This window comes from Leuciscus leuciscus (genome assembly GCF_965113295.1).
Source record: "Leuciscus leuciscus genome assembly, chromosome: 3".
Taxonomy (NCBI): Eukaryota; Metazoa; Chordata; class Actinopteri; order Cypriniformes; family Leuciscidae; genus Leuciscus; species Leuciscus leuciscus.
Window position 1 is genome coordinate 12,678,390 of NC_138727.1, and position 288,358 is coordinate 12,966,747.

The following is a 288,358-nucleotide window of genomic DNA, read 5'->3' on the forward strand; positions in this document are numbered from 1 at the left end:
TAGGCATATATCCCCAGTAAATTTAGAGCAGTGAACAGAAATGTTTTTGCTGGTGACAAACACATTTCTGGTTTGGTGTTGATGATGGAAACTTGAGCCTTATGGGGTGTTCATGACTAGAAAATAAAGCTACCTCACACATCCAGGTTTTTGAAGACGAGGGGTGTGATAACTATATATATATACATGTATTTATAATTATATATTAACTTAAAAATATATGAAATATTATATATTAAAATAAAAAGAACAAATTATCACAATATAAAAACTGAAAAAAGTTTTTAAAGAGCAGTACACTATTTTTACGCAATCTGACAATTTGATAAAAATAAGGTTGATTCAGTTCTGTTTAAAAATTATATTTTCAATATTAGCCAACATTTATTCACAATTTTGTCAGTTCATTTAAATGTTAATAACAAAATTATTAACAAAAAGCACATTAAAGGGGTCCTATTATGCCCTTTTATGAAGTCTTGATTTTTCACCTATTTTACACTATTACAACACCTCTCTCCCCAGTCTGTCTTGAACGCACTGAACAGTTCATGTTTCGAGGAAGCCACTCCTTCTGAAATACAAAATGTGCTGTGATTGGTTAACTGGCCCAGTGTGTTGTGATTGGCACCGCTTAGCGCATGTTCAGGAAACTTCCCGCCCGTTACCATATCCGCGAGTTTCATCTGCTCAGGTGTAAATATTTAGCCTAGAAATCTAGACGCACCCTAGCAGCAGCACATTTTATTTTGCAGCCAGTGTCGTCTAGCAACTCTCCGTTGGCGTGCGAGCTTGAAAAACCAAACTCTAGTCAGGCCAATCACATCGTGTATAGAGTCGGTGGGCGGGCTTAACATAATGACGGCAGAGTTGTGACGATTCCGTGTGAATTCCCTGCTACTTGAAAACAAAGAAGAGCTGCTGCTGGCGAACAGTGGTCTTTCGAATCGGCTTTGAAGACAAATCGAAGACAATTTTTTTTCTCTGTATTAACTTGCACGGATTAATTGTTCACCACAAGACTAGTAATATGCGCTAACAAAGTAAATAGGGTCAATTTTGATTTCATGTCGACTTTAAGCTTTTCTTTGAGAAAAGAACAAAGGGCCTCATTCACCAACCATTCTTACGAAGAAATGTGTTCTTAAACCCCACTTACGCACTTTTTACGAAGATTCTGACATTCACTAATGTTTTTTAATCTTGGATTTGTTCTTACTTAGCTAAGAACAAAATCTACGCACACTCAAGAGCATTCTTACGCACATTTGAGTGATGACAGTTTGCTCCAAATAATTGGTTACTGCATTTTATTTAATTCTGCAGTCGTTTACAATAATAGTATTTTACTGTAAAGTATTTCTGATCATTTGTTGAAAAAAAAAATCATAGTATGCAAAGAAACACTTACACTGCAATTTACAGTGGCATTTACCTGTTGCAGTAGAATTTCTATTTCAGAATTACTGAAGTTCTTTTTTCGTTTGGTGATCGCTGGACCACAACCGTCTGTGCGTCTTTTGGACATTATCCAACTTTTCTTGCACACGGCCCTGAAGTGTCATGTTCTTATATGGGAATTTTCGGGGTGTTTTCTTATGCTAATTAGGAACAACTGGCACGCGCTTTCAATTACGAAGACGTGGAACACGTCAATCCAGAGAACACAGGTGCAATTCTGTTGTTTAAGAACATGTCATGAATCCGATGCAGACTTTTCTTAGGAAGTTTAAGTACAAACTTAAGAAAATTCTTAGGAAGATATTGGTGAATGAGGCCCAAAGATCGGCACTGAATTCTTAAAAAAGTTTTGCCGACCGGATACGGCAAAAGTTTAATCTATCAACTAGCTCCGCTGGTGGGAAAACGTTCTGGTTGGTTGTAGCGCTATCCTATTGCATGCAGAGGGAATCTGAAAGACAACTGTTTATCCCACCACTCGGATTGAGCCCTGCCAATGGTGTGTTCCCAGACCCAACATCTTGATGTGGGTCTGGCTTGTCAGGCTAGTAAATATTAAGAATGGCGTAAATTTCAGACCAATTCAAGTTGTTCGTTGTAGTTCTTGGAAAGTGAATTCTGTTAAATAAAATATATCCCTGTGGAGTGGACTTGAGCTTTGTAACCTTGCAGATATTTTTTATGCTCAAATAGCAACATTACACACTAACTAAAGTTGAAAAAAAAAATGAAAAAAAATAATAGCATGTTTAAAACCGCATATTGTAGTAGGTACATTTAGTTTGAAACAGCCATTAAAAATATATGTTCTAGTATGAATATGGGTATGAAAGAAGGACATATTATATCAATCATGTTGACGTTGTCACTGTCATATGACAGACAGTACTTGGTACTTTTAAGACTGAAAGGTTCTTTAGGAAACCCAAAATAGTTATTCTACGGCTTCAGTGCGAAACCCCCTTTTAGAACCTTTATTATTAAGGCATGACAGTACACGCAAAAACATTGTTTTCCATACATAGGTCAATTTTGAGATTTTGTGCAAATTGGCTTTACATAACATTTTGTTTCAGACTAGTAGAAAGAAAACATCCAAAATACACTTCAGTGTTGTTTATTAATTGCACTTATCTAATTGTGTCTGTAGATTTCAAATACAATATATCTTTAATCGTTGTTTTCTCAAAATGAGCTTTTTCTCATGCACTGAGTTAGAAATCTCAGTAGCACTTGCATAATTTGACCTTTACAGTTGTATTCCCATATTTAATTAGATAATACCTCATTTGCATATTTAAACAACATTTCAATATGCTCACATTTCTTGATGTAATCAATCAACTGGGGAAGTATGGTGGCATCTCTTTTTTTTACCATATTCACCTGGGGTGTCAATAATTGTGTCCCTTAAAACAAATTTTTTATCACCAAAATGACATATTTAAAAAAAAATCCTGTGAAAAAAAATTCTTCATGCCTTAAAATAGCTTGAATGTAACTACACCCTTGCTTCATTTAGTACGCAGACCCATGAATATGCAAATGAGCCCTGCCTCCACTCAATCAGACAAGCTCAGAATACCTGATGCCAGAATACCAGCTCGGACAACTTTACTGTAGTAAACGCTACACAATGGCAAGTGGAAATACTGTTTTAATTCAGTCATATATGTTTGAACCAGAAACTGATTCAGAAGTAGTGGAAGAGTGAATTATACAGGCTCATCAACATGTCAATGTATCAGAATGGTAATGCATTTTATGTATCGCTCTCTACATCAGACACATAACGGTAATTGATATGATTAGCCTTTTTCTTGACGATGTTATCAAACAGCTAATAATGTGCTGCTAATGTTACACAAACCATGTTCCCATTCGCCGTCTCAGTCTGCCTTCTAAAAATAAGTATCCTTAGAAAAGCTTTGAACAACGTCAGTGGAGAAAATCATATCATTACATTGTAATAAACATCATATACATAATCCACGTTCTATATTGCTAAATGATTTTCAAATAAACAGAGAAATATAGGATAACCTGGCTTCTCTTGAGACTCCCCTATTTCAGAGAATAGTTAATGAAATGCTAAAGCCTTCCGGCACGTTGACGTGATTGGATACAAGGTAGTTTGTGACGTAAGGAACACCAGCAATTTCAAAACCGCCTTTTTTAGTTTTAAGGAGAAAATACTCAGCAATGGTTTTGACTAATGAATTTGCACATGGTTGGTTTTTCTTAAAAGCATATTAAAAACACCACATATAAACAACATTAAAAACGTGATTTTCACCACAGGGGTCGATTACAGTGCAGTGGAATGTAAGGATATTTAGATGTTTTCAATGAAAACCAGACAAAGATTTTTTGCAGTGTATTAATGAAAAACTGCAAGATTTTGACCTATCAGTAATCACCTCACCCTTTACCATTAATCGGGAACTGGGGGTCATGATCCCACTAGCGAGGAAGGGTCTAGTGTCAATGTGCTTATATGTGTGTCTGTGTGCAGTGGCATTTATGGGTGCTCATAGAATCGCAATTCCTGGGCTTATCGCGGAGAGAGGTTAAGACCATCTCTGACATGGACCATCATCCAGTGCAACGGAGCACTGCAGTGCTCGGCGAGTATGAGAGAGAGCGAGAGAGAGAGAGAGAGAGAGAGAGAGAGATATGAATACAGAATAAACTGCCACACCACCCGATGCTGTATTTTTGGAAACGATATCCCAGCATGCACCAGTGCTGTGATACTGATCCCGGAATCTAGGTGTCCATTTCAATTCCACTGTGCAAAAAGGGGAGGGAGGGAGGGTGGGGGGGGGGGGGGGGTTCATTCGATCCTAATGATCCAGAAATCCTACATTTCGTAAATGGTAACTTTAAAGCAAAAAGATTTGGAGGAATTGTTTCATAGAAAAAAGCAACATGAGTCATATGATTGGCTCTTAGGAGGAGAGATGCTGTGGGAGAAGCAAAATGATTGGTTGTTCTGAGGGTGGGAAGGAGGCTGATTGGTTGTTTTGCCCTATAGCAGCAGAGCCTGCAGGCAAACAGGCCAACAGCAACAATTACACTGACGGATCTGAAAGAACTGGGTCGCTCTATGCCCACACTTTCCAACAGGGGATAAGACCAGCCAAAGCCTTTGAAAGCACACACATATACATATATCTGCTCACATTTCACCTGTTACTGTGCTTATGCACACAAGAACACAAAGCACTCAACTTACTACATCCAGATTCATTTATACAGTATTCAGATTGATCTGTGGATGTATGTGATTCTCAAACACATAATCCCTTCAACTTCTTCACAGCTAGACACAAGCTGTTACGTCAGAACACACGCACAGAGCTCCAGATGAGACCCAGATGCATATTTGCGTTCTCTCGGTTTAACCGGATGTTGCCATGTTCGGTTACACTAGACGCTCCATTAACTGCACTCAAACCCTGCCTCACACCTGACAGGAGCACACCAAATAAAAATCACCTACCCCTGGCTGACAGCTTCTTTGTGTTGATGATTTTGGCCGCATACTCTTGGCCGGATGATATCTTCACGCATCGTCTCACGACAGAGAACGCGCCCCTGAAGAAGAGGGAAAAAAAAGAGAAGACTGTGAGGAAAAAAATGGGCACGAGGCCCTGATGCCGAACAGATAGAGCATATGGCATGGAGAGCAGAATCTGTGCCATGGTGGAGGCACAGCCTGAGCGCTTCCAAGCTTACACAACTATGATTTTCCATGGTTGTTTGTCCGTGTGTGTTTGATGAGCGTGTGTGGGTGTTTTGAAATTGCTTGGCATATTTGCTGGCCACATGCACACACCAAATCCGTCAATGCGCTTATTGGAAACGAGGGGGTTAATTACACATCACCTTAAATATCCCCATGGTGCGTTTGTTCTTCTCTCAAACAGAATGAGAGAATGATGTATTTTTTCAACATATATCACTTTTAGAAAATTGGGTTACATTGTACTTACTCAAATATGTACTTAGTAATATTAATTATCTACACTATAGAGTTACAGTTAGGGTTTGGTTTAGGGTTAGTTGTAATATTTGTTATACATGTATGTCACCTTAAAATATAGTGTTACTGAAAATTGTAATAATTTTGAGGGAAAAAATTATGTAAAAATCACAGTACAATTAAGTCACCTATAGTATAGTTAAACTATATTTTAATACAGGCAATACATGTAATTTTATATGCAATATTTACTGTAAAGAGAATCCTTTTTAGAATTAAACAATATAAATTACCTTATAATTTATGGATAAAATGTATATGTAACAAGTCAGTATATATACATTTCCAATAATATATTGTTGAAATTTTGTTTTAATAATAATAATAACAACAATTTAACAATTTAAATAAAATATCAAACACCTTATAATTTATGTGGAAAAGTGCATTCCCTGTGCAAACATTCACATCTGCTTGTATTATATTTAAAATGTTAGTTTCATCTTTTTTGTGTGCACTTGTGCATTGTTCTGCATTATTTGCAAGTGTTAATGCATTAGCAAGTGTAATGCTGGAGAGGCTGATTTCAATCAACTAAATCGTGTAAAATCCTTTTATCCAACACAGGTATTGTGATATATTTGAGACGTGCACATCTATAATAATAAAGTGATAATAAATGACAATAGGCTATTTATGTTTAGTTGATGTGAGGGTATAATGGAATGTGCTCGAGCAGCGTATTGTTGCCATAGTAACCTCCTCAGCGACTTCGCGAGCGTCTATTTGCGTACTGTCTGTTAATCTTACTTTAATTGCTAGTGGAACGTTGCTTAGAAACACTGTTACAACGTATACTTATTTATTTTTGCATATTATATGGAAAAAAAATATTCCATACACCACAAACCTTTTGTTTCGACTTCTTTTGGAGGGGTTCAGCTGCTTTTTCTTTTTCTTTTCGTAAATAAATAATTCAGTGTATAATGATCGTGTGCATTTTATGAAATCAAAAATGGTACAAATAGGCACCTCTATGTAACAAAGGGGAGCCTTGCTCTGGTACCCAATGTTTATAGGCTATATGATGCCACCGCGCAGATGGTGCAGAGACGTTTCGAAAACATCATATTTTGAACGGACTGTTATTCAAGACATTGCAATCTAAGGTCACACTGGGCTTAAAACGGACTCAATCCGGATCATTTTTTATCTGAACGCACCAGCACGTCGGAATAAATATATCACACGCTTAAATGAACTAAGGCATCTCCTGAAAGCCGTAGAGATCGATCGGGACCACCGATGTGGCCACTGCTGCTCGCCCTCCCCCCTCCCCAGTCAAACGCAACGCGAGGAATCCCCAACGCGATAATTAACGGCGCACGGGAATGTGTGTCTGCACTGTAGTCGCATTGCCATGAGTATCCCTGTCTCCGGGGGGGAAAAGCCCGAGCCCACTAAAACGTACATTATACCAGCTGTTGGGGTATGACGTGATGATCACAATGGCCGCGTCCCAAAACCTAGAGCGGTGGTTTCATACACTGCAATTTTTGGGCATCACAGGCACGTTTGGAACGTTCCGTTCCGTTCCGTTCCGTTCCAAACGCACCTGTGATTGTCAAAGACTGCCGTCTGGGTTGGCAGCTTGCAAGGCTGTGAGACAGAGACTATGTATAATCAAGCGCTCACGGCAAGGTTATTACAAGCATTCGCTGCAATTATAGCGGGGCTGTCAAATAGAAGACGCGTCGCAACCGCATCATTTAATTGTGCATATGAAATGCACAGGAATGCAATTATCCTACAGTAGAAAATCCAGCACTTACTTTCCGAGCTCCTCAAAAAGCTGATATTCATCCGTGAATCTGGTGCAGATGGTCAGAGCCATTGTGATGGGGAATCGGCAGCGCGAGGAAGAGGATGATGCGGGGAAGCGCGGTCAGTCTCCTCTCGTCCCTCCTGTACACCAAAAGGAGAGCACTTGAATGATTTTTTCTTTGCTTCTGCTTCGGTTCCTCGTCTCTTGAAGTGAGCTGCACCGATCAATGTCAGATGATCAGATATGTAAACCTAGGGGTCGATCACTAAGGGGAGGAAGAAGCGCGTTCACATCCGACGGTTCCATGGGCTCATCATTATGCGCGTTGACGTTGCCATCTCTCTCTTGGACGTGTTTGCATTTAGAGCACCTCGCCCCCTTCTCCCCTCCCTTTTAAAGCCATGCCCCGCCCTCTCAAACATCATGCACTTCATATTCATCATACTTAATAATTCGTCATGGCAATAATAGCAATAAGGTCAAATGAATAATTGATCTAGTATAACCTACATAAGCATAACTGAAGTGACATTTCACAAAGCTGCAATGTGCCATGCTATGCCTCATCTAAAACTATAAACAAGTTTCATTTTATTTAATGCATATGAAGTGTTTATGATCTAATAAATTACCACCCATTTGTGCTTGAAAAAATACCATTTGTTAAACTATTTAAATGAACTACACAAAGAGATAAAGGTTTTTTTCAAGGTATCTCATTGAGAAATTTACATTTTTCTTTTTTTTCTCTTTTTAATAGGCCTACTACACTGTAAAAAAAAAATTACATCCCCAAGTCAAAAATTTCATGTGACCGATAACATCTACATTTTTCAATTAGTCTGACATATTATTTCTCATTGAGCCAATGTTAACAGACTATTGCAGCAAGAATTTCACTTGGGCCAATTGAAAAATTCAGATGTTAGATGCACTTGAAATTTTTGATTTGGGAGGGTTAGAATTTTTTTACAGTGTACTAATAATAATAATAATAATAATAATGATAATTTGCATCAACTTTACAGAAACAACACTACCAGAAATTGGCTGCATGCTGTAATATGGTTCAAGATAATTCTCAAGATATCCTTTTGTTGCTAAATTTAGCAGTCCCGTGGTATGTTTATAGTATCCCGTGGTACCTACTGACATTCAAATGTACTTCCAAGAATACCATAGTACTACAATTGTAGGCTACATTTAAAAAAAAACAAAAAAAAACATATAGTACAGTACAGTAGGCTACAGTAATACAAATGTTTTTAGATGGCAAAGACAAAAACAATAAAACAGGAACATAAGGAGGTAGCACTGTAAAAAAAAAAAAAAAAGTGCAGGTAAAGAAATCCAACAATTTAGACTACACTTAAAATAGTAAAAGGATCGACTGTTAGCCTACTAATTAATTCACATCGAAATCATCTAAATAATAATATCTAAATTTGTAGCCTACTGTAGCGTATACAGATATGTCAGTGAAGTATAGAAACACAAGAATCCATAACATTAAAACCCAGATATGCTGGCAGAGCTCAGAACTGTTTGTGACGCACATTCACAGCTGGTATTTCAACGCATGCCCACGTGCAGTGTAATCTCTTGTGCACTTCTATCTTTTGAGCACACGGGTGCGCTGTTGTACTGGCCATAGTTTCACAAACTATTACTGTGGATTCAAACATCACATTTAATCAGTAAGAAACTCATTTATGGAAGAATTTACATATATTATATATTTATAATTTAAGTTCATTTGAGGGACATTCTGAATTCTGATGGCAACAAACATGTCAGCATCATTTTCTTTTTAATCTGCTGGAATCTTCTGTCTTGCCATTCACTTCAAGTTGATGAATGTAAGGGCAGGCAGGCTGAATCTTATCCATTAAGGTTTATGTTAGATATGGTAAATCGGACTACCATGATGCTCAAATAGGTTGTGATTCACAATAGGACTATTCTACTCTACTCTAACAATGCAGGTCAATTTCATCCAGTCTTGTGAAATTTAGACATTAATGCCATCCGTTGAGCAATGTGTAAACAAGAGATTACATTAGAAATCTCTGGGAAGCTTAGGCGAGGATGAGACATGAGTATTGCATTAAAGTCATAATGAAATCAAAATTGATTTTAAACTCTTTTTTTATTTTTATAATCACAGTAGGCCTATTCATTATAAATGATTTGTCCATGCACATCACTATTTTTTTTAATCAAATTCATTCATGTGTCCTTGGAATCTTTAATCAAAATAACTTCTCTGATGAGGTGTTTATACTGGCGCACAAGGGTAGGCTAACCCCAATAACCCCTAATTTCCACCAACTGCGGAACGGCTGCGTTCCCCAGAGCTTCTATTTTTGCCGGATGCCGGAGAGCTCCGCAGCAATTGAGCACTTATATCGCGCGATCATACGTGAATTCGCGAGATCTCGTGGGTCCTCTTGACTTCAGTGTGACCGCAGTCGCTGTAAATCCGGGGTAAAACAAACAACCCGTCCCTCACATGAGATCACAAAAAACATCGATCAAATTGATTCTCGGCGGGCAAAATCATGTCCCGCCCTATATTTTTTCTTGTTCGAGAAGCCGTTTCACTCATGTCACAAGGAAAGAAAAGACTATTTCAACTTCAGTTTCGTGCCGACTTTAAGTAAACTGCTTTTCCCTCGTCGGTGGCTGTACAACCCTAAATAGATGGTCTTGTTTCCTAGATTATTTAACATCTCAATAACATTAAATCAAAGATAAAATATCAATATCAATTTAGGCAGCTTTCACCACGTTGAGTCAAATACTTGTGTTGCCATTGCATCCCAAACTCTATAAACTCAGCAGTTTGTTTTAGTGATAGAAATGTATGATAGGCAAGCTCGAGAACTGGATGAATGTATGGATGGAAAGAAAGAAAGTTCTTTTTTTTGTCTTTTTTTTAAAGAGGAAATATTGGCCTACAACTAGAATGTATAGGCTACATAACAATAAACATAACAATTTGCTTGCTTGAATTAGCTTTTTCTTTTTTTTCTTTTTTTTCTTTTTGTAGGCTATAAAACAAGGCCACAAGCATTTCTTGTACTTTATCAATCTTAGATAAAATAAACACTGGGATAAGCGTTTACAGGAATAGTCTTTGTTTGGTTTACTTTCAGCTTTCTTCTAGCTGGAATAACAAACTATAACAATAGATCTCTGTTCTTAGTCAGGGTAGATACAAGTTTTTACTTTACAACGCTCTTAAAAGTAAAGGTTCCAAAAGGGGGTTTTCACTGCAATGCTATTTAGAAAAACAATTTTTGGTTCCCCAAAGAACCTTTCAATTCACCATTTTTTTCTAAGTGTAAAAAATATTTAATTTATCCAAATAACCTTTTTTAACTATAAAGAACTTTTGTTATTTTTTGTGTAATGAAAAGGTTCTATGAATGTTAAAGCTTTTTATGGAACCATAGATGTCACATTTTTTTAAGAGGGATACAACTTTTGAAGGATAAAAATGAGGCTGTGAGAGATAGACTTGCTCTGCGTTCAAATATACTTCCCTACTGTATAGTAGTATTATGTCTGAATTCACAATATTTATAAAACAGTACCCGGATGATCCATTATGACAAAATTCTGAAATATGCATCTGACGGACACTCTACTATCCCATGAGGCCATGGGAGAGGAGTTGTGAAAGGCAGGGAAGTGACAACTCACACATTCATTCAAGAAAATATAGCACAAGCATTCTTTAAGCAAAAAGATTTCACAAAAAGAAGTTTGTGAGGTTTTAAATGAGATATACTGAGCTATACTGTTCAAAATGAAGACAAGAAAGTATTTGGACACTTTCTGTTGTCAGTGGAACATATTCATAATGTCAACTTGAAGGAAACTGATTCAAATTTGGGTCCAGAAAAGTAAATGCGAAAATGTCTCAGAGAATAAGGTTCTGGGAAAAGTTCATTGTTTAAGTAGTTAAAGTGGCTAAATACTTATGAACCAAATGTTTACAGAACCAGTTCACATCCATTTCATAACAAAGACAAATACAGGCACTGACATATACATAAGCCAGACATATACATTTCAGAACTTTATATCTTTGTGTAATCAAATAAGAGTAAGTAACACTTCTCCATTTTAACTGCAATACTGAGGCATCACCCAAACAAATGTCCCAAGATTCCACAACTACATTTGGAAAGACTATGGTAAAATGTGTTCAAATGTGGGACTATTGTAATACACAGCGAATTTGAGAAAGCTTCTGTGAAATAGGTAAACATCTGAAGCACACTTCCTGCATTTCGCCACTTACAAAAAAGCTTCCACACCTAAAGCAATTACCCTACTGTAATGTTCTATTCATTAACCTAAAAAAAAAGTGTTTCATGGCTTCACTCAGGACAGACATCTTATTGTAAATACTGAATCAAATGGATTATGCTCATTTAAACATATGAAATACATTTTTAAGAGTTGGCTTTGGTAGAAGTAACTGGACATATTCATGATTCGTCACTCTATCTGAAGTGATTGTCTTGGCCATTTACTTCTGCCTTTATAAGACATAACACGACTGAAAGTAACTGAAGTAACTGTCTCACTTTTACATGACTAATGTCACAGTGAGGCTCTAGAGACTCTTATTTTGTAAAAGGACTCTTATTATGACACTGGACTGAAAACATACTATGCATGCATACACTTTTCATACTAACATCATAACACATTATCTGTTTTGCGCAAATTTTAACACCAGTTAACGCAGATATGTCGGCGTCACTGATTGTCTATTGTTGAGTGTTGTTCCTGTCCTCACGTACCCCTTTAACGTCCATGTGTGACGATTCGGGTTATGGGTAGGTTTAGGTATGTGTTAGGGTACCGCTAGGAGGCGCTGCTGGTGCGCTTATGTCTGCGTCTCATATTGACGTTATAGGGGTACCCTTTTCGTCGTATGTTGCCGTATGGTCAAGACCCGTCAGTATGTGACGTTTTGGGGTGAGACCGGGCTGCCTCACCATGTCCTTTTTCTTTAGTTTAACATTTACTGAGTCATTAATTTCACTATTTTGATTTATGTATTGTGTTAAGAACTCAAACAAGACCGGTAACCATGTTAAATGTTTATTGTTTTCAATTATCCACTTGCATAAAATAAATTGTCATACTTAGCCTACGTACTGGAACATTTTCCCATACCAAACAGACAACGGCACAGTAACTACCACCATTTTAGAATATCTCTTTCCCGCCAATAGAAGGCACAGTTAATTGTTCTCATGTGAGAGGGGGAGATTGGCGTTCTGTTTGATTCTTCGTTAAACATTGTTAAACATTAATAATTAATTGACTTTGTTTCCAATGTTTATGTTTTTTTGTATTATTCTAACAGTTTATCTCTTTGTTACTGTTAATTCTATATATCTATTTATATATAGGCTATATATATATTTTTTGGTCTTTATTAAATTTCTTTATTACCTTTAATTACTAAATGGTTTAGTCCAAGTAGGAGGGGCTTAGCCTTTTTGGGCCTTGTTAGGAAGCTCATAGAGTGAGTTGGTTTGTAGTTGTTGCTCTGTTTTGGGTCAATTTATTGGCACAGCCAAAAGTTTGTTTGCGAATAACTTTGAACAGTTTATTTTATTTGTGGTTGTTTTGTCTCTTTTGGATTTTCATTGTAAATACAATTTGCACTCTATTGGAAAACCTTTGTTTTTCACTTATTGGAATAAACACTGAACTTTTGACTTCATCACGTCACTTAATTTTTGTATGCCTCCATCTGCTGTTACTGTTTGAAACCTATTTGGGGCCTCTTTGTGGCAGTTGGCACACCCCTGTCTCTGTTACAACTATATTATGAACTTTTCTTTAACCTTAGGTATCTCATAAATGTGATCCAGCGTGTAATCAGTATATTAATGTCTGGGTAGGAAAATGTATGTGTGAAATCCCATACATCTTGTTCTATATCAGATAACATAATTTATGACAGATTCACAATAAGACATTCCCACATTGGTTAATCCCATTATTTCCTGTCTGGCAGTCATGGCAAACTTGTCTGTTTGAAAGAGAGAGCTAAAAAAACAGTAATTACAGGATTTAGGCGTAACGCTCAATCATCAAGCAGGAACTGTTCCTGAAAGATATCTTGACAGAATAATCCACAGTTTTCTGTGTGAAAAAAAAAACTAAAACAAAAAAAAAAACACTATATTAAGGAAGTTTTTAACCTAAACTTAACCTTTCAATTCAAGGATGTTTTAAATTATTACTGATTATTTCATTTATTATTAATCATTAGTGTTAGCAAATTTTCTGATTTCTGTATTTTTGCAATAACCAAGCCATCTTTAAATAGCCTTGCTATGGAAATATCATGCATTCTTACATAGGCATGTTCTTATGCCTTCTTTGAATATATGCTTTCATAAATCATTGTCAAAAAACTGCAGGTTTCCAATGTGACAACTTATTCCAATGGACCCAAAAAGGTTTGTAAAATGAACTGCAAATTTTTGCTGTGCAGTAGACCTTAGTCATAGTAGAGCCATTTTTAATTTTTGACAGGAATGACAATGATGCTGTTACATGTTGTTAAACAACTTGTTCAGATTTCCAAAAGACTTTCAGTGGAAAAAAAACCCCATAAAAGAGTTTTGAAAGGTGTGATGAAAATTACATGCGTCTATCCCTCACAGCTTTGTTTTCTTCTAATTTATTAATCATATTTATTGATTTAAAATGTATTATTATTATTATTTCTATTTGATTAAGGTGGAAACTTCTTTTTTTTTTAGTTGGGAATATCATACACCATATATGGTCTCTTTTAATGAGTCTCTACAGAAACTGACTTCCAAATATGGAATGAGAAGATGTGCATGAGAAATGTTCACTGCTTCAGTTTGCCCCAACCTCCACTTACAGTACTTGTTGAGGTCTGTATCTAGGGGTGATTGCAATGTTCCCAAAAGAAAGTCTGCCTTCTCTCAATCTACATTTTCCTATAAAGCCGTCAAAGAATGGAATGGGCTTCCAGACAATCTAAAGAACAATGCAGATTTTCACAGTTTCTCATGGGCAGTTAAAGACGGGTATCTGGACATCAGATGATACATTTGTGGGTACCATTTGATGGCTTTTACACTGTATTGTGTTTTGTGTGTTATAAGAAAAAAACAAAAAAGAAAAAAAAAACTGTTGCACTCCATATACTTTGCACATTTAGCATAACATTGCAACTAGCAAATTTTGCACACAAATTGGTAATTTGCACTTTATATATTGTACCTTCTTAGTAAACTGCCTTTTTATATTATATTAACCGTCTTTGTTAATTGCCTTTGTTATGTAATTTTAACTCTGTTATGTACTTTTAATTGTGTAGGACTACAGATGGAAATTAGCATAGTGCTAAATCTGGTGCAGCCATCTTTTTAATGTAACTGCACATTGTCCTGATATAAATAAACTAAACTAAACTACTAACAAAAGTGTGAAAAATGTTAATTAGGTTAATGTTTTAATTGTTTTATAACTGACACTGTAGGTTCACACAGACTTTAAGTTTTATAGTTTCACGGTATAATTGCTTCTTTGTTCAATGTGCCATTGAGACTTGGCATTGCATCATTAGAACACCATATTACAGATGTGCAGATTAATTGAGATTGTCTGTTCCCAATAACAATAAAAAGCCTGCACAGCAAAGGCTTCATAAAAGCCAAGCTGTAATTTAGTTTTTGGTGACTGTGCTGGAATCATTTGATACATTGTAATTTTTCCATTGTTTTTTGTTTTTTTAAAGAATAGTCTCATACTTCGATGAGTTTTTTTAGCAAACATTTTGCAACACTGGATAAACTCTTTCTCAAGGGAGAGATATTTGTGGTTTGGCAGCAGTCTGTATTTTTTCCCCTGCATTTCTTATCCTGCACAGCTCACTGAACTGTGCAAGCTGTGAAGATAAAGATCACACAGCATGTATTTAGTGCCAACTTTTTACTGAATTATGGTATTCACACTGTCAAAAACATTGTCAAAAAAGGTTCATCAATAGTGTGAGCACCACTCACACAGTTTTGTGGTGGAGTAACTAAAAGTAGCGCCAATATTGATTTCAATTTCAGATAACAGTATACCTTTCCAGTAAATATGCAACTTTTCCAAGAGAAGAAGCGGTGTAACGTGACAAAATGCCACATCTCCGCATTGGCCAGATAGACTGTAAAAAAAAGACTGGCCTATACATTCACTTCCTCTGGAAAGTCCAAATAATCTTTGTGATCCGATTCGCTCAGATTACTAATTTAAATGCTCTATTTCAATAAAATGATTCAGCGATTCATTTGTGTCCGTATGCATCCTTTGTATGTTTATTACAACAATTTTACAAAATAATATAGGCTATTATAGAATTACTTTCTGCCGTTGGCTGCTATTTTTATGCAGTTATATAAAAAATTAGGCTACTATTATATTCATACTATTTATATTGGTGGCTAAAAGAGATCCTGTGTTTTTGACAGATAAATAATGTAAATAAATAAATATGTACCTGTACGTGTATATATTGAGACTCCTGGTAAAAGACGTTTTGCGGAATCTCACCTGCTTGTAGTTTTTTAGTCCCCAGTTTGAAAACCCCTAATTTGGCTTATTAAATTTTCTAAAAGGACCCGTTTAACTTTGAGTTATAACTAGCTTGTGGCTCAGTTTGTTTATTTATTTGGTGTGCAGTACTTAAGAGTGAGTATAATTTGTATCTGCATAATCAGCATTCATTTATGTATTGCGTTAATGTCTTGCAAAATTCAATGATATGTTTTAATCAGATTTGATAAATGTGATTTGAATGTGATTGTTTTACTTTTTTCTATTGCTGAACTGAATTAGTGGCTTGACATCTTATGAGAACATTTTCAATTATTTTGTGTTGTGACTGGAAGTAGACGGGTCTTCCATGCGCATCTCAGCAACAAAAAGGGGTGGTATAATGCCCTTTTCACAAGATGTAAAATAAGTCTTTGATGTCCCCAGAGTGTGTATGTGAAGTTTTAGCTCAAAAGACCCCACAGATATTTTTATATAGCATGTTAAAATTGTAAATTTTTGAGGGTGAGCAAAAATGCACCGTTTTGTGTCTGTTCCTTTAAATGCAAATGAGCTGCTGCTCCCGGCACAGAGGGCGGAGCTTCAACAGCTTGCACTTACACAGACATGTATGTTCAAACCGGATTCAGACAATGATGGAGAGACTCAAGAAGAAGTGACAACATGTAGAATGCAACAGGACGTTTCTGAATGGTTAGTTGATGAATTTATGTAGCTTATGTGTAGTTATCTTCTAGTCATTAATTAGCATATTCTGTCTCGATAATCTATGAATCGTGTTCAGGGGGCGGGGTTTATGTAAATTTTAGGGTTGGTGATGTCACTAACCGGGAGGAATGTTGTGTAGTCCCTACCAGCCGTTTGTTGTAGTCTTTAAAAAGTGAATTCTTTAAAAGCAATTATTACATGGCTTGGTTGAATTCTAATGTAGAATGCGGTCTGTTATTTCTTGATAACAGACCGCTGCTAAGGATAACACACCGTTGCCATGAAAAACAGAGCGTTGCTATGGACGCAGGATTCTAACCGTAGACGGAACGGACTATTTAGCGGAAGCAATACAATCGGTTTTAAATCAATAAGCTCCTTTTTAAATCAATATTTTGTGTCAAATTATTGATTTATTTGGTAGGTAGCCATGTAATAAGCGGGATAATATAGGCAGAGCCATAGAGAGAAAGAGTTGCGACACTCTTTGATGTCGCCGCTATGGCTGTCACGTGGTTCATGTAAGCCCCAATAGTTCCAAAACATACGCTGGCTGTCATGTTCTTCTATGGGACAGACAGCAGCAAAAACACACACCCAAGTACTTTTTGTCAGTTTTGCATTTGGAGATAAGTTTTAGGCTATATTTTTGGAGGGAAAAGCTTAGTGTTCATGTTCGCATGGGTAGTAGCACTGGCTTTAGTGGCTCTAACTTAACTTTTCCATATCATTCATCTGATGATGGACGTCTCATGATATTTATTTTAGCACAACTGGGCGTATTAGGCTATTGATTCCCGTGATTTTGCTTAGGTCTGCCGTGGCGGTCTGTTCAGAATTCGCTTAGAAGCTAGCTCACTTCTTCTGATGAAAGTGGCCACCCCCAGGACCACAACGTGAAACATGATCATGTTAAGACTAAGAATATCATTTTAAGATTAAGCCATACACATATTATCAAAACTATAACAGATTAAAAACGAATTTACGCTTTTATGTTTGGGTCTATAGGTAAGTGCAGAGTGAAGATTTTTCTCTATGGCTCTGGGTTAGTGTACAGAGTAGGCTAAGAGTAAGGGTAGCTGTAATTCAATTCAAGTAAGCAATTAACTAACAAAACACTTGCAACTTCTGTTACAGCTATTGAGACATCAATTAAGCATGGCTGATACAAATGAAGGTTTTCAAATAAAAAATTTTTTTATTAAACAATGACAGACAACAAAAATGTGTGCTTGTGTGTGAACAACAGGGGCAGGTTATCCATGAAACAGACAGGACTGGTGATGGCCATAACAATCCTAGAGGTCCAGCATTGTTCTCACAAGCCGCTTCCCTCAAGACAACAAAACATAATGAAAAGTTAGTATATCCCAAAAAATAAAATAAAATAAAAGTTGCTATAAAGGTGGTAGCGATTCATTACCGAACTCTTACTGTCACAGCTGACGAAGTCGCGTTAGCTAGAAGGCAGAGCTTGAAAATTGGTTGAAACAACCAACATAAAATATAAATAATTACGCTGTGCATATACAAATGAAGACCAGTATAAGCATCGCAAAGGGCCTTTGATACAATATAGACAGTTGACAATTCAAAAGAGGTCGAAATTTCAGCAACTTACCTCTGGAGCAACTCGACGCGCAGCAATGTAAGTGAATGGTGTCCAACGCCCAAATGACAGTGTTTTTTAACTAATCCGATCTTCAAATCCCGGAAGTAGGCGGTTAAAAGCGCCGCCATTTTTTACAACGGAGGTCTATGGGAGTGTCACAACTCTTTCTCTTTATGGCTCTGGCGCGAGGCAGTTGTTATAGAGAATACAACCCCTTCAGGCTGATTCAAGACCCCGCCTCGCCCTACATTATCCCTTGCTTATCTCCCTTTGCTTTGAACTTTGAGCATTGTAACTTTGCAGATGTTGTTTATGCTCAAACAGCAACATTACACACTAAGTAAAAAAAGTGAAATCATAAGTAACCACCCCTTTAACAAATGCCATCTCTGTATACGCTGAGTTTGGGTTGCTTATGACGTTCATATCATGGGAACGCAATGTGCGCCATTTCACCAGATTTGTAACATAAATCATCTACAAACCTACGCCAACAGAGAAAAAATACATCAATATGTTTCTAAATATGCAAACTGAAATAGTTTAAATGGGCTTTTGTGTCAGAATCAAATTGATATGTGAAATCAGTGTCAATACCAGCAGCTTTTTATGGCCAAAAACATAACAATACATTTATTAATCTTAGTTAATGTTAATTTGAACATTATTAAAATCTAAATTGATTTTTTAAATCAAAATAAAAGTTTAAAACCTCATCATGAGTTTGTGTGTTTTGATGTCAACATGTTATTACAGTGGCTGTAACATTTCTATCATAAAGAAGTGGCCAAATATTAAAGGGATGATCTTCCGTGGGTCTGCCATTCACAAAGTGGAAAGAGCAAAACATTTTGGCTGTTTCTCACAAATGTGTCGCTCAAATACACACAAGAGAAATACATAAGCTACTGCTGCGTTTAATAACGTCATTTGCCCCATTTCACATACTGCATTGTGTCACGCATTAAGCACGTGCGTGAAAAGAACTCAAAATGGTGATTGAACGGTTAACGCAAAACTATTTGACTAAAACATAAAAATAACAAGCAACTCGCCATGCAGCGTGTTCACACATTACAATAATGATTTGAACAAAGCCGACGAGCTAGCGTGCTCCACACATTCAGTTCTGGTGCGTGGATTATGGTCAAAACAAATATCTTTCAGGTATTTTTTTACGCTTGAACCAGCTATTATGGCACACCATAACTGTACAAATGACGCCAATCTGTCTGTAATCCATATTAAAAGTTAGCTAGCCAGTCAAAACTAAACAATCGACACAGAACTACGGGTTCACAATACAACTACAACTAGCGGAAGTGGTTTACCGGAAATTTAACACATTTAAAAAATGGCGGCGCCCGCTCTTGCGTGAAAAATAAGGTGGATAGCGACTTAAACATTGCCTAACGCTCGCCTCACACTAATCTACTGTCTTCAGAAAATGCAACATACTTTTTCCAAATATGTTCATTTTCAACAGCATTTGTGCGGTGTGTTCACAAAAGCAGTCAAAATCATCAATGTTCTCAGTTACGATGACGAACAATTCTCACACTGTGACTGACTGTTCACAAATAAGCAAAACTGAAAACACCGATCACAACTTCGGGATGTCCTGTATAAAAAACAGGCTGCTGGTGAGTTAATTATTCGCTTAAATTCGAGGATATAAAACAGAAGGTGAGAGAAAAGAGAACAAATATTGGTGGAAGCTTGATAGAAATCCGTAAAAAGCATTATAGGCTATGTAAACGGATTGTTGTCACTTGTGAGGAAGTTACCTTGGAGTCTTGTTTGGCCCATGACAGTTTTGTGGTGGAGTACCTGAAAGTAGCGGCAATATTGATTTTCAGCGGTAGGCTATATAAGTTATTTAACACTATCTTTCCAGTAGGCTTAGTTTGTTTATTTATTTGGTGCAGTACTTAAGAGTGAGTTTAATTTTTATTTGCATAATCAGCATTCATTTATGTATTGCATTAATGTCTTGCAAAATTCAATATGCTTTAATCAGATTTGATAAATGTGATTTGAATGATTGTTTTATTTTTTCTATTGCTGAAAAACATCAAATGCTGAGTCGTACGCACATGTCAATGTTGATCCCTTCAAAAATTCCTGAAACTCATTCATTATATCCTGTCACTTTCTTATCACGTGGATAAGGGAGACATGAGGGTAACATCCTTGTGACATCATAACAAACTTTCCCAAACTGTTAAGTTGCGCAATTCCCTCTGACTCACTTCCAGGACGGAGCTTTAAAAGAGCTGCAGTCTCCACAATGTGAACAGAAGTCACCAACAGAACTGAACACCTAAAGCAACTAGCATCAAGAGTACTTTTCCTTTTGTTGTTTTCATTAGTAAATCTAAGCTTCGCTTTGGCAGAATGAACTGCAAAATCTTTTCAGTCTTTGTTATTGTTGCCCTGGCATTCCTGACCATTGGTGAAGGTAAGTCAATTGCAAAGTTCTACTATAAAACGTTTTTCAGGTTAATCAGTAACCATAGTTTGTACACTATCCACTTTAGTAAGTCATGCATATGTATGTGATAACAGAATATTAACTTATTCTTTTGATTTTGCTTTCAGGAATGAGTCTTAGAGGTGTGGGTGTAGATCTGCGCTGTCACTGCATTGAAACAGAGAGTCGACGCATTGGTAAACACATAGAGAGTGTGGAGCTCTTCCCTCCCAGCCCACACTGTAAAGACACAGAGATCATGTGAGTTACACCTTAACAATGGCATAACACTTACAGATTACATATAGATCCAGATGAATACAATCAAAAATATGGTTCTTACTGGGTTTTTTTTTCTTCTTAATTTTTAGTGCCACCCTAAAGGGATCCAGGAAAGAGATCTGTCTGGACCCTACTGCTCCCTGGGTTAAGAAGGTCATTGAGAAGATCCTTGCCAAGTAAGTGTCAATACATTTTCATCATTTGTTTGCGATAGTGACAAATGCTGACAAAAAAAGTGCAACCAATGAAAAAATTGCTTACAAATTATCAGGTCTTCTCAAGGAAATAATAATGCCTCTAAATACATTTATTTTTGTTTTGCAGCAAAAGACCATGAATATCTGGATCATCTGTGATGTTGAGCCTGACGATATAAACTGTCCACATCTGACATTTTAACTTGATATTTGCTGATGGGCACCATTATGCTTGTTTATGTTTAAAACAGCTTGTTCAATGTTGAGTTTTGTTAACATTGTGCTGTATTTATATTTATGTATTTATTTATTCTATATATATATATTTAATAAAATGATTTTGTACTAAATTGCATGACATTTGTTTTTTTCCCCCCGTATTTTACATATTTTAAGACATATTTGCTTATTTAGCCTGTTTAATTTATTTATGCTAAAAAAAAGGTGCTCTAAACTCAATGACAACCAGTTTTAAACAGTGACAACAAACATCATTCATATATTTTTAATGATTAGAGGGCTGCAATGCACTTTCTCCTGACTCTTTAAGAAAAATTAAACAGCTCTCTTTTCATGATCAAAAAAATAATGGTTCATTTTTAGCTTTTTGTGGTCATTGCTTATTCAAGGCCCAATTGTTTTGAGTGGTTTTTTCGCCGAAAAAAACAACAGTTATTTATAAAAAAAGAAAATGAAACATGAGGCTTGAAGATCACATCACTACCTTTTACCGCCAAATTGTTTAAATCATTGTATACAGAGGATTTACTCTTGACTCTTGGATGTTCTTGGGTCCTTATAGAAAGAAAAGAATCACTTTACAATTCAATCAAATTTAATTATGAACATTATTACAAATGCATATGATGTTTACAAATTAGTTAGACTCCCCTAATGAAGTGGATTTAAAGGTTGAATAAAATCTGAAAGTAGTTTTTATCTGTGTTTGAGCAACTAGCTCTACTGTCAGTCTCTCAGAGCATTGCCCTGCATACTGAGTGGGTTAGAAAGGCACATCTGGCAAACTCGTTTCTATACAAGACTGCACATGTTGCCACAGGTCACGTGAAGACTTGAGACCACATCAAGAGAAAACACCATTCTGTTGCACCGTCAGTCACTCCCTCATTATCTGCCGCTAATTTCTTTGCACTTTGTCATTTTTATGACAGGAAATATGCATGGTTGTGATGTTAGATTATCAGGTCAACCTGTAACAATCAATGTGGGAGTAATAAATCAATTAAATGCAACAATATTACTGTGTTCTGAAGAACACAGAACAGACTCTTTTGTTTTTCATGTTTTATATGCAAAATAATTGTATTATTAGAAATCACTCCATAAACAATGTTTTTATCTTTTCAGCTTACAAGCATATGAATTTAATTAAAATGAATCTTTTTTTTTTTTTTGAGGAATGAACAGAAACATTATTAAGTAGAATCAAGAATCAAGTTGTGCTTTATTGTCTAAAACGACTCAACAACACATATTTAACACGTGAGTACATATAAAATGATCTAGTAATGATTCATTAGTATGACAAAGCCAACCAGGAACTAGTCTTGTGTACGTTATTTCACACAAAGTCTGCGGTTTATTTGAAGATCAAGAATGGCAGGTATAGATGGCATAACTGGTGTGACAAATTATACCTGCGTCAGTCTCTTTCAGTCCATCTTTTCCACTTTATTACACTAGTTAGTTATGTTTTTTCCTTTTTTCTTTGTTTTAGTGTTGACTATAAACCAGATGGAGAGTGTTAATAATCTTAGTACATAAGAAATGGTTAATGTTTTTAATGTCATCATATATAGTAATAATCTGAATATCAGATACGACCTTGAGTCTTTTTTTCTCTCTTGCTCGTCTACTCTATGAATGGCCCCCCCGAAAGTGTTAAACTTGCTTCTTCCCTTTCTCCAGTTTGTGTTTTAATTTTTAAGCTTTCTTCTTCCGTTCTGCTGTCTACCAGCTGTTGCCAGTGTTTTTTGTTCCTTCTACAACCTTCTTTCAGAGGAGAACAGGACTCACAAATGCTGGCCAGAGCCTGGAAAAGAAGGGCAAAGAGAGAGAAAGAGTAGGTATAGACTATATTCTTCTTTTGCAAGGTGGAGGCACAGCATTGCAGCAGAAATGCCTCTTACTCACTAAACACACATACTTTTGTGTTCTCACACATTTCTAACAGGATGTGTGCAGGCAGGCCCTCACCTCATAGAGTGGAGAGCAAATCCCATCGATATAGTCAACCTGCATGTGAGGTAACCGAGAGGAGTTTTCACGGTCCATCACATCCTGTGAGAAAGAGATTCAACTTCTAATTGGACAACATAACTATTTGTAAAAAAGAGAATTATTTTGGAAACTATAATATAATATGCCCCGTCTTCCTTTTAAATACAGTATCTTCCTGTACAAAAGTAATGAAGTAGAGAAAGTTAACACATAACTTTAAACTTACAATTGGCTGAATGTTGAATTCACACTTTTCTCTGTCTCCTTGTGCATAAAATTCGGTTGCTACAAGTTCAGCAATCTGTTGAGATGACGAGAAAGAAAGAGAAATGTGTGTATGTGCGAATACAAGTGTGTTTCTACACTTGAATGCATGTGTGGATGTGGTGTATCTGCATGCATGCATACAAATGTGTGTGTGGGAGATGCTCACCCGCTTCTGAACTGGCCATGGTTTGGTTATTGCACATATGTCACTTGCTGTCATTAGCATTGACCTATTTAGATCAGGAACATCAGTTAATATAGAGACAGGAAGTGGTTACAAGAAAAACACAAAGTGGTGAGTGTTTCCTGTTCTTGTGCTGTTCTGCAGTCAGATACAATGACAGCAGAAAAAAGAGAAACAGAATAATTCATATGTGTATGTGCTGTTTTAAGTACAAGAAACGTGTATGTTTTTCTCACTGTATGTGAGAATGTGCATCAGATTAAATGTATTTTTTATTATTATTATTTTTAGTCATAAATGAGTGAATGTTGTGCATTAAAGTGCATATTCTTCAAAGTATATTGTGTATATGTTTTTACCTCAGCAGTTCTCTATGTCCTTCATCCTTCCAAAGACAGCTGTTATTCTGAGCAAGTTTAAAGAACTTTGTTCTCTTCCTATAGTTAAATAAACCCATACAGCCACATTTAGTTTGTTGTGTTTTAACATATTTTGTGTGAGAATCTATGTTTAAGCTTGAATTGGAAAAGGATTATAGCTTACTCTATATAAATAGTAAGGTCTGTTGCCAGAATGTTCTTCTCAATCATCTGCACACAGGCCCTGTATTCCTTCAATGAGAGCGAGCTCAGAATCTGACTGCCCTGAGAGAGAAGAGGGGTGGGAAGTATGAAACAGTTGTGCATGGACATGAATTAATTCATTTATGAATAGATGGATCGATGGACAAATGAACAACTGGATGGGTGGATAGATGGACAGACAAATTAACAACTGGATGGATGGATGGATGGACAGACGGACGGACGGATGGACAAATGAACAACTAGATGGATGGACAATTGAACAACTGGATGGATAGACAAATGAACAACTGGATGGATGAATGGATGGACGGACAGACAGATGGACAACAGGAGAGATGGATAACAGGATGGACGGATGGATGGATACATGGATAAATTATGCTATGGATGGATGGATGGATATTTATTGTACGTTATGAATGGATGGATATTCATTGTTTGTTATGGATGGATGGATGAATGAATGAATAGTTAATATGAAATATATGATGTGATGGATTGATGGATAAATGATGTTATGAATGGATGGATGGATAATTTATGTTATGAATGGATGGATAAATAGTTGGATGAAAGGGTGGATAAATGATATTATGGATGGATATTATGAATGGACCGATGGATGGACGGATAATTGTGTTATTTGGATGGATGGATCAACAAATAATTTTATGAATAGATGGATGGATAAATTATTTTATGAATGGATGGATAGATAGATGGATGGATCAATTATGTTATGGATGGATTAATGGATGGACGATGTTATGCATAGATGGATGGATAATTATGTTATGAATGAATGAATGAATGGATGGATGGATAAATTATTTTAGAAATGGATGGATGGATGATTAATGTATGGATGGAAGATGTTAGGAATGTATGGACTGAAGGATAAATTATGTTATGGATGGAGGGATAAATAATGTTATGGATGGATGGATAAATGTTAAGGATGATGGATGGATAAACAATGTTATAAATGGATGGATGGATGGATGGATTAACAATGTTATGAATTGATAGATGGATGGATGGATGAAAGAATGGATAGATGTTGATAGATCTTACGGGATTGTTGAGAATGAGAAGGCACATGTCATTATGATGGTGCTCTAGGGATGAGTGACCATACAGCTGTGCCAGAGGCTGGTTACTCCTTAAACACAGAGAGAGAGAAAGATAGGAGAAAGAGAAAAAGAGAATACCAAGATGCACTACAGACTGTACGAATGCATTATTTGCTAGGTCAAAATATTAAAGAAATTTACAGTGTTTAATGCCTGGTTCAGATTACACGATTTTTTTTGTCTGTTACGATAGTCACTGTGTCAAATTACACGATTTTGACTCCTAAAAATCTTGTCATGTCGTGGACAAGAAACATGTCAGACTACACGTTGTTTTCCGACCAGTCATCGCGAGCCGTCTCACACACTCATTCACTCGCACATATACACACGCTCACTCACATAGCCTACAGGCACTCACACACGCACTCACTATCTCACACACACACACACACACACACACACACACACACACACACTCACTCGCACATCACTCACTCGCACATACACACTCACTCACATACACACACACTCACTCACATACACGCACACACACATGCTCTCTCACTCACACTCACTCTCGCGCACTCACTCACTCACTCACTCTCTCACTCGCGAACACACACTCTCACTCACTCTCCCTCACTCACTCACTCACTCGCGCGCCGTCGTCGTGAGGAGGACGGTTAAAAAATGAAACATGCTAGTCTTTCTGTCGTGAAGCATCGCAGACGCGACGTAGGTTGTCGCCCACTATTTGACGCATTATACGAAACGATCGAATCATGCGTCCCGACGCCCGTTGTCGTTTGCGAATCCCCACGACACCCTACGTCAAACGGATCGTGCCAAAATCGGGCTAAAATCGTGTAATCTGAACCAGGCATAAATGTGTGTCCAAATACTTATTAGGCCAATGTAGCTGCATAGCATTACTGAAGTTTAGAATATTGTTTATAATACCACCATAGTCAGAGATGTTCTTTATCAAAGTGGGGGTTGGAGTAGTGTGTAGCCTACTAGTTTACCTCTCTATGTAAGAGTTATTCACGCCTCTATGGTCCAGATCATGGCTCAGACTGGCAATCATGAGAGCAAGAACCTCCAGACTGCTAAAATTACTCTGGATTAAAAAACATGAGAGATTAAGTAAACTTGGATTAACACCAAATGTGAGGGCAATGAAATATCAGAGATTTGGGAGGACATGGATTAATTAACTAATAATTTGCTTAACCCTCATGCTTCCCTCGCACTTGTAACACATCTTTCCCTCGCGGGTCAAAATGACCCGAAGCCCTTAAATTATACTTTTTTTTTTTTTCCAGAAAGCTTCTTTCATTTAATTTGTATAATATTTTGTCTATTTTTTTGTTATTTTATTTTATATTTTTTTTATCTTTAAATTGCTAGATCGGATCAATAAATAATAAATAGTCATTTAAGCACATTCATCACATTCTTTCAACTTAAATTCAAAATAACTAACAATTTCATGCATAACCCTTTTGATTCAGCTCAAAATATCTTATATTGGGTGTCTTTGATGACCTTTTGTGGAAAAAAAATATTGACATGATATTTCATGACTCTTGAAAGTAATTTCATGATTACTTATAGCTCTGTTTGGAGCAAATGAGCTGTTCCGCTGGGCCCAAAAAGTAATTTCTCTTCAGTATGCATTCAGATACACATGTATATATTATAAAATATTTTTTTGGTAAAGTTTTAGCAGTTTTAGTAAAAATGTAGCTTTTTTTGTTTTTTTCTATGTGTACTGAAGCATTCCTCGCATTCCATTCATTCCTATGGGGGTCAGATTGACCCGCGAGGAAAGGATTTGTTACTTTTTTAAATTTCAAACACAAAACTCCTCGAATCCATTACATAAAAAAAATTTAAAATAAAAAGATTAGGACAAATTGTTTATCGACAGACGATGATTCTGACCTTTAGCTCCTTTGTCTGCAGCATGACAAACATACACTGGGCAGTACGTAATGCATGACTCCAGTTATGATAGACCACATTGTTCCTGTAGCACTTCCTTATGCTCAAAACCCACTGACACAGGATCTGAAAAAAAAAAGGGAAATACCAATTCTAGAGCCATAGCTTACATGTAAGTATATTACTCAAACTTGATTGTGATTTTAGTTATTTAGAAGAGCCAAGCAGGATTAAACCAGAAACCTTGTAGTCAATGCTGAAATCCTGGGGCAAATTAAGATCCAGGAACATGCGCACAACGGCCTGAGTCATGGCAGTCTGGGACATATTAAAATCACTGAAGCCAAAATCCAGTAGACAGAGTGCATCTGCTGACGGGATGACGGACTCCTGGAGGAGAGGAAAGCGAGGGGAAATGGGAAGATTATTGATTAAATCTTTCAAATGACACACTGAAAAAATGTCCTGGGCTGAGTGGTGCAACTGACAAAACCACAAACACACACAATAATAAACGACCCTAATCACAGGAAGTTGCAAGTTCCTTTATTACATCAACAATTACAGGCTTTAACGCTGAAGTTATAACTAAGTTATTAATAAGTTAATTTAGTCATCAGTGCGGTTGTAGAAGAATTGGAGGTACTTTTCAAGAAAAATAAAAGGAAGTATTAAAAAAAATTACCTCCAAGTCATGAATCTCCTCTTGTGAAACAGAGATTTGATAAGATAAGACCTATAGGGGCAAACACATACACACCCATAATACATACACATGAAAAGAAAAGAAAAACAATGTACAGTCTGTTCATTTCTAAATTCTGTAGTACTTTTAAATTATGATGCCATGTGTATGAATTAATTCCTGTGTAAATCAAGTGTCTTGTGTGATTGCTGAGTCAGCATTCAAATCACTTACTCATTATTCTTACAATAAGAAGTGATTTCCAGTGACTCAAAAGGAATGGGATGGCATATCCTACCTCTTTAGTTACAGCCAGCCTGGCTCTGGTTTTATCTGCCTTCTGCTGCGTGTTGAAGTTCTGCAATCCTAGAGCACAGTACACCGCAAAGTCTTCCAGGAGGAGCTCATCAGCTCGGCTAAAAACTTCTGTCTCAGCGAGGGCCACGTTTCTTTTATTGACTAGCTGGCACACACCTATACGAAGAAAACAATATGTATGCTGTCTAAATAGACTATTTTCATACCAGTATCATTGTCAACCCTCTAAATTTCTTTGGAGATGAACAGAATGGGAAGTAATATATTTGAACTGAGATCACAAATAAGATCTTTTAAATTGCATCAATGACATTAAAAAGGGAGCAAATGGAGACTTTTTGAACCTAGAGTTAAAAGACCCCAGTTAGATCATGTGTCTCCTCTTCAAACAGGAAAACATCACAAACTGTGCTCAGATTTCCTAAGTCTGGGATTTCCGTATGAAAAATTTCTTCCCAAATCCTTCCCAAACCAAATGATCTGAATGATGTATTCCATGTTAAATTTAGAGCTGTATACTCTTATTGTATGTAATATAATATAACATGGTCTCTTGAGCTATAAATGAACAAATCTGAACAACCAAAAAATCCTCTGGGAAAACATGATGACAGAGTTTTCGTTCATTTGAACAATACAAGACTGTCTAAACATTTACCTACTGAATGACATTACCTCTCTGTTTGCCTCTCAGAGGTGTGCCGATCAAACTTCTGACCTGAGGGACCTTGGAAATCTGGGCCTTGGAGAACACACAAAAACAGTGTATGTCAGGGGGAAAAAAATACTGTACTTTTTGGTCACATGATGATATGTTTTTCCCTATTTAAAAAAAGGAAGAAAGACTATGAAAATATGTCATTGCTGGTTTCCAAGTGGAAATATGATCTCAATCACTACATTAGCAAAGGTATTTATACCAACAGGTATAGTGTATCAACTTACAGGCCTGTTGACAAAGTTCAGCGTCTCCATAGAGTTTTGCACATGAACAGCATACATGTAGCTGATGTCACTGGTGTCACAATCCCTGAAGATTACATTCACATCTGCCATTTTATATTTAACTTATACTTGCATAAAGGTTCTGTACATAAACTTGCTCATTGTATGCATATGAATACAAATGTTTTATTTCTTTTTTGTTTGCTAAAGTTTTAGGGAGAAATATAATAATAGAGAAGACTATTATTATATGACTTTCAACATTATGTGCTCAAACAAACCAAAGTAAATGTTATTGTGTGTTGTGATCAAATTGTAAATGTACATTTATTTACCTTGTGGAACATTGGACAGAGCAATTGGTTTCTTCTATATGGACCATCCTTGAGAAAGGCCCCTTCAAGACATAAAAAAACCCCGGGTCTATCAGTCAACTTATCAAGCTGTTTTTAGTAATTCAGTATCATAAGAATTTTATGAGCTTTTGTGTTGTTTTTTAACCTTTACAAGAAATTAAATGAAAGTGAACGACTTAAGCAAGAGCAAAACCAAAACTTTACAGATGCTAATACACAAATGAATCATTCTCCATAAACGTATTCATTTTTGTACTACCGTGGAGCTGTCATCTGAGATGAAAACAGTACAGAATTGTGCTTTTGTCACTGGCAGGATGACAGCAGCCAGTTTGCTGAGCATGTCATCCACAGAGGGGTAGTCATGTGACACCAGCTGGGCCAACTCCAGCAGAATCTGTCAATCAAATCCACCACAATTATAACCTCAATGAATTCTAAAAACAGTGAATTTAAGATGAATCCCTAAGGGTACTTTTTAAGTTAATTGCTAATTGTACTGTATATTGTACAAATATCTTATTTTTAGTTAGTTCTGTCAGTTATGTCTCCTTCAGAGGAATCACTTCTGTTGACGCATTCCTCATTTGTAAGTCACTTTAGATAAAGGTGTCTAAAGCCGCGTTTCCACCGAAATTACCCGGAACAATTTGTACCAGGAACTTTTTTCCCAGGAACTTTTTTCGCCTCAGACCGGTTGCTTTCTGCGTTTACACCGCGGGCTAAAGTACCGGGAAGGTAAACCAGTCTGCGACGGACAGTAATCAGTTGCGCTTGCGCCCATAGACTATAAAAGGGTTGCGCTACATTTATAATAAGTATGGAGGAGATTCAAACTGTGCTGCAGTTATGTATTGGTTTACTAACGAGGTAATTAACAAAACAAAATAGACGAGCACTGATACTAAAGCGTGTTCAGAAAGCTCGTATGCGTATAAAATTAGACAACGTATGTTATCAGTTATTGTGAGATGCCTGGGACGAACGCGCAAAAAATTCCTCTTTCGCAAATACGCTTAAAAAAAGCCTGAACCCCGTCTATCAATCATAAATAGTGACAGTCTTGTAAATAGTTGTTTGTTACAAACCTCAAAGCGCTATTTCAATCCTGTTATAGTAAATTTGTAACATGGTTTGGAGTGCCTTGCAATAGATGACAATGTGTAAACATAATGACTTAATAATAAAAGAGACGAGCACTGATAAAGTGTGTTCAGTAAGCTCGTAATGCTAACGTTAGATATAAAATGTGTATGTTATCAGCTATTGCGGACATTGACCGTGAGATGGCTGGGACGAACGCGCAGAAAGTTTCCTCTTCCACAAATACTCTTAATAAAGCCTGAAACTCCTCGCCAGTCCACCAGTTTTTTTTTTATTAAATTCCATATTTGCTGACAGACAACTCTTACTGCATGAAGCCACGACACGAACCGCAATAGATTTTTTACAAAGGGAGGTTAAAAATAAATAAAATGCTGCGTGGAATCATCCAACCAAAATGCGGCGTGAACACAACCAATCAGCTTGTGCAGCGCACAAGTCCCACCCCTGAAAGTTCCTGAACTTTGAATAAAATTATGTAAAGTCTGTGTGATTTACCTGGTTGCGTTTGCTCTCTTGTTCAGAACTCTCACACAGCTGGCTGTTTTCCAGGATCAGTCCGAACAACACCATATGTGACGACAGAACCTAGTGGCAAAACACGTTCTCATTATTTGACTCATCCATTCAAGTCACATGACAGTAGTTAGCTTTAATTATTTATTAGAGATACCTAGTCTACGTCACAAAATTCATATTAAAATGTAATGTGTAATTAACAAAAAATGTACATTTACTCTGTATTAGTATTTTGAAAGGCAAAATGTATGCCATGTTTAATATTGATCAATACTTGCTTTCTCATCTTGCTTGGAGAAACAGCTGTCTACGCATGTGCCTCGCCTGCTTTTGTTCACAGCCATGATGACACCTATAACCTGGCAAAATCAGTCCATAGACAAAAACAAATGAATGAAAGACTGACTACAGATACAAATAATTCAATATAAAAAATGTAGTACAACCAATCTTGTTTGCAATATTGGACAAATAGCATAGTGACAATAGTCCAACCTCCTTTTTGTGGTTGAGGATGGGCACACTGAGAATACTCTTGGGCCCGTCTTCTCCTGTCTCATACAGTTCAATCTGAAATCTTGGATCCTATAAAAGGACAGTTCAAATCCGTTATTCGCATTATTCAGTGCACATTAGTTTAAAACCTTGCATCACTATGTTATCTCTGTAATGATAGTGTATTTTGTTTTATAACTGACTGCAATCAAACGTGAGAAATTTCAGAGGCATAATGGGATAGAACCCTGGAAGAGGGCCAAAGATGTGAGTTGTGGCATGTTTCTGAGAGAGATACCGGTAAAGTTTCTGTGCTATTAATTCTGTCTCTCTCTCTTTTATGCTCACATTCTGTCAGCTGTCACAGTAACAAACCCGGGTTTAAACTTGGAGCAGAGAAGATTTTCCTTCCCACGGATATGCCTCAGAGCGCATAAAGACTAACAAGTAGCCTACATGCAATCTCATCTCTCGTTCCCACACATATTCAGTTCCAATAAACCTAAAGGTGAGGATGATATATTTGTATAACATAAGTATATAAGTTATTATTTTTTAATGTATCCATCTGTCAACATTAAATATTTAATTGTGCATGCTCATTTCCCCTATTTTTACTTTGAGATTACCTTCGCCATCATATAATGCTCACTTAAATGTAATCTTTAAAAACACTTATAATTTAATAACACTGTTAAATGTAATCTTTATCAAATCTCAAAATGAATAACCATTATTCATATTATACTATAATAGGTTTTGAGGCCTAAAATCAAATGTAGCATTTAATTTTCTTTTAGTTTCTAGTGTTTTCATTTTAATTTATTTAGACAAAAAAAGTATAGATTTATTGTATATCGGTTCATCTGCTCATAGCTTATTTCATACTGCACAGAATTATGTTGCAATGCCTAAAGCAACTTGTAGATTTAAGATTATTTGTTTTAAAATTTTAAACTTTTATTTTAATTAATTTACAAAATAGTATAGAAATGTATTGCCAATTATTTATTCATAATTGGAATTTCATTCTTATGATTATTTATTTGTTCATGTCATTATCGAATACTGCTGTAAGACCTTTGAAGTCACCCCAGAAGTCTTTAAAACTGTTAAAAGCCCTAAACAAGCTCTGAATAACTTGTCACAGTCTGACAACTTAAAGCGCCTTGGATTAAAGGGGTAATTGGATGTCCATTTTCCACAAGTTAGACTCCAGATTAGACTTGACATGGAACAACCCTAATTTATTACCTCACGGGCATCCCTGATGTTAAGAGGCATCCCAGAGCTGACCACATATCCCATAATGCACTTGTCCCACTCTGCCTGTGTGTAGTCGTAGACAGACTCCTCATTTGATTGGAAGACAGGACCCAAACACTTTACACCTGTTTTGTCCACGGTCGTCATTGAGAAACAGCAGCTCTGAGCCTGAGTGATTTCACAAAGATGTTGTAGGACCTGAAGACAGGTATTTTTGTTCTGTAGTAGAGGTCTATTCGGACCACCAACGAGCCGCATCATGAAGTTACAGGACTCGCCTCTTCTACACTGTCCCGCTGGTCTTGAGGAGCTCAGAGAACGTGGCAAACACGTTGACCTTGACACACAAGATGAAAATGGAAAGTATGTAGACTGCAATGATTGAAGAGAACGCTCCCCACCGGGGTCCAAACTCTCAGGATTATCAATCTGATGGACGGAAAAGAAGGAGTGTGGTCTTTTCATTGTGGCAGGGTGCAGAATCCCTCGAGAGGGCCCACACATAGGGTGGGACACCCTGCGTCTGCCAAGAATAGTCATCCTAGACCTTGGCTCAGTTATGAGGGTTTGGGCAGCTTGCGCTCTTTCGACACAGCCATTCACCAGATGTCTAAGAAGAGAAGGGACACAGCAGATTAAATGGCACTGCTAGCAATTTGGGCAAACCCATCCCTCAAAAAGATTTCCTTTACTGGTTAATGTATTATTTTTCAATTTAAAATCATTTATAAGGAACGAACTCTGAAATGCTGAAATAGTTACTTTGCTACTTAGTTACTTTGTGTTGGTGTTTAAGGCTCCTGTTCTTAATGGAACTACAAAAGTAAAAGTTTGAGTGTGCCATATATTATATAAATAACAGGTAAATAAAATGTATACACTACCTTTTAAAAGTTTGGCAAAAACATTATGGCCTGGTTCTACAGACAGTACTTAGAATAGATTAAGCTAGGATTATGCATTAGTTTAATTAATTGGTACATATAATTAGCTTTAATAAATGCGTCTTAGAAAAAAAAACATTACTGGTGTGCATCTTGAGACAAAACAGTGGCACTGAAATATTTTAAGATATGTCAGTGCAAGTTGCTTTCAGTTAAAACAGCTCAAACATGAATTTTAGTCTGGTTCTAACTTAAGTCTTGTCTGTAAAACTGGGGGTATACCTCGTAGAAACCTAATCTGGTGCTATTTAGAACCATTTTTCTGACTATGCAATTTTTCCAACTTTAAGACTTGAAGAATGAATATGCATGATTCACATCACATCATTTAATTACAAGATTTTTTTTCACACACTCAAAGATTCACAGATACCACTACACTGCTCACCTTGAAGATCTGCTAAAGTAAGACCTGGCAGAATCTGAATGATCATCCAGCCATGCCTTCACTCTCTCGCTTTCCTGTCCCATCCTGAATCCCAGTCTCTGGGTTTTGGCACCTGGGGTCCAGAGCGGTGAGAAGAACCATCCAGCACTGGTTATGACACTCTGTTCTTTCTCGCTGTCATTCCTCTCCACACGAGCACCCTTCTCTCCATTCTTCCCTTTTTTACCAGATTTGGATCTGGACCCTTGAGACCCCCTGCGGGTTGAGGTGACTCCATACCTGCCTTCAGCAGGCAAAGAGGACAGGGACTCCGTGTGCAGACATGGCATGCTTTCTCTCTTTTTTCCTCTCTCCAAATGCAGATGCTGATAGGCAAGTTGCTGGACCTTCCTGAAGGAGTGATAAAAGAGAAATGAAAAGCACAGATGCACGGTCGCTGTCCAGGGCAGGTCAGAGGATTAAGCTTTTCTGTCACCAGCTACATTAACAACTCAACTCGTCACAGTGGATCTGGAGACTAATCTGTTACATAAAACAAATCCCTGAAATATCACACTAGGTTCTATGTTGCCCATTCAGGGAAATGGATTAGTGTCCCAGAGAACTATTAATGACTTTGCACTCTTGTCTTTAACTCACTCTACCTGCCAAAGAGCTATTAGAAAATGTCAAGCGGACATACATAGACAAATCCCACATGATCCAAACCCAGATAAAGCAAACTGATTAAAGACTAGAACAAAGCACGAGGACAGTGAACACACTGAACATGGAGTTTCATGTTAATAACACACATTTAAGTAACACATTTAAATGAGTTTTTATGATATAACAGATTATGATATTCCAAAATAATTTATGTCAGAAGAATGTCATCATCAGGACTTTCCAAGTTTGTGGTTCAGTCATGGGCAGAAAATCTTTAACCACATTCCTTTTTTCTAGAAAGCACTTCATCTTCCCCTACGAAAGTTTCACTGCAGAAAAAAAGTTGTACAGTGCAACGAGTTATGCTATAACTCGTTTTTAATGAGAATGCCAAAGCTCCTTATGTTAAAGTGATATTGTGATGCAATATTTATAAAGTCCACAAAAGTAGGCTACACCAAGTACAATATTTCAAAAGTATAATATATAAAGTAGGCCTATAATATAATTATGTAAAGTATAATACTTCCAAGTATAAAAATGTCTTTACTATTTCATTGCATTGAATTTCAAGTGACACCGCCATGACAATAGCCCAGCCTACATCTCTTTGAAAATGTATTTGATATTAGCGTCCTCTACTGGTAACGTTACTTCCAAAAAGAAGAAAAAATTGAACCAGAGGCTTGCCTTTTTTACCTGAGCGACGTGAGTCACGTGACGAACTTTCTGTCAACTGCGGCTGCCTGACTTCCAACGGATGAACTTTGTATCGATAGGGCCAACTACAAGTGGTAAAAAAGTACATTTTTCATTTTACTAAGCGTTCATACAGTTTTATTACAGGGTTAAAGGGTTAGTTAACCCAAAAATGAAAATTCTGTCATTAATTAGTCACCCTAATTAACTTAAATAACTGCTAAGTAGTTCCAAATCCATAAGACTTTAGTTTGAGGGTGAGTAAATATAATGAAAATGAAAGTTTTGGCCTGAACTATACCTTAAAAAGTGCTTTTAGGCAATTTCTGCGCCACTAGCGGCACCAAATTGAATTGCAAAAATGATAACTGTTTCCAAACAGGTTTTTAGGTATTACTATTATTACTACATGTTCTACGATATAGACTACATACAGGTAATAAACCATCTCAAACGCGAATTTTGAAGACGCTGTAATATGTTTTTATAACCGGTCACATTTACCGTTGCCATTCAAACAACCGTTTTGGCGCTCAAGTGGCGTGACAAATCGCTGTAGTTGTCAGGTACGTTTATGGTCAGGTAACGTTAGCCCTGTTTTTGCATGCTATAATGTGACCAAACTGTAACGTTACATCTTCGTGGTTGTAGTAGCCTTATTGTTGGCAACGTCCGTTAAAAAAAAGTGTAAGTATAATAATTTATGTCAGATAACACATTTATCTGACATAAATTTGTTGCCATTGTTGGCAACAAATTTTATGTTTAAATTATGGCTGTAGTTAATTGATGTTGTAGTATAAAAAGAAAGTCTCATCTAGTAATTTTTAACTACAGACCTTTTACTCAGTTAAACATATTATGCTTATGTGGCATTGCTTTGTTTACAGTCAGAAATGGCAAAATTAAACAAGTAGTTTAAATTAACGTTACCAGAAATGTTTATGCATAACCTTACAATTATTACTCAAATGTTTGCTTCCTTAGTTTTGACATTTGTTCAATCTAACCTTCCCATCCTACTGTTTATTAATATCTACACACACTAGGGGGAGCAACTCAACAAGTTTTCAGAGGATCTTCATGTCTTCCCAATTTAATCATAATACAGTATTTCCTTGCAATCTGTCAAACCTCTTTTCACATTCATGTACCCCTTTCTCTTACCTCAAATGTGTATATTTGTCCTTCCATTATTTGCTTTCTTTTATCTGCATTTCCTCTTTCATCCTTCCCATTTTGGATGTCATCTTTCCACATTTCCCATCAGTCTCATTGTGGCACACATCTCACTCCAATGAATATCTCTGGCTCCACTGCATCCCAGATTATCTTGCCTCTCTTCTCTTGCTTCTCCCTGATTCCTCATCTACTCTCCTCTCCGAGCTCATTCCTCTTGTCACCTGCAGTGGGAGGGGCAACTGTGGATAGCTGAGCTCTGATTGGTCAAGCAGGTAGGAGGCTTCTGTGACATCGTGATGCTGTGCAGATGCTCAGCAGCAGTGGTAGTCGAGAAAGACAGGCTAGCGGTATCCTCTCTCTCTCTCTCTCCCTCTTTCTCTCCCTCCCCCCTCTTTTTCATCTTTCTTTTCCCTTCACGCACAAGCACGCATACACACGCGCGCACTCCGTCACACTGCAGCAGAAGGGAGAGGACACACCGTGAAGCTGTGAGGTAGGACCAGGCCTCTCATCTTCTTCCTCATCCTTCCTGTGGAAGACAACCTGTCTCTCTCTCCTCCTCTATCCTCTGCTCTCCTTCAAGGACTACCGCACCCAGTAAGCGCCTGGATAAGGACTTACCGCAGCACGACGGATCTACGGATCACTCACACACCTACATCCTCTCTTTTCCCTCTGCATTTCTTGTTGCCAGGCAGTGTTGACTGAGCGTCAGGACGTGCGCTCAAGCACGTGTGCATATGACAAGGTGCTTTTCTCCAGCTGACTGAACGTTTTTTTCATCCCGTTTTTCCACCCTTTTCCCTGTCTGGACGTGGGAATTCACACCTTCATCGTTTGCCGCTCATCTTCCTCCTCACAAAGGCAGACTGTATCCCAGGATGCTGTGCGGCAGGCTACTCTGCTAGGCCGCAGCAGCATGGGCAAAGCACCGGGGGGGTGGGACAGCACGGATTGGACGGCTCTGCTCCGGACGGGCGCGCTTACGCACTCCGCTGCTTCCGATGGGTGAGGACAGTGAGAGCCCCAAAATCAATCACAGCTTCCTCCGAGACTATGTCACAGAAGGTATGTGCACACACCTGCATGAACACTCCATCTTCACACACACACACACACACTCAACTGTTATTTGATCCTGTTCACCTTTCTGAAGTCCTGAATATAACCTTGATCTCAGCAGCTGTGCGGTCTTCTAAATATTCAGCTGACTCATCAGACTTTGGTCACCTGGTCCCACATCACATTTGTTATTTGGTTACAGCATGCATTAGTGAGACTGTTTTCATTCAGTTATTTTTATTGGGTGCTGTAAGCCATCCAGAATAATGCATGTGCAAACAGAACCAAGATAGTCTTGCATTTCATGCATTTCATTTTAAATCATATTCTTTTGATTTTGAAGAGAATCAGCGAGTATTTTTAACTTCCCCATTCAAGCACTTGCACATTAGTCCTTAAATTGTTTAGGAAACATTTGTGTCTTTTGCAGGCCTTGCCATAATCATGTTACTGAATGCTTCATCAGGAGCAAGCCAAGCTGTTTTTATTAAGTGTCATCATCATTGTACTGGCAGGAGCAAGAGCATGCCGTTTATCAACTATTAGGGTGTACAATGTGAAGCCATATGCCCAGATGAGGCTCTTGACTAAAAGTGTTTGCGTCGACAAAACCACAGTTGTGCTGTGCTAGCACATACTCATGAACTTATATTACTTCAGGTAATTTGTACCGTAAAATATTTTTAGCTGGGATTTTCATGCAAGACTGTTATGTTAATGTATTAGCATTTAGCTCAAGGTGTGCAGTTATTCTCTACCCATCTATTCCAATTCTGTGTGAATTTGTATATATTTTCTATGAAGATAGAAATACTGTACTGCCACCTGCAGTTGTTCACATCCCTAAAATCTATAAATATTATTTTACAGAAAGTAAAATGTTTTTTTTAAATATATATATATTTTGATTTGATTTTCAGAAAATGACAAGAATAGTTATAAATGCTATATAATATGCTATAGTATTTAATAATAATAACAATAATAATAATAAAAAAAATATAAATATATATATATATATATATATATATATATATATATATATATATATATATATATATATATATATATGACAATGATATTATGATAACATTATTTTATAATACTTTTATATATACTTTTTTTTTTCTTTTTTTTTTTTACTGTTTTCGCTGATAAATAAACACAATCCACTTTCTTTCTTTGTAGCTGATGTCATTTCTACAGTGGAGTTTAACCAGACGGGGGATCTGCTGGCCACAGGGGATAAGGGGGGGAGAGTGGTCATCTTCCAGAGAGAGACAGAGGTAGGTCAAACTGTGAGCTAAACACTACAGTGGGTGATTGATAATTGGGGATTAAATTAGTGTTTGTTTTTTAAGCAGCAGAGTGAATTAGATGGGGGAGGGGAAGATCAAAGGTCATAATGATAAAAAAATGATGTTCTCTCAAAAATACTAGATATGTTTTGTACACGTTTTGTAGCGCTATAGCATGGGACACTAAATATGCATGTTGTGATTTTAATTCCCATTTCCCAAAGAGCCTTATGACATAATTAAAAGAGATCAGGTTTAAATACTTCATAAAGACAACGTATCAGATATCGACTGTGATATTGAGCCGTCTGGTTCACAGATCATGGTTAGAAACATTGAATCAGTGCATTTTCCATGTATTACCCTGATTTTAAACTAGATACTGAACAAAACACATTATTATAATGAGACTGCTGACACCTCATATGGAAACAGAGTTTCACCCATTTAAACATCAGACATCTGTTTATTTGATCTTTTGGAGGACATTTACAACGAGCAAAACTGTAATAAGAATTTCTTTATACTGGGAGATTTCATGCTTATATATCATATATTGCATAAACTGTTAAAGTAATGTGCATTCGTGAATTATACATTTGAGAATTCAAACATTTTGACTGTTATTTATGTACATAAGCATATAAATGTATTTGGGTCTTTTTTCTTAATGCAGTCTAAAGGTGAATGTGAGGAGCTGGGAGAATCGGGTGAGTATAATGTCTACAGTACGTTCCAGAGTCACGAACCGGACTTTGACTATCTGAAGAGTTTGGAAATTGAGGAGAAGATCAATAAGATCCGCTGGCTGCCACATCAAAACGCTGCCCACTTTCTCCTCTCTACCAATGGTAATCACACCTCTTCTTGTCTATCATGGTTTAAACTTGTCTAATCCACCTAAGTAGAAAACGAACCATTCATTATAAGAGGGAAATAATTTTAGGCCTAATATTAAAAGGCATTGTGATTATTCTGTGCAAGAAATCAATACCAGGTATTAGATTTAAATAGCTGGGTTGCATTACACATTTCTATGAAAGCAAGACAAAGCCATTATTTATAGTATCATAAGCATGGGCAATGACTCTCAAGGCCTTTTGCATGAAAATGCCGTGCAAAACCACTGGAATATATATTGATGTTTTGGTATAGAAAGTCTCAGTTATAAAAATGAATGGTTGGTCATTTCTCAGGTACTGTATGTTCCAACAGATAAAACGATAAAGCTATGGAAGGTGAGCGAGAGAGACAAGCGGCCAGAGGGCTACAATCTGAAGGACGAAGAAGGGCGAATAAAGGATGTCTCCACAGTGACCTCATTACGGGTATTTTCACAGCTGGCATATTAGATCAATCCACTGTAGAGAATATAACTGGTTTGATTTAGTATTTGTTTTAGTCACAGATTTTTGTCATGCTCTAAAACAACTTATTATACACAGCTCTCTGGAATATGTTTCATATTGGTCAATAGAGCTATTCTGTGATGTAATTCTTTTGTTTATTGACTGCTAAATTGTATAATTGACCGTTGTCATTATTAACAATTTCCTCCATACAGTAACTGTGCTAGTCTCTCATATTACTCTGTTGTCTTTTTCTTCTCGCATGATGATAATGATAACTCAAATCAATAGTGTCCAGTTTTTTATTTATTTGGGTAAGTAGTGGTGTAATAAGCCGGATAATTTTCAGACAGCGGATATTATCGCAAAATATAATCCCTTTAGGGTGAAACAAGATGTGATCAGGGTCCCGATCACCCTGCGATAATGACTGTATACTGTATATTAGCCAAATAACAATATATAACATTAATTTGTTAGAAGATCAGTAGTTAATATAATACATTAAAACAGATAGATCAAATTTTGCATATTCATTTTAATTTATTTTCAAACAAATGAATATGTAAAATGATAATCATATTTGAAAGTACATGAAATTTCGAACCTAAATAATTTTTGTTAATGACTTATGAATATTAGTTGTTATATAAGTAACATAGTGATGCCCTCTAATGCTAAAATCAATTTCCTTCCAGGTGCCGGTCCTGAAGCCCACTGACCTGATGGTTGAAGTGCGGCCACGGAGAATCTTTGCTAACGGCCACACCTACCATGTCAACTCCATCTCAGTCAATAGTGATGGCGAGACATATCTGTCGGCTGATGATCTCAGGATCAACATGTGGCACCTGGACATCACCGACCGAAGCTTCAGTATCCTTCATGTCTATCCTCCTATCTATATTCACAGAAAAAATATCAAATGCAGTCTTTGTTACACTTTACACTGGCTTTATATAGGCTACTAAACCAAATAATTGGGACAGAGGCATAAAGGTTGCATCAGTTGGGTGAATATGGTGCAAAAATTATTTCTGAACTGGATTGCTTTTATTTCTTTGTGTTCTTGTGACTGGACTGAATCCAGGGGTTTTGTGTTCCAGATTGCGTAGCTGCTCTTCTTTTGAGCAGGGCTCTGACCTAGAAATAAAATATCTATGGAAACATATAAATAATTCACCAAGGAAACGCTCTCTTCTAAAACACATAATAGCTGCCTTCAGGAAAATTGTAGGTTGTGTGCTTGTGCTTGTGCTTGTGCTTGCATGTGATGCATAGTGCTTACTGAGTAGATGTGCGGATGAACATGTATGTGTGCGTGTGAGTGCTCAGAATAATAATCATACAACCGTAGAGCTTTACACCATCAAGGGAGCTGATGATGCATAGTTTATAAGCTACCACTGTCAGTGTGCTTTCAGTGTTAGACCTTATTGTGATCTCTATTTCCGCATGAAGCTTTGTGAACCACTCATTGAGCGTTTAGCAATGTAAAACTGGAATATATTGGCAATACATTGACAGTTAATTTTGCCTTGTGCAGCCTAGTGAAAGAAGTTGTTGGTTCAAACCTTGCAAGGTGTGATCCCTAAAAGTGAATATTCAATCAACATTTATTCCAAACCCAAAAGTCGTTATTTTTCCATGGAACCCAAAGGGAGTTATTTTGTATGTATTTGTTTGTTTGTGAAGTTACAATGAATGGAGACTGGAGCTTTTGAGCAAAAGAGGAGTTAAAACACCATCAAAATTGTGAATTTGACTCACGCACTATATTCCAAATCTTCTGAAGTCATGCAATAGCTTTGTGTGAGAAACAAAGCAAAATATTTTAAGAGGACCTATTATGCTTTTTTACATTTTCAACTTTCTTTAGTGTGTAATGTGACTGTTTGAGCTTGAAAAAGCACTGTTTCTGAACTCCCTGAAATGCCTCGATTGTAGTTTTGAATTTTCTTCTGTGAATGTATATGACACTATATCCCTCATTTGAATAATTCCCACCCAAGGCATATACAAAAAAAAAAAATAGGTGAGACCTGATTGACTTAGTACATCAATAGTGTGTTAAATCTTATGGTTATTTCAAGGGGCATGGCACTTCCGAAACATGCTCAAAGCAGATGACCAATCACAACACACTGGTCCAGCCGACCAATCAGAGCACCTTGCGCTTATCAGAAGGAGAGGCTTCATAGAGACTGGAACTAAACAGAGCGTTACTGACAGATTGGGAAGAGAGGTGCTGCAACAAAGTAAAAAAATATTAAAAAAATATTTTAGTAGAACCCAAAAACAAAATCAAGACTTTAAAAGGGCATAATATGTCCTCTTTAAGTCATTATTCACTGGACATTCTTACATCTGCGTTCATGAGAGAATCAGGAGTCTCAAACATAGCTTTCAGAACTGTATATCAGATACTCTCCTTGACCTCTTCCCCCTTCTCAGACATTGTGGACATTAAGCCTGCCAATATGGAGGACCTGACAGAGGTGATAACAGCTGCAGAGTTCCACCCACATCACTGCCACCTGTTTGTATACAGCAGCAGTAAAGGCACACTGCGCCTCTGTGACATGAGAGAGTCGGCCCTCTGTGACAAGCACTCCAAAAGTAAGTATACACTTCATAAGGCTGGAGTAATGATGCTGAAAATTCAGCTTTGCCATAGCAGGATTAAATTGCATTTTAAAATATCTTAAAATAGAAAACAGTTATTTGAAATTATAATGATATATACAATGCCTCTTATTGTGAAAGATAAATGTCTTTATAACTATCCCCAAATCTTGCATTTAATCTATTGATATTCTTTATGCCTATATTAAATCTTCAATTTGAGGAATTCTTTACTTAGCTAGAAGTAACGCTGCAGTGGGAGAGACAGTGGGACACAGTGAAAACAATTAAGAAGAAAAGCTGTGCTTGCTGGTGGGGGAATTAGCACTGTAGCAGATGTAGTGAGAATTACACTTATAGCTGCATTAAAACACAAGCAGAACACAGTGTTGAAAATGTTTCATTACCATCATTAACTGTGAAACCAATGAAACCGTTCCCCAGCAGACTTTGATTAACTGAAAATACCTGATGATTGACAGCTAGAGTGTAAAAAGTGAAGTAAACATTATGGAGGTTCATCATGCTGATAAAAGCTGCACCATCCTAATTATATCAAATGAATGTGAACTCAGTTTGAATCTGTATCTTTTCTCTACCTCAGTCTTTGAGGAGCCAGAAGATCCAGGCAATCGATCTTTCTTCTCTGAGATCATCTCTTCAGTTTCTGATGTTAAGTTCAGCCACAGTGGACGTTATCTGCTCACCAGAGACTACTTGACTGTCAAAGTATGGGACCTTAACATGGAGAAGGGCCCAGTGGAGACCTACCAAGTGGGTATCATACAGGTCTTTACACAATAGCATGAACACGTGATATTTCCAACACATATGCTAGGCTAAACTATTTCTAGCTGATGAGGATTTTTTTCATGTGAAAATAAGAACTTTTTACACTTGGATACGTATAGTCTGTTCCTATGAGGTGTTGAAAAGTCCAGTGTTATTTTAGTTTTATTTATATACTATTTTAGTATTTATTAGTATAATTTGTTTGATTGTAATTGTTTTGCTATTGTGATGTTTTTAGCTATATTTTTATTTCAGTTTAAAGGGGTCATCGGATGCCCATTTTCCACAAGTTGGTATGATTCTTTAGGGTGTTCATGGAAAGTTTGTAATGTACTTGGTTAAAATTCCTCAATGGTTGTGTAAAACAACACCATTTTTACCTCCTCAAAAACAGCTTTGTTCACAGTGACCTGTTTTGGTGCATGTCTCTTTAAATGATAATGAGCAACTGCTCACCCCACCCCTCTCTTCCATGGGGGGTGTCGAATGGCTGAGGGCAGAAATATGCTAAAGGACGGAGCATGAGCATTATGACATCATGGTGCTCAGAAAATCCAAACTGGTTGAATGTTAAGGAGTGAAAAAAAAAGGAGTGAATGGATTTTTTCCCCCCATTGTATAGTGGTTGTGTCCACACAATGCAAAGACATTTATATGCAAACACCATATAAAAGTGAATTTTGCATCCGATGACCCCTTTAAGTTTTAGTAATTTTTGTTGAGGTTTTTAATGTAATATTTGTATTTAATTTTATTTTATTTACGCTTTATTTCAATTAATGAAAATGATTTTTTTAAGTTTTAGTTTTAATAACACTGATCAAATATATTCCCTCAGACAGTTCATGTAAATGAACAGATTCAATAAACAATCCACAGATTTGAGTCCCTGTTTTATTCTTTCTTTCTACTTTATTTATAGTGAAATATCTAGTCAAATTCTGCTGTTCATCAGTATGTTTTTAACTCTGTTATAGTTGCATTTAGCATAAATGTATGTGTTCAAAGTTTAGAATACATTTTAGAATTTTAGAATAATTACATATTTAAACATTTCCTTCTGTGTCAGGTTCATGAGTACCTAAGAAGTAAACTCTGCTCTTTGTATGAAAATGACTGCATCTTTGACAAGTTTGAATGCGTCTGGAACAGCAACGACAGGTAAACATTTCTGAGGCTTTGAATGATCATATTCTATGCAATATAGGTATATTTCCTGTTTTATATACTCATATCCTCTTTCTCTTCCTTCCACTTTCTCTCTTGCATTTCCATTACTGTCTTTATCCTATTGATTTTCTCAATTGTTTCTCTTTTTTCTTCTTTACTCCACATACCCATTCTGTTTTTAACCCATCATGCTTTGCTGTCTCTCACCGTACCCCCTCCAAGTGTAATCATGACAGGAGCGTATAACAGTTTTTTCCGGATGTTTGATCGCGAGACCGGTCGCGGTGTAACCCTCGAGGCGTGGCGTGAGAGCAGTAAACCGCGTGCTGTGCTACGGACTCGCCGCGTTTACACCGGGGGCCGCCGTCGAAGGGGTGATGTGGGCGTGGACAGTCTGGACTTCTCTAAAAAGATTCTGCACATGGCTTGGCACCCGGCCGAAAACATCATCGCCATTGCTGCCACTAACAACCTCTATATCTTTCAGGACAGGGTCAACGCAGAAAACCAGTGACAAGAGATGTGTAGAGGGGTTGCAGTAATGCTTTTCACAGGGACACACACATTTAAACCATGCACACATATCAAATTTATCCTTTAAAACACACATCATTGGTCCAGTGGAGGTGGACATAGTTGCCAGACCCTGAAATTACACAGATGGACTTTGCAGCTAAGCCTTTCCAGGAGAGCAGTTATGTATAGCCAATGACTTTATCTGATAACTATTTGGTTAATTACACCGCCAGGAATGTTGCCAATGAGTACGTGGATTTTCACGATTGACATCATGTTCAGCTAATCCCGAACTCCTTTGATATGTGATAGATGTTGTTGATTGCCAATCCCGGACTTCTCTGATCTGTGATTGATGGCTGATTTTGGATAAGGGGTTGTGCCTTTGGGCTGAAGACTAGGAATGAGACCGCTCCACTCCTCTGTGCCAGGTTGCCATGGACACCAGTTGTCATGGTAACAAGAGTGCTCTGAGCAGTCTTCCTATCACGTGCTTCCCAAAAAAAACCTATCCCACAATGCATCTGCTTTAAGAGCCCTCATTTTACTTTGCATCGAATTGACCATTTGTGGAAACATGGATGCCTATGACCGAATCACTATATCTCACACCTGGAGGAGGTTTGAATCCTAATACTTGTCTCAAATGTACCCGAACAGAAGGATTGCTCCACTACTTTATCAGAACACTGTCTTTAACCGGTTTACACCTCATGATGAGTTACATTTACACCTGTATGGCAAGAAAGTGAAAGGTATTGGTCAATCTCATCACACTGTTTGCACGCTTTCAGAAAGGCCTCCTGCAGCGCTGTGCATGGTAACTGACATGTGTTAGGGTCAGTTAACTGTGATCTAGTCAGCTTTGGTCTCTCACAGTAAAGCACTGCCTTTTTATTTATGATTGTAGCTATGGATCCCTCAAACAAGAAATTAAACAATCATGTAGGAAAAATAAATGACAAATTTAGCACCACAGGCCATAAAACAATGCAGACTCTTAGGCTCTTAGGCTCAGCAAGGCTGCATTTATTTGATTCAAAATACAGCTAAAACATTAATATTGTGAAATATTTGTGCAATTTTAGAAAACTGTTTTCTATTTGAATATTTTTTTAAATGCAATTTATTCCTGTGATGGCAAAGCTGAATTTTCAGCATCATTACTCAAGTCTTCAGTGTCACGCAATCCTTCAGAAATCATTATAATATGCTGAAATGCTCAAGAAGAATTTCTTATTATTAATGCTGAAAGATGCAGTTATGCAACAGTGCAGTTGTGTATTTTTTTTTTCAGGATTCTTTGATGAATAGGAAGTTCAAAAGAACAGCATTTAATGAAATAGGAAGCTTTAAATGTCTTCATTGTCACTTTTGATCAATTTAATGCATCCTTGCTGAACAAAAGTATGAATTTAATTTCTTAAAAAAAAAAAAAATCTCTCTGACCCCAAACCTTTGAATGGTAATGTTACTAAAGCTTTCCATTTTAGATAAATGCTGTTCTTTTGAACTTTATATTCTATAATGATTCTAAAAATTCAGCTTTGCCATCACAGGAATAAATTGCATTTTAAAATATATTCAAATAGAAAACCTATAATGTAAACATATTTCACAATATTACTGCTTTTGCTGTATTTTGGATCAAATAAATGTAGCCTTGGTGAGCAGAAGAGACTTCTTTTAAAAACATTAAAGGAATCTTACCGATCTGAAAAACTTCTGAACAGAAGAGTGACTGTGATGGGAAATCAGTTGGTTAATTTAATGGAATATTCCATCATCAAAATGGAAACTAAAGCTTTACAACAAACAATAATTCTGATATTCCTCAGTTTGTTTAATAAAAACTAAAGGAATGTACTTGCAATGGAAGTCTGCAGTTAAATCTATATTTGTTAAAGTGCTTATGTGACTGCAAGTCAACTGATTGTCCACAATATTCGAAGAACTCATGAATTGTTCCAGTTCATTTATGGGATACGAATTAAAAAATATATTTTTTACTTATAATACATACCCGATAAATATTTGAGTGTGTATGTGCATTACAGTATAATGAATTTTAAGATTTTTTACATTTGCATGACTTTTTCAGGTCTAGAAGTCACACTTTTTGTCCTCATATATCCGGGTTTCCCAAGATTGTGATAATACTGGTTCTTTAAAGAAAAAAAACTAAAATATAAAAAACGATTTAATTAAAATAAGAATTATTTCCATTTTATTATTAGTCATCATGAGGCCCCCTGGTTGAGAACCACTGGCTTACATTAATTCTTCTGTACAACAAAGTGTGCTTATTTCAGCTATAAAGTCTAAATCCTCCTTTTAGATGTGGGACACTCTTCTAAACGAATAAACACTCTTAAAAATAAAGGTTCTTTATTTGCATTGATGGTTCCATGAAGAACATTCATGGAACCTTTACATTGCACAAATGGTTCTTTAAAATGGAAAAAGAGAAAGGTATAGCTGCAGGTCGTAATGGGCAACCAATTGTAAAGACTCTGACCTACAGGTATGCCCACACTTGTGGAAAAAAGTTCTTTATTAAAATGTTTTTCACATTTAGAGAAAAAAAAAAAATGGTTCTTTTAAAAACTGTTCACTGAAATTTTCTTTGGGGAACCCATATCTTAAATGGCATTTCTGTGTAAACCCCCTTATGAAACCTTTATTTTTAAGAATTAACTTTTGGTAATGCATTACCAATGTACAGTGTTGGGAGTAATAACTGCAATTTAATTAATTTTCCCTTGAAAAAGTAAAGTATTGGATTATTCTTAATTATTCTGTAATTGAATTACAGTTACTTCAGATGTAATTGCATTACATACTGTATAGACTAGAACAATTCTATATAAAACAAAAATGGATTTAACATCAAAATTCAACGTCTAATGTTAAAATATGTTTTTAATGTAACCTCCTTTTACACACTTTGATAATTTATGCAATTGTATATTATTTACTTGATAGAATTAATAGTGCAGTTTCGTGTCTATCCTTGTATTGATCAACTGGTTGAGGATGATATGGGATTAAGAAAGTAATAAGTAATGCAATACTTTTTAGAGAGCACCTGTAAAAGTACAGGTACAGTAATCTGTACAGTAGTAATCTTAGTACAGTCATTTTTTTAGAGTAACTTACCCAACACTGCCAATGCAATTCCTGTCCCTTTTTGTTGTCCTTGCGCAAGTTACCAGGTTTATCAGCTTTATGTGGTTATGACAGGTCAGGAGTTGAAAAAATATGATTTATGATAGCACAGGCAAAGTTAATAATTAATTAGATCAGATTTATTAGTTTCATTTTAACATGTATAATGCAATTTTATGGCTATACTTTCAAAATTTCAATGCAAGTTCACACTCCCTAGACTTCCATTGTACGTGCATCAAAATAGTTGAGGATGTGTCAAAATTATGTTTTTTTGGGTCATTAACAACATGCCAAATAGCTTAACTTTTATTGAATCTGGAACAGTCCAATATGTACCAGCTAGTAAACCATTTCTAAATATGAATCTCTCAGCACACTGTGTTTTCAGTGACCACACAGGTGTACATGTAAGTCTCTATCCACTGTAGGAAGAACACAGCGGGTTCTCTTTCATTTAAGGTGCCATTCAGCTTAAGGGTGACTGTTTGTTTGGTGTAAATGTGGTAATGAATTGTTGGGGTTGTCTTTGTAGACTATGACACGGAGGTCAGTGATTGTTTTTGCTATATGAAAAAGGCTGAATGAATGTAACTGTCAAACATGTGCTTTTAATGAATCCATTTTTAAAGTGTTACGATGTTAACGGGGTGCTCTCAAACTGACGAGCGAGCTTGCTTGCTTGCTTTCTCATTTTCCTTAACTTCACCCCTTTTCTGTCTTTTCCGGTGTTCACGCGTTTCCTTGTCCCATTTTTCTAGTACTCTTTGCTCTACGCGTCAAGAGGCTGTGCCTCTTACAATCAGTCTCTTTACTCTTATTTTTACATTTGTAGTTCATTCACATCATTTTTGGTCCCTGAGACAATGCTTCTCTGCTTTTTCACTCTGTTCCTCTCTCTCTCTCACTCTTTCGTTCTCTTACATCCTGTTACTATGGCGATAGGCCTTCCGCCATTATGAATTCTTTCATGCTTTCCTCTCAGACATGCAGTGAAACACACACTCACATTCACAATGCAACCAGGGAATAATGGCTTGAGTTTTTCAGGGCACACACACACACACACACACTCTCTCTCTCACACACACAGACACATACACAAATAGGCCTATACATGCAAGCATACACAAAAACGCATGTTTATCATTATCCAGTGTTACTAATGTGTATATCTATGATGCCTAAACATATTCTATTTACACTTAATGGAAAAATAAAAGAGGCAAATGGAAGAATGTGATTAAATTAATATGATCTCAGTATACCCACTTAGATTATACTGTTTTTGTCATAGTGCTGTTTCTCAGTCTCCCTTGTCTGCTTCTGTGTATTTAACACATACACACACACACACACACACACACACACACACACACACACACACACACACACACACACACACGTCTGGTTCACTATCTTTGTGGGGACTCTCCATAGACTTAATGGTTTTTGTATATTCTATCTCCTTACACTAACCCGACCCCTAAACCTACCCATCACAGAAAACTTTCTGCATTTTTACATTTCCAAAAAAACTAATTCTGTATGATTAATAAGCTTGTGTACCCATGCGGACCTTAATTTAGGTCCCCACTGTGACACGAGTCCCCATGAGTTTGTGTGCATTCAGGTTGAAGTCCTCACCGGGATAGAAAAACTTGTACACACAAATCTGACATGCTTATAGTGATATTGATATTCTTTTATTCATTTTTACATGTTCACAAAAATAAAAGCATAATCCCAGAGATACTGTAAACAGGTTTTACATCTACTTGTCATAGGACCTTTGAGGAAAATATCTCTGTGAAGATGGCTTTTCCATTCAACAAAGTAACAACAAAGAAGTTTGAACATGCTGTGTGGGTGTATGCAGATTTTTATGAATAATGTAGACAATTAAAAAAACGAAGAAAAAAAAAAACGTTTAAAAGGCTCATGTTTACAGAAACACACTTCATTTGATAAATATTCTAAATACTAAAAAGTTTTTCCATGCATTCTTATTCATGACAAATATAAATTTGAAACAAAAACATCAAAAAAATTGAATAAAGATCCATTGCACATGGATCGTAATCATTTGATATGTGCTTTAATCATTTGGGTTGCAAAGGTCAGACTGAATTTCTGAAGCTTTGGGAAAAGTAATAAAGGTCAGAAATGGTGGTTCTTAGATTAAATTTGGTGGTTACATAGATATGGTGGTTTCAAATAAAATAAAAAGACGCCCTTCACTTGTTTTACTGCTGCACTGATTTCTAATTGTTTTTCTATATAAACATCTCAGTTTTTCAGCATCTTGCACATGTTGGATTTTAATTTGAGCAAAGCTTACTAAAAAAAATGGTGAATAAAATATGGAATGAAAAACTCATTGGATAAAACATTATTTTGTAACATTTGTAAATGACAGAATTTAAATTTTGCATGAACGTATGCTATAACTACTGATATGCAAAGCATTTTATAATGTACTTAAAAATAGAACTGTCATGAATCTTAATAATACTCATATTTCAGTGTATTTTATGGATGCATCATAAAATGTTTGTGACTAATAAAAGTTAAGGTGTTAACCGATTGAATATCAAAGCATGCACAATTTTATAACAGCAACAGAAAAGGGGTATCGGCCTAATATTAAAAAAATTATAATTTTCTCATTGCCACAACAATAATACAAGATCTCTGATTCAATATAAAAATGTATCATTTATATATTTTTAAAAAATTAAATACCAATAAAATGCGCAAACTCTTTTTGGAAAAAAGGAAAAATCTCCAAACACTTTGACTGCGATTCAGATTTACATATCTCTCATCTTTCCTTCCACTTCTTTTTTTACACATTGATCCTAGCACAAAGAATCGGAGCAAAGAAAAAGTCAAATGCAAATTTAATGGCTTTCATCATGGTTTTCCTCCAGTTGCGCTCAATCTTGACCTGTCGTCCCTCAGGCACCAATGAGGAGCTGCAGTCCAGACAGTGAATGGCTTTCAGTTCAAATGCAGGTAGTTTGTTACCCAACTTCCCTTCCAGCTTTGTGCTGAACTCTACCATGCTGCCTGGGTCGAGGTTAAGAAGCACCTGTCTGAACTCGTGGCTTGCCATTAGGAGAATGTCAGCTGCCGGATCGTCGAGTTTTGTGACCCCATCCACTGGCATGCCGACCGTCACCTCAAAGCGGTAACTGTCGAAGCGCTTAACGTGGCATTGATGTTTAGCAAATTCCTTTATTCGACAGAGCTCGTCCTCTTCCTGCTGGAGGAACAACATTGTGGCGTTGACAGGCTCTGGGACGACGTCCGTGACATTCAAAACCGGAGACGTATTATTCTTTGGTTCACACTTCGGATAAACCTCACCGTAGAGACACTGCAACCAGTCGCCCATGAACACCGGTAGAATGTTTATAACAGACTGTGCTCCGTTCTCCTTCTCAGCAACGCGAACACGACGGAACACTCCTGTCCATGTGACACGATGGCCTTCCAGATGGCTGCAGAGGAGCTGTGTTTGAGCCATCCCATGCTCCTGCCAGGCATGTGGGCCACACAGTGTACCATATTGCTGCCAGGTGAGTGTGGAGTTATAAACCTTCAGACCTTCAGCGTTATAGACATAGACGCCGCAGAGAAAAATCACAGTAGTGATGCACAGGAGGATCAGTTTCACTGGGCCTCTGTCGGTGATGGAACTGAAGACGTTTAGAATGGAGAGGCTGAATCGAGTCCAAAGCCGCAGCATCACTGGGACGGCGCATACTGCCAGCGTCACCAGCATTTTAGTCAACTCCAGCTCCAGGAACCACTTGACCACCTGAATCAGCAGCATCGCCATCAGACCCATAGCCAAGACAGGTAATGCGAACAGGAAGAGGAAGTAGGCGACACAGGTGCGGATAAGGCCAATGATGGTGGAATTCCGCAGCAGAACCACAGAGAACTCGCACCACATGAAGCAGACTAGATACGGCACCAGGAAGCAGTACGTCCCTCTGAATCCCCTCATGCGTGCCATACTATAAAGGCCAAAAATAGAGATACAGCTAGGTATGGTCATCATAATCAAGCACCAATATCATAATATATAATATTAAAATGAATATTATATTATAATATTAAAATCATGTTTGGGTCAGTGCTATACTTAATTTTTTTAAATAATGTACATACATTTTGATGCCTTCCTTTTCCAGCAAAACTTTCTATTAATTTATTGTATAATTATAGTAATTCCAGTAATTATTACAATTTCTTTCTTTGTACAGAAAACAATATTTGCTGAATTTTTTTTTTATCATAGATAATATATATATATATTTTTTTTTTAAACAGTTACATTCAATGAAAAATAAATGCATGTGTGATTTTTAAAAAAATATTTAATAATTAGACATTAAAAATTAAGTATAAATCTATACATTTAAATTGATAAAAAAGTAAATGTCTAAATAACTATTTCTTTGTTATAGACAGTGCAAATGGCTCCCCCGCATCCAACCCAGTGTTATTTATCATTATTTATCTACTATTATAGTGTTTATTCATATTTTCAATTAGTATTTTATTTTTTAATTTTATTTTCAATGTTCATTTCGATTTTTGTTTGTTGTTTAGTCATTTTGTAACGTGCTTTTGTTTTTAATACTTTATTACTATTATGTTATAATTCATTTTTTATTTCAGTTTTAGTTTATTTATTTATTTCCAGTTAGTAATTTACAAGCTTTAACTTAAACTTAGTTGCCAAAGCAACTGTTTAGTTTAAGTTTTTCATCCAATATTGATATTTAATTTTATTTCAGATTTATTTTTAATTAACAAAAAGGTTTATAGTAGTTTTGGTTTTGGATGTAGTTAATGATAATAACCCCTGTCCAATCCAATAGAATGTATAGCATATACATTCCCTTTACTAGGTTTATGTGAAACCAGTCCCCTCACCTGAAGAACAAGTAGAAAAGGTAGATGTAGAGCACACAGGGTACACTGAGCTCCACCACCACTGATTCTCCTAGAGGGATGGTTGTGAAAATATGTCCCAGCATCCTGGCCATCACCATTTCCTTTGGCAACTTGTTGGTCAAGGCACACAAAGATGAAGCCACCTCGATGATGAACGCCCTTCGAGCGTACTCTGCTGTAGACGGGCCCAGGCTCATGTAGCTCAGTACTGTGAAGAAGATGGCTACCGTGGAAAGCTCTGAACATGGGATCCAGCCTTTATCTGCAACTGGGAAAGTGAAGATCACAAAGAACACGGATATCATGAAGTAGAGGTACTGCTCCAGGTTGTTCCAGCCAAAGTTGGTCTCCGCTTGCTCCACGTCTAAGGTGGGCTCGAAGCGTGTGAGGAGGGCGGTGAAGGCACGTAAGTTCTCCCAGCCTTTGCTGCTCTGGAAGACTCTCAGTGTACAGATGGCCATGGAGATAAAGGAGAGGTAGAAGATGAGGAGCGGGATGATGAAGGCAAACAGATCAATGGTGAGATTGGAGATGATGAAGAAGAAGATAAGAGCATTGACGTGTTGTGTTGGGATGATGGTGCTCAGCCATTGGACGCCAGCACGAGATGCCCAGTCAATTAAATGTTCCTTCATCTCAATAATGGCATGGAGGGGGTACTGCAGACCCTGCAGGGAAAGGAAGGACATTACAAGAGTGATATTTTATTTGTGTCAAACTGAAGTTTGATAAATAGCTACATCAATGTCAAGTAAACATTTGTATATTAATTTTGTTTATTTGTTTTTCACCAAGAAGTGGGCTTTTATGTCCAGGGCTCTCTTCATCGCACCGCTGCGTCTGGAAGCCAGCATCATCCCACTGCTCGTCATTCCCCAACTAGACTTTCGATGACGCTTATGAGCAACGGTGGCCAATTCATTTTTTTTCTGCATGAAAACAGTAGCACTTTTTTACTCTTCAAGATCTTTTGGAACCATTGCAAAGATTTAATTTTGATGTATAAACGAGTAGCAAGCTGTCATTTAGCAGCTGATTCTAGCAACTTGCATTAAACTCCCGTTGGTGGAACTTTAAGCTCACACAAAATTAAAAACGATGTCATAATTTACTCACCCTCATGTCATTCCAAACAAAACTCAAAAGAAGATATATTTCGAAAAAAATATCAGTTTTTCGTCCATACAAATCGAGTTTCATTTTATGATCAAAAACTGTTTTCCACAGAAGACAGAAAGTCATTCAGGTTTGGAACAACATCAAGGTGAGGAAATTATATCTTTTAAATGCCTTTCTCAAGGACATATAAATGGTCATAGCTTATATATTTATAAAACACCTATTTTAATCAATGCTTTGAAAAATTGCTGTTACATGAAAAGCCTAGAATTAGTCTGCACTTATACTTATCTTCTTCCATACATTGAAAAGAATTTGGTGAAGGAATTTAGCAAATTTTCAGATTTTGCAAATATATAAATACAATACAAAGAAACAGCAAAGTAATACTGAATTAAACATTATATTTATGATAAAATATGTCAATCCTGGTCCTGGAGTACCGTCTGCAGTGCACATTTTAGATGTCTCCCTAATCAAACACCTGATTCAACTCATTGGCTCATTAGTAAAGACCCCAAGGCTGCATCCGAAATCGCATACTTCCCTACTATTTAGTTGGCAAAAAACAGTGTGTGACAAAAGAAGTATGTCTGAATTCACAGTACTCATATGAGAGTAGGCAAAAAGTACCCAGATGACCTACCTCTTCTGGCGAGATTCTGAAGTGCGCATACGATGGACACTTTACTATCCCATGAGGCCACAGGAGAGGATTTGTGAATGGCAGTGAAGCGACATAACTGAAGCTGGTAGGTCACATGACAGTGGCAACATGGCGAATGTAGTACGTTCGGGTTACATTCATACTACACAAATTCATACTATATATAACATACTTTTTTAGCGTTTGCAAACTTATTCAAAATAAGTACCTACTCAAGAAAGCATGCGATTTCAGATGCAGCCCAAGATCTCAAATATGTGTGTTAGATGTGTGTAAGAGAGACATCAAAAATGTGCAGTATTAAGGGTACGCAGAGTTGGGAACGACTGTTGTAAAACAATCTCCAATAATCTTTGTTTAATTTACAACTTTGAAGAAAAGAAAAAAAACTCACCGTATCAAATGAAGCCGCATCACTTTTCCTTAAAGTCTCCTCTCCCTTTGCATCTACGCTTGAGGCGCTCTGTGTGGGAGTGCACGCAATGCCTTCTGTAAACTTTTTTGTCATCTCCACAAAATCTTCCGCATTCACATACTTAGAGCCAGCTGTAGAAGGAAGAAGACTTTTTTGTTTTCACCATCCTTCAGAACAAGATCCAGTGTATTGTATTTACATTCACATATGCAGTATGTACACTTACATTCATTAGACACCATTGTCTCAAGAATTTTCCTCTGAGAAAAAATGCTGGGTGTTACACCACATACAGAAGCTTCACCTGTAACATAGAAGTCATTAAGAGTTACTACAAGTTGACATGTTACATTTATTTCAGTAGCACAGTAAGGTTTCAGTTGTTAACATTAGTTAAAGGGATAGTTCACCCAAAAATGAAAATTCTGTCATTAATTACTCACCCTCGTGTCATTCCAAATTCGTAAAACTTTCATTTGTCTTCGGAACACAAATGAAGATATTTTTGATGAAATCTGAGAGCTTTCTGTCTCTCCATTGACAGATACGCAACTGAAACTTTGACGCTTCAAAAAGTTCATAAAGAGATCGTAAAACCAATCCATATTAATTGAGCGGTTTAGACCAAAATTTTCTGAAGAGACACTATCGCTTTATATGATGAACAGATTGAATTTAGGCTTTTATTCACATAAACTCACACATCAGTTGTAAAAAGAAGCTCAAGCATGTTCGCTTCACGTGCGAGAACCAATGAGGTTCGTTCTCCTGTGTTACACAGCACGTTTGAGCTTCCTCTAGAGCCAATGAGGTTTGTTCTTGCTCGTCAAGCAGGTTCGGTTGAGCTTCTGTTTATGTTCGCTGATCAATATTTAAATGTGAATAAAAGTCTGAATTAAATCTGTTTACATTTTTGGGTGAACTATACCTTTAACGTGAACTAACTATAAAAATACTTCTAAAATCTTGGTTAATGTTAACTTCAACATTTACTACATTATTAAAATAACTATCTAACTTTTAGTAAAGTGTTGCCGTTCATGTTTTTATAAAAATATAAGCCTCCTAGAAATCAAAATCTGGTCAAAATGCCACTTGTTTCAGTTTTTAAGGTACACAAGAATGAAAAATACTGCTGTTGCATAAAATTAATAAAAGAAAGAAATGAATTACCTTGTACAGTATTGACCTGGCTGACATTCTCCAGCATCTCAGACATGGCTACTTTATTCTTTCTGTCAGGATTGAGTTTCCAATACATGGTCATGGCTGCTCTCCTTACTGCCTGTTCAAACTTACTCTCTGAGGACAGCTTTCTCACCTCTTGTGTGTTCTCTGGTGTGATGCCTGCCAGTAGAAATTTTAAAAAGAATCCATATGTAATTATAAAACATTTATCAATGAACGTTTCAACAAATCTTAAGATTATTGACATAATTGAAGCAATTGAAGGCAAGTTCTCAGAGGTCCTTGTTCTTTCTGCTTCCCCTCACCTTTATTTTGGATCCAGCATTTCTGAAGTAGTTTGGCAGAATCTCTCCGACCTTGTTTTGTTGCCTTCACCAACCATTCAACAGCTTTATGGTTATTTGTCTCTGTGTCTTTTTCTTCTGCCAGTTTAAGGTAGTGTTTACCAAGCTACAGCAAACACATTAAATAATACACATAAATAAATACAACGCAATACAAAAATCCTTTTTGTGAGAGTTAAATGACACTGCTTACCTCAAGAAACACCTCAAGAACTTTTGAGCATAATAATACAAATATCTTTTGTTTAGAGTGCAGTTTGCTTAGATTACAACATTATGCAGAACTGACTACATTACCCATCAGTCCCTGTACCATGTTTTGATGAACAGTAATAAGTGGGCTAATTTCCCAGAGGCTCAAAGCTAGACAGAGTATCATATAACCATATCTAACCTTAGCCTAAATGTTAAACCACGGTATTATTAAACCATAGTAAGAGCTTTAAAGTATGCCTTTACCAACACCATGACAGATTAGTGCAAAATCATTAACAGAAACTGAACTATGCTGTCAAATGTTTGGCCCATCTACTAGACTTATCTCCATCTCCTATCATGCTCTATGCCCTGATATATTGATCCTAATGAATGAAATATGAATGAGAAAAGGTTTATGTGTGGAATTCATTTTAGAGGAAAGGGGAAGTAGAGTAGGCTACTCAAAGAAAAGTCAGGGCTCATCTTTCAATGTACGTGTTTACAGTATGTGTCAGCAGAGTCTGTATTTGCAGACACATTTGCTCTGACTGTGTGAGAATGTGTAGCCTACATGCATGCAGGAGCATTTGAGTTATATTGAGGCTGGGCTCATCTTCCAGAAAGCTGAAAATAGACACACTAATGACAACGCCAGAAAGGACATGCTGTCAACCACGGGGAGACAAAATCACTACAGAATTTTTGCAGTTCTGCATAATGCATTTTTGCAGTTCTGCATTATGCAGTTCTGCATAATGATAGGGGTGGTGGTGGCGCAGTGGATAAGACACATGCCTTTGGTGTGAGAGACCCGGGTTCGAATCCACTGTGAGACACCAATGTGTCCCTGAGCAAGACACTTAACCCCTAGTTGCTCCAGAGGCGTGCGACCTCTGACATATATAGCCAATTGTAAGTCGCTCTGGATAAAAGCGTCAGCTAAATGAATAAATGTAAATGTAAATGTAAATGAATTTAATCCGTACCTCAAAATACACTGTAGATTGTTTAAAGTCATATAGCTATAATATTACAAAAACTCATCGCATTGTATAGGCCAGTGAAGAACAGCTTCGCACAAAGCCAACAATACCTTTACAATCAGTTCCAAAACCATCACACAATGTTCACTGATCACAGTCAATATATACTGTAGGTAATAACTGTGATAGTTGTGTTTGTGCTTAACCCAATTTCGAGCTCTTCAAAGAAAGAAATCCAGTTGCCGAACAGGATTTAGTCCACTTTTACATTTTAGAAGTTCTAATAAATTGTCATATTTAGTAATCAATTTCACATTGTCATGATATTTCATATGACTATTTTTATATTATTTCAATTATGACGTGTTTTTTCAAGTACTCACTCTACTCTGTGCTCTAGGGTCTCCAGCTTCAGCTTTCTCCAGGAGCTCCTCAAAAGTTAGCTCTTCATCCATATCATCTAGGAGAGATAAGAGTGACTTAAAATTAGGTTAACATCAATTTTACATGATTTTAAACTGATTGAAGTCTTAATGAATCAACAACAATCCTCCTATTTCGCTCTAAATAAATGAACTATGCTCATCTGCGCTACAGATCCATGGTGAATAATGTGGTCCTACTGTAATAGTTTGATCATGCTTCAATGTTGATTAAAGTTACCGAACAATCCAAATGGAATGAGTGGAAACAATGACTTAAGTATTTCTGAAAAGATAAAGACATTTTACTGAACATATAGTTTATCAATAGTTTCCTGCCAATTTTATTACTTGATTCTTTGTCACTGATTTAATGTATGGCAATTTTATGTAACGCAAGTTACATAACTCATCATACTTCAGGGTTGACATATCCATTACTTTCTGACATTACTGGCCAAAACCAAACCAGAAAAGCAAAACCAGACTATGAGTAAATAAATGTATATTCCTCTGATTTTAGTCTCATCAGAAGCACATTGGTTTGTGCTAAAAATAGGATTTATGTTCTTGGTGAAAATAAAGTTAGCACACACACAGAAGCATGACCCACTGGTGATCCTAGGTCAGATGCATTCCTTTAGTGTAATGCATACTGAATGTATATCAAGAAACGACAATTAAAATGGTACCATTAAAAATATCAAACAAAATAAGTCTTTTTGAGTTTCAACATGTTAAGAAATAGTTTCAAAAAGTCAAATGCGACAAAGAAATCTGGAAATCATATACTGAAATTGTATCATACAAAGAAATAAGCAAGTCACCACATTTTTTTTAGCATTGTTTTAAATGTATTAGTTATAATGCAAAGCTTCACTTACCAAATTCTTCATCTTTGGCCTGCTCCTCATCTTTTCTTAATTTCTCCTGCATAATCACCTTTTGGGCTGCAGCCAAAAAGCTCCGTTGACGTGGGATTTTACCTAAGCCCGCTGCAGGTGTTTTGGTGGTGGACGATGAACCCTCAGGAGGAGTAGGATCAGCAGAAATGGTCATGCTGGATGTAGATGGGTCATTGGGAGAAGATAATATTAATGGTGTTGATTTTGATGATGATGATGATGATGATGATGGAGCTGGCATTGTTGGAGTAGTTTTAGAGATATGTGTTGATGCAGGGGTTGGTTTAACTGGTGTTGGTTTCTCAGGTGTTGGTTTGGCTGGAACGTTAAAGGTTTTAACATTAGGGTGTGCTAATGTAGTATCTTGAGCTAAAGAAGGGGATTCAGAGGGTCGGTCTGGGCTGCCAGAATTGGAGAGCGGCGGGCCAGCCGTCTCAGTGCCAGGAATGGATTTGGTGGATGGAACAGGAGGGTTGAGACGTTTGTGGGTTGCTCTGTCCTCCATGAGAGTCTCAGGAGATGGTGGTGGACAAGCATTAATGTCCATCTCACCTAAAGGACAACAAACATAATGTGAATAGATGCACCGTTTACAGAGAATACTGGGTTTTCCTCACTTCATTTCTAACAAATGTGTGTATGTTTAATCTCTCTCTCTCTCTCTCTCTCTCTCTCTCTCTCTCTCTCTCTCTCTCTCTCTCTCTCTCTCTCTATATATATATATATATATATATATATATATATATATATATATATATATATATATATATATATATATATATATATAATTTCAATATGTTTTGATAAACCTGATAACTGGGGTGAAATTAAAAGTAAAAGTTAATAGTTTTATAACTCAAAATAAAATAAAGTAGAATTAAAACAACTTACTCATTTAAGCTGGTTGAACAGATGATCTCCAGACAAACACACATAACAACTCTGTGAAACCACCAGAGCCCCACTAAGGAATCACAGTTGTTAAGATCCATCATACCTCAAGAGAGCGAAGCTTCAATTGGATAATTCAAGTGCCAATCAAAAAGTTCTGCTCTCTGATTGGATGCGAATCGAGCAGCGCATTGCATTGCCCGAAGGATTAAATTCGTTTTATTTGGATTCGCATGACAAAACACATCGGTCTTGCTGTGGAGAAAGACTATCGGGTAAGATTAGAATACAGTCAAATAATTATTTCGGTACTTTCTTAATCAATGAAAGCGGTCCAGTGAAGTAAACTTGGTAAGACATGATGGGCAGCCACTAGATGTCAACGAAGTGATATAAAATAATAGCTTTTGCTCGCATAGTGGTGTATGTCTGCTATTCACAGAAGATGCAGTTTGCAGTGTTGTTCGCGGGACACTTCTGCAGTCCTGAAATGTTCATTAAACTCCATGCTGTTTGAGAAACAAAACTAAAAGGAGGAGACACCACAGGCACCAAAGCTAGACTGAACAGGGATTTTCATTAATCTCTCAAGTGACTCGAATCTTTTGCATCTGTTCTGTTTACAAAAGATTCGTTCACTGTTACTATGTTACACTGTTACACCGTTATCACGTTCATTCGTTCACGATAACTATATCAGTTTCTGCAGTTGAGGCCCTTTGACACAAGAACGATAACTATAGCCTATCAGTGTTTATTCCAACGGACAATAACGCTGTTATGTGGTATTATTAAACTACTTAATTTTTTTTACAATCGCTTGGACACATTTCTCAATAGGTCACTTTTTCAAAACTCTTCACACACTGATCACAACATCAGTTTAAGTGGCTAAACTGTGGATCATATAGCCTATCATTACTTTGGCACAAAATGTGTTCAATAATGACATCTTTCAATTTACATTCATTCTTTTGTCACAGACACAAACACCACCAAAAATTCAATACGGGCCAATTTGCATGTTTTCATACTCTTTTCAAAACTGATAAACTTAAGTTTAAAACATATAGCACCAGGGGTGCCGCCAGTAAATTTTGGCCCTATGAAAGAATATGAGGTTGGGCCCCCAAAAGTGTGTGGGTCCTTAGAATCGTCCTAACTTTCACCCCCTAGGTGAAAGAATTGGAATTGTGTTGCTAGCACAACACAAAAATGAATAAGACAGAAATTTGCACCATTTCTACACTAATAGCTACACTAATATATTCTGAATCTAAAAAAAAATCAAATACTATTAAAATTATATAAAGTAATTAGATGTAACTTAACACCTACACAAGTTAGTCTTTCAATTTCATTATCTATTTAGGAAACTTGTAGCCTACTGTAATGCCAATATTGACCTTACACATTAGCAGCAGAGAGCGTCATTCTTGTTTTGTAAAGAAGTTTTACAAAAAAAAAAAAACACTGTATCAAATGCTACCTGATGTTAGTGTTTTTAGGTCTGTGTTTTGTGATTGACAAAGTGTGTTTGTTGGTTGACAACCTATGCCAGTGTTATGGAAGAACGAGTTGATTTGAGACGTACAGATGGTGGACAACCAGAATGAGACTTTTACCGCCGCCGTTCCCGCGGCGGCAAAATTGGGATGTGTATTTGCTGCCTTTTACCGCTGTGTGGCGCTGTAATCACAGACTTTGAAAAGTGTCAGTTTATTCTCTTTATGACGTAATCTGCCGCGGCAGTAATCTGAGCTGAGGTCACAGATAAATTCAAGATAAATATTGTGGTTAAACGAATTCAAATTCATTAAATTTAAACAAAGTAGACACACGTTAACATTGTGTGCCCAGTTTTTCTATAATTTAGAAAGGCTATGTCAATAGGTTACTTGTCATTTACTTCGTGTTATTTTAATGTGTTTGTAGATTTATTAACTGAAACATAGGCTAACAGTGAAATAAATTAAAATAATTTACCGTAAAATTAAAACATTTTCAGGACTTGCAGTTACTAACCGATGTTAGTCGGTTTAAGCATTCTTTGTTATATTCAGAATTAAATAGGCTTACATGTTGTTATGATTATCAATTGAATTCTTTAATAAATAATCAACCACAATGCCTATTACTGCCGCAGCAAAAATAAACCAGTCGAATTTCAAAGTCGTTCGCGAAATGACTAGGCTATACCGGGTGGCGCAAGTGACAGGGCAAAACAGCAGCAACTGCGGCATTTTAAAAGGTAAGTTTCCTATCTGTTTATTTAAAAAAAAAAAAAAAAACTTTTTTCATTATTTGAACAAAAATGAGACTGATTGAATATGTAAAAATATAAACAAACAAAGCAGAGAATAAAACAAACTTTTAGGGAAAAAATATAGGCCTATTATGCTACAACAGAATTGGTTAACATTAAGGAAAGCAAAATATGTAAATATACATTTCAAACAAAATAAAACAAAACAAATTTGTGGCCGAGTGGTAGGCTATAACTTACGTTTCAATAATTCAGATGACAAGGGGTTCAAATCCCGAACAAACATGGGCTACTTTTTTATTATTAATGCAGAGAGATTTGATAGTTCTAAAATATTGCTACACTATATTGTTTTTTTTCTCCTATAGCCTATATTAAATATGTTATATTTATAAAATAAAATTACCATTCATTTCCATTTTACATTAGGGACAATTTTTATCCAACAGAATGGCTGAATTAACATCTACATAATAATAATAATAATAATAAACAGCACAAGGTCTTGTAAAAACACTTTTTTTTTTTGACACATAATTTCGAGACAGTAAATTGCCAATGTTAAAAAAATAAAAAGAATATAACAAACTTTTAAAACAGAGAAAATAGTAGACCTAGGCTATTCAGGCGATAGCTCTGTGGTCAATGCATTAACAATAGCCTCTCGGAGCTTCAAACGATCTGAGATCGAATCTCAGTGTAGCCGACAGTGTTTATGTTTTTCCGTTCTTGATGCTTAAATATGCATCTGTTTATTAAAGTCAATCATCTTGTTTAATTATCAATTGTACATTACAACATAAATTTGCTACATTCCAGTTGAGCCGCTGCAAAGACGACACATCTGATGAAGGAAGACCGTCAGCCGATCGCACCAGAAAATGAAGATGATGAAGCTCGTCTTTAATCTGCTAAATTATTTTTGTTGTGTGTGTGAATCATTCACGAGATTGAGATGACTGACAGTTATACCCGGCCATAGCAACGGAAGACATTTTTCAAAACAGATCGAACAAATCAGAAAAATACTTTCAATACAGTACTGCTTTCAATTAAAAAATAAACAATGTAAAAGAAAAAGAAAATTAATTAAGTTTGAAAACCCATCGCACATTTCAAGGTACGAATAAAGTGTCGGGACAGTTTATTTATTTAAACAGGGTTGCATCGATAGAGTTTATTCCCTTTGTGATGCAAAATAAGAAACACAGAATCTTATTCTTGCAACATTTAAAATTTCTATTGTCAAAGAAATTGCAGCTAAATAAAAAAATTAAAACGGTACAAAACGAAAAAAGTTCAAAGCAACATAAATTAAGAACCGGCGTTTTTCTTTGCCTCTCTCGCGCTGGATATTTTTTTAGTAAGTTTGGTCTCCCTCACTGCGCACGCGGGTCTTTCTCTAAATTAAGCATTTCAGCGTAAAAAAACACCATACAGCTGATAATACTGTATATGTGGCTGTGTGTCATCCACACAAATCACGAAAGAAAAAAACTGTAACAAATAGCCTTTGTTGCTTCAAAGATAAAGCATGCCTTGCTGAATTCACCTTACAATAAAACGAGGTGGGTCGCGAATTAAAGAGCTCTGTATCTGCTAAATTGAAATTGTGTGTGGAAAACCTTTAAATACAATCAATAAAACTACAATATTTATAATTTTATAAGATATAGGGCCTACATATGGACTTTTGGAGATTTTGAGATTAATCCTTAAAAGAATTTTGCCTTTGCCTGCTAATCAGGCTGGCTCCGACACTCTCCATATGAAAGATGGAACATTAACACCTCTGTCCTGCACCCCCACGATAAAGCAACTATTGCCTTCTCCAAACCCCCCACAGGCTAGCTGAGTTTGCAAAACAAAACAAAGAGTTTGCCACTCGTCGTGGTGTGCCAAAACACTTAATTATAAACTTCAATATTTCATTCAAAACAATCTCAAAACGCTTTGTGACATTTTGAAAAGCCGTGGATGCATTACTGCCACTGGAACCATGAACGCAACAGAATACTGGTTCTGATTTTATTGTTTGTCGTTTAAACGTCATATATATATATATATATATATATATATACACACACACATAATTATAATTATATATACATAATTATATAGGCCTATATATAAAAATTTTTTAACAGAACTGCTTTTGAAATTACGATTGGAATTATTATAAGCTACAGAAGTAAAGTCATTGTATAATATTTGTTCCTTAGTGTAAAATGGAAATGCATGGTGATTTTATTTTGTAAATAGGCTATAAGCAAAAAACTATGTTTTAGAACTAGACAAATCTCTCTGCATCAACAATAGACTATAAAATGCATTAATAGGCTAATATACACATATCAGTAGTCTAAGTTAGTTCGGGATTCGAACCCGTGTCATCTAAATGATCGTAACGTAAGTTCAACCACTCGGCCACGATTCACTCGTTGCGACATGGCCTAACGTTCCAGTGTGTGTTCGCTCACACGAGCGAGAAGCGCTCTTCATTCAAAAGAACGCGCCGCCGCGTTTGTCGAACACTAATTCAACATGCTAGAATAAAACCTGGCTTTAGAACAATGCATAGCGCCACTCGTCGTGGTGTGCCAAAAAATTTACAATAATTTAGTTTCATTTATTTCAGTGTTAATGTTTGAGTTAAAAAAATTCTCTACAAATTATATTAACACAAAGTCGGCTATAAGAATCCTTTATAGGCTACGTAAAAAAGCAAAGGGCTTACAGTCTTAACATTTAGGCTACTTTGCTTAAATTCGATACATTTATTTTCAGTAGGGCCTAATAAATTTGTAGGGATGTAATTTCAGTATGCTTTACCAACGCTATGTATTCAATTAAAGTTCCAAGAGGTCTGGTCTCTATATTTCCTTCCCAGCTGACACTAATATGCAAGTGCACAGCAAATCACAACTTGTGCTTGCTGCTAACGCAAGTTATTTAAGGTGTCTCAACTGTACACAGTCTACCCTACAGTGTGAATTCGTTACAAGGTTTCATTTAATTAAATTAATGTGCAGCAATTTGTACAAATAGAGTCTATAGGCCTACTATACTGTTGTAGCCATTAAATAATCTCATTTAGTATCATATTTGTTAAAATATTATAATGTTATTTTTTTCCATCTATGTTGAATATGAAAAGTGAACAGCACAAGTAAGATAGGATGCATTATATCGAGAGATGGATATGGAGTGGGTCAGACATGATTTTGACCACTTCATTAAGTTTTGTTTAGTAGAAAACCTTTCTTTAAAGTGAATTTCGTTTTCTATAAATTGTATCTTAATTTTAATCAATTTTTCATCTACCAATTGCTGGATTTAATAAGTAAGAGAAGCAAATATAACAGACACTAATCATGGAGGCGCCCGCGCGGTCACTTGCATTGCACGTCAGCTGGAGCGCATCTCATCCTCCTAACTTAACGAAACTCAGCGTATGCCTCACACAGACTTGAGAAATACATCAAATACACAAAGCTTGAAATGTCTTCAAACGAAATAATTCAAAACGAAAAGAAAAAGGCTACTCTCTGATTATGTCTTTATGTGCATTTCTCTCTAGGTGCGTTCACTACAAAAATGGCGATCGTCAACTTCATCTTTGCAGTCGACACTGTCAGAAAACACTAGTTTATTGATAAAAATCAATGCACGCATCACCGGATTTACAAATACACATCTTGCTTGTTGCACGCACACATATTATGTCGAAAAAACGAAATATTATGTTGAAATAACATTATTATTAATAATACATCTTTTAGAATATTTGATTAAATGCTGATTGTTGCGCTTGTTCAATTGAATAAAATGAAAACTTTAATTGTGATAATTAAAATAATTGAAAATTAAATATTTAGTGGCCAAGTTTTGCTAATTTATTATAGGCTATTATATGCCTATTGCCTATATTAAGTAGGTCATATGTTGACCACAATGTTGACCATATGTTGTTCACAAGGCATATATTAAGTTATTTTAGCTGTTATGAGAAAAATAAATCTAACGAAATCTAAAATCTAAATCTAATAAATCTAAAACAAAATTCTAACGCCAATTCAACATGCCAGAATAAAACCTTATTTTTGAACAATGCGTAACGCCACTCGGCCTGGTGTGCCAAAACACTACATTTTAAACTTCAATGTTTAATTCAAAACAATCTCAAAACGCGTTGTGACATTTTTTTTAAAGCAGTATAGCCTATATACATTAAGGGCATTGAAACCAGGATCTTAACTAAAACGCGTTCCGCGTAATCTCTCAAAAATTATGCCTAACTACTCCATGTATTTTTTTTTTTTAAGGACTGCTTTTGAAATCACTATAAATTACTATGCAATTGTATCGCTCACGAGAGCTCTTCATTTATCTAATTCCTCAATAGAATAGTAAAAATATTCAGCGTCATTGCTCCTAATATCGTCTCTATTTTTAACTTTTGATTCAATTTTTTCAGTTCTAAAATTGATTCTATCTTTGGTTCTATTCTGTTGTAGCCTAATAGGCCTATTTATATATATGAAAAATATGCCTATTAGGCTTAGGGTTTTATATTTAACCCACTTACATTTTAAAATACGGCAATTGCTGCTGTTTTGCACAATGTCCCTTTGCGCCACCTGGCGGTCATTTTGGGAACGACTTTGAAATGCGGCTGGTTTATTTTTGCCGCGGTGATTTCGCCGCGGCAGCTGGCGCGGCGGTAATAGGCATTCTGGTTGTCCACCATCTGTATATGAAGGGTTAAGGTAGCCTATTTTAGTGCATTTTGAATGTGAAATTAACTGCTGTCAAGCTGAAAGTTGGTTAGAAGAACTGTGAAGAGTTTTGAAAAAGTGAGTATTGAGAAATGTGTCCTAGCAATTGTAAAAAAAATTGTTTTGTTTTTTTAAACCTTATAGTGTGAACTGGCCTTTTCACCAGTAGGTGGCGACAATTGACGAGTCATTGATTAATTCACACTACCAATTTGTTAAAAACATTGAGTTATTGGAAGAGGTTTCAGAAAGAGTGTACAACTATCCCCCGCATTACAACAAAGAAGACATTTATTTATTAAGAAAACTGTAAGACAATATCTAGGCCTATTTGGTAGGCTAGAAAAAGACAATAACATAATATAGCTTATTGTATGATTGTATACAATCATTTTGCATAGTATTTGAAGAATAAACCATGCAATAGCCTACATATAACGTCCCTATGTAGGCTATGTGGTGAGGTCCATTCACTTCGAATGATTCATTAGCCTACTTATTCTGTTCTTTTACATAGGCCTATACAGATAAGGCCTATATTCGTCCAATGGGTCCAACCAATTATAATAAACTTTTTATTCCAAAGCAGTCACGTGCTCAAAATAGAGAGACAGTTAATGAGTTAAAACTGTAGCCAAGTCAGTGCGTATACCGATTCCTTCCTTCAAAAGTTTTGCTCAGCGCTGCAGTCTTTTTGCGCATCTTACACGCACTTTCGGATGGCAGTAACTGTCCAAATTCAACCCGACAAAGGAAAATAAAAAAACATCTCAAATAAAACAAGTAGGCTAGGCTAAACTAAACTTGCTTTAACCGTATTGGGTTCAGAGGGGACTTGTTTCGAGGATGCAATCTTGTCCGGATTAGCTCATAATAAAGCGTGTCATTATAGCGCTGCATGTCTGTCTGGAAAGTGCATCGCAGCATCATTCGCATTATCAGTCTGCAAGCTGCGACCTCCGCTCCGCATCCTCCGGCAAACTAAGGCTGACCTGGTTTTCTGCTCTGGCGTCTCGCTTCATCGTCGTATCAGAGCATCATCTCCCTTCCGCGAGTGATGTCGGACTGTAGGCGACAGTGGAACCGGGAGGATGAGCTCCCTGTGTACCTGGCTAAACCCTCGACTGGACCCAGCCAGCATCGCAAGTCTCACGGGATGTTCAGCTCCGTCGAGGGCGCGTATGATAGCAAGACTATCGATTTCGACCAGTACGTCGTCGGGAGGAAGGGGAACAGGAGCTCGCGGAGCAGTAGCAGGGAACGCATCGTGGATGGGGATTTTGAAGCCTATAAGATCAGCGGGGGGTCTATCCTCGGCTCTCGGGGCGAGAGGGACGACGGGCGCCCGGGTGCCGAAGTCACGGATCAGGCTGGAAAGGAATGTCGTTATGATGAGCAAAACAACGGGGAGGTGGGCTGAAATTGTGTGCGTGACAGTGACAATAGGCTACAATCATTTTGCATATAGTATTTGAAGAATAAACCATGCAATAGCCTACATAATTATGTAATTTAATATTGCAATATTCAAAAAAAATATTAAATATAGGCTACATAGGCCTATTCAAATTTGCTCGTAAAAGATTAACAGCATCTCTTAAGCATATGAACACGCTGCAAATGTTAATGTTTTAAATAAAATGCTATAGTAAAAACCTTATAGTTGGTTAACATTAAGTTACATAGCCTATGTTTAAAAAAAACATGGGTCTATAACATTTTAAATAGGCCTACTGTAATTTTACAAAAAAACAAAACAAAAAAAGAAATAGGCCTACCTAAAGTTTTAGAGCAATAATAACAAATTTGAATTAGTTTATAAAGTATGGAGAAAATAAATGATACATTTATTGTTATATTGTCACATTTATATATAAAAAAAAAAAAGTTTTAAGCTATTTGTTTTATAGCCTAATTTATCGGCCTGCTTGGTGATAATTGTCTCATTTTTATGTTTATTGCATTATTTAACTGTCACGTGTATTTAAAAGATTTTTGTGGAAATTGTATTAATTTTAAGTTAATAATTAGTTTATAATTAGTTAATTGTTGGTTCATTTTACTTATTTATTTATTTATTGTAGGAACGGTTATTTGAAATGTTCTAAAAACGTAGGGGAGACCGGGGACAGTTGCAACACTTTTTGCATTTCTCTCAATTACTCAGAGACTACTTGGACTAGACCAACCAAATTTGTATATATTAAACTTGCATCTGTCTGCTAATTACCCATACCATTTAAAGATGATTATATATGACATATCGTTCACAGTATTTATTTGAATGGAAGAAGTCAGATGTTGCAACTGACCCCGACCCAGGGACGGTTGCAACATGTTAAAAATACCTTAAATTTCATTAATTAACTTAAGCTTTTTGTCTCAATGAGCAAAGAATTCTGAAAATATTAACTGTTTTAGGCCTACTATAATATTATAGTATTATTTATTTCAATAATATTATTGTAGCCTATTATTTATTTATTTAGTCATATTTATCAAATAACAGTTATTGAGTTTTGTTTGTTCATGTGTAGAACATAGGCCTACATAGATTCAGTGTGCAGGAGTTACAGATGCTATTCAATCCCTCCATATTTCAGTGTCAGACAGGAAGAATTTAACAATTTGCAATGCAACAAACTTTTATTAAACATGCAATTTATAACATGTTGCTACCGTCCCCGACCCTATCAGCCATGACAGAACATCATATGCCTGCTAGACACACTGACTTTGACACATGCTAACCATGTCACTTAGAAGTCAACAAAACAACAATTCAAACTATGTAAGTTTTGATTAAATCATACAAAATTTCAGGACAGTATGACAAAAATATATCTCATGAAAAAATTTACTTTCATACCTCCAAAACAAGTTTTGTTCAATAAATACATCAGCAGATGTTGAATATGTCTACTGTCTTCTTGGTGGGTGGAGGGTCTAACTGTGCATGTGCAGTATGAGTGTCATCACTCTAGCTTGTTTCTGATTGGAGAAAAATGACATGTTGCAACCATCCCCTGTTGCAACTGTCCCCGGTCTCCCCTAATAATGTAGGCTATAGCCTAGTTTTCTTAATGTTAGTGGAACATTATTTTAAGGTTAGCATAATGTTTCTGCAACGTTCTTTGAACTTAAATTTGTATTATCCCTAACATTCGGAACGTTGGTTTGTAGTAAATGTTAAGATTGAACGTTATTTAAAAAAGAATTAATTCGAATTTAGACATTTGAAATGTAGGCTATAGGCTATTTGACAATTTATGCATTAACCTTTTAATCCTTTATGTAGCCTAGGCTAGGTAGGCTACTACAATATATAGCCGGCCTACATCAAAAACAAATTTGATAAAATGATTGGTGGACCGTCGACCTGTCACCTGACCCATAACACCGGACCGGTATTCTATTTACCGATTCACGTCCAGTTCTCTCTCTCTCTCATTGTTTCATGTGAGGGGGGCGCTCCAACATACACTCCAATACAAACACGTCTTCGAACAGACACACACAGACACACGTCGAACAGACACACACACACACACACACACACACACACACTCACACACACACACACACCCCTCGGGAAAGGCGCTCGCTTGTGCAGCACTAACGGAGCGCTGGGTTGTTAAGTGGGTTGGTGGCACAAAGAAGCGGGTGACTGCTTATTGTTGATCTCCTCAAATAATAAAGGAGAGATGTCTGGAACGGGCTACCAGGGAAAGAAGAACATCCCGCATTTGACGGTAAGACACCGGCTGCGAGGCGACCCTGCTGCCACCCGGCGAATCCTGCGCATGGGGGAAACGAGAAGGGATTAAATTCTTAGCGAGCCAACAAAGCGGAGGCCGCTTATAGAGCACTGAAATCAGCCGACGGGAAGGTGACCATTACTGCTACAATGTGTCCACATCCCTGCCGCGCATGAAGCGAGGAATGCTCCGATTGCGTTTACAATAGATGCAGGAATAAATAATGAGTCGGTGCATGAATCTACTGTGTTGAGCGCATTTCATTGGATAAATCATGGCGAATGCAATAGCAGCGGACGAGACGCAACAGGGTCTGTCGCCAAGAGCAGAAATCTGGAATTGAGGGGACACTTTTTTTAAATGCCAGTGCACACATCAAGACAAAGAACAAGAGGGATCTGTGCCCTATGTGCTGTATTTTTGTCTGTAGTTATGAGTAATGGATTACAGCGATCCTAATCCTTGACTAACGCAATCTTTGCGATCTGTGCCTGGTTTACATCTAGGAATAGTGCATATATTTAGGTTAGATTAATACCAGTTTTTCTCTGAACGTGAAGCCTAAATCAGCTCAGGAAAGCTGTGCCTTCCTGACAACTGGATGATGTGAGGTTACCATGGCAACCTAACATCTTTCCACATTACCACATTTGCTCTTCTCTGTTCGTAGAACCCCACCCATTCACAGAGTGTGAGGCTGAAACTGTGCAGAAGGCTCTTTTAGCAGTGGTTGTAAGAGCACTTCACTGAATTGCAAATATAGCAGGTAAACATAAGGTTTAAACATGGTGTTGGAATCACTCACTCTCTTGCTATCTCTCTTTCTCTCTCTTCCTCTCTTCAGAGCGAGCGGCTGCTGATTAAAGGTGGAAGAGTGGTTAATGATGATCAGTCCCTATATGCTGACGTTTATGTTGAAGATGGACTTATTAAGTAAGACACCATGCACACTCATTTTTCCAAAGTATAATGCAAATTTTCACTGGCAGTTGCATACCATTAATATTAATTATGAATTAAATCAGTCATGCCTTAGAGCATCTTAGCATAGATAGATAGATAGATTGAAACAAAAGTCTCACCATTAAAAGCCATGTCCCGAGCACAAAATTATAATGTTCTCGGTATAATTTTATGTAGACTATATGACAGATTTGGACTGCACATGTTGCACTTATCTTTATTTTCCTTTTTTGAAGTGTCCACATCCCTAATCATATTTTAAGCAAATTAAAACCATCATGGCAAATCTGAAGTGTCTCAGCTGAAGGAAATAATCCATTATTCATCTGCTTTAATATATCGGCCAAATTTTATTATCGGGCCAATAACAATATGAACATGAATCGGACAATACAGATATGGTGGTCGATATATTGTACATCACTTGCTAATAGATACACAGACACACTTTTGTTGCTGCATAAATGGACATACATAAATCCCGTGGCAGATCTAGGCAGGTGGAGCTGGGGAGGGAGGGAGCCCTGTACTATGGCACATATGAAGTATGCCACACTTTTTAGAACCTTCATGTAAGGGAAAACGTACATGATCTATTTTGTAATCACAAAATAAACCCGGCATTGTGATCAGATACTCTTGTATCACCCTGAAGATGTTATTACATGGCTGCTTGCCACATAAGTAAATAATTATACACAAAATATTGATTTGAGATGAAATATTTTATTAGCTCTGTTGGGGATTGCCCCACTGAATGCCGGTTCTTTAATGTTTTTAACCACTTCAGTACTCTGATCAGGGAGTAGGAGTCATCATATATTTTCCTCTTTTTATTTATGTGCAGGGTTTCACCATATAAACATATCAATTATGCATTGGAGGTAGTTTCTGCAATAAACAAATAAACAGAAGTAAATAACTAAATGTTAAACATACATGCCCACATACTGTTGTGATAAACAGTAGATTACCAATTAAACAATTTCAACAGCTGTCTCGAAGTATGTTTAGAAGAATAAGAAACAAGCAAACAGAATAAATTATACAGCATCCTCATTATGGTATCAAAATATAATAAATATAGAATATCTTATACAGATGCAAAAACATAGTTAAACGAGGTATGGCCAATATTAGCAAGATAAGCCACGATGCTTGCGCTACTTTCACGTGCGTTTCACATGAAAAACTAATCTATCTATAAATTACAGGAACGTCTGTCTATCTGTTTGTCTGTCTGTCTGTCTGTGTGTCTGTTATTCGCATATCTCTCGAACCATTAGTCCGATGGATTTCAAACTTGACAGGTGTCTTGCTACAGCCATGAGTAAGTGTAGTGCCAAGTTTGACGTTGTTTGGATTAGAAATGCAAAAGATATCGTTAAATATAAAAGAAGCACACATTGGCTTTTGCCGCTCTAGCCGCAGGCCACTCCCCCTCTCACACTGCACTGACCAGAGACAGAGAGGGTCGAAGAAAGCAGCGGAGCTTAAGTAGCGTTTTCTCGGAGTTCACTGTGTAACCTGCTCCCTGAATCGCGCTTTTTGATTTGTGGATGTTAACTGAATCTGTTAGTCAGCTACACTAGCCCCGTTTACATGCACACTTTTTTGCTATTCTGATTAAGATCGTTCTGATTGACGGATTCCGGTTGACTGTTTACATGGGATGTTATCTAAAGTGATCTGGTGTTTACATGTGCTGATGCTTTCAATCGAAATCATTTTGTGACATGCGCACACTTGTCTGCCGGATCTGGAAGCTCATTATTTTCCACGTTTTCAATCCTGTCAAGATGGTGCATCACTTAATCGTTGCGTTAGTTGTAGGCATTAGCCGCGTTTCCACTGTCGGGCCAGTGCGAGCCAGGGCTTTAAACGGGCCGTGCCAGGCTAATAGCCTCGGGCCAGTAGCACCGTGCCCAAAATCTGCTGCGTTTCCACTGTCGGGCCAGAAGCTCCACAGCGCTTCACTTAAAACACGCCCGTAACACACCTCTCTGGAACAACGTCACACAAACCCATCATTTCACCAACAAAATGGAAGTTTTATTAGAAAACTAATCAGAAAGAAATCACTGGAAACAGCGTGATCGCAAAACAAGAGCGACCGTTTGCTGGCATTTTTGTTGTTTAATTGAATATTTAAAACCCAAGAATCGATGTTTTACCACAGGTTTACAATAAAAAGTGACACATTGATCATAATGAATTAATTTGTGTCAAAATTGCACATTAGTCACACAGAAATAAAGTGGTTTACCGTTTATGACGTTTGTGAACGTCTATTTCACAAAAGAAAGAGGACACGCAACTTATTCAGTCGCCTCTGTTTCTGTTTATTTGGTAGCCTACAGGACATATTTACATCACATTTAGAAAGAATTATAATTTCTACAAATATGCCACCAAAAATATTACCTGAGGAGCTTTAGCACTCTCTCCCTGAAGGATACAGTTATATTTTCAGTCAGAGATAAAGAGGATAGTCCGGTATAAAGAGACGAGACGTAGGCTACTGACAGATAAAATAAATCAGGATTATGATAACCTATATGATTTGTCTGATTTCTTGATTTGTCTGATTTCGCTGATTTCTAAGCGTTCATATTTACCATGTTTACTATGGTAATGGTTAGCGTGCATAGTTTTTTGCATCGGGTCACAAACAGAAGGCATTATGTTAGCTGACAGAATTATCTGGCGCAAAACCAGGCATGCGCAGAAAGACGTACACTCAAAGTAATCGGATCAGCTCGTTTACATGGTGTAATCTTTCATTTGATCAGTTCATGAAAAGGTTTATTCCACCCCCTTCAATCCGACTGAAATTTCAATCGGTTTGAGCATTTTTATTCCGATTGAGGTGGTGACATGGAGCATTTTCATTCTGATTGGACTTTTAAACTGGTTATAATCGGAATACAATGCTACATGTAAACGGGGCTACTGTTTACTTCTGAATATTATATTTTATTCTGCTGCACTTAACGTTATCGCTACTGTAATAGTAGCCTATGCTATTCACCAACTACTCATATCTCATTCAATGCGTTCACAGCCTCTTTCACTGCCATCATTTGTAGTGGCCTATTCACAAACTGTTTGCTTAAGCGTAGTGTTTTCTCGGAATTCACTGTGTAGCCTGCTCCCTCAATCGTGTAGTTCAATTTTCCATATTTATTGTATGTCATTATGTCAGTATCAGCTTTCTACCATTCACAAATAAAAATGTCACTGAACTTTTGCTGTGTAATTGTAACAATAACCACTCAAATACACCAAACCAACAATTACTAAAAACACACACAAAAACTGATTTTGCACGGCATTTTGCACTAGTTTCTACTGATGACGGTCATTGTCGTGGAATAACTGTCCAATCAAAATCAAGCTTTTCAAAGAGCTGTGTAATCATTTTTAATGATATTACTTTATAATATGAAATGTTCTTGGTCCCATGACTCTCTGGCCTTCTGCTCTTTATCAAACCCTCAAACTCTCCTTCAGACAGGTTGGGGAGAACCTGATTGTGCCGGGGGGTGTGAAGGTGATCGAGGCTAATGGGTGTATGGTGATCCCTGGAGGTATTGATGTGAACACCTGTCTGCATAAGCCTTACCTGGGCTCTCCACCTGTGGATGACTTCTATCAGGGCACCAAAGCAGCTCTGGCAGGTGGCACCACCATGATCAGTAAGTCTGGATGTATTGATAAACAATGAAAAATGTATAATTTGGCAAAAGGAACAAGTATGTTGAATACTTAGGATGCAGTTCCAAATGTTCTAATTTGGAGCAAGTTCCCTAGCAATGACTACAAATTGGCTGGACTAGGACTCAGTTGCATCTCCCTGTGAGAGCAAAGCAGTGTCCCAAATATGTCTGTCCTGCACGTCAGCTACAGCCAATCGGATTTTGTTTCATCCAGGAGTCTGAGCCAAGAATTTGTTGCGGTTACAACAGCTAATTTTCTTTAAACAATGAATTAGAACTATTAACTGTTGTGATTCACAATGAGTGAAAAGATCCTTTGTGTCTTAGAGGAATAAATGGAGTTTAATAGAGTAATCAAAGACTAAAGCTGTAATTTAATAGCATCTTCAATGGAAAGGAATCTTTAGAAATATTCAATAGAATTTAAAAAAATCACTCAAATCCTTAATAATTATAGGATATAGAAAAACATTTTGAGCAGAAGCCATCATCTTCTGTTTCAGTTGACCATGTGACTCCACAGCCCGGCGACAGTCTATTGGAGGCCTTTGAGAAGTGGCAGGACGCGGCTGATAAGAAGTCCTGCTGTGATTATTCACTTCATGTGGATATCCCACATTGGCATGAAGGTGTGAAGGAGGAGCTGGAACAGCTGGTACAGGACAAAGGTGAAAACACATTCAAAGATCTAATATCTAAGCGTATCACATTTGCAAAGCTGAAAGTATTTTGTGTTTTTTAAGTTCCATAACTTGATCATACTGATGTTTCAGAGGCACTTGTTGAAATTTGCCAAATGCTAATGATTGTTAATTCACTATCGTTCAAAAGTTTGGGGTCAGTAAGATTTAAAAAAAGAAAGAAATGAATACCTTTATTTAGAAAAGACACATAAAATGAAAAAAGTGACAGTAATAAATACATTTATAATGTTACAAAGGATTCTATTTGAGATAAATTCTACTTTTTAAACTTCTCATCAGAGAATCCTGAAAAACAATGAATCATGGTTTACACAAAAATATTAAAACTGTTTTCAAATAATATGAAATGTTTCTTGAGCAGGGAATCAGCACATTAGAATGATTTCTGAAGGATTGTGTGACTCTGAAGACTGGAGTTTTGATGTTGAAAATTCTGCTTTGTCATCGCAGGAATAAATTACATTTAAAAAAATTTAAATTAAAATAGGAAACTGTTATTTTAAATTGTTAAAATAACAATCGTTTTACTGTATTTCTGATTAAATAAATGCAGCCTTGGTGAGCACGAGAGACTTCTTTCAAAAAACATTTAAAAATATCTCACCGACCCTAACCTTTTGAACAGAAGTGTATGTCTTTGGAAATATAAATGTCAATGTTCTCTTCTGGCAGGAATCAACTCTTTCCAAGTGTACATGGCTTACAAAGGGTTTTTCCAAATGTCTGACTCTCAGGTTAGTTTATGTTGGCATCTATGCTTCCAACCATAGAACATTATGTTGCTTGTACAGTAAAATAATGAATAGCATCTCTCTTTCTCTCCTCTAGTTGTATGAATCGTTCTCATTCCTTAAGGAGTTGGGGGCAGTGGTGCTGGTGCACGCAGAGAATGGAGACCTGATAGCACAGGTATTAACTAATGAAAGAACCGTCATGCAGTATTCCCACACAATTTGGTGCCATTTACTGTTTTTTCATGTTTACAACATTTTTATTCAAGGAACAAAGCAAAATCTTAGGAATGGGCATCACTGGTCCAGAGGGCCACCCACTGAGCCGTCCAGAAGAGGTGGGATCAATAAACGTATTGATGAGCTAATTAGAAGTTTAGCTTGCTAACTGTTTATCCAGTCAGTTTCAACAGAGTGAAGTGTCCTGATTTAATTGGTTCTCTGTTCCACAGCTGGAGGCGGAGGCTGTTTTCCGCGCCATCACCCTTGGCAACCGAGTGAACTGCCCTGTCTACATCACCAAAGTGATGAGTAAGAGTGCAGCTGAGACTGTGGCCAATGCACGGAAGAAAGGTGACAGCATGTTGTGAAATATTGTTGCATGCTGAGTTCATTTTTTATATTTTTGAACGAAGTTCAAGCTCTTAATGCTCACCCAAGGTTGCATTTATTTGATTTAATTTGATTTATTACAATTAAAAATAACTGTCTTCTATTTTAATATATTTTAAAATGCAATTATTCCTGTGATGGCAAAACTGCATTAGTGCTGCTTATTTAGTAAGATTATGCCTGAAAAGGTTTTGGATTTTCTTTTAATCATATGTTAATTGAATTTTTAAAAATAATATTACTTGTTGTGTTTGTTTGCTTGTTTTTTTTTTTGTATTTATATGGTTTTTGTGATTGAATTTTTGCCATGAAAATAGCCTTAGATGCTGACATGGCATTAAATAAAACAATAATCTAAACAAAAATCTATCTAAACTAATTTGAATATGTCAGTCCTTAAATGTTTGGACGTATTCTCTTCATTGCACTTGGTTTAGGCTCTGTTGTTTTTGGTGAGCCAATCACAGCCAGCTTGGCAACTGATGGATCACACTATTGGAGCAAAAACTGGGCGAAAGCAGCAGCTTATGTGACCTCTCCTCCCCTCAGCCCTGACCAGACAACACCTGACCACCTTAACTCTCTGCTGGCCTGGTAAGAAATGTTGAGCTATTTCTACATGATGAGTTATTTGTACGTTTTTAGACATCTGTGACATTTGCATCATTAGTGTAGATGCACTGGATTCTTTGGGCAAGTGCTATACCTGGCACCATCTATCAATTTTTTATCTACTCTCGGTTACTTTTGGCTCTGTGCTACGCCCAAACCGCAGGCACACCTTTTCCTGGCCCCATTTCTAAAAATAGATCAGGGTTTCATCTCCTGTTTCCATGGTTACAGAGCACCCTCCTCCTCCCTCCCAATCACACTCTCACTCACACACACAACTTGTAGACTTTGCAGGCTGCTAGACTATGGGAGAGATGTCATTATGTTGATATCCACAGCCACACATACTTTGACATGCGCACACACCCTCATAGGCACAGAGATGCACACACACACACTGCCACAAAGAGGCAGACAACACAGCTGGAGAGAGGACATTTATTTTTAGCATTGATAGACTAGATTCCAAAGGATGAGTGAAAATTCTAGAAAAAGATCAAAGATTATTTTAAAGCATTCAACATCATATGTATGCTGTGAAGACAACCTTTGTGTAGATGTGTGGTGTTGCATTTTGTGAATTTCAAAGTATATTGCCTCCGTCTAGATACTTTTCTCATTTCATTGTGTGCATTTTTTGGCCACATATTCTTAAGCATAATGGATGTATAAATTACAAGTAGATGCCTAATTCTATTGCATATTCTATCTTATACTCTACTAGTTACTTGTTGGATTGCAAATATTTAACAAATGCAGTTGGGCCTAGTTCAATGGTTAGCCCACATGGAGCAACCCTTTTAGCTTCACAGAAATGTAATTCACCTGATTGCTCAAGTAAAAAAATCTAGTGTAAATGTATTTTTAACTTAATGCTCAGTCTTCATGATAGTAGCTGGTAAGTCAAAGGATATAAGATATTTGAGGAGTTGACCTATTAAAATAGCAAAGATTTGATCCCTCAGGTCTTTGAAGTGCAATATCTATGAAGCTGTCAATGAATTTTGTCATGAATTTTAGGATGAACCCAAGCACAGACAGGATGCTTGACAGTTATTTATGGACAAAAAACAGGGAAAACAAAACCCACGAGGGGGCAAAACATGGACAGGACAAGGAGTGACTAAACTAGACTAAGACTTGACAGATAACTAGACAATAAACCAACAGCAAATACAGAATCAGAACCTTCTCTAGACAATACTCTTGACAGAATACTCACAAGGTTTCACAAGGTATGATAATGAAGGACAGCAAACACAAGGTGATTAAATAGGGAGACTAATGATAACATAACAGGTGACACAGGTAAAGCAATAATGACAAAACAAGGATAACAAGGGGGCTGGGTTAAGTAACGAGACAACACAAGCACATGGCCCAAACAAAAGGCCATGTGCTTGCACACAAAACACGGGTCTGTCATGATCCTGCCTCAAGACTAGAGAAAATCAAGGACACGAGGGCAGAATCATGACAGAATTTGGTCTACTGACTTCTTTTCATTGTTAAAAGAAATGAATACTTCTATTCAGCAAGGATGCATTCAATTGTTCAAAAGTGAAATACCTTTATAATCAAAAGATTTCTATTTTGTATTCATCAAAGAATCTTTAAAGAAAAATGTGTCCGTTTCCACAAAAGTATTAAGCAGCACAACTGTTTTAAACATTGATAATAATAAGAAATCTTTCTAGAGCACCAAATCATATTAAAATGATTTCTGAAGGATCATGTGACAATATCTATGTATCCATCCGTCTATTTTTATGTGCTTTTTGGGATATTGCATTAAAAAATACGCTGAATGAAACAGCAGGGTGCACATACTTTTAAAAAATGTGTCTAAAAAATGTATGGCCTCAATTGAATCCTTTTTATTTGATAAGAAGATGTGTATAAACTATGATGGAAACAAATATTTACTGAATAAATCCCTCGATGTGCAACAAAAACCTCACGTGACTTTGCCCTAACAGTGGATGTGATTGGATAACTGGACTAACCAGCGGACCAATTTCATTGGCATCTCAAATGTCGTTTGGATCATTCTGAAATGGACATGGCAATAAAAAGCTCTACTACTACATTCTGAAACGCCTGAGTCTGTCCACAGAATGATTTGGTATAATGACCTCCCAGAAGTGTCTTGCGTTTATTGCGTTTCGTTTATGGCAAGTCATTTATGATGTACGCAAAGAGCCACACAGTGGCTTCCCAGATTGCAGCAACATCCATTTTTATTACAGGCGTAATAAATATAATTTATTATTATTGGCTTAATGATGCTGACAAAATTCAGCTTTGCTGTTACAGGAATAAATTACATTTTAAAATGTATTAATATTTCACAATATTATGGTTTTCTGTATTTTTGCTCAAATAAATGCAACCCTGGTGAGCATAAAACATCTTAGGCCGCATTTACATTACATGGTTCAAATGACCCAATACAGATTTGTATTGGCACATTAGAAATGACCCTCAAACGTGTAAGCAGGAAAAAAGCACATGGATCAAGCACATGATTACGTTTTTTAAGGATTTCATCTTCATTGGGATTGGGGTTAAATCCTTAAGGAACCAGGACCGTAACATGAGGCTTCTTCTGCTTGTATTGTGATCTGTAAACCCTCGCTTCCAAATCAATCTTGTTACCCACCATATTTATTTTAAAATCTTTTATATATCCCTTCATGGCATATTTAAGTCCCACATGAATGCTCCTCGACGAGAGGTGGTCCTTCTGTGTCCAAAATTGATCAAAAACATCTTGGGACAAGGTTTTCACACTGATAGCAGCTGTCATTGAATGACAGTTAGCAACTCCATTTGTTTGTTTGAATTTGCAACAGTAACTAAGGGGGGCGGGGCTTACCGATAGGTCAGTTGGTCATCAAGACCTGCAGTGTAAATTCGGACTTAAAAAAAAAAGTCATTCGGTGGCTCTGAATTGTCAAAACAACATTCAAAATGCTTGCTACGGATGTGAAAAGCGCAAAAAATCGAACCTGATCCGAATTTTTTTATGACGGACGAAAGCTTCGGAGGCAGTGTGTAAGCGTGATTGACATAACGTGAGGTTGTATTTATTTTTTAATGTGTGAAAATTTCGGACGCGAATTTCGGACTCAGTGTGCAAGGGCCTTTACTGACCCCAAACTTATTGTACAGGTGTACTTTCCATGAACCTCTAAATAAAAATAAGGTAAGAAAGAACATCACAGCTATCTCTAGAGGACAGCTTGTGTTCTGTTTGTAGTTGCATCCCCTGTTGTTATGTGCCTTTCAATCTTCTTTCTTCAGTGGGGATCTGCAGGTTGTGGGCAGTGGACATTGTGCTTACAGCACCTCTCAAAAGGCCATAGGGAAGGACAACTTTACCCTTATACCCGAGGGGACAAATGGAGTGGAGGAGAGAATGGGTTTTGTTTGGGACAAATCTGTGGTAAGCGCATCTGTGAAATATGTAAACCATTTATCGGTATGGGATGAATTCATCAGTCACCACACTCAATTTGTTCCCTACAGGCAATGGGGAAGATGGATGAAAACCAGTTTGTTGCAGTTACAAGCACTAATGCAGCCAAAATCTTCAACCTGTACCCCCGGAAGGGTCGGATAGCAGTGGGTTCAGATGCTGACATTGTTATCTGGGACCCAGCCAAGATCAAGACCATCACAGCCAAAGCGCAGCAGTCGGTGAGGATTGGAAAGCTCTGCAAGATACTGTAATATTGAATGAATCTCTGGATTGATGATATTTAGTTATACCTACATTTAATACTGTATTTTATACATTTGTAATGGACAGAATTATTACACTCTTTTTATAAAAGGCCACGTACACACTGCAACTAAATTTGGTTGTCACTCCACTTTTTAATACTTAATTCTGTTCAGTACACACACACAGTTCAGTAATTTACAGGATTGACAACCGCATTCTACAACCGAATGAACTCCTGAAAAAATGCAGGTAGTGACAACCACATTTACAAAAATGATACGCTGTGTGAACGGAACCGAACTGAACATTAGTTGTTAATGACATATTTTAACGTGCATCAGAGATGTTTCTCTCTTCTTTATGTGTGATTGGTGCAATAAATCACAGGGAAATTTCTGTATTTTTACTAAATCTCAAATAATTTCAAAATATTGATGATTTTGAATGATGATTTTGTTCATGCTTGATAAACACTGGAAAATGTGTGGAATATAGAATGGATTTTCTTCTAGAACATCACTGTTCTTTTCTTTCTAGGCTCTTGATTATAATATTTTTGAGGGGATGGAGTGTCGTGGTGGTCCGGTGTATGTGGTCAGTCAGGGCAGGATTGTGTTTGAGGAAGGGAAGCTTCAGGTTCAGCAGGGGACTGGACGTTTCATCTCCCGAAAGCCTTTCCCTGATATTGCCTACCAGCGCATTCAGTTCCGCAACAAGGTATGACTCTAGATCAGGCATTTCAAGCTTGTTTAAATTGTGAATATTTGACCTGATTTATTTACTGAGCTTCCCTCAGTCTTAGTTAGATATGCTGTATATATGAATCTATTTTCACTATTTTCAAGTAATGTTATATATATATATATATATATATATATATATATATTTATATTTGGGTTCAATAAGATTTTTTTGCTTATTGGCTGCTCAAAAGGGCTGCATAAAAAATAAAAATAAAATATTATGTGAAATACTTTTACAATTTACTGTTAATAAAATAATGTTTTCTGTTCTAATATATTTTAAAATGTAATTTATTCCTGCTATGGCAAAGCTGAATTTTAAGAATTATTACTCCAGTCTAGCCTGGGTTTCCCCATGCTGCCTTGCACGCAGCGCGATTTTATTCACGCTGCTAGGCAGCCTGGACACCATGGACCAGATTTTCCCCTCAAAAAGGGAACCAATCACAGAACGGGGAGGGAGCAGCAAGACGATGACGACGCCTATGCGACACACCGAAGCAGTTTGTTTATATCTATGGATCCAACATGGCATCAGACGCGAAGTTACCTTTCGATGCAGCCTTAGATAGTGTTCTAAGTAGTTTGTTTAGAACGCAAGTTTATTTCGTCTTCTTCGTCGTCGAATTTCTGTCGCTCTACATACGTCATCTGGTATAATTGAAACGATTGGCTATGAGCTACGTACAGTCGCATTTGATAGACATTCGTAGCGCCCAATAAACGGCTCTGGGCATTCGTAAACCACGCCTCAAATACGAGAAAATGAACATGTGGTTCCGAGACCACGTCTCAATGAGACGAGGTCTGACGTTAGCCAGGCTAACTCCAGTCTTCAATGTCACATGATCCTTCAGAAATCATTCTAATATGCTGATTTGCTGCTCAAGAAACATTTCTTATTTTTGAAAACAGTTGCTTAATATTTTTTGTTCCCATGATAATTTTTTTTTTCAGAATTCATTGAATAGAAAGTTCAAAAGAACAGCATTTATTTGAAATAGAAATGTTTTTTGGTGTTATACATATTTTACTGTCACTTCTGATGAATTTACTGCATCATTGCTAAATACTAATTTCTTTCAAAATAATCTTACTGATCCAAAACTTTTGAACAATAGTGTAGTAGCATAGCATAAAGGTTCAATAGTTCCTTTGTATCTATTTGCTAAATGATATCATAATCAAGTAGTTAGTTGTGGTATAGAGCAAACAATCCAGGGACAAAAATAGTGGAAAACAATAGTGTATTATCAAATTTTAGGTTCACGTCTCACAGTGTTTATATATACACTACCAAACATGTCTTTTAACTGGTGTTTGGCAGATGATGACCAAGCAGGGAGTTTCTCGTGGGATGTATGATGGTCCAGTATATGATGTCCCAGCAACACCCAAATACATAACCCCATCACCCTCTGCCAAGACCTCACCCACTACACACCAGCCTCCACCAATCAGAAACTTGCATCAGTCAAACTTCAGCCTATCAGGTAAGATGAGGTCAGATTATAGAGGAGATGACCTTATCTAATATAGAAAAGAATACTCACAAAATGCTATGAGAAATATATAAATTAATGTATATATAACATTAAAGTAAGTGTATATTTTCTTTAATATTTCTATATTTTTAGGGGCTCAAACCGATGACAACATACCTAGGCGCTCCGGCCACCGCATTGTAGCTCCCCCTGGTGGTCGTTCCAACATCACCAACCTTGGTTGAGCCTTCTGCTGTGTGAGCGTGTGCGTGTGTGTGTGTGTGTGTGTGCGCGCGCACGCGTGTGCATGTGTAAGACAAATCATCAGTATTCCCCTCTCACAGGGCCATACTATAAACTGATTTTTGTGCATTGCATGCATGTCAAAATATCACGACCTTACCTGTGTAGAAAATTTCCCGTCCACAGAGAATTTTACTGTGTACATTGTACAATCACTGCTAAAACAAACCTAGAAAAATACCTATAGATAGCTAGACAATCACTAGAAAATATTCTATATCAATAATGGAAAACACAGCATTTAAACAATTCTAATATAACCATTTATGTTTTTAAGTTGAGCCCCTCATTCTGCTGATGTGACCCCAGTGTTTGTGACATAGTGTTAAAAATGTTCTGCTGTGAAGCCAGTCGCTGGTAATCCCACAAAATGGTGCTCTTCCTACTGGATAACTTACTGAACTAAAGATTACTTATTAGTGATGTTGAGGGAAAAGTGCTGTAGAATGCAGTTCTGAGATCGGTTTTGGCACAAGTACATTCTGAAGCTGAGCGAAGATCTGCCCCTGCAAGCACTTTTAACTCTCATGTTCTCTGTGCACTGAAATGTTTTTAATTCTGTGTTATCAGTCTTTTGTGGTAAAGAATAGTGATGGATTGCATGATTTCACTTTTAGATGTTGGTAATAATTGACATCTGAACTTTGATTCTTACTCTCTCTTTATACTTTGAAGGAGACATTTTTATTTTTCATCCTATCAAGTTTGAATAATTTTACAAGAAAAGTTTTGTTACTTCACTTTTTATTTTCATTTTACCTTAAGTAAAAAAAAAGGCTGCATGCAGCTCTTCTTAGCTCTGTAGATTATGCTTATTGCAATATTAGATGTTGGCTAGAGAAGATATTCAAATGACCTCAGTGTTACAAATGCAAAATCAACTATATATGCAGCAACAGTAAGTCACACATGCATTCAAAGAGAGCTGAGAAGGCTTTTCGTTTCATTTTTTATTTTTTATTTTTTTTGAGATTTTAACCGTATTGCTCCACATCCAAATGGCACTAGCCTCACTGTGTACACTAAAAGTCTTAATACTAAACTTCCACTAGATAAAGGGTTATTCCTCTTGTTTTGGACCAATACAAGGTCAATTCCAAGCCTGCTGTATTGCTTTCCCTGTTGTGATTTCATATTGCCTATAGTATTTATAGTGCTTATGACCAATGCCATTTTAGTTGGCTGATATCCACTAATGCACTCACTGACTGTTGATAATGAGATTCACTTTGCTATGGTTAATAAAGTCTGTGAATAGATTGCAGTGTGTTTCACTTGTGTGAGATTTTCTTCATGTAAATCAACCAAATCTGAAAGACAAAATGGAATAACACTAAATGTATTATATTAACCCTAATTGGGTGTTTGGGGCTATATGACCCCAATCGACTTTTCCTTAATTTAAAAAATGTGTGTGATTCCCTTCATCTCAGTTACAATTTTTTTTTTTTTTTTTTTTTTTTTACTTTTTCTACATTATTTATCTATACACACAAAGATCTGGGCTTCATTTGGTTGTTCTAAATGCATGTAAAAAAAAAAATTCACACTCTGGGTGATCAATATTGACCCCAGTTGAAAATGAATGGGAAAAGGGAATTTAATTTTCATTTGTCAAAAAAAAACAAATCCAACATAAATCTGAAAATTTCCACACATAAATGAAAGCCTGGTACTAGAGCACAGATCCAATGTGGAACAAAAATGATCACACACACATGCATGCGAGCAGACACACAGGTGTGTATTTTGATCATCATTATAATAGTTTTTTTTTCTTCATAAATATATATATTTATGAAGAAAAATAAAACTATTTTATGATGATCAAAATTAAATATGAATTGTTTCTGAAAATCGATCTTGGTCTTAGAGGCAGAATTCTGCCTCATGTGCGGAGCTCCGTAATCGACTTTTTTTTGCAGTAAATAGGTAAAACAAATACTTAATAATATCCCCCAAAACACAACATAAACGTCTAGATGAGAAGTAAACGGGGAAAAAGAGATATACAATTTTTATTATTGAAATGTATATTTCTTTTTTAGACATTTGCTCTATAAATGTTTGGGATCATATTGACTTATCAATTCAATATGACCCTGAAGCTTGCACACTTCAAATATCATATGCAAAATATCATTACAGGAAAGGTACATTTAGTACCGTGAATCATACATTCTGAGAACATAACTTTTGCAGGCGTCCAATGTCTATACCCAAACACGAGCATCCTGTCATATAGGAACATTTGAAGGAACAGAGTATAACAGTCATATCCTCAAACAATATTACATTGATAAAATAAAAATGAATTGATCATAAATTAGTAAATACATGTATAAATACATGTACTCTGTTTACTGATTATTATGTAAATAGAGCAGGAATACATGGAAAAAGGAATTAAAAGATATGGATAAGTGATAAACCATAAATGTATAAATGATCAAAAAATATATATAAATGAAGACCATAATAAAAATAAAAAGTATAATAAAAATCAACCATTTTGGATACACCACTGTACAGTAACTGTACTAATTAGCTGCAGCAGCATCTTCAACAAAGCAAATTATGAGTTGAAAAATGCTTTCATTTCATTTGCCTGCATTTTGTTCTTCAATTGTGAGATTTATACAGTGCTCCACATCTAAACGGCACTAGCCTGGTCACTGTGCATGCTGAAAGCCTTCATATTAAACTTCCATTTGTTAACGGGTGATTTCTCTTGTTTTAGACTGATACAAGGCCAATTCCAAGCCTGCTATATTGTTTTCCATACTTCCTTTTAATTTTGTATTGCCTATGGTGTAACAGTGTGGTGGTAGTTGAAGGCACAAGACGAAGATGAGGGTATAACACAATGTTTACTGGTAAAACTCAGACAGGATAAACACAACATTAAAGAGAACCGACAAGGGATTTAACAGAACGGGGAGTATAAACACACAGGGTGAAATCAGGAAACTAACTAGACACAGGTGGAGGAAGATAACTAATCAGGGATTAACAAGAACAGGTACTGACAAGACAGAATTTGTGACATATGTATATCGGTTATTAATGCCATTTTAGTTAGACTGATATCCACTAAAGCACTCATATTGATAAAGATATTACATGTTATGGTGAAATACGGTCTTTGAATATGTTGTTGAAGCTGATGCTGTGTGAGCCATCTGTGTGGGATTTGTTTCTTTTGAATTATCAGATCTGATCTGAGAGAAAGAAACATTTAGAAATGTCTATACATAAGTCTTGTCTACAAAAAGCTATTGAAATACCCAAGAAAAAACATATAGTGCATTTAACCCACACTGACCTTTTTTGAGCATAAAATAAATTGAAGTACCAGATAATTTTTTGAGTCTGACAAAAATATTAAGACACAAAAATACATGGACCCACATAGGGCTGTCGCCAGGGAGGCCCTAAGTACTAAGTAGTACCAGGGCCCCTGAAACCCTGGAAACATATGCCGTACCCCCTCAACAGGAATTGCAAGAATTGGAACCTGCTATTTTAGTCAGCTAAACAATTATGAAATGCCAACAATGTGAAAGGTAATATCAAAACCATTGTTTTGGCCAACATAAGTTGTAATTATTTAATTCATGTAATGTAATAATACAATGAAAATTACAATATCTAGACACAAGACAGTTTCCCCCCAACCTGACATATACGATAAATACCCTCATCCTGAAAAGTTAAACCTTTAACCAATCAACATGTAACACACAGCTAGAGAAAACAAGCAAATTTGACAACTTCCCATGTGACAACTAGCCCCGGTCTCACCTATTTATCAGTTTAATTTAATTTTAAAATACACTACTCACTAAAAAGACAAACTGAGGAAGAAAAACACATTCATGTATTGACCCTTCAGTTTCACAATATCATCAGGTGTGGAACAGGTACCACTTTTTGGAGAGGCCATCTTCTACATGGAGTGAGTTGTCTGGAGGATTCAGTTCTCCCTAGGGCCCAGTCTCTCCTAGACCTCTCTTTCAGTATGTAAGTTACCTGAAAGAAGACACAAGCAAAGGGTTCCTTTCACTTTAGCTGTTCATTATGGAGTCATTATGGGGATTGTTGCATTATTCCAAATAAATAGATTGAGATTCACATACAAATTTGAAGAGATCAAATTCACAAATAAAATGAGATTTTAAATCATCAAAGCGAATGTGCAAATCATTTGTGTAGTATGCTACTTCAAAAGTAGAATGGGCATCCGTTTACTGTCTGTGAATCAGCGTGTTGCGTCCAGTGTGGATGATACCCTCATCCTTCCCTTGGGTCGTTTTGAAGGGTCAAAACCCAACTCAGGACAACATAAGCGTTTTTTCCTTTTTGACAACATATGGCAAACTATTGGGCATTTTGAAACAAAAAAATTACTAACATTTTCATAAATAGGCTATTATCCAAACATCGTGACCTACAGTAACATATGTAGACTACTCAGGAGGTTCAAACACGCAAAGCTAAACTTAAAAAGTAATTTGTCTTTGTTTGTATATCGATCAAGTGATTTTTTGAAAACAATGATATACGGGGATTAATTCATTGGAAATTGCGCTGCGCATTACATGCATTGGTCATTGGATACTTTTTTTTTCGCACACCGTCATCGCCACGGAGGAGCAGGACAAAGAGAGAGCCTGTGCCGCGCGCCACCGCATCCAGGAACGTCTCGTCCACACTCTAAAAATAGCTCACTGAAAGTTCTAATGAGCGGGTAGCGTTCCTGACGCACACACACGCACACAACGCACAGACAGCGCGCCAGAATCCAGTTCTTTTTCGCGCTTGAACGAACAACAACACACACATTTATGCCAAAATGCCCGTTTTGTCGAGTATCCTCACAAGAACAGTCTTAAATGAGTTAAATAAAATCTTAAATGAAAAGTCAAGAGTAAATGAGAAAATGAAATGCGTGAGATCCTGTCAGCAGCAGATCTTAAAGTGACAGCAGCCTCTAATTCTTTCTGTCAGTAAAGTTAAAGGGATAGTTCACTTTGAAATTAAATTTTGGTATGTTTTAGCTGACCTCAAGGGCATCCAAGATGTAAGTGTCTTTTTTTCCGCAGTAGTTTCAATTTTTATATTTTTAGGTCAAACCGTTCTTGTCTGTCAGTCATATAATGCAGGTCTATGGTCACCACCTCAAAGAGCATGCACAGAGTCCAAATTAAAACAATTCCCCATCGTCCAAATTAAACAATTCCCCATCGTAAGTACACTAATACCTAAAAATATAAAAATTGAAACTACTGCGGAAAAAAAGACACCTACATCTTGGATGCCCTTGAGGTAAGTTAAAACATACCAAAATTTAATTTCAAAGTGAACTATCCCTTTAACCAAAGAACAAAGGGAACAGAGAAAATCACTCACTGCTCTTGACTAAAGAACATTTGTAGCTTTAATAAGGATTCATCTATATGTAATTTATAATTTATGCAGTGCAGACTATTTGATAACCTTATTCAATTTCTTTATATTTCATACCTGTTAAGACAGGAAAGGCACAGGTAAATGTGACATTTATTATGGGTTTAAGTGAGGATTGTTTAAAGTTCACTTAAATTAAAAGTTGTTATATTTTTGAAGCCTAATAAATGTTTAAAATTTGGGGAAAAAAATAATTTTCATGCAGAGATCAGACTATCTACTATATCTAAGCCATAGTCAAAGTCTATCTTTGTGAAACCGGCCCCAGTAGATATTAATATCAGTGATACTGGCCTTCATTCATAAAAAGCTATTAAGCAATTATTAGTAAATTAGCAATTAGCTATTAGTAATTATTAGCAAATACTTACTTCATGCTATTAAGCAATTATTTAAAATATACTGTCTTTATGTTGTTTCTACATTACAGTGGAAATTTTATTTACACACAAAACATTAATAGTGAACATTTTTGACTTTATAAAATTATTCTCTCAAGTCTTGGCAATCGGCACCTATTAAACAATAAAAAAGTAAGACATATTTTTTGTTATGCATAGTTCAGTAGCCTACTATTCTTTTTGGCGGAATTTATCATTATAATCAACTTAATTATTATTATTAATTATTTTATATCACCATAGTCCCTAAATGTATGTAAATGCAGGAAATGGAATTCAAATCGAAAAAATGTTCCCCCATTTTGTGTCCCCCCCCCCCACTTCTCAAACCAAAGTTACACCCTTGCAGGTCTGATTGCTTTTTTCTTTCTATTTCACTTTAAGTGCACAGGTAGGCTATACAAATTTTGTTATACTTTTTCAGAGTAGCTACATGAAATAAATTAACGTTACATGATGTGATCCCAAATTTTATATGGTAGCCTATACAGTAGCTAGCTACACAACAGAACCATGGTAACAACGGTTGAGATTAAATATAATATCTTATAATGCTTTCTTTGTAAAATGAACCCCCTGCGTCTTTACTGCATAAACTTAAAAAACACCTAAAATGGAGAGATATATTAATTAAATAATTTCATTTCACCACACATCCAAAGTTACGAACTATAACCTTATCATTGAGATTCCAATGGTGATAAGAAGAAACTTTTTGCCTCAAAGAGAGCTGTTAAGAAAGCTAGAGAAACAGGTTATGAAGAAATCAACAATAGACCAATCTTCGATCTTTATTCATGCTGCACATCTGTCTCAGATTGTTAATATTTATAATCCATGGCTAATTTATTATTTTGGATTGCATTGGTGTAGAGGTCTACAAAGTATGACATGAGTGGTGCGAAGAAGGCACTGATGCTGTGTGCCATGACAGCTGATGAAGGAGGGGAAAGTGACATGCAAATCATGAGACGCTTTTTCTGCCAATTTGGATTCGGAGGATATGGTACCAACATTATACCAAATGCCTTGGCAATGGTCTGCTCATTTTTCCTTTAAGATATCATGAATGGAATTGCAATATAAAGCTTGTGAGGCTAATCATCATCAAAACCTTTGATTGGCTGATGATTTTGTGAATATTTTATGTTTCAATAGCAAATGACAGAAAATATTCAAAGCTTCCGAAATAACATAATGAGAGATCAGCAACACATTAGCTGCATCCTGGTGTCCGTCTCCTGTCATGGGAGTGTAGATGAATTAATGGGTGCAGATACCAATCGGATTAAAGTGAGGGAAATCATTGAGCCTTTTAGTGACGACAACCGCCCCAGACTCAAGGGAATACCAAAGATCTTCATTCTGGATGCTTGCCGAGGAGGTAACATAATTTAGAACAACATAATTTAGAAAATACAATTTTAATTTATAGGCTGTTGTTTTCATGTGCTACACTTCAAAGTCAAAAGTAAAAAAATATATATATATCATGATAATACAAATAATTTATACTAATATTATATCACTTACTTAAAACATTTGCTGTCCATGTATCCCTCTCAGATGTTCATGAAGAAGGAGTGCACCGTTACTCTCCACAGCGAACAGACATTAATATGAAAATAATGCAGAACAGGACTAATTATGCTCCTCCTGTCATTAATGATATGTTTACTGTCTATCCTGCAATGTTGGGTAGCTTTACCACTTAATCCTCAACTTAACCCATTTTGTGATTAGCCAAATTATATGTATTTGTGGACAGATGACAAATTTCTTGGGTACATTTTTTTTTTTTTACACAAGTCCATTGGTACGGTTTTTCGGGACGAGTGGCCACACAACAGAGGGAATCATCTTGATGACTTGTTTTTGGAGGTGCAATAATGTCATATGACATTCCTTATCTCTTACTTAAACAAAACTCTTTTATAAATGTGCTCTACAAACATCAATTTGTATGTAGCTAAAAACCTATATTTATAAAAACTGCATAGGCTAAATGTAATTTAAAGTTCTGTAATTTTAAAACTTACCATATCTTAAAGAAACTGAATACATCTGTATCACTATTTATTAAAACAGTTAATATTAATTAAATAAATACTTATGAATTCCCACAGGTCAAGAAGGATTTCCAGAGGAATAACCGAGATGCTTTTGTTGTGGTTGCCCTGGTGGAGTCCACCCTCAGGAAGCTCATTTACCTATAATGTGTATGAATAATGCTGTACGTTTATTATTATTTTTTAATACATATACGATAACAGATTATGTGATGAGGTAATCGTTTGGATTAGGGATTTACAATGGGGACTAAGGGAAAATTACTATCTTCAATTCTCACTTGGAGTTTATTTGGAATTTTAGTTCAGTTAATTGAGTTAAAGCAATGATATTTGACAAAGAGCCTTTATAAATCACAGTTAAATATATGGACAAATTTCATTTGCAGAAATTATGTCAAACAAATGATGAAACTTAACTTTTCTGAGACATGTTTGCAATTGCATATAACCAAAAGGTAATTATTAGTGGAACAGTTTCCCTGAAAAGTGTTCAAGCAGAGGGTGAATTTAAGCTTGATTGTATATACTCACTGCATATGCATTGTTGGAGCATATAAATGGTTTTGAAGAATTAAAGGTAAATACTGTTCCATTTAATGATAAAATAATTTTGGCTGATGCAGTTTGACACTGGTGAGTGTGACTCTGTAATTGTGAAAGGTAGCCCTTTGACTTAATGATTTTTTTTTCTACATTAAAAGTTTGTTCACTAAATGTAAACGAATATTATTGTGACAGTCCCTGTTTTATTTTGTTACTGCAGGTAACAGATTAAAATGTATCATACAGAGGACAAGCTGTTTGGAGAATAGATATATGTATAATTTACTTTTTAAAGAGAAAACAGCAATGACTGTCCAATTTATTGTTGCATATGTGTAATTCACATATTTCATTTGTAGAGTTAATTCTTATCAATATTACACTTATGCAACTTTTACATATACATTCATACACACACACACACACACACACACACACACACACACACACACACACACACACACACACACACACACACACACACACACACACGCATATATCTATGTATGTATATATGTGTGTGTCTTTGGGTTTGTTACATATAAAATAAATGTATCTTAATGTGTTAATAAACAAGGTGTTTTTCTAATTAAGATGCAGGATCATTTTATGATAAGTCCATGATGGCCCACATTCTCTGAAAAGACCATTTGGTTTTTACCCCTCTATCTGCCTCTTCTTATATTATCTTGAAGCCTCTATTAGTGGTTTACATAAAGATAGACATCCATGTATTCAATATCAAAAGCATATCATCATCAGCCCTGCACAAAATATCAAGGCAGAGAAGACGATTAAGAAAGAGATCCTACTGCTCCTCATATTAAGAATATAGCTGCTGAATATAATAAGTGGTAGTAGGAATGACACGTGTAATAGCCTATACTTTAATATTTAATGACTGGATAGCCATCTATATTTATATATTTTTTTCCAAGTGTGTTGGATTTGTAAACAATAGTTGCATGACTACACTGGGCGTACTTTCACTCATTGACAGTGCGTGGATTTTTTATAGATAAGATTAATTATGTTACTAACCATGGAAATCTGACTTTAGATTTTAAACTTATGATAAACTTTTATCACACTTCCCATTTTTATGTCTGATGGTGACTAACTTTCCATTCCAGATCTAACAATAAAGCAAAATAATTCACTTCCTTTTATTTAGGATGTGGCCATCAGACGAACTTTCGATATGATCTAACCCTCTAACAAACTTTTGACTCAATGGTCAAATGGAACTTTGAAAAATGGACTCAATGTTCTGTTCTGTTTTTTTTTTTTTTTTTTTTTTTTTTTTTTTTGGGTGTGTGTGACTGTATTGTGAAATGATTGACTGGAATATTAACCCCTTACAATGTTTTTGATATTTTGCTGAGGTTTGCAGACGCTAGTCAGGATTAGAAAAAATCCATTACAACAGCAGCAATACATGATGTAACTGATGGTATAGCATAAATATCAGACATGTAATTTAAGGCTCAGGGTATATGCTTATAGATGTACTACACTGTTAAATAGTTTGGAAAGACTACAAAGCACAATAAAACAATTCCAAATAAATATTGTTATACACATTTTTTTATGTCTAAGGGATGGGGTGCTCTATTTAAATAGTAGGCTACAATTGATACACAAATATAAGTGTTATACTATGATATACTGTACAGTACAACCGTGTTTCTACCAGTGAGTGCAATGTCTATAGTTGTACACCATTATTTGAAAAAATAGAGTAAAAAAAATGTGTAAAATGGGCAAAAGAGGGCGTTACGCCAGTGTGACTTGCACTAGAAGGAACCTGACACGAGACACTTTAGATTGTCGTTCAGTCGTCAACGTTTCAGCGAGGGTCTTAATAAGGTCAACTATAAAATCAGGTCAAAATGCTCGAGTAAATGGGATTGTTTTGCGGGGAACATGCGGTATCCACCACGCGGAACATATTTACGTTTTTGTTTTGTTTATGACACTTAAAGACATGTACAACTTTACCTCGTCCCTGCCTTCATGGAGCGCTCATGGAGAGCCAGCGGGTCGCATTTTCCTGGGGTTCGCTCTTTCTCTCCTCGTGCTGTGGACGCTTTTGGGGAATTTCACGGTTTGTGCTGCGGTTTTGCGCTTCCGTCACTTGAGAGGAAAAGTTACCAACGTCTTTATCGTGTCTCTGGCGATGTCCGACCTGCTGGTGGCTGTTCTCGTGATGCCGTGGAAAGCGGCCACGGAGGTGACGGGACACTGGGCGTTTGGCTCTTTCTGTGAGTGCTGGGTGGCTTTTGACATTATGTGCTCCACAGCCTCGATCCTCAACCTGTGCGTGATCAGCTTGGATCGATACTGGGCTATTTCAGACCCGTTTCAGTACGAGAGGAAGATGAACCGTAAAGTCGCCCTCGTTATGGTCAGCGTAACGTGGATCGTATCAGTGGCCATATCATTCGTGCCCGTGCAGCTGAACTGGCACCGCGCAGATCTGGGCACGGTCAACACAAGCAACTGGACCACTAAGGAAATGTGTGATTCGAGTCTGAGTAGAACTTATGCCATATCATCTTCCCTAATAAGTTTTTACATTCCCGTAGCAGTGATGTTGGTCACATACACGCGCATCTACCGCATTGCTCAGGTTCAAATCAAGAGCATCTCTTCGCTGGAGCGCGCAGCCGAGCGCGCGCAGAGCTGCAGGGCTGGTGCGCGCACCTGTCCTCTCCAACACCGCGCCATAAGAGAAACCAAACTCTTTAAAACTCTGTCCGTGATTATGGGGGTGTTTGTGTGCTGCTGGTTCCCGTTCTTCGTCCTGAACTGTGCGGTTCCTTTCTGCCACAAGCCAAATTGTGTCAGTGAAGCAACTTTTAACGTGTTCGTGTGGTTCGGCTGGTGCAACTCGTCGCTAAACCCGATCATCTATGCTTTCAACTCTGATTTCAGAGATGCTTTTGCTCGACTTCTGTGCTGCCATGGCCTGTGCACCAGAACACCTCTTGCTATTCAGAGCAAGGATCCAGTGTCCACTTATAATCAGGGCAGCTCTGTAAACACTATGGAGGTCGGTTATGTCAGTTTGCACAGGGTGGGCAACGAAATGCAACGTCCTTTGGTGGAGATACATATGCTTGGAGATGAGAGCGACGTTAAGCATATTAACTCAGAAGATGCATGTCAGAATAAATGACTTTTAGGTGTAGGGGAAACCGGGGAGAGTTTTAACACTGAATATAGCAGGTTGTATTTTTGAAAGTCTATTTCTATTTCTGTTTATTTTTTTATGTCCAGTAATCAAGATATAGTTCCATCAACACACTGTTTTTAACAGGGTATGTTGTGACACTGGAAACCTGCTATTTATTGAATGATTTGAGGGGAATGCTATTTTTAATCTTAAAGTAAAAATGCAATTTTCATCATATTATATTTAAACTTAAAGGACTACCTTTTTTGTAAGTTTTAAACAGTAAAACAATTCATCCAACATGCATGTAAACATATACAGAACAATAAAAAAAACAGGTATTCAGATTAATTGTTTGTGGGACAACTTGCCCCAAACAACTTTTGAACTTTCAGCAACAATAAATGAAGAACTTAAAGGACAGATCACCCCAAAAAAAAATTCTGTCATCACTTATTCACCACCATGTTGTTACTATCAACTGTGACCAAAATTTTGACAACTTACTTACTTCTGTGAAACATCAAAGAAAATATTTTGATTAATGCCTACACAATAGAAGTCAATGGAACATTCTTTAAAATATATTATTTTGTATTCTGAAGAAAAAATTAAGTAATACATGACATAGGGGCGAGTATATGATGACAGAATTTTTGGTGAACTGTCCCTTTAAGCTGTATTTATCTTTTTTAATTTATTTTTTTAGCATGATTAAAAGAAAATGAAAAGAATGGTTTAGACTAAATGTCAAAATATCCTAAATTAGGACTAATGTAGGTGTCTGAAACCAATTGGATTTCTACATCAAACCCTTCAAGTTCCTTAGATATAACCCTTGTAACAACTTCCTGTGTCTCCCCATAGTCTACTTTTTTGTTTTACTGATTTGCACATATTTAAAAATGACCACACGGGTCAGGTTATTGCATCTGTGGCCACAGAAAGAGGTCTGAGGTTTTAATAGACCGAATGCCAAAGAGCTTGATGAGTCCTAAGTATCGTTTTCCATTAAGCACGAGTGCACACAGTTACTTCCTCTCATAAATAATTAGTTGCCTGCAATCTCCACTCAAGGAATGTTACATTTCACTGTGCAAAAGGGCTTTCGGACTATAGATATGCTTTGAAAGTGCATTAAGCATGTTGATGCTTGCAGGATCTGCAAGAACATGGCATTTTATAGGGTCAAAACTGTGCATAATTATAATAATCAGGTTTATTCTGTTAATTAGGCTGATCGTCTGGACTTTTGAATTAGTTCAGACATATTTTTTCATTCTATGGAACATACTACTCATGATTCTTCTTGATTTGTGTTCAATTAAATTAATTGGAAGCACCAAAAAGTCATTTAATATGGGGTTTCCTGTAAAGGTTGCACAAAGCAACATTTCCTGAGCCTTTTAAGGACACATTGGGCATGAGTCCATTTGCGACAGGCAGGCATGTTACGTATGTAATTAATTCACAATGAGAGGTTTCAGTTGGCTCACAGCAATGAATAAAACATGGAAAGGCAATCCCTAATCCCTTAATAACCTTAAACAAACTGAAAAACGAGAATTGATTTTAAAATGTTAAACTACTATAACATGACTGTTATGTTTAGATTATGATGCAAACTCTGTGTAAATGCATTTGTGGGTAAAATAACTGCTCAGATTTGTTGCTGAATGCACGAATGTTTAAAATTGATGGCCCCTGCCGCTAAAAATACATCTTATGACCGTCCTTGATGTCTTCATTCTTGAAGCACATCCGGCCCCTGAGGGTTGCTTTAATTTTGGAATCCACAGGGAGGTTTGTCTATTGAAATTGTTCAAAAGAGCCATGACAGAGCTGCTAAGAACAAGCGCATGCTGCTTTTTACTTAAACTCAGATCTTGGTCTTCATTTTTTCTGTGGCTGGGGAGTAACAATGTAACAATTAAAAACCTTATAGGTCACAAAATATTTGGATAATTAAAGGGGTCCTATTATGCACTTTTTACGTTTAACTTTCTTTAGTGTGTAATGTGGCTGCATGTTTGAGCATGAAAAAGGTCTGCAAAGTTTCAAAACCCACTCCAAAGGGACTGAATATACTCAATATCCGTAAGCAATGTTTCTGAACTCGCTGAAACACTTTGATTGTAGTCTTGAGTTTTCTTCCCGGAACTTACACGCCACAATATCCCTTATTTGAATAATTGCATATGAAAGAGGACTGGTTGAGTTGCATCAGTATATTTTTGTTGAAATGGTAAGGGGTTGACCAATCAAAACACACTGATCTAGTCGACCAATCAGAGGACATTGTGCTTTTTGAAAGGAGGGGCTTAACTAAACAGAGCATTACTGACAGAAAGGGAAGCGAGGTGGTGCAATAATGTAAAATATGTGAAAATAATGTATTTTTTGAACATTCAAGCATGTAAACCTATTCTAATAGACCCCAAAAGCAGATTGTAAAAACAAACCTATAGAATCTATAGGTCCCCTTTAAGTCACACTTAAATATATATATATATGTCATTGCAATTGATAACAAAAAAAATCTAACCAACTAGTTTATTTGAAAGAAAGCACAACTACAATTTGTGAAGTTAAATATTTTGCACAAAGCATTTTAATATGTTTTATATAATAAAACAACAGATATAATCAAAATTAAGACTCAATGTATTTTGACACTTTCTGGATATCAAACGTTAGTGGATCATGTACATAGTTAATGTGATGAGCTAGCCTACACCTGTGGTTACTCAGATAGGAGACCTGTGTGAACTTGAGGAGAACTGACTTCATATATCACTATAAATCAGTCTTCTGAGACCAACAGGTTAAAGTAATTGCAAAAATGGCTAAGAAAAGTGGTTTGTTTCAAAAGAAGCACAGGCATCATTTGTTTGCAGATGCCACTTGATTTTATAAGCAAGTGTGGCTTTAGTTTTCAAATACTTTGGGGCCATCGCATATGCTTACTTAATGAAGAAGAAAGAGTATCTTTCTGTCTGTGTGCTTGGTCATCAAACACTCACAGTAATGTTAGCCTGCACACTGAGTTTCCTGTGACTGGTCAGTGAGGTTAATGGGCACTGGTGTCAGGAGATCATTCACTGAGGGAGGAGAACACAAACAACACAGGAATCAATGAAGTGCGCTTAATTAACTTAAAGTCTTTTTTTTTTTTTAAACATTAAAATGGAACTGAAGTAGGAGTGATAGTTGTAAATAATAGTATGCTGAAGATAATTAAATTGTTTTGAAGCTCATCACATATAGTTTTCCTATTAAAAAAAAGAATATCACAAAAAAAATTGCTAAATTATAGTTTATTTAAAACGGAGCGTCCATTTGCAATAATTATAAGTATGTGTCATCGATGTAACATTTTCTAGTTTGTTATTTCTGTTTTTATATTGTACTAAAATGCTAATTTCAAGGGAGGAGAGAATGGAAGAACTAGTCAAATATTTTCTAATTTGCCACTTAAAATGCATGTATGTGTGTGTGAGAATTTTTTATATTTCATTATTGTTTATTGAAAAACACACAAGACCTAAATCGTATAAGGAATTTATAGAAATAAAACTTATTGCTGAAAAAATTTATTTGATCTGAGAACCTGTTAATGGTAGGGCATTATGCAACCTTGTATGTGCCATCAAGTGCTAATAGCAACAAAAAAAAACACAACACAATTTTTTTTTTCAAGTGGTTTCCCCAAATTCAACTGAAAATGCAACTTTTAATGACGTGGAAGTGAACAGTGAAAGCTTAGTGAGGGCTATTATTGATAATATTTATACACCCCAACAAAATGCCTAGTAACCAATCCTATAAACCACACTTATACAGAACATTTTAAAGATCTATATCAACTGAAGGTTAGTATAGATATAGATGAGTGTCATAAATTTCTACATGACATTGATTGACCACAATTAACACGAAGTGAATCTGAACAAATGAGTCGGCCTATAACACTTGAGGAGCATATGCAGCATTAAAAACAGCAAAGAAGGGGAAATCACCTGGGCCGGATGAGATCCCCCCAGAATTAATCTTTCATTTTTGGGACATACAGGCTCTAATCTCTTTAATCCCAAAAAAGAGATAAGGATTGTACTAAATGCTCACATTTTAGACCAATTTCATTAATAAACTCAGACCTAAAAATATATGCTAGGGTCTTAGCTTTACGTCTTGGAAAATATATCTGCAAATTAGTTCATAGTGATAAATCTGGCTTTATTCCACATCATTCGTTGCTGTAATTAATGAAAAATTCCCCTTGTGCAGTTTTATCTTTAGACGCAGACAAAGTTTTTGACGGATTAAATTGGGATTATTTATGGAGGGTGCTAGATAAATTTGGTTTGGATGAGACATGTATTAATAGGGTCCGAATAATTTATAGCAATTATAGCAACAACCGGCTAACACTCCCAACCTTTTGATATCTTGAGAGGAACAAGGCAAGGATGCCCCCTCTGACCAATGTTATTTGCATTGCCTCTTAAGACCAAATCTGTTCTATTTCAATTAAGGGTACCCAACATGCAATATCCCTCTATGCATATGACATTTTACAGTATTTTACAGATTTCTGTGCAATCCCAACATGCTAGAAACATTTAACAGTTTTGGGAAATTTCTGGAATTGGTCCACTCCAAATCATCTCTTTTACCATTAAACCAAAAAAAGTTCAGAAAATTCAGATACCATCAGCTATTCCAATTACGAATCAGATAACCTAGGGATTCTTATATGGTCTTCACTAAAATAAATCGTACATATAAATTATGATAAATTCTTTCAAAAGCTTAAAAGAGATATTGATCGATGGAGGTCCTGGTTCATTGCAATCCAGAGTCTCGACTGTGAAGATGAATATATTACCTAGTGTTCTTATGATTCCTTTGGTAAAAGACATGACTCTTTAAGTCACACTTTTCTTTGGAATGGCAAACAACCAAAGTTAAAATTAGCTATATTGCAACGTACTAATGCCTTCCCAATTTTGAGTTATACCATAAAGCATTCATCTTTTTGTTTTGTTTATTATGAAGAAACCTTTGGGCGATTGTATGTGATCCTATTAATGAAAAATCTATTTAAAAAAATATTCTCCCCAAAAAAGTAGATTTTTTTTTTGTTGAATTTGAGGAAACCACTTGGAACATTGGTTGTGTTGAACTATTTCAATTACTTTTGTTTGATATGTTCATTGGAAACAGCTGAAAGTCTGTGCATTTACATTAAACTGACATAAAAGTAGAAAATGGAGTTAAAACAAAGTAAAAACAGGCCATGTTGTCTTGTCATAACTGACTGATCATAAATATATGTTTTTTTTTAGTGTAGTAGTATAGATTTAAATCAATCACCCTTTGTTTAGATACTCTGCACACTCTGGGCATTCGGTTTTAAAATAGTAGCCTATTGAAGAAATAGACATTTGTACTGGAAATGAACTAATTCTCAGCATTTAAGCGTGAGCAAATAAGTAATCATAAAAAAACAAAACTTTTGTCAACCGTGTCCAACCCTTTTACTGGTAGACAGTGAACGCAAATGAGAGACTTTTAGTTTGTACACTCATGAACCGGAACTGATGTCTTCAAGTCTGCAAGAACATCCTACAGAGGCTGTAGGAAGTGTGGATTTCTCCCTAAACATCATTTGATACGTTTGTTTGCTAAATTCTTATGTGCGTTTGTGTTTTCCCCTCCGAAATATTTGTACGCCCGTTCGGGATTGGTGGGTTTTAGTCTGACCTTGTCTTTGGCTTCTGGAGCGCGTTGTAGAGGCCAGAGGAGAAGATGTCTGCAGAGGAGGCGGATAAAACCACCACCACTGATGCCAGTGCAGGAGACGAGGAGGAAGAATGGCTGTACGGGGGTCAGTGAGCGACACACATCTACTCTCGTCTACTGTACTCTGCTGTTACACTAACGGCTCTTGAGAAGTGTGCTTTAATGTGCAGCACAAAATGCCATGTTGGTTTATGTAGGGGCCTTTATACTGCAGTGTTATGAGAGATATATGTCACTTCCCTCAATAATTTTAATTCACGTCCGCGCTTTAAGAAATATTTTTCTTTACGAGGGAATTGATATAGAATCTATTTGTGAATGATTTAGATTATATATGCTTCTTGAAGTGAAACTAATCTTTCCTGAGGGAGTTGAGGTAGATTCGCTTTTTTATTCACTTTGAAATCTTTTTCTTCGCTGCTTAGTAAATAATATTATGTAAATATACTTTATCTAATATTTCTCTGAGAATTCTGTTTGAATCTATACGATGTTGCGGTCTTCTTTTCTTTTAGAATATGGTAGAATCTGTTAATGCATTCTTGATTATATTTTGTTCAATTTATTTGCTTCTTTAAGAAATTCGCTATGCTACTTCCCTTTCTGAAGGGATTAAGAGAGAATTCAATAAAATCTCGAATAAATTCTGTTGTAGAATGAATTTGAGAATCTGTTCAACAATACCTTTCGAATCTGTAAACACATTCTTGGTTGTTTTTTGTTCTATTTGTATTTCACTTTAAGAAATACCCTACTTCTCATTCTGAGGTGATTGAGAGAGAATTTAATGAAATCTCAAATAGATTCTGGTGTAGAATGAATTCGAGAATCTGTTCAACAATACCTCTCAAATATTCTCAAAATTCTGTAAGGTAAATTTTAAATATTTATATTGGGAGCAGCTTAACTAATTTCTAACCTATAGAAATGGGGTACCTTGAGCCCATAGTCAGTTTGTCACTCCTGCATTATGTCTTTCTTACAGATGAAGGTGAAAGTAAAGAAACTGAAGAAGAAGAGGCCAAACTGACAGCAGCCATCAGGTAAGATATGACATGCTTACTGTAAGTGTTGTAGACCTGGGGTTTTTGTTTGTTTTTGTTTATTTAGATGCCACGGACCCCCAAGTAAGATGATTCTTGTGCGAGGGACCCGAATCCTTAAATTGTATTTATTTTCTATTTTTTATAAAGACCCAAATTAAACTGTGAAAATGTAATATTTATTATATCAGGTAGGAAATAAATACAGTAGGTCACCAGGAGCAGGGTTGAAAACGTGTGTCAGTACTATGGTTCGCCTCTTCAAGTTAACTAAGGGGTTCATCTGCATTGTTTTCTTCATTCTCGCGCTGATCTGTCTGTGTTTGCAGTGTGACCTCTGCTCCTCCTGATACTGAGGAGGTCACCGAGACCACCAACACCATCACCACCACCACCACTACTACCACCACCACCAGCACTACTGGAAATGGTGTGGCCAGTCAGGTAACAATCAAGACCACTGTAAGCAACCTCATTCACTTTTGATGGAGTTGATTTAAGGTCAGATTATCGCTGATCACTGTTAAGCTTAAATATATTTAAAGATTAAAGGTAAATATCAATATTGCTCCTTTACATTACACTGCAATGTGTTCCAGTTTTGTGTGGCGAAAGCTGCAAATATGTGGATTTGAGTTTTTAATGACTTATGGCCTGCTATGAAGATATCGATAACAATTTTAGCGTCCACACCAGCACACAAGTTATGTTCATGTTCAATAAGTTTGTCATCTGCAGCTTTAAATGCTTGTGCTCTTTATAGCAGGCTGTCAAAAGTTTTGATCGATCATCAGCTGGAAAAAAATCATTCTGAAAGTGATTCCATAGAGATAATTTATCTGTGCCATCATAGTTATAGTTCTGGTGTGGACTCTATTTAGAATGATGTTTCTTTTATCTTCATTATCATTATAGTCGTCGTCCTTGGTGTGAATAGATCATTGGGATGTTTTTTTCTTTATTTTTCTTTTTTCCCTGTGTAATTAATTAATAATTGGCCAATTTTAGATTGAGTTACACATCTGTAACCTTTATATTGATCAGTTATGTTCAGTCATTACAAAAGAGTCGAATAAAATAGGACACTTTGTTTCTTTTTTAGGAGGAAGCACCTGGAGAAGATGAAGACAGTGAGAGCGATAGCGATGATGACGATGATGATGTCCGTGTCACCATTGGAGATATCAAAACAGGGGCGCCACAATACACGTAAGCGTTCAGTGATTGTTCTCGCATCCTGAAGATTGTGAGGTTCACGATGATTTATTATAGGCTTTTATTCACTTATAAGCACATTCATAGAGAGGATCACATTTGGTAAACATGTAAGCTTGACTTTCGTTCATCTTTGGAACACAAATGAAGTTATTTTTTGATGAAATCTGAGAGCTTTCTGTCCCTCCGTTGACAGCTACGCAACTGAAACGTTGACGCTTCAAAAAGTTAATAAAGAGATCATAAAACTAATCCATATGAATTGAGCGGTTAAACCACATTTTCTGAAGAGACACAATTGCTTTATATGGTGAACAGATTGAATTTAGGCTTTAATTCACTTATCAAATTTAATCAACTCACACATCAGTTGTGGTGAACGGAAGCTCAAGTATGTTCGCTTGATGTCCGAGAACCAATGAGGTTTATTCCTGTGTTACACGGCACGTTTGAGCTTCTGCAAGAACCAATTAAATTTGTTTTCGTGTGTCAAGCCAGTTTGGTTGAGCTTCTGTTTATTTACATTTACATTTATTCATTTAGCTGACGCTTTTTACGTTTATGTTCGCTGATCTATGTTTACATGTGAATAAAGGTCTAAATTCAATCTGTTCATCATATAAAGCGATCGAGTCTCTTCAGAAAATTTGGACTTAACCTCTCAATTCATATGGATTAGTTTTATGATCTCTTTATGAACGTTTTGAAGCATCAAAGTAGTAGTTGTGCAGACTGTCAATGGAGGGACAGATATCACTCAGATTTCATCAAAAGATCTTCATTTGTGTTCCGAAGATGAACGCAAGTCTTATGGGTTTGCAATAAGGGTGAGTAAGTAATGACAGCATTTTCATTTTTGGATGAATTATCTCTTTAGTGCTTTGTCTTCCTAAATATCATTGGCAATACTGTCATTATAGGGTACTTAAAGTCATTGGTGTTTTGAAGAGGAAAAAGTTAGTTATTTTGATATATGACTGCAGAAATGATGTAATTAGTATGTTTTATTTTGCAGGGCATATGGGGGAACTCCAGTGAATCTGAACATAAAATCAGCTGGCAGCAGAGCATATGGAGGTGAGTGAATCAATGTGTTTTGCAAAGCTTGGAACTTTAAATACATCAGTTTACTTATAGAAGCCTTTTTATGCAACGCAACATTTGTGGGCTCCTGACATAGTTTGAGTGTGTACTCGGTAGGTTCTAAAGTGAAGGGCGTAGACCTCGAAGCTCCAGGCAGCATCAATGGAGTCCCAGTCCTGGAAGTGGATGTGGAGTCCTTTGAGGAGAAACCATGGAGGAAGCCAGGTGTGTATTATGAACCAGTTTGAAGTCCCTTTTGTGGTTTTTGCATATGGTGTCTGCATTGTGTGTGTATGTGTGTTTACAGGTGCGGACTTGTCTGACTATTTTAACTATGGTTTTAATGAGGACACGTGGAAAGCGTACTGTGAAAAGCAGAAGAGGTTACGCATGGGCCTCGACATTCTCAACATTGGATCCACCACTAGCAAGATCTCAGTAAGCATAATCAGCTGTTAACAGGGATGGAAATTGTAAAGAGTTGAACAATTCTGGTTTTGATTTTACTATTACATGTTCTTTAATGATTCCTTAGTGATTTGTAATGTTTGGAAAACAATTATTTTGTAAGAGTTACTCCCAGACCATTTCAAATTTCAACATTAGTGAAATCAGAAAGAAACTGTATTATACAGATCTTGGACAAAATGAAAGATTTCTTTTGATTTATGGACATTATAAATCTCACAGGCTGACGATTTGACTATGGAGCCCAACACTAGTCACATGGTCCCTCAGAAATCATTCTAATATGCTGATTTGCTGCTTGAGAAACATTTCTTCTTATTATTATTATCAATGCTGAAAACTGTTATGCTACTCAATATTTTCTTTTATTAATAGAAATTTAAAAAAGAACAGCATTGATTTGAATTAGAATCTGCATACAATCGAAAGTGTCCTGAAGTTCTGCAAAAATAGATTTTTGAATAAGAACTAGTTTTCCATTTCAAACCCTAGCTGTTACATTTCAGTCTAATAATCTCATGGTAGTAGTAATTTAATGACTAATTAATAGAACTACTAGTAAAGTGTGCATTTAGATAGATGCAGTTGTCCTAATGAACATTTTTACCTTTTCCACCTCTTTCTTTCTTTCAGGTTCAGCAGGGTCGTACAGGTAACAGTGAGAAGGAGATCACAATACCTACTCATGCATCTAAAGCAGACTTTTCCACTCCATCCAACCTGTATAAAACAGGAATCAACCCAGCGAGGTATGAAACATAAACACGTTCACTCACACATCGACTATTAGAAGTCCTCATTTGTTTCAGTGTTTCAACAATCCAGTTTCAGAGTCATGTTTGGGAATGCATGTACAGTGTTTGTCCCGCATCTGTCATGTAGGAGAGGGGACTAGTAACTAATTTGTTCCTGTCTCCCCTTACCCATGCCCTCATAGGATATCCCCTCCACACTGGGCAGGGCCTGCCACTCAAGAAATGCCCTATTATACGTAAGTGGGAGGTGACATGGGAGTGGTTTGTCTTACAAGACCTGATTAGACATTTAAAATATAAAATTTAATGGGCTTCATTTGTTGTCTTTCTATGTTTTATTGATGAGTGCAGTTAATGTCTGTTGGTGATGTTTTAATATACAAAGCACTATGAAAAAAATAGCAAGATAAAATCTGCTGCTATGACAACGGACTCAGCAAACTGGACCATTTTTTCTGCAGAACTGTGTAGCTTTTAGTGCTGTATTTAATGTAGATTTTTTTAATGTGTGTGTGTGGTTACTAGTTAGGCATGACATTCTGGTAGGGGTGGGCGGTATGACCAACATTTTATTTTATGGTGTATCCACTTTGAATCACAATATAATTATTTTTGCTGGATTATATTTTAAACCGCCATGTTGAAATTAAACAATATTGGAAGAATGGGCTGATATTTGGAATGAAGGCACGATTTGTGAGTGTGCTTTTATACAAAAGTCCAATGCACAAAAAGCTAATATTTGAGTAACTTACATTTTAGAGACCGTATTGACAGTCTATTTTTGCTCCGTCTACGACAATGATTCCAAATGAAGCTTAAGCAGGAATTAAATATTTGATTTATTTTCTCTTTCGAATATGGAACATGATTTATGCACAACAAACCATATGGAATGACACAGTGGAAACACACTAAGTTCTGATTGGATGAGCCACTTTCAAAGTCATTACAAAAATAACCATACATCACTTGAATTCTAAATTAATGTTGCGAGTTACAACGTTGCCTGCATTGGTGTTATTATTAACTAAAACTGTTAGAAATAAAGCTGAAATAAAGTAAAATATTAATATTAGATGAAAAACTTTGAAGAGTTGATGTACTAAAATGACAAAACTAGAACTTAAATAAATAAAAATGAATTAACTAAATAGAATTATGATTTTTATTTTAAAAATATTAATAAAAATGATGAGCACTTAAGAAAATTACAAAAGCTTAAATTAAAATGAACCCTGAAAATCTAAAAAATAAAAGCCAATTTAAAATATTGATAAATAATAATAGTATATAAGAAAAAATACAAAAATAACACTGATTGTCTGGCAGATGTAACCAGCTAAACTCACGTTACACCCCTTAATAACATGTTCTTCTTCATTTGTACTTGTGTGTTACACCTGCACTGTACTTCTGAAATGAGAAAGCAGTCTTAATGCACACATATATCATCCATGGCACATACAGTCATATCGCCCTGCCCTCCTCTGATGTGTGCAGTGTATGCATCTGTAAAAACATAGAAATGCATGTACACCCTAAAGCTGTAAGTGTACGTATGTTTTTGTTGCAGGAAGACGCCCGGGACCATAGATGTGATTGGAGGAGGGACTGCCACCATTAGCAGGGTAGAAGGACGACGTCGCCACAATCTGGAGGGGAATAACATCCAGGTTACACACATGACATGCCCTCACATTCTCCTCAGTCTCCATACTGTAAATCTCCATATCTGGGAACTGAATCATGTGACTTTAACACTCGCAGGTGATCTCGGAACATTCCACCTCTGACACTGAACCCACCGTGGCTAAGATGCCGCCACCTTTCTTTCCTCCGGGGCCACTGCCTCCAAACATCCCCCCTCCTCCATTCCTCCCTCCTCCTGTCAGTCAGGCTCCACCTCTAATCCCGCCTCCACGTAAGACCTTTATTTTTTGTATTCGTTTGTTATTTGTTTTTACTTGAAATCTATATGAAAAATGTATGAATGTATCACTTTCAACAGCATTGATATTGCGGTTTCTAATAGCATTTGTAATGTATTTGTCATGGTCTATGCAGTTATGGAAGGATTGTTTATTTTTTAAATCTTTTTCATCTTTTTATTTTATTTTTATTTTTTTACAGGGATGCCAATCACTGTTCCGCCTCCCAGTAAGTTTATCCTTCTTTGAATGTTCGAGTGTGCAATAACATGACAAACATAGCAAAAGTAACTCAATATAAAGCTCTTAAATGTTTTCAAAGCAACTGTGTGTGTAATTGCAAACTTTATGACTGATTGTGTTTAAAAATCTTCATTATTCCTGTGTTTTCACTATGATTGTGTTGGTCGCTGTTTAAATCTTGTTTCTGTTTATGTTGTAGATTTCCCTCCTCCCACAGGAGGACCTCCTCCTTCACTGATCCCTACTATGGACAAGTAGGTGTAGCTTCTGTACAACTCTAATACTTCTGTTACAATTTCGTGTATATATATATATTAGAGATGCACTGATTGTATCGGCCAATACAATCAGTGCAATTTAATCGGCATCGGCCGATTAAAGCTATTATTTTCGCTATCAGCCAATTGTTTAAAAACAGCCGATGATCATTGCTGATTATATCCTGTCAATCAAAAGGGTGCGGAAAAAACGTGTCATAGACTGCAACTCATTCTGTGTGTGAAGAAATTCTCTCTTGTTGAATCTAGGGCAAGTTAATGTGACAATAAGGCTTTAACAGTTAAAAATGTGGTTAATGCAGGCTTTATTTGACTCAATGAATCATCCGTAGTTCAAGCCCTGGTTGACAGATCTACAAGTTGTTTTTCCCTACATCAAACATTATTTGTAACGCCTGCGTCCAATAATCGCAAAGAGTTTTGTGCTCTGTTACTTCTGAGAAGAAACAAAGGCTCAGCTTTCAAATTCTGTACATTTTATCATGCAATTCAAACAATAAATGACGTTTTGACACTCTTAAATGTGACGTGACGGATCGCTGTAGCGCCAGTTCAAGCGGCAGAGCAGAGCTCAAGCCTTTTCTTAGACTTTAATACAAATGACATCTTTTAAGATCTTTTTTCCTTAAGAAAAATCCAACTTTCGGTTATTCTGAATAATCGGCTATCGGTATCTGCGGAGAAATTTAGTGTCGTGCATCTCATTTATATATAAATTAAATTATGCTGTTCTATATCATGTCTTACACATATGTTTTTAACATTGAATTAAGCACCAAATCAGAATATTAGAATGATTTCTGAAGGTTCATGTGACATTGAAGGCTGGATTAATGATGCTGAAAATTCAGCTTTACATCACAGTAATAAATTACTTTTTAAAATGTATTAAAATAGAAAACGGATATTTAAAATTGTAATAATATTTCACAATATTAAAGGTATAGCGGAGGATCTTTCCAAATTTTAGATAAGACCCGCCCTCTCCACTTTTTGAAAAGTTTGATTGATTCACCAGAATGATTGACAATTAGGAGGACCAATAGTTTAGACTACCCACCAGGAAGTAAAACATCCTCCGCTATACCTTTAACTGTTTTTACAGTATTTACTACTGTTTTACTATTTTTCAGCCTTGCTGCACTTCTTTAAACTTCTTTACTTCACACCCTTGAATGGTAGTGTAGATTATTTTGATTAAAAACTGTTTTGACAAAATTTCTGTATGTGTGATGTTTATTTTTGTGTACCTTTTATCCTTGGGTAATTCTTGTAAGCATGTATTTAGATTTACATACTTGCCGTTTTTGAAAAATAATTTTCTGTAACCATTTAAAATGTTATACTTGACTTGCACTTTAACAGTTCCTTAATTGCCTATGCGTTCTGTTTTAGCAGTGGGCACCCAGGAGGATATGATGGACGTCCTGTTGCTCCATATCCTTTTCCTACAGGTAAGTAGTGTGGTACCATCTCCCCAGTCTATTATATTCACCTGGAAAACTCATTTAATTTAGATCTCGGTACAGGTCACAAGTACTTAAATATATTCCAGGCTTTATTAACCTCAATTAAGAATCATGCGCATTGAGGTTTGCTCCTATGGTTCTGTTTTCAGGTGGGTTTCCTCCACCCATGCAAGGAGCTGTTAGCCCCTGGCCCGGTTTGATGGACAACCCAAAGCAGTGGGAATACTACCCTCGGCGAGACAAGGAGAGGGAAAAAGAGCGAGAAAGGGACAGGCAGAGGGAACGGGGCCACGAGAGAGACCACAGTCCCACCCCTGTGGCTTATAACAGGTCTTAAGATGATGTCAACCCACTTATTTACTATACAGATATAGCCTACTCTTTTTTTCAGTTTGAACGTGTAGAATTGTCATTAAACTGACAAATTTAGATTTTACTTTAAATTCTTATCATTATTCCAAAGAAAAAACTCTTTGTAATCTTTGACTTTAACCTTGTCAAGAATAAAATAATTTTGGCCTAGTGGCTTTTATTTTATTTTATTTAATTTTTTTACATTTTTATTGATTTAAACTTGGTCTTTTGCAGTGATGAAGAACGGTATCGTTCTTACCGTGAGTATGGAGAAAGAGGGTACGAGAGGCATCGGCCCGAGCGAGCGAGCCGAGAAAAGGAGGAGCGTCACAGAGAGAGGAGACACAGAGAGAAAGAGGAGGGGAGGCACAAGTCATCACGGAGGTATCATATCAGGGTCAAAAATTAATGGAGGCTTGGGGTAAAAATGGCGCCACAAATTGATAAAAAATCCCCCAAAAATCGAGATATGGGGAAAAAATGCCCCTGTAAAAGTTATTGTTTTTAATATTTGTAACATATCATGCAGTTAAGCAGTATCACATGAGAAAGACTGCTTTTTTTCTCGAATATCAGCATTGATTGCAAATATTATATTGATTTTATACAACAGTTCAATACAACAGAAATTAATATTAAGTGATTTACATTTAGAGACAATATTGTCTATTTTTGCTCTTTTGCGTCAACAAAAATAGTTCCAAACAAAGCCACAGCAGCACCGTTGCACATCAACACTGTGGTGTTTCATTACTGAATGAATCCACATTAGGTGAGTGATTGATTCAGTGACCCATTCATAGACAGATGCTTGATTAGTTCCTGAATGAATCAGACATTTTAAATGACCCAATGACTCACTCGTTAAGTGAGTGACAATGACTTTAGTTTCATATTTAAAAGCGTCTTTTAATTTTTTCCATGATTTCATTTTATATTTAAAACATTTATCTCATAACATTATTTATGCAGTTGTAATTGTAAATGCATTCATGTCACTTCTGAGCAGCATTAAACTGTCACTAAATGCCACTTCAGTGCAGTGCAAAGATGGATTTTGTTTGGTAACAGCCATATAGTGTCTTATTATTCTAAGTTAATTTATTGTTTAAAAAAAATAAATAAAAGAAATGTATTAATTTAAGAATTTGACATAAAAGATGACTCATATACTGAAAAATTACCCTTATACTGTAAAAAAAAAAAAAAAAAAAAAATCCCTCGGAAATCAATTTAAGAGGGCAAATAATGCCTTGTAATAGGAAAGGTAATTTCCATTATTGTAACAGTCTCATACAGTGCTCTGCATTCCCTTCAAGATCCTTATTCTTTTCTCTCTTCCATCACAGCAGTAGCAGACGAAGACATGACAGCGAGGAGGGTGACAGTCACCGGCGCCACAAGCACAAGAAGTCCAAGAGGAGCAAAGAGGGCAAGGAGCCCAGCGAGGAGCATTCTGTTGACCAGGAGAACCAGGAGGCCATGGAGTAACTCCTGTCTGTCTTCTCCGCTCTCCTTCCTTCTTATTAGAGCGCTGATTGTCAACCAGATCATGCTAAATGAAACAGGAATCCAGTTTACCTTCCTTTTGTTTTCATGTTTTCCTTTTTTTTTTTTCGTTTAGTTGTTTTCTTCCAGTGCAGTTGTACCATGTAGATGTTGATTTGTTGGATTAAAAAAAGAGCATTTGTTAATATTTGTTGTGTCTTTCATATATTGTGACTAGAGCAAATGGCAATCAACGTTTACAGTTGATCATGGTATCCAGCTTGATTTATCAAAGATTAACAATTATTATTTCTGAGATTTTTTATTTGTGGTTACTGGACACTATTGTTGATTATCTCACCAAGGCTGCATTTATTTGATCAAAAATACAGTAAAATTGTGAAATATATTACCAACTAAAATTACTATTTCGTATTTTATTCATGCGATGGCAAAGCTAAATTTCTAGCATCATTACTCCAGTCTTTAGTGTCACATGATCCTTAAACAAATCACTCTAATATGATGATTTGGTGCTCAAGAAACATTTCTTATCTATGTTGACTGCTTCATATTTTTGTGGAAACTCATCTCTTTTTTTTTTTCTTTTTTTTATGATTTGATAAATACAAAGTGCGAAAGAACAGCGTTTATTTGTCTTTACTGTCACTTTTGATCAATTAAATGCATTATTGCTGAACAAAAGAGTTTATTTCTTTAAAAAAAACGTACTAACCCCAAACTTTTGAACAGTAGTCGTATACTGTAATTTCGCTACCTAAACAATTATAAATATTATTGAATAATAAATTTGCAAGCAATAGGATACAATGGGCAATATCTATTCTTTAATTAAACAACATAGCAGATTATTTTATATTTCTTGTGATCTATGTAGGCTATATGTGTATTTTCTGTGAATTTTGAAAACAGCAAATGCAAACTAAGGGACACATTTTTAATTACGTTATAAAATTTGACGTGCAAGTTAGAATATGTAAATGAAGAAATATGTGAATTTATAGGTGTCTTATGAAAATGAAAGATCTTTACTAGTTATAAAGAATGCAGGTAACACCCCGATTATTATTATACACCCATTTATTTTGACATAAGAAAGCCTCAAGCAGTGAGCATGTGATTTACACACTCTCGCGATGTATCCTGAGATCAATCCACACGAGATTTTCGGCGGATGTTGATATTTTGATCCGGATTTCTGTACAGTCGTTTCTCACCGAGGCCGTACGATCTGCGTTATTGCATATATTTGAGTAACGTGTGCGAAACGCGGTCTTTCTCGGCGCTTCTTTCGGGAAGCAAAGAGGCCGAGGCGGAGGGCGATGATGGAGGACTTTGATGAGATATACGAGGAGGAGGAAGAGGAAGAAGAGGACGAGGACAGGGCCGCGGAGGAGCAGCTGCTCAAATACGCTCCGGACCCGGTGGTAGTGCGCGGATCCGGGCACGTCACTGTGTAAGACTCCCGTCAGCCCTGGATCTATTCATATATAGATTATTAATCTACACTGATCACACCTGAGCTATTAGGAACTCAGTGCTCATTTAGAGACACATAAGACATGCTAAGTATCGATACAACTGCTTAAGACAAATGGTAGTAGTTTTAATGACAAGTCCCAAAACGGTTTAGCAGTAACAACCTAAAAAATATTTTGAATGTTCGGATGCGCATACAATTCTCCTAAGAAATTGACAAGTGACTATTATTTTGTGTTCCTTAGTAAAAGTAAGTTATACGGGTTTGGCATTACGCAAGAGTAAGTAAACGATTAAACTTTCATTTTTAGTGAACTACGTCTATTACAAGGATTTTCTATCTTTTAGATGACACAGACCCCCAAATATGACAGTTCTCATGCGAGGAACCTTGGATAAAGTCCTAATTTATACTGTGAATCTAAAATATTTTTGGGCAAATGTTTTCTGTTAAGCTACATTATTACGTTTCTACACATTTTAGTACTGTACTGTTGGATTGCTTATTTATTTATTCATTATTTACACATCATTATAAAATATTCACTTATTAATTTATGTATTTATATATTTATTACATACTTGTATATTATCAAATTTGTATTTATTTCAATATTTTCATTATTATAATTTTTTACACATTGTACACCGTTTTTCTCTAAACCTTTCTCTCTCTTTTTTTTTGCTACCTGGTCTAGTAAAATAAACTTTATATTATATAAGTTAGTCTATTACAGTAAGTCTACTTGTGCCTTTGTCGAAACTCAAGTTTGAGAAATTAAAATCACAATATTTTAAATATTTTTTTCTTTCCTGTAGGTTTGGACTGAGCAATAAATTTGAATCTGAGTTTCCCTCAGCCCTTACGGGAAAGGTAAGTGTGATTTCAGTGGCTTTTTCATCTCAAGGAACTACAATAAAATGTAGAATTATTCATTTCTAATCCCAGTGAGAAGTGAAAAGCCCCAGAGAAGTCTGTCATTACTGGCTTTCAGAAATGAAAGGAAATAGTGTAAGACTGTTATGTTATAGAATGCTTAAAATAATTATTCACCCCAACATTTTGTCGAGCACAAACAAGATGTTTAGTAGAATGTTCAAGCTGCTCCTTTCCACGTAACTAGTTGTTAAGCTTGAAAGTGTGTATTTTACAATGTAGTGCCACACACAATTCTGAGGTCTGACGTGAGTTCTAGTTGACTGCTTCGTTTGTTGATTTACAGGTTGCACCGGAAGAGTTCAAAGCCAGCATAAACCGGGTGAACGGCTGTCTGAGGAAGGCTCTCCCGGTGAATGTGCGCTGGCTGCTGTGCGGCTGTCTCTGCTGTTGCTGTACTCTGGGCTTTAGTCTGTGGCCGGTCATCTGCCTTAGCAAGAGGGTGAGTTTGTTCAGAGTCACCTCGAGGGATGTTCCTGGTTTAAAAGAAGCTTAGCTTTATCAAAAGCTATAGTGGTGGTTTGCTGTCAATTTCCTGGGAAAATTTGTTAAACCCATTCTTCAGTTTGTAAAAACGCAAATATCGGATTTACAGAAATGAATTTACAATGGAAAATCTATAGGTTAGGAATGTGGTGTGATTTTTTTGCATTCAATATTGACAGTTTTGCAGGTCAGACAAGTTTTAATTCAATAGAATTAATAGTAACACTTTACAACAATGTTCAATTTGTTAACATTAGTTAACATTAACAATTAAAAATACTTTTAAAACATTTGTAAATCATAGTTAATGTTCATTTCAACATTTGCCAATACATTGATAAAATTAAAATGATCTGTTAATATTATTTACTGGACCAGACTGAGCTAACATGAACTAACAATGAACATTTGTATTTTTATTAACTAACGTTAACAAATATAACTAATTATCTAATGGGACCATTTTGTAAATAAGCTTTACTTTTTTAAAAGTTTTAAATAAGCTGCCTGCTTGTGATTTATGTTTTCTTTATTATTGTTATTTTATTTTTTTCTACAAAGTGAGGGACAATATTTTCTTTGTTAATTGACTCCAGTAGATGGGGTCAGTAAGATAAAAAATTTTTTATAAAAAAAAGACATTTAAAATAAAAATAAAAACAAAAGATTTCTATTTTGTATAAATTCTATTTAGAAATATTCATCAAAGAATCCTGGAAAAATTATCACAGTTTCCACCAAAAATATTAAGCGGCACAACTGTGATTTAATAAATTGAATAAATTAATACATTGATAATAAAACTACATTTTAAGTGAGCACCAAATCAGCATATAAGCATGATTTCTAAAGGATCATGTCATGTGACTCTGAAGACTGCTGAAAATTCAGCTTTGACGTCACAGGAATAAATTAAAATGTAAAATATAATAAAAATTGCTAACAATTATATTAAATTACTGTTTTTACTTGTATTTTTGATCAAATAAATGTAGCCTAGGTGAGATGACTTTCAAAAACATAAAAAAAAATCTTACCAACCCCAAACTTTTAAAAGGTAAGGGTACATTATAGGACATAAATAACTTCTCTTGTCTTGAGTTGTGCTGAATAGTGTTTTTTTCACCAATAGACACGCAGATCCTTAGAGAAGCTATTGGAGTGGGAAAACAGCAGATTGTATCACAAGGTACGTAGAAGGTCGTGTGTTTGTTTGCAGCTTGTATTTTTCCGTCAGGTGCTAATTTTACGACATGCCCTCTGTTCATTTAGCTGTGTTTGCATTGGAGGCTCAGCAAAAGGAAGTGTGAAACCAACAACATGATGGAATATGTAAGCCAACTACAAACATGCACCTAAAACTATTTGAGCTGTTCCAAATCGAATAAATCGGACTTATGAAAAGTGTAAATTCACCTCCACCGTTTCTCTCCATCCTATTTATAGGTCATCCAAATAGAGTTCCTTCCCAAGATTCCCATCTTCCGGCCGGATTAGCAGTGGCGGGCCAGAGCTCATCCCTCCGGCGTGGTCTTCCTGAGGTGCCTTTCTCCGGTACTGTCATGGTTCTATCATGTGGCCTCGTCTCTTTTCCCTCCACACTCTTGAGCAAGAGACTCGCCTCACGTCTGAGCGCCACTCACAGCACTCCTCACCGAGAAAGCACTGTTTACAACCCACAAACACACATACTGAGGCACACGTCTGTGCCGTTTTGGTTTCGCGAGTGCATGAATACACACAGAGGGACCTTTACTGTCACATGACTACACGGAGCCTGCGAGGAGGCCACGGAAAGTAACTTCTGAAGCTGGAAACGTCTACTATACCTTAATCACATCACAGTCTGCACACTAGCCAAGCGATTTCCTGTTGCCGACAACATCACTGTGGAGCGAATCAGTGAAGAATGGCTTGAGGAAGTGGCGGCTGTAAAATTAAACCTTTCCTGTTAATTAAAAAAAATAAATAAAGATGGAAGGAAGGAACGATTAATACGGATTTTCAGTTAGCTGAAAGTCAAATGGATACGGTCAATGCACAATACATAGTTCTCCATCTCTCCTTATCACAAATCATCATCTATATACAAAGACAATCAAACACTGACTGTGCCACGCACCATCTAGACTCTGACAGGACTTTTGAGTCTAGTGGAAGTCATGGATCTGATGCGGTCCAAGTGCACCAATGGGTAGTGACGCAGCATAGATTAGATTTCTTTTGCTGGGTTTTTTTTTTTTTTGGAGCATTTTTTTTTATCTTTGTTTACTTGCTCAGTTTAAAAAGACGAGCAGCAAATGTTTGTCTCTTGATTTGTGTGTGGAGGTGATTGTTTCCGTCTGTCCCTGAGATATTTAGTTTTTCATTTATAGGTTTGTTGGGTCATTGGAAAAGTCATACAATTCATTTTACGAATTATTGGGAGTCAAACTAAATAATAATAAAATAAAATATGAACCCACAAATATAGGATTTTCTCCAGGGCAGAAAGACATTATTTCCCTTTTTCACTTTATTTTTTTCATCTTTGTTTCAATCCTGGGTCAGGTGTGAAGACTAAGCAAGTCCTATGCAGGCATTTTCTCTTAGTGAACTATACTTGTGTAAATGTATCCAATTGTAGGTTAATAAAACCGTTATGTCCCAATACTCAATAAGACAATTGGTCCTATTAGGTCTCAAAACCTGAAATTTATGAAATGTGTGTGTGTGTGTGTGTGTGCGTGTGTGAATACTGATATTATTACTGAAATTACAATGGCCCTATCTCTTGTCTGATGTCATCCTAAATCCCAGGGACATCGTCTTTATTTTTCAAAAAAATATTTCAGTGTATTTATGTACAATGTGTGTACAGAAATAAAACATGCCCAACTTGATTTTTGTTTTTTCCATTTACTTCTGAATTTATGCCTATATTTTGACGTCTATATAGTAAATATTGAACTCAAAAGATTTAATATCAAATTTATTAACCACAATTATTGTGGACCAGACTGTCTTAAAATTATACTTGTTAATTAATACTCTTACTTCCCATTACAGGTTTATGAATCTCAAGTATTAAACAACAGTATGACCTGAATGAACTGTCATTATGAAATGAGCGAAAAAATAGTCTTATCTTGTAGATGGCCTCTTTCATGGTGTGTTAAAAACTCCAAATATTTTCGCTTGTTGTATTCATCATTTGCAAGTCGCTTTGGATAAACGTGTCTGATAAATCAAACAGGGAAGAAGTAAATGCAAATACCATAGCTTTAATTTTTGAGTAAATAAATACCATAAGTTTAGTTTTTTAGTGGGAAAGCATCATTAAAATGTCTTCTGAGAATGTAAACACCTAACTGTGATGCCACTATTATTAGATAATGCAGTGAGCTGTGCACAATTTAAAAACCAATAGCTGCGTCTTTAACTTTAAATAGGTACAAAGTCAATGACAGTCATCTCTCAGACACAGTTAGACATCTATATTGTAAAAGACATCGGTTACAGACAGCGAATTTAGACAGTGTAGACAGTCCGTTGAAGCAGCTCTCACTCCTCCCATGTGTCTCCATATATATTCTTCTTCCCTGTTTACAAAAAAAGAAATATATATACACATCATGTAAGCAAAAAAGGGATTGATTTTTTTTTTTTTACTAATATAATAAGTATATGTATTTAATACAGACAATAATTTTAGTGTCCGTACAGAATTAAATAAATATTTTCATTCAGCAAGCCAAGGATGCATTAAATTGTAACATAAAAAAATATATGTTTCAAATAAATGCTGTTCTTTTGTACTTTATATTCATCAAAGAACCCTGAAAAAAGTATTCACAGTTTCCACAAAAATATTAAGCAGCACAACTTTTTGAACATTGATAATAAGAAATGTTTTCTGAGAACCAAATCAGCATATTGGAATGATTTCTGAAGGATCATGGAGTAATGGCTGCTAAAATTTCAGCTTTGCCATCACAGGAATAAATTCAGTTAAAAACAGTTACTTTAAATTGTAATAATATTTCACAATGTTAATGTTTTTACTGTATTTTTGTTCAAATACATGTGGTTTTGGTGAGCATGTGTGCTGTGTAACCAGTGTTCTCTCTAACCACTCTGATGTCTTTTTTGTTGTTGAAGTTTTTAGTTTAGTGGACAAAAAAAAAAAAAATGTTGCAACACACATGGGCTGTGTCTGAAATCGCCCCCTATACCCTTAAATAGGGCACTATTTGAGGGGACAGACATTTGTAGTGGTGTCCGAAACCATAGTGGACGTTATTGAGTGCATTCATTCAATCCCATAATGCACCGCAATAATGAGTGTGCAACTGATGTACCCTCAACTGCTAGAGAATACCCATAATGCACTGTGAGGTACTGTACACCCACGTACTGTGAGGGTCGTACTGAATGAATCATCCATCCATTAATTTTCCAAAAATGCATTAATTTTCTACTTGTCCAATGTGGGTATAGTGTAATATCACACAGGTATAAATTCCTCTTTAATTGATTATTAAATGTTTAATTAAGGTTTATACAGAGTTTTCATGATAAAGATAAATATTTTCATTACTACTAGAGTGGCCAGTTTGCCGTTTCAAATGGTTATTAAACAGCAAACACAAACTATGCAAAAGCGGCAGCCCGTCCGGTGCACTCAGTGTCCGAATTCACTCGTTTTCATTCACTCCTTCAAGTAAACTATTATTAGTGGACTAATGTAGGGAATAGAGAATGATGGTATAGGTGGCGATTTCGAACACAGCTCTAGTTAGGACGTTGGATAGTATATTGGCAGGTCTCACCTCTCTTGGCTGGGGTGGAATCCGCCGAAGACTTCGGCTGTGCGTCTGGTTTCTGAGTCATTGTGACTTCATAGTTTTCCCTGTTCTTACTCTGTAGGTCCTTGTATAGAACATGTTTCTTCTCTGCATCCTCCTCAATGTAAGATGATTCTGCTGGATTCGAGGGAAGGTTTTAAATACCACACACTTTATGGCAGGGATGGGCAAACACTAGGTGCATTCACAACATGTAATTACCAGATTTCAGATTTCAATTTCAACTAGGAAGCTGGGAATTTTTGGAGAGCTTCTACTTGTACCCCATGCCCGCTGCAGATTAATTTGGCCATTGATAGTGTTGTCATAGAAATGCATAATTAATTCCCAGTCTGATGACGAATGAACAGAGCGTCGCATGTTGAAATAACACTTGACTAGGGGTGTAACGGTACACAGAAGTCACGGTTCGGTATGTACCTCGGTTTTGGGGTCACGGTTCGATACGTGTTCGGTACATTTACATGTCCGGCCTCCCTAAATTCCTGATTGTTTAAAATAAAAAATTAAGGAATAGTTGATTTGTTACTCTTATTGATAGATTGACCAATGCTGCACAGTAAAATGCAACAGCTGTTTTCAAACTTATTTTATTTGGACACTTTTAGCACCCCATGTTTTAGGTTGGATCGTCTCTTCTTATTCTGATCTTTTTCCTGTTGTTGCGGTAAGCAAACAGTGTTGCATTAGCATGCGCGCCCCCTTCTGGATTGGAGTGTGGATCGCCTGTGACTGACTGTATTCTTCGTCTGACTGTATGCACCAAACCGCGACGGTTCGGGACGAATACATATACCGTTATACCCCTTGTTCAAACTTGCATATTCTAGTTTAAATCTAGCTTTCTAGTAATCCTGAAGACTTTGATTGGTTCAGGTGTGTTCGAATAGGGTTGGAGCTGAACTTTGCGGTACAGTGGCCCTCCAGAATAGTTTGAGGTGAACTATTCTACTGTTTAAAAATAGCCTAAGTAATAACTAAGATCTGTAGCAAATGTTAAGGGTAATAAGACCTACAGTAGTTTTTAATGCAAATAAATTATGGCACTTTAACTTGCCTGTAATTTGGGTGCCAGAGTGCTTTGCTGAATGCAGGGGGTTAGTGTGAGTGAAATCACTGGCATAGGAGGCCGACTGATCCCTCTGATCATCAAGCTGAAACACTGGCTCAAAATCAGCTTTGTTTGGATCACTCAACCCTGGCTGCTCACTAGCAAACCTGAAAAAAAAAAGGTTTTCCAAAACATCACTCCTTTTATTTAAAATGACGATAAAATGGAAGTAGCAACTGATCTTTTGTTCTGCATTGTTAGGCCCAGTTTACACCTGGTAATAAGATGCGTTTTGGTTGATCGGATCACAAGTGGTCGAGGGAGACACATTCCCGTTTACACCTGGTATTTGGATCCGTCTCTTTTGTCCACTTTCAACCACTTCTGTCCTAATTTATTTAAATGAAGGATCTATGGGTGGTGGGTAAATGTATAGTTTTTTTCAGATCTTTCGATCTAATGGACAAAATAAGCTCACATGATTTACATATGAATGCTCCCAGAGAGGACTGAAAACAAAACGGAGAGCAATAGCTTTTTGTTTCCGCTCTGACAGCCGCAAGACCATGTCAAACGCTGTAAATGCGTGTTTGAAATCAGGAATGGTGAGAGAACATTGTGCTTGGTACGTTTTTCGTCTTCAAGCCAAACTTGGATCTCCAGCTGACAAAGTTTAAATCCCGTCTGGCTAGGGCGCTTCCCATAATGTTTAAAGGGATACTTCACCGTTTTTTCATATTAAACTATGTTATTCCCTTAACTAAGACGAGTTGATACATACCTCTATCGTCTCAGTGCGTGCACTAAATCCCTCTGTCTTGCGGCGAAACTTTGTTAGCCCAGTTCATTTAATATGGGCCAAGCAGAGAAGCTACCAAACACCTCCACGTTTTCCCTATTTAAATACAGTTACTCGCGAAGTGTAACTCGACCTAGAACGGTGACACAAAACAAAACGTTGCGCTTTTCTAAGCGTGTAAAATGGATAACTATTTTGTATGGCGGAATACCATAGCAAGTGCTTGTAAGCACTTCGACTTGGCGCAGTAATATCTTCACTCGTGAAAAATCCTCTCACCGGCCCCCGCTCCCTCTAGTGAAGATATTACTGCGCCAAGTCGAAGTGCTTACAAGCACTTGCTATGGTATTCCGCCATACAAAATAGTTATCCATTTTACACGCTTAGAAAAGCGCAACGTTTTGTTTTGTGTCACCGTCCTAGGCCGAGTTACACTTCGCGAGTAACTGTATTTAAATAGGGAAAACGTGGAGGTGTTTGGTAGCTTCTCTGCTTGGCCCATATTAAATGAACTGGGCTAACAAAGTTTCGCCGCAAGACAGAGGGATTTAGTGCACGCACTGAGACGATAGAGGTATGTATCAACTCGTCTTAGTTAAGGGAATAACATAGTTTAATATGAAAAAACGGTGAAGTATCCCTTTAAGCATTAGGTCAGTAGGAGGAGAGTAGGCAGTCTTTTGTGGCTGTTCGAACACATTCGACCACATGAGCGTTTACACTATGAAAGCAATCCCGTTAAATGCGTTTTCGACTACGTCTGGAAGTGGTCGAAAGTGGACAAGCTCCAAATGTTTTAGACCTCATTTACACCTGCATAGCGTATAGATGGGGTATACAAAATGGAGGTATACAATGGAGGTATACAAAAGGTATATAAAAAGTCTGGCATACGTCAGCAGTCATTTTCACCAGAAGGTCTAGTTATGACATTTAGATTAAACATTATGTGCTTACTTTGGTGGTCTTTGGTGCTGTTTCTGTCTCAGTGCCTCCCCTAGTGGTGAATTCTCCAAGCTCATAAACTTCTCCTGGCATGTCTTCATGTATGATACCTTCCCTCCGAGGTACCCACAAATACCAGCAACTAACACATACATACACATACATGATGTACATACATATTTTTAACATTCAGTCTAACAATAAACCATCTCACAGTTACAGCGACAGTAAATTTTACTCACAAGCTACTTTAGGCAATGATCCAAATCTGCCAGAGGATGTAAGAGCTCCTATAAAAATGAAATCAAAACATTTACATTATTGTTTAAAGGTTTAGTTTTGGGTAAGAATTTTAACAAACCCACCTCTAGAAATGAGGAACTGAGTGAAGGCCATGCTGGTGGCAGATATAGGGACAGCTGTATGTATGTAAAGGCAGAAACATAAATCAGTTATGATATCAATAAAACCACAAGCATAATAATGGATAAAAACACTGAACATATACTCACATCTGTACCAGAAGCTTTCCTGATTGCATTCCTTGAACACCTTCCTCTCCTCCTCAGTGGGGTTGTAGTCAATTCCAATGGGACCCTACATACACATATTGAAACATATCATGTTCATTTATATATGTATATACAGTATATACACACACACACATATGAATATCAAGTTTTCTACAGCTCTCTAAATGTGATTAATATTTTAAATATATTATACAGTATATGTAACATTAAAGTATTTATTAAATAATATCAATAATAATACTAACATAGTTTAATAGTACTATAATAATAATATTATAGTAATAATAATATCCAGAAAATTGTATAATGGTAAGACAGATGAGATCTAGCATGCATTATGATGCAGGTCTACTGATTATGTGACGCAACAGTGGAAACGCATTACAATGCATAACCTGGCAAAATCAGTCTATCCTTTCCTGTATTTTTAAGTGATGTTTTGTTTCCAAACACACCAAGGCTGCATTTCTTGGGCGTTTAGGGTCCGCTGGAGACTGCTGGGACATTGTGCATCCTATGCCTTTGGCTGTTGCTCTCTCCAGTCTATAATGTCAAATCTACGGGCACCTTCTTCCTCGACTGTGCGGTAGGAGTTCATGGTGACCAGCTGTCAGTGCCATCATGCGGTTTGACATGGAATAGCGTCTACAACTTTGTTGTAATTTTTGCCTAATCTCAAAATGGTCGTAAAACATTAATACATATTTTACACCAAACTATACGAACGCATTGGGCCATAAGAACATATTGGGTCATCATCGACGAACTCGTCAGGTACAACCTTGTGTGAATGATGCCTGACGGGAATGCTGATATGGGGTCGGGTAGTAAATGTTTCTTGTCGTATAATGTTTTTGTGTCGTGATGATGTGTTCCAAGTTCAGTGCAGTGGTTGGTAAAATCGATACTTTTTTTCAAAATGAATGCATTGAATTGACCAAACGTGATGGTAAAGATATTTAAAAGATTTCTATGTCAAATAAATGCTGTTGAGCTTTTTATTCATCAAATAATCCTGAGGGAAAATACTGTTTACAAAAATATTAAGCAGAACTGTTTTCAACAGTTTAATGATGCTGAAAATTCAGCTCTGCCATCACAGAATAAATTACACAATAAATTAATTAAAAAAGAAATTGATTAAAATAAATTAAAATCGAAATGATTTATTTTAAATTGTAATGATATTTTACAATATACTGTTGTTTAAAAAAAAATAAAAAAAATAATTTTAACTGTTTTATAAAAAAATAAAATAAAATAAAAACACTGTGGGAAAAAAACTGTTAGCAGTAAGTATAGGCTACCAAATAGTAGCAGTGTGCATTTTTAGATTTACTGGATTAAATTGCAATTTTCTTGTTTGTAAATTACTGGTTTATGCTGTAAAATTTAAACGTTCTGTAAATATGAATTAGTACTGTATTTTTATAGAATTAATCTGGCAACCACAGCTGGCAGGATTCTTCTTTTTTTTTTTTAAACAACAGGATTTGTTTTTATTTTTTATTTTATTTTTTTACCAGTGCAGGCTTGATGAGCAGAGTCTTCTTTCAAAACACATTAGAAAATCTCACTGACCCCAAACGTTTAAATGGTACAGAATGTCACTTTGTATTAACATATATATATATATTTGTATGCTATTCTGACATTCTTTATCAGTGCTCTGGTGGTTTTAGAAGTGGACTGAAAACAGCTGGTGGCTCCATTAGTCTAAACTGGGAAATCAGTTATTCAGTGATCGATCAGCTCCAAACAGAATTGTATTGCTCCTCTCCCTTTCAGGTCACAGGGTCTGTCTGTTTGTTATACTATTTTTAGCCTTCATTCTATTTTTACTTTCATTTTTAGTGTAGACTGTTTATCAGTTTATCTAATGCATGATAATAGGATTATAATTTAATAAACTTCATGATAAGGAAATAATTATTTTGATATCAAACATTTAATACAAACCTTTAGATTAATCTGTGTTCATTTACAATTCTAAATTGTTTTATTTCTGACTGACTTCATTTCTGTGGATATAATTGTACTTTAAATAAACTTTGCAAAATATATCAAAACGTCAGTATTTTGTCTCTCTAGATTTTTACATTTAAAAAAAGGTGAAACCATGGTTTCCATTGTGACAAATGGCTCCATATGCTCTATTGGGGGATGCTGTCATAATATTCACATTCAGTCTTTGTAAAGTATAATTTTGATGCAAAAAGTGTGAAAACTGGTTTCATATGATCTAATATTGCTATAATCGATAGCTATTATTTTCAGTTACAGTAGTTGACACTTAATGAGTGCTTTTAAACCAGCAGAGAGCACTGCAATTTCACTCTGAAGTCACAACTTCCTCTTCAAAGAGAGATTTGGTGTAAGTGCATTGCTAGACTATTATAAGTCCTAATATTACATCTATGTAAATATATTATGGACGATTGTTTCCCCCAGAGCCCTGTGAGGACTGGCCATTTGTCCAGGTAGTTTCCTTGCGTACAGGCCGACATTCTGGAATAGGCTCCAGCATCCTTGCATCCACATGTAGTTTGGAAAATGGATGGATGGATGGATGGATGGATGTTTCCCCCATTGTCATAATAAAGATCTCATTCATTCAGAAACTGATTGTCATGTGATCCAGTGCGGATGCAGGGTCAACAGGAATGTTCATGTATTGATCAGTGCCCTAGATTCAGGGTTCACACACACACATACACACACACACACACACACACATTCGTTTTTTGTCCTCAGTAGAGGACATTTAGCATTTTTATTTCTCGGAAACCATACATGTCAGAGTTGTAAATCTGGTATATCTCAAAGAGGGAATGGGCTGTTCAGTGATTCCCATTTTTGGGGATACAGCCTCTCATAGTTCTTTAAAAATGTCTGACCATTCACAGTTCAGCTCACAGTTCAGCTCATTTTATGGAAGAATAAAATTAGGTAAGTTATTTTGGCAACTTTTTAATTATTTTGTAACTTTGTACAATTTAAATGTATTATATAAATGTAATATATTTTAAATTGAAATAGAGAAAGAAATATGTTACGACAAAGTTTTAAGTGTTATTTTAGTATCATTCATATTTTTCTATTTTCATTTTCATTTAAGTTAAAGTTTTAGTCATTTTGTTTTTGTCATTTTTAATTATTCATTTTATTTTTCAGTTTTAATTTTTGTTTAGTGCATGTCAAACTAAATGAAAATTAGAAATGTTGTTTTTTTAAATATGAAAAGTAGTTTTTTTATATATTTTATTTTATTTCAGTAACATAAATGAAAATGTATTTTTTTAAATGAAATGAATTTTTACAAATATTTTATTTCAGTAACAAATATGTTTTTTGTATGATTTTAGTTTTAAATGTGTGTGTGTGTGTGTGTGTGTGTGTGTGTGTGTGTGTGTGTGTGTGTGTGTGTGTGTGTGTGTGTGTGTGTGTGTGTGTTGCGCTGAGTTTTCTGTGAAGGGTATAGGGTAGGGTTACTATAAGGGGATAGAATATACAATTTGTACAGTATAAAAAATATTTTGTCTATGGAGAGTCCCCATAAAACGTGAAAACACAACATGTGTGTGTGTGTCATAGAAACAATTGTGTAGTAACATCACAGGCTTCTTATTAGGACATTAAACATTAAAATCCAGACTCCTTCGCACAGTCATTAGCTGATGCCACACGTGGACACTTTGAACCATGTGCATAAATGGACACCCACCCACACCCACCCACACACACACACACACACACACACACACACACACACACACACACACACACACACACACACACACACACACACACACACACACACACACACACACACACACACACACACACACACACACACACACAGACTCCCCTACCCAGAGTGTTATCACTGACGTGGTAAACCTTGTACAGGGGAATCCTAAAGGCTCTGCTGGGCGTTTATAAATGAGAGGTTGTTGGACAGAGCCACTCTGAACAACAGCAGAACTGAAACAGATCACCTGGACACGTGTGGCCAGATCACTTCAAGACAAGTGCTTGTGTTCATGGCTATAGGTTTGTCAGTTATGGTCTACAAGTAACTACCTGTGCACTGGGTTCAGGTGAGACAGGTAGAGAAGGAACACGGTTCAGACCATAGATAAGTCACGTGTTGAACTCAGGCAGGTGAAGTGGGCTGAACATAACCACGCACGCGGCTGAAAGATTCGGAAGTGTTTGGACAGCTTTAGCTTTGAGAAACTACACCATCAGGTGAGTGCTTTGTGAAAATGCCTTTATTAAATGATATTTTTTTAAAACATTTCAAGTAATATATATGTGGTGACACTTTACAATAAGGTCACATTAGTTAACGTTGGTTAATGCATTAACTTTACATAATGATATTAACTAACAATATGTTTTAATGTGATAGTTAATAGTTCATAAAAATATGACTTTCATTGTTAGTTCAAGTTAACTCCATTACAAAAATTAACAGATACAACTTTTGATTTTAATAATGTTTTAGTAAATGTTGAAATGAACTAAGATTAATAAATGCTTTATAATATATAAATGATCTATTAATTCAAATCATTTTAATAATTGTCATTGAATTATATCATAGGTCTTTTGTGACACTGCATTATTTAATTTCGTCATTTCATTCTTTTTAGGAAAATACTTAACACTTTCTATTATTCCAGCCAACTAGTTGTACCATTCTTTAAAAGCTTTAAAACAACAACATCCAAAAGATGAAATTCTGTTGTACCATTTACATTCATATTTTAACATTCATTTGATTTTTGTATATAGCCAATAACATAAGACGAGCCACGTAGTCATTCACATTCTGTTCATTGTCAGTGTTGAAGCCAGTGCGGAAATAGTTTGGCACAGTACAGAAATCAATATAAAACCATGTGAGTTTGATCAATCGAGGAAGCTCTGATTATTGAGAAGCCCTGTGTGTTGTGTCCATTTACTTACAAAAACCAAATAGGGTGAATTCAGGATGATTGGGACACCTTGTCCCAGTCATCTCACTGGCAAAAAGTGTCCAACCTGAATTAAACCCACCAATCAAAAATGTGAACCTTGAATTTTGTGTCATTGATTGTAATTCTTATAATGAATAATTTATCTGAATGATAGAAATCCATTACATAAATATTAATAAATAGTACATTTTTATCTTTCATATCATATCTTATTTTTTCCACACCAATAAAACAATTTCATAAACACAGTAAAACACCCTTTTATCTTTATAGATCCTGACTGGAGTTTCACTGTGAGCATTGTGAAAATGGCATTCTTAGATAACATTAACTTTTACAGAGAAGATGCCGCAAGCGATTACAAACTATATTTAGTTCATAAAACTGAAAATGCATCAATAAAACAGTGACGGAATTGATATTTATATTTCACAGACAATGGCACCGCGACCAAAGCAAGAGGATGAATCTGAGGGGAAGCCAACAGAAACACTTGACGGTATGTACAGTGAACATCTGAGTATAAATCGTAAATCTAAACAAACCTCATTTTTAAAAGTTTCTCTCTCTTTCCTTCACATGTTCCCTTAGTTCCCCGAAAGAAGTCTCTCTCCATGGCCCCTGCTCTCTCCACAGCAGCTCTGATTGAGGATGATCCCTGGGACATAGCAGAGTTGCAGGACACAGGGGTTAAATGGGCAGGTATGCTGGATGTTAGGTCGATTTTCACTGACCTTACTAAAAGCTTTACTATACACATTTTTTTTCTTTTTTTTTCTTTTTTTATGAAGCCTATACTGCATCATATATAATTTCTAAGGCCTTTAAACTATCAACATGGTCAAAACCTGTTGTAAAATCTTCAGCATGCCTAGCAAAAAAAAAGAAAAAAAAGAAGGTATTTTAGCATAATTATAAAAATGTCAACCTTCAAGTAGTGGTAGGCTACACGTCTTTTTTCCTGTGAAATCGTTACTGATTTTTATAAAGTAAACTTTTATATTGTTATTAATATTTCAAGATACTTAGGTTGTCTTTATTATCCATACGTCATTAAAAAGCATGGTAAAATGTGAGGGTCAAATATGATACATCAGGCTTTTGAGGAACAATGTGTATTTAAGCAGTCTGTTACGTAAAAATCCATTCATTTACATCAGAATTCCATGTTAATTTGTGGCCATATATATCAGCAACTGCACCAAATTGCATACTACCTGTGGAAATTTGTTTTGCAAAACGCAAAATACGTACCAATACGTACATATCACTGCAGTTTCTAACAGAAATGAACACTAGAGGCGGTATAAAACGTTGCCATATTCACGTTCATCTACTAAAGACGCTTTTAGCGCCACCCACTGGACATTTCACGGTTTTTTTTTCTCGAATATATTATCACTATGAGCCATAACCTTTTTATTTTTAGATTTTTTAAAAAACATTTTGTTTAAAAAAAAAAGAGAAGATTTTACTGCCTATTATTTCATATGTCAGGCTTTACATAATGCTTTCTGTCTGTAAATTGTCTAGATCTGGACACTAAAAGGAAGATCCTGAGAGTTCTAACCATAGTAGCAAAATTTATTGTGCTGCTTGGTTTGCTCTACATGTTTGTTTGCTCACTGGACATCCTCAGCTCAGCTTTCCAGCTTGTTGGAGGTAAACTCAACAGAAATACACAATACAGTTTTCAATGGTTCTTAGATTAAGTGAAGAATGCTCTTTATTGCTGTCTATAGGTTTCATATTGATGATGCATTTTATTCATAACAGTGGTTCTCTAAAGGGTTCATCCAAAAATGAGAATTCTGGCATCATTATCTCACCTCCTGTTGTTCCAAACTTTTCTTTCTTCTGTGGCTGTGGGACTTGATATGTTGGTAACCAATCAATTTGAATATCATTGACTTACATTGTGTGGACAAAAATACATCAGGGGTCAATGGGAACCAAAACTGTTGGGTTAGTGTAACCAGTCCCGCTCAGAGTAGGATTTGAACCGGGGTTGTCGGCATGGGAGGCGGGCACGCTGAGAAGGACGCTAAAGACCTCAGACGCAAGCGTCAATCGCTTGAGGCCAGGGGAGTGAGGTTTACACGCACAGATCTTACTAGCCTACGTCCGTTACACTAGCAACATTCTTCAAAATATCTTCTTTTATGTTCCACAGAAGAAAGATTCATAAAGGTTTGGAACGACATGACTGAAATTATGACAGTCTTTGCATTTTTGTGTGGACTAACCCTTTAAATTAGCACACAGGTGGCTTTTTAAAAAATAAAAAATAAAAAACCTTTCTTAAACCATGGCATCAGGCTAAGTCAACCTTTCTGGTTTTAAGTGGACCATTTTTTAAGACTACAAAGTTGCTAAACTTGTTATGCGTAACAAGGATGTGTGTTTTCTCAGGAAAAGCAGCAGGGGACATCTTCAAGGAGAATAAAGTGCTCTCAAACCCTTTGGCAGGCCTGGTAATAGGGATGCTAGTAACTCTCCTAGTCCAGAGCTCCAGCACCTCCTCATCTATTGTGGTCAGCATGGTCTCTTCTGGATGTGAGTATCAAATCATACTAATACTGATGACTTGACATCACTGATAAGGAATGTAAAAAATGAGTGCATCAATCTAAAAAATGAAAGTTCATTGCAACTTCATAATTGATTTTATTGCATATTCAGTATAGAGTTTTTCACAGTCACTTACTGTATATTGTCAGTAGAAACCATTCAACTTTTAAATGGTCCTTTCTTTTAGTCCTCTTGGGCATAAATGCAAAATCTTTGAACAGAATTGAATCAAATAGACCTGAATCAGGATTTCAGATTTTCAAATCTTGATGTAAGTAAATCCCACTTTAAATAAATAAATATGAACTACTTTTCAACAGTGCTGGAGGTCTCAACTGCTGTTCCTATTATTATGGGGACCAACATTGGCACATCAGTCACAAATACGGTTGTAGCCATGACACAAGTTGGCGACAGGAACATGTTCCGCAGGTAAGAATAAGGCATTAATATAAAGTTCATAATGTGTAGAGCTGCTTATATCTGAGTCTTTTTAGAGTTGGGGTTCTTTGCCACTGTCTGTTGCTTTGGCTTGCTTAGTTGGGGTTTAAAAGACACTTAATATTTAATAATATTGGATTATCGATTTGACTCCATTTACACTATTGGATAGGGAATAAAAACTTGAACTGAATTGAGCCGGATGATGACACTATTGTCTTCTGCAGAGCTGGTTTATAGCTGAATCGACTTAGTTTCATAATTGATTCATTTTATAACTGTTATTAAAATGAATTAAACTGACTGCTTATAGTTGAATTTAACACGTTTCTGATGATCTTTACACAGTTAATGAACTGAACTAAATCAACAGTGAACTGACTTGAAATCAATGACGACACTGTTGTCTTTTCAGACCTGCTTTACAGGCAGAATTTGAATTTGTCTCATATTCGATGACGTTTGCATGATTGATTCTGTTATTTTCCTGTTATTTTTATTGTGACGCTGCTTTGAAACAATCTATTGTATAAAGCGCTAAAGGTGACTTGACTTGACTTCTTGTATCATGACTGGATAGAACATTTCATGAAGCAGGAACTGATTTCATTTTTCAGAAGGAAATTCACTTAAAGGCACAGTTCACCCAAAAATTTAAATTCTGTCATCATTGACTTGAGGAATTAAATAATGACAGAATTGACAGAAAGATATTAATGATATTTAATTGAGATGTGACCCTTTTCTGTGTCCAGGGCATTTGCGGGAGCCACCGTGCACGATTTCTTTAACTGGCTTTCTGTCCTGGTGCTGTTGCCATTGGAAATTGCCTCAGGTTACCTGGTGAAGCTCACAAGCCTTATAGTGAGCTCATTTAATATCCAGAGTGGAGAAAATGCACCAGCCCTTCTGAATGTTATCACTGACCCTCTCACCCAGTCTATCATTGAGGTATGTAAGAGTGTGTGTGGGTATGAGTTCTGTCGGTATGTTGAAAGAAGCTAACATTAATGAGGACAAGAAGAGAGTGAATTACCCCACGCACACCTTATATTGCCCTTCTGTACAGTACAAAGTTACAAGGGTTGTTGTTCAATAGAGAGAGAGAGAGATAGTCATCTTAAATATACAGGAGATTAGAAGCATAATCAATAATAATTAATATTTTTCATTTTCAGCTGGATGAATCTGTGATAAGCGACATTGCCACTGGAAACCCTGAAGCCAAAAACAAATCTCTCATCAAGGTCTGGTGCCAGACAGCCTCAAACATGGTAATTTTTCTATCTGATGCAATGTGCCAGATAATAAAAAAAAGCCATATTATTTTGACATAAGATTTTTCTGATGTTGTTTGTTTCTAGACTCTCCAGAATGTGACAGCAGGAAATTGCAGTGACTATTCTTGTTGGGAATTAAAAAATGTTACAGAAATTATAAACATAAAAAAATGTGAGTTTGAAATTGACACCCATTGTCACAAGACAAATACAGACTACAGCGCTATACAGAAACAAGCAGACACTCGCTCATCTGTGGTCTCTCTCTATTTAAACAGGCAATCACATCTTTGTAAACACTAACCTTTCTGACCTGGCGGTGGGTCTGATTCTACTGGCTTGTTCTCTGCTCATCCTGTGCACTTGTCTCATTTTGATTGTGAAGCTGCTCAACTCGATGCTCAAGGGCCAGGTTGCTGTTGTCATCAAGAGGATAATGAACACTGGTCAGCATCCTTGAGATACATAAGAACCAGAGAGCAGATTTAGAAGTTAACTCTTGTTAAAATAAGACAAAAAAATATAAAAATAAATCAACTGATATATTTTATTTTGACAGTTATTTATTTGTTTATTTATTGTTTCTGTGCACAGATTTTCCATTTCCATTTGCATGGCTGACTGGATATATTGCAATTCTGGTTGGAGCGGGAATGACCTTTATTGTCCAGAGCAGTTCTGTCTTTACTTCGGCTATAAATCCTCTTGTCGGTCAGTACAGCCATCTATCTATTCTTAATCTTTTATTAAGGTATTATGATCCATTTAGTCAGTGATGCAATGTTGTTCAAAGTTTGGAATAATTTACTCACTCACCCATACCTGGCTGAATCAGTCTAATTGGTGAACGAATCATTCAAATTTGTTTTGTAAACCAGATCAACTGATTCAATGAAAAGATTTGAGAGAATGATTAATTCATGTTCATGAACTGGGCGTTGCAACTGTGCCAAAGAGAGCATAACTTAAATTTTAGTCTGTTTCTCCCCTTCAGAAGACTATAAATATATAAGTCATAAGGGCTGCTTTTAGTTTTGCATAAATGTTTTGAAGCTTTTAAGCTGCAAATGTCCTGAAAGTTTATTACAATTGCATGAAAAGAAAGTCATAACGGTTTGGAATGACATGAGGGTGAATACACAATGCCCTAATTTTGAGCTTTAAGACAGTATATGTTTGTTCTGTTCTGTATTACCTCTTTGTGTTTACTTCTCTTGCTGTAAATTAATGGGAAATCAATTTGCCTGCTTTTTTCAAAGAACATTTGACCGTATTTTACTATTTAACAACCAGAACGAGTAAAGCCTAGCTGTTGGAAGTTGACGTGTGTGTAAAGTGACACTTGTGTTTTTATTTTATTTCAGGTATTGGTGTTATAAAAATTGAAAGGGTATATCCTCTTTCCCTGGGAGCCAATATTGGAACCACTACTACTGCAATATTAGCCGCCATGGCTAGTCCAGGGGAAAAACTTGAAAGTTCATTACAGGTTAGCATGACATGCAAATATATTCAAGCATAATCACAATCACTCATACACCCAGTCCATAACTTCATGGTGTAACTCTTCTCTCCATTAGATTGCCTTGGTTCATCTCTTCTTCAACATCTCCGGGATTTTGCTGTGGTATCCAATCCCTTTCACACGTTTCCCCATTCGAATGGCAAAGGCTCTCGGTGAAATAGCAGCCGAGTACCGTTGGTTTTCGGGCTTTTACATCATCGTCTGCTTCTTCGCTTTACCTCTATTTGTCTTCGGCCTTTCTTTGGCTGGTTGGCAGGTCCTTGTGGGGGTTCTTGTTCCCATAGTGGCTGTTCTGATCTTCGCTATCATTGTTAATATTCTACAGAAGCACAAACCTCAGTGGCTTCCTTCCGCTCTCCGGTCTTGGAACTTCCTCCCTCTATGGGCCCACTCTCTTGAACCATGGGATAGAGTGGTTTCCATAATGGCCGCTCGCTGCTGCTGTTGCTGCAAGTGCTGCAATGTTACGGCGGAAGATGAAGAGAAGGCAAATCATGAAAATATGGATAATGGAATAGAATTGTATGATAATCCGACAATGACTGATGCGATCAAGGAGGCCAAGAAAACATCAGACAATTGTGAAATCCTCAGGGCAACCTCTTTATAGAGTTTAACAGAGCATTATGGGTTATTATTACTAAACATATCCAACTCAAACTGGACAGTTGACAGTAGGTAAAATCAGTGGACTTGATGAACCGCAAGGATAAAGAGAAAACCAGTATATTTAATTTCACCATTTATTTTACTTCTTATATTGACATTTTTATACAAAGATGCTGTTTTGTACAGGAAATTGTAAATGTTATTGTTAAATAATCTTATGTTACACTGTGAGATTTTGTGATTGTTATTTTACTTGTGTCAGCATAAAATGCATACATTTATTTTTAATACCTCTAGTTGGAAATAAACGCCAGCTTTCACACAAACAAAGTCTACTGTAAAATCTGTTTTAAATCAGAGTTACAACTCTGCATTATTCTCCATTTCCTTTTATTTATGTAAACTTTATTTAACATGGGCCTTAGTATACTGTAAAATATTGCCATGATTTTACTATATTAAACCTTAATTTCTAGCAGTAAATTACTGTATTCGTAATTATTGTATTAGTGTTACAAAACACAACTTGCACTGTGTTACATGGGAAAAGATTGACATTCTACAGGACAATGTCTTTATCATTTTCTGCTCCTTCGCTTTGAAGTCAGTTTAATATCGTAATTTAACTGTGATGAATTCTAGAACTACTATTGTAAAAACTTACTGTGAAAGTATGACTAGAAGAAAGAAATATATACTGCAAACCACACTAACATTTTAAAAGTGTACACAACATTAAATATTTTTTCTTTGAAAGTATCTAATAGCTAGAAAAATACTGTAAATTCACACTAAACTTTTACAATGTACACAACACAATTTAAAAAATATATATATTTCTGAAATCTGTGACCTATATATTTGGATTTTATAGTTTCAGGGGCCAAACATCAGTCTTGTCTGGACTTGCCATGCACACTGTAAAAAAATATTGTTGGTTTAACTTGGAAAAAAGGAAGTGACCTGGTTGCCTTACAATTTTAAGTGAATGAAATTAAAACATTTTGTTAATACAATGGAGATTGGTTTAATCAACAGAAACTCAAAATATTATGTTATCTGAACCACACAAATTATCTAAGTTGATTTGACAAAAGAAAAATATTTTTACAGTGTAATAACATTAAGTATTCATGAACTGAATTCATCCCTCCAAAGGGTTTCAAGCACCCATGTTCAGATTACAGTTGTTTTATACAATTGTGATTACTTTTCTCATTGATCACAAAATAATGTATATGTAGAAGAAACTTTATCAATGAATTGAGAAATAGTCTTTTTCTGAACACTACACAAACACACACTGAATACTTTCTTCTCATGCTCTCTTGTTCACAAAAACAAACATAACCAAATACACCACAGCCAGTTCCAAAAAGGAATTTTCCCAGCGATGCAGTAGAAGAAGAATTTTTAGTTCCCCAAAGAACCTTTCAGTGAACCATTCTTAAAAGAACCGTGTTTGTCTTAGTGTGAAAGACAGCTTAAAAATCTAAAGAACATATTTAAACTGTAAATAACCTTTTGTGCAATGTACTATTAAACTATTACTATATTACTATATTAAACTATATACTATTAAACCAGTGTGGTCTGTTTTACAAACAAATTTGAGTCTTATGAGCTGGAATTAGGGCTGTGAAAAGATTAATCGCGATTAATCGCATCCAAAATAAAAGTTTGTGTTTACATAATATATGTGTGTGTAATGTGTATAATTATTTTGTATTTATAAATACACACACATGCATGTACATAATTAAGAAACATTTGCATGTATATACTGTATATATAATTTATATATATATATATATATATATATATTTATTTATATATATATATTTTAGATATAAATAAAAAAATTCTTAAATATATACATGCATGTGTATGTATTTATATATACAAAATAATTATACACAGTACACACACATATATTATGTAAACACAAACTTTTATTTTGGATACGATTAATCGCGATTAATTTTTTCACAGCCCAAGCTGGAATCATTCAAAAAGACTTAACTTCACTGAATGAACTCCGTCAGAGCGATTACTGAACCGACATCTCTGATATAATGAAAGTTAGCATTATCATCCCATCTTGAAAGCAAGAAAACAGAATTCTGCTTTTTGAACTATTAAATACTAATAATTAATAATAATTAACTACTTTTTAAATTAAAGTTGATTAATAAAAACTGATCAGATGTGATTTTGTTTGGTCTATAAAAGAAATATCATCCTTTTTTTAACCTCAATCATATCGTCCTTGTCATCCCTTGTTTGCTTATTTGTGCAATATTACATTCCCCTCAATATTATCGCTTCCTCTATCATAGTTAATGATTCTTCTTCTCTGAGTCTCATTATCAGTCGCTTCTCAGCTGCTTCTATCGAAAAAACTCATGATGTTCCAGTATTTTTATGGCCAGGGGGTGGATTTGAGGTCATTAACTCAAGCTTTGTCTGTTGCCCGTTTCATCCTTTATCAAGGCGTTTATGGCACACTGCTATTTAAGGACCTTCTATAGAAAGAAATGAAATTGTAGAAGGTGAAGGAGGTTGTTAAAGTTGGGAATAAATTGATAATAACTGGAGTAAAGTCAGAGAAGAAGGAAGATGATAGGTGAGGAGGAGCTGCTTTGCCCTTTTTGGCCGTATTATCTTTATGGTTGGACATGTTATTCCGCAGTGTCTATCAGCAATATTTATAGAGATTACCAAGTACTATTAGAACCCTGCTGTGTCATTTGTGCTTTCCTCAATAATAAAAGATCACTAATGATTAAATATGATAACTTCTTGGTATTTTAATTGACTGTTGTTTAACAATTTTAAAATCTTTAGTATTCTTTTATAGATATTCTTTTTATATAGTATTCTTAATCTTTAATTTATTTTAACAATCACATTTTATTTAAATCAATTTACCTTTAATCTACATAAAACAATATTCAACCTACTGTATGTTTAGCAAACAGTAAACATACCTTTTGACCTCAAAATTTGATAAATTGCCAATTTGTTGACTAATACCTAAAGAGATTTAGACAATAAAACAATTGCAGTAAAGCCTTTAAGGACAATTAGTAATGTACGAGATTTCGATCTCAGCCATTTTTGTTGCTGCTTGTTCACTTGTACTCCTTGGGAACCTTGATTGACATCATGAAAAAAATAAGATAAATAGAGAGCTTGTTATTTCTTAAAACATTTAAAATCCGAATCTGCATTGCACAATTACAGTATCAACGTAAACCAGAATCTCTTAATACATCTCAAACTATGGATACTTATCGTAACCAGTATATATAGCAATATATATATATATATATATATATATATATATATATATATATATATATGAAACGATAAAAAGAGAAGGTAAGCGATAATCTTAATGTCAAATGATCCAAGAGATCGTGCTACTAGAAGAAACTAGGACTATCTGTCCTTAAACCTTTGATCTTTTAGTGTAATAGCAATTTCACAACTTAAGGGTTAAATGCCTATATAACGCTATTAAGAGGCAGTTCTCTGAATTGTATTCCGGCACATACCGGTACCAGGTAGTGCCATTGTTATTATCTTGATCAAATTTTGATCAAGTATATTTCCATATATTCAAATTTTTCTATAAAATGTAATACCCACACGCTTGATTAAAATGTACCCAAAGACTTCATGAACTCTAATACTTATTGTCGTTCATTTAATGAAGAACATTAGCAATAGTGTCCTAAATCAAGATGAGGTTAAGTGCCTTGTTCAAGGGTCAATGATGATCATGCCTTGCTTCATGTGCAGATCAAATACCTTCTGATTTCAAGGTGTCAAAGGATTTGCTAAAAGGATAGCAAAAAAAAAAAAAAAAAATGTTTTATATATATATATATATATATATATATATATAATATGAAGCTCCATTTAGATGTTTAGAGTTTAAAAAATTCCACTTAATTAAGCTGAAGATATATTAAAAAAATCTCAGTTTCACCATGAAATATGTATTTGTTAAGTAATGAAAGGGGGTTAAGTGAAAGGGAAATTAATAAAACATTGTTTATTATTTCATTCAGTTTTGTGAGTGTGTATAGCATTACAAATTAAAGCCACTTAAATATGAACCTACTTCTGGTACTTTTATTGTTGTGTGCCTTAGTATTTGGAATATTTTGTCCTGTTGTTTAAACATTGTTTGATCTTTTCTCAGCCATCGACTTATGGCATGGCAGCAGTATTCCCACATTGAAGCAATACTGCCATCTGGTGATATGAAAACAGTTAAGTGGGTTTTACAGATCCATTGTATTTATTTCACCACATATAGGTTTGTAATGTATAAGTGTGTTTTCATAATGATTCCTGGAACGTATGCATTTGAACTATTCTTAAACTATTCTACTCTTATTTTTTACTAACAACATCCTTTTTAACTGATCCACGTCAACTCATTATTTCCTGGTGTCGGTGCACCAGTCCCCGGGCTTCCTTCCTTCCAGAAATCTTTTTCTCACGGCCCGCGCTTAAAAGGTGCGGTCTGTCTTCCCATCGTGAGAACTTTCACACGCGTTTGGCTGGCAGCCGTCCGCAACCTACTCTCGCGATGACAAGGATCTCTCTCTCATCCGCTCCCATAATAAGCGACCTGGAAATCTCGCGTGACTTCAGAACTTTCCCACGCCTGTGCCACCCCCCCCACCTTCCTGCTTTTTTTCTCACAGTGCCCCTCCCCCCTCGTCTAAAAGCAGTCTGTTGCAATGTGGTGCGGAGCGGGGGAAATCTCGCGATTGTTGGCGTTATTAGAGAGAGTTGGTGAAGATGGCGCCTGTTGTGACAGGGTAAGCAGCGAAATTATTAACGGACGGGGCATGGAAAAGTAACAGCTAAAATAAGTTTTGCCCGTCTAGTCAAGATAACTTGCTTTGGTTTATTTATCTACACCCCTGGTCGTGTGTTTCTGCGCTGGTTCCCCGGTTCAGCGTACTTTTGTCTGATTTTTGAGGTTTTCAACGATGGTCTCTTTTATTCAGTTAGCCGCTTAGCTTTTAGTTAGCTGATAGATTTTCGGCAGTTTTCCGTAAACACTGAATGTTACGGAGAGCTAATATTTAACTGTAAACACAGTAAGGTTGTATTGACTGCGTCTTTTGGAACTTTAACATAGTTTAAGCTTAAAAAATACATGTATACAAATTGAGCCAACTTGTGAGTTGGTCTACAAGAGAGAGAGAGAGAGACAGAGAGAGAGAGAGAGAGAGAGAGAGAGAGAGAGAGAGAGGTTAGCAGATGTTAGCCAGTCTAGTAAGCCCATAACAGAGATTTGGAGCTTTCAGGGGGATTCAAAAATGTTGTCTTTTTTTCATGTCAGAGTTTTCAGTTAAACTACTTTTAGCTAAAAAAGTGTGTATTTATAGTATCTCGTCTCTGCTATTTAAAATGCTAGTGTTTCTTTTAATTTTAAGTTTTATTTTGTCTGTCTATCAAAACCTAGTGGGCATCTTTTGCAGGTTTAAACTGGTTTATCTTGCCAAAGATGCTGTCTTGGTAGGCAGATCACTAGGCTATGGCAGCTTTGTTTGCCAGCATTGTTTGTTAGAGTCACGTTAAATAATAAGTGATGTTTGAATTGTGTCTTAACTGTGTTGTATTTTGTTTTGTAGGAAGTTTGGGGAGCTCCCTCAGCCAAAGCGTTTAACAAGGTAAATGCACCGTGAAGTCCATGTGTTAAGTTTATCAAATACATTAGGAAACTACAACTTAAATAAACTTTTCTATTGTATTGTGTGGTTTTTCAGAGAGGCGATGCGTAACTACTTGAAGGAGAGAGGAGATCAGACAGTGCTCATACTGCATGCAAAAGTCGCACAGAAATCCTACGGCAATGAAAAAAGGTGAGTGATAAGTTGCAGCTCTATATGATTAGCTTTTGCATTTTAGACTGTAAAGTAAGTAATCAAGAAGGTTAATACACATTTCTGGTCTTATTGTGAGTGATAAATCAGTGCCCATTATTCATGTTGACTAAATTAAGTTTTGGTCAGGTCCAGTTAAAGGTGCAGTAAGCAATTTCTGGTAAACCCTGTTGATATTTGAAATCACTAAAACAAACACGCCTATCGATATAGGGGTGTGATCCCTTTGGGTAGATCACACCCCTAATGCCTCTGTCCCCACATTCACGTACACACTATGCCCGAGGAATATGATGTCATCAATAAGTAAAAGCAATTTGTGTTACTAGTATAATACAGGTTGAGTGTCTAATTGTTATTTGTCTGCTTTACTCCTTCGATGACAAAGTCATACCTTCCATCCCAAAAAACAAATTCACTTTTCATGAACAGCTCTCCACATAACACGATAGTCCAAGTAACTTAAATATTACAAATGTGACAAGATTAAGGGTTATAGCTATCACTAAAAGGGAAACCAAAAGAAAAAACATATATTAGGAATATGTTGTCTCACTTTTCAGGCACACTTTGGGAGAGCAATGCTTGAAACGGGCGGTGGAGAAGGTTTAGACGAGACAGGCTTTTAATAATAATAATGCAAATGAACAAACAAGCGAAGGTTCTGCTAATGTCTGTCTTGTGCACTGAGCTCTCTCTCCTCTCCCATCATGAGTGAATACGCCCCTTATTGCTGATTGGCTACAAGCGTGTTTTGGTGCTCGGTCCGATCCACTTTTCAACGGTCACTTACTGCACCTTTAATGCATAACGTCTGCACATTAAATGTAAAGTAAGGTAGGGAGAGTTATGTAAAATCAGATTTCTTATGAGAAGTGAATTGTTCTTTAATCAGTTCAAACTCTCTTGGATTCTGTTAGATTCTTCTGTCCTCCACCATGTGTGTACCTTATGGGTTGTGGCTGGAAGAAAAAGAAGGAACAGATGGAGAGAGAGGGCTGCTCGGAGCAAGAGTCTCAGCCTTGTGCTTTCATCGGCATTGGAAACAGTGAACAAGAAATGCAGCAGCTCAACTTGGAGGGCAAGGTGCTTGATGGATTTTATTATTGCAATGCATATATTGTAACTGCTCTTTAAAATAACTTCATCCTGTCATCATTATCCTTGTGCTTTTCTGCAGAATTTTTGCACAGCAAAAACTTTGTACATTTCTGACTCGGACAAACGTAAGCACTTCATGCTGTCAGTGAAAATGTTTTACGGGAATAGCGCGGATATCGGTGTCTTCCTCAGCAAACGAATCAAGGTCATCTCCAAACCTTCCAAAAAGAAGCAGTCATTGAAGAATGCAGACCGTAAGTCAACAGAATTTCTCATTTATGTCACGAAATGAGATTTGATCATAATTTTTACTCAGCTCATTTTTTTATTGCTCCTAGTATGCATAGCTTCTGGGACGAAGGTGGCTCTCTTCAACCGCTTGCGGTCTCAGACTGTCAGTACGCGGTACCTTCACGTGGAAGGGGGAAACTTTCATGCTAGTTCACAACAGTGGGGAGCCTTCTACATTCACCTATGTGAGTCATTCACCGCAAGTGTCTATTAAACACATTATACTATATTAAAAATGGCAACAAGGCTTGATATTGATGTTCATTATGTCTAATGAAAGAATGTGTGAAAGTTATATATTTTAATTTTTTGAACCTGCAGTTTTTCTTGTTTGTTAATTATGAATTGGTAATAATGTGTAATTTTTAATTTCAGTGGATGATGATGAGTCAGAGGGAGAAGAGTTTACAGTCAGAGACGGTTACATCCATTACGGTCAGACGGTGAAGCTGGTGTGCTCTGTGACAGGCATGGCTCTACCCCGATTGGTGAGCTATTATCCACTTTATTGTTCATTATCATTAATGATTAAAAGGGCTGGGCTAAGAAACTGTGTCCTGTTCAATCATGGAATTATGTATAGTTGTGTCACTGAATTGATGTCATATAATTTCTTTGTGCAAATATGTTTGTGTAATGTTGTGTACATTACAAGTATTTTTTAGAAGGTGAAATGTTGCGTGTTTGTGTGTAGGTTATTCGTAAAGTGGACAAGCAGACAGCACTAATGGATGCCGACGATCCTGTGTCCCAACTACATAAATGTGCCTTCTACCTTAAAGATACAGAGAGGATGTACCTCTGCCTGTCACAGGAGAGGATAATTCAGTTCCAGGTCAGTCCATTGTTACATAAACTTTATTAGATTCATACAGTTTTAAAATCTTTAACTCAATCTTTTTAGACTTACTTGATGATTTTTTTTTTTTTTTATAATGTTTTTGTTACTTGGATGTGAAATAATGCACTATAATCGAAAACATTACATCTGTTTTAGAATTGCAATGTAAATAAAACTTCCTCTTCTCAAAATTAGTCTTTGAATTCTCCGTCTTAAACGTTTTGAGGCTCTATGATCCTTTTTTTATGGTAAACAATTAAAATATTTTTCTTTTCACTGAACTAATCACAGGCCACACCCTGTCCCAAAGAAACAAACAAAGAAATGATCAACGATGGGGCGTCATGGACAATCATCAGCACAGACAAAGCAGAGTACACTTTCTATGAGGGCATGGGCCCTGTACCCTCACCTGTCACACCAGTGCCTGTTGTTGAGAGTTTACAGGTAATGCACAGTCACAATCAATGCTTTTAAAGGTGCTATGAGCAATTCCAGATGTTTTTATATATATCTACACGTAACGTTAATGGCTTCATTACATTAAAGTTGTTTTATATTAAAAGAGCATTGCAAATCTGTCATGTTATCTAGTAACCTTGAACCCTGAATGTTCTAGCTGAATGGAGGAGGAGATGTTGCCATGCTGGAACTGACAGGACAGAACTTCACACCTAACCTCAGAGTCTGGTTCGGAGATGTGGAGGCAGACACTATGTACAGGTGAAACCAACACACCAATCACAGTGCTGTACAGTTCAGCAAATAACAAAATATTTACCGTTAAATCAGGACTGCCATAATTGAGTTGGATTCATGCTGTCCTTGAGGTGTAATAGAAGGGTTAGTATTATAATAGCACTTCTGTTTGAACACCTCTAAGCGAAGAATGAAAAAGAACTTTGCTCCGAGTATGTCAGGGCCTTAAGAACATATTCAATGTATAGGTTTTACTAGTATCAGCACAATAATCTGTTTATTTCTTTAAACCCATTATTATTGTATCAGCAAAATCTAATATCGTTTGACCTTTAATTCATAAGTATTGATCCACATACATAAACAAATTTCAATACATCTGTACATATTGAATAAAACATATACATAAACTTGCAGTTAGTCTGTTTCACTGATAAGCAGTATAATACTGTCCTCACTGAATGTGAGCCTCAGCCAGTTTAATAAAGTAAAATAATCTGTCATGCATAAGGTATTCATTTAAATTTGTGCAGGTCTTAAATTTGATTTTAAAAGATTTGCAGATACCCTGTAATATATATCTCCTTTTGTTTTCCTGTGAGACTGCGTGATGCATATTGGCAGAAAAAACATTGCAGATATATTAAGAATATTCGGTACATAATTGTCAGTAATTCATACGTACATGTCCCGTTTCCTGCAGGTGTGGCGAAAGTGTGCTCTGCGTGGTTCCTGACATCTCTGCGTTCCGCGAGGGGTGGCGTTGGGTTCGTCAGCCGGTGCAGGTTCCTGTGACTTTGGTCCGTAATGACGGCATCATCTACTCCACGGCTTTGACATTTACCTACACGCCGGAGCCGGGGCCGCGTCCTCACTGCAGCGCTGCGGGAGCCATACTGCGGGCCAACAGCATCTCCTCCACCTCACCATCTTCATCCTCCTCATCCTCCAGCCTACTGCTGCAGTCAGCTGTCGACAGCCAGGCGGGATACGCAGCAGGGAGCGTGTCTTCATCTTCCTCTTCCTCGGCTATGTCCGTCTCCTAACCTGGGAATCTTGGTGCGTGTTTGCGTGTGCGAGTAAGTGAACCTTTGTGAGAGATGTTGATTCATCAGTTTGTAGACTTCCTGCGTAGATTCATTGGATACTGATCACAAAAACGGATAATGGTGCCACAGAGAGAGAAGCAAAGGAGAGACAAGACTTCACTCAAAGACTGGACAAAACAAATGAAGGCATCTCTTTTCTTTTCTCTCTCTTTGTTGTGGTTCTTGTTAAATCTGTTTCCTCATGTCAGAGGAAGTGGCAACAGAAGTGATGTGTGCCGTGGATCAAGATGCCACAGGATCAATGCATAGCCTTACATGAAAACAAAAAAACAATCAGTCAAAAAAAACAACACAAACAAACAAAAAAAACACCTCTTCAAAACAAAGCCTTTTCTAAGTAAGTGCAGGACGGAAATGGCTTTGCGAGATGTTGTTTTCTACTAAAGGGCTTAATGCACTGTTTCGCCAGGCTTGGAAGAAAAGTTATCATAGTAATATAGTTTTTACGGACCAAGGAATATTATTATTATTATTATTATTATTTTTATTGATATATAATTTTATAAGCTTTAGCTAAGGTACATTTTTCACCTTTTTAAGTTTTATAACATATAGTAAACTTTTGTTACCAAATAGTTTTGTATATTTCTTATGAGCATTTGGGCTCAGAAGGAAGAGGTTCATGTGTTTTGAAAGCCTGAACTTATAGCTGCCTTTACTCGTCTTGGCAAATGCCTTAAGTCTTCTGGAGTTTCACCAGACCTTTGTCTCTTTTGTAATATTTTTGTCATGTAAAATAGTTTTTTTTTTTTTTTCACTAAACTGAGGTGTAATATTGATGCCATTTTTTTCGTATTTGGGAGAAGGTGACTCTTCTGCTTTGTTAAACTTTTCTCATATGATGTCTTTAACACAAAAGCTTTAACCAACTTTGCTGGTAGGCCTTATGTGCCATATCGTACTCAACAGATACACATAGCCATTGATCTGGCCCTTTTTCATTGGCTATAGATGTTCAAACTGCCAACATAAAAATATCCCACACCAAATGGATTATCTTTAGTCGAACATAAGCGCACAAAGTCCTTTTGTTGCTTTGTTTGGAGGTCAGCAATTTCTAATTAATTGGTTTATTCAAATCCTGTGGTAGGGAAGGACTGTAGGTCTCGTCATTCATGCTTTCAGTGTCATGATTATTGTTAGTATCATACTAAAATCAGTGTGTAGGAAAATTGCTGCTTTGTTGTCATGTGGTTAAACCATATAGAGAAGGGATTGTGTGGATTCTGTAAGTACAGTTACAAGTAGCCCTGTCTGTTTTTGTCTAGGAATGAAAGAAAGTTTGGACTCTCTCTGTGCTTCTAGAAAGGCATGTGCAAAATGACTTCTTTTCAGAACCAGCCAATTAGTGGTTTACCTGACTGACTAGTTGACTAATTGGTCTTGTAGAAGCCTTGTAATTTGGTTGGTTTCTCGTTTACCTTACCCTGAAGCAACGTTTTTCTTGGGAGTTTACATAAGGTGCACTCTTATGTTTGAAAACGGCTAGATGGAGCACAATCGGAACAATTTTTAATTTATGTAGTTAACCACTTTTTAATTAAATGTGACATTTAGTTAAAAACAACACTCCTTCTGGGATGCTCAAATGGATTTTTTTAAATGTGTATGGTGGTTGTACTAAAAATCTAGATAAACTAGTCATCCTCACTAATTGACTAGTTTGTCTTTGCTTGTAGTCAACTAGCATATCGGTGTGAAGCTGAATGGAAATAACCGTAAGAAGCACTTATCGCATCGCTGCGTGAAGATGTTTGGTTTGTAGGGTACAGACAGCAGAATCTCATCCTACCTTTCATATGTTTCGATTTATGAAACCGCAGAAGTGACACGGCCTTAATGTACATAAAAAATGACTCCTATTAAATTGAAAAACGCCACATGTATTTTATTTGTATTTTTTTTATGTTTAGTACCAAATGTTCTCTTCTGTAGTAGTTGTCTAAAAATGAGGCCTTAAACCACTACTGCTTAATTATTGGATCTGGTGGTAAGACATTACACTACAAATTATGCTCTTTTGTAAAAAGGGCATGATTGTTTTTTTTTATACCTTTTTCAATGTCACAGAAAAAAGTCATCTCAAGTCTGCTTTCTGTGCATCTTTTGTTTCTTGTTTTGTTGTTCTGTTTAAATACCCCCCCCCAAGTCTATGTGCATCGTTTGAACAGAGAGGAAGAGACACCCAAGAAAAAGTGTGGTCTGGAATTTGCTTTCAGTCGGTATGGACTGCATTTCGTTACTGTTTGGGATTTATATAGGAACAGAAGTAGTTCCTCAATGGTTTTGGTTTTTAATTTATCAGTTTCTTCCATGGCTAATATTAATATATGAGTTTGTCTAAAAATTATATTGATCATTTTATATAATTTTTTATTGTATAATGGTATGAAATTATAATAATGGTTATGTTAAAATTTCAAAATTTCTTCCATGATTGAGGGAAAATTTTTCTTTTGTATGTCACTTTTTTTTATTTTTTTTTTATTTACATCTTTTTTTCAGGCCTGGTTTTTAAACTGTCAGGCCTTGAGAAATAAAAGCCAAAACCCAGTAGTTCTTGCAAAGCCATTAACTTGTATCTATTGTGAGCTATTTCATTCAATTCCTCAATCAGGGAAGAATGTAAAACCATATCATCACGTGGAAGTGCCGAAATGGAAACTGCCAAATCTAAAGGTCAAATTGTGAAAGTACCACAACCTTTCCATGTATGTCTTCAGTGTTATTTTTTTGTCTTGTATCCCGCTGTCTTCCAGAGTGTTCGAATCAGAGGATCTGAATGGTTAATTTCAAGACTAACCATGTTGACTTTCATTATCACTATCACATAAGTTAGTTGCCTGTCACATGTGCCACTGTGCTTACATTGAGCAGAAACTAGTGTATTAGATCACTGTTATCTTTGTCGGTTTTGTCTGTTAAAAAAAAAAGGTTGAGAATTTTTCTTCTCAACCGTTTCAACGGATTGTTTTACATTTTGAAAGTTACCAGCCTTTGCCAAATGGCTACCAGCCATTCTGGTTTTGAGTGCATGCTCTCTAGCAGATTTGAACTGTATTGGTGCTGTCTAACTCCTAAAGGGCCAGTGTATCTATTGCTTTTGGAATGGATCACTAAACACTGTAATAGATTCAAAAAGTGTCAAGTTGTTCATTTATTTTTGTCTTTACTGCGCTAAATTGAGTGTATAATACAAAACCATCAAGGAAGTGTGGTACGAAGATTGCAATATTGTCATGTGACTGACCACTGTGTGGTTAAGGGATGGTTCTAGCCAAAAACTAAAAATCGGACAGTTTCCTCACACTCATGCCATTGCACGCACTGCACAGTTTAAACATTGCCCTAATCAAACACAACTGATGCAACTCATCAGCTTATTAGTAAAGATTCCAAGGCTGCATTTAACACCACTCCGCTCACAAACTTCCCTAAGCACTTCCATTTTGAAGTGCGTTCAACTTCAAGTGGACAAGATACGTTTATTTTAACAGAGTGAGCGAATGTTCGAGTCTGGAGTGTACACTTCAGGCAGATCCATAGACAACAATGCAAAACTACACTTAATTTACCCACACACTTTACATGATTCAAATAATGGGGGGGAAAGTAGTGTACAAATGTAAGTCAAGTTGGGCCAATTCAGCCATTTAGAGGAGTTATACTGAGATAAAACACTACAGCATAGCAACATAGCTCCATAGCAGATTCAAGTGATCAAGGGCTTAGGGTGTCCCACTGCAAGGGTTCTGCCAGTAGTGGACACTCATGCAACTTAAGCAATGGCGTACATCCGAGTGATCAAGATTGAGGGAAGGTAGCAAGGGAAGGGCATAAAAAAGTGGACTTAAACGCAGCCCAAGACCTGGTGTGTCAGATAAGAGAGATATCCAAAATGTGGGGTACTCCGGGACCAGGGTTAGGTACCACTGTCCTACAGAATTGCTTTTTGCTGTGGGAGAATCCTTGGTTTAGTCATGCAGTGCTGCTTAGCAGCGCTGGAAACACTGTAATAGTAGTATGGTGGTATACCATTCCGAACATACCCACTGTTTACCATTCTCATTGGTCGCAATATAAATTGAGATGCAAGACTTTACAGTAGGGAAGTGGATTGACTTACATTGTGGTGTGCCAACAACAAAAATTGGCCCTCATTACTGCTAAGACTCTTGAAATGATAAAGTACCTCTGAACTCTCTTAACTGGTTATCAGGGATTCTGCAGTAATGGAATCCCAATCCCATTTATTCATCTCCAAACACTAACCGTTGGGACAGAAACATCAGCACCATAAAGGACGCACAGCAGCTCAGAGGTTTCAAGAAACTGGACGCTACACAACCAGTTCTCCTCAACAAAACTTGTTAGCTTATTACACGCATACAACCAAACCCATATTTTAAAAGCAACAGGACAATTGTGTGCCAAATGGTACAGCATATGAGAATCAAAGCCTATAGTATGTTTTTTACCCTTTACATAATAGATTGATGACATATATGCTGGCCACAAGGGGCAGAAATGAGATGGTGTTTCTCTCATTCACTTTGAAGTGAGTTTGCACTGAATTACAATGAGAGACACCTGTCACTTGTGCATGCTTTAAGTGCCAAATGTTTCCCCCACTGCTTGGCATCCACTCGCTCATGCCCCAGTTTTATTTTTAGACCATATGGGGTTGTTGAGATGTAACCTGAAGCTTTCTCTCTGTTGCTGTTTCTGAGTGTATGAGTCTTCAACCATCTGATAGGGCTCTAAATTTAATTCAGAGACCAATATTAAGTGTGTACTGGACCTATATGAGAGAGTAAATGTGTAGGGTTTGTTTTATTCAATCCCTCCAAATTGAATGCTCTTGATGAATGGTTATTAATTAAGATTGGTTAATATTGTCTAACTGTCATTTCATAATTCTAGAGTTGGGTGTAGTCAGTTGCTATTTCAGTAATGACATTTTTTCCAAGTGATTTCTTTAAAGAGATGGTTAACCCCCAAAATTGGTCAAAAAATAAATAAAAAAAGTTGAAATATTTCATCTGTTTTTGTTAATTCAAATGGGAGTCAGTAGGGTCCAAAACAACATTGCACCATAAATAAATGGTATATAAATTACAATAAAATATAGCAAAGTAGTCACAACGTCTTTTTTAATTTTAATTCCAACAAATGATTTAATATGAAATTATTCACAAATTACACGGTTCATTATATGTTCAGTGTATTCAAGCACAAATTTTTTTTTGGGGTGTGAATTTCATTTTTATTTAGTTTTAAACGCACGTCATTAAGCCGTTAATAAATATTTTATTATATAGTTTAACTTGTTAATGCTCAAGTTTCTTTCTTTTTTATGCTTTATTTGAACATTCAGTTTACACTATGGCACAACAAAATTAGAACATCACAATAGTTATAGTTATAGAATAACACCAATAGAAAGAGTAATGCTCAAGTTACTTGGTAATGTTCTTGGAGCGCCCAGTTACGTAAACTAATTGATATTCATATTTCAAGTCAACGTCTACCTCAGCAAACCAGTTTACTTGGCAAGCGCCACGCAATCTAATTAATATTCATGAGTAGACGCCGTTTAAGGATTAGTAAATTCGCGTTTGGCTTTGGAAGAGCAGACGCATGCTAAATACGAGCTTACAAAGTTTGTGACATTTAGTAACTGGAACACTTTTATGGACACGCATTATCTCCAAACGTTTCCATAGAGAAGCACTTTCGGAACTTTATTCATATTCAGGAACCTGACTTTCAGAAGGACTTCTATTCTTGGTCACCGTATTTTCATTCCAACGCCGTATTTGAAAAGTGGAACGTTCTTTCTTTAGAATCCGTTTTTTAAAGACATGTTATATTAATCTGTTTACTTTGTTCCGCCATTTCTTTGGAATGTAACAACAAAACGACATTGGCAAAACCAGATGTTGGGATGTATCTACCTTTTTTAACGTTTTGACTTAATCTTTGGAGTTGTAAACAAACATTTCGAACAGTTTTTCGTTTTTTTTATATGTGATTTTTTGTTTTATTTTATTTAATTTTATTGCTTTTCTAACCGGCGGACGACACCTTTTCTTGGAGCTGGAGCTGGGGCTGTTTATAGCATCACTATCACGTAACGTTACATTTGGAGGCACATGTGTTTTTTAAATCACAGACAGTAAGTGGCACTTGAAGCCTGCGATGCAGAAGTTCTGCCTCACCGTCCTGCTCGTGCTGCGCGGGCTGATCATCTGCGTCTGTTCCAGCGATGAGCAGCAGCACACTGGACTGTACAGGGACACAACTGTGACCTCAACAGGCACGTGTGCACGACCAGATGATGTTAATATTCATAAAGTTCATTTTTGCTAAGCCTCAGAATGCTCCCTGCATCATGTGATTATTTACAGCAGAAATAATATCAAAAGTTCAGGTATACAAAATAATCGCATATCTGGTTTCCCAGACAAGGCTTTTGCTAGTTTTAGACTAAAATCATGCATGTTTGACCTGTTTTAAATGAAAGCTACTTGCACTGATATATCTTAAAATATGCCAGTGCCATTGTTTTGTCTCAAGATGCACACCAGTAATGTTTCTTTCTAGGGCATGTATATAAAAGCTACTAAAAATGCCCTTATTTAACCAAGGCCTAATTCTGGTTTAATCTAAGCCCTGTCTGTGAAACCGGACCTTTATGTTCTAAGTCTGTCTCTTTTGGGAGATTTCACTGAGTAATAGAATATTAACATTAAATAATATGTAACTATTTTATGATGCTTCACTTGGTATTATTGCTATGGTTAAAATAAATAAATAAAAATAAATCACATTTACACAAAATGTGTAAAATAGACACTGCTATGTAAAGTGTTACCATAATGACAATCATTTGAGTATTCTTAATTCATAGGGGGATTAGAAATGGACACATTAGGCAATTTACACAGTCAAAGTATTGACCTAAAAAATTAAGGTGTGGTCAGATCATTTTGTAATGGAAGACGTTGTTGACAGAAATCATACTGAAATCTGATTTGGCAAATTTTAACCCATTTGGGACATTGTAAAGATTTCTAAAAAATGTGCTGTCCGTTTAATCTCATTACTGTTTTGGAGAAACAAAAGAGATATGAAAGCGATGTTGTTGTCATTTATGATGTTTCTTTCCTGTGGGAAAAGATAATGATGCCTCTTAATAACATGTTGACATTGCAAGTGTTTATTGGATTGCTTAACTCCTCTGTCCTCCTTTGACCACAGATCCATGTCTGCAAGTGAGCCCTCCATGTGTGACGGAGGCTGACCGCTTCAGTCTGGAGGCTCTTCAACACATCCACAGAGAGATGGATGACGATCAGGATGGAGGCATTGAGGTGGAGGAGAGCGTCGAGGTAATCAACAGTCACAGATGTCACAAACACAAGTCCAACGAGAGAAGTTTCCTCACACCCTAATGTAAATCCTGCAGGGTTTCCACAACTTCTGGCCAATCAATTTCCCTGGAATTTGCAGTCAAGTGGACAACGAAAGAGCAGTTTCTAGCTGGTGAAATGTTCTATAGCCGATCATAAGAAGAAAAAAATTATATTTTTAAATAATTGTAAAAATCTATAGAATTTCCAATACTTTTCCAAGCCTTAGTTTAAACAAGGGCTGCATGATTAAATTTAAATAAAACTTAAATCACAATATGGCTTAGTGCGATTATCAAATGAGCTACAGTGGTTCCCAAACCTGTCCTGGAGTACCCCCAACACTGCACGTTTTCTTTGTCTCCCTAATCAAACACACCTGATTCAATTCATCAGCTCATTATCATAAATATATGTGCTGCATGTTTAATTGAAGTGGGATTTGAAATATAAAAAAAAAAAAAAAAAAAAAATATTAGTATTTTAATTTTACAGGTGCACTGGGTTGCACAAAAATTCTGGGTTGTTTCAACCCGTGTTTGGGTCACATATAGACAAAACCAACCGTTGGTTTACATTTTTTTATTATACATTTTTTAAACTCAATGGTTGGGTTTGTCCATATTTGACCTAAACATGGTTTGAAACAACCCAGCATTTTTGGAGTGTGTAATACAAAATAAAATGATTATCATAATTATCACATTATGTTTCTCAAATACTCTTTTTTTGTTTTTTTTACAGTGAAATATTGCAAGAGTACTGTTTCTTATTTTGCTTTAATTTAGTAATTTATATATATTTAATGATAAAATAATAAAATATTTGATTTCATAATTAAAAGTTTTGATCAGCCTTACAAACAGGCAGAGGAAACCTGTAATTTTTTTCCGTCATAATCTCAATATTTATCAGAAAAATCGCAATTAGATTTTTTTCCACAAATCATGCAGCCCTAGTTGAAGCCGCACTTTTCAAATTTCCCTTAAATATACTATTTCAGATATTCCACAACTGAGGACTTAATTTTCTTTGTCTCTTTAATCAAATTTTTTGCTGCTCATTCGAACAGATGGTCGAGTTGCACAAATGTAGTAGTTGTCAAGTCTGAGGATGTGAACATTCTAAACTCACACTCAGACCAACAAGATCAGCTTTACATTTTGATATGTTTGTGTGATGTTTGCGTAAGTGCTAGAATGTTATTCCAAAGCACCCGGCCTTGAGTTCCTCCCCCAAGCCTGTTGGTCAATTTAGAAACACATGTTTCTATCCAACACCTAAGACAAACTGTTCAGGCTTGGCATTGGGAGAACATAGCAGAGGAGGATGAGTTACTAAGTAATGTCCTGAAGTGTGTCAATGTCTCTGGCATTGGGTTTCTTTTCCTTGTTGCTATAGAAAAGGTTTAGGTGGATTTAAGCAGCGAAGAAGCCTGGAATCACGTGGTGCATCTGATTACAGCAGAGACAGATTCCAAGACACATTCACAGACACTTGAGCTCTTTTGATCTTGAATGTTTACTCAGCTGTTGTTTTATATGTGGCGAGACTGCATATGTAGAGTGGTTTTCTGGTGTGCAGAATTTTATTTAAATCGGCTACTCTTTTGCATCTCCATCCCTTCTTATTGTAGTTTATCATAGAAGATATGCAGCAGCAACAACAGGCAAACAAGCACAGTAAACTCCATCAAGAGGACCAGCATATCACTTTGGAGGAGCTTTGGAAGGGCTGGAAATCTTCTGAGGGTAAGATGGTCTCCATCCATGATTGTGTGTTTCTCTTTTGGCTCTTTTTTTAACTGCTTTCTTTCTTTCTATCAGTTCATAACTGGACTCAGGAGGATGTCTTGAGGTGGCTAAGAGAGTTTGTTGAGTTGCCTCAGTATGAAAAGGGCTTCAGAGAGCTGCGTGTCAGTGGAAACACCTTGCCCAGGTTAGACAACTTAAGACTGAACCAAATAAAATAAAAACACTTTAGAATAATTTCTAAATTTGTTCGTCTATTTTGGCAAGTGCCCTCTCATATCAGCCTGATTTCAGAAGTTATCATAGGTATTTGTACATAATGTAAAAAAAGAAAAAAAAAAGTTTGTATATATATTGAAACTATATGACTGATGTTCGGATTGCATCTAAAATGTAAATGCACAGCTTTAGAAATGTAAAAATCTTTACTAATCCTTTTTTATTCTATTTATATTATCAATAGAATACAAATAAACTACATATATAGATCATTTAGAGGCTCTAATCCCACCTTTACCCTAAACCAAAGCAGTCAACATTAAAAACGTAATATAAGTTTATATTAATTATATAAATAAATGCGCTATATAAATGAAGATGACTTAATAGGCATTATAAATTGACAGTGATAATGATTTCAATAAACTAAAATATAGATATTTTTAACAGCACCAGAAGTCACACAGGACAGAATGAAACTGTTGTAATGTAAAATTTTGTAAATGTGTTAAATAAATGTGATTGCATTGAAAATACACTATCGTTCAAAAGTTTGGGGCTGGTAATATTTTTGAATGCTTTTGAAAGAAGTCTCTTATGCTCCTTAGGCTGCAATTATTTGATCAAAAATCACATGATCCTTCAGAAATCATTCTAATATGCTGATTTGGTGCTTAAGAAGCATTTCATATTATTATCAATGCTGAAAACATTTGTGCTGCTTCATAATATTTGTGGAAAGTACCATGATAAAATAAAAAATTCCCTATAAAGTTCAAAAGAACCTTTTCATTTATTTGAAATAAAAACCTTTTGTAACATTATAGATGTCTTTACTGTCACTAGTGATGCATCCTGGCTGAAATAAAGTATTATTTTTTTAAATCGTACTGACCCCAAACTTTTGACCGGTTGTGTATTTAGTTAATCTTATTGATTAAATACTCCATGCTCCAGCTCCATGAAGCAAACAGTTTCCTACTTTACATTTACAGGATTGCTTCCAATGAGCCATCCTTTATGAGCGCTTTTCTGAAGATCCAGGACCAGCAACACAAACAAAAACTCAAGCTCAAAGCCCTGGATGTTGTGCTGTTTGGCCCACCTACACGTATGTATACACTTCATATATATTAATGTAATGATTTTTGTATCAAACTCTGTGTTTTTTCAGTGTCTGAAAAACTTAAGCTATTTTACGAAACAGTTCTGGTCCAGTGGCAGTGATTTAATTGCAAATAAGATCATCAAATAACTATTATGAATTCTAATGCAAAATCAAATATCCATGCACTCCTGTTGAGAACGCAACAAATTACTCTCTCACACTGTAAAATATATTCAGCAGATATCAAGTCAGCATGCAAAATAAACACTCAGATGTCACATCACATAATGTTTCATTGGCTGTCTGACTAATATCCCTGTGTACATTTGCTCCAGGACCTCCACACAACTGGTTGAAAGACCTGCTTCTGATAGTGTCAATAGTTATGGGGATTGGAGGATGCTGGTTTGCACGAGTACAGAATAAGACATCTAAGGTTCATATTTCAAAGATGATGAAGGACCTGGAAAGCTTGCAGAGAGCTGAACAAAGCCTCAGAGACTTACAGGGGCAGTGAGTACACCTTCTTAACAACTTCCACATTCAACATCAATTTAAATCAGGTTTATTCACCAAAATAAATTAACTTGTTTGATTCGCACCTGATCCAACAATCTATATGATATAAGCAATATTTAAAGGGATAGTTCACCCAAAAATTAAAAGTCTGTCATAATTTACTCACCCTCAAGATGTTACAAACCTGTATGAATTTCTGTCTTCTGCTGAACACATATTTTGAAGAATATTGGTAACCAAGTAGTTGATGGACCCCATTGACTTCAATAGTATTTTTTTTCTATACAATGGAAGTCATTGGGGTCCATCAACTGTTTTGTTACCCATATTCTTCAAAATATCTTCTTTTATGTTCAGCAGAATAAATACATTTTATTTGAGGGTGAGTAAATGATGACAGAATTTTCATTTTTGAGTGAACTATCAATTTAAATGTCAGAAATATATGTATACTGTTCAATAAACATTGTGTTCTATAAAAAATAAAAAAGTGACAGCTATGATGTCAATGACAGCTATAAATACAATTATATATTAATAATTACCTAAAAATAATTAATTTAAATATTTAATTTTCAAACTATTTAAATCAGCAAAATTTGCAACAACAATGTTCAATACATCACAACAAGCCAAAAGTTTGCAAGGCATAAAAATTTATGTATATGTGATCAACAAACTTGAGACAGTTGACAACATTATAGGAATAGTAAAACCTAACTGGCACTAAAACAATGAGGGTCTCAATTGTGTGACCTCATTAAACTTTAACATATACATAAATATACTAAATAAAAATATAATCATTAGTTTTTATATAATTACTTTTTAAACCAGGCTATTTACATCAGAAGTAACCAAGTCACTAAAATGAGACTTCCCATCAAATCTTACAAGAGGGGGGTGACATTGGAGAGCGTTTTTTTCAGCATCTTATAGAACAAAAACTGCTTTTTTAAATGTTTTTGTAAGGTTGGAAAAGGCCCAGGAAGAGAAGCGCACTGTGGCGGTAGAGAAAAAGAATTTAGAAGAGAAGATGAGGGACGAGATTCAAGGTGCTCAGGATGAAGCCAACCGCCTGCACAGACTCCGAGATGGAGCAGTGAGTGAACTCGGCCGTCTTCGGTATGCAGAGGAAGAGCTTGAACAGGTAAACATCTGCGGTTCTCCCTGTAAAACATCTCCCAACAAGACTCCACTACACCATGGTTCTCTGTGCTCTTGGTACAGGTACGTGATGCATTGAAGAGGGCAGAGAAAGACATGCAGTCCCTCTGGGCAGTTCCTGAAAATTTGCAGCTGTGGCTTCAGCTCACCTATGAGGTGGAGGTCCAGTACTACAACATCAAGAAGCAAAGTGCAGAACAACAACTAGTCACGGCTAAAGAAGAGGTATTTTAGAGATGAATGAGTCACCCGTTTCAAACCCATTCCCATGCTTGGAATCAAATACAGAGGGAATCATGTTTTCTTTTGCCTTTTGAGTTAATGTATAGAATCTGTATAACTAATGAGAGGGCTGTGGAGCGTCTTGCATGGACTTATTTAATCACTCTGTATTTTTGCACAGGCTGAGAAGATCAAGAAAAAAAGGAGTTCGTTGTTGGGTACACTACATGTTGCACACAGCTCCTCACTGGATCAAGTGGATCAGAGAATTCTTGAGGCCAAGTAATTTGTTTATTCTCATTTAAAACTGAATAAATAATGCAATGAAATTCATACTGTTTTCAATGTGGATCCAAACAGTTTTGGGGCTAATGTTTAAATCATGAGTACTTACATTGACCTGCATTTGTATTTTTGTTAAAGGAACGCACTAGCAGACGTCACCGCTTGTCTTCGGGAGCGTCTGCACCGCTGGCAGCAGATTGAGAGCTTTTGTGGTTTTCCTTTGATGAAAAATCCGGGCCTATCCAATCTCACCGCTACACTCTACCCAGACCCCAACTGGATGCTAATGCCCCGGGCTGCAATACAGTCCTATCAAGTGCCTGTTTCAGTGGAGGACATGGAGGAAGAAATGCCACAGATTATACCACAGATTCCTGGTTGGTACTTTTCTTTTCTTCATTCCTAGTTGAATGTGTTTTCGTTCTTCTGTTTTTTTTATCCATTAAGCAGAGCCAATCAAACATATAAAAAGTAGGGCTGTCAAAATTAACTCGTTAACGCACATTTTTTCAGGTTATCATTATTCAAGTTTTTCCCTTTATCATTTGGTTGGCGTTACATTATATGACCATGCTCTTATTCACGTAAATTCTTTTAATCCATTCAAACGCGATAAGACACAAAAGAGAACGCAGTGCAGCACTGGCTCCAGTAATCTCCTGTCTGTGACACACACACGACTCATGAGCACAGACAGTGCTTTAACGGACAAAAACACACAAAATTATGCCAAAATTATGTCAAGTTTTTGTCAAGTATCCTCGCAAGCACAGTCTTAAATAAGTTAAATGTAGTCTTAAATAAATGTAAAGAATTGGGATGCTTGTCAGATCTACGTCATGTGTGTCAGATCTTAAAGTGACACCAGCCTAATAAACCTGCCGCTGTTTGTCATTAAGGATAATCAAAGAACAAAAGAAAAAGAGAAAAGCACTCACTGCTCTTGACTGAATAACTTTTGTAGCTTTAATAAAGATTTTGACAGGGCAAGCAAAAATCTGAACTGGTTTGAGATGGAAAAAATTGAGCCCTGATACTGTATATTGAAGGGCACAGGTAAAAGTGACATTTATTGTAATGGGTTTATGTAAAGATTGTTTTAAAGGTGCCGTAGAATGGATTATTTTATTATTTTATAATGTTTCCTGGGGTGCCCTTATAATGTTAGTATGTTTTTTAGATCAAAATTGGTTATAATTTAGAAATAAAAGGCATATTTCCTAGCCTGATTTCATCTATTGATTTGAACGCTCTGTTTGAAGGGGCGTGTCTGCTGTGAGACTTCAGTGTTGTTGCCCACTGCTGTGATTGGCTGACATGCTTGCATATGAAATATCTGGCATTACATGTAGAGCTATCTGGAAAACTTTTACTATTACAGCTTTTATACGTTTTTACTATTACAGCTATCGGGATTAACGAATCATGATACGTTTTTTAAGTATTTAGATCTATTCCCATCAATAAAAGGTTGCAGTGATGACCATTGAGCAGATGACAGCCTGTTTATCGCGTGAATGAAGATCTTATCACTGCAACGCGATTTACTGATGCATAAACAGTGTTGAACGACTTTGAGAGAAAGATTATCTGTCTGAACTTGAACAATTACACATCAGAAATTCACATAACCCACTGGTTCTTCAGAGGCACGGATGAAGGAGCTAAAAAATACTTTTGTGTTCATTTGTACATCCAAACACTGAGCAATGCCATGCTTCGTTCGCTCGTTTGCAAGCCACGATGTCTCTCGAGGAAAAAAACAATATCGCGCTGGATCTAGATAACACAGTGTAAATTATCGTTAATAAAATCACTACTTACCGCTTGCGGGAATATAACGTTAGTTGAAATTGCCCCCTTCGTCCGTTTGAGACGCCGAGAGAAGCCTGGCTGCTTGATATTGTTCCAGGTTAGAAAAACAGTCCGTGGTGAAATGGGCAGAGCAACTAACAACTTCGAATTAAACTGTAGCGGTATCCGATTATAGATAGATCTGCCATTTTCCCTATGATCCTTCACCTGCTTGTTTCTTCACCTGCAGAACTTCTGATGATTCGGCTGCGCAGTTCCGCCTGGCACTGAGCATGGGCTGGCATATGCAAATTTTTAGAGGCGTACATATTAATGATCCCGACTGTTGCGTCACAGTTGGTGTTATGTGGAGATTCGCCTGTTTTTCAGGGGTGTTTTTCAAAAACGAGATTTAAATAAGAAAGAGAAAACTATGGTGTTTGAGACTCACTGTATGTCATGTCCATGTACTGAACTCTTGTTATTTAACTATGCCAAGATAAATTCAATTTCACATTCTAGGGCACCTTTAAGTTCACAAATTAAAAGTTGTTATATTTTTTATAATTAATGGCTAAAATTGAGAAAAAAATCTATTTCATAGAGACATCAGTAGCTGTATTGGTATTGGTGATACTGGCCTTCTTTCATAAAGATGCCATTAAACAAATATTTAAAATATAGGCTACTGTCTTTATGTTGTTTCTACATTAATTTGGAGATTATATGTGAAATTATTACAGTATAAAAAAATATAAAAACTTTAATGTTAGGTGCGATTAATTGCAATTAATTACAGAAAATATGTGTGATTGATTTGTTATATTTTTTTAATTGATTTGCAGCACTAATAAAAAGTATTGACTGTTTTCTGACTGGGTAAAAAAGGCACACTGTTCCGTCGTCCCGTCGACGAATGGGATTTTGGTTGAATGTCTGTGGTTAACACAAGCTAGATATTTTCACATTTTATTCTACAACATAAAATACATCAGTAACAGGGAACAGTCCCACAAGTTTCACTAACGTTTTGTTAAGGTCATGTAAATGTTAGAACAAAAGTTCTTTAAAAATATTTGTATAACATTATATAAATTCTAGTAATGCTTAGAGAAAACGTTACTAGAACAACGTTCATGGAACGTCCTAATGATGTTATTTTTACTTGATGAATGTTTTCATAATGTTATATTAAACATTGTGAGAACATAGTTTATGGAACATCCTTACAATATTTGTACTTGATGAACGTTCATATAATATTGAGAGAAAACATTCTTAGAACAACATTTTTGGAACAAAATTGTAATGTTATTCATATTTGCTGAATGTTTTCATAATGTTATCATAAAACGTTTTTATTACAAAATTCATGCAATGTTCTTTCAATGTTATTTGATGAACGTTATTTGAAAACATCCTTAAAGCAGCATTCTCGGAACGTCTTTTTGCTGAATGTTTCAGAATGTTAGCATAAAATGTTGTGAGAACAAAGTTCATAAAACGTCCTAACAATGATATTTGTTCTTGATGAACGTTCGCATAATCTTTTGAGAAAACGTTCTAAGAGAAACATTTTTGGAACATCTCTATGATGTTTGCTGGATGTTTTCAGAATGTTAACATAAAACATTGTTAGAATAAAGTTCATGGAACTTCTTTATCATTTTATTTGAACTTGATGAATGTTCTTGAAATGATAAGAGAAAATGTTCTTAGAACAACAAACATTCTTGGAGCATCCTTTACCCATTAGAATGATGATGAAATCACTAACGTTCTGTGCGCTATATTAAAAGAACATCCTTTTTGTAGTAACACTCCCATAATAACCTACATACATATATGTAATTTGTGTTAATGTATGAATGATGTAAATCATTCTCAAAATACATTAGAAAGATAACTAATAAGGGCATAGGGTTGGGTTTCTTAAAGGTGCAGTAAACAGTAAACACTGTCGAAAGTGGATCGGACCGAGCACCAATAAAAACACTTGTAGCCAATCAGCAGTAAGGGGGAATATTTCAAATGTGGTTTATTCAGAACTACCCCTTTAAAAGCCAAGCCACTTTTGCGCGCATGCGTGTGAAGATCGGTCGGGAAGAACGGTTGAACCTCGCCTCAGAAATCACTTGAGGTAAGTGTGTCAATTAATTGGTTACGTTTTTATTTAGTCAATTATTTATTTAGTTAACTATTTTCTTTGATTATTATCAAATTATGTATTTTGTAGGGATGCACCGATATGAAAATGTTGGCCGATACCGATAATTCTTTATATTTAAAGGCCGATAACCGATATATTGGCTGATAAAAAAAATAAAAAAAAATAAAAAAAAACATTTTTTGAGAGCCTGATTACAAGAACATGACCAATAAAAGCCATGTCCCAAGCACGCAATTAAAAAGTTCTGTTCTCATTATAATTTTATGGAGCCTATATGACAGATTTGCGCTGCATTTACGTTGCACTTATTTTCCGTATTTTCTTTTTTGAAGTGATTTCAATCATATTTCAAGCAATTTAAAACCATCATGGTGAATCTCAAGTGTATCCACTGAAGGAAATAATCCATTATTTATCTGCCTTAATATATCGGCCAAATTTTCTTATCGGGCCGATAACGATAACGTTAAAAATTAACGTATATCGGCCGATACCGATATGGTGGCCGATATATCGTGCATATCTAGTATTTTGTTGTCTTAATGTATATTTTAATGTTTTAAAGTATGTTTATACCAGGGCTGCCAAGTGCCAACTCCCACGCAATCTGTCTTTGCCCATCATGTGTGTTTATTATGTGCACCGGCATTCGATATTCTGTACATTGCGGGGCAAAGAAAACACTGACAGCATGCTTTTGTTATGAAAACACAAAGTCTCAGCTTTTAATTTTTGTCCATTTTATTACAAAATTAAAAAAACAAATGTGTTTTTGGCACTATTTAACGTGGAGTGCCAGACTGCTGTAGTGCCTCAGTTCAAGCAGCATTTCTTTCTCTTTACTACTAGTTATAAAATAAACATGAATGAACATCAGAAGGTAAGGTAATCTTATGTCTTATGTATCAAGGGCAAACAACATGCCACACAACATTACAATTACCTCAAGAAAGCCATTCAATCACTTTAAACTGGATAGTTTACTAGAAAAATTTACTCTAGAGAGTTCACTATATTACATATTCATTATATCTTTACTCTTATTAAAAAGTTATTATAATAACATTGCATTAAATGCAATTGTATACAAACCAGATGTTAAACTTTAATAGTAATTTAATAGTAATGACAGGGTTCATTGTGTAGTTTACAGCATTAGTTGAGAGAGATTTTTCCTTGAATAAAATTAACATACTGATATACATCCAAATTCTCCAATAGGGTCTGGCTGCAGACTTTCACTTGCACTCTCAGATAATATATTATTATATATTATATGAAATATATTATATAATATATAAAAATTAATAATATTAATAATTGAACCATCCCAGCTTCTTAAGTGAGGCAGCGGAGAATGCAGGTGGTGATTGCAGGTGACTGAGAGAGTGAGAGTACAAGTCTGCAGCCAGACCCTTCTCCAATGAATTGATATTGAATCAAATCGAATCTAGATCGCAATCGAATCACAAGCGTATGAATTAAAATTGAAACGTGATTTCATTTGATAAGCTCGAAAAATATGTAAAACTGCCCATGACTAGTAGCTCTGTTAGAACATTTTGTTAATTTTTCAAATAATCCAAATTACTTCGAGAAGATGGCTTCCTTCATGGTTGAATACATTAACCTTACCTGAGAGGAAAGTGATGTTTATACAACACGGTCTGCTGTGTAACATTTTCATGCATCACCATCACCAGTAAATATTCTGTGTAAGCCTTTATAAGAACTTTGAATACTCCATTGAGCCTGATATTTTCTTGTGTTCTTGTGCCTTATATGATTCAAGTTCAGTTGTCTGAAGTAGCCAAACTAAACATCTCTCATGCTCATCTCATAATAACAGTGAACTGGTCTGTTAACTTTACAGGCGGAGCATTCACCTTCTTTGCCCCTCTCTGGTGGAATGAGCTGCCAACATCTTTTGAGACCATCACATCCTTCAAGAAGCAACTGAAGATACATCTCTTTTACAAGCAGTAAAAGGGATAGTTCAGCCAAAAATCACTCACCCTCATGTCGTTTCAAAACCATAAGACTTTTGTTCATCTTCGAAACAAAAATTAAGGTAATTTCAATAATTATTTTTATTAAATTTGATCTTTAGATTCAAAAGAGTGATAAAGCCGTTGTAGAACTTATCCAAATGAATCAAGTGGTTTAATCCAAGTCTTCTGAAGAGGTAATTGACACACACATAGAGTGCTTCAAATATGGTAAACGGAAGCTGAAACATGCTTGCTTGACACGGCAGAGCAAATCTTTCTCGGTTCTCACTCATCATGCAGGCACATTTGAGTTTCTGTTTACCATATTTTTTGGATGGGCCTGGACTGGCAATGGAGGTACAGAAATCTCTCGTTTCATTAAAAATATTTTCATTTATGTTTCAAAGATGAGAAAAGATTAGACAAAAGTCTTCTGAGTTTGCATTGACATGAGAATGAGTAACTGATGATACAATTTAAATGTTTGTGTGAACTATCCCACATCTCACACACACACACACACACACACACACACACACACACACACACACACACACACACACACACACACACACACACACACACACACACACACACACACACACACACACACACACACACACACACTTTAATTACTTTATTTTTCTACAAGATTTACAAATAAGGATGTCCCTAAAGGATGGTTTTTGGAGATTTTGTCAGGTTTTGGTCACTTCTGGGTACAAATTTGTCCCCAAAATATAGTTAAGTAGGTACAGACACACAGACACAGACACAGAATTTTTCTTTGCATTTCACCTCTGGTCTAGATTTTTTTCTAGTTTAGCTTTCTAATAAACCTGCCATTGTATTTGGACACTATGAATATTGTTGGCTGTGACAAATTGCTTTTGCACCTCTATTGTAACTGGCTTTGGGTAAATGTAAGTGTTATTAATTAATTGTAAAATGTTATTAATTCCCCTTAGTTTATTTACAGATAAAATTGAGCTGACAGAAATTGTATGTTAACTCTTGTTTGTTATGCTTCAAAAGTTCTGTTCATGTTATAAAATGTTACAAATAAACATTAAAGCACATTATTTTGTGAGGAAGGACATTTTTAACAATTTTATTGTAACCTTTAAATAATGTTCTAATAGTGACAAGAAAACTGGCCATATGAACGTTTTTAGAATATCACAAATAAACGTTCAGACGGTATAACGTATAAACGTTCAGAACGTATAAGGTTAGGAGAATATAGTGCTGACATTATTGTAATAACAAATAAGACATTTGAACCTTTTTAGAATATTACAAATAAATGTTCAGAGAACTTTATATTTTGAGTACAAATAAGGTTAGGAGAATGTTGTACTAACTACATTGGAACCTTTAAATAACATTCTAATAACTGTCTACTTTTATAGTCTCATTGTGTTAATACTTGCAAACTACTTTAACTCAAACTTTCCAACTTGTAGATTTTAGATTGATTAAAAGAGAAACATATGACGGCTATGATGTCATTTGTTTATAGCCTAACTATAGCTTTTTACTTCTGCTGATTGTTAATTCAAAATTCATAAAAGTTGTATTCATTTATGAAGATTATCTTGATTAACAAAATGTGTAGTAGGGACATTTTATGCATGGTATTGAAAAAAACAAACAGTTTACAACACATATAAGTAATTTCAGTAAGTGTTAGATTTTTTGAAACAGGCATTAATTATTCACATGTTATACTTTTCAGTCACAGTTTCACCTCTGAAATGTTCTCCACGGTCTCTGGTTCGCTCTCGCCGATCTGGGCATATTGGGCCATCACCGGTCATCGTATCACCTGACCCAGACCTCCTGATTCCCATTCGAACTCCACTACGCCGATATGTAGATGAGGAAGAAGAACACATCAAATTCTCCACGCTTGTAAAACAGTATGTCAGCCTGGATTCTTGTCTTTTGTTTTTGCATTGTATAGATATAAGCAGCTCAAAGATACTTAAAAATATTAGTAACACATTGCAATAAGCTTCAATTCATTAACTTTGGCTAATTCATTAAGGTACCGTGAACTAACAATGCAAAACAAATGTTAAAGAATGTTTTGCTCTAGGTTAATGTTAATTAACCATAATGCATTCATGTTAATTTATACAATGTTAAAAATCATGTAGTATTTAAAAGTTTGGGGTTTGAAAGATTTTTGTTTTTGAAAGAAGGCTCTTATTCTCACCAAGGCTGCATTTGAATAAAATACAGTAAACTGTAATATTGTAAAATATTATTACAATTTAAAATAACAGTTTTGATAAAATGTAATTTATTCCTGTGATGGCAAAGCTGAATATTCAGCATTACCCCAGTCTTCAGTGTCACATGATCCATCAGAAATCATTTTAATTTGCTGATTTGGCGCTCAAGAAGCATTTCTTATTAACAATGTTGACAACAGTTGTGCTGTAATTTTTTTTCAGGATTCTTTATTGCATGAGGAAGTTTAAGAAGCATTTAAAAGTATTTACTGTCACCTTATAAATGATGACAAAATGTAATTTTTTTGGAGGACATTTGCTAAGTGTCCCTCTCTCTGACAGGGAGTCCATGGACACATCCTCAGAGTCTACAGAGTCAATAGGGTCATCCATTAGCAGAATGTACAGCAGCCTTGATGTCCCCTCTCGGAGAAAATACATTTTCTCTGATAAAATGCCCCGAAAGATCTCTTTGGATGAACAAGAGGACAGTCCCTCACGCAAGTTCTCACAGGACGAGATGGATGAGTCTTTGATGGTGAACACCTCAAGGAAAGTATCGCGAGAGGAATTGGACATCAATACTCTGTCAAGAAAGACATCTATAGAGGAATTAGAGGCCTCCATGGACACTCCTAGACAATTGACTAGAGGAGAAACTGAAGCTAGTTTTGATTCAAGGAAATTACCCCGGGAACTGCCTTTAGATTCCACAATGAGGTACTATTCAACAGAAAAGATGTCCCCATCAGCGATCAGCATGGACAGTCAAAGACAGCGATCACTCAGAGACAGAAAAGATCATATGGACAGCATTTCTAGAGTTCCAAAATCAGAGCTTGATTTAGAGACCACAAGTGGAACTAGATATTCAGATGCCTTAACGAACACTTCCATTAAACACAAAGAAAACCTGGACTTTCCACCCAACATCCAGCGAGGAAGAATAATTAGGGAAAATTCCTTTGATGCCACTTTTGATAGTTCAGTGGAAAGCTCAAAAAAATGTAAGATGTTAGGCAAGACCGATTTATCCAAAGACATCCTTTCACGAATAATGCCGCAAGATGAATATGACGTGTCCATGGATTTCGAAAGACTACATGTAAGAGACATTGCCATGGACACTGCTTCAAGGAACATGATAAGAGATGAGTTTGAGAGAAGCAAGTCCTTTAAAGAGAACAGGGATATCCGCATGGGAATTCCCTCAAAAAAACTCTCTCGAGATGAGCAAGAGTTTGTGATGGATACACAACGGATACAGCGCAAGTTAGATGGCTCTGTGGAAACTCACATTGGTAAAATACAGAGAGAGACTGTGGGTCTATCTGTGGAGTCTCCAAGGCGCAAGATATCACAGGAGGAATTTGTGGTTACAAACCCAGGACAGTTTGGTCCACCTGACCTCACCGCGAGCTCCTCTATGCTCTGGAAACCAGATTCGCTTAGCACGCTAGTGTACGACGGCATTCTAGAAAAGTCATACGAGAACCCTCTCGAGGCTAGTTCTTGCGATCTCAGTCACGCAACTTCGATGTCTAGCTCTTCTCAAAGCCTTCTGGGAAATGAAGGTCAATCGGCAAATTCGTCTTCTTTGGAATCTGGGCGTAAAGACAAGGGCAAGAAGTCTTCTAAGCTCAAGAATTTGTTCAAGAAGAAAAAGGATAAGGAGAAAGATAAAGACTCGTAAATGTCAACCGCAAGTAGGAATTTAGACACTTTTAAAAGGCCAGAGGTTCTTCTAAATCTGCCTTAGAAACTATAACATAAGCAAATGCTGAATGGAGTGGCCTTGGATTTTCTTGCAAAAGGTTTTTCCTAGATTTGGCATGCAGGAAGAAATTGAATCTTAGCATTTTTAATGGACCCTCAGCTAAATGGATACACTCTTGTGAAACAAAGGAGCAGAATTGCACTTTTCCAGCTTGGATTCAGTGATACTATATTACAGAAGCTGTGTGAATGAGATATTAATTGAACATTTTTCTTTCTTTCTTCATGCGGTTGTGTTCATCATTTGAAATAACTTGCAATGACATGGAGGTGCATAATTCTTGCTCTGATGAACTGGTGAGACTTTTGCATACAGATCATTGTAGCATTGAAGAGACATTCGCAACACGGTTAACTTAATTCTTATTTATTTGATACACTTGTTTGCACAAAAATTCAGGAAAAAAATTAAGGCAGACAACAGAAGACAAAACAAACCCAAATAATTACTAAAGGTTAATATACTGTATTTACTACAGGATGAGCCTATTATTAATCGACGTGTGTGCCAATGTGTTGTATTTAATACCAATGACGCTTTAACTATTTAATACAGACATACTTAATCCAATTTGGAGTTCGGTATCAAATAGAATTGTATTCGATTTTAAAATATTTTTCCTAGTTCTCATCACTCAAGTTAAAAAGTTGCATTTTGTTGAAGGAGGGTGATATTTGTATTCATATTTGTTGTCAAACACTGACAGTTCTTTTCCAGACTTCACTGACACTTTTGACCTTGGCCGTACACAGATTTTATGACCTATGTAAGTATTTACATTTTTCTTAAGTTTCGTCTCATTTTAATGGAAACTTTTTTACGCCACAGAATAAAAAATAAAAACGGTAATTGCGACTTTTCATATCACAATTCGGACTTTTTTTTCCTCACAATTTTGAGTTTACATCTTGCATAATTGTGAGAATTGTGGGATATAAAGTCACAATTGCGAGTTATAAAGTCCGAATTGTGAGATATAAAGTCGCAATTGCGAGAAAAAAAGTCTGAATCGCGAGTTTAGCCTATTTCTCACAATTGTGAGTTTATATCTCGCAATTCGGACTTTATAACACGCAATTGCGAGTTTATACAGTATCTCACAATTCTCAGAATTGCCAGATGTAAACTCGCAATTGTGAGATAAAAAGTCGCAATTATCTTTTAAAATGTTTATTCTGTGGCGGAACCAAGCTTTCATAGATTTGACTTTCAAATATTTCAAATATATGTGGGATCCTGTCCTTTTTCATTCTATATGTTGTTGTGCAAATATAAAGTATAAACCACATTTAAAATGAAAGTAAATCAAAATGTACATTTCAGCAGTCAGGAGTGTACAGATATTTATAAACAGTCATAAATTACCCGACTTCTACAATAAACGCTTCAGAAGCTAAATTGGTGTCTGGATTTGCCCAAATATGCATGATTCATTACAGCAAATGCATGTGAATAGATTAGACAATGAATATTACTGAACAATTAGATCTGAAACAATAGAAAATAAACAAGATATTCACAAAGACACATGTAGGCCTATTTTTGTTTCCAAAGATGTTAATATGGTCTAATTTGGGTGTGAAATTTGACAACATCTACATTTTAAATGCGTTTCTTTAGTTGTCTAATGACTGCTGTATTGTTTTGAATGAGAAACCACTTAAGTAGCATTGATTTTTTTTTTTTTTTTTTTTTTAAGTATCATGAACCTTTACCTAAATGTCATGTATACAAAAACAACCTATGGTTTGTTTGTTTATATATTGGTCAGATGATTCTGACTAATCTAGTTCTCTAGTCTCGGTCACATTGATCTTCAGTGTGATTTAAACTCGTAAGCCGTGTCTCATATCAAAGGTTGCGTTTGTCGGTCGCATATGCATAAAGGCTGCCTCATTTCAGTAAAGTAACCATTACATTCCAAAGTCAGAAGGAAATTACAACAATTTGCACTTCACAAGGAATAACAATCAGTTTTATAATGGTTACTTCTCTGAAATAGCACTATAGTCAGAAGTCTTCTGCTTTTCTCTAATTTTAGAAATGTTTGATGCTATATCAAATAGGGGGTTTCCAGTATGTTTTGATGATTTAGTACTGTTCACAGGTGGAAACAGGAAAACCATAACCTTTAGATGATCATATTATACCAGTGACTGCATTTATTTGTTTAGATGACAAACCGGAAAGGAAAAATGTGTGGTTAGATGCTGTCGGGGGAAAAATGACATCTTATCAGGCTTTGTCACAGCAATACACGTCACAAGCAAATACAGTATATTCTTATAAAATACACACACAACATATTTAGAGGCATTTACAAACCAAAAACAAACATGACTTTTTTGAAGAAAGAGGTATGAATAAAGTACACAGGGTGTTAGATGTGACTTATGTAACAGGATGTGACTATTGGTTTCCTGTTATGGCCTGCTTGAATGTGATACCTCTGATTTTCTTCTAGGCTTTTATAATGACAGTTAAACCGCAACATTTTGTCGCCAGTTATATCATCAATTCAATTCACCGGTTAGACATGAACTGTATGGCACGATTGATCTGTGATGTGCTGAAAATAACACCACATACTTGGTAAAAATGGTAAACATGAACACTTTATATCAGAATGATGGTGCACTTTGACAATTTTACAATATCAAACATTCTTTGAGTTTACAACCAGATTAGAAACATAACGTATGCTATAATTCAAATATTAATGAACTTGATAAAACCCTCAATCCAAAAGAAAAAGTCCCCAACCTCAACATGTATGAAGGCTTTTTAGAAGAAATCCCTCCCATCACAGTCAGCCAGGCTACATCCGCATTGAAGACCCTCGTTCTAATCTTATCAGTCACTGAGATGGAGCAAGCAAGAGTTACAGTCATATTTGTGTGTAAGTCCATTTGAGTGTTTTTTGATATGTTATTTTGCACTCTTTATAATGTAATACTGATTTGATCGATAATCTTTTATTCGTATATGTGCTTTTGCAGATGTTTTGATGTGTGAACACCAGAGAGTGTTTGGGACAGAAGTGGACATGAGAGTTAAAGCAGGAGACAACATCACTCTCTATTGTGACTGTGTCATGACTCTTGGTTCACACATTATTTGGTTGAGAAACTGCTCACATGAGCATCAACCATCTCTGATAATAGACTCTTCAAAATTGTTCCAGGGGACGTTTTCACGTTTCATTTTTGTGCCAAACAGCTCCTGTAACTCCTATGATCTACATATAGAGAATGTCAGTGTGTCTGATGAGGGAATGTATTACTGTGCAAAAGATGAAAGAAAAGTAAACAATGTACATGGTGTAGGCTCACAATACCAGTATGGAAACAGAAGAATTCATCTATCTGTCTTGGGTAAGAAAATATTTCTACTTTTATGGTAATATCAATTTTGGTAAACTTTGCCGAAACTGTAGGCCATATTTTTCTATACCTGTCAAATTGTTATGCTGATAATATCATTTGTAATGAACATTTTTGCATGGAATTGGAAACATGCAAAACAGAAGAAATATCACTTAAAATCACTCTTGAAAATCTCTATATGTCAATGCATTAAAAAAACATCAAGCAGCATCTGCAAATATATATATATATAATCTTACAAATCAGCAGAAATTGAAACAACAACAATGTAAAATATATCACAGATAACCAAAAATGTGGATTAAATATTTTACATCAAAATTCAATAAGCAACGAACATTTGGTTATTTTGAATTTCCTTTTCAAATGGGTTAACTTTCTGTAACTGTAATCTATGTTTTCCACATAATATACTTTATTTTTTCAAATTAATTAAGAATGATAGTTTCCCATTTGCTCCTGAATGATTTGGACCATACACAGCGACTAAATGAATTATATTAATTTAATTTTAAAAAAGATTCGCTTTTCACCACACAGAGGAATGGATTATCTGGATTTGGTTTCAAATCAAAAGACACATTTCACAGAACAGTTAAAGGGATAGTTCACCCAAAAATGAAAATTCTGTTATCATTTACTCACCCTCAAGTTGTTCCAAACCTCTATGAATTTCTTTCTTCTGCTGAACACAAAAGAAGATATTTTGAAGAATGTCAGTAACCAAACAGTTGACTTCCATAGTGTTTCCGTCCCATACTATGGAAGTCAATAGAGACCATAAACTGTTTGGTTTAACCATATTCTTCAAAATATCTTCTTTTGTGTTCAGCAGAAGAAAGAAATTCATACAGGTCTGGAGGAAACTTGAGGGTGAGTAAATGATAACAGAATTTTCATTTTTGGGTGAACTATCCATTTATTGCAAGGTGGATTACACAGGAACAAACAAATTTTTTTTTTTTGCTTTATGTGGCAAAATCTAAATTATCTGGTTTCATCCAAGTAAAAAAATAATTTAATTGACTATATCAACTGGTAATTAATGATGTTCGATTCTTGGACGAATCATTCTTTTTAGCGGGTAACCGGTCGAGTCGGTTCACAGCCAATAAGCTTGTCCAGTCCATTTATTGAACCAATGAACTGGTTTAAATCAAACCTACAGGCTGAGTTACAAAGTCAGCTTTTCGGTCATGTTTCCAGACTTAAAAAGAACTCTGACAGTTATAATCAGCTCATTTGGTTCTTTTTGAGTCGGTTCTTTTATTATTCGTTAATTCTGAACCGGTTCTTTGGTACAATAACCCGTCTGGATATGCTTATTGGCTCATTTGGTGCTGCGCAAGGAGTGTGCGTGCTACTTCGGATGGCGTCTTGCATCATCAACCCTGAACTAAAATTTTATTTAGTTTGATTCTTTGAACCGAATGTCACCACTGCCAATAGATACAAAAACATTGCCGTGAGCGTGTAAGATATGCTGCTGCATGAAGAGACAGATCTAGGCAGGTGGAGCTGGGGGACGTGGAGGGTTTCATAGGAACTCTGTTAACACGCTTGCAGGACTAGCTTACAGCAAACAATGAACCAGACTATTTAAATGTTGAGCGAGCAATCTCATTGGCTGCAGGATCAGCAGAGGCCAATCAGCTTGTGCCATGTGGTAATGGTGTGATTGCTTGCAGATGCAATCAGCATGACTGAACTAGTTATTCATGGGTTTCATCAGGTCCCTTTCCACAGGTGTATAAAATCAAGCACCAAGATTATGAATGCAGACTGCATTGTGCTTGATTAATACACCTGTGGAAAGGGACCTGATGAAACCCATGAATACAAGATCAATGAATGTCAATTTCAACACAGAACAAAGTGTCAACACCCTTTAAAATATATAATAATATTATTTAAGTATATGTGTGTTCAAAAATGTGCAGGTGATGACTTTGGCAGTTACTTTTGCTTTCATTTCATTTAGAGTCAAAGTCTTCACCCACTAAGACGTTCAACATCACCTCCACATTTCCTGTATCAGACCCCTGCTGGACGCTACTGTTCAGTCTGTGTCCTGTGTGTGTTCTTCTCTTCTCCATCAGTGTGTACTGCCTCTGTCAGAGGAAAACCACAGGTGATCATTCACTCCTGAACCCATTTCCTTCACCAGAGCTATGTTTGATTTTTCTGATGTCACAATATTTGCTTTGAATCATCAGTGTTACAAAATGGACCATGTATAATATTACAATTAGTTATGCAAACATGCATAAAATGCCTTTGGCTCTCCAGCTGAGTTTTGAGCTTTGTGAACAATGAAATGTATTTTAAATGTCATGCTGATTATATTTTTTCTCTTATTTTAATATTTTGTAGTTTCTGCAGCAACACAGACTGAGAATAGCTTTTTTGAGGTACTGCATTACTTGTGCACATCCTGACAACCCATATATCAAACATTTCTCATTTTGAATAAATTAAATCTCTTCATCTACAATTTGTATTTTGTATATTAAATGTTGTTGATATTTTCCAGCGAGAAGATGAAGTTTGTTACGCATCATTGAACACGCTGTCCCTGCTGAAGAAAAAGAGATCGCAGAGTTCAGACTTTAGTACTTACACCGAAGTCAGAACCGAAAGATCATAAACTACCAAACAGGATTCTGTTGTACTCCTCAAAGATGCAATACAAAGTCTTGCTATTTACTTTCATATAACAGGCATTATTCAGGGCTATTGCAAATTGAAAGTGTTTTGGTTACCTGTTGTTATTATTATTTGACGTGCTTCTGTCTGCTGTTGTATGTACAGTTCAATATGAGAGCCAATCCTGACTGTGCAAATGTAGCCATCTTGTGTGCACAGTCATTTTACTTTAGGGAGGGTAAAGTAATGATCAGAATGTACTCGGGATTTGTTTGTTTTTTACATGAAACAATTCTGTAATCATGATTATTGTTCAAATTAATATTCATATTGTTTTGATGCGCTGTCTACTGTTTGAGCTTGCTTGTTTTTACAATGGATGAAAAGAGTGCCATTACAAACCATTTGGTCTTCAAACTAAATAAGTCACGCTGGTTAGTGAAAAGGAAAATATATGCAAAGGAAAAAGATCATGCACATGCTGTCTCCTCTCTCACACAGAAACGCATAGACCTGCATGTTGTCATTCTTAATTTTGATGACAATGATTTTATTAAAATATTTTTTTCATGCTCAGTCATGCCACCCTGTAGCCCAAGACTGGTTGCCCACTGAAGCTTAGCAGGGTTGAGTCTGGTCAGTACCTGGATGGGAGACCTCCTGGGAAAACTCATGTCTGTGTGGTTCCTAATGCCCCAGTAAAGTGACGGGGACACTATACTGTAAAAAGCAAGGACCTGACTGTCTGTGGTCATTAAAACAAGTAATAATTAAAAAAACTCTGGCAGACAAGCACTAAAATGTCAAAAACGATTCTGCCTTTTATGTTTAAACTGTCGGACAATGATGGAGAGACTCAAGAAGAAGAAGTGACAACGTAGAATGCAACAGGACGTTTCTGAATGGTTAGTTGATGAATTTATGTTGAAGTTAAATATCTTCAATTAGCATATTCTTTCATGATAATCTATAAAATCACTGGTGTGGGAACTGTTGTAAGATGCCTACTGTAAGGCTGGTGCCAGTCTGTCTGATCGACCCCTCGATGAAACAAAAGGCCCTCCTGAGAATTAACACTTGAACTATCTCCTGCATATGTAACAGGAACTTCCGAGACGCAGCACACAGGGCAGTTCACACTTCACACACACCATCTCCCATTCATCCCCCTCCTCCTCCTCACCTGAAATACACTGAAAACCTATGCAATGTTAAGTATGTACAAGAAGTATCTATGCATGTTTGATATCATTTAAAGTGTCTCAGTGCGCCTGGTAAAATGGTCTTATTCTCCAGACCATAATGAAAAGCTTAAAGAAGTTATAAAATATGAGAAAAGTGATGTGTCCCTTAAAGGTGTTTCCCTCCCCAGATCCTCCATTCAGACTACACCTTCTGTATGTAAAACAAGAACCCATTCAAATACAAATTCTGATCTCATAGTGTGAATCCCTCAATAGGGAACCAAAATCTAATTATAATGTCAGACACCACCATTTGGTAAGAATATTGAATGATCTGGGTATATAAGGAAAAGGTGCAGAAAAGTTCGGGGAGTCTGTAGGTTGACTTCCCACACAACCGCTGTGTGTAATTTTCGTTGCCAGGTAATAATTTCTACAAATTCTTCGATTCCTGAATTGTTATGTTACGATTAATTCATGATTTTATTCTTGCGAATTGGATTTTGAATTATTGCTTCATTACCTGGTCAATAAATTGTAAACGTTTGATTTTATCCTGACTGACTCTGAGATTGTTTTTCCCAAATAGATTATTGGATTCGTATAGTCCCACAAGGTTATGCCAGATTAGCGACGGCTGATATCTGACATCATTGCACGTGTACTTGAATGTGGAGACGAGATATTTCCGTTTAGAGCAGCGAAGGCTGGTTGGTCAATCTAAATCGTGGTGCGTCTATACCTCTGTTCTTGGTTTAATGTTGCTTTAGATAATGTACGTGAACAATCACGGGCTTGGCTAATCCAAAGCTATTGAAGAGAAGTAAAGTTGATCTACTGACGTCTTTAATGGTGGCCAAAACCTCTACTAAAGTAAAACGATTGAATTAAGAGCCACGGGGGGCATTCAAGGGGGTTATAAAGAGTATCTCTGATGGTGTAATCTACGGCAAATCTTAGATATATAACCAATTTTACCTCTAATTGATGATCAGAACTGGCGAAGATTGCGTATCGAGACCTGCGAAGGCCAGGTCCTCAGAGTGATATAGTTTCCTAAATCTGAGCGGGTAAAATATTATTAAAGAGTCGGAAAGAATAATCAAACATTCGTTCATGTTTTAATGATGCCCAGATATCATTAAAACCTTTTCATTTATGGAGTCTGATGAAATAATGAGAAAATAAATATAAGAATTGTTCCATTTAATCTTGTTGTGCTGCGTAAAAGGAAAGACAGTGCGTAAAAGGAAAGACAAAGACCTTCCCTGTTGATCGATTGCCCTCATTGGTTCGATCCAGCCGGGCCTTACACTACAGAGTGACATGCTATTGCACTTGTGTTACATACTGTATTATTACATGTGAAAATACGGATGTGACAGCTTGAGCTGCAGACTCACAAATGTGCTCGACTACAACAACTCTTCCTCTTCTCAACATGGACTGCGTGTTCCCGGGGACGGGGTTGCTGATGTCACTAACCCGGGAGGAATGTCATGTAGTCCCTACCAGCCGTTTGTTGTAGTCCTTAAAGTTTTAAGAAAAGGAAGATATTTGCTTTTAAAGAAATCATTTGAGCATTGTAGCTTTGCAGATGTTGTTCATGTTCAGACAGCAACATTACACACTAACTAAAGCTAGAAAAGTGAAATCATAATCAACCACCCCTTTAAATTTGTAATCCCACAGGGGTCATACAAATATGCAATTTAACAAATGTGAAAACTGGTGGGACAAATAATCTGTACTCGTTAAATGTTGTTGATTGTTCTCCCTCAATCTATTATTGAGATTCACACTGCCCTAAATAATAATAATAAAAAAGAAATAAATGATATGAGAGTCACACAGTAGTGATGCATAGGCTACAATATTATATTTAGCATAAAGAGAAACATTTTAAATAAATAAATAAATACTTTTATTCAGCAAGGACGCATTAAAATGTTACAAATTATACAAGTAAATGCTAGTCTTTTTCATTTTTCAAAAGAACGAAGAAAGAATAAAGCAGCACAACCATTTATCAACACTAATAATGTTTCTTGCTGAAAATGTAGCTTTAAAACCGTAAAATTAAATTTTTAAATATATTAAAATAGAAAAAATATGTAAAAATATGGCACAATATTACCGTTTTTGAAACACCTTTCATATGCATCAAAAATCTTACTGACCCCAAACTTTTGAATGGTAGTGCCTCCTGACATATCACGACACATTTATGTCCTCCATGGACGGTTCCACTTATTATGTAGCAAAAGTAGACGAGTTTGCAGTACTGACTGTAAAAGTAGATAAAAAAAAAATACTACCCATATTTACTTCAATTTTAGAACAAAGGAGTTTTATTTAAATTTTCAAGTGAGCATCATGAAAAAAAGTAGGAGAAACGATCATTTACATACCTTTAAAATGAACATTGAATCAATAAATCAAACACCTTGTTCATGCCAGCAATTAAAGCAGTCACGCTTGGGTTGAAAGCACAATGGCACGTCGCAAGTCGCACACATGATTGGAGTTTTCTGGTGGCAGAGCCTGCACTTACGTCTACCAGTAGTACTGTCCGACATGAAGTACTTGGGATTGTGGGATCCTTCAGTAACTGATGATTCAGGAGAAGCTGAGGAAGTCGCAGGAGAAGACGACGAGGAAGAAGTTGGTGCAGAGCCAGACCTGTCCTCATCATCATCCATTTCAGTTAGCTCTAAAACAAGCTTCTCTAAGAATGCCTTTCGTGTCAGTGCTTTTTGTTTTTTTATCTTTGCCACCAGTTCATACAAAATGAATGCATTCTCCACGGCGATGTCCAAAAGGTGATAAAAAATACACTGATACCACTTTTTTGGTTTATGTAGCACTCTGTAATGCCCAGTAACGAAACTGGATGGATCCAGTGTTCCCACGTTCCTGGGTGGAGAGAAAAAAGCTACTATTTTAAACTCAAAAGATAACCATTTCTGTGAATAAATGCACATGCACAATAAAACGACACAAATGGCCGTTAACACAAACCTAGCTGAGCAAACTCTTGAGTTTCAGAGTAGGTTAAAGTAGACAAAACCAAACAAATTCAAGCCGGTTTAGGTTCACAACTCTCATTATAAACATTCTGTGTTTGATCTAAAGTTTATAATTAACTCTAAAGCACTTGAAAGTGTGACATCTTCACCTCACCAATCACACTAAATACTGAGAGCATCAGTTTGGATGACTTATGAGAGAGTCGGCACAATTCACTTTTCTACAGAAGATTAAGAGATCAGTATGAAAAATATCATGAATTTAAACGCATTTACAAAGCATAAAAAAAGCTTGAGAAGTTTGAGAAGGTATCTGAAAGAATATATTAATTAATAATACTCTACAATTGCAAGTGAATCAACTGAGTATATTTAATTTATTTAGAATTACAAAGAGCTTAAACAAAGAAATACATTCAGCGATTTAAGCTTTAAGATTGTATTTAGGCTATATGTATGTATTTATATTAATTGAAATTAAAAGTTGGATATTAATTGTCAAAATATAATTGCCTATCTGTGGTTATGCATTAAATATATAATATATAAAATAAACATAATAAATAATAAGGACATTTCTTTCATTCTGAACTGCTTTCATTTGCAGATGTGTCACTTCGCTCACAGCTGATTTGCCCAGGTTAAGTTTGCGATCTCCAACCCAGAATAAAACCTGCTCTGGAGCAGTTCAGCTGTGTAGAGTTTGCTTAAACTAAACTTACCTGGGTAGCCTCTGATACCGACTTCAAGAAATAGGCAAAGGAACATCACTGAAATTCTACTAACCTGTTGTAGTCCAACACCGCAGCTGGAATGGGGACCTGCACAAGGGTCTGATATGCGTCCCCCTTCACCTTCCTCTGCACAGTATCACCTTCATAGGCTTTATGGAAGGTGGAGCACATCTGCACTTCTTTTGAGTCTTTCCACTCAACAAACAGCAGCTCGTCATCCCTAATCCAACGCATGGTGCCGCGCGGAGCGTTCCGTCTCAGTCTGTTCACAGAATTTTTTGGGAAACCTTTCCTGGTCGGCAAAACAGGGCCACAAGCCCAGACCTTTTTACCTAGAAGGTTCCTGAAGAGTATGGGGCTGGTGTAAAATCTGTCTACGAACAGTTTGTACCCAGAGCCCAACATATTTTCATCCACCAATGCCATAACGGACTCATAACTCAAGCCCTCGCTCTGTGAAGAACATGACTTCCCCTCGTAAATAAAGAAGTCCCACGTATAGCCAGAGGTGCAGTCTGTCAGTGCAAAGAGTTTGTATCCTCTATCTGCAGATTGGTTTTCGATGCGTCGTTTGAGTCCAGTTCTAGGCTGTGCTGCTACTATTCTTTCATCAATGGTGATGTTCTGAAAGGGATGAAAAAATGTCTTGCAAGCCTCCCTAATGACTTGATATAGAGGTATGATTTTACCCAACCGTTCATAGGCTGCTGTTCCCTTCTTCGAGTCATTTTTCTCATCCTCCTTGGTATTACTGAAATGAAGAGCATTGGCGATTGTCACAAATTTTTGATAAGACATGACTTGAGCAGGAAAGGATGGACTGAAGTACTGTGATTCATTCCAATATTCTGTCAGCAAAGAGCACTTCATGAGAAATGTGTAAATGACCAGTGCTATGTACGACTTCAAGTCTTTCAGAGAAATGTTGAGCCAACGATCACCCACATCTTTGCACTTGGTCCCATAGTCATTTGTGTGCCCTACAATAGATTGCATCATTGTCCTTGGAAACAACAGTTGAAAAAACTGCAGAGGACTTTTAAACCCATTTGGTAAAGTCTGTGGTCCAGGTTCTTGGAGAGGAGTGAATTTCAGCTGAAGCGGTTCAACATCTGCTTCATCTGAGCTTTGCCACCTTTCTGTTGATACAGCAGAGAAACCATCACTCTCCCTGCCATCCTTATCAACAGTAGATGATGTGAAGGACAGACGGGATCTCTGTCTCTGCTGTAGGTTTTCCTCTAAATCACAGTCCTCCTCTGCTGTGTAAATGTCACATGAAGGCCTATTATATGATACAAGAGGAAAAACAAAACAGGATTAGCAATGTACTTTACAATTCTGTTGACTATAGGCATGTTTTACACCAACACATTGATTTTTGCATTTGATTTATCTGATTTATCATAAAAATTCACTCTCTGACAGCAGGTACCGCTTATAGAAAAGCAGATACTCAGCGGTTACCCCACCCCGTTCACTTCAAACAGCCCTTCAGGTTTTTTTATTGGCTTCAAACAAGGACAAGAGTTTGTTCTGGATTCTTTCTTTGCTATTCATTGTCGCTTAGCAAAACAGTCGCGAGCGCCAGAGTCGTTAATTTTATGTCACCCCCCCCAGTGCCTCTAGGCATGTGACTAAAATCGTATTGGTTGGTTAATTTTCTTTACAGTGCGATGGAAAAGTAGTCTGGCATGCCAGACCCACATCAAGATTTTGGGTCTGGGAACTCACCATTGGCAGGGCTCAATCTGAGGGGCGGGATAAATAGTTGTCTTTCAAATTCTCTCTGCACGCAATAGGATAGCGCTACAACCAACCAGAGTGTTTTCCCACCAGCAGATCTAGTTGATAGATTAAACTTTTGCCGTATCTGGTCGGCAAAACTACGAACACATCTTCCTTTTTTAAGAATGACTTAAGTCTTCTTCCGTTCTATGTTCTTTTCTCTATGTTCTTTTCTCAAAGAAAAGCTTTTTCCAGCTCGAAAGCCAACGGAGAGTTGCTAGACTACCCTGGCTGCAAAATAAAATTTGCTGCCGCTAGGGTGCGTCAAGATTTCTAGGCTAATGGAAAAGTGCTAAGAACACTTCTCCGTAAAAAATCTGTTGCATTGATGGCATGATGCAAATGTTCATGTCAGTCTGAAAAGATGCATTAACAGCCGTTCAGTCAAAATACCATTTTAATCGCACCAAATAGTAATCTGTTAATAGGCCCTTAAGACTTGTTTATATGTAATAACCCAACATTTTTATTTATTTATTATTTAGTCAAATGTATAACTATGTCTTACTGTGTAGAGTAAAGGGATTGTACCTCTTCACAAGACTAGGATTGAACCGCTTGCTTCATATGGATTTGTTTAATAATGCCTTCATGACATTTTTTAATTTTGAATGACATGAGGGTGAGTAAATTCTGATGACATATCAAAAACTAATCCCATTGCGAATTGTGGCAGAAGGCCCAGTGTGGCATGTTGTTTCTGCCGTTATATATTTTTTAAACATGCTCTAGTCTAATATCTATAGCTATTATGACTATGGCTTTTATGACTATAGAAATTGGATTATTTACTATGGATCTACAATGTTTCATACATTACATATGCTGTTACTACTAGAACAAGCTAATATCAAATTTTTGTAAAGGATGATGTCCATACAATTAGATTTATTTGCATCAAGCATAATATTGACCCCACATCATAAATATAATCGATAAAATACATTTAAAAAAATATAAAGTAAATGTGTAGAAAAACTCACCGATCTAAAACAGGGTCAAGGCCATCCATAAACATTTCCTCTGCTGTGCTGTCCACACTGCTGGCCACACTGTCCCGGTCACAAATATCAGTGTCTTCATCACTACTTTCTGAACTGTCCTGCTCCACACCATTCTCAGTACTTTTCTTTGGATCCATCGTACTGAAGATCAGTCCTTGCGGATGTTTGCTGCTGAATAATCAGTGGCCAGTGTATGTGTGTTAGGTAAACAAACAAACCACAAGACATTAATGTCTATGCACCGCATAGTTGGCATTGTTGACTACGGACAAACTCATGCCCCAGTCTGTCAGTGTCTTTAAACGAACGAGACGCGCGCTTACAGTAAAGCTTAACCTTAAAGCCTGTATGTAATCTAAAAGCACCACAAACAACAAAACAAAAACAAAACAATACAATACACAACCGTTTCGAATATCAGCAATAAAACTGACATAACTCACTTGCTAGGGTAAGAGGGATATCAGCAGTTCTCCGCGCGAGAGTCCCAGGAAGTGGCGTGATGAGTGAAAGGAAGTATTTCCCGCGAATCGGTAAAGCCGATTGTGTATGACAGGAACATTCCAAGACGTAAGCTCCGCCCATTTGCTCTGCAGAGAGCAGCTTCTCAAACATTGGTCATTCATTTCACTTAATAATTTTACAAATACTTTGTTTTTTTATTTTGAAAACGTAAATAAAATGTTTCCCATTTGACTGCATTTATGCCTATTATGTGATACAATTATTTCCTTCATGTTCATGTTGTAACAAATACTAGCTACTTAAAGACACTGAGTATAGGCATTCAATGTCAAATATACTTTGTTAGTAAGCTAATAAGACATATATATATATATATATATAACACACACAATATTAATTCATGTCTCATTTACACTTAATGTTGTCACATCTTCCTGGTTAAACAAACATTTCATAAAATAGAGAAAGCAAATACAATTCTATTTTGTATTTTACAACCATGTAATACAATTTATATTAATTAAAACCAAGTATAAATTTTTTTTTTTTTTTTTTGCATGTCAAAGTAAATACATTATTCTTATTAATTTAGCTATCTATTTATCATAAATGCCCTATTGGTTATATACTGAGAAATGCACGTTTTACTCAAGGCTTTGTATTTGGCTTTCATATTGAATTTCGTATGATTACAGTATATTTTACATTAAATAGGCCTACGTCACATGCTGTCTTTAAGTAGTATTATTTGTAACATGAGCATGAAGGAAATAATACGATCACATACAATCAAATGAGAAACACTATACAACCTGTTACACATTTATTAATATAGTTTTAAAATAAAAAATAGTTGTCTTGTTGTAACATATATCATTGAATTAACAACAAAACTATTGTTTTTGTATGCTTTAACATTAACAGTGATTAATAGGCTAGATTGCTTATTTTACATCATGAAATCTTAGGCATGTATAACCAGGAAAGTGACTTTATTAAAAGTATTGTTGTTAAATATTGTAGATATTGATCCGATCCAAATCCATGTGGAAATAGGGATCCATCATATTTATCGCAACTCCGCCCTGTGGCTGCAGGTGTGAAACTGCTGGTCATGCGGTTCTGCTGTTGTTTTTCAGACAGTTAATAATATTATACATAAAACATACATAAAATTTAGATAATTTAATACGATTCAAAACATTTATTCCAGTTTACAATTTTTGTACAATAACGACCCTTACTATGGTAACATTCACTGAAGCCATAAATCAGAAGCCTTGTTTTTCATGCCAATCATTGAAACAGTCCCTCTCAGGCTGAAAGCACATCATCACAAGAGTTGTCTGGTTGCAGAGCCTGCACTTCCTTCTACCCGTGTTGTCTGGTCTGATGTGATGTTCCTTGGCTTGTGGAAAGAAGAGGGAACCACTGAGGAGGAACTGCTAAAGAGGAAGCTGAGGAAACTGGTGCCAAATCCTAAGGACCAATTTCTGTAAGCTCTAAAATAAGCGTCTCCAAGAATGCCTTTCGAGTCAAAGGCTTCATGTTCTTTCTCTTAGCCATTAGTTCCTGCATGATGAATGCATTCTCTACAGTGATGTCCAAAAAGTGAAAAAACACACATTGATACCACTTCTTCGGTTTATGTAGAGCTCTGTAATGTCCAGTAATGCAATTAGATAGATCCACTGCATCCATGTTCCTATGTGGAAATATAAAATACATATTTCAAACTTTAAACAGTTAAATAGAGTAAATTATGGAAGCTTATTACTCACAATTGCAAGTTTATACAGTTTAATAAGAAGAAGAAGAAGAAGAAGAAGAATACATTTGACTTACTTCTTGTAGTCCAGCACCGCAGCTGGAATGGGGACCTGCACATGGGTCGGTTGAGCGTCACCCTTCATCTTCCTCTGCACAGTATCACCTTCATAGGCTTTATGGAAGGTGGAGCACATCTGCACTTCCTTTGAGTCTTTCCACTCAACAAACAGCAGCTCGTCATTCCTAATCCAACGCATGGTGCCGCGCGGAGCGTTCCTTGACAGTCTGTTTACAGTTGTTTTTGGGAAACCTGCCCTGTTTGCCCATACAGGGCCACAAGCCCAGACCTTTTTACACAAGAGGTCACTGAAGAGTGTGGGGCTGGTGTAAAATTTGTCTACGAACAGTTTGTACCCAGAGCCCAACATATTTTCATCCACCAATGCCATAACGGACTCATAACTCAAGCCCTCGCTCTGTGAAGAACATGACTTCCCCTCGTAAATAAAGAAGTCCCACGTATAGCCAGAGGTGCAGTCTGTCAGTGCAAAGAGTTTGTACCCCATGTTTGGAGATTCGTTTTTCATGCATCGCTTGAGTCCAGTTGTAGCCTGTGATGTCACCATTCTTTCAACAATGGTGATGCTCTGAAAAGGATGAAAAAACGTCTTGCAAGCCTCCCTAATGACTTGATACAGGGGTTGAATTTTACCCAGCCGTTCAAAGGCTGCTGTTCCCCTCCTAATGCGGTTCTTCTCATCCTCCCTGCTGTCGCTTAGATGAAGAGCTTTAGAGATTGACCGAAATTTCTGGTAAGACATGACTTTTGCAGGAAAGGACAGACTGAAGTGCTGAGAAACACTCCAATAGTCAGTCAGCGAAGAGCACTTGAACATACCCATGTAAATGACCAGAGCGATGTACGACTTCAAGTCCTTTTGACAAATATTTTCCCACACTTTGCCCTTTCTCTCTTGGCACTTGGCTCCATAGTCATTTGTGTGCCCTACAATGGTCTGCAACATTGTTTTTGAAAACAACAGTTGAAAAAATTGCAAAGGATTGCTGCACCAACTCGGTAAAAACTTTGGCCCAGGTTCTTGGAGAGGAAAGAAATCCAGCTGAAGTGGTTCAACATCTGCTTCATCTGAGCTGTGCCACCTTTCTGTTGATACAGTAGAGAAACCATCATTTTCACTCTCCCTGCCACCTCCATCAACAGTGGAAGACAGACGGAATCTCTTTCTCTGCTGTAGGCTGTCCTCTGATTCACAGTCCTCCTCTGGGGGGTAAATGTCACATGAAGGCCTATTGCATGATACAACAAAAAAAAAAAAGAGAATTAGCAATGTACTTCACAACTCTGTTGACTAAAGGCCAGTTCACACCAACACAAATATTTGGTTTGATTTTTGTTTTCAATTTGACTTTTCACACCAATGTGTAAAAACTGGAAGAAAGGATGAATGAACATGCAAATTCTCACTTCAGAAATAAAGAGCTTTTTGATGAAATCTGAGTGAGTTCTGTCTCTCCATTGACAGCTACTCAACTACCACTTTGACGCTTCAAAAAGTTCAAACAATCACTTTATATGATGAACAGATTCAATTTAGGCTTTTATTCACATATAAACTTTAATTAGCAAACAAACAAAAGCTCAACCGAACCTGCTTGATGGTTCCAACAAACATTGATTGGTTGGAAAGATAGGTTCTTGCAGAAGCTCAAACGTGCTGCATAACACGAGAATGAACCTCATGGTTCACTTTCAAGAGCAGTAACTTCTACATTGCATCAGCTGACACTGCGGGATCTCCTCCCTTCTCTACTTTTGTTGAAATCTTATAGGCTAATGCCAGCTTGGAGCAGCTGGCCAATTGTCACAAAGTATGCAAATACTGACAGGCCCGTGGGCAGTATAAAATGCATGGGCGCGAATATTGCATCAGAATCTCTTACTTCATGCTGCCATCGTGGAAGCTGCACCGGAGGACTAGCAACCTTTTTCTCCAAGCATCCGATGGCTTCACTTTGCCAGATTTGTGCGGGCCCCCTCGACCCGCCGACAACCATGAGTTCTGCATCGCCTGCCTGGGCCTCGCCCACGCCGGGACAGCCTTCAAAACTGACTCCATTTGCGTTCATTGCGCCAACCTGCCGATACGCACTTTGAGAGCCAGAAGGGAACTGGCTCGAGCGACAACGGGGACAAGACCCACTGCCACCAGCAAGCCGGTGGGCCCTCCCCCCGCCTGGAAGCGATGATGATGACAAGACCTGGGGCCGTCGTCACCGCGCTCGCCTGTCCTTTATATGGATGCGATCTTTCGCCCCTCTTCCTCTTCTTCACTGGGCATGGACCTCAGCCTGCCGTCCAAGCCGTGTAGATTCATGGTCCACCTGGCTGACAAGGCCTACGCATCTGCAGGCGAAGCAGCATCTGCTCTTCAATCCATGGCTATACTGCAGGTGTTCCAGGTATGTTGAACATTCGCCAGTTCCTGCCTCCTCCTTCCCTGAACTTTGCTACATTGGTGCCGAAATCGGGGAGGAAGGATTCTGTCTCATCCTTCCGTCTCCATCGACACATCCCGCCGCCTCCTTCTCAGAACTAGGAACTTTGCTACAGGATTATTTACTATGAATATACAATTTTCCATCAAACCCCCACACTTACTGTTATGATAGCAAAGCACATTTGAAATAAGTAAAAAAAAAAAAAAAAAACACATCATAAGTGCTAAAATATATTAAAAACTATCAAGAAAATGTGTAGAAAAACTCACCGATCTAAAACAGAGTCAAGGCCATCCATAAACATTTCCTCTGCTGTGCTGTCCACACTGCTGGCCACACTGTCCCGGTCACAACTATCTTCATCACTACTTCCTGAACTGTCCTTCACACCCTTCTTAGTACTTTTCTTTGGAGCCAGCGGAGAGTACTGAAGATCAATCCGTGCGGATTTTTGCTGCTGAATATTAGGGGAATAAACTGATTCAGTGGCTAGCAATAGTATCCAGCTGCAGAACCAGCAGTTTCAGACCAGCAGCCACAGGATGGAAATGAGGGGTGGGGCTTATATACTTAATAGAGTAGCATTACCCATACATGTGAAAATAGCTCATATTTTTGTAAAAGAAAATTACAAGGATTTTAACCAGATCGATATCTGCAATATTTAACAACAATACTTAAAAAAAAGTCACTTTTTATGTTAATACATGCATAAAATATGTACAATGAGCTATATTTTTTTAAGGTAGTGCAACACTATTAACTGTATAAGCTGCACCCCTCACTTCCGTTCTGGTGTCCCTGGTGAAAAAATAATATGCTAAGTATATTTGCAGTCAGGTCCACGAGCCGGGACTCGAACTTGGGTCTCCCGAAACACAATGACGCTACATTATGGTTAATGACGCACACTTTGTTCACTTCAATGTGATTTCATGACATTTCATGAAAATCTGCTTTAAACAGTAGTGACAATAAAAAATTAAATAAAAATCTTTTTCATTTAGTAAATGTTTTTCATTAAATAAAACGATGTTCTTGGTACAATTTATGGTTGATTTTCAGTTTTCTGTAATGTCTATTCAATGTATACATGAATAAAACTATTTTTTTTAAAGAATAATAAAAAAAGACATACATTTATAGTCTGTAAAGACCTTTTTTATAGTTTTATTGTTACTGGCTAAATATTATGATTTTCAAGTTTTGAACGATTTCATGTTTTATTAATATTAATAAAGGCAGACACATTAAAGGGTCATGAAACCCCCCTCTTTCAGCTCAATTCTAGCTCACAATCTTTTTGAAAAATGCAACTTAATTGGGCGTGGATGGCTGTGAGAAGCTGGGAAAGTTAAAGTATAATGAAATTCACTGACACCTTATTTTTGTCCTTTCAAAAGTAACTGAATACATATATTAGCCTACTACAGTAATCGTTATTGCATTTAAAACATTAATGTACATGTATAATAATAATGTAATTATAAAATATTTATTTGTTTATATACACACTTTAAATGCATATCTAAAAATAATTAATCTTCCACAAAAAAATAAAACCGTTCCATACATAGCCTAGATCTACGCGCCCCCTGAACCCCCATAATAAAGATGGACAGTCAGTGGCACAGACATTTGCACGAATTAAGCATACGTTCCGTACAATTGAGGTATTATCGAAGTATCTACATTTTAACAACGAGTGCTTATTTAACAAAAGGCAAGTAAAACGGTCAGGGTTACATTTTAGACACACACACACCTCTGAAGGTATAGAAAAGTCCTCGGGACTTGGTACCGCATCACTCGCAAGTCGCAACCTGCATTTGTGAACAATGCCGAAGTCCACCATTCTCCAGTTCTCGAAGCTCTCTCGAGAAAAATGGTTGCTACACACACATAGTTTAGATGGGTCCGTGGTTGATGGCCAACCAACCGCCCGCAGCCAGAGTCTAGCCCTGGCAGCATCGCGGGGAAAGATATGCAACGCACTGGAACTTTTGCACCACGAAAACAAACACTTGCGTCCCATGATTGCCTCTCTCATTTACTACGCGATATCACAGACATGTCAGTCATTGGAAAGAGCCACGTGGTGTCATGAATAATTAAGAAACAGTGTCTTCTCATTGGATAAGAACACTCAGTCTCATGAAAAATTATGAGACACCGATGAGTCATCAAAGTACTCTACTATGGAAAGCGAACGGGGACAATTCTCTTTAAACGAAACGCGTGAAATTTGACCGTGTCAACACCAAGCGGCAACCTCCCTCCTGTCTCTCTCTTGAAACCAACACGGAAGTGAATTAAACGCCAATTCATCAACTGGCCACTTGAGGCTGGCTGCAAAAGTGAGTCAAATCTGCATCTCCCCATGTTGAAATTCCCAACTTCAAAGCATAAAAAAAACATGTTTACAGCCTGGAGCAAAACGTGGTTTTGGTCTATACAGCTAATTTTGCCATTCATGACAACTGTGAGGGGGTGATTTTTTTTTTTATAACTGATCTGTTTAAATTATATTAAGCCTTACATTTCTGCATAATTAAGGGTGTCCACTTTTGAGTGACAGGTGGAGTCCCGCTGCTGTGGTCATTAGTCAATGATAATAAGCCTGCCCTCTTAATAAGATTCACAAGCTGAAGTGTAGTAAAATACATGAAGACTGTTTTTTTTATAGGCTTTATAGACAGACAGATTGAGAGTGAAGGACCAGCACCACATCCTCTTCTACCACTATTTGAAGAATTCATCTTCCAGAATCTGACAGTAAGTTTTGGGAGTTCATTCAAAACGGACTTCAGGGTAGAAGATGGACTAAAAATAATCTCCCAAAATTTATTAAAACGTATTCTGGAAGATGAATTCTTCAAATAGTGGTATATGAGGATGTGGTGCTGGTCTTTCAAGAGTCACTCTCAATCTGTCTGTCTATATATAAAGCCTATAAAATTTTTTTTTTTAAAAGTCTTCATGTATTTTACTACACTTCAGCTTGTGATTCTTATTAAGAGGGGGTACATTTTAGGATTCTTTACCTAACCGAAGTCTCTGAGATCCTGACACCTTGCACTTCTGGAGACTCCAGGTAGGTTGCAGTTCTGGAAAACGGTGGCGCTGAAGACTAAAGGGTTCCTGATGGTTTCACACTTAATTCTTCACCTTAATTCTTCATTCTTTTAAAGTTAACATGTCTTTTCTTCTCCACCGGTTTTTGTCTGACCCTGCTGACCTAATGAGTATTTCACTGTTCAATGGTCATGCCTTAACTGCAATTTCTAGTATTGCATTAGTATTGAATTCTTCTCATGGGCATTTCCTAATTTTTTACTTTTCAGTCTGAGTTAAATCTCTTTTTTTGGCTTATTTTATCTGTAAAAGAAAAAGTGCCTAATAATCATGCAATAATCAGGCGTTTTTCATTTCCAGCCTTCATGAACAATTATATATCACTTATAAATGATTAAATGCTAAATGAATTGTAGTTATTATGATTAATGTGGTTTGGAATTGGTAAAATGTGCCTGGAAAAAAAAATATATCAGAAAATCAACGTGCCTAATAATTCTGCATGCACTGTAATGTACTAATTTCACTATAGCACTGCAGCATCCAAGACGATGTTTACTGTAAACAACACAGACACAGAACAGCAAACAAACTATAGGGTCATAGCAGAACTCATGTCTCCATTTGTGTTTAAAATAGTTACAGTTTTTAGACTTTATCAACAGTTTATTTATTTTTTTAAGTTTTAAAAAATTGATTTAATCACCACTTGTGATTCACAAAGTGAAAATTAATTTTAATAAGTTTGTTTCTATCCAGTTGGCTATTGGCTTTTACCGATAAAACAGACACTTTACTCTTGTTCTGAGGACATAGTTTAACCTGATAACTTATTTGACTTTTGTTTACTCAACAGCTCTGACAAAAACAATATGATAATAAAAGGTTTTGGGTTGAACACCAAATTACAAAAACATTACTATGTGAAAGTGAATAAAGTTGTGGGTGTGTGTGTGTGTGTTTTCAGTTATAAATATATGCTGTGCAAGTTATACTTTTGAAAATGATAACTTAAAACAAACATTTAATAACCCATACAGATAAACTATAAAAAGGTGTACTTGTGGTAAATGTACAAGGATGCCCACAGAAAGCGAGAACATGCTGCAATTGACCCAAGGTAAACTTGTAAAACTATGAACTGTAGGGACTGCAGCATCTTTGAGGAGTAGCAGCTAGCTTCTTTGAAAATCGGCATTGAACTGTTCCTGATTGACGAAGCAGTCACTTGTGAACTGTGCAGAACAGACGGTAAAGGTCGAACTGACTGCTGTGGTATTTCTGAATAAATAAACATTAGCCACTGTTCTCTTATATTATATTGTACACCTGTGCAATGATGTAGCCTAGTTTCCTGACGGTGGGCAGAGCTCGGGGTGGTGACAGAAGTTCTGACATCACAAAATACGGAAGTCACAACGGCTCGTGAAAAGGCACAGCTACTTTATGCAGGCTGTATGCATTTGTCTGTGGATTGACTGTTTTAAAACTTTTATGGTAGTTTCATAGCCCCTAGACCTCTGTTATCACGAAAAAAGCCAGAAAATGTCAGTTTTTGACAATATGGGACCTTTAAAAGAGCACAGGCTGTAGGACAGCGTTAAAACTCAAACATCCGATCCTGTTTCGTAACCATGGCAAATTCACTTAAAACAGAACTTTAGGGTGTTTCTGTAATAGAGCCCCAACGTAGCCTATCATACAAGTGCTACGAACAAATGGGCAAACAAGGTATTTTACGTTTGAACAGTCAATAACACTTCAACAAATAATCAAACATGCTTACAAGTTTTGATGAAGAGGCGCCAGACTGTCTGACCAAAGTGGGAACCGCTCCATTTTTCAGGAGTAGCCTTTGTGTATAGCCAGCGTTGTATTCTCCCAGGTTTAGGAAGCTGTCCTTTGTAAAATGCGCAGCACACAAGCGAACCTTTGGGCTGTAGCGCTCAGGAACAGTGTTATAAATAAATTGTAACCATTGATTCCTAATTCCTTCCGTCTTCGGAAGGCCAAACAAATGGGTTTTGTTTTCGCATCGGAACTCACAGCGTCCCCACGACATGATGCAAACACTCCAGTTCACGGACTGACTGAAGCAGCCTGCCAGTGCCACTGCCAAGCCTCCTTTCTGCGCATATGCATTTGGGTCCTTTCAAGCTGTGACGTATACGTTTGCGGAAGTGATATATTTTTTTTATTTAATTCTTATAAGTTAAGTTAATGGTTGAACATCAACAGAAAGGCAGTAATAACTAAAATATGTACATTTAAAGAGAGAGAGAGAGAGAGAGAGAGAGAGAGAGAGAGAGAGAGAGAGAGAGGATGTATGTTGTAAAACCAAAATCATCCAAAAATAAAAATAAATACTTTGCTTTGGGACTTTTCATCCCTATACTGTATTGTAGTCAATATTCGATAGGATATAGAATGTATGCATGTGTATATATATATATATATATATATATATATATATATATATAGCCTACACATACACACACATATATACATATGTATTTTAGGTATTATCATTGAATATTTCAGATGTTCATTATTTAATCATCGGCATTAGAATACTTTAGATAATTTTCTCATACACTTCAGAGGAGCAACTCAGATCGTATCAACCGACACAATCGAAGTTTGTATCTTAGATTGAATTTCAAAGCTAAAACAGTTACAAATTCTAATGTTAATATTTTATAGACATTATTTATGATTAATATGATTTTTTATTCAATGTTGTGACCATAAACATTTTTTTTGCGTGGGTGGAAAAACAGCAACAGTGAATGTGAAATGAGTGAATATACAGCAGCACACACACCTTGCTATTATATCCATCCACACAATCGTAATTTATCAAAACCAGCAAGTACACAAACTGATTTTTTTTGAGACATCACTCTGTCATCTTTATCGACATTCTGATTGCATTGCTCATTGTTACAATATGTGTTCTTTCAAAATCTTCAACAATAGTTCTCATATGGTGTTAAAACACTAGTTCACAAATATGGTTAAAATGGTAATTAAACCAAAACCATTTAATATGCATGTTGATAAAACTCATGAAACGAAGGCGTAAATCCATTTCCAGTATGTTTTATTTGTAATATTTCAGCATCAGCAGCCATCAATTTCTGTGGATGATGATTTGGTCATGTGTGAAAAGTCAAACCTTCCAACTCCTTTACAAATGTAACAAAACAAAACACATTTAGGTCAATTTAAATAATCTGATAATTGAAATCAAGCAAAGCACCACGACCCTTAACATGGTAACATTCACTGAAGCCATAAATCAAAAGCCTTGTTTTTCATGCCAGTCATTGAAACAGTCCCTCTCAGGCTGAAAGCACAACAACATATCACAAGTCACACACATGACTGGAGTTGTCTGGTTGCAGAGCCTACACTTCCTTCCACCAATGTTGTCCGGTGTGATGTGCTTTGGCTTGTGGAAAGCAGGAACCGCTGAGGAAGAGCGAGGTGAGAAAACTGGTGCTGAATCCTGAGGACTGATATCTGCAAGCTCTAAAATAAGCACCTCCAAGAATGCCTTTCGGGTCATAGGCCTCTTGTTCTTTCCCTTGGCCATTAGTTCCTGCATGATGAATGCATTCTCTACAGTGATGTCCAAAAAGTGATTAAAAACACATTGATACCACTTCTTCGGTTTATGTAGAGCTCTGTAATGTCCAGTAATGCAATTAGATGGATCCACTGCATCCATGTTCCTATGTGGAAATATAAAATGCATATTTCAAACTCTATACAGATAGAGTAAATTATGGAAGCTTGTTTCTGCTTGTTTTATCTCACAATTAAGACTTTTTTGCCATACAATTTCTCTCTCGCAATTCCAAGTTACAAACTCGTAAGTGCGAGTTTACATTTCGCAATTCTTTTTTTGTGTTTGTTTCCACCACAGAATACAAAAAAAAGTTAATTTCGAGTTTATTTCTCACAATTCAGACTTTTTTCTCAGAATTGTGGAAAAGGCCAAATTGACAGAACTTGGAAATGCAAAAAAATAAGAATTAAGGATTTTTATATAAGAGTCACAATTCACTTTTTTTCTCTGAGGCAAAAACAAGCTTCCAACAGTATTAAAGACTGAATGCATTGGCACAATAAAATGGACAAGGAACAACTCTGAATAAATTTGACTTACTTCTTGTAGTCCAGCACCGCAGCTGGAATGGGGACCTGCACATGGGTCGGTTGAGCGTCACCCTTCATCTTCCTCTGCACAGTATCACCTTCATAGGCTTTATGGAAGGTGGAGCACATCTGCACTTCCTTTGAGTCTTTCCACTCAACAAACAGCAGCTCGTCATTCCTAATCCAACGCATGGTGCCGCGCGGAGCGTTCCTTGACAGTCTGTTCACAGTTGTTTTTGGGAAACCTGCCCTGTTTGCCCATACAGGGCCACAAGCCCAGACCTTTTTACACAAGAGGTCACTGAAGAGTGTGGGGCTGGTGTAAAATTTGTCTACGAACAGTTTGTACCCAGAGCCCAACATATTTTCATCCACCAATGCCATAACGGACTCATAACTCAAGCCCTCGCTCTGTGAAGAACATGACTTCCCCTCGTAAATAAAGAAGTCCCACGTATAGCCAGAGGTGCAGTCTGTCAGTGCAAAGAGTTTGTACCCCATGTTTGGAGATTCGTTTTTCATGCATCGCTTGAGTCCAGTTGTAGCCTGCGATGTCACCATTCTTTCAACAATGGTGATGCTCTGAAAAGGATGAAAAAACGTCTTGCAAGCCTCCCTAATGACTTGATACAGGGGTTGAATTTTACCCAGCCGTTCAAAGGCTGCTGTTCCCCTCCTAACGCGGTTCTTCTCATCCTCCCTGCTGTCGCTTAGATGAAGAGCTTTAGAGATTGACAGAAATTTCTGGTAAGACATGACTTTTGCAGGAAAGGACAGACTGAAGTGCTGGGAAACACTCCAATAGTCAGTCAGCGAAGAGCACTTGAACATACCCATGTAAATGACCAGAGCGATGTACGACTTCAAGTCGTTTAGATAAATATTTTCCCACACCTTGCCCTTTCTCTTTTGGCGCTTGGCTCCATAGTCATTTGTGTGCCCTACAATGGTCTGCAATGTTGTTTTTGGGAACAACAGATGAAAAAACTGCATAGGACTGCTGCACCTATTCTGCAAAATCTGAGGTCCAGGTTCTTGGGCCGGTTTGAAGTCTATATGAGGTGGCTTAACATCTGCTTCATCTGAACTGTGCCACCTTTCTGTTGATACACCAGATAAATTATTTTCACTCTCCCTGCCACCTCCATCAGCATTGGAAGACAGACGGGGTCTCTTTCTCTGTTGTGGGTTGTCCTCTGAATCACAGTCCTCCTCTGGGGGGTAAAGGTCAGATGAAGGTCTATTGCATGACACAAGAAGAAAACAATAGGATTAGCAATGTACTACTTGGTGAGTAAAATGGTCATTTTGATCTGTCCCACCTCAAGTCAGGCAAAACAATCAAAAAAAAAAAAATCATAAATTTAAAGAAACTATGTATTTTTGTGACTTCAGAAGCCCTTCAGTTAAGCGAGTAGAATTCACTGTTGTAGTTACAGTAGATAGCTGTACATGTGCATTTGTTGACAAGCTAAATGATTTCAAAAGTCAAGAAAAAAACATGTCGACTGATGAGATGAGCAGTAGTCCAACCATAACAAAATACTAGCAGGAATGACAGAAACATTTTAGTTTTCCTGAAATTCTTGTAACGTTTTCACAGACTCTAGGTGCGTCCCAATTTGCGTACTTATGCACTGTTCTATACCATTTGGTCATAAATAGCATGTTCACATTAAAATACCAAAAAAGAAAAAGTGAACTTTAAATATCCGGATGATGCACTTACCAGAAAAGAGTTAAATATTGGACACTTCAAGCACTCAACTTTTGCAGCTGTCAGAGGGGCTATCAGACTAACTGACAAAATAACCATATAAAATGTATACACTTCACAGTTGAGTACATGGCACACGATAGTTGTGTCCCAAATAATGCACTACAAACTTTGCACTTACACTAAGTGTTTGAATGTAAGCCACATTGCACAATATACATTTGACAGTCTAGACTATTACAATCTAGCAAGCTCATCTGACTGCCATGTGATATTTATTTGCATTCTATCCTAAGACGGGACTGTTAGACGACTTTTAACATTCTGGACAAACTATAAAACTCTGTGGGATGAAAGGTTATAACCTACATTGTCATCTTTCATAAATAACACTGGCCACTTTTGTGTCAGATGTAGGTTTTTCCTGTTCATTGCGAGACAGACAACTACAACTATGTACCATCAGAATGAAATAGGATGGGTTTAAAATGCGGATTTCTGAATTGTAATCTATTCTCATTTTGGTGAATCGATAAATATTCTTAAAATCACAAGAATCAATATTTTAGTCTATGTAGTTTTTAGCTGATGCATGAACAAAACTAAACATTATTTGTAGCATGCCTACCATCCAATAGTCACTTTGTTACTTTTGATTTGAAGGAAAGTCTCAGCTTTCAAATTGTCAAGTTTATAACAAAAAATCATTTTGCCCCTCTTTAATGTGGCATGACATTGCTGTAGTGTCAATTGTGATAATTATGTCATTAAAAATCAATTAGTGTTATTCTAAAAACTTGTCCTTAAAGGGTAACTCTCGGCAAAATTAAACCTAGGCTCTTTTTGTTAATCTACCCGAGTCAAACTTTCGTGTAAAAGCATAATTACAATGGAATGGAATTACACTTTTAAGATTAATCGTATTTTCGTTTTCGGTCAAATTGGCTTTTGAATGGGAGTGCATGGGGCACTTCTATGATAGCATCAAAATCGTTATTTTTAAAACACTAAGAAGGCTCGACACAACATGAAACTGTGCTCGAAGTATCACCAGGGGCTCTACATATGAACTTTATCATTGACTACATTTTGTACACAAAGTTTACTAAAAAGAAAGATTTTGAACAACTCACTGTAGCTGTGTCAGCCAGCATTTTGTCAGTCAAAAGTAGTCGATCTCCGACTGCAACGTAACATGAGGAGAGTAAAGATGGAAAGCTCCTAAAGCTTAGTTCCATATAAATTCACAGATTTTTTTTATCTAAGTTATCATGCTTTTCATTGAAATTACAAGTTCATGACATTTCCACATATGGAGTCAGTTCATTACGTTGCATTCGGAGATCGACTACTTTTGACTGACAAGGTTTCTTGACTGTATCTTTTTAGTAAACTCTGTGTGCACAGTATTGAGCCCCTGGTGATACTTCGAGCACAGTTTCATGTTGTGTCGATCCACCTTTGTGTTTTAAAAATAGCGATTTTGATGCTATCATAGAAGTGCCCCATGCACTCCCATTCAAAAGGCATTTTGACCTAAAACGAAAATAAGGTCAATCTTAAAAGTGGCGTTTCTATTCAAAATATGCTTTTACACAAAAGTTTGACTCGGGTAGATTAACAAAAAGAGCCTAGGTTCAATTTTGGCGAGAGTTACCCTTTAAGAACAATTGACATGCGCCTACTGTACTATCCAAATTAATCAATAGTGAAATTACAAGCTTGTGAATCGAAATTGAAAAGTTAAATTTGTGTCAATGCTAAGCCCTAGTTCTTAAGTACCATATACAAATATGTTATATAATAATAAAAAAACTCACCGATCTAGAACAGGGTCAAGACCATCAATAAACATTTCCTCAGCTGTGCTGTCCACACTGCTGGCCATACTGTCCTGGTCAAAAATATCAAGATCTTCATCACTACTGGCTGTAATGTCCACCACATCATTCGTAGTGATTTTCTTGTGATCCACAGAAGTAGAGAGGATCGAAAGAGAAGGCGCTGCAGATGTTTGCTGTTGGATTTTAACAGGGAAAACAAAGAGTTAGTGGAATGTATGTTGCAAGATTATCACATGCATCTATAACCAATTATAAAATAAACAAACCAAAATACATAAAGTGATTGGTTGAAAATGGCATTTTTGGTTTTTGGCCGAAAGAGAAAAACGGACTAAAAATATATTCCACCCCGCCCCGCACCTCAGTGTTCAGCGCTCAGGTTTCACTCTTGCTCACGGCCCATGTGAACGCTCCACTCATGCTCATCGAAAAAGTCAGCTCAAATGATGCACTGACATTAAATTTCTATGTAGTAGTATAATTGTTTCCAATAGCCCTTCTGTGCTGTAACATGGAGTGGGATAGCTGTGTTGGACAACGCTGGAAAAATGACACTACCCTCTCGTTCACTGATCTGTTCCCTGCTATCTGCTCACATGCTCTGATATTAACAGCTTTGTAGGACTATACATTATATTGATAATTGGTCAAAAAATTTAATGTTAAATCTGATTCTGTTGCATCGAACCGAAAAAAGAACAATATATTTATATTTAATAGCAATATATTTTCTGTAAAAATGTTGTTACTTTCGATAAAGATTGTGTGGTTATTTTATTTTAATGGCTTGTATATTTTAAATTCAGTATCATTAAAATTATTGAATTTTATTAAAAGTCTAATATTAATACAATTATATTATAATTACTTGATTAGTTTCTAGTAATCTAAGTTTTATTTAGAATAGCATACTACTATAATTTCTTCCATATCTTATTTGTCCCAGATTCAGCACATAAAACAACTGAATTGAAGTAAACCTAAAAACCTAAATATAATTTATATTTACATTATCATTTATATAATTTACATACTCTCAGCTAAAAAAAAAGTTATAATAAAATAGAGTTGTTAAAACATTGATAATGATCTGTAATCCTTAATAATAAATGATACCTTTATAAAAATGTACCATGAATTAACTGTAGAAATATAATAATCATGCTTAGTAAGCACGACCCGGGTCGATATCGAATTTTCTTTTAACAATAATACTTTGAAATAAAGTCATACATGTTCATAGATACATAAGATATCATGATGTAGCCTACAAGAAGCAATAGCTGTATTTTATAAATAATCATATTAATGGATAATACAAACATTTTGTAACCGTATTGTAAAATGTGTTTCCCATTTGACTATGTAATAATATTTACTTCATGTTCATGTTACAAATAGTAAAGATGGGCGCTTATCAAATATATAGTATTTAATAATTTGAGCAAGTGAAATGTGCTTTTATCAGTATGAAATCCAATGAGACATTTGACAACAGAACAAGCATGGATAATACAGTGAGTTGTCTGTAATATTTCTGTCGTGGTAACCAAAAAATATTGAATCTGTGCACGTCTTTCTCATTTTATCATCTAATTTGTTATACTTAGTATAGAATATTTTCCTGTGGTCAGATCGATTACTATTCGCATGGGTTTTGTAAATGGGCTTTTTGCGATGAAGTTACTGTATGCTTTGTATTTAGTGTTCATTAACAAATGAGCGCTCAGTTTTTTTCTTCATTTGTCAAAGTATAGATATTAAAATTAATCATTAATTTTGCTTTCAGGGATGACTGAGGTCTTACTGGATAAATGCCATGATACAATGGCCTAATGTCAACAGTTTTTGGCCCAGTTTCACAGAAAAGGCTTAGATTTAGTCAGAATTAGGCCTTAGTTCAATTAGGGCATTGAAATAGCTTTTATAAGCGTACCTTGAGACAAAACAATGGCACAGACATATTTTAAGATATGTTAGTGCAAGTTGCGTTCAGTTAAAACAGCTCAAACATGCATTTTAGTCTGAGACTAGACCTAAGCCTTGTTTGTGAAACTGGCTATTTGTATTTTAAGTTTATTTGTATATAACTTTTTTTAATATGAGCCGTTCATATGTTTTATTTATTTATTATTATTTAGGCTATATTTAAAATATAGTACTGGTTTTCATGTAGAAAAATGCCAGTTTCACTTGTTCAAGGTGATCTTTACAATAAATGTTTATTTTAAATTTAAATACAATATATTTGACATGAAATACGTCACACTCTGTGTCTAAGTATCATTTGTAATGACATGAACATAAATATCACAAAATAGTCAAATGAAAAAATGTACAACATGGTTACACATTCATTGATATATATTTTCCAAGAGGACCTATTATGCAAAATTCACTTTTATAAGGTGTTTGAACCCGATGTGTATCCGTAATGTGGGACCTATTATGCCTCTTTTTACAAGATGTAAAATGTGTCTCGAATAACCCAAGAGGGTTTATGTGAAGTTTTAGCACAAAATATCCCACAGATCATTTATAGCATGTTAAAACTGCAACTTTTTACGTGAAAGCAAAAAAGTCCCTTTAAATGCAAGTGAGCTGGTGCTCCCGGCCCCCTTTCAAGAAGAGGGCGGCGCTTCGAGAGCTCATGCTCCGGCATACCGGCAACAGGGGCAGCATCAGTGAAAACAGGCAGAGACAAATTGTTAATTTTTGCAAAGTTAGCCGTACAGAGTGCCAACAAGCTCTTTCAGAAAGGCAATTTGGACAACTCACAACATATGACGTGATACTTACTTTATCTGGATCTGAAGTTTGCGCACGAAGCGTTGGTATTGACCCATCTTTCAGAATCAACCTTTTTGAAAATCCAGCGTTGACAATACCCTTGTTTGTGAAGGAGTCGGGTGCAAAATGATTGGCGCAAACGTATAAGATTTTAGCAATGTTCTTCGGGATATATCCTTTGAAAATGAAATTTAACCACGATAGCTTCAGTGACTCAGATTGAGGTAGTCTATGGAGACTCTTATGTTCATTGGTACATCCCAAAACACAACACTTGTAATGCCTCTTTGGCGCAGACATTGTACAACTCCAGTTGCCTCTGTGCTTCTCACTCGGCACTGTGTCTATGCTAATAGGGCAGATCGTCACCGGCTGTGGGCGGGTCTTCTCTCTACGATGAGGTCACTGTAGAGGGGGAATCTGAATCAGCTCATTTGAAGAGACTGCTTTTTATTTATGGGAATTAAAAAAAAATAGTGAGTGGATTTTTAGCATTATAGGCTGGTCGTTCTAACACACTGAACACACATTTGGTGTGCAAACACCTTATAAAAGTGAATTTTGCATAATAGGTCCCCTTTAAGTATTATTTGTAATGACATGAACATATCCCCACAAAATACAGTCAAATGAAAAACACTTTCACAAGATGGTTGGTTACACATTTAATACCATTTTTTTTTAAATTAAAATATAGTTGTATATTGTTAACCTAACAATGAACTATGTTTGTATCCATTAACTTTAAACATGATTTAAAATATTGCTCATTGTATATAGTGACTATTTAAAATTATTGCTAAATATCAAAATCCATGTGAATATAGCTTAGGCCTATATCTAAAGAAAATGACGTGTAACCTCCACCCCTCACTTCTGTTCTGTCATGGCTCTGCTCTGAATAAGGTCTATTGGAGCAAATAAAGTTGAAGTAGTTCTTTAGTTCTGTTCCAAATGACGCACTATACACACATTTATGAAGGTAATATGATGCCATAAAGAATCACATGTGCAAAGTAAGATTTGTGAAAGTGTAAATAAGTTTGCAAGCGTAAATTAAATTTGCATGCATGCGCAAGAGAAGATTTGTAAAGGTGTAAATCACCTTTCAAGTGTAAGAAAAAAGACTGTAAAAAAAAAAAAAGTAGCTTATTAAGCAATTATGATTTATTTATTTATTTAAGATGTATGTGTGCATTAAAAGTACCATTTTGGCAACGAGAACATTTCTGGGCCAAATGAAGATAAAGATGGCGTGTCGAGAGTAAATCGAGAGTCAGCAAGAAGCTCATTTGATTGGCTACATGGAGGTGGACCCGCCCTCCTCTTCGCGCTTGTGAGAAAATCGTGCCAAAACAGTAAGCGCAGCTAAAAGAAAGACGCAACTGTATCGGGTTATTTCGGGAACTTTTTTGCCCCATGCACACAAGTCATTCAGACATTTGCAACAGTTTATTTTTTTTACACAAAGGTTGGTTTTATGTGATCAATCTGTTTTGCAGTTCCTGACTCTGTTGTTTTCACTTGCAAATTGCTGTTCAGAAGCCTGCAATGCTTTTGGCCTTATTTGTGCGGGAAAAAAAAACGAGCCAAAAGTGTAAGCGCAGAAAAATAGAAGTCAGAGGAATACATATCCTATTTCTTTTGCATTAGCATGAAGCTGCAGCTTCACAATACAAATATTTTTTTCTTACACTTGAAAGGCGATTTACACCTTTACAAATCTTCTCTTGCGCATGCATGCAAATTTAATTTGCGCTTGCAAACTTGCGTACACTTTCACAAATCTTACCCTGCGTATGCTATTCTTTATGGCATCATACCTTCATACACATTATGCAATCAACCGTGTCATGGATGAATTTTAAAGGGGTCATGAACTGGCTTTTTTTATTTTTTATTATACTGTTGTCTGAGGTCAACTTATGACGTTCACGTGGTTTTTACATTCAAAAACATCAATGAATAAGTAATAGGCTATTTTCTTCCCTGGTTTTGCGCCTAGCTCCTGAAACGGTTTTATGGGTGTACCGCATTTAAGACTTGGAAGTAAACACCCACTGCTATGATTGGATAACAGTTTTGCATATTATAATGAGTTTCGACTCTCCTGTCAGTTCAGGTGGGAATTGTTTTGAAAACTTCCAATGTGGAAAAATGGCAACCGGAATGATTCACCCATAAATGTTAGACACGTACACATAATCAGTAGATATCAAACGATCTGTAACAATGCAATACTAGCACATATAAAAAACATTTTTACTCACATAAGTGTGTTGCGCCATTCTTGTCGGATCCAATATAGAAGGCACAGCATTGTTTTTTAATCTCACTCTGTCTGCAAATCCAGCCTCGACCTGTGTCTTGTTTACAAAAGAATCCGCTGTGAAATGACGCGAACAAATGCGCAATGTCTTACCCACGTTAGCTGGAACTTCATTAAAAATAAAGTTCAACCACGCATTCCTAAAATTGGAATCCGAAGGAAGCTTATGCAGCGACTGTGGTCTTTCACAACCAGGCACTGCACAATATTTTGTAATCTTCAGCGGCATTTTTATTGCTTGGTAGCTAGCTCGATCTGGTTTAGCGCCACATAGGCCTATGTTATTTACGGTAAGTTTTATGATTAATTAATACCTATTCGGTGGGCGGGGCTACAGAATTAAGCATTGGTCTTCTGTTCGCTGCTCTCTGACGTCACAGGTAGGCCAATTCGCAGATACCTCGTTTGATGAGCAGCTGTAAAAGCTTTTATTTGACTAACAAGGAAGTTTTCAGCTCTGAAACTTACAGGATATGCTTATATTACGATGACCTTTTATATATCAAAAGCTCAAGGAAAAGTTGATTTCTCAATTCATGACCCCTTTCAGATTTTAACATTCTGCACTGAGTCTGATACTAGCTCCTCCCCCTCTTCTACGTAATTAAAGCTGCGACAGATTCCAAACATTCCACATTTATTCGTTTTCCCCCCCCGGTTAATTAAATGCATAATCCGGGTATTTAAAGTTTGCTTTTTCTGTTTGCAATCATCAAACACTATTCGCTATATACTATAAAACGTCATAGACTAATGCATAACGCGAATTGGGAACCACGTTGAGTTACCACAGTTCACAAAGCGAATGCAGTGTTTCGTGTAAACGAATTATGAATGAATGTAACATCGTTTGTCGCGCTGTTGCTCATATTTATCGCTCATCGTTTTAAGTTAAGTGAAAAACGTATAACATTACCTTTGTCTATTACGCTTTTAAATATAATGAAAGACTAATTTCTATCAATATGTGCATCTATGGCAACTGCTAGGCCATTGGTGAAAAACGTATAAACTTATATATCAAACGATCTGAGACAGAAAGCAATGGTGACAACATTGTTACTCACACGTGTGTGTTGCGAGATTACGGTCGGCTTCAGTATAGTCGGCACTGCATCATCTTTTATTTTCAGTCTCTCGGAAAAGCCTGCGTCGAACTGCGTCTTGTTTGTAAACGAATCCGCAGTAAAATGAAGCGAACAGACAAACAGTGTCTTATTGACGCGATCTGGAACCTCGTTAAAAATAAAGTTCATCCACGCTTTACTAATGTTAGGATCACGCGGAAGGCCATGCAAAGATTGCGCTTTTCCACAACTCAGCACTGCACAACGTCTTGTAATCCTCAGAGGCATCTCGATCGTTTTGTTGCTGTTTGCATTTGCATTCTCCTCCTCCTACTACATGCGTGTATCGGTGGGCGGAGCTAAAGAGGCAGTGATGTAGAAGTAGACGTCGATCTTCTGCCGAGGCGGTCTTTCTTTTAGCAGCTTGGTTTCAATAATATAATAATGTTTTCAGATTAACAAGGAACTTTGAATTCTGCAATTTACAGGATATTTTAATAGTGCAATATCCTCTTATATGTCAAACGATCGAAAGGGAAACAAATGGTATCACATCCCTAGTGTTTTTCAGTAGGGTTTTGAATAGCAAATGGGCTTGTTTTTTTGCGAACCTGGCAACCATGCACCCCTACACGCTCTCCCCCTCCTTTTCTGCTCGGGTTGGTCAGATAGCCATACTTTTGAATTTCAGTTCCGGAGGCGTTCCCATCGTTACTGTTCGAATCACTGATTTAGAAGAACTATTTCATGACAATAACGTGAGATAGCAGGTTAGCAGAGGCCTACTCTGGGTCTGGGTGTATAAAATGCAAAACCTCGCATTCTAAGCACTCCGTAATATATAGGCTACATAATCATACTTACAGGTTGTGATCCTTTACATGTTGAGGCGCAAGAAGGCCCAAATAATGTGGGTACTGTCCCATCTTTAATGAATAAACGTTTTGCAAATCCCGCATTGACCTCGGCAAGATTTGAAAAGCAGTCGTCAGTAAAATGACGGGAACACAACAAAAGGTTGGAGTTAAACTGCTGTGGTATCATTGTAAAAATGAATTTCAACCACTGACTCTTCACATCCTCATCCTTTGGAAGTCCATGCAACGTGGATTTGCTTTCGCAGCGCAGGAAACAGCGTCTTCTCGACATGTCGACAACACGAACCAACAACTCTTCCAGCTACAACTACAAGCAGTTCACAATAGCTTCCTTCTTTTGGGAGACATTTGCCGTGCACTTTTGAACATTGCAGATCTTAGAGAGGTACGTCAAATGCAAATGAGCTGCTGCTGCTCCCCACCCCCTTTCACTCACTGCTACTGTGAATACTGGAGTTCAGCAGCTCTATGAACAAGAGTCGGACACTAAAGAAGGAAAACTCCGGCATAAGTAATGCTACACAAATAATGTGTGCATGCTTAGTTGACGAATTTATGTAGTTATTGTACAGTTTTTCCCACAGACGTTTCGCAACACACACTAAACTGCAATTCCAGCTAACACATGACATATGGATATGAGCTATAACGAGACATGATCATGTAATATTACTTTTGGGGAGGTTATATTGCGTCATGCTCATTTATTAATTATTGCGATCAGAAAGACGACGTGGACAGGTAAACAAAATCTCGATACTTACGTATTCTGAACGTGCAGTTGGATAACGGACAGTTGGTATTGATCCATCCTTAATTAATAACTTTAAAGCAAATCCTGCCTTGTACTGACCCTCGTTTACAAAGCAGTCTGATGTAAAATGGTTAGCACAAACATATACGTATTTACCTACTTTTTCGGGCGCATTCCCTTTAAAAATAAAACTAACCCACCGCATCTTCAGTGGCACAGATGCCGGAAGTAAATGAACACTCTTATGCTCATTCCTACAGTCAACTACAGAACATCTACCACGTTGCTGGGACATTTTTGTGTTAGCGCTAGCTGCTCTAGCGAGGAGATAAACATTGGGTATGTGTAGGGGCAAAAACTTTAGATATAACAAGAAGTGCGCTTTTTCTTCTTGATTTGTGGCGGTTCGCAACAGCAAGTACATTGCCGCCACCTATCGCTCGACTGGACCATTACACTCAAGTCCTTGTGCATATGCGTGATTTAATATCTAATTTCTCAAAGATTCTCAAATTATTAGTTCGAAGCAGTTATAAGATCCTCTCTGAAATATAAAACACAAAACTATATGCATTTTGAACACTTATTAATCATACTTACAGGTTGTGATTCAGAGAAGCAAGTTGGTCCAAATAAACTAGGTACTGCCCCATCTTTAATGCACAAGCGTTTCATAAATCCTGCGTTAAACTCGCCGAGATTTAGGAAGCAGTCGTCAGTAAAATGACGGGAACACAATACATGGTTGGGACTATACTGCTGTGGTATAGTTTTAAAAATGAATTCTAACCACTGGTTCTTCACACCCTCATCCTTTGGAAGTCCATGCAAAGTGGATTTGCTTTCGCAGCGCAGAAAACAGCGTCTTCTTGACATGTCGAAAACATGAACCAATAACTCGTCCAGACCTCAGCTACAACTACAAGCAGTCCGCAATAGGCTCCTTCTTTTGGGAGACATTTGTCGTGAACTTTTACAAAACACTTTTTCACACAAAAACAGCGTCTTGTTGACATTAGGCTATGCAAAACACACAGGCAGCTACAGTGTTTGAGGGCCAGTCAAAAGTGTGCGTTGTTCCCGAGCAGCCAATAAAGATCATAGGCGGGCATTATGCAAATGTGTTACGGCGTTAGTCAAGCAGGTCACGGAAGTGAGACTGTCTGGAATTAATCTATTAAAAAATTGTTTGTGTCATTTGCAACCACAAACTGTACCTTTATATTATTGTGTTGTAATGAATTTAAGCCCTGAATAATCTCTATTATCATGTCCTGTCTTGTGTCTGACTTCTGATCTTTCAGCTAAACTAGAATCTTAATCTGCCCTGTCAATCATCTTTGACAGTTAACATTTACCACATTTCATTTAATTTCCTATTGGACAGAAATGAAGTAGCACTTTAATCCATTATTGTTTACATATTCATCATACTGTGATGAACTGCATATTCCTTTACAATGAGTTGTGATTCCATCAAAACAAATTCTACAAACATTTCCTATGCTTATGTAGGCTATAATAGGCTACATTACTTTGGTGAAATTTAAATATTTACAACATGTAACAGACAAAATACATTTGACATGGTAACTCACGGTTGTGTGTTGCGATAATATTGTCAGGTCCAATATAGTTGGCACGGCATCCTGTTTTATTAAAAGTCTCTTTGCAAAGCCTGTGTCAAACTGTGCCTTGTTTATAAAAGACTCCACCGTAAAATGTAAAGAACAAATAAAAAGTGTCTCACTGACATGATTCAGCACTTTATTGAAAATAAATGTCAGCCACTCTTTCCTTATGATTATTATAGGAAGGCAATGCAAAGACTCTGTTCTTTGACCAACTGGAACTGCACAATAACGTCTCCACCTAACAGGCATCTCAATCTTTACTCCAATGATCCTGTGTTTGTCGTTTCTACTCTTCAGCAAGAACCTGCGGCCCGTGGGTGTTGAAAGTAAAAAATTAAATTAAAAAAAAAATTAAAAAAAAGAAGAAAAAAAAGATTCATTTAAACATATTGTTTAACAAAAAGCTATTTTTAGACAAGGAAGTGAGTTCTTTAAGGCTGTGTACACTATTTAAATGCCTGTGCCCAAAATGTTAAAAGACCTAGAAAAACTTAATGTAATTTACTCTTCACTCCATTACTCGGATCCTTGTTTTCACTCAAACCGTCGACTCTCGAATGCTGGGAGAGAGCTGTTGACTCGAGAACCGCTCGGCCCTATTCGTGACTCAGATGCAGACTGGTTTTGTGAAGGTCCGACTCAAAAGACCGATTTGTTCCCAAACCGAACATAACCATTTCGTATCATATAGATAGGCCTACATACCATAAATTAGTGCTAAGCGGTTTAGAAACACTGTGAATTATTTATTTCAGACCAGTGATTGAGAGCCTGTATCAAACTGCCAAAGTCACGTGATTTCAGAAAACGAGGCTTTGTTACATCATAACTGTTTTGAAATTTCATAGGTTCGCTGCCTGGGGCGCTCTCTGACTGTAAAAGTCTTAAACCCATGAGCCAGTGTAAGCAATAAGACAATTCACTCCAATACCTCCTACCATACTCTCCCTTACTTACTTTTTTGTTGACAGGATATCCCTCATTCAAGCCATGGAGGAGGCCTGTGACCTAATTGATGCAGTGTCTGTGCAAGGATGGACCTGCCTTTCAAAAAAAGATTCTTCCCTCGCTGTCTTTTTTTCCAATTCATGCTCCACAAATGTTTTTGTTTATTCTATTTAGATTGTGACAAACATTTGTTGTGATTTTCAGTGCAAAATGCAGCCTTTGGAAATGCATGGATGTATTGACTGATTTCACAATGTGGAGAGAAACAAATATTTGCATCACTGTTCAATACTGTTCTTGTGTGTTGTGTTTGGTCAATATATTCATATATTTTACTCTATGTCTTTAAAAAAAATCTAAATCAAAGCCTCACTATATAATTAGAAAAGTAGAAATGTTACATGTGTTAAAGATTGAGCACAGCAGTGTGTAAATGGTTAAAACAATCAGATTATATGAACCATGTGTTTGCCGGTGTCAAAATGGTTTTGTTAAATTAATGCACTTTCTGTAAAGCTGCTTTGAAACAATATGTATTGTGAAAAGCACTATACAAATAAATTTGAATTGAATTAAAGTTTGGAATGAAGTGTTTTGCAAAAGATCTGTGTTCTGCTTGTGTGTGGATGTTTGAAATGTGTGCAGTGTTTTGCCAAAATGAGCCTTGTTTATAAAAGTGTTGCATAAGTAGGCTACTCGTAAAAAACTGTAATATTTAATGGTAATAACAGGGGTCATCAGCTTCAAACACTTCGAAACAGTGAATAATTTTGCGAAGCAATTGGTTCAACTGATTCAAAGCTCCGAAAAGCTTCGTTTCTCCCATCACAGCAACAGCATGTTTAAACCTCATGGACATTTATTCTTCAAATACTTGTATGTATCATTCACATTAAGGATTCGGACGCAGTAGAGCAATTTTGAGTTGTGTTTACTAATTGTCTGTAGAGTTTAGCGCCAACCCCTAATTAAACACACCTGAAACAGCTATAAAGAGGTTTGTTCGACTTGAAGCGCCGCTGCGCACACGCGGGTGACCCCTGCTGGTCAGAACTTAGTACTCCAACAACAACAACAAAACAAAAAAACATTGCAAATGTTTTATTGAAAGTAAAATCCAACCAATGCAATTAACCAATCATCTAATAAGATTTAATATCTGTATGTGTCTTTTAGCAATTTTCAGGGCTTGTTTTGTTTGTTCCATGGATGGATCAGCTAAATAGGCAAAAAAGATACTCTTAACTAGTATTATTCCTTTTAAAGGTACTATGACATGCTGCTTTTTGGATGCTTTTATATATGCCTTAATGGTCCCCTAATACTGTATCTGAAGTCTCTTTCCCGAAATTCAGCCTTGGTGCAGAATTACAGCAACTACGAGCCAGTCCCACAATGAGCTTTCCGGACTTGCCATTTCTCTGTCTGTGCTGGAGCTTTAAATGCTAATGAGGAGGAGAGAGGCGTGGCAAGGTGGAGGGTGGGGGCGTGGCCTTGACCAGCTGGCGGCCACGGTACCATGCGCTAATGTTTACATTGGATGTATTGCAAAGGCTCATAGACATGCAGTCGTTCAAGCTTTCCAGTTTGACCCAGAATCTGATCTGGATACAGAAGCACCTGAAAAAGTTTCAACTCAGCGGCTACAGCACGAATGGATATGTACTTTAGTTGGTTTGTTTATGTATGATGTTACAGTTATTATCATGTAGATAATGCTAGCTTACATTGTTGGCTTTTTATGTTGCTCTGATTTGCTATCGTTCTAAAGCTGTATTAGCATCTATATCTAAATCTATACCCTGGTTTGCAGAGGCACACATTGCGCGCGCCATAACACCAACAGCAGAACGGTTATCCAAATAACAAAGAAGTGTACAACACTCGCATTACAGTGTGTATATTCACACACATACTTGATGCTATCTATCTTTACATTAGCAACAGCAACTGGGCTGTTAGCTGCAGAGCTAATGTTACAGCCACATTCTAAGGGTAACAAGCTAGGTAACCATATACAGTAAAGCAACACAATTATATAGTATTAGTTGACTTACTTGTCCGAGGTTTGTAGCTGAGCCAAGGAGAGTTGGTACTGATCCAGGCTTTATTTTCAGACGTTCAGCAAGGCCAGCTTTGTATTGGCCCAAGTTGAAGAAACAGTCATTGGTGAAATGTTTGGCGCAGACATACAAAACTTTGGGAAGGGTTGTAGGTGCATTTCCAGAGAAAATAAAATGTACCCACTGGTTCTTCAGAGGCTCAGATGAAGGAACTAAAAAAAGACTTTTGTGTTCATTTGTAGGCCTACATCCAAACACTGAGCAACTGCCATGCTTCCCTCGTTTGCAAGCCATGATGCCTCTCGAGGAAATAACAATTTTCTATGCGGGCAAAGCAGAGAAAGGGGCGGTAACCTTTCCCCGCATGACGACATATAGGGAAGATTCCAGATTGGCCCATCTGAGCTTTCATTTTCTCAAAGGCGGAGCAGGATACCCAATTACCCAGGGCTTGATTTACACCTATCGCCATTTCTAGCCACTGGGGGACCATAGGCAGGCTAGGGGAACTCATATAAATGTTAAAAAAAATCTCATAAAGTGAAATTTTCATGCCATGGGACCTTTAATTATACTAATGCCTAATTAAAACAATTACAAAATACAAATGTATAAAACTGATAAGAGATCTATGGAGGCAGATTAGTCTCAATTATAATTCACGCAGACAATTTTACATGCATGAAACCTAATTCACGTACACACACAAAAAATCACAAAAAGCAATTCACATGCGCACAATACAATTATATATTCATAAAATACATTTCACAAATGCAAAACACAATTCGTAGATATACAACTGTAGACAAAAACCTTTGAATGTTTAAAATGTACGAGTTTATCCTTGAATGTGAATGTCATTCACGTGTGAATCGCCTTGTGTGTGTGTGTGTGTGTGTGTGTGTGTGTGTGTGTGTGTGTGTGTTTGAGACTTTCCTCCTACACAGATCAGTCCAGAGCCGTTGAACATAAACATTTATTTTTAGTATTGATGGATTTTCATGTCCTTACCACATATTCAACTGATGATAATGTATGTAATGACGTGCATATATAGGATACATCTGTTTTTTTTAAAGATGCATATATTATGTGGTTTTATTGTTTCAGATTTCCGAGACAGATGATATATGAAGTTGCAGACAACCAGTACTGTGATCTTACCATTCCCACTGTAATTCTTTCAAAACAGTCATGCTGCAAGCCATCCATTTTGACAGTTGTTTCAACAAGAGGTTGAGAGTGATGCATTGTTAATGTATTAATTTGTCTCCTGCGGGATATATGTATGAATAGTCTAGGAATAAAGCCCTGCTATGCATGCATTATTAAATGTTCTTGTCAGAATTAAAAGATTCAAAGACATAGTTACATTTGATGTACACGTTTTATTCATTTGAATGTTTCCGAATCCTTTGGGAATAAAATATAGCCTATATAAAATTACTTGATTATGATTAATGTTCCTGTTATATATGAAGATCATGAACTGACAATCTTAAGTATGAAGCACAACATACAGAGAAATATACGTCTCTTCCAGTGTTGTGAGATCCAGTCAGAGTCTTCTTTGCTTTTAAAGTATATAAATATAAGTGCAATACATAAAGTGAAAAGTTAACAAATGAATTGTGTTCAATCCAATCGTCACTAGACCTCTCTGTTAGGACATATCAGATTTTGGTCTGATATTTAAAACAGTAAAAACCTATAGTACAAGAGGTGCAGACAGAGGACGTGGGAGATAGTGATGGTATTTGTATAGAGTTTACTGAGTAATCTTGCATAATCTTAATTGCCTCTCTATGATGAGTATACCTTTGTCTGATCAGCATAAAATCAGATTTGCCTATTTTACTAGGAAAAGTCAAATTAATGCTTCACAACATTGTCATGTGACACAAAAAACCTTGAGATGACAATACAGCACAAAACATAAGGAAATGAATGTTGAATATATTGGTAACACTTTACAAAAAGGTTCATTATTTAACATGAATTAATGTATTAACTAACCATGACCAATACATTTGTTGCTGTGTTTGTTAATCTTTGTTAGAGGTGCTCTAAGCGATGTCACATGTTTTTTAGGCCAAACATTTTTTTGTCACATACAGCAAACATCTCCTCACCATCCGCTAGTAACCTGTCCCCTGAACACACTGTAAAAAAAAAAAAAACGCAGTCTCTGCTGACACCACAGGCTCCACAAACGGCAACAAAAACAAACTGGGCTAACCCGCACCACGAAACATAACAAACTGTTCCAGCCAATAACCGACAAGAAGGAATTGGGATGGGGTTTGGGGAGTTAGTGCACGGATGAGGAGGAGGGAGGGTCTAGCTAGCCTCTGTTTTGTTTGACAACACTTTAAACGTCAACAAGAAGTGACGTCACCAAACATCACTTAGAGCACCTTAAACGTTAGTTAAAAATACAGCTGTTCATTGTTAGTTCACAGTGCATTAACTTATGTTAACAAGATTTTAATGAAGTATTAGTAAATGTTGAAATAACATTAACAAAAATTAACAAAGGCTTTATACCTGCAGTTCATTATTAGTTTGTTAACTAATGAAACGTTATTGTAAAGTTACCAATTAAAACATTAATACAAAAAAATTAAGTATAAAAGAGAATAAAGCAAAAACAATCATAGGCAATCATAACCAATCACATTGTCTCCCCCACCGCACGTTTTAGGGGGTCTGTTAAAAGTCAATGGGCTCAGGGGAGGCACGAGACAAGGCAGTAATTTTACCTGCTGGTGTCATTGTTGGACAGTGTTACTTTGGAAAAACGAGTGATTTATATAGTTTTTAATGTCACATTTTGTAATATTTGTGTTGTTTTATTTTTGTAATATGGATTATTTTCTCATATTTTTTGAGGAGGCACTGCCTCCCTTGCTTACTTGGAGGAAAAGCCCCTGATATATAGCCTAGACACATACTATGACCCTGATGCAAACTTGTCATCTTTCTGTGAAATTCGCCATTTTGAATCCAAAAGAGGTCATTTGTGTGATTCGTGTAGGGGGAGGATTCTGTGTGTGCGACTGCTTTCAAACACTTCACATTTGTGCGTGTGGCACAAAGGCAAGCGTTTATATTTCCAATTTGTTTTTGAGGATTGCCAATCACAGGCATCTCTGTTGAAAGCAATGGCCAATCAGAGGTGTTTACTGTAGGTAAGTCAGAATCCACTCTGAACTAGTTTTTGTTTAACCCAAGTTCACTTACTGCGTTCTACATGCTTAAGAGATTCGTTGTGCAGTGTGTAGTTAGATGCATTGATTATAACAGGAGTTTTCACCGGAGTGAGCTCAGTCAGTTGTGCTATAAAGGGAGCGTTCTTTGCTCGCTTTCTGTATACAATCCATTCACAATTTGAAGAAAAGTTTTGTTTGTCATTCTTTCAAGAGGACCAACGTTCACATATAGTGCAAAGTTTCAGGAGAGGCAAACACATTTAATAATGCGAGTGAAGCCGCTAAATTGTTCCGCTAGTCACTCCTGAAAGTGCTATGATTCACAGTAATATGATAACTGATGTCAAATTAAACACTGATGTGCATAAAGGCCCAGTTTCACAGACAGGGCTTAGATTAAGCCAGGATTAGGCCTTAGTTCAATTAGGGCATTTAAGTGGCTTTTATAAATGTGCATTATAAAACATTACTGGTGTGCATCTTGAGACAATACAATGGAACTGGCATATTTTAAGATATGTTAGTGCAAATTCCTTTCAGTGAAAGAGAATCAGCCTATTCTCTCTGTAGTTGAATCCAGCCGTAGTCAAATAGATATTGCACATAGATGCACAGTGATCATAAGAACTATTATTGCGCATCTAAATTAAACATTTGTGGAAACCAAAGCCAGTTAATATGAAATTACACAATCTTCACTATGCATTCACAGCTATGACAAAGAACATGTGTGGATTGGGGTCTTTGAAAAGACCCACCACTAATGCACACTTGCACAGGCTGAAGTCTGGAACGCACAAAGACAAGCAGAGTGACGAAAACAGTGAAGTCCCGTTTATAATAAGCACTCTTGAACTGTGCTCGTGCCAATCAAATTCGAGGAATAAATACTGTATATTAACTGACATTAATTGTTTCTTTTATAGCAGAGAGTGCATTTTTATAGCAATGAAAACGATATAAAAACTGTTTTACGGCAGTAGAGCATAAACTGCTTTAAGCAAGCTACACAAAACCACATAGGCCTGTAATAGAAACATTTATGCTTGGTGAGAGATGAACTAGAAGATAATGAACTGTTTATCTCAGATAATGCATTCATGTGCATGCAGAGTGGTTGTTCTGAACGAAAAGGTTGTGTGTTTCCTGTTTTGTTACATTTTTTATTATTTTCTTTATAAGACACACAACTATTAATCAAAGAACCTCATGAATTTGACTCTGGGCCCAGTGATTCTCAATCTGCTCACAATCTCACTGTGTCCTATACCTGATTCAACAACTGGAACTACATGGCCTGAATTGTGAATGAGAATTTTGATTTGCAAGGTCAGTTTACATTTTCACAACAAATGCTCTTCTGGAAAAAATGTATGAAACGTATTGCTTGATTCAGCCAAATTAGGAAACTGGTGACTGTTCTAATTTCAATACAAACCTCTTTGTCTCAAGGTATTTAAACTTTCCATTGACGTGAATAAATCAGATAAGAGCTGATGTCTGTAAGACCCTCGCAGTGTCAGTTATTCGCAATCTCTCTCTGAGATGGAGAGGTCAAGAAATGCTTTCATCGTGCTTTTATGTAAGAAAGATTATACTATTTTTTATATTTTATTTAGATTGCTTTTTTTCCCAAAGCAAGTCAATGTCAGTACTTATGTATGGAAGCACATAATGCAATTTTAAATGCTTTAAATAGTTATTTTGCTGTTTTACAGGTGTTTTGTTGTTCAGTCAGAACAGAATCTATGGAGCAGAAGAGGAGATGAAAGTCAGACCAGGAGACAACATCACTCTCTACTGTGATCGCTCTGTAACTATTGGTTTCCGCTTTGTATGGATAAGAAACTGCTCTCATGAAAATCAACCCTCTCTCGTAATAGATTCTAGGGAGAATTGGAATCTAGAGACATTTCAGCATTTCAACCTTATCTACAACCACTCCAGTAATTCTCATGATCTACATATTACTAACATCAGTGCCTCTGATCTGGGACTGTATTACTGTGCAGAAGTAGAGAATAAGGTAAATTATGAAAAAGGCATCATCTCCTCATCTGAAGTGTACTATTATGGAAACCGAACAACTCGTCTTTCTCTTGCAGGTAAAAAAATAAAATAAAATAAAAATTAATCAAAAGAAATCTGTTAACTGTTAATTTATTATTATTATTATTATTATTATGTAAGTCTGTAGAACTTTCACTTTACTTTTCTCTTGAAAAGAAACTAAAAGAGTATATGAGTATGAGTTTAGAGTCTCCTGTAAAAATGACATGCTTATGTTTCTTTAAGAGTCAGTGTCTCCTCATGCTGAGCAGTTCAACATCACCTCCACTCTTCCTCTATCAGACTGTGTTCTCTGCCGGACGCTGCTGTTCAGTGTGTGTCCGGTGTGTGTTCTCCTCTCCTCACTCCTGTCCTCCATGTGTGTGTACTGCCTCTGTCGGGCTCAAACTGCAGGTATCTTTTAACACTTTTTTTTAAAAATGATTTTCCCGATATAAAACCTAATTTCTTTGGTCAGAATTCAAAGCTAAAAACAAAATTTAAAGGAAGTCATTTAAAAAAAGGCTGTGACTCTTGTGTGGTATACAACAGTAAATACTCTATCAAAGTATTTTGATTTTGCATATGTTCTGTCAGAAAATAATGTATGGTCCCAGTTATCAAAGTTCTAAAGTTTTTTTTTTTCTGTTTTTTATTTCTTTACGTTGAGCTTCTTCAATTTTAAGATTTAAAGTTTGTTATTGGCTTAATGTGAGCTTTTTTGGGAAGGAACATGAAGCTGATTCTGATATGAAAGTTCTGTGTCTCATATTTAATGATAATATAGGTTAATATAATATTTATATAATCAGAAATGACTAATTATAAAGAAAGCTGCATACAGCAGTAGCATTTATGTGTTTACACGATACTGACATTTTTATGTATAGCACGTTTTTATTTATTTATAATATTTTCTAACTGGAATATTTTCACACGATCTTTAGGTTCTGAGCAGAGTGCAGAGATACTCACAGCAAATTTTATTAAGGTATCTATATTGTTTCAGTAATTAGTTTTAAGCTTTGCCTTGGTAAAGACAATAGTTTATATTGTTTCATGTGCATCTCCAATTCATTTCAGGGGGATCCAGAGAGACATCAGTGTGAGACGAGTAAAACTGGAAAGATCTGCCTCCACACTGAAGTCTCTTATAGACTGCTGACATCTTCATATCCCTATGCCAAGATGTGATTATATTTGCTCAGTTTAAACAACTTGCTGAAATCTTGCTGCTTTCTATTACTCACTCTTTTTGTACACAGCAATGTCAGCTATGATTTCTGAACTTGCTTTTTCTCAAGCATGCTTTCACCACATTTACATGCACACACATGCAACAAACTTGCAGCACATTTTTATATACAAACACAATTATGCACGATACACAACACATTCACAATAAAAAAATAAAAAAACTTTGTTGCCACTAAAAACATCATTAATTAGATTTATTTTATTGGAATGAACAAAATAATAATAACAACAATAATAAAACAGGCTTCAAATATATATATATATATATATATATATATAATATATATTTGTCAATATGTCCTTCTGTGCCATTAAAAAAAAGCAAACTTTTAAAGTGAGTAACAGCAACTTAATGCAGATCTCAATTTGCCTTTTTTAGATCAGAATCATAATTAGCCTACTTTGTTTGTCATAGAAGGGACCACAAAAGTAGGACTTAACTCCACATCCATTTTCCTCACACCTATGAAAATAACAAATATATAGGCTACATTAACATGGATAAAATGGGCATCTTTTGTGCAACAAAATGTAGATCAACAGGATGCTCAAATGGGTTTCCTGTGTGCATTTGTTTCCTGTGTGCATCTCACTCTTTCTCTCTTAGTACCAACCACAAATGTTTCCACTTGACCCTTTAAACAGCCATGCCTTAGTGTTGTTGTCTGTCAGTTATATGTTTCTGTTCAGTGAATAATAACCTCAAATATTTTTCTGTAGGCTGAAAATTTGATATATTATTATTTGATCTAAATCATTTTAGTGAACTGCAACAATAAAAAAATAAGTAAGCGAAGAGATGGTTGATATTGTTGTTTATTCCTTCATATTATCATTTATAATTTTTTGTTTCTATATTAATTGTTTAATGTTGTATACACAATAATAAATGCACAGTTTTTTCGGTAGATAAAAATAAGTCAATAGAAGAGGAAATAATTATAAAAGGATATATCAAAACTCACAGGCTCCATCTGGTCTTTCAGGTGCACCCAGTTATTTCTCCTTATTAAAATGTTTTAATAAATAATGAATCCACAAAGAAATAATGATGAAAAAATGTCAAATGCTTTCAAAATCAATAGCCTAATAAAAGCAGTTTTTATTCTACAAGTTGCAGGTATTATATGGAAAGTGGGGAGAGTGGGTTTGCCAGATTGTTCATTATATATAATGAATAGTTTTTGTGTCTAATTGGTCCAGCTGTTACTGAGGATTGTTCTTGTCGCCTAGAAACTGTGACAGCTGCCGTTGATGAGTCACAGTAACGTTTGTGTTAGACTCTTTTAAAAGTTAAATATTAAACTGTCTGAAAACAAAACAGGGTTAAAAAAACTTTATAAATATGTTCACCATGGTCCATTTCTGTATATAATAAACATTATAAACTACATATAATCACATCTTGGTAAGAAATAAATCAACATTTGAACCGCTTTAAAGTTTTTATTATTATTTGGATGCAGGATGCAGCCTCTGAATTGAGACGCAGCAGCACACTTCAGAATCTCAAAAAAAGCAGGTCATTCTTTTATGAGTACTATGAATTCGGACATACTACTTTTGTCACATCCTGTTTTTTTTTTGTTTTTTTTCTTCTTCTATTATCTTAGGGAAGTATGTGATTTCTGATGCAACCATAGTCTTTGTCACGTTTTGTGTGTTGTTAGTTGTTCGAGACTCAGTTCACATTTATTTTAGCTTTTTATAAGCTGCACTTTGATTTTCAACCCCTTCTTGTAATGTTAGAATGCAAATAAATAAATAAAAATGTATTGTAAAATTTTACTTTCTAACTTTTAAGTTAGTCAGTGACTGTTAGAGATTGTTTCAAATTCCTGTTCTTTTTTTCAATAAAACATTATTTATTTATTTTTCTATCACAGAGATCTTAAGAACTATGAATTGCTCATGTATTAAAATAAAACATTTGTGGTTACCAAAGCCAGGTAATATGAAATTACACAATCTTCACAGTATCACAGCTATGACAAAAAAAAAGGTCACAAAAAAACCCCACCACTAATAATGCACAGTTGAAGTGATATAACAGTGTATATGTTTGAATGTATATTCCTTGTTCCAATCAATTTTGAGGGATTAACAATTTGAACAATGTATATTAACTGTATATTAATTTGACTCTGGCCCATGCAGCATTTTGATTTGCAAGGTCAGTTAACGAATTCCTCAATAAATGATCTTTTGGAAGAAATATGAGCAGTTGCTTAATAAACTCAAATTAAAGGAAACTGGTGACTGGTTGACACAGCTCTTTTTTTTTTCTTTTAAAAAAAAATCTAATTCCAAACCCCTTCATCTCAAGGCATTAAAACTTTCCATTGATGTTAAACCAATCTGTATAACCTCACTGATGGAAAGGTCAAGACTTGCTTCATTGTGCTTATGTAAGAAAAAATATACTATTTCATATTTTATTTAGACTGCTATTTTTTAGATTTCCTTTTTCAAAGCCAATGTTAGTACTTTTTGTATGGAAGTACATAATGTAATTTTAAATGTTTTATAAAGTTATTTTGCACTTGTACAGGTGTTTTATCATTGTATGGATAAGAAACAGCTCTCATGAAAATCAACCCTCTTTCGTAATAGATTTACAGAAATGGTATCTATATTTCAGCATTTAAGCTTTGTCCACAACCGCTCCAGTAATTCTCATGATCTACATATTACTAACATCAGTGTCTCTGATCTGGGACTGTATTACTGTGCAGAAATAGAGCATAAGCTGAAGATGAAAAAGGCACCCTCTCCTCATCTGAAGTGTACTATTTTGGAAACCAAACAACTCGTCTCCCTTTTGCAGGTAAGACACATTTCTGCTATAGTTCTTATGTCATTGCTTGATTAATTCTGGAAAACTTTACCTTTCTCTGTGAAGAAGCAATATGATCAGAACAGAAATATTTTCATCAGCATTATTACTATGTTTATTGTAGCCTATATAGAGCAAGTGACTTCCTCTTCTGGACTCTCGAACATCACCTCCACACTTCCTCTATCAGACTGTGTTCTCTGCTGGACGCTGCTGTTCAGTGTGTGTCCGGTGTGTGTTCTCCTCTCCTCACTCCTGTCCTCCATCTGTGTGTACTGCCTCTGTCAGAGGAAAACTACAGGTATCTCGTTCACTGTTCATTTCCTTGACATATTTATTATGATTTTCCAATATAAAACCTAATGTCTGTAAGGGAACTAGGATCAATATAACTCAAAGGGTGATTGAATTACAGTGAATAAGAACCTAATTAATATGCAAATAATTCCGAATTAATATTTAACACTATCAACTATTCGTCCACCGGTAAATTGAGATTAGTGTATTTTATCAGTTCTGGACAGAATATTATCCCGTTGCCTACGCGGTAAAAATATCATACAATTATTATCACTGATATGAGCAAGGTTGGTAACGTTAACTTAGCTGCTAACAAGATCTACAGTTTAAGGCAGTAGCCTAACTTGTAAGCACACAGCACAAGACACTTGTATGTAAAATCAACTAATACTTTATTGAACTACTCTTATACACACAAACTAACGAAAACACACAGACATTCAATCATTCAAACAGTGACAAAGAAAAGTGATGTTATTAACGGAGTGTGAATGGAGTCCCAAATGTCTAGCGTTAGACACTATTTCTTGACCGCAACCTGAGAGAATCAATCTACTAGCACTTTAATCTTAGTACGTTTGCTTAATAAGATTTAGATTTGCACCAGTTCTGCAAGAATTAGGAGATTGTGTACTTGTGCGTTCCCTTCCGCGACGAAGTTGCTGGAGGGAATCTCTGGCAGTCGGTCGATGATGCGTCCTTGCGGGTTGCTATGCAACAGAGTTTTCTTTGACGAAGTTCAACGAAGGCTCTTACGGAAGAGTTGATTAGTTTTGAGTGAGCTCTTGGTGGTTTGAAGAGTATGTAAGCGTACACGCTGGACGATGGAAAGGTCCGCACAAATCAAAGCAAGAGCAAAAGTCACTGCAAGAGCAAGGCAAAAAGCAACGCAGAGCTGCTTGTCATTTGGTTATAAGCGTGTCCATCCGACCCGTCCTTCCGCGTGTGTCAGCCAATCAGATATTGTCTTGGGCGGGACCTCCAGTTCTTGCCTCTCTTATACTGTCTATGGTTCTTGCATGTAATTAGCATAATGTCCACATGGTCGCGTGTGCCCAAACTCATGCGAGTTTAGTTAAACGCTTTAATAAGACAACTTTATAGTTTAAATATGGTGCATCCTACAAACATCTACTTTTTAATCAAAATTCTAGAAATCATTTACCCATCAAGTAGGTACCAAAATAAAATTTCCCTAAAGAATTGACTAAGTTTACTAAGAATCAGAATCAGAAAGAGCTTTATTGCCAAGTGTGCTTGCACCCACAAGGAATTTTTCTTGGTACTGAAGCTTCCAGTGCACATATACAAATACAACAAGAAACATAGTAATACAAATTCTAAGAATAATATATATATATATAAAAATAAAAATAGTATAAAAGTAAAAAAAGGGGTCACAGTTGGGTTTAGTCTGAATAAACATTTACAGATTATGAACATATTTACAGTATTTTGAGTATAGTATGAATAATATAAGTATAAATATCACCTGAGTTAGAGAATATTACACTAGACAGTGGGAGTCTAGTGCATACAGATTATGAACATATTTACAGTATTTTGAGTAGTATGAATAATATAAATATAAATATCACCTGAGTTAGAGAATATTGCACTAGACAGTGGGAGTATTACACTTACAGGCATATGCCTTGTGTTTTTGTCAAACAGCGACCCCTAGAGTCGCTGTGGAATACTTGCACTGTCGTAAATATATTGTATTATAACGTTTTTACATGATTGCAGCTAAATCACAAGTAAATAGTCTATATGCTGAGTCCCAATTCGCATACTATCCGTCCTAAATAGTATGCGAAACTAGAATTAGTACGTCCCAAATCGTAGTATGTTGAAATGAGTATTCCAAAGATTCCCGGATGGTCTACTATTTCCGGTTAGAATTCGAAGTGCAGATCAATGCACACTCTAACGGCTAATATTGCCCACAACCCATTGCGTGCGGGAGGGAGGAGCTTTGTGGTGATGTAAAGGTAGTCGGATGCAGCAACGGAGATGCTCCCTCAGTTTTTAAGTGTAAGAATTCAAATGTTTAACCCTAATTAAAGTTATATTTTATTGTCTCGTAATATTAATGGGTTTATGTTGTGCCAATAAAGCACCGTGTTTATCTTGTAGGGTCCGATGAAGATACTGAGCGCCTCATTGGGGTTATCAGGCTATAAAACAATAAATAAAAAGGCTCTAGTACAGTGTCATGCAAGTGTCTTTTTTATGTATTTCTTTTGATGTTTCTGCCTGACTTATTTGTAGTAATACTGTGGCTGTACAAATGTTAACTTTATCAGTCCAACCAAAGAAACAGGGTTACTACACTTTTACTATAGTAAAAGCATGGTTCATTTTCATCTGGGTATTTTTAAGTATTATACATAAGTATAAGATTAAGTATAAAATACGTTAAACAATAGTTACACTATAAACTTTAAATATTTTAACTCAGAAAATAAGTAGCTTTCGTTACACATTTGCACATGAACGTCAGAACCAGCCGCCTCACACACGACCTGCGTTTGGTTGATCTACGACGACGCCCTGCTTCACTCCTACATTTGGTAAAACACATTGTAAATGTATTGTGGAAAAAAAGATGGGAATAGTAAATAAAATTATATTGGATATATAAGAATGAATGAAATGTAAAATGTTTTGTTAACAGTCGTGGTGTGCGTAACTAGGCAACCACGTTCTCGTTTTCGTTGCATGACGTCATCGAAGTATGTCCCAGAACGTGCATACTCTTTTGCTACACACTCAAAAGTATGTACTTTTTCATCACAAAAAAAGTACATACTTTTAGGTCGTAGTATAAGTAGGCGAATTGGGACTCAGCCATAGTCTAGGCCTACTGTATAATTTAATTTGTGTTGTTTTTATTGGAATGTAAATAATGCCAGATAACATCAATTAAGTTAAATGTATGTTACCAAGGGGTACCGTTCCTTTAAACCAGGGGGGAGGGGACAAAAATAATAACTACATTGTACTCACAAAAATAAGCAGATTTATTGACACAAACCAATAGGACAATACATATGTCAAATCAAAGAAAAGAAAATACATTGTAGAACAAAAAAACTCATTCCCCCTCGAAGGATATTAATGACCAGCCAACCTCCTATGAACCCCAATACAATCCCAATTTTGTCACACAAAACAACTCAAAATAAACAAACAAAGTAAATGACACAAACAGAAATAATATTAATTGCAAGTAAACCATACTCAAACCAACACACAAAAAAAGAAATTCCACTGCAAGCTTAAATCTCATGCAAATAAATAGTTAATGTGCTTTAAAGCATCAGTATAGTACAGAGAGTACAAGAGTTGGCTGGCAACACGAGGCTGGGAAGTGACATACAAACAAGAAAAAAAAAAAGGAAAACACCCCACTAGCCAGTACGAGTCACAACATCCATACACATTGCGCTGGAGGCATACAGCGCGCACATATCGGTACTGGCTAGATGGGGAAATCAAAACAAAAACTCACGAGGAACAGCGATCAACTAAACCTGCAACACAGCCACTAATCCTGGACTAACTTCCAAGATAGAAACGGGCGTGACCAACGGCCTACAAATCCACACCGTTTGGCGTCTATATTAAAAACAATTCCCTAATTAAATAAAAAAGTCTTAATAAATATGAAACACAGCAATCACTATTTATTTAGCCTACCTGCTCACCAAACCGTTCATGCACAAACCAACATGGACCTGTCACCGGACCGCACAATGTTTGTGTCTGCATTAAAAACATCTAATTCAGTGAAAAAAGCTTTGTAAATATAAAACAAAAGTGTCAACATTTGCTTGGCCTACCTTCTCAACCAGACCACGCCTGTGCACCAACACACAAGGAACGGCTACCAAACAGCACAATTCCATACAACAGATTGGACTTCCTCTCTAGGCCTCCCTAGAGGTGCCTGCTTAACTTAATCACTGTTAAAAAAGGACAACACTTAAGGTGTTTGGGGTCATTTTGACCCCAAACTTTTAAAGAGCAATTGCATAAGGAAATATAATTTTTTATATGGAAAACTATATATCTTTTTTTTAATTTACTTCTAAACTATCCATTTATGCTGTGTTTTTGTGAAAATTTTGAAGTTTTTTACCTATTTACTGCACAAATACATAACTAGGCCATAAATTGGCTCATGAAAAATGATTTTTAAAAGAAAAAATCACTTAAATGATGATCATAATTAAATATAAATAGTTTCTGGACATTGCTCTATGTGTTAGGGATAGAACACTGCCATCTAAAGGTTAGTTGAAAAACTTTATTTCTTATAGGAAAGGAATTAAAGTGCAATGGCCAAAGATATCCAATAGAGGGCCATAGAGAATCATTCATTCAACAAGCTTGTTCCATGTTGCATATGTGACATGTGTGTGTTTGTGTGTGTTTGTGTGTGTGTGTGTATGAGATAGAAAGTTCGTTCCACTTTGGGTTTATGCTCTAGGACCAGACCTTGATTTAAATGTAATTTTTTTTTAGATTTATGCCAGTTTTGTTTATTTTATTTGCCAATTTCTAAAAAAATACTCTCTGTTGCAGTGACATACATGTGTGTGTTTGTGTGTGTTTGTGTGTGTTTGTGTGTGTGTGTGTATGAGATAGAAAGTTCGTTCCACTTTGGGTTTATGCTCTAGGACCAGACCTTGATTTAAATGTAATTTTTTTTTAGATTTATGCCAGTTTTGTTTATTTTATTTGCCAATTTCTATAAAAATACTCACTGTTGCAGTGACATACATGTGTGTGTTTGTGTGTGTTTGTGTGTGTGTGTGTATGAGATAGAAAGTTCGTTCCACTTTGGGTTTATGCTCTAGGACCAGACCTTGATTTAAATGTAATTTCTTTTAGATTTATGCCAGTTTTGTTTATTTTATTTGCCAATTTCTGTAAAAATGCTCTCTGTTGCAAACACATATGTTTGTTTATGTGTTTGTGTGTGTGTGTGTGTGTGTGTATGAGATAGAAAGTTCGCTCTACTTTTTATTTATGCTCTAGGACCAGACCTTGGTTTCTATGTAGAAATTTTCAGATTTATAATGGATTTACTTTTATTTTTTTGACAAATAAAATAAAAAAAGTCATTTTTTTCATTTTCCCATTCATTTTCAATGTGGGGTCATTTTGACCCCAAACACCTTAAAAGGTAAAACATTTTTTACACACCTTTAGAACAACCAAATCAAGCCCAGTTTTTTTGTGCATGTTTAGATAGATTATTTAGGAGAAGTCACAGAGTTTCATGCCCCTGAGATGAAGTTAACACTTTTAAAAAATGAAGGAAAAATCCATTGGGGTCTGTATGACCCCAAACACTGATTAAAGGTTGTTAAATACCCTCTACCTACCTGGCCACGCCCTCCACTAATTACCATCTCACCGGCTACATGTACGTCGCATTATTTCATAACATTGGCCGTTATGATGTCATTAGACATGATTATTGCAATTTATCATAATAGTTTGCAAATTGTGCTCGTTTACACTATTTACAATCTCTACGTTAGGCTTATTTATGATAATTATGTGAGATATTGAAAGCTGTTCTCATGATAATCGCAGGAATCAACGTCAACAGCGTCGTCTGATATCCCTCAGGACTATGTGATAAATACACCTCACAACACCTCGGCAAACTAATTCGTGAGGCATAGCTATCTGATTTATCAAAACGATTCCATTTACACCTGGTCACATAAATGTATTTTTGCGAAACGGATTTAAATTCGATCTTCAATTCTCGCGCTATATGCAGATTTAATGGAGTGCACGTCACCGAAAGCAACAGATATGAGCTGCATTTTATAGATCATCAGCTAAAATTTCAAAATCAAAGACAGCAATAAGAGAGAGCAGTAACAGCCATGGTAAGATCATTTCGTTTCTTTACTTTTAATGATGAAGATTGTGTGTTAAGCGTCTGCGACTTACTTTCACTTTGATTTGCGATAGTTTGCACGTTGGCTTGATGCAGTTGCTCATCTGCGGTGATGCGTGTTCCAGCGCGTCGTCATATCTGGATATAACATATAGCCTGTACAATGCTCTCACACGTTTTTACAAATTTTTTTTTTTAGCATTTTGGGGAGGAGTACAATTTACATAATGTGGTTTCAAAAACCATATGCATTTACACTTGTCCAGTTTCGTCTGGAATGCGTCTCAGATCTCCTCCTGAAGTGGTTTGAGGGATCGGATTCAAATCCGTCTCAAATGCGTTTCGGAGGGCATTTAAACCTGGACTTTTCACGATCGGATAGCTATCCGATCTGAGAAAATGCATGAAGTGGCCAGGTGTAAACAACCCCCATGACAAAAACATATGCACGAAAGTCGAAAACAAACGCTGGTTGGCCTCTCACGTCCAAATTTGACGAAGTGGTGGGGGAAGTGACGTATGCCGTAAAGCAGTCGAATTTTGTAGTTCTTTTTGTGCTCTGGTTACTACCCGAACCCCGAAGTTACATAGTGCCAGTAAAAGTGATACAGACCCTGTCAGGCTATGGCAGACGTGTCATTCAACCTATTGTAAGTTGATGTACCATCACAAGGATCTTGGAAATATATTATGATTATTGAAAAGTTACATAGTCTTGCTTTAAGTGTTCAGAAGGGAAATGGCCTGTGGAAAGAAACTGTTCCTGTGCCTGGATGTTCTTGTGGCCAGTGATCTGTGTCGCCGTCCTGACGGTAACAGTTCAAACAGGGGGTGTCCAGGGTGAGTGGAGTCTGTGATGATTTTACCTGCTCTCTTCCTCACTCTGGAAGAGTACAGGTCCTGGAGGGTTGGCAAGGGGGCACCAATAATCCTCTCTGCAGTCCGGACTGTCCGTTGTAGTCTCCTGATGTCCGATTTGGTAGCTGAACCAAACCAGACAGTGATGGAAGTGCTTAAAACAGACTCAATGACGGCTGAGTAGAACTGGATCAGCAGCTCCTGTGGCAGATTGAACTTCTTCAGCTGGCGAAGGAAGTACAGTCTCTGCTGGGCCTTTTTCACAATGGAGTCAATGTGATTTGCCCACTTCAGGTCCTGAGAGATGGTAGAGCCCAGGAACCTGAATGACTCCACTGCTTCCACAGTGCTGTTCATGATGGTGAGAGGGGGGAGTGCTGGGGATTTTCTCCTGAAATCCACAATCATCTCCACTGTTTTGAGCGTGTTCAGCTCAAGGTTGTTATAGCTGCACCAGACAGCAGCTATAAGGAAGTTACTATGGATTTAGCTGTGATAAATGTTTAACACACAAAATTAACTTGGGTAATATAAAGCATACATAATACTTAGGATATACATATATGAGGCAACTTCTGGTGATTAGTTCCTATAACTGAGGTAGAAAACCCTACGAATATACTGTAATTACGATTAAACACACAGAAAGAACTCCACAGGTTATATAAAACATACATGATACTTAAGATATATGTGAAGTAAACGCTGGTGATCAATTCAGTTTATTGGAAGCAATTTAGAGACCGTTGTTTGTTAGAAACCACGAGTAGGTTCATTTCAGTCACTTGGTTTTGGAGACAAAAGTCTCTGGAATTTACAGCTACAAGGCAAGGCAAGGCAAGGCAAGGCAAGGCAAGGCAAGGCAAGTTTATTTATATAGCACATGTTTCATACACAATGGCAATTCAAAGTGCTTTACATAGAAGAAATTAAAATAATAAAAAGAAATAAGAATAATTAAAACAGTTTAGAAAAATAAAATACAGTACAGTACAGTACAGTACAGTACAAACAGTCGGACGAACAGCGGCACAGTGCTCATTCAGTAAATGCATAGCTAAACAGAAGTGTTTACAGAACATGCAGTGTCTCTACAGAAAAGAGGTGTCCCTGGTTTAAGTTCTGTGGTGATTCCGGGCCATGGGAACGCCTTAGCACCCTTCGTTTCCTGATAAGGCTGTGGATTTATGCATTGGGGTCACCACAGGGTTTCTTGGCCATTTGGTCTTAAAGGGTTTGTTCACCCAAAAATGAAAATTCTGTCAGTAATTACTCACCCTCATGTTGTTCCAAGCCCGTAAGACTTTCGTTCATCTTCGAACACAAATTAAGATATTTTTTTATAAAATCTGAGAGCTGTCTCACTCCTCCAAAGGCTTCTATGGGATCGAAACTTGCCGGCCCAGAAACGTTAGTAAAGACATCATTAAAATAGTCCAAGTGACTACAGTGGCTCAACCATAAGTTTATCAAGCGACGAGAATACTTTTTGTGTGCAAAAAAACAACAAAAATAACGACTTTATTCAACTATTCATTTTCTTCTGTGTGGGCCTGAGTGAATTCACGTAGTGTAACAGCGCAGCACTTCTGGGTTGTACGTCACCACGTAGGCTCACTATTGGCCGACGCTGGTCATGTGCGTGATGCGTGAGCCTACGTGGTTCATTCCTACTGACCGCCAGAGGCAGTGAAAGCACTAGTGGATCCTGGTGTTGTGTAACGTAGGACTGTAATCTCCCAGTCGACTAGTCGATTTATTGGTCGATACGTTCTGGCTCGACCAAAATTCTGATTGGTCGATTTTTTGCTGTGTTAATTTCAACAGGTGGAAAGCACTAATTGCTAATGGGGGGTGTTTTCTGGAGACAGATTGAAGAAAGTACTAGAAGGCCTTGGTCTGGTGGTTTGCTGAATATTTATTTAATTGTGAGCGTTTAATTTACAGTCAGTCCTACTCTACCATGTCAAAGTTATCGGCAGTGTGGCAGCATTTTACAAAAATAGATAACGGAAAAAAGTCGAATCCAAAGTTTGCAAGCAACAGTTTGCATATCACAGCTCGACTACAAACATGGCATATCACCTAAAAACGGTAAGCTAACTTGTCTGTTGTGCACATTTATTTCTAGTATTATTTATTGGATTTGGGCACTTTATTATTTTTATTATTTTTGGAGCCTAATGCATAATTGCACTGTGTAGGCCTATTTGTTTTGAGCCAATATGCTTTATTTTTCAGCTATGCACTTTATTTAGTTTCTGCTCTTGTCTTGATCTGGTTTGTTTAATAAATATTTTTTTTTAATTAAAGTGGATATGCCTTTTGTGTTTAAGAGTAAAAGCTTTAAGTTAATAGTCTATTCGTGTCTCAGCCGCAAAGCTGAGCTCCTTCAGCCTCGCTCTGTGCGAGGACATGCACAGAGCGGCTGAAATGATAGTGTCTGTCAGTTATTATTACATATGACAAAAACAATTGTCTAAATTATGTTGCATATTCCTCAACAGTTCTTGTGCTGATATCACTAGTGACATAGTGATATCATGATTTCCTATTTTCAGAAATCATAGGCTATGATCATAGGCTATGATTCCTGCTACTTCCTGCTCAGCTACTGTTCGGACGCTCTTGCTTACTGCTCCGCGTTTTGCTCTATCGCTTTTACATTTTATCTCCTATTTTTTCTATATTTTATTTCCTTTTATCACCTAATTTTAACTTCAGCAAATCAGCACAGTGCTCATACGACAAAGTTTGGATTACTACAAAAACTGAGAATTCTTTTACCCGACCAGCTTACATACCGGGAAAGGAAAACACAACTGCCTACAAGGATAAGAGAAAATGCCTCTTCTGGAATCTACTTGCTGCACCAACTGCCACAGACTTTTACAAAGGATTGCAGTTCTAGAAACAAAGTTACTTACGGGACCACCAAACCAGACGGAGCACACAACAGAGCTTCGTCATGGACACCCTCAGCATACCGGTGAGTCCCATGAAACTAGTACTCCTCGACAGGTAGAGAAACAAGCCGATCGACTTACTAATCGATGGCACAAACAGGGAGCTAAACCCAAAGGCACTCGAGACATCAGATTGTCACGAGCATCACATATTACCGCAGTAGCATCCTCTACCCCAGATACAGCTCTGACAAGGATTGCAAACACTGGTCTGCTACCACTGCCTATACATCTTGAGAACAGATTTGAAGTACTAATGAATGTAAATGAGGAATCCACAAATGTGATGAATGTGATCGAACACAGACTGAATAGGCCAGTAGCTAACACTGATGCTAACTGGCGCTCAAGGTCGAGCAGACAGCGGCACTCAGCTCAGAGCGCAGCCGAGCCCAGGACTCTGATAGTGGGGGACTCCATAATCAGAAACATTAGCACCAGGGATACAACTACGTGCTGCCTTCCACAAGCAACAACTTCTGATATAAACAGGGAACTTCAGAACATTCTGATGAAACATAAGACTGCTAATCGACTCATCATACATGTGGGGAAGAATGATATTCATAAAGAGCAGTCAGAACTCCTTAAGAAGGATTTCAATAAACTTTTTGAAACACTTAAAAGACTGAAAGTTCAAACATTCATCAGTGGACCACTACCAGCAAGAGGAACAAACAGGTTTTCACGGTTGCTTGGGCTAAATACATGGCTGCAAAAAACCTGCAATATAAAAGCAGTGAACTTCATTGACAATTTCAATCTTTTCTGGAGTCAACGACAACTGTTTCATCGGGATGGCCATCACCCAAACAAACTTGGTTCAAGAGTGTTAAAGGACAATATCTACTTCTCCCTAAATCATCCTTCTGCGGTTTGTGCCAATCCACTCAATCTGAACGGCACACACACACCTGGACACAGTATGAATGACCACGGGACTTCACTTCAGCAGCAAAATGGACATGATAACACCACTCCGCCACAACAACCTCTGCTCACGGACACAATCTCAGCTGAGCCCTGCACACAGAGCTCACCACAGACAGCCATATCAGAACTGCTTGAAGATTCAGCACCCAAGGACGACTTCCTGGAAAACAGCCAGGGAAGCCAGGACAGCATATTACAGCCTCCTTTAACACCAGAGCAACAGCCCCTTTCACCAGACACTTTCTCCCTCTCCCCTGCAACGCCACTACTGTGCTTCTCACAGAAAATGGAAGAACTGGTGCATGCTGGAACCAGACTATCCCACTCTTTTGCTGCAAGCCCCCAGATACCAACTAAAAAAAGACAGGCACCACTACCACCAAAGCCTGCGGGCCCAGCTCGCCCTCCCCCTCCTCCTGTGAGAGCTCTTCGGCCTCTGCCACAACGCCAGGGCCCACACCCTCCTCCTTCTGCTCGAGGTGAACCAAAAACAACTGATACCAGCTCTCAGTGATATGTGTCGGGTCCCCGTTTTGATAACAGTAACTTTCTCAAATGTTTACAAAACAAGCGGGAACCCAGTGTGCCTGTATCTTTCTCTATTGCTGTTCTATTACATGATAGAAAGTCTAAGGCCTTCAATAGCCGTACAGCAAACCCAACTAATCTGGTGCCTATTACACGTCAAACTAATATTGCTGTGGGGAAAAGTAAGTCTGTTAAGTTAGCTCTTTTAAACATTCGCTCACTTAAAAATAAATCACTTCTAGTCAACGACTTAATAACCACAAACAACCTGGATTTTATGCTTCTAAATGAAACCTGGCTAGAAGACAGCTTCAGTGCAACAATCCTCAATGAAGCAGCCCCTCCTAACTTTACTTTTATGAGTGTCTGCAGAGCTGTTAAGAGAGGTGGGGGTCTAGCTGCTATTTTTAAAGATATCTATCAATGTAAGCAAATATCATTTGGGAATTACTTGTCTTTCGAATATCTGGGTATTGTGTTAAAAGGTGCTCCACGCATTTTACTTTTCATTATTTACAGGCCTCCAAAATACTCTCCAGCCTTTGCTGAGGACTTTACAGAACTGTTATCAACAATTACCTCAGAGTTTGACTGTTTTGCCATTGCTGGAGATTTTAACATCCATATAGATAATGCAGAAAACAATATGGCAAAAGAAATCAAAACTGTTTTAAAAACTTTTGATCTGACTCAGCATGTACATGGACCCACACACAATCGTGGACACATTTTAGATTTACTTATCAGTAAGGGTCTAAACATTTCATCGATTGTTATTAAGGATGTAGCACTGTCTGATCATTTCTGTATTTTCTTTGATATATTGATCTCTCCTGCCACTGAAGCTAGATCTGTGTCTGTCAAGAAGAGATGCTTAAATGAGAACACTAGTGTCCTATTTATGAAGGCTATATCTTTAACACCAAGCATATCTGCAGACTCTGTTGATTTTCTCCTTGATTCTTTTAACTCAAAAGTTAAAGGTGTAATTGATGATATTGCTCCTGTGAAAGTCAGGAAGAAGAGTGGCAGACAAAAGGCACCTTGGAGAAACTCAACAGCAGTGCAAAATATGAAAAGACAATGCAGAAAAGCAGAGCGCATGTGGCGGAAGACAAAACTTGTAGTCCATTATAACATCTACAAAGACAGCCTTCATGCTTTCAATATGGAACTAGGCAAAGCTAGACAGACTTTCTTCTCAAATATTATAAACAGTAATTTAAACAACACACGCACTCTTTTTGCTACTGTAGAGAGACTGACAAACCCCCCAAGCCAGATTCCCAGTGAAATACTCTCAGACAGCAAGTGCCGTGAGTTTGCTTCTTTCTTCTCTGAGAAAATCAATAATATCAGAAAGGTGATCAGCACATCCTTGACTTGCGCTGGGGTCAGACAGATCAAACCACCTGAGAAAGTAGTTACTATGTCTGATCTCAAAGAAATTGATGGCAAAATTTTGGAAGAAACCGTACAGCACCTTAAAACATCAACCTGCGCTCTTGACACACTTCCCACATCGTTTTTCAAAAGTGTGTTAAACAGTTTAGAAGCAGATCTTCTAGAAGTGGTAAATGCTTCACTTCTCTCTGGGAGTTTTCCAAACTCCCTAAAAACTGCAGTTGTCAAGCCCCTCCTGAAAAAGAGCAATCTGGATAAGACCATATTAAGCAACTATAGACCAATCTCAAATCTTCCTTTCATAGGTAAGATCATTGAAAAAGTTGTCTTCAATCAGCTGAACAAATTCTTATGCTCGAATGGATACTTTGACAATTTTCAATCTGGTTTCCGACCGCACCACAGCACAGAGACAGCGCTCATAAAGATAATAAACGATATTCGCTTAAATACTGACTCAGGCAAATTATCAGTGCTGGTACTACTCGACCTCAGTGCTGCATTTGACACTGTCGATCACAACATACTTCTGGACAGGCTGGAAAACTGGGTGGGGCTTTCTGGGATAGTCCTAAAATGGTTCAGGTCATACTTAGATGGGAGAGGTTATTATGTGAGTATAGGAGACCATAAGTCTGAGTGGACATCCATGACATGCGGAGTCCCTCAAGGCTCAATTCTTGCGCCACTCCTGTTCAACCTGTATATGCTCCCAATGAGCCAAATAATGAGAAAGAACCAAATCTCTTACCACAGCTATGCAGACGACACACAGCTCTACTTAGCCCTATCGCCCAACGATTATAGCCCCATTGACTCCCTGTGCCAATGCATTGATGAAGTCAACAGTTGGATGTGTCAAAACTTTCTTCAGTTAAACAAAGACAAAACTGAAGTCATTGCGTTTGGAAACAAAGATGAAGTTCTCAAGGTGAACGCATACCTTCACTCTAGGGGTCAAACAACCAAAAATCAAGTCAGGAATCTTGGTGTGACACTAGAGTCAGAGCTTAGTTTCAGTAGTCATGTCAAAGCAATAACTAAATCAGCATACTATCATCTGAAAAATATTGCAAGAATTAGATGCTTTGTTTCCAGACAAGACTTAGAGAAACTTGTGCATGCTTTCATCACCAGCAGGGTGGATTATTGTAATGGACTCCTCACTGGCCTTCCCAAAAAGACCATAAGACAGTTGCAGCTCATACAGAACGCTGCCGCCAGGATTCTGAGCAGAACCAGAAAATATGAACATATCACACCAGTCCTCAGGTCTTTACACTGGCTCCCAGTTAAACTTAGGATTGATTTTAAAGTATTATTACTGGTATATAAATCATTCAATGGCCTAGGACCTCAATACATTGCAGATATGCTCACTGAATATAAACCCAACAGATCACTCAGATCATTAGGATCATATCAGCTTGAAATACCAAGGGTTCACTCTAAGCATGGCGAGTCTGCTTTTAGCTATTATGCCAGCCGCAGCTGGAACCAGCTTCCAGAGGAGATCAGATGTGCTCCTACTGTAGTCACATTCAAATCCAGACTCAAAACACATCTGTTTAACTATGCATTTACTGAATGAGCACTGTGCCAATGTTCGTCCGACTGTTTGTACTGTATTTTATTTTTTATTTTTCTAAACTGTTTTAATTATTCTTATTTCTTTTTATTATTTTAATGTCTTCTATGTAAAGCACTTTGAATTGCCATTGTGTATGAAATGTGCTATATAAATAAACTTGCCTTGCCTTGCCTATGATATTGCGCAGGTGCACGTGATGCAACGCTGTCAGAGCCGACAGATTTGAGTGTGTCATTTCAGTGCAAAATAATTAGGTCAAAAACAATTTAATATACTGCACTTCTAAAAGGTGGTGCTCGTGGAACCTGAGTCAGTTGTCGTGTGGCTTCTGACAACTTCATTCTCTTCTGATGAATGTTGATGAAATGAAATGAAAGATGTCCTGGCACAATTGGCAGTTCTCTCAGTGTCTTCTTACAATCTTCAGGTAACCTTGACTAAACAAGCCATACCTGGCTCCGGGCTGTTAGAAGGGTCGCTGAAAGAGTCCCAAGTTCCCGAGTCACATGACCCATAGTCAACAGAGCTGTCTGTAAGAACTGAGATGTAGAAGCGTCAACGCTCGCCGACTCTAATGTGTTATTGCAGGCAAGAAGCAGCTGGCAGATCGTATTCTCTGCTTAAGTTATATAGGCTACCAACTCGTATGCCTTCTTCAAGAAAGTGTCAGTACGTCCACATTGTGCACTCGGGCAGCATACATTGCCTCTTAGAGCCTCATCTGGTGACACCACCAAAGCTGCAACCAGCTGTTCAATTTCAGGCGCCCGTCCTACCCCAATGGAGTCAGCCTCAGCCATTGTGGCAAGAGTGCGGGCTATCTTTGACCTCCTTCTAGGCACATTGGGACTGGTAAGTGCACTGGAGAATTCTGTCACTGTGGCATTGTGAACACATTACTATCAGCAGCTTGTCTGAAGAACACATTGGTTTGAATGGGCTGGACAGGTGATTTGTCAAGACCCAAATGAACCACCGCCATCTGCAAAACAGATAACACATCATCTGGAGAAGATGGGCCTGTGCCCGATGAACGTACAGACCCACCACTTGAACCATCTGTAGTAGATAGGTTAGAAAAAAACATTGTTTGGGAGGGTGGGTTGTATGGCAGGTTCCACCAATTCTTCATCAAGAAAATGAGAATTAGACACGCTCATGGAGAGAGTGTCAAAATCTATAGCATGAGGGGGTTGGAAATCACTTTCATCCACTGGTGTCAAGTCAAGTCAAGTCAAGTTTATTTGTATAGCGCTTTTCACAATACAGATTGCATCAAAGCAGCTTCACAGTATTAAATTAAAATAATACAACAAAGTTTGTTTCAAGAGGAATTTTTTGATTGATAAAATTAAATTAAATATCCCCAACTGAGCAAGCCAAAGGCAACAGTGGCAAGGAACCGAAAAACTCCATCAAGTGACCTAATGGTGTCCTAAAACTCCATCAGGTGCCTTAATGGAGAAAAAAAAACCTTGGGAGAACCCAAGCTCAGTCGGGGGCCAGTTCTCCTCTGGCATTGGATAGAGGCCGGATTGTAGTTTGAACTGTAGGATTATAAGAATGCCTGGCTGAAGAGATGCGACTTTAATCTAGTTTTAAAATGGGAGAGCGAGTCTGAGCAACGAACAGTATCAGGAAGACTATTCCAGAGTTTTGGAGCCAAATGTGAAAATGCTCTCCCTCCTTTGGTGGTTCTGGATATCCTAGGTATGACCAAAAGCCTTGAATTTAGTGATCTTAAAGAGCGCGATGGATTATAGGGCGATAGAAGATCCGTTAAATAGACTGGAGCTAAACCGTTTAGGGCTTTATAAGTCAGTAGCAATACCTTGTAATTAATACGGAACTTTATAGGTAACCAATGCAGTGATGATAAAATCGGTGTTATATGATCATATTTTCTTGATCTCGTAAGAACTCTAGCGGCGGCATTTTGGACTAACTGTAGCTTGTTTATTGAGGATGCAGGACAACCAGCTAATAAAGCATTACAGTAATCCAGTCTCGAGGTCATGAATGCATGAACTAACTTTTCTGCATCAGAAACTGATAGCATATTACGTAGCTGTAATGTTTCCTGTCCTGTGTTTCCCTTGTCTTGTGTGCACTTTTGTTATTTCCTGTTCTGTGTCATGTTTTGTAGTCCTTTGTAGTTTTTCTTGCTTATTAGTTCTCCCAGGTGTTTCTAATTAGCCACACCCCCTTGTTATCTTGTTTAGCTTGTTTGTCTGTGTATTTAAACCTCTGTGCTTCAGTTGTTGGTTGTCGGTCGTTGTTTAATGTAGCTGTTACCTGTTCTTGTCCTGAGTTCCGTGTTCCGCCTGGATTACCTGTTTGTTTTATTAAATGTGTGCTTGCATATGGATTCTCTCTCTGCTTCATCCTTGCCTCAGCGTGACAGAACGACCGACCTAATGATGAATCCAGCAGCATTTTTGCCAGTGTCTCTTCCCCAGCCACCAGAGAAAGGACCATCTTTTGAGGGGACCCGGTTGGTCATATTTCGTGGGTCCCGTGGAGGCCGCAGTAGAGGAGGTGGTCGAGAGGAGTCCCGACAGCACTCTCCATTCTGGCCCCTCTTCGACCCTGGGTTGGTGATGTCCAGCCCAGGGCCCTATTCGCCACTGGTTCCATCCAGCACAGAGCCATGCTGGTTTCCGGTGGTCCCAGTTCCGGTGGTCCCAGTTCCGGTGGTCCCGAGTCCGGTGGTCCTGAGTCCGGTGGTCCCAGAACTCCCCATCATCAGTCCAGCCGAGCCCGCACTTCACCCCAGTCCAGCCGAGCCCGCACTTCACGCCAGAGCTGCCGAGGCCAAGGCAGTACGCGTCGTGCCCGCCGCCCCTGAGACTGTGAGCATCATGCCCGCCGCGCCTGTGACTGACAGCGTCGTGCCCGCCAAGCCTATGTTCGAGGTTGATGACTTCAGCGATCTTCCTCCTCTCATTGGGCCTGACGAGCCAGAGCCAGAGCTTCACGTCAGTCCTGCCGAGCCAGAGCCAGAGCTTCACGTCAGTCCTGCCGAGCCAGAGACTGTTCACGTCGCTTCTGCCGATCCAGAGACTGTTCACGTCGCTTCTGCCGATCCAGAGACTGTTCACGTCGCTTCTGCCGATCCAGAGACTGTTCACGTCGCTTCTGCCGATCCAGAGACTGTTCACGTCGCTTCTGCCGATCCAGAGACTGTTCACGTCGCTTCTGCTGATCCAGAGCTTCACGCCAGTCCAGCCAAGCCTGCACTTCACGCCAGCCCAGAGTCTCCTTCGCCGCTGGTCCCGCCCAGCTCAGAGCCCTCTTCATCGCTGGTTCCGCCCAGCTCAGAGCTCTCTTCGCCGCTGGTTCCGCCCAGCTCAGAGCCTTCTTCGCCGCTGGATCTGCCCAGCACAGAGCCCTCACCGCTGGATCTGCCCAGCACAGAGCCCTCACCGCTGGATCTGCCCAGCACAGAGCCCTCACCGCTGGATCTGCCCAGCACAGAGCCCTCACCGCTGGATCTGCCCAGCACAGAGCCCTCACCGCTGGATCTGCCCAGCACAGAGCCCTCACCGCTGGATCTGCCCAGCACAGAGCTCTCATCGCTGCCCAGCTCAAAACCTTCTTCACCGCTGGTCCTGCCCAGCTCAAAGCCCTCTTCGCCGCTGGTCCTGCCCAGCTCAAAGCCCTCTTCGCCGCTGGTCCTGCCCAGCTCAAAGCCCTCTTCATCGCTGGTCCAGGACTCTTTACCGGGGAGCCTCCCCAAGAAAATTTTGGGGGGGGGCAATACACCTCCGGACCAGTCCGATCCGCCCTGGCCGCCTGAAGGTTCGTGGTCGCCCAAGGGGTCTTCACCGCCGTGGTCGCCCAAGGGGTCTTCACTGCCGTGGCCACCCGAAGGGTCTTCTCCGCCGTGGCCGCCCAAGGGTCTTCACCGCCGTGGTCGCCCAAGGGGTCTTCACCGCCGTGGCCGCCCGAAGGTTCTTCACCGCCGTGGCCGCCCGAGGGGTCTTCGGACAAGATGGCCGACTCCACGCCTGTGTCTTCGGACAAGATGGCCGACTCCACCCCTGTGTCTTCGGACAAGATGGCCGACTCCACGCCTGTGTCTTCGGACAAGATGGCCGACTCCACGCCTGTGTCTTCGGACAAGATGGCCGACTCCACGCCTGTGTCTTCGGACAAGATGGCCGAAACCACGCCTGTGTCTTCGGACAAGATGGCCGAAACCACGCCTGTGTCTTCGGACAAGATGGCCGAAACCACGCCTGTGTCTTCGGACAAGATGGTCTCCTCTGAGCCGGTGTCTGTTCCTGTGCCATGGTCGCCTGAAGGGTCGTCTCCTCCCTGGCCGCCTGAAGGGTCGCCTCCGCCCTGGCCGCCTGCACAGCCTGCTCCGCCCTGGCCGCCTGCACAGCCTGCTCCGCCCTGGTCGCCTGCACAGCCTGCTCCGCCCTGGTCGCCTGCACAGCCTGCTCCGCCCTGGTCGCCTGCACAGCCTGCTCCGCCCTGGTCGCCTGCACAGCCTGCTCCGCCCTGGTCGCCTGCACAGCCTGCTCCGCCCTGGTCGCCTGCACAGCCTGCTCCGCCCTGGTCGCCTGCACAGCCTGCTCCGCCCTGGTCGCCTGCACAGCCTGCTCCGCCCTGGTCGCCTGCTCCGCCCTGGTCGCCTGCACAGCCTGCTCCGCCCTGGCCTTCTGCACAGCCTGCTCCGCCCTGGCCTTCTTCCCTGCCGGAGTCTTCAGGCCCTCTTCCGCTCCACGGGCCTGGCCCCCCGTCCCGCCCCCGGACCCGCCTCAGACCCACCACCCTCCTGGACTTTTATTTTCTGAGGAGTGTCTGGAATCCACTCCTTAGGTGGGGGGCTATGTAATGTTTCCTGTCCTGTGTTTCCCTTGTCTTGTGTGCACTTTTGTTATTTCCTGTTCTGTGTCATGTTTTGTAGTCCTTTGTAGTTTTTCTTGCTTATTAGTTCTCCCAGGTGTTTCTAATTAGCCACACCCCCTTGTTATCTTGTTTAGCTTGTTTGTCTGTGTATTTAAACCTCTGTGCTTCAGTTGTTGGTTGTCGGTCGTTGTTTAATGTAGCTGTTACCTGTTCTTGTCCTGAGTTCCGTGTTCCGCCTGGATTACCTGTTTGTTTTATTAAATGTGTGCTGGCATATGGATTCTCTCTCTGCTTCATCCTTGCCTCAGCGTGACAGTAGCTTAGCAATGTTTCTAAGGTGGAAAAAGGCTGTTTTTGTAACATATGAAATATGATTTTCAAAAGACAGGTTGCAATCGAGTATAACACCCAGGTCTTTTACTGTAGAGGATAAAGTAACAGGACATCCTATGATGTTAAAGTTGTATTGTGCGAGGTTTTGTGGGCGGTTTTTTGAACCGATAAGTATTACCTCTGTCTTGTCTGGATTTAATAAAAGAAAATTACGCGTCATCCAATCTTTTATATCTTTAACACACTCTGTCAATTTGGAAAATGTAGCGTTTTCATCCGGCCGTGATGAAATATATATTTGAGTGTCATCAGCATAACAATGGAAACTAATTCCATGTTTCCTTATAATATTTCCAAGTGGCATCATATATATTGAAAATAACAGAGGGCCTAATACAGATCCCTGCGGCACTCCATAGTTTACTGGAGTTATGATCGATTTTTCTCCATTTAAATAGACAAAATGGTAGCGGTCAGATAGGTATGATTTGAACCAGCTTAGTGCTTGTCCTTGAACACCAGTATAATTTTGTAGTCGATCTAAGAGTATTGTGTGATCTATAGTATCGAACGCAGCACTAAGATCAAGTAAAACTAGTATTGAGATACAGCCTTGGTCAGAAGCTAAAAGTAAATCATTTGTGATTTTAACGAGCGCAGTTTCAGTGCTATGATGCGGTCTGAATCCAGACTGAAACTTTTCATAGATATCATTTTGTTGCAAGAAAGAGCCCAGTTGAGCGGACACCACTTTTTCTAATATTTTAGACATAAATGGAAGATTTGAAATGGGTCGATAATTTGCTAGATTATTATGATCTAATTGTGGTTTCTTAATGAGAGGTTTTATAACTGCCAGTTTAAATGTTCTTGGAACATGACCTAAAGATAAAGACGAGTTAATAATATTGAGGTGAGGCTCTTCCACTACAGGTAACACTTCTTTCAGTAGTTTAGTTGGTATAGGATCTAATAAACATGTTGTTGTTTTAGATGAAGTGATAAGTTTATTTAACTCTTTTTGTTCTACAGTTGTAAAGCACTGTAATTGTTCTTTCGGGGTGATAATTGAAGCTGAATTATAAGGCGCGATTGAAGATTGAACGTTTATAATTGTGGTTCTGATGCTTTGTATTTTCTCAGTGAAGAAGTTCATGAAATCATTACTACTGAACTGTAACGGGATATTTTGTTCGGGTGACGTCTGTTTATTTGTTAGTCTAGCCACGGTGTTAAATAGAAACCTTGGATTGTTTTGGTTGTTTTCTATTAGTTTGCGGAGGTGCTCAGCCCTGGCAGCTTTTAGGGCCTTTTTATAACGTGACATACTGTCTTTCCACGCGATTCTAAAGACCTCTAAATTAGTTTGTTTCCATTTACGCTCTAAAATACGGGTTTCTCTCTTTAAAACATGCGTAGTATTGTTATACCATGGTGCTTTATTTTTCTCTCTGACCTTTTTTAATTTAATAGGTGCAACCACATCCAATGTTCTAGAGAGAATGGTGCTCATAGTGCTAGTTAGTTCTTCTAGTTCATCTGTTTGTTTGGGTTCAGGCAGCAGCTGAGACAGATTAGATAAGCAATTTGAGAAATTATCTATGGTGGATGGGAGGATTGTTCTGCCTGGTTGATAACGCGACGCCGCATGACATATTACAGCAGTACGTAATATGCAAGTTACCATGTAGTGATCAGTGACTTCATCACTTTGTGGAATGATATCTATATCGGTTGGATCGGTTCCATGTGATATAATTAAATCGAGTGTATGATTAAGACGATGAGTTGGTCCGGTGACGTTTTGCTTGACCCCAAATGAATTTAATAAATCTGTAAACGCAGCTCCTAACGCATCATTTGGATTATCTACGTGTATGTTAAAATCTCCAACAATTAATGCTTTATCGACATTGACTAATAGGTCTGAGAGAAAATCTGCAAACTCTTTTAGGAAATCAGCGTAAGGCCCTGGCGGTCTATATACGGTAGCCAAGGCTAGAGATAATAGGGATGTTTTTCTAACATCTAAGAGCGTAACATTTAGTACAAGTACTTCAAATGAAATAAACTTATAACCCGTTTTCTGAGTTACATTTAGAATATCTTTATAAATGGTTGCAACACCTCCGCCACGGCCAATCAGACGGGGCTCATGCTTATAACAGTATCCAGGAGGAGTAGACTCATTAATACCGAAATAATCATTTGGTTTAAGCCAGGTTTCAGTAAGGCAAAGTACATCGAAGCTATTATCTGTGACTATTTCATTTACAATAACTGCCTTAGGTGTGAGTGATCTAATGTTTAGAAGACCTAGCTTTAGAAATAGTTTTTGTTTACTAATAGCAACATTTTCTGTTTTAATAACAATTAGATTTTTCCTAGATCCTGCATTAGATTTATTATTTGATCTCACTAAACGAGGAATAGACACGGTTTCTATGCAATTTTCTATACTAGTATTTATATCAGTTGACTTGGTGCAGCAGAGACTATGATTTGGACTTTTGGTTACTAGTCAAAGGGTATTTAACATTTTGGAGATGTTATCTGACAGAAGATCCGCTCCGAATCTGCTTGGGTGTAAGCCATCAGCACGGAAAAGCCTAGGACGCTCCCAAAACAGATTCCAATTATTTACAAAGAGCAGTTTCTGCTCATTGCACCATGACATTAACCATTCATTTAGCGCAAATAATCTGCTGAACTTTTCATGCCCTAGTCGGTACGTGGGAAGCGGTCCTGACACAATGGTGTGTTCTCAGTATGTGGGGCCGACACTGGGGGTTAGAGACTGAAGAAGACGTTTCATCTCCAACATTTCTGAAGAGAGAGAAGCTACAGTCTTCGATAACAAGTGTTCTGAAGTGTCTTTTTATAGTTCAGATTTCTTCTTGCTCGGCGGAGCGTCAGCGACTGCTAACGCGCAGCGCTTTTGAGCGCGACACGGCTGTTGTGCGAGGCTAACAGGCGAGTTAATGTCTAACTCAGCAAGGCGAAGGTGTCTCTCTAACATCGTTAGCATACTACAATGCAAACACGGATCAGTCAGGGCCTCCTTCAGATGTTGAGTGCCTAAACATGATGGGCATCGATCGTGTCCGTCATTGGAAAGAATTTGAACACAATTTGCAACTTGAAACGGAGATGAGAGAGCTATGATCCATGACTCCGTCAATAACACGTCCTCGGTTAACACCGTAGGCACTTACTGTAATAACACCCACTCAACAGTTGGAAAAAATCTTCGGATAGAACCGAAAATTCTATAACATGAAATGCTCTCACAAGCAGGGGCGTAGCAACCGGGGGGGACGGGGGGACACGTCCCCCGCACTTTTAGAAACACGGGATTCTGTCCCCCGCATTTATTTTGACCCAGCGTCAATATTTCCGCCCGTGTTCTCTGATTTGTTACTTAGACTTGAGTGAACTAACATTCAGCCAATCACAGCGCGAATCATCTCTTGGGTGTGTCTGCATGAGCTTCAAATCTCTTGTTGATCTTGCGAATTTTCGTTCGTTTAGTCCCTTTGCTGTTTGGCCGTCTGGAGTAAAATGCACCCCAGAAAAAAAACAGAGGACGATTACATCCTTTTTACAAACACACAAACACATTATGTTAACAATAATTTATTTGCACACAAAAAAAGCATCATGATCAGTTTTTTGGCTGTCTGATGATGACAATGAGATCGTGAGGTGCTTGAAAGCAGCTTTTGACGCGTTCGACCCGAGTTCGAATCCGCCTTTTGCCGAACTCGCTCTTCTCCATTTTCCCATTTGAGATGTCAAATTTATAGCCTAACATAAAGGTCTCTAGCGTTATATTTTGCCAACAAACTAAAATTGAAACCGTGATATGGCTTTGTTGTTTGTTCCTTTCTAAAACAGAACAAGACTTTAACTAATTAGCCAGTCTGTTTGTGCTGCGTGATATAAAGAAAAGTGCGCACTTTGCTCACCGATCAGCTGGTGATCTGGCGTTAAAAATCACTCAAGGGTTTATTTCTTGCAAGTGAAGAAATTAGGACAAAAGTATTGTAATTTCCCTATACTATAGTGTAATATAAAATATACTTTTGAAATATTCATTTTCATTTATAAAGTAGGCTATAGACATTTATAGGCTATGATTTTACGTCATATAATAATATAATAATGATTTGTATAATTATTCCTAATAACTGTTTGGCATTCTAAAACACCAGTGATAATGTAATGTAGACTGATAGTCTATAGGCTATCATAACTAAAAAGATGTTTGAGCCCTCTTTAGGTACAAGTCAATGCTTTTTCTTTGTTCAATGTGCATAGTTCATGGGTTGAATCCGGTTAAAGCTCTTAATTTTGAGCTCTCAAAGTGCAGCAGATTGATGCATTTAACCTTAAAATGCAAAAAAAAAATCTTCCGGGGGAGCATGCCCCCGAACCCCCCTAGAAGGACAGAGGTCCACCCAACATAGGGGGTATCATCACCATACAGCTTTTGTCCCCCCCACTTTTATAAAGGCTGCTACGCCCCTGCTCACAAGTAAAGTCAAGTATGCTATCGGATAGAACCGAAAATTCTATAACATGAAACGCTCTCACAAGTAAAGTCAAGTCTGCTATCGGATAGAACCGCGTGACATTCAATAACTAGTACAACAACAAGTATGCAATGAATCTAAGATAATATAAATATATATATTTATTTAAAACAGATATAACATTAAGTGGCCAGGGAAGCTCTGGTTGCTGGACAGGACAGGAACTAGAGACACAGGGAAAGATAAGACAGACATGCACAGCAAACTAAGTAACTAGTACAAATAACACTAAAGACTATAGCAAAAAGAAAAGTACTAGGTAGTACAGAAGTACACTACACAGTACAACACACACACAACAAAACAAAACAAACATTTTTTCCCTGTTTTACTTTTTCTTTTTTTCTTTTTTTTCTCAATTTTTTTTTATATATTTACTTGCAGTAAGATGTGTGTGACCATCATATGACAGTAAAATAGCACACACAAACCTTATTCTAATATGGAATTGTATTGGAATGGTAAAGGGTGTTGGGACGTGACAGGAGGGCCTCCACTCAAGGAGACAATATGATGAACACGTCTAAGAATGTTCGGCATATGGTTGAAATACCATCATTTGCCTAGAAAGATAACATTCTGGGAGTCAAGACTATAAAGGAGAAAGGATGCCTTCCCTTCACTGTCACACTGCAGCCACTCTGTGTGACTGTACGACTGCTGGCCTTTTCTTGCAAGAAAATAAACCTCATCAAAGACTAAAGGCTACTTTTATTCAGTGATAGAATTTTGTTTGCCACCACACCAGGGCCGGCGCGTGCACTTCTGCCGCTCTAGGCGAAAAACATTTGTGCCGCCCCTAGGGCTGGTCCGAATACCATTTTTTGAGCTTCGAAGCTGCGGTAGTAGTAATGAACATCGAATATTCAAAGCTTCGAGAGGGTGCTGAACGTATTCTTCTCTCTAATAAAGGCAGAATCTCTATGTGTCTATGTCCGTTTGCATTTTGATTATTTCGAGAACCGTTCATCCAATCGACTTCACAAGGGAGTGCAGTGTAGCATTTGGTGGTGCAATATAGATGGACACGCGAGACACGATACGTTCAGAATTAATAAACTTTTAGTAAACTACAGAACACCGCGAGCGGGAAGCGGCGCACCTCAAGCGGGCAGGGCTTATATACTTGACGCACGCTGCACTAGCAATATAAAACGCACACACACGTCTGTTAAATTAAGCAATACTTTAATGTAGTCTATATTTTTCTGACTAACAAATTACTGACACAGTAAAGGGTAGATTTAAATTAAGAAAAACAAAATTTCAATAAAGAAAAACCAAATTTAAATAAAGAAAAAAACTAAATGTAAAATTTAAATAAAGAAAAAAAACAACATTTAAATAAAGAAAAAAAAAACATTTAAATAAAGAAAAAACAAAATTTTAAATTTAAATAAAGAAAAAACGAAATTTAAATAAAGAAAAAAACAAAATGTAAAATTTAAATAAAGAAAAAAACATTTAAATAAAGAAAAAAAACATTTAAATAAAGAAAAAACTAAATGTAAAAATTAAATAAAGAAAAAACAAAATTTAAATAAAGAAAAAAACTAAATGTAAAATTTAAATAAAGAAAAAACGAAATTTAAATAAAGAAAAAAACATTTAAATAAAGAAAAAACAAAATTTAAAATTTAAATAAAGAAAAAACGAAATTTAAATAAAGTAAAACGAAATTTAAATAAAGAAAAACGAAATTTACATAAAGAAAAACGAAATTAAGTTAAATTAAAATCGAGATTAATTTAGATTGATAATAATGGGTAAAAAGGCTAATAGCCTATATTTTGTTTCTATTGTTATATTTTCCACAATGTCAAAGCAACGCAGCTTAACCCAAAACACAAGCTCAGGCATGCACTTCTGTCCATACAAACTCCGCTGTTCTGCGCTCTAGCCAGAGAACACTCCCGTTGCAGGAACACTTTAGGCCAAGAGGAAGCAAATATATACATATACTATATGCGTAGGTGGATGTGATCGGGGATTTTGGCTGTGTAACATTTAAAGCCACTTAAATTAACGAAATGACTCAAATTAAGATTCGTTCATTTTTATGAACGAGATCGAACAAGAGAGTCAGTAAAATTATCCGAACGTCCCATCACTCAGTCATGAGTCATGACTCGTGAGAGCAGGGGGCGGGGCGGGGTGGGACATGTGCGGGGCGGCGCAGCGGCAGCTCAGCAAATCATATAGCCTATTTTGTGAATTGTTCATTCCCGATTGGCACACATTTTGCCGCCCTTACAAAAGTGCCGCTCTAGGCAATTGCCTAGTTCGCCTATATGGACGCGCCGGCCCTGCACCACACCTCCCTGAAGGTTCTCGAGGCGACGGTAAAGCGACTCAAATTTGGCCTTACTCGTAGCCCAGCCTCCCTCATAGTCATACCATTGATAAAGACATGGGCAACTAGAGTGGCTTGAATTTCATCTGAGACTGCTTGTCTTCTTGCCATGAGCGTAGGTTTAGGGGGGGACGCTAGGTACTAGTCCCAATCAATATTTTGAGATGACAAATTTGTCCCCACCAATATTTAGCAAGCTCCTTTGAACTGCTATTTGGATCTTTGCGCTGCTATTTGGATCGATTCCAACGGCCAAAACAACGACAGTACAAGAAACGCCGTAATTTGATTGGCGGCGGTGTATCTGACAGGCTACACGCGCGGGCCGGGACTACTTTTGTGCTTGCACTGGCAGCGAGCGGGTGGTGTGTGTGTGTGTGTGTGTGTGTGTGCGCGCGCGCGTCGACGACGCCGACGGTAAGTTACCAGGGCTGTCTCTCTGCCACATACAAAGGCCAGAGTAAAACATTTTAATATTCCGTTTTTTGCCACTTTTTGTACTTTGTAGATAGATCAGCTATGCCACCCAAGAAGAAGAAAGGGGACATACGAAGCTTTTTCATAAAGCAGAGTGTAAGTAGGCAAAATAACTAGCCACACAAATAAACTAGCAGTAGTAGTGACTGACCAGGCTTTCAAATGCAGATTCTACTGTGGAAAATAGTATTGATTGGTTATAGTATGTGTTACCATGTTGTTACAGTTAAACCTAGCAGCAGCAATCTTTCAACTAAGGTTAAGAGTATTGATTAGGCTGTGCAGCACTGATAGACTCATAGAAGTCACGCTATCATGATAGAATGCTACGTTAGCAAGTCACTGAATGTTAATTAGCTGACCTTAACTTAGAATCTTGCAGTCAACATAAACAGTGGATCTGAGACATTTTTCGTTTCTACATTCTATTTATGTAATGTATTTGTGAGTGAGTGTAGCCTAAGAATTTAATATTTAAGAATAGAATATATCAATAGAATTTGATATAGAATAGTAGATACAATTTTTGTATTAATGGAATACTGTAATCATGGATAATAATAATAATAATAGATAATAATAATGGATTTGTTGTGTTGAATGCATACTATGATACGTGTGTATTTTATTAATTTGTTCATTATTTAATTACATATAGAAAACTCATTCCAGGGGGAGGGGGAGGGGGATGTCCCCACCAAAGCTGAGGCCAAACCTACGCCCTTGCTTCTTGCCCTTCGTCCTCCTCCTCCTCCTCCTCCTCCTCCTTACACCTCCTCGATCTCTTCCTTCATGTCTTTCTGGATCCATTGTTCCAAAACTCAATAAACTGATTTGGGCCCTTTTACTATTGAAGGCTCTGATTGATGTGTGTTCAATTTTGACTCTTAGTGTTTCCACCTGAGTAATGAAGCTGAAGCTGTGCTGACTTGAGTGAACAATATTGAATGCTAGTGCTTTATATATGACAACATGGTGTAGGCAATGAGAAATGAAGGTATTTGTGTGTAGAGTTTTGCAGTGATAGTTCAACAAATCTGACTCATGTCAAAACAGGGAATGGTGTTTAGTGAAATGGGTGTGCTTTTTGATAAATGGCATTATGGTTTTGAAATTGTTGTTCAAAAGCCTGGTTATAGTGTTTAAGCAATCGAGAAAAACTGTAAGCTGCAAAATTATTCTTCTGTATGGTTATACACAGTTTGAGCAGCAAGAGCATGTTCAGTTTTAACTATTTCTTCCATTTTATTTTATTTTTGTTTCTTGGGGTTGGATGGTGAGTTTTTTTCTGTATCTTTGAGTAAGTATAAGAGGCACTTCATCCGGTTTGAAAACTCTTTCGTTCAAACATAAGAAAGCATTTCTTGCAAATATGGCCGCAGGTGTTGATCTTCGTCACAAACTTTGTTTTTCACCGGAGTAGCAGGTGCTGCCGCTAGAGGTCGACAGGTAGTGGATTTACCGATAACAATAACTAGTTTGGACCACACTGGCCGATAACCGATTAATCAACCAATAGTTTGTAAAATAACTGATTGAAAATAAACTTAACATATAAAAAAGTGCTGAATTTGTATTAGTAAATGTTGAAATTAATAATGAAAAATACTAACCTTAGTTAATGTTACAAATGAACTCTATAGTGTTACCATTTCATATAAATCCAAAAAGTCATGCTTATGGATGGCCATTTTTAATATCTACACAAAGACCAAAGCATTGAAATTTGACACATGTATATTGTATGTATACTCTCACACTTTATTTGCTTCTATTTTAGAACACTTGATGATTATCTAATCAAAACGTGTTACAGTGATGATAAAAAGGAGAACTGAAATCGAATGCATTTCTGATTTATGTTTCTCTCGGGTGCATGAAGATACAGTTCGTTTTCTCGTCACTAGCTTTAAATATGTGCCACTTCGCTGGATAACGAATGTATAAAAGTGAACAAATGGATGTAAACTACACTCTCAGAAAATAAAGTACATAATTGTACCTTTAGGGGTACAATGGCTTGTCACTGGGGCTGTTACCCTCAAGGGTACAATATTGTACCTTAACCTTTAAAAGAAACGGTACATATATGTACCTTTTAATGCTTTTTGACCCTCAAAAAGGTACATATATGTACCTTGAGGTCCAATAAAAAGCCCTATGGGGTGCGTTAGTGTACTAGATTGTACCTTGGGGGACAGAAATGGAATCCTACTGTACCCCTATTTCTGACAGTGTAATGCAAATAGATGGTTATAAACATGACATTAAACACTTGTGTGTGTTTTTGTCACATTGTTTTAAACGCTTGAGGTAGGCTACTAATGTTTGCATCCTCTCAGCCTCGACAGCAAACATACTGCTGTTCTCCACTAATGCAGCATCTAGTGTACTGTATAATACCGTTACATGTACTGTAGTGTACTATATAATACCGTTACATGTACTGTAGTGTACTGTATAATACCGTTTTGTTGTCTATGTTTTAAATCCGTTTTTGAAGTGTCCCGCTCTGTGCAGCGCGCAGCCTCACATGTCAAAACAAACTCCACGAGGCGTCAGTGAGTTTTATTTCGCTTCTCGAGGCCAATCTCGTACTGTATTATGACAGCAGACCCTTCCCAGCCAAATCTGAAATCAATGAAATGAATCAACTGCGGTTGTGCGAGCACTTGTTTGCACATGCCTGCTTGCAGTCTGTGTTCCGACTTTATTTTGTAGTAAGTAATGAACATTCTTCGGGGAAATGTATCGGAGGAAAAGTATACATTTTATTTAGGAAATGTAGTGGAGTAATAGTGAAAGTTGACAGAAATATTTTTTGGGGAGAATCTGTATTGTAATTGAGTACTGTAGTGAATTATTATTAGTTTGGTACATTACACCACTGTTAATACTGTACAAACTGTATTTTCTATCCCCATAGGCCTACACTAACCCTAACCCCATCACAGAAAGATGAATTACATTTACATTACATTACATAACATTTCCTATATTCTTGTTCGAGAAGATATTTCACTTGGAAATTTATCACAATAGGGAAGATGATCGCAACTTCTGTTTCATGCCAACTTTAATGGTTTTTATAAAAAGCATCACACACTTTTGTGTATTGTGCAGATGATTTATCATATGATGCACTGATCTTCACGTGTTACTGTTTCTGTTTTAGAATATAATGCAGCTGAGTTCAGCTCAATGGACAGCTGTTAGTGTCAGTATAACCACAATATAAACAAGCTGAGCAAACTTCCTTACAAATATGTGCACTCTAACAAACTTACAAAACCACAGAAAGGCTAATGGAAACATTTGTGCTTGGTGACCAGTGATCAAGTAAGATGTGTGAAGTTTGAGTTTGACGACATGTCACAGCAGCAAATGTGAGGCGTATGCTGTAAGTGTTCTGAATATAAGAGCTGTGGTTTCCTGTTTTGACATGTTTACATGTTGCTGGCTTGAACATTTATGCATTTGGCAGACGCTTTTGAACCCACTACAATATGACAGAGAACATCACTTTGATTAAAAAAAAAAACTTGACCAATTGAAAGCACAACATTCTCAAGTGAAGATGATTACCTGCATGTCTGAATCAAAATTATTTGGTGCTAAACACATCTATCATATCTATCAGACAATCAAAAGTGTTGCCCTCTCTTCATATCTGTTTGATGATTATTTCCATTTTTGTGAACCAATCAGAGCAAAAAAACTCCATGGGGTAATCAATGATTGGTTAATACCGCTCTTCCTCTTTGTACATACACATGATAACCTAATTTAATGACAACCCCTGTGACGTGAGACATTTTAGAAAAGATTTTCCATTGACGTGAACCAATCAGATGAGAGCTGCCGTATGTAAGACCCTCATAGTGTCAGTTATTCACAGTCACTCACAGAGATGGAGAGGCCAAGAAATGCTTTCATCGTGCTTATGTGTAAGAAAAAAAAAAATTTGAGAAAGTTTTCAGCTGTTTGTCGAGTTTTTTTGAATGTAAATTGTTTGGTAGTACATTTCAAATTTAAGTTCTTTGTTAAGTTATTTTGCACTTTTACAGGTATTTTGTTGTTCAGTCAGAACAGAATCTACGGAGCAGAAGTGGAGATGAAAGTCAGACCAGGAGACAACATCACTCTCTACTGTGATCGCTCTGTAACTATTGGTTTCCGCTTTGTATGGATAAGAAACTGCTCTCATGAAAACCAACCCTCTCTCGTAATAGATTTTAGGGAGAATTGGAATCTAGAGACATTTAAGCGTTTCAGCTTTATCTACAACCGCTCCAGTAATTCTCATGATCTACATATTACTAACATCAGTGCCTCTGATCTGGGACTGTATTACTGTGCAGAAATAGAGCGTAAGGTAAATAAAGATGAAAAAGGCATCATCTCCTCATCTGACGTGTACTATTATGGAAACCGAACAACTCGTCTCTCTTTTGCTGGTAAGAAAACCTTTCTGCTAGTTTCATTGCTTGTGTGATTCTGGAGAACTTTCTCACTGAAGAAGCAAGATGAACAGGAGAAAAATACATTTTTACTAACATTCATTGATAAATTTGTGTTTATTTCATATTTAGCAAGTGGCTACTTGTTCTGAACCCTTTTCACCTCTTAACTGTATATAACGTTAACATTCATTGATTTATTTATGTTTATTTTACATAGAGCAAGTGACTTCCTGTTCTGGACTCTCGAACATCACCTCCACTCTTCCTCTATCAGACTGTGTTCTCTGCTGGACGCTGCTGTTTAGTGTGTGTCCGGTGTGTGTTCTCCTCTCCTCACTCCTGTCCTCCATGTGTGTGTACTGCCTCTGTCAGGCTCAAACTGCAGGTATCTCGATCACTGTTCATTTCCTTGACACATTTATTACGATTTTTCCAATATAAAATCTAATGTCTTTGATCAGTGATAAAAGCTGTAAACAAATTATAAATGTGTAAAAATTTTGTTTGGATTGTTTTTGTAGTAGCCATAATGTGAGTTTTTTTGACAAAGCATATGAAGCTGATTCTGATATGTATAAGAAGAGTTTCACATATTTAATGTTGTTTCTAATTAAAATTACAAATTAGAAAGAAAACCATTACAATTATACAGTAGCATTTATGTGTTTACATGCGACGGACATTTTTATGTATTTAAGAGCACATATGTGCTTAAAGTTACTATGTTCAGACTTGCATTATTTTCTCACTACTGGCATATTTTCACACGATCTTTAGGTTCTGAGCAGAGTGCAGAGATACTCACAGAGAATTTTATTAAGGTATCTATATTGTTTCAGTAATTAGTTTTAAGCTAAGACAATAGTTTATATTGTTTCATGTGCATCTCCAATTCATTTCAGGGGGATCCAGAGAGACATCAGTGTGAGACGAGTAAAACTGGAAAGATCTGCCTCCACACTGAAGTCTCTTATAGACTGCTGACATCTTCATATCCCTATGCCAAGATGTGATTCTATTTGCTCAGTTTAAACAACTTACTGAAATCTTGCTGCTTTCTATTACTCACTCTTTTTGTACTCCGCAACGTCAGCTATGATTTCTGAACTTCTCTTTTACCACATTTAGTACACATGCACACACATGCAACAGACTTGTAGTCATTTTTTTCTTTTTATATAAAATTCTTCTCATTGAAACACTCTCAGCTGTTGCTATAGGGCCCGTAGCTGCTTATGGCATTCTTTTTATGTACATTCTTTTTGTAATTACATATTTTTTGCATTAATCACAATAAAGTTGTCACAATATCACCCTGGTTGGACTCAGTTGCACCTTTTCCCGCCACTAGTTTGTCATGATGGTTTCTAATGTGATTTGTCATCACTGTCAGCTGTGTCATTGTTAATCACCTCATTTGTCTGTGCGTTTAGTCCTGTGTTTTCAGTTCATCCTTGTCTAGTCTCGTTTACGTATGGTTGTTGTTCTTCGACTGGAAATTACCCTGTGGATATTATACTGTTTGAACCTTTATCTTCATGCCTTTATATGCAGCATAACTGTTACAAAAGTATAGTTCAAGCATGCCTTCAATAAGCACATGACACATTTTTTTGCAACCTGTGTTATGATTTACACTATCTAACCTATTAATATCAAAGTAAAAAAAAAAAGAAAATGCTTCTAAACCTCTATTTGATCCAATGCTACTTTAACAGGTTAACATTGTATTTTCTTGATAATATTAACATTAATTATTTTCGATCTGTTTTAAGATTATACAGAACATGTAACAAAACATAAAAAAATAAAGAAAAGAAAAGCTTTATAATTTAGATGTTCCAAGCAGTTAGTCTAAAAGTAAACGCATACAGTTTTGTGTCTCCGTTTTTATCAGTAGATCATTATGTATATCATATCAAATTTATCTCAAAATACATTTCAGGGGTAAATTGTAAAATAAAGTTCAGTCAGTATAAAAAGCACAAGTTTGTCAAATGTTTAGACAGAATTGTCTAATATGCTTATGTTATGAGAGTGTCTGTGAATATGAATAAATCTTTTAAAAAAAGAAAAAGATAGGAAATGATGAACACTCAATGGCTCTTTCTAGTGGCTAATAGCTCAAACTGGTCTTGTCCTCCTTATAATAGCAGAGAATGACGTCAAAAGCACTTACCCACAAACCATTTGATCAGGACCAAATCTTGATAAGGGCACATAAGTCAGGAAATGCTTTTATGAGAGATAGACTGTAATAAAATGAAACGTGTGCTCAAATGAGCTTTTCACCTCATAATTGAATGTAACTGTTCATGTTACGCAATGCTCAAGATATAAAAACAATGCTGAATTAAGCCATTTATACTTACTTGAATAGTGTTGAATAGTCATTGGTCTTCAGTGGCAGGGTAGAGACATATTTGCTTGAGCAGATTGATACAGGAATATACTTGTTGCATGCAAGTCTTGTAGGCATATTACAAAATGCAACAGTGGCGTTTTGATGCCACAGGATGTAAGAAGTGGTTTTCGTGTGTGAATTCAGTGCTATTTAAGTTGTCGTGGTAATAAAGAGAGTCTGGCCTTCTGTTTGTTTTTCTGAGGTATGTGTTAAAACCACAAATGTTTCCAGTGGTCTTTGTGACGGTCTTCTATTTTTGCAGTTTTTTTTAAGTTAAAGTTTATATTTTTATCAAGTTAAAAATATTTGTTTTCAATTTAATTCATTTTCAAATGATCTATTTCCAATGTGTGTCCAGTCCACCTAAAGTCCTTGTATCACCATGTTATTATTCTTAAATATGAAAAACAAAGTATTAGTAGTATATTTAGATGTGGTTATTACGGAGCTGTTCACTGTATGTGGTGCTGAAACTCTTTTGCTCTGTTTTAATTTTCACTTCAATTCACAAGGTTTCTAACAACATTTTAGGACCCAGGCCAATAAACACCTCAAGTAAATGCATTCTTACAAAAATATAAAAGCAGAGCTGTTCTGGTGTGGCTGGTGGCCAATGAAAACAATAGCCATGTAGTTGAAAGATGCAAAACAGGAAACTCATAATGATGCTCAGCACTTTTGGTCATCTCCATTGTCATGTTAGACATCACTACATTGTATATAATAATAATAATACCAATATTATTGTGATAACATATTTTAATATATACCATATTTATTTATATAATATTAACATATTTATTTTTTACCTTAATTTATATAGGGCTTTTAACAATATAGATTGTTCCAAAGCAGCTTTACAGTGATAATAGGAAATTAAAGTAACAGAGATTGTTTTGGCTTTACAGCAGCTCTACAATAAAGTTATTGTCCAACTAAAGTTAGTTTTGATTGATTCACTTCCATCGCAACGATTAGTTAGTAACTTAGGGGCCGCTAACACGACACCGTTCTAACAGAAAACCCTTAAGTTCTCTCTGCGCAAACTTTAAAAACACGAACCTGTGAGAACGCTGATAGCGTGCACATGCGTATTACGTGTTTAATCTATAGATATGCGTGTTTGAATATATATGTGCGCAGGCATGTAGTCTTTCTTTACAAACCAACCCTCAACAAACTACTTGTCTGGCCTTAAAATGGATAATACAGAATTTGTATCGCTTCCACGTAGCCATGTGAACCGGAATTATCTGTAAAGGGAAGGGAAGGAGGCCTTCACAGGGGAGAGACTAGTTGACACTTCAGGACTGCGTTGTCGTCGTGTCCAGGCGCAGGTCCTTCATCAGATCTGGATACGGCCTGGATCTGGCGGACTGCGGTAAACCTCGGGATAAACAGAGAGACTAATATTAGCGTACGCCATTCTTCTTATGATGAAACCAGTACATCAGGATTTATGAGGAGTGTTCCCGGTTCCAGCTGACCTAATCTATGCAGCCTAACATTGAATTATAGAAGTGTATAATGTGTTATGTATATGCTAGGTCAACGAGATGTGTTTTTAGTCTAGATTTGAACTGACAGAGTGTGTCGGCTTCCAGGACAATGTTAGGAAGACTGTTCCAGAGTTTTGGTGCTAAATAGGAAAATGATCTACCGCCAGCAGTCGATTTTGATATTCTAGGTATTATCAACTGGCCGGAATTTTGAGATCGCAATAGACGTGAAGGACTATAATGAGTTAAGAGCTCGCTCAAGTACTGCAGAGCTAAACCATTTAGTGCTTTGTAAGTAGTCAGCAATATTTAAAAATGTATATGATGTTTAATAGGGAGCCAGTGCAGTGTTGATAGAACAGGGCTAATATGGTCATACTTCCTGGTTCTAGTAAGAAGTCTAGCTGCTGCGTTTTGGACCAGCTGTAGTTTGTTTATTAAGCGTGCAGGGCAACCACCCCTAAGAGCATTACAATAATCTAGCCTTGATGTCATGAACGCATGTTGTAAAGAGGATCACTTTACCATATTGAAAAGTTTACACACTGTTAATGATTCAGACAAAAAATGTGTAGTAATTCAAGAAATGAGTGGAGCAGGAATAATATAACCCTCACTTAAAAAAAAAAAACAAACATTGCGATTCAAAGTGCTTTAGCAGAAATACCTCCCACCACAATGAACCAGGCCATTCTCACTGAAGACCCTCAAATCTATCAGTCTCTGAGATGGAGCGAGCAAGAGTTACAGTCGTCATATTTGTGTGTAAGTCCATTTGTGTGTTTTTGAAATGTTATGTTGCATTCTTTACACCATAGTATTGATTTAATTGATAATCTTTTATATATATGCTTTTGCAGGTGTTTTGTTGTGTGAACACCAGAGAGTGTTTGGGACATGTGAGTTAAAGCAGGAGACAGCATCACTCTATACTGTGACTGTGTCATTCCTCTTGGATCACACATTGTTTGGTTGAGAAACTGCTATCATGAGCATCAACCATCTCTGATAATAGACCCTTCAAATATGTTCCAGTGGACGTTTCCACGTTTCAGTTTTGTGCAAAACAGCTCCAGTAACTCCTATGATCTACATATAGAGAATGTCAGTGTCTCTGATGAGGGAATATATTACTGTGTGAAAAGAAAAAACAGAAATAAGCAAAAATGTACGTGGAATCACGGCAAAATTAGAGTTTGAGTATGGAAACAAGACAACACGTCTATCTGTCTTTGGCAAGAAAACATTTCTACGTGTTGCTTTTGTTTTGTGTTGACACATTTTTCTCTATATTTTACTTTTAATATAGTTAATGTCAAACTTACAAGTAAAAATTTTAATTTTTATAATCTTACATTGAATTTGAGAATAAATAGTTTAATTAATATTATAACATTTTATTATGTTTATAGTAAAACTACTTTATAGGATTTTTTAAAGATAAATAAACAACAAACAAATTACAGTATATAATGCAAACCAAGTCATTAGTTAATGTACATTAAATGTTTTTTTTTAATAAAACGTCAATTCACAATATATTTTCATTTATATTTTTATGTGAACTACTAATTTGCTAAGTCCTATGCTTAGTAAAACACACGCAATATTAAACTTATTTTAAATTGTGTAATTATTATGTTAAAACAAAATGTATATGTTAATTGAATATTAGCCAAAAAGTGTGAGGCTGATTAAAAATGGCTTATGTTTCATTTAGAGTCAGTGTCTCCTCATGCTGAGCAGTTCAACATCACCTCCACTCTTCCTGTGTTAGACTATATGCTGTGCTTCAAGCTGCTGTTCAGTGTGTGTCCTGCATGTGTTCTCCTCTTCTCTCAGTGTGTACTGCCTCTGTCGGAGGAAAACTACAGGTAATCATTCGCTCCTGAACTCAGTTATTTCATCTGCCACAGTTATGAGGTGCTTTGGATAGTCTGATGTTATTATCGTTCCAGATTTGCTTTCAGATTATTGTCAGTCACCATATCACATAATAAAACATAATTTAAAATGTCACAATCAGAGTTATTTAAATGCCATAAAATGTCAGCTGAGCTTTCTGAATTTTTTTCACTTCATTTGTTGTAGTACGGAGCCCCTAAAGCGACATGGTGATGGAAAAATATGAGATGGGAGAAAAAAATGCTTTTGTGTTTCCCCCATGAAACTTTGCGTTTGCGCGGAATGAAAGGGTTAGTTCACCCAAAAATGAAAATTCTGTCAGTAATTACTCACCCTCATGTTGTTCCAACTGCGTAAAACCTTCGTTCATCTTCGGAACACAAATTAAGGTATTTTTTATGAAATCTGAGTGCTGTCTCACTCCTCCACAGGCTTATGGACACTATAACTTGCTGGCCCAGAAAATGTATTAAAGACATTGTTAATATAGTCCAAGTGACTCCAGTGGCTCAATCTTAAGTTTATAAAGCGACGAGAATACTTTTTGTGCGCAAAAACAAACAAAAATAACGACTTTATTCCACTTTTCATTTCCTTCTCTCTGGGCCTCGAGTCTTCTCACGTAGTGTAATAGCGTAGCGCGTCTGTGTTGCACGTCACCACTTTAGTTCACTGTGCATTAACACATAATGTTAACAGATTTAACTTTTGACCATGAAAATGTTTAAGTAAATGTTGAGATGAACTATTCCTTTAACATTAAAGATTTGTAAATGCTGTAGATGTATTGGTCATTGTTAGTTCATGTTAATTAATGGAATTAACTACTGTTAGCAAATGAAACCTTATTGTAAAGTGTTGCCAAACTATTCTTAGTAGAACTTTCTCCTTTGTCATTTGGCTTTTTTTCCCTTTCCAAAATCTGAAACCTTTACTTTTATATTAATATTAAAGTTGTGTAACATGGAAGTTGTGTATGATGTAGGCTATGACATGTTATATTCCAGTCACATAACATCACATTTAATGGATTCTTAGAATATGTTCATGGTAAAAAATTTTTTTTTTTTGTTGTTGTTGACAATACAGCTCCAATTTCATCTTATTCAATGTATGTAATAAAGACAAATATTCATGTTATAGTGTAAATAAATTAATTGTGATGTAATGAACAGTATTTTATTCAATATTTATTTCAGTTGTGGAATAGCCTGTAATTAGTCATTTTTAGTTATAGTACAATAATTATATGTGATATAACATATGATTACTACATGATTGATTGAATGATTACTACATACTTTATTATTATATTTTTATATCTTTATTATTTTATTTATTATTATTAACATCTCAAATTAATCGCAAAGATTAACGTGTTGATTACCCCAGCCCTAATATATATATATATATATATACGATTAGCATCAGAAATGTATTAAACACAAGAGTTCACATGCAGTCAGTAAATTCATGATTGTGATAAAAGTCCTTTGAACTGGAGAACTAATGTTAAATTTAATGTGGTTTATTGTAAAAAATAAAAAGCTACGAGGCAACAACATCTAAACATGTGAAAACAGGAAACCCACAAGCTTCATTTAGACCACTTACAGCCTCCTCACATTTGTTGCTTTTACATGTCATCAAACTCTCAGATCTAATCTCTCAGTAGATCACTGGTCACAAAACACAAATGTTTACATCTGCCTTTGTTAGGTTTTTTTGTGTTGGTTAAAGTGCATGTGTTTTCCTGAGGCCATCTTGCACAAATTTGCACTAACATGCATAGGGAATGTTTTCCATGTTTTCTTAATCTTAATAGCCTTCTAATAAAGTGTGTATTAAACTGAAAATTATTACATAAACTCAGTGTTATATTTCGCCAAAAACTGACAAAATATTATAGCAATTGGAATATACAATTTAAGCACAACTGTGTCGGATACAGTTATCAGCTATTCCTTTTTTCAGTGATTAGTCAATAATATCCAACAATACCAAAACAAGCTCAGTGTAAAATGTATTATCTGGATGATATCTCACCTCAAAGAAGTCTACAGTCTGTCTACCAAGTTACTCTCTCTGTTTAACTCTCTGTCTCCTATACATGTAATCAACTTTTGTTATGTCAGGCAAAGTGTGTGATGCTCTATGACAGCCATTGAGGACAGTGTGTGATTTATATTGTCAGACACAGTTGCCAAATGCAAGCTGAATATGACTTCTTTTTTTAATGTGGTTTATATTTTTAATTATGTCTGCAAGATACTAATGTAGATGTGCCCTTTCTTAATACTTCCTTAATATTCAGGAAGGACAAAAACATTTCTGCATCATTCAGAAATTCTTCTGCAGATTCAGTTGTTTCAGCACTGGGAGCTGTCCAATGTGCTGAATTACTTCTGGTCCTCCACACAAACAAATCTTTTCTAATTACATTCACTATTTTACATAACTGTAAGGTCAGTGTGTGATATTTCGAGATAATGTACATTTCTCATTAACTGAACAATGTCTGATATACATTTCCTTATCGGTCTTAAACCAGTAACAGTAATGTGAAAAGCTATTAGATGCCCTTGCCATTGGAGATGCATATAGAAAAATGCATGAACATGGCAATTACATTACATTCATTACATTAAGCAAAAAAAAAAAAAAAAAAAAAAAAAAAAAAAAATATATATATATATATATATATATATATATATATATATATATATTATAGAGAGAGAATTAAACCAGTATACAATGTTAAAAGTGAGCACAGATAAAATGAGTAATTTATATACAACTATCAGAATGTCCTTTTCAATATTAAAACTCTTTAATTTCCTCAGTTAGCCTAGACATGCATGGTAAGCCTTTTTGAATACACTGTCTGAATGCTTATCAAATGTAAATTGGGAGTCAATCTCTATTAAAAGATCCACCTGCTCAACTTCCTCTCCTTTAAGTGCATGCATTTATTAGCCCCACAACACATTTCTTTGGTTTTGTTAATATTAAGCTGCAAAATTATTCTTCTGTATGGTTATATACACAGTTTGAGCAGCAAGATCGTGTTCAGTTTTAACTCGGTTTCTTCCATTTTATTTTATTTTTGTTTCTTGGGGTTGGATGGTGAGTTTTTTTCTGTACAGTATCTTTGAGTAAGTATAGGAGGCACTTCATCCGGTTCGAAAACTCTTTCGTTCCAACATAAGAAAGCATTTCTTGCAAATATGGCCGTTTATCGTTAATAAGGTGTTTATCTTCGTCACAAACTTTGTTTTTCACCAGAGTAGCAGGTGCTGCCACTAGAGGTCGACAGGTAGTGGATTTTACCGATAACAATAACTAGTTTGGACCACACTGGCCGATAACCGATTAATCAACCAATACTGATTGAAAATAAACATAACATATAAAAAAGTGCTGAACTTTATAAAAAAAACAATAAAAAAAAAAACAGGACTGTACCATGAAAACGACTGGTACCATTTAAAATATATACTTTTTTTAATATATTCATTATACCATGATCATTCATGTTCATTCATAATGCACTAACTAATGTTAAAGGTACACTATGTAAGATTTTTGCATTAAAATATCCCAAAATCACAAGGCCAGTGTTATATATTTTGTTAAGCTGATTACTTACAATATCTCAAATGTTTCCAACTATTTTTAAATCGTGAGAAAATTGCGATTTTAACCAAGGAAACGGGGCGTGTGAGCAGGGGTGAGCTGGAAGTCGCCAGTCAATGGCATCATATCCGCGTTACCCTCGTTTTCCGCTCGTACTGCGTGGAGTCCTGGACAAATGCGGAAGTTGTAGTTGCAGCGTCTATCAAGCAACAAACGTTAGCTTGTTTCGTGTAGTCGTTATGGAACACAATTATTCTTTACCGATTGCAGCTGGTTCTGTCGACAAAGACAAGTCCCATAAACGTAAACGTCAATGTACGGGTATTATTGCTTTAGGTTTGTGTTTAGTTTATTGACATTGTTTATTACGTCTGGTGTTTATGGCCATGTAAATAAATATAGTGTGGCGAGCAGGACGAGGCTGAGGGCCGTGACAGAGCGGCACGAGGCCGGTGGCGTGATTACTGATGAGAGACACCTGTGCGACGCACCGGTCTCGTATCTCTCATGGAGGAGCGGAAGCATAAAGGGGGAGCGATGACAGTGAAGAGCGAGAGAGGACAGGCCTGAACTTGTGTTGTGTTTTGTTTTATTGTGACAGCAGTCGTCCGTGAGGGGCTGCTGTCTTTTACTATCGTTTTGTATTTGTTTTATTTTTATAATTAATCCCTCCTTCACATCGTCATCAAGCTACGCCGTTGTTGTTGTTTGGAATGTAGCGCCATCTAGCAGCAGAAAATCTTGCATATTGTAACTTTAAGAGATACAACTTTAAAATGGTAAAATGTATTAGTAAATGTTGAAATTAACAATGAAAAATACTAACCTTAGTTAATGTTACAAATGAACACAATGGCCAAAGCATTGAAATTAGACACATATGTGTATTGTATGTATACTCTCACACTTTATTTGCTTCTATTTTAGAACACTTGAGGATTATAATCAAAACGTGTTACAGTGATGATAAAAAGGAGAACTGAAATCGAATGCATTTCTGATTTATGTTTCTCTCGGGTGCATGAAGATACAGTTCATTTTCTCATGTCACTAGCTTTAAATATATGCCACGTCGCTGGATAACGAATGTATAAAAGTGAACAAATGGATGTAAACTAATGCAAATAGATGGTTATAAACGTGACATTAAACACTTGCGTGTGTTTTTGTCGCATTGTTTTAAATGCTTGAGGTAGACTACTAATGTGCATCCTCTCAGCCTCGACGGCAAACATACTGCTGTTCTCCACTAATGCAGCATCTAGTCAACAAATTAATTACTTTATATTGATATGACTGTAGTACTGTAAACATGTACTGTATATACCGTTTTGTTGTCTATGTTTTAAATCCGTTTTTGAAGTGTCCCGCTCTGTGCAGCGCGCAGTCTCACGTATCAAAACAAACTCCACGAGGCGTCAGTGAGTTTTATTTCGCTTCTCGAGGCCAATCTCGTACTGTATAATGACAGCAGACCCTTCCCAGACAAATCTGAAATCAACTCTGAAATGAATCAACTGCGGTTGTGCGAGCACTTGTTTGCACATGCTTGCTTGCAGTCTGTGTTACGAACCGCTCTGAGACACGAGGGTTAAGATCCAAATGCAGCTTTATTGTGGGTAATCCAGAGGCGTATCCAGTAAACAGGCAATGGGTCAAAACACAGGTAGGCAGTCCAAACAAACCAACAAAGAAACACAAACAAAACAGGCAGGGACCAGAGGCAAAAGAGTAATCCAGGGAACAGGGCAAGAAATCCAAATAAACCAAAAGACTAGAAACCAGGGAAACCGCTCAGCATTGCAGTGTGACACTTAAACAAGACTTCGCGGTGAGTGAATGAATGAACATGGTATAAATAGACTGAGACTAACAGGGTGATGGGACACAGGTGATTGCAATCAGTGATAATGAGGTACAGGTGACTGTGATGAGTGATCAGAGATGATTCCGGGCAGTGAGAATGGGAAATGTAGTCTGAGAGTGTCTGATGTGGAGTGCCCTCTGGTGGCTCTCAAGGGCACTCCAGCTGGTGACCGTTACAGTCTGTGTTCTTCCGACTTTATTTTGTAGTAAGTAACGAACATTCTTTAGGGAAATGTATCGGAGTAAAAGTATACATTTTATTTAGGAAATGTAGTGGAGTAATAGTGAAAGTTGACAGAAATATTTTTGGGGAGAATCTGTATTTTAATTGAGTAGGTACTGTAGTGAATTATTATTAGTTTGGTACATTACACCACTGTTAATACTGTACAAACTGTATTTTCTATCCCCATAGGTCTACACTAACACTAACCCTACCCATCACAGAAAGCTGAATTACATTTACATCACATTACATTTCCTATATTCTTGTGCGAGAAGATATTTCACTTGGAAATGTATCACAATAGGGAAGATGATCGCAACTTCTGTATCATGCCAACTTTAATGTTTTTTATAAAAAGCATCACACACTTTTGTGTATTGTGCAGATGATTTATCATATGATGCATTGATCTTCACATGTGTTACTGTTTCTGTTTTAGAATATAATGCAGCTGAGTTCAGCTCAATGGACAGCTGTTAGTGTCAGTATAACCAAAGTGTAGACAAGCTGAGCAAACTTCCTTACAAATATGTGCACTCTAACAAACATACAAAACCACAGAAAGGCTAATGGAAACATTTGTGCTTGGTGACCAGTGATCAAGTAAGAGGTGTGAAGTTTGAGTTTGACGACATGTCACAGCAGCAAATGTGAGGCGAATGCTGTAAGTGTTCTGAATATAAGAGCTGTGGTTTCCTGTTTTGACATTTACATGTTGCTGGCTTGAACCCACTACAATACGACAAAGAACATCACATCACAAAACTTGACCAATTGAAAGCACAACATTTCTCAAGTGAAGATGATTATCTGCATGTCTGAATCAAAATTATTTGGTGCTAAACACATCTATCATATCTATCAGACAAACAAAAGTTTTGCCCTCTCTTCATATCTGTTTGATGATTATTTCCATTTTTGTGAACCAATCAGAGCATAACTCTATGGGGTAATCAATGATTGGTTAATACCGCTCTTACTCTTTGTACATACACATGATAACCTAATTTAATGACAACCACCGTGACGTGAGACATTTTAGAAAATATTTTCCATTGACGTGAACCAATCAGATGAGAGCTGCCGTATGTAAGACCCTCATAGTGTCAGTTATTCTCAGTCACTCACAGAGATGGAGAGGCCAAGAAATGCTTTCATCGTGCTTATGTGTAAGAATTTTTTTTTTCGTTTTCGTTTAAATTTCGCTTTATTTCCAGAGTTTTCGAATGTAAATTGTTTGGTAGTACATTTCAAATTTAAGTTCTTTGTTAAGTTATTTTGCACTTTTACAGGTGTTTTGTTGTTCAGTCAGAACAGAATCTATGGAGCAGAAGTGGAGATGAAAGTCAGACCAGGAGACAACATCACTCTCTACTGTGATCGCTCTGTAACTATTGGTTTCCGCTTAGTATGGATAAGAAACTGCTCTCATGAAAATCAACCCTCTCTCATAATAGATTTTCAGAAATTGGATCTAGAGACATTTCAGCGTTTCAACTTCATCCACAACCGCTCCAGTAATTCTCATGATCTACATATTACTAACATCAGTGCCTCTGATCTGGGACTGTATTACTGTGCAGAAATAGAGCGTAAGGCATATAAAGGTGAAAAAGGCAACCTCTACTCATCTGAAGTGTACTATTTTGGAAACCGAACAATTCGTCTCTCTTTTGCTGGTAAGAAAACCTTTCTGGTAGTTATTTCATTGCTTGTGTGATTCTGGAGAACTCTCACTGAAGAAGCAAGATGAACGGGACAAAAATATATTTTTACTAATATTTGATACATTTGTGTTTATTTCATATTTAGCAAGTGGCTACTTGTTCTGAAGCCTTTACACCTCATGACTGTATATAAAATCAACATTCATTGATTTATTTATGTTTATTTTATATAGAGAAAGTAACTTTGTGTTCTGGACCCTCGAACATCACCTCCACACTTCCTCTAGACTGTGTTCTCTGCTGGACGCTGCTGTTCAGTGTGTGTCCAGTGTGTGTTCTCCTCTCCTCTATCTGTCTGTACTGCCTCTGTCAGAGGAAAACTACAGGTATCATTCACTATTTCACACTCTTCTTTTGTATTGCCACAGTTTTAATTTAATATACAGATAAACTTTGGATAAGTAAAGCCTGCAAACAAAATTTGATAGTAATGTATAAATTGAAGTGTAACACAACCATTGCATAACTAAACCATTAGGTATGTGATGTTCTAATTTAAACAATCACCTTTAGATGCTGCGACAGATCAAAAAGACCATTTGAAAAGTGGAAATACAATTGAGGTATGAACAATGCAAACATGCAGGTTCAATATAGACATTTAAATATAATATATGCAAGTTTCAGAAAGCAATTTCATTTCTTTCATTCCAGGGTGAGGAGGAAGAGGTGTGTTATGCATCTTTAGACGTGATAACCAGGAGACAAAAACAACGCAAGACAAAGCGAGTACAGTGTTCTGACTTCAGTACATATGCTCAGGTCAGAACAGAAACGGAGTAGAACTAAAATAGAACTGAGGTGCTTTCTGAAACATTCCAAATATGATAAAGGTTGCAGGTTTCATTATCATTTAACATCACATGTAATGATTCAAGGTTGAGGACTTTCTACCATTACATCTAAAAGTAAAAGATATTCCATACTTGGATACTGGTCCCACTTTATATTAAGTGTCTTTAACTACTATGTACTAACATTTAAATTAATTATTCTTATTATTTACAGACATGTTTTAACATCGTACTTATATATATATTAAAAAAAAATAGCTGCATGTAGCTGTAATTAATATCTGTAATTACATCTACAATTACATCGTTGATCCTTCCCTGCCACCTGAAATCTAACCACACCATGAAACCTATCCCTAAACTTACCCGAATCCCACCTCAACAGAAGCAAAAGTTTTTTTAATACAAAAATAAGACAATAAACATTTTACCTAACTTTTTAATGCAAGTATAATTAAAGACACCTAATATAAAAAGTGACTGGACACTTTAACACATTTTTCACACAATGATAATTTGTTTATTGTCATGAGCTGTTACTCTTACTGTTGTTACTCTGGTCCTCATTGCAGTACAATGTTGTTTTCCTCTATTAACACACTCTTTGTGGACACACGTAATGACCTAAATAACAGGATGTAGAAGTGGGTTTCCTGTATGAAGTGGTGTTTAGTTTAAGGTACTTATATTTCTCTTAAACTTAATCCGTGGCGGATGAAGCATTCTGTGCTTGCTGAGTAGATTAGCATGTTTGGATAACGGTTAGCAACAAGTAAACAGGCAAACTGTCTATCTTATTTAAAAACTATCTTATCTTATGACTTTAAAGTTAAAAGAGAAATGCCCACTTAAGTTGTTTCTCGGTAGTAAGATACTTTATATTCTTGTTTTTCCTCTTATTTTTCTTCTAACTGGTGTATGTTAGGTCTGCTTTTCTTCTAAAGCTTGTCATTCTTTTGAACAGTTAACATCTAATTGAAATCAAAATAATAAAAAAAATTCAAAGCATCAGAGTTGCTCTTCAAAGGAGTTTTACTGAAGTGCACGGTCTGTGTCTTTTTCTGAGGAAAGGTCTAGCTTTGTTTCCAATTAAACATATAGCCATCTTAACCACAAATGTTTCCATTCAGTTTAGTGCTTGTGTGCATACGAGACAGAAAAAAAGAGGTTGGTCTGTGTAAATGTTCATGTGGTGAGTTTGTGGTGACATTCGTTTTTGTACATGCAATGTCTGCAAAAGCTTGATTGACAGCGGCAGTCTTTCTTTAGACTCTCTGATGGATGAGGAAGTTTCACATTTACTGCATTTCTCAGATGAAGCACAAACAGCTGGTTTAATTTTTTGTATTTGCATTTCTTTTTACGTTGGCAAATGCATCCCACATGACCTCTCAAATCATGTTCAAATGATGCTAAATCAGTGTTATGCCATTTAAAATAAATGTGTCAAAACGAATATGTTTCTTTTATATGTAAATTTTGTCACTGTATATAATGGATAGTTATGTTTTATAGTATGGCAATATATATTTTTTACTTGTCTATGATCTGTTATTATGTCTGAAAGAGACTCATGGTGGTCAGAGCCATCAATGAGTTTAGTTTTATTAGTGGCCTGTGGGGGGCAGTGTGGGTTTGCTTTTTGTAAAATGTCTAAAACATTTCAAATCTGGTTATATTCCACATTTATTTAACTAATATTTTAAAGCACATTTTTTATGTGAAGGTTATATAGCAAATAAATGTGTCATATCAATTAATGGTAACACTGTCCATCTGTTAAAATGGCGAATATATCAGATGTAAGTAGTCTACCGTTTGGTGCAGGTGAGGACACATTTGAGCTGCACGCACTGCAGTCTGAGCTGGAAGCTGTTGAGAAACAGATCCACAACCTTTTATTGAGACAGGCCGAGCTGAGAGACCGGTGTTTGGCTCTTGAAACATCACGTGCCGATGCACACAAATCAGTGTTTAACGTTACTAACCCGCTGACTCCGACCGCGTCTACTCCGTGCGTTCCTCAGCATCGGTCGCAATCAGCCATGGTCTCGTTCACTCCGGCTCCAACACGCCACCACGAAGCCTGGGTGGTTCCGCAGCGGAAGACGCGAGTCAGGTTTAGACCAAGACTTTCTCCGACCCTCCCGGTTTTCGAGTTATCCACACAAAACCGCTTCTCCCCTCTACGCGAAACAGAACACGATGCTGTGATCATCGGCGATTCCATCGTTCGGCACGTACACGCTACGTTAGGTAAAAGTAAGGTGCAAAGTCACTGCTTTCCTGGTGCTCGTGTTTCTGAAATCGCTGCTCGCGTTCCCGAGATCCTGAACGGTGACGAGCGCGTCGGAACTGTGGTCCTGCACGCGGGAGTGAACGACATCAGGCTGCGCCAGACGGAGATTCTGAAGAAAGACTTCAGGAATCTATTCGATACGGTACGCAGCACATCGCCTGAAACAACGATCATTGTGTCAGGACCGCTTCCCACGTACCGACTAGGGCATGAAAAGTTCAGCAGATTATTTGCGCTAAATGAATGGTTAATGTCATGGTGCAATGAGCAGAAACTGCTCTTTGTAAATAATTGGAATCTGTTTTGGGAGCGTCCTAGGCTTTTCCGTGCTGATGGCTTACACCCAAGCAGATTCGGAGCGGCTCTTCTGTCAGATAACATCTCCAAAATGTTAAATACCCTTTGACTAGTAACCAAAAGTCCAAATCATAGTCTCTGCTGCACCAATTCAACTGATATAAATACTAGTGTAGAACATTGCATAGAAACCGTGTCTATTCCTCGTTTAGTGAGATCAAATAATAAATCTAATGCAGGATCTAGGAAAAATCTAATTGTTATTAAAACAGAAAATTTTGCTATTAGTAAACAAAAACTATTTCTAAAGCTAGGTCTTCTAAACATTAGATCACTCACACCTAAGGCAGTTATTGTAAATGAAATAGTCACAGATAATAGCTTCGATGTACTTTGCCTTACTGAAACCTGGCTTAAACCAAATGATTATTTCGGTATTAATGAGTCTACTCCTCCTGGATACTGTTATAAGCATGAGCCCCGTCTGATTGGTCGTGGCGGAGGTGTTGCAACCATTTATAGAGATATTCTAAATGTTACTCAGAAAACGGGTTATAAGTTTATTTCATTTGAAGTACTTGTACTAAATGTTACGCTCTTAGATGTTAGAAAAACATCCCTATTATCTCTAGCCTTGGCTACCGTATATAGACCGCCAGGGCCTTACGCTGATTTCCTAAAAGAGTTTGCAGATTTTCTCTCAGACCTATTAGTCAATGTCGATAAAGCATTAATTGTTGGAGATTTTAACATACACGTAGATAATCCAAATGATGCGTTAGGAGCTGCGTTTACAGATTTATTAAATTCATTTGGGGTCAAGCAAAACGTCACCGGACCAACACATCGTCTTAATCATACACTCGATTTAATTATATCACATGGAACCGATCCAACCGATATAGATATCATTCCACAAAGTGATGAAGTCACTGATCACTACATGGTAACTTGCATATTACGTACTGCTGTAATATGTCATGCAGCGCCGCGTTATCAACCAGGCAGAACAATCCTTCCATCCACCATAGATAATTTCTCAAATTGCTTATCTAATTTGTCTCAGCTGCTGCCTGAACCCAAACAAACAGATGAACTAGAAGAACTAACTAGCACTATGAGCACCATTCTCTCTAGAACATTGGATGTGGTTGCACCTATTAAATTAAAAAAGGTCAGAGAGAAAAATAAAGCACCATGGTATAACAATACTACGCATGTTTTAAAGAGAGAAACCCGTATTTTAGAGCGTAAATGGAAACAAACTAATTTAGAGGTCTTTAGAATCGCGTGGAAAGACAGTATGTCACGTTATAAAAAGGCCCTAAAAGCGGCCAGGGCTGAGCACCTCCGCAAACTAATAGAAAACAACCAAAATAATCCAAGGTTTTTATTTAACACCGTGGCTAAACTAACAAATAAACAGACGTCACCCGAACAAAATATCCCATTACAATTCAGTAGTAATGATTTCATGAACTTCTTCACTGAGAAAATAGAAAGCATCAGAACCACAATTGTAAACGTTCAATCTTCAATCGCGCCTTATAATTCAGCTTCAATTATCACCCCGAAAGAACAATTACAGTGCTTTACAACTATAGAACAAAAAGAGTTAAATAAACTTATCACTTCATCTAAAACAACAACATGTTTATTAGATCCTATACCAACTAAACTACTGAAAGAAGTGTTACCTGTAGTGGAAGAGCCTCTCCTCAATATTATTAACTCTTCTTTATCTTTAGGTCATGTTCCAAGAACATTTAAACTGGCAGTTATAAAACCTCTCATTAAGAAACCACAATTAGATCATAATAATCTAGCAAATTATAGACCCATTTCAAATCTTCCATTTATGTCTAAAATATTAGAAAAAGTGGTGTCCGCTCAACTGGGCTCTTTCTTGCAACAAAATGATATCTATGAAAAGTTTCAGTCTGGATTCAGACCGCATCATAGCACTGAAACTGCGCTCGTTAAAATCACAAATGATTTACTTTTAGCTTCTGACCAAGGCTGTATCTCAATACTAGTTTTACTTGATCTTAGTGCTGCGTTCGATACTATAGATCACACAATACTCTTAGATCGACTACAAAATTATACTGGTGTTCAAGGACAAGCACTAAGCTGGTTCAAATCATACCTATCTGACCGCTACCATTTTGTCTATTTAAATGGAGAAAAATCGATCATAACTCCAGTAAACTATGGAGTGCCGCAGGGATCTGTGTTAGGCCCTCTGTTATTTTCAATATATATGATGCCACTTGGAAATATTATAAGGAAACATGTAATTAGTTTCCATTGTTATGCTGATGACACTCAAATATATATTTCATCAAGGCCGGATGAAAACGCTAAATTTTCCAAATTGACAGAGTGTGTTAAAGATATAAAAGATTGGATGACGCGTAATTTTCTTTTATTAAATCCAGACAAGACACAGGTAATACTTATCGGTTCAAAAAAACGCCCACAAAACCTCGCACAATACAACTTTAACATCATAGGATGTCCTGTTACTTTATCCGCTACAGTAAAAGACCTGGGTGTTATACTCGATTGCAACCTGTCTTTTGAAAATCATATTTCATATGTTACAAAAACAGCCTTTTTCCACCTTAGAAACATTGCTAAGCTACGTAATATGCTATCAGTTTCTGATGCAGAAAAGTTAGTTCATGCATTCATGACCTCGAGACTGGATTACTGTAATGCCTTATTAGCTGGTTGTCCTGCATCCTCAATAAACAAGCTACAGTTAGTCCAAAATGCCGCCGCTAGAGTTCTTACGAGATCAAGAAAATATGATCATATAACACCGATTTTATCATCACTGCATTGGTTACCTATAAAGTTCCGTATTAATTACAAGGTATTGCTACTGACTTATAAAGCCCTAAACGGCTTAGCTCCAGTCTATTTAACGGATCTTCTATCGCCCTATAATCCATCGCGCTCTTTAAGATCACTAAATTCAAGGCTTTTGGTCATACCTAGGATATTCAGAACCACCAAAGGAGGGAGAGCATTTTCACATTTGGCTCCAAAACTCTGGAATAGTCTTCCTGATACTGTTCGTTGCTCAGACTCGCTCTCCCAGTTTAAAACTAGATTAAAGTCGCATCTCTTCAGCCAGGCATTCATATAATCCCACAGTTCAAACTACAATCCGGCCTCTAGCTCATAAATGCCAGAGGAGAACTGGCCCCCGACTGAGCCTGGGTTCTCCCAAGGTTTTTTTTCTCCATTAGGTCACCTGATGGAGTTTTAGGACACCATAAGGTCACTTGATGGAGTTTTTCGGTTCCTTGCCACTGTTGCCTTTGGCTTGCTCAGTTGGGGATATTTTGGGGATATTTAATTTAATTTTAGCAATCAATAAATTCCTCTTGAAACAAACTTTGTTGTATTATTTAAATTTAATACTGTGAAGCTGCTTTGATACAATCTGTATTGTGAAAAGCGCTATACAAATAAACTTGACTTGACTTGACTTGACTTAATGTTATGTGTCAATTGATTCAGTGTCCCTCATTGTGCTTGGCAAATCATTAAAAATATATTAAAGATAAGTGACAAAAGATATGTGGGAGGACCAAATTCATCTATTATTATTTTTGCTTATGGTGTAAGTACAGTAACTGTGTGTGTGTGTGTGTGTGTGTGTGTGTGTGTGTGTGTGTGTGTGTGTGTGTGTGTGTGTTTCTGGTCCTATAATAAGAAATGGCAAAACATCATGGCCACTCTCTGCGACCAGTTTTCTATGTCAGACTTGCTTTCTGCAAAGTGTGGAATGGAATATTTTTTTTTTGGGACTGAACAGCAAAACACTGTTGTTGAAACTCCATGAGCGCCACCTACTGGTCACAGAGAGTGACCATGATGTTTTGCCATTTCTTATAATAGGGCCAGAAACACACACACACACACACACACACACACACACACACACACACACACACACACACACACACACACACACACACACACACACACACACACACACACACACACACACACACACACACACACACACACACACACACACACACACACACACACACACACAGTTACACACACACACAGTTACTGTACTTACACCATAAGCAAAAATAATAATAGATGAATTTGATCCTCCCACATATCTTTTGTCACTTATCTTTAATATATTTTTAATGATTTGCCAAGCACAATGAGGGATAGTAAAGTGCCTATCATATGCACACTTCAGAATCTCGTAGGAAGTAGTTGGCTATCCGTTTTTTTTTTTTTACACATACTCTTTTGTGAGTACTGTGAATTCAGACATACTTATTTAGTCAATCTTTAGGTTCTGAGCAGAGTGCAGAGATACTCACAGAGAATTTTATTAAGGTATCTATATTGTTTCAGTAATTAGTTTTAAGCTTTGCCTTGGCAAAGACAATAGTTTAGATTATTTCATGTGCATCTCCAATTCATTTCAGGGGGATCCAGAGACATCAGTGTGAGACGAGTAAAACTGGAAAGATCTGCCTCCACACTGAAGTCTCTTATAGATTGCTGACATCTTCATATCCCTATGCCAAGATGTGATTCTATTTGCTCAGTTTAAACAACTTACTGAAATCTTGCTGCTTTCTATTACTCACTCTTTTTGTACTCCGCAACGTCAGCTATGATTTCTGAACTTTTTCTCAAGCATGCTTTCACCACATTTAGTACACATGCAACAGACTTGTAGTAATTTTTTATTTATATATACAATTTTTCTCATTGAAACACTCGCAGCTGTTGTCATTCTTTTTTTTTGTACATTCTTTTTGTAATTACATATTTTTTGCATTAATCACAATAAAGTTGTCACAATATCACCCTGTTTGGACTCAGTTGCACCTTTTCCCGCCACTAGTTTGTCATGATAGTTTCTAATGTGATTTGTCATCACTGTCAGCTGTGTCATTGTTAATCACCTCATTTGTCTGTGCGTTTAGTCCTGTGTTTTCAGTTCATCCTTGTCTAGTCTTGTTTACGTATGGTTGTTGTTCTTCGAGTGAAAATTACCCTGTGGATATTATTAAATTCAGTTTGAACCTTTATCTTCATGCCTTTATATGCAGCATAACTGTTACAAAAGTGTAGTTCAAGCATGCCCTCAATAAGCACATGGCACATTTTTTTGTGCGACCTGTGTTATTATTTACATTATTTAGCCTATTAATGTCAAAGTTTAAAAAAGAAAAGAAAATGCTTCTAAACCCCTATTTGATCCAATGCTACTTTTAACGGGTTTACATTTTATTTTCTTGATAATATTAACATTAATTATTTTCCATCTGTGTTAAGATTATACAGAACATGTAACAAAAAAGAAAAGAAAAAAAGAAAAGAAAAGCTGTTTTATTTAGATGTTTCAAGCAGTTAGTCTAAAAGTAAAAGCATACAGTTTTGTGGCTTCTATTTTTATCAGTAGATCATATGAAAACTTATCTCAAAATACATTCCAGGGGTAAATTGTAAAATAAAGTTCAGTCAGTATAAAAAGCACAAGTTTGTCAAATGTTTACACAGAATTGTCTAATACGCTTATGTTATGACAGTGTCTGTGAATATGAATAAATCTTAAAAAAAAAAGATAGGAAATGATGAACACTCAATGGCTCCATCTAGTGGCTAATAGCTCAAACTGGTTTTGTCCTCCTTAGCAGAGAATGACGTCAAAAACACTTACCCACAAACCATTGGATCAGCACCAAATCTTGATAAGGGCACAGAAGTCAGGAAATGCTTTTATGAGAGATAGACTGTAATAAAATGAATCATATGTGTGCTCAAATTAGTTTTTCCCCTCATAATTGAATGTAACTATTCATGTGATGCAATGCTCAAGATTCATGATGAGACAACACTCAATATTATTTAAGATAAAACAATACTGAATTAAGACGTTTATACTTGAATAGTGTTGATTGGTCTTCAGTGGCAGGGCAGAGACATAATTTGCTTGAGCAGATTGATACTGGAATATACTGTAGACGTTGCATGCAAGTCTTGTAGGCCTTTTACAAAATGCAACAGTGTCGTTTTGATGCCACATGATGTAAGTGGTTTTCGTGTGTGTATTCAGTGCTATTTAAGTTGTTGTGGAGAGTCAAAAGAAAAAGAGAGTTTGTTTTTCTGAGGTAAAAGTTAAAACCACAAATGTTTCCAGTGGTCTTTGTGACGGTCTTCTCTTTTTGTGAATACTTCCTTTTTAACCTGCAATAATAAAAAATAAATAAAAAAAAGATTTCAAGTTAAAGCTGATATTTTTATCAAGTTAAAAATATTTGTTTTCAATTTAATTCATTTTCAAATGATCTATTTCCAATGTGTGTCCACCTAAATTCCCTGTATCACCATATTATTATTCTCAAATATGGTAAACAAAGAATGAGTAGCATGTAGATGTGGTTATTACTGAGTTGTTCACTGTATGTGGTGCTGAAACTCTTTTGCTCTGCTTTAATATTCACTTCAATTCATGAGTAATTCAGTCCGGTCTTGCAAAGACCTAAGGGCTGCATTTCAAACAAGTAAAGTAAGTTCTCCTCCCAATTCTGAAACCCAATTTAGACATGCTAGAACAGGAAACCACAAGCTTGTAAGTGCACTAGTAAGTGTTGGAGCTACTGCTTGCATAGAGTGCCCAAATGTAATGAACGATTTGTGGTTACAGCCAGAAACAAAAAAATTGTTTTCTAACAACATTTTAGGACCCAGGCCAATAAACACCTCAAGTAAATGCATTCTTACAAAAATATAAAAGTAGAGCTGTTCTGGTGTGTCTGGTGGCCAATGAAAACAAAAGCCATGTATTTGAAAGATGCAAAACAGGAAACTCATTATGATACTCAGCACTTTGCACTCTGGTCATATCCATTGTCATGATGTTAAACATCACTACATTTTATAAAATAATAATAATAATGATAATTATACCAATATTATTGTGATAACATAATTTATGGCCTCTGAGCCTCTTTTAGGGTCTTACACATTTACAGTTGTAAAGAGGATCAATTTACAATTTCAATTTCATATTGAAAAGTTTACAAACTGTTAATGATTCAGACAAAACGTGTATTTATTCAAGAAATGAGTGGGGAAGGACAAGAATAATATAACCCCCCCCCAGTCACTGAGATGGAGCGAGCAAGAGTTACAGTCGTCATATTTGTGTGTAATTCTCACAGTTAAGTGTATTCCCTTTTACTTTTACTTGTGTAGTTCCCATCCCAAACCAATTCTAACTAACCAAACAGTTGATGGACCCCATTGACTTCCATAGTATTTTGTTTTCCTACTATGGAAGTCATTGGGGTCCATCAACTGTTTGGTTACAGACATTTTTCAAAATATATTCTTTTGTGTTCAGCAGAAAAAAGAAATTCATACAGGTTTGAAACAACTTGAGGGTGAGTAAATGATGACAGAATTTTCATTTTTGGGTGAACTATCCCTTTAACACTATTATCCCTGTCAGGCTTGTAATGGGAGATTTTTGATTTTCATTACTTACTTTGATTTTCATTAACATACACTAGATTGACTACTATGTGTGTTGCTGACTATGTGATATAATGATTGATGTGAAACGCCTGCGGAGCAGGAGAAAGAGGGGGAGAGCTTTGAAGGCTGAAGCCCTGACCCCTAAGGTCAAAGGGCTGTCGCTGTCCAATTTGGGACTTGCAGGCTGTAAGTTAAGCTAAACTAAAGTTCAGTATAATAGGATCACTGGTGGTGTCTTATCCATCTCTGGAGTTTAAAGAACCTTGGAGGATAACAATAACAGAGTATAAAGACTGGCCTGCCCCTCCCTCCTGGTCGCACTTGTTCCACAGACTGTACTTGTGACTTCTGTGTGGCAACTGGGCCTTCTTGCAAGAATAAATTACTTTTTAATGATCATTTGATTCCAGACTGTCTCTTACGCCAAAGATGATTGTTTAGTGAATTAAACTGCCACAACAGGCTGTATAACTCTCTTCTAGCCATAGGTGTTAATACTGTACTGTGTCAATGGATCTTGAATTTTTTGTCCTGCAGGAAACAATATGTTAAAATTAATAATCATGTGTCATCAACCAGGGTTCTTAACACTTACGCCCCACAAGGTTGTGTCCTGTCTCCTCTTTTATTTTCTCTTTATACCAATAGTACGTCCAATTTAACATCAGTTGAACTGTTAAAATTCACAGATGATACCACTGTAATAGGTCTTATCTCTGATGGGGATGAATCTGGTTATCGGGGTGAAGTAGAACAGCTGGTGAAGTGGTGTGAGGTCAATAACTTAATCCTCAATACCTCTAAAACTAAAGAGATCATAGTGGACTTTAGGAAGAAGGCAGTTTGGCACCTTCCCCTCTCCATCAACAGTGGTGGACAGTAACGAAGTAAATGTAATTCGTTACTGTACTTAAGTAGCTTTTTTGCGTATCTGTACTTTACTGAAGTATTTAAATTTGGGAAGACTTTTACTTTAACTCCACTACATTTCAAAGTCAAATATCTTACTTTTTACTCTACTACATTTTCAAAATCAGTCGTTCCTTTTTATTTATGAGTGGATAAAAACTTAACTGGTCAAACGTGCCACCAATCACAGTAGCCTACAACGTGCGCGCTTTGTTTTGAACTTGCCTTGGTGGTATCTACTAAGCGCAAACCAGAGCCGTTAAATATGAGAGTTGCGACCATAGACAGTATATAAGAGGTTGCGACACACACGGCTTGTTCGACTTGAACCGGCGCTGCACAGACCGATCAGTTTATGACATCAAAGTAGGCTATAGAGCGAAATCGCGAGAGCGATTGAAAAGCATACAGAGCCGTCTACTCTCTAATCGCTCTTGCGGTATTTTAATGTCATTCACCGATTGGTCTGTGCAGTGTGCCGTTTCAAGTCGAACAAGCCTACTGTGATCTCGCCGCCGCGCGGTCACGTGATTCGTGTAGCTCTCAATAGTTCCAAACAATTTGTGTTGCCAATGATTTTAAGCGGGGGCAGAGAGCAGCAGCTATTATTGCAGCAATTATCGGTAAATACTGATGCATAATGAACATTGCTTATTACCTTGACACTAAAATTACTTGCATATAACAGCATTTTTTTTTTTCTGAGGAGTAGCAGAAACACTGCATTAATACGTTTTGGTGTTTAATTTTGTAGGGAAATTGGCTGCTCCCATAATGTAGTGTGTATATATATATATATATTCAATGGCATTGTGCAGGTTTATGTGAATGTATCATAACATTAGGATGTTTATAATTATGACCATAGACGCTCGTGAAAAATATGTACAGTAAATACTGTAAATGTATTATACCTTATGGGAACAGTCCCCTTCCGTCCAAAATTAAACACACAAAAAATGTATTCAATTCAAATATATATATATATATATATATATATATATATATATATATATATATATATATATGACTAATTAATGTCATTTTATTAATAGACTGATGTGCCAAGAGTGACATTAGAGTCTTCACGTAGACTGAGTTAAGCAAGAGTCTTGTGACAAAAATTATAATAGTACATTATAGCCATAAAAAAATCATAGTACTTTGATACTTAAGTACATTTGAAGGCAAATACTTTTGTACTTTTACTCAAGTGAATGTTTAAAGGCAGCACTTCTACTTTTACTTGAGTAATATTTTACCTTGAGTATCTTTACTTTAACTCAAGTACATGGTATGTGTACTTCGTCCACCACTGTCCATCAATGATCAGGTTGTTGAGAGGGTCTCTTCATTCTGTTTCTTGGGCACCACCATTCACCAATCCCTCTCATGGGACCTGACGATCAGTCTCATTGTAAGCAAAGCCAATCAGAGATTTTATTTTCTCCGTCAGTTGAGGAAATTTGGGGTTAGCCAGAAAGGCATGACTAATTTCTACCGAGCCGCCATAGAAGGCGTGCTGACCTTCTCTATCCTGTCCTGGTACAGTAATGCGACCAGTCAGGGTAAGCAACAGCTAGAGAAAGTAGTGAGCAGAGCCTCCAAGATCATTGGCTGTAGTCTGCCTACCATAGCCTCACACTACGACTAGAAACATCCCCACTGCTGACCCCTATCACCCAGCACATTACTTGTTCACTCTACTGCCCTCAGGGAAGAGGTACAGAAGCATCATCAGCAGAACATCATGCTTCAGAGATAGTACCTATCCCCAAGCCATACGTTATTTAAACATGGCCTGAAGCTAGAACATTGAATGCATTAAACATTAAATTAAGTTCATGAACTAGTTGGATGTTTTCCACCCCACCACTCACCCTTACTTACCCCAATCTTAACTCCTTATGCTTTATGAGTATTTGCCTTGTGCCTTTTGCACCAAGCACTTATGGACTGGTTCATAACCCGCTGACACACTTAATGTGCAATATGTGTTGTTCATGTCTGTGTATTTGATGTTATTCTTGGGTATATGTGAGGTATATGTGTGGAATGTGTTGTTGTGTCAGTGTATTGTTGTAAATTAAGTTGTATTTGTGAGCATACCAAGACAAATTCCTATCAACTGCAATGTTGAAATGGCTAAATACATTTTTAACTTGATTTTTAACTTTGAACTTAATTCCATTTGTGTGTTTTTGAAATGTTATGTTGCATTCTTTACAACCTAGTATTGATTTGATCGATAATCTTTTATTCGTATATGTGCTTTTGCAGGTGTTTTGTTGTGTGAACACCAGAGAGTGTTTGGGACAGAAGTGGACATGAGTGTTAAAGCAGGAGACAGCATCACTCTCTACAGTGACTTTGTCATTCCTCTTGGATCACACATTATTTGGTTGAGAAACTGCTCACATGAGCATCAACCATCTCTGATAATAGAGACTGAAAACCAGTTTGAAGGGACGTTTCCACGTTTCAGTTTTGTGCAAAACAGCAGTAACTCCTATGATTTACATATAGAGAATGTCAGTGTCTCTGATGAGGGAATGTATTACTGTGTGAAAAGAAAAACAGAAATAAGTAAAAATGTACGTGGAATCACAGCAAATTTAAGTTTGAGTATGGAAACAAGACAACACGTCTATCTGTCTTTGGTAAGAAAACATTTCTACTATTGTACGTGTTGCTTTTGTTTTGTGTTGAAAAATTCCTTTAATACATTTTTCTCCATATTTTACTTTTAATATAGTTAATGTCAAACTTACAAGTAAAAATCTATATATCTATATTTTTATAATCTTATATTGAATTTAAGCATAAATGTTTTAATTAATATTATAACATATTTTATTGTGTTTTATAGTAAAACTACTTTATAGGATTTTTTAAAGATAAATGTTTTTTTTAATAAAACGTCAATTCACATTATATTTTCATATATATTTTATGTGAACTACTAATAAGTCCTATTCTTAGTAAAACACATGCAATATTAAACTTATTTTAAATTGTGTAATTAGTATGTTAAAACAAAATGTATATATTAATTGAATATTAACCAAAAAGTGTGAGGCTTATTAAAAATGGTTTATGTTTTATTTAGAGTCAGTGTCTCCTCATGCTGAGCAGTTCAACATCACCTCCTCACCTCCTGTGTTAGACTATATGCTCTGCTTCAAGCTGCTGTTCAGTGTGTGTCCTGCATGTGTTCTCCTCTTCTCTCTCCTCTCTTCCGTCAGTGTGTACTGCCTCTGTCGGAGGAAAACTACAGGTAATCATTCGCTCCTGAACTCAGTTATTTCATATGCCACAGTTATGAGGTGCTTTGGATAGTCTGATGTTATTATCGTTCCAGATTTGCTTTTAGATTATTGTCAGTCACCATATCACATAATAAAACATAATTTAAAATGTCACAATCAGAGTTATTTAAATGCTATAAAATGTCAGCTGAGCTTTCTGATTTTTTAAATTTTTTTAATTTTATTTTAAATCTCACTTCATTTGTTGTAGTACGGAGCCCCTAAAGCGACATGGTGATGGAAAAATGTGAGATAGGAGAAAAAAACGGTTTAAACCAAGTTTAAATGATTCTTATGTTATTTTAATATCCTGTAGGTTCTAGTGCTGAATCACAGACTGAGAACATACATGATGAGGTATTGTATTATATATGCACATCCCTATAAAGATTTCAATAACATGTATTTACATTTGTTTGACAGTAAGCTACATAAATTACATCAGTATAACATATTTTTACATATGATGTAATATAAGAGGTTTTTCATATTCAATGAAGTAAATTTATATAAAAAATATGAATGTAATAATATATATATATATTTTCCAGGGTGGTGATGAAGTGTGTTATGCTGTTTTTTTATATGTCCAAAAAAAAAAAAAAGAAAAGAAAAAAGAAGGAAAAAAAGAAAAAAAAGAAGAAAAAAGGAGTTCAGACCCTATGGTTCAGACTTAAGAGCTTATTCTGAGGTCAGAACCAAAAAACAAAGTACAGATTTAAAAAATAAATATTCTTCAGTAGTAATTGCAACAGGTGGTTTTCAAAAGAATTAGAAAATAAAATATTGGCAACACTTTCTAAGGTCTCATTTGTTAACATTAGTTAATGCATTAACGAACATTAATAACGAGCAATACATTTTTACAGAATTTGTTGTATGTAAAGAATTTTTTTTTTACATTCATGTTAGTTCACAGTGCATTAACACATAATGTTAACAGATTTAACTTTTGACCAAGAAAATGTTAATGTTGTATGTTAAGTAAATGTTGAGATTAACATTAAAGATTTGTAAATGCTGTAGATGTATTGTTCATTGTTAGTTCATGTTAATTAATGTAATTAACTACTGTTAACAAATGAAACATTGTAAAGTGTTGCCAAACTATTCTTAGTAGAACTTTCTCCTTTGTCATTTGGCTTTTTTTTCCCATTCCAAAATCTGAAACCTTTACTTTTATATTAATAGCCTATTAAAGTTGTGTAACATGGAAGTTGTGTATGATGTAGGCTATGACATGTTATATTCCAGTCACATAACATCACATTTAATAGATTCTTAGAATATGTTCATGGTTAAAGAAAAAAAGGAAAAAAGAAGAAAAGATTGCATCATAATACAATTTTACCTTTATTTAAAAAATTTGTTTTTTTTAGATAATACAGCTCCAATTTCATCGTATTCAATGTATGTAATAAAGACAAATATTCAGAAATATTCATGTTATAAGAGTTTTAGCTTGCCATTGGAGATGGCAGACGGCCATACGCATCGATTTACGCCAAAAGAGTAACACTTGAACTTGACGCACAACGTAATGGAGGCCAATTGACGCCTCTCGCGGTTCAAACAAACAGGGCTGGGCAACCGCGTTTGTCATTACGTTGAGCGTCAAGTTCAAGGGTTGTTTGATGGACTCGTAAAAGGTCCAAATAAAACTCGTAAAAGGTGTAGTGGTAAAATAACTATACAGAATATATATATATATATATATATATATATAATTTTATTATTATTATTATTATTATTATTGCATAATGTAATGAATGTAAATGTAATTGCCATGTTCATGCATTTTTCTATATGCATCTCCAATGGCAAGGGCATCTAATAGCTTTTCACATTACTGTTACTGGTTACTGGTTTAAGACCGATAAGGAAATGTATATCAGACATTGTTCAGTTAATGAGAAATGTACATTATCTTGAAATATCACACACTGACCTTACAGTTATGTAAAATAGTGAATGTAATTAGGAAAGATTTGTTTGTGTGGAGGACCAGAAGTAATTCAGCACATTGGACAGCTCCCAGTGCTGAACCAACTGAACCACATCTGCAGAAGAATTTCTGAATGATGCAGAAATGTTTTTGTCCTTCCTGAATATTAAGGAAGTATTAAGAAAAGGCACATCCGCATTAGCATCTTGCAGACATAATTAAAAATATAAACCACATTAAAAAAAAGAAGTCATATTCAGCTTGCATTTGGCAACTGTGTCTGACAATATAAATCACACACTGTCCTCAATGGCTGTCATAGAGATTACATGTATATGAGACAGAGAGTTAAACAGAGAGAGTAACTTGGTAGACAGACTGTAGACTTCTTTGAGGTGAGATATCATCCAGATAATACATTTTACTCTGAGCTTGTTTTGGTATTGTTGGATATTATTGAATAATCACTGAAAAAAATAATAGCTGATAACTGTATCCGACAGAGTTGTGCTTAAATTATATATTCCAATTGTTGTAATATTTTGTAAGTTTTTGGCTAAATATAACACTGAGTTTATATGATAATTTTCAGTTTAATACACACTTTATTAGAAGGCTATTAAGATTAAGAAAACATGAAAACATTCCATATGCATGTTAGTGCAAATTTATTTAAGATGGCCTCAGGAAAACACATGCACTTTAACCAACACAAAAAAACCTAACAAAGGCAGATGTAAACATTTGTGTTTTGTGACCAGTGATCTACTGAGAGATTAGATCTGAGAGTTAAAAGCAACAAATGTGAAGAGGCTGTAAGTGGTCTAAATGAAGCTTGTGGGTTTCCTGTTTTGACATGTTTAGATGTTGTTGCCTCATAGCTTTTTATTTTTACTCACTTCAATAAAACAAAGAACCACATTAAATTTAACATTAGTTCTCCAGTTCAAAGGACTTTTATTACAATCATGAATTTACTGACTGCATGTGAACTCTTGTGTTTAATCCATTTCTGATGCTAATCTTAATTGCATTTTATCACTAAAATACTGAATGGAACATATCTGTTCGATGATATAAAGGTTTAAGATTTGCCTGATCGCAAAGCCAAATCAGAGCAAAAAAGTTTGGAACATAATCAATGGTTGTTTAAAATTGCTTTTACTTTTTGTACGTTCACACAATAACCCAATTTGATGCCAACCCCTCATGACGTAAGGCTTTTTTTTTTTTAAGCTAAAACTTTCCATTGACGTGAACGAGTTAGATAAGAGCTGATGTCTGTAAGACCCTCACCAGAGTCAGTTATTCATAGACACTCACTGAGATGGAGAGGTCAAACCTCATTGCGCTCATGTGTAAGAAATATTATACTAACTTCTTAAGATGTTTATGAGAGTTTTTGAATGAAAATGTCAATATTACTGTGAACATGTTTGTAAGATAGTATAATTTGAAGTGCTTTATATAGTTATTTTGTACTTTTACAGATGTTTTACTTATCAGTCAGAACAGAATCTATGGAGCAGAAGTGGAGATGAAAGTCAGACCAGGAGACAACGTCACTCTCTACTGTGATCGCTCTGTAACTCATGGTTTCCGCTTTGTATGGATAAGAAACTGCTCTCATGAAAACCAACCATCTCTCGTAATAAATTTTAGGAAATGGGGCCTGGAGATATTTCAGCGTTACAACTTTATCTACAACCATTCCAGTAATTCTCATGATCTACATATTACTAACATCAGTGCCTCTGATCTGGGACTGTATTACTGTGCAGAAGTAGAGAATAAGGTAAATAAAGATGAAAAAGGCATCATCTCCTCATCTGAAGTGTACTATTATGGAAACAGAACAACTCGTCTTTCTTTTGCAGGTAAGAAAAATTTTCTGCTAGTTCTTATTATATCATTGCTTGATTAATTCTGGAGAACTTTACCTTTCTCTTTGAAGAAGCAAGTTTAACAGATCAGAAATATTTTTATCAGCATTATTGATGTGTTTATGTTTATTTTACATAGAGCAAGTGACTTCCTGTTCTGGACTCTCGAACATCACCTCCACACTTCCTCTAGACTGTGTTCTCTGCTGGACGCTGCTGTTCAGTGTGTGTCCGGTGTGTGTTCTCCTCTCCTTACTCCTGTCCTCCATCTGTGTGTACTGCCTCTGTCAGAGGAAAACTACAGGTAATTGTTCACAGATTAATACTCTTCTTTTGCACTATACCACAGTTTTACTTTAATGTACAGACAAACAACTTTTGTCAATGACCAGAAACTTTGGATCAAAACTGAATCAGTTGAAGTGCAGCATATATGTGCTCAAACTATTTAAGTATGTATATATTTATTTATTTATTTATTTTGTTCTTATATTTTAACAATCCATTTTAGATTCGGCAACTGATCAAAATGACAAGCTAAAAAGTAGAAATGTTGTTGAGGTAAGATAATGGTGCGGTAAGGTACACAAACATACACACAGTCACCGTGAAATCAAATTGGACAATTCTTATTATTTTATGATAAATTTTTTATCCTTGTACATATTTTTTTAATTCATGTCCCCTTGTGATCTTTAATCAAAATATCTTCCTTTCCCTGTTGCAACGACATCTCATCTCTTCTTTGATCATTACTAGTGGATTACCATGATTTTCATTTTAGAATTACTTATACATTATGCATTATTATCATTAATTAGGAACCTGTAGAAGTTCTCAGTAGTCCTCTGGGAGGTATGAAAACAAAAATAGCAGTTACTGATTATCGAAGAGTAAACTGCAACATTCAACTGCTATTACTTATTCCTTAGCTTAATTTCTTAATCAGATTTTCTTGTTAGTTAATACTAGAATGTTAATATTACATTACTCATTTGTCCCGTGTATAGTTATTCATATTATGTTTTGTATGTATTTTATTTATTTATTTATTTTTATTCCAGGAGAATGATGATGAAGAGGTGTGTTATGCATCTTTAGACGTGATAACCAGGAGACAAAACCGGCACAAGAAAACAAGAGTGCCGAGTTCTGACTTCAGTACATTTGCTCAGGTCAGAGAAGGAATAGATTAGAAAGTTGCAGAGGTGCCATGATCAGTGAAACATCATGTTTATGGTATGTCTGTTGGTTGATTCAATCGTAGATATTTAGCAAAAATTAAAATGCTTCTGTATTTGAAATAAAGAATTATCAAATAACAAATTCCTTTAGTAAAAGTACTCCAATATGTTTCTATACAGTATTTGTGGACACAGTAATGACCTGCATAACAGGACGTAGAAGTGGGTTTCCTGTATGAAGTGTTGTTTAGTTTAAGGTGTGTATATTTCTCTCAAATTGGATGACCACAACATTTATCTGACTCATTTTTACAATAAGCATCATTAAATTTCCCTGAAACACACTGAGAGAGAGATCAGCATTCTGGGCCTGCTGAGCAGGATAGTGTGTTTGGATAACAGCTGGTGACAAGCAAACAGGCGACAAAAGAAGTGGTTGTAAAACGTAATCCGAATGTTAATCTAAAACTTTTAGTGTGCCTTACAACTGCAAAGTAAAATAGAATCCCTACATCCATGCCCACTTTAGTTGCTCCTCTGTAGAAATCTTTTTTGTTTTCCTTCAGACTGGTGCATGAACCTGTTCTGCCTTTTACATACTTGTACATTTAATTCTTTAGAACATTTAAAATGAAATTGAAAGAAGTTATTTTGAAGTGTTTCTTTTGAACCGCCAGAGTTGTTCTTCAAAGGAGCTTTAATGCCCTGTTCTTTTTATCTCAAGGAAGGGTCTTGCCTTACTCTCAGTTAAAAAGATAGCCATCTTAACCACAAATGTTTCCATTCAGTTTAGTGCTTGTGTGCATATGAGACAAAAAGCATGAAGACAGAGGATGGTTTATGAGTGTAAATGTTCATGTGGTGAGTTTGTGGTGAAATTAGTTTGTTTGCATGCAATGTCTGCAAAAGCTTGATTTACAGCGGCAGTCTTTCTTTAGACTCTCTGATGGATGAGGAAGTTTCACATTTACTGCATCTCTCAAAATGAAGCACATACTGCAGTTTTAGCCTAGAGGTTAAGGAGATGGACTTTCCAATCCCAAGATGAGAGAAAAACATTAACACTTTTATACCCACATTTAAGTCACTGAACTCCAGTGGACTATCTTACACAATTAATGGATTAAATGCACTTTCTGAAGTAAAAAATGACAAAATTTGAGATTAACTAACACTGGGTAGATAATCTGTTGATGAACCCAAAGGACAGCTCTTCGTACATTTACATTTACATTTACATCTATAAACTGTCCAGTTTTGTTACTGTATATAATGGATATGATTTAAAATATGTGTCTACTTGGATAAGTATATGTCTGAAAGAGACTAAATTTAGTGGTTAGAGCAGTCAGTGTGAGAGTTTTACAAGTGGCCTGAGGGGGGAGTGTGCATTTGTAAAATCAGTAACACTTTGGGGCCCTATCATACACCCGGTGCGACGCAAGTGTTTTTTGCTAGTTTCAGCCTGACACAGTTATCATTTTCACATCCTGCGCCACGTTGTTTAAATAGCAAATGCATTTGCGCCCATAGGCGTGCTGGTCTGAAAACGAGGTGTGTTCAGGCGCATTGTTGTCGCGTTGCTATTCTGAGGCAACTGAAAAAGACTGCAGTCAACAGTATTTTTTTGTTATTTAAAGATCTCGTTAGTAATGTGCGCCTATAGGTGACACTTAGGCCATGTAAATTGCAATCCGCCATGGCGTGAGCGCAACTGGCTTTTAAAGGGAAAGGGAAATGAGACTCTGATTGTTTTTTTGCAAGTTATGCCCAAAACACACCCATTACTCATTAAGAGAATAGGGACAACCCTTTTAGACCACCACACATCCCGCCGCTAAACTAGCAAAAGTGGATTCGGACACACCCTATGTGCACTTGCGCCGTGCGCTTTAGACCATGCGCTTAGATCGTTAAAATAGGGCCCTTTATTTTGATGGTCCCTTTTGAACATTCTGTTGACTTTAACTTTGTAACTACATGTCAACTAACTCTCATTAGAATATTAACAGACTGTCTGCTTAATATCTGCTAACACTTTATTGTGATGCTCCCCAACAGACATTTTACGTCAAAATACGGACCATCAAAATAAAGTGAAACTGTAAAATCTTTTGAAATGTCCAAAATATTCTTATTGTTCTTATTATTATAAACTGTCTAATGTTTATAATGTCTTGTTTTCTCATATTTATTGGCTTTATTTTTGTGCAGCACTTTTGACCTGCACATCTTTATGTGAAGGTATGTGAAGCCAAATAAATTATAATAAAATGAGCGATGTCAATCCATCTTGTGATTTAATCAATTCAGTGTCTTTAGTTGTGTTGTAAGTCACCCTGGCTTCGCTGTTTAAAGTTACACTATTTAACTTAGCAATTAAAAAATAAACTGCATGCATCTTGCAGAAGAATATTGTTTTGGTTGTGCTTCGGCTTTGTGTCCCTGAATCCATTTACATTACACATTTTAGGTTATAATATCTGACTACGTTTAGATTACTTTTGACCTAACTTGTTTATCACAATAATTTGAATAGGATAATCTTGTTCAATATTGATATAAAAATACAATGAGAAAGAAACCCACTAATCATACAAACTACTGTTCAACTAGTTTTCGAGTAGACAGGATTCTATCCTAATCATATTTCTCTGGCACACTTTTTATTTATTCATTAATTTATTTATAAACATTAGAATAGTCAGTTTTTTGTAAATAAATTTGTGTACAATTAAAATGTTTTGTTATGGCATCACCAAAAAAAAAAAAAAAAAAAAAAAATATATATATATATATATAATAAAATAAAATAAAATAGAGAACCACTTGTTAAAGACTTATAGGGAAATTGTATTTATATATAAACAATAAGAAAAATATATTGCCTTGTCATATGTAATCAGATTGATTTTGGCGGACCAGTATAAATTCAGCACATTGGACAGCTCCCACTGCTAAACGTGCTGAACAATGTTCATTCTGAAAGACGAAGTATATGTGGTTGTACTTTCTGTTTGAGTAAGTATTAGGAGAAGCCAAATGTGCCAAATATGCAAATATGCCAATATTCTTATATGCCAATATAAGAAGCCATATTATGGCGTTTATTTAGTCTCAAAACTCGCGCACATAAAATCTTGGCGCCTGCACAGGATACGAGGGCAAACGCGCCGGCGCGTTTCTGCACCGCGAGCGCTCTAAACCTAGCTTCAGAAAGTATCCGCGCGCACAAATACTGTCCCGCGACGCATTCTCGCTTGACCCTCTCTACGCGCTCGCTTATCAAGATGACTTTTTAGATTTTGGAGGCGGGGCGGTGGTGGCTGATGTCTCCGCTCATTTGATTGGTCACTTTCAACATACAGTCACCTTCAGTCTCCCGCCTCTCTCTTTTACCCGCCGTTTTTGAGGGGAAGGAATCAGCCAAGATGTCTGAGAGAATAAGAGGTAAAATGAGGAATAATCTGTATAGTTTAAAAATCTATATAAAAAAATAGACTGCATACCCAGATAGCAAACTGACGTAAAATCAACATAGAAACGATGTTGATCCAGCATCCTTTTGCGCATCGAAGGAAAATCGACACAATTAACTTAGTTTGTTTACCTTAAAGGCTGCAATACACTACATGACTTTTGCTCAGATTTTGTATAGATCACACTACGAATAATCTGGGTCAAGCGCCTCGCGTTGTGTTTGCACTAGGTAGAGCAGATGTGTATGTGTGGGACCTCACATATTGATGTGTCATATGATATCTGACATAT

The 288,358-nt window shown here is 36.7% G+C and overlaps 20 protein-coding genes and 3 long non-coding RNA genes across 63 annotated transcripts in view; 15 read left to right on the forward strand and 8 right to left on the reverse strand.

Annotated features, from left to right (window-relative positions):
- The window catches only part of camk2d2 (calcium/calmodulin-dependent protein kinase (CaM kinase) II delta 2), a gene marked incomplete at its 3' end in the record, with an annotated part of 40,002 nt that extends 32,357 nt beyond the window's left edge, over positions 1-7,645 (reverse strand). For all 9 annotated transcript variants that reach the window (XM_082165813.1, XM_082165814.1, XM_082165812.1 and 6 more), the window contains exons 1-2: positions 7,282-7,645; positions 4,967-5,061 (exon numbers count right to left, since the gene is read on the reverse strand). In XM_082165813.1, the coding sequence (XP_082021939.1) occupies positions 4,967-5,061; positions 7,282-7,343 (157 nt within the window). In that variant the 5' untranslated portion in view covers positions 7,344-7,645. The remainder of the gene's footprint in view (positions 1-4,966; positions 5,062-7,281) is intronic.
- A 12,848-nt stretch (positions 7,646-20,493) lies between these two features.
- On the forward strand, positions 20,494-21,521 carry cxcl8a (chemokine (C-X-C motif) ligand 8a). The gene is made up of 4 exons (XM_082165865.1): positions 20,494-20,680; positions 20,821-20,953; positions 21,064-21,150; positions 21,299-21,521. Exons 1-4 carry the CDS (start codon positions 20,617-20,619, stop codon positions 21,309-21,311), a joined length of 297 nt encoding a protein of 98 aa, XP_082021991.1. The 5' UTR covers positions 20,494-20,616; the 3' UTR covers positions 21,312-21,521.
- A 1,096-nt stretch (positions 21,522-22,617) lies between these two features.
- On the reverse strand, positions 22,618-37,216 carry pde5aa (phosphodiesterase 5A, cGMP-specific, a). The gene is made up of 23 exons (XM_082165866.1): positions 37,008-37,216; positions 35,850-35,926; positions 34,494-34,883; positions 33,150-33,771; positions 31,896-31,985; positions 31,679-31,759; positions 31,380-31,469; positions 30,037-30,174; positions 29,757-29,818; positions 29,422-29,506; positions 29,152-29,218; positions 28,457-28,632; positions 28,159-28,209; positions 27,717-27,863; positions 27,474-27,599; positions 26,552-26,646; positions 25,525-25,612; positions 24,407-24,507; positions 24,223-24,300; positions 23,846-23,909; positions 23,639-23,713; positions 23,389-23,472; positions 22,618-23,224 (listed from the first exon to the last, which is right to left on the reverse strand). The coding sequence occupies exons 3-23, from the start codon at positions 34,820-34,822 to the stop codon at positions 23,045-23,047; spliced, it is 2,829 nt and encodes a 942-aa protein (XP_082021992.1). The 5' UTR covers positions 34,823-34,883; positions 35,850-35,926; positions 37,008-37,216; the 3' UTR covers positions 22,618-23,044.
- Positions 37,217-37,310: 94 nt separating this feature from the next.
- ppp2r2ca (protein phosphatase 2, regulatory subunit B, gamma a) lies at positions 37,311-48,969 on the forward strand. The gene is made up of 10 exons (XM_082165826.1): positions 37,311-37,515; positions 37,887-38,090; positions 39,273-39,370; positions 40,059-40,233; positions 40,598-40,710; positions 41,430-41,607; positions 43,186-43,350; positions 43,961-44,130; positions 45,218-45,309; positions 45,541-48,969. Exons 2-10 carry the CDS (start codon positions 38,027-38,029, stop codon positions 45,830-45,832), a joined length of 1,347 nt encoding a protein of 448 aa, XP_082021952.1. The 5' UTR covers positions 37,311-37,515; positions 37,887-38,026; the 3' UTR covers positions 45,833-48,969.
- Positions 48,970-48,980: 11 nt separating this feature from the next.
- Positions 48,981-61,828, reverse strand: wfs1a (Wolfram syndrome 1a (wolframin)). The gene is made up of 10 exons (XM_082165747.1): positions 61,109-61,828; positions 60,197-60,769; positions 59,274-59,350; positions 57,671-57,815; positions 57,351-57,524; positions 56,404-56,481; positions 56,157-56,308; positions 54,768-54,905; positions 53,956-54,644; positions 48,981-53,030 (listed from the first exon to the last, which is right to left on the reverse strand). Exons 1-10 carry the CDS (start codon positions 61,110-61,112, stop codon positions 51,851-51,853), a joined length of 3,210 nt encoding a protein of 1,069 aa, XP_082021873.1. The 5' UTR covers positions 61,113-61,828; the 3' UTR covers positions 48,981-51,850.
- A 6,891-nt stretch (positions 61,829-68,719) lies between these two features.
- Positions 68,720-86,769, forward strand: crmp1 (collapsin response mediator protein 1). 2 transcript variants are annotated; one of them, XM_082165778.1, is made up of 14 exons: positions 68,720-69,563; positions 72,755-72,843; positions 76,387-76,571; positions 77,096-77,260; positions 77,969-78,030; positions 78,125-78,205; positions 78,297-78,365; positions 78,480-78,600; positions 79,077-79,233; positions 82,558-82,699; positions 82,783-82,953; positions 83,519-83,698; positions 85,052-85,217; positions 85,362-86,769. In XM_082165778.1, the coding sequence occupies exons 1-14, from the start codon at positions 69,210-69,212 to the stop codon at positions 85,451-85,453; spliced, it is 2,034 nt and encodes a 677-aa protein (XP_082021904.1). In that variant the 5' UTR covers positions 68,720-69,209; the 3' UTR covers positions 85,454-86,769. The 2 variants fall into 2 exon arrangements, with proteins under 2 accessions (XP_082021904.1, XP_082021905.1); XM_082165779.1 differs by lacking the exon at positions 68,720-69,563 and adding an exon at positions 71,744-71,904.
- Positions 86,770-95,816: 9,047 nt separating this feature from the next.
- On the forward strand, positions 95,817-99,160 carry LOC309495346 (D(1) dopamine receptor). The gene has a single exon (XM_082165026.1). The coding sequence runs from the start codon at positions 95,969-95,971 to the stop codon at positions 97,175-97,177; it is 1,209 nt and encodes a 402-aa protein (XP_082021152.1). The 5' UTR covers positions 95,817-95,968; the 3' UTR covers positions 97,178-99,160.
- Positions 99,161-102,774: 3,614 nt separating this feature from the next.
- Positions 102,775-113,512, forward strand: fip1l1b (FIP1 like 1b). Of its 3 annotated transcripts, none has more exons than XM_082165807.1 (17): positions 102,775-103,064; positions 103,965-104,022; positions 104,352-104,484; positions 105,125-105,231; positions 106,253-106,314; positions 106,438-106,545; positions 106,628-106,758; positions 107,422-107,537; positions 107,726-107,779; positions 109,120-109,219; positions 109,314-109,467; positions 109,677-109,703; positions 109,917-109,971; positions 111,391-111,449; positions 111,614-111,794; positions 112,053-112,202; positions 113,168-113,512. In XM_082165807.1, exons 1-17 carry the CDS (start codon positions 102,986-102,988, stop codon positions 113,307-113,309), a joined length of 1,716 nt encoding a protein of 571 aa, XP_082021933.1. In that variant the 5' UTR covers positions 102,775-102,985; the 3' UTR covers positions 113,310-113,512. The 3 variants fall into 3 exon arrangements, with proteins under 3 accessions (XP_082021933.1, XP_082021934.1, XP_082021935.1); XM_082165808.1 differs by having other exon boundaries at positions 111,394-111,449; XM_082165809.1 differs by having other exon boundaries at positions 104,352-104,466.
- A 982-nt stretch (positions 113,513-114,494) lies between these two features.
- On the forward strand, positions 114,495-119,111 carry chic2 (cysteine-rich hydrophobic domain 2). The gene is made up of 6 exons (XM_082165860.1): positions 114,495-114,783; positions 115,626-115,680; positions 116,030-116,185; positions 117,362-117,418; positions 117,502-117,561; positions 117,676-119,111. The coding sequence occupies exons 1-6, from the start codon at positions 114,650-114,652 to the stop codon at positions 117,724-117,726; spliced, it is 513 nt and encodes a 170-aa protein (XP_082021986.1). The 5' UTR covers positions 114,495-114,649; the 3' UTR covers positions 117,727-119,111.
- On the reverse strand, positions 118,190-124,985 carry LOC309495902 (OCIA domain-containing protein 1). 3 transcript variants are annotated; one of them, XR_014204863.1, is made up of 9 exons: positions 124,861-124,985; positions 124,385-124,469; positions 124,238-124,291; positions 124,115-124,162; positions 123,885-124,014; positions 122,134-122,294; positions 121,041-121,193; positions 119,392-119,810; positions 118,190-119,312 (listed from the first exon to the last, which is right to left on the reverse strand). XR_014204863.1 is itself a non-coding variant. In XM_082165853.1 (8 exons), exons 1-8 carry the CDS (start codon positions 124,909-124,911, stop codon positions 119,773-119,775), a joined length of 717 nt encoding a protein of 238 aa, XP_082021979.1. In that variant the 5' UTR covers positions 124,912-124,985; the 3' UTR covers positions 118,190-119,772. The 3 variants fall into 3 exon arrangements, 2 of the variants coding, with proteins under 2 accessions (XP_082021979.1, XP_082021978.1); XM_082165853.1 differs by having other exon boundaries at positions 118,190-119,810; positions 121,041-121,190; XM_082165852.1 differs by having other exon boundaries at positions 118,190-119,810.
- Positions 124,986-128,299: 3,314 nt separating this feature from the next.
- On the forward strand, positions 128,300-136,213 carry slc34a2a (solute carrier family 34 member 2a). The gene is made up of 13 exons (XM_082165027.1): positions 128,300-128,656; positions 129,826-129,889; positions 129,982-130,092; positions 130,924-131,052; positions 131,803-131,946; positions 132,282-132,393; positions 133,158-133,353; positions 133,581-133,676; positions 133,767-133,854; positions 133,961-134,128; positions 134,277-134,393; positions 135,047-135,171; positions 135,263-136,213. Exons 2-13 carry the CDS (start codon positions 129,829-129,831, stop codon positions 135,815-135,817), a joined length of 1,902 nt encoding a protein of 633 aa, XP_082021153.1. The 5' UTR covers positions 128,300-128,656; positions 129,826-129,828; the 3' UTR covers positions 135,818-136,213.
- A 4,337-nt stretch (positions 136,214-140,550) lies between these two features.
- On the forward strand, positions 140,551-150,811 carry rbpja (recombination signal binding protein for immunoglobulin kappa J region a). Of its 2 annotated transcripts, XR_014204862.1 has the most exons (12): positions 140,551-140,657; positions 141,480-141,518; positions 141,615-141,710; positions 142,652-142,817; positions 142,912-143,086; positions 143,171-143,308; positions 143,499-143,611; positions 143,818-143,958; positions 144,256-144,411; positions 144,584-144,687; positions 145,367-150,122; positions 150,185-150,811. XR_014204862.1 is itself a non-coding variant. In XM_082165820.1 (11 exons), the coding sequence occupies exons 1-11, from the start codon at positions 140,638-140,640 to the stop codon at positions 145,707-145,709; spliced, it is 1,491 nt and encodes a 496-aa protein (XP_082021946.1). In that variant the 5' UTR covers positions 140,551-140,637; the 3' UTR covers positions 145,710-150,811. The 2 variants fall into 2 exon arrangements, 1 of the variants encoding a protein (XP_082021946.1); XM_082165820.1 differs by having other exon boundaries at positions 145,367-150,811.
- A 326-nt stretch (positions 150,812-151,137) lies between these two features.
- On the forward strand, positions 151,138-176,200 carry stim2a (tromal interaction molecule 2a). Of its 4 annotated transcripts, XM_082165753.1 has the most exons (15): positions 151,138-152,091; positions 153,036-153,166; positions 154,824-154,938; positions 155,014-155,125; positions 156,153-156,268; positions 156,601-156,778; positions 157,757-157,934; positions 158,015-158,176; positions 158,355-158,455; positions 158,597-158,835; positions 166,152-166,335; positions 166,996-171,804; positions 173,798-173,947; positions 174,190-174,227; positions 174,350-176,200. In XM_082165753.1, the coding sequence occupies exons 1-12, from the start codon at positions 151,974-151,976 to the stop codon at positions 168,344-168,346; spliced, it is 2,985 nt and encodes a 994-aa protein (XP_082021879.1). In that variant the 5' UTR covers positions 151,138-151,973; the 3' UTR covers positions 168,347-171,804; positions 173,798-173,947; positions 174,190-174,227; positions 174,350-176,200. The 4 variants fall into 4 exon arrangements, with proteins under 4 accessions (XP_082021879.1, XP_082021880.1, XP_082021878.1 ...); XM_082165754.1 differs by having other exon boundaries at positions 166,996-171,329; positions 171,430-171,804; positions 173,798-176,200; XM_082165752.1 differs by having other exon boundaries at positions 173,798-176,200.
- Positions 171,027-182,635, reverse strand: LOC309495877 (piggyBac transposable element-derived protein 4-like). Of its 5 annotated transcripts, XR_014204859.1 has the most exons (7): positions 182,181-182,635; positions 179,462-180,694; positions 178,058-178,562; positions 177,827-177,934; positions 177,050-177,176; positions 173,647-173,927; positions 171,027-173,524 (listed from the first exon to the last, which is right to left on the reverse strand). XR_014204859.1 is itself a non-coding variant. In XM_082165801.1 (4 exons), the coding sequence occupies exons 1-3, from the start codon at positions 182,336-182,338 to the stop codon at positions 178,085-178,087; spliced, it is 1,869 nt and encodes a 622-aa protein (XP_082021927.1). In that variant the 5' UTR covers positions 182,339-182,635; the 3' UTR covers positions 177,554-177,934; positions 178,058-178,084. The 5 variants fall into 5 exon arrangements, 1 of the variants encoding a protein (XP_082021927.1); XR_014204858.1 differs by lacking the exon at positions 177,050-177,176; XR_014204861.1 differs by having other exon boundaries at positions 177,827-178,562.
- Positions 182,254-183,518, forward strand: LOC309495912. Its single transcript, XR_014204868.1, has 2 exons — positions 182,254-182,396; positions 182,652-183,518. It is a non-coding gene; the product is annotated as an uncharacterized lncRNA (long non-coding RNA).
- Positions 183,519-183,836: 318 nt separating this feature from the next.
- On the reverse strand, positions 183,837-192,145 carry LOC309495875 (piggyBac transposable element-derived protein 4-like). Of its 5 annotated transcripts, none has more exons than XM_082165797.1 (4): positions 191,818-192,145; positions 187,226-187,410; positions 184,512-185,744; positions 183,837-184,371 (listed from the first exon to the last, which is right to left on the reverse strand). In XM_082165797.1, the coding sequence occupies exons 1-4, from the start codon at positions 192,091-192,093 to the stop codon at positions 184,146-184,148; spliced, it is 1,920 nt and encodes a 639-aa protein (XP_082021923.1). In that variant the 5' UTR covers positions 192,094-192,145; the 3' UTR covers positions 183,837-184,145. The 5 variants fall into 5 exon arrangements, with proteins under 5 accessions (XP_082021923.1, XP_082021922.1, XP_082021921.1 ...); XM_082165796.1 differs by having other exon boundaries at positions 187,226-187,413; positions 191,818-192,144; XM_082165795.1 differs by lacking the exon at positions 191,818-192,145 and adding an exon at positions 188,722-189,770.
- Positions 192,146-193,117: 972 nt separating this feature from the next.
- Positions 193,118-205,977, reverse strand: LOC309495866 (piggyBac transposable element-derived protein 4-like). 15 transcript variants are annotated; one of them, XM_082165768.1, is made up of 6 exons: positions 203,943-204,789; positions 202,817-202,912; positions 200,556-200,951; positions 197,733-197,929; positions 194,206-195,435; positions 193,118-193,768 (listed from the first exon to the last, which is right to left on the reverse strand). In XM_082165768.1, exons 3-6 carry the CDS (start codon positions 200,844-200,846, stop codon positions 193,333-193,335), a joined length of 2,154 nt encoding a protein of 717 aa, XP_082021894.1. In that variant the 5' UTR covers positions 200,847-200,951; positions 202,817-202,912; positions 203,943-204,789; the 3' UTR covers positions 193,118-193,332. The 15 variants fall into 15 exon arrangements, with proteins under 15 accessions (XP_082021894.1, XP_082021893.1, XP_082021884.1 ...); XM_082165767.1 differs by having other exon boundaries at positions 200,556-200,989; XM_082165758.1 differs by lacking the exons at positions 202,817-202,912; positions 203,943-204,789 and adding an exon at positions 205,585-205,977.
- A 2,944-nt stretch (positions 205,978-208,921) lies between these two features.
- On the forward strand, positions 208,922-217,488 carry LOC309495900 (uncharacterized protein). Its single transcript, XM_082165848.1, has 5 exons — positions 208,922-215,016; positions 215,153-215,539; positions 215,730-215,897; positions 216,431-216,474; positions 216,567-217,488. Exons 1-5 carry the CDS (start codon positions 214,980-214,982, stop codon positions 216,675-216,677), a joined length of 747 nt encoding a protein of 248 aa, XP_082021974.1. The 5' UTR covers positions 208,922-214,979; the 3' UTR covers positions 216,678-217,488.
- A 1,782-nt stretch (positions 217,489-219,270) lies between these two features.
- On the forward strand, positions 219,271-227,494 carry LOC309495915. Its single transcript, XR_014204871.1, has 3 exons — positions 219,271-219,567; positions 219,710-221,087; positions 227,125-227,494. It is a non-coding gene; the product is annotated as an uncharacterized lncRNA (long non-coding RNA).
- LOC309495918 lies at positions 222,772-223,818 on the reverse strand. The gene is made up of 3 exons (XR_014204878.1): positions 223,725-223,818; positions 223,582-223,647; positions 222,772-223,500 (listed from the first exon to the last, which is right to left on the reverse strand). It is a non-coding gene; the product is annotated as an uncharacterized lncRNA (long non-coding RNA).
- A 23,051-nt stretch (positions 227,495-250,545) lies between the features above and the next one.
- LOC309495899 (uncharacterized protein) lies at positions 250,546-252,484 on the forward strand. Its single transcript, XM_082165847.1, has 5 exons — positions 250,546-250,650; positions 250,771-251,160; positions 251,384-251,551; positions 251,944-251,987; positions 252,069-252,484. The coding sequence occupies exons 1-5, from the start codon at positions 250,614-250,616 to the stop codon at positions 252,177-252,179; spliced, it is 750 nt and encodes a 249-aa protein (XP_082021973.1). The 5' UTR covers positions 250,546-250,613; the 3' UTR covers positions 252,180-252,484.
- An 11,290-nt stretch (positions 252,485-263,774) lies between these two features.
- On the forward strand, positions 263,775-266,983 carry LOC309495898 (uncharacterized protein). Its single transcript, XM_082165846.1, has 5 exons — positions 263,775-263,871; positions 263,995-264,381; positions 264,603-264,755; positions 264,943-264,992; positions 265,084-266,983. The coding sequence occupies exons 1-5, from the start codon at positions 263,835-263,837 to the stop codon at positions 265,210-265,212; spliced, it is 756 nt and encodes a 251-aa protein (XP_082021972.1). The 5' UTR covers positions 263,775-263,834; the 3' UTR covers positions 265,213-266,983.
- A 16,021-nt stretch (positions 266,984-283,004) lies between these two features.
- The window catches only part of LOC309495901 (uncharacterized protein), a 13,194-nt gene continuing 7,840 nt past the window's right edge, over positions 283,005-288,358 (forward strand). Inside the window, exons 1-2 of one of the 2 annotated variants that reach the window (XM_082165850.1) lie at positions 283,005-283,397; positions 283,543-283,599. In XM_082165850.1, the coding sequence (XP_082021976.1) occupies positions 283,058-283,397; positions 283,543-283,599 (397 nt within the window). In that variant the 5' untranslated portion in view covers positions 283,005-283,057. The remainder of the gene's footprint in view (positions 283,398-283,542; positions 283,600-288,358) is intronic. The other variant, XM_082165851.1, reaches the window with a different exon arrangement.

Coding starts and splice junctions, on each gene's coding strand:
- cxcl8a (XM_082165865.1), top strand. CDS start 20,617: ATGAACTGCAAAATCTTTTCAGTCTTTGTTATTGTTGCCCTGGCATTC. Junction 20,681..20,820: donor ATTCCTGACCATTGGTGAAG/GTAAGTCAATTG, acceptor TTTTGCTTTCAG/GAATGAGTCTTAGAGGTGTG. Junction 20,954..21,063: donor TGTAAAGACACAGAGATCAT/GTGAGTTACACC, acceptor CTTAATTTTTAG/TGCCACCCTAAAGGGATCCA.
- pde5aa (XM_082165866.1), bottom strand. CDS start 34,822: ATGCCATGTCTGCACACGGAGTCCCTGTCCTCTTTGCCTGCTGAAGGC. Junction 29,819..30,036: donor TCTCAGATGACAGCTCCACG/GTAGTACAAAAA, acceptor TATGTCTTGAAG/GGGCCTTTCTCAAGGATGGT. Junction 29,219..29,421: donor TGAACTTTGTCAACAGGCCT/GTAAGTTGATAC, acceptor GTGTTCTCCAAG/GCCCAGATTTCCAAGGTCCC.
- LOC309495346 (XM_082165026.1), top strand. CDS start 95,969: ATGACACTTAAAGACATGTACAACTTTACCTCGTCCCTGCCTTCATGG.
- wfs1a (XM_082165747.1), bottom strand. Junction 56,482..57,350: donor CCAGGTCAATACTGTACAAG/GTAATTCATTTC, acceptor TCTATGTTACAG/GTGAAGCTTCTGTATGTGGT. Junction 54,906..56,156: donor ATGCGGCTTCATTTGATACG/GTGAGTTTTTTT, acceptor GTTTTCATGCAG/AAAAAAAATGAATTGGCCAC.
- chic2 (XM_082165860.1), top strand. CDS start 114,650: ATGATGGAGGACTTTGATGAGATATACGAGGAGGAGGAAGAGGAAGAA. Junction 115,681..116,029: donor CCTCAGCCCTTACGGGAAAG/GTAAGTGTGATT, acceptor GTTGATTTACAG/GTTGCACCGGAAGAGTTCAA. Junction 117,419..117,501: donor ACAGCAGATTGTATCACAAG/GTACGTAGAAGG, acceptor CTGTTCATTTAG/CTGTGTTTGCATTGGAGGCT.
- slc34a2a (XM_082165027.1), top strand. CDS start 129,829: ATGGCACCGCGACCAAAGCAAGAGGATGAATCTGAGGGGAAGCCAACA. Junction 133,677..133,766: donor GCCAGACAGCCTCAAACATG/GTAATTTTTCTA, acceptor GTTTGTTTCTAG/ACTCTCCAGAATGTGACAGC. Junction 134,394..135,046: donor GGCTATAAATCCTCTTGTCG/GTCAGTACAGCC, acceptor ATTTTATTTCAG/GTATTGGTGTTATAAAAATT.
- LOC309495898 (XM_082165846.1), top strand. CDS start 263,835: ATGGAGAGGCCAAGAAATGCTTTCATCGTGCTTATGT. Junction 263,872..263,994: donor TGCTTTCATCGTGCTTATGT/GTAAGAATTTTT, acceptor GCACTTTTACAG/GTGTTTTGTTGTTCAGTCAG. Junction 264,993..265,083: donor AAAGTGGAAATACAATTGAG/GTATGAACAATG, acceptor CTTTCATTCCAG/GGTGAGGAGGAAGAGGTGTG.
- rbpja (XM_082165820.1), top strand. CDS start 140,638: ATGGCGCCTGTTGTGACAGG. Junction 141,519..141,614: donor CAGCCAAAGCGTTTAACAAG/GTAAATGCACCG, acceptor GTGGTTTTTCAG/AGAGGCGATGCGTAACTACT. Junction 143,959..144,255: donor AGAGGATAATTCAGTTCCAG/GTCAGTCCATTG, acceptor AACTAATCACAG/GCCACACCCTGTCCCAAAGA.
- stim2a (XM_082165752.1), top strand. CDS start 151,974: ATGCAGAAGTTCTGCCTCACCGTCCTGCTCGTGCTGCGCGGGCTGATC. Junction 152,092..153,035: donor CACAACTGTGACCTCAACAG/GCACGTGTGCAC, acceptor CTTTGACCACAG/ATCCATGTCTGCAAGTGAGC. Junction 154,939..155,013: donor GGGCTGGAAATCTTCTGAGG/GTAAGATGGTCT, acceptor TCTTTCTATCAG/TTCATAACTGGACTCAGGAG.
- LOC309495900 (XM_082165848.1), top strand. CDS start 214,980: ATGGAGAGGTCAAGAAATGCTTTCATCGTGCTTTTAT. Junction 215,017..215,152: donor TGCTTTCATCGTGCTTTTAT/GTAAGAAAGATT, acceptor GCTGTTTTACAG/GTGTTTTGTTGTTCAGTCAG. Junction 215,540..215,729: donor AACTCGTCTTTCTCTTGCAG/GTAAAAAAATAA, acceptor TGTTTCTTTAAG/AGTCAGTGTCTCCTCATGCT.
- LOC309495877 (XM_082165801.1), bottom strand. CDS start 182,338: ATGGATCCAAAGAAAAGTACTGAGAATGGTGTGGAGCAGGACAGTTCA. Junction 180,695..182,180: donor CTTGACCCTGTTTTAGATCG/GTGAGTTTTTCT, acceptor ATCATATAATAG/GCCTTCATGTGACATTTACA. Junction 178,563..179,461: donor GCGGTGTTGGACTACAACAG/GTTAGTAGAATT, acceptor CTCTCCACCCAG/GAACGTGGGAACACTGGATC.
- LOC309495899 (XM_082165847.1), top strand. CDS start 250,614: ATGGAGAGGCCAAGAAATGCTTTCATCGTGCTTATGT. Junction 251,161..251,383: donor AACTCGTCTCTCTTTTGCTG/GTAAGAAAACCT, acceptor TATTTTACATAG/AGCAAGTGACTTCCTGTTCT. Junction 251,552..251,943: donor CTGTCAGGCTCAAACTGCAG/GTATCTCGATCA, acceptor CACGATCTTTAG/GTTCTGAGCAGAGTGCAGAG.
- LOC309495875 (XM_082165794.1), bottom strand. CDS start 189,006: ATGAGAGAGGCAATCATGGGACGCAAGTGTTTGTTTTCGTGGTGCAAA. Junction 187,414..188,721: donor ACTTTTCTATACCTTCAGAG/GTGTGTGTGTGT, acceptor CCTAATATTCAG/CAGCAAAAATCCGCACGGAT. Junction 184,372..184,511: donor GCGGTGCTGGACTACAAGAA/GTAAGTCAAATG, acceptor ATTTCCACATAG/GAACATGGATGCAGTGGATC.
- fip1l1b (XM_082165807.1), top strand. CDS start 102,986: ATGTCTGCAGAGGAGGCGGATAAAACCACCACCACTGATGCCAGTGCA. Junction 104,023..104,351: donor AAACTGACAGCAGCCATCAG/GTAAGATATGAC, acceptor CTGTGTTTGCAG/TGTGACCTCTGCTCCTCCTG. Junction 111,795..112,052: donor ACCCCTGTGGCTTATAACAG/GTCTTAAGATGA, acceptor GGTCTTTTGCAG/TGATGAAGAACGGTATCGTT.
- ppp2r2ca (XM_082165826.1), top strand. CDS start 38,027: ATGGGTGAGGACAGTGAGAGCCCCAAAATCAATCACAGCTTCCTCCGA. Junction 40,711..41,429: donor CCACAGTGACCTCATTACGG/GTATTTTCACAG, acceptor ATTTCCTTCCAG/GTGCCGGTCCTGAAGCCCAC. Junction 43,351..43,960: donor CTGTGACAAGCACTCCAAAA/GTAAGTATACAC, acceptor TCTCTACCTCAG/TCTTTGAGGAGCCAGAAGAT.
- LOC309495866 (XM_082165763.1), bottom strand. CDS start 204,230: ATGCCTCTGAGGATTACAAGACGTTGTGCAGTGCTGAGTTGTGGAAAA. Junction 202,913..203,942: donor TAATCTCGCAACACACACGT/GTGAGTAACAAT, acceptor TTTGTAAACAAG/ACACAGGTCGAGGCTGGATT. Junction 193,769..194,205: donor GCGGTGCTGGACTACAAGAA/GTAAGTCAAATT, acceptor ATTTCCACATAG/GAACATGGATGCAGTGGATC.
- crmp1 (XM_082165778.1), top strand. CDS start 69,210: ATGTCGGACTGTAGGCGACAGTGGAACCGGGAGGATGAGCTCCCTGTG. Junction 78,031..78,124: donor TCCAAATGTCTGACTCTCAG/GTTAGTTTATGT, acceptor TCTCTCCTCTAG/TTGTATGAATCGTTCTCATT. Junction 78,601..79,076: donor GGCCAATGCACGGAAGAAAG/GTGACAGCATGT, acceptor CACTTGGTTTAG/GCTCTGTTGTTTTTGGTGAG.
- LOC309495902 (XM_082165852.1), bottom strand. CDS start 124,911: ATGTCCCAGCAGTCTCCAGCGGACCCTAAACGCCCAAGAAATGCAGCC. Junction 124,015..124,114: donor ATCATTGCCTAAAGTAGCTT/GTGAGTAAAATT, acceptor TGTATGTGTTAG/TTGCTGGTATTTGTGGGTAC. Junction 122,295..123,884: donor CAGCACCAAAGACCACCAAA/GTAAGCACATAA, acceptor TTTTTTTTTCAG/GTTTGCTAGTGAGCAGCCAG.